At 47.9% G+C, this 266,012-nt stretch overlaps 2 protein-coding genes across 6 annotated transcripts; both read left to right on the top strand.

The window, feature by feature from the left end:
- Window positions 1-59,365: 59,365 nt before the first annotated feature.
- On the top strand, window positions 59,366-116,299 carry SLC6A17 (solute carrier family 6 member 17). 3 transcript variants are annotated; one of them, XM_043500470.1, is made up of 12 exons: window positions 59,366-60,183; window positions 93,017-93,419; window positions 98,885-99,042; window positions 101,477-101,603; window positions 102,318-102,499; window positions 104,726-104,836; window positions 106,824-107,065; window positions 108,865-109,057; window positions 109,244-109,436; window positions 110,821-110,980; window positions 111,956-112,118; window positions 112,705-116,299. In XM_043500470.1, the coding sequence occupies exons 2-12, from the start codon at window positions 93,134-93,136 to the stop codon at window positions 113,071-113,073; spliced, it is 2,184 nt and encodes a 727-aa protein (XP_043356405.1). In that variant the 5' UTR covers window positions 59,366-60,183; window positions 93,017-93,133; the 3' UTR covers window positions 113,074-116,299. The 3 variants fall into 3 exon arrangements, with proteins under 3 accessions (XP_043356405.1, XP_043356404.1, XP_038235621.1); XM_043500469.1 differs by lacking the exon at window positions 59,366-60,183 and adding an exon at window positions 69,993-70,437; XM_038379693.2 differs by lacking the exon at window positions 59,366-60,183 and adding an exon at window positions 69,993-70,601.
- Window positions 116,300-132,575: 16,276 nt separating this feature from the next.
- KCNC4 (potassium voltage-gated channel subfamily C member 4) lies at window positions 132,576-186,935 on the top strand. 3 transcript variants are annotated; one of them, XM_043500480.1, is made up of 4 exons: window positions 132,576-136,257; window positions 148,127-149,063; window positions 152,437-152,647; window positions 186,165-186,935. In XM_043500480.1, the coding sequence occupies exons 1-3, from the start codon at window positions 135,613-135,615 to the stop codon at window positions 152,595-152,597; spliced, it is 1,743 nt and encodes a 580-aa protein (XP_043356415.1). In that variant the 5' UTR covers window positions 132,576-135,612; the 3' UTR covers window positions 152,598-152,647; window positions 186,165-186,935. The 3 variants fall into 3 exon arrangements, with proteins under 3 accessions (XP_043356415.1, XP_043356414.1, XP_043356416.1); XM_043500479.1 differs by having other exon boundaries at window positions 152,437-152,653; XM_043500481.1 differs by lacking the exon at window positions 186,165-186,935 and adding an exon at window positions 153,938-154,224.
- The last annotated feature ends 79,077 nt before the right edge of the window (window positions 186,936-266,012 follow it).

Genomic DNA, 266,012 nt, shown 5'->3' with positions numbered 1-266,012 from the left:
TAAAGGTCTTGACTTAGGTGTGCAGCACAAGGCCCTGGGCCAGAACCCAGAGCACAGAGTGGGATTGGGTTCCCCCACCGGCCCCCAGGAAGGGGCAGCAAGGTTGTCAAATCCCAGCAAGGGGGTGGCAGGCTAACCCAAGGACTGCCTGAGGGCAGAAGGGTTTGTTTTGTGTTAAAGACATTTTGGGGATTTGTAGTTTGAACGACAGTGACCCAGGAATGGGTGGACTAAAGACAACAACCTGGTTGGAGGACTGAGTCACGGGATGAGTTACTGGCAGAGAAACCACCCCAGAGCCAGAGCGACCATTGGCAGGGGGCCCGAGCCCTGCAAGAGAGCTGATGCCATGCCTAGCCATGGGGATGGGGGTGTGCCAAGTGGTGAGTGGACCTTGATACACCGAGTTAGAAGAGCAAAGATTTTAAAAAAGTGACCAAGGGCTATAAACCCTCCTGCTTCAGGGTGTGAGCCAAACTCTAGCTGACAGCTGTCAGGAAGGATTATTCCCTTGGGAAAGATTATACCATCAGTGCCTCCTGCTGGGTTTCCTGAACTTTTCTCTGAAGCAGCTAGCACTAGTTGGAGACTAGATGGACCCTTGGTGTGGTCCAGTCTGGCAAGTCCTATGTTCAGTGGCAAATAGGGTGGCCAGCTTTGTTGGATGGAAATAAGGGAAAACTACATGGACCATAAGAGACGATGCTTTATTTTATGGGACATTTTAGGGAAACACCATTTCCTTAGCAGAGCATGTGTTTTTCACTGAAGTGGACATTTCCACTACTCTCAAGTATACCGTGCAATCGTCATGAGCTTCAACTGAATGTTTAAAATGGTACTTATGATCAGTTTTAATGCATTTCAATACATCTTCAAAGAAGAGCCTGGTGGTCACCCTACTGGCAAAATTCCCATTGATTTAGCAGAGCTGGGTGCAGCACTGGGAGGTCAGCCTGATTCTAGACACAAAGGAATTCACTCCATGAACGGGATTCATTCTCTTTTTTCTGCCCTTCTCGCTTTCCCCTGCTCCTTCCTGTAATACGTTCAGCGTTAGTCACTCTTAGAGGGCAGCCGGAAAGACCCATGCAGTTCACAGCAGGTCCAGGGGATAACATCCAGCAGATGAATCTTTTCTCAAGCCACTGTCAATTTCACTGTACTATCTCAAACCCCAAATGAAATCACGTTCCTTCAGAGCCCACTGAGAACAAAACTACAGCCTTTCCCAGATGCTTAGCGAGTTTGTTGTCTCTGCTGGGAAACCTGGAGCCAGAATGGTTTGAAGCGGCTTTTCCACAATAAATTTAAAGTCAAGCAGGGGAGGAGAGAGTCCTAATTTCATCCCTCCAGCTTTTCATGCTGTCCTTGAATGAGCTCAAACCCCAATTCTCTACGAACTATGATTGCATCAGAGCACAGGCTCAGGGTGAGGTATGTTGTGATGGGAACAGAGATGGAGGCTGGAGCTGCATAATTCAGATCCAGATACAAATTATCCTTCAGTTCAGGGCTGTTTGGATCCTGGTTTTTGGTTTGACCCCAATAGAGATAGAATGGAATTTCCAAAAGCCCTGGCCTAACTCTGCTCCCATTGACGGCCATGGTAAAACTCCCACTGATTTCAATGGGAGCAGAGTGAGAGCACCACTGAGTGTTCTGGCCAACCCAACCATTGGCCCCAGCTGTGACGTTCAAGTCTGGGTACAGATCTAAGCATAAATGTCTCCTCAAGACCCGGAGTGTTTGGGTTAATTAAGCTTCAGCCCACTACAGGAGAAGGGAGTTGCTGCAAAGTTTGGATTTGGAATCAGCATCAGCTCCAGAGTGGAAGCCAAACGTCCTCCAAGCTAAGAGGTGTTTGAATCCAAGATTTTGGCTCAGTTGCCTCTCCAGATGGGAAGGCATCTCAGCTGGCCTGGGAAGGACTAACAAACAGATGTATTTGGCCAGCTCTTCTACTCAGGTCTTGCTTCTGCTCAGAGTAGGAAGGATGGGGTGGGGGAGGTGAAGCAGCGAGAAGAGGGAAGGTTTCCCTTCCGCATTTCGTATAACTTCTCTTCCTTTGCCTCAGTGAGGTCCTCTGAGCACCCTAGGTGTCTCTGGGGGAGCTCTGGAGCTGGGGTGCAGAGCGAGGGACAAATGGCACCAGAAGTAATGGGGTGTCCAGAGAACCATTCAGGAGAATGGACAATACTTCCAATCTGTGATAGGTCTAGAGGGAAAGCCACATTGTAACAGACACAATGGTCCACCTAGGCCTGTATCCTGCTGGTGACATTGGCTTACTTCAGATGGTCAAAATAAGGCATAAGACTCCATCCCATAGTGTATCTAATTGTGCAGTTCTGTATCATTGTGTGCTGCAGCTTTTTTCATGGGGGTGTCCCAGTTAAAGATCCTTTATACCTGGAAGCGATGAGGATTGATAGCTCTTATCAGTGTATCCTGGCTCGATGCGATTCTACTTCACAGAAAGAGCCAAATTCTCAGCTGCTGTAAATCAGCAGGGCTCCATTGAAATCAAGCTGAGTATCTGGCCTGTATAGGAAGACGAGCTAGGGTAACATGACATGGGCTGCCATGCCGCATGCTTCAGGATCAGGCCCATAAATGTTTAAACCATTTTTTGGAATTTTATAAAACAATTTGCCTGCCTGACAGGGGAGGCGGATGTCAGGAGACAAGAGTTCTCTTTCTGGTGTACTTGTGGCACCTTAGAGACTAACAAATTTATTAGAGCATAAGCTTTCGTGAGCTACAGCTCACTTCATCGGATGCGAGCTGTAGCTCACGAAAGCTTATGCTCTAATAAATTTGTTAGTCTCTAAGGTGCCACAAGTACTCCTTTTCTTTTTGCGAATACAGACTAACACGGCTGCTACTCTGAAATCTTTCTGGTGTGTGACCCTGGGCACGTCATTTAGGCTCAGGTCCAGAAAGGAATTTAGGTTCCTAACTTCCATTCCATTCCTACGTGGGCCTGATCCTTAGCCTCTCTGAACATCAGTTGCCACATCTTTAACCTATTTCATCAGGCACCTTGAGATGCCAAGGTGAAAGTGCTATGAAAGGAAGTACCCATCTTTTTGTATTCATTATTGCTATTATTTATTACTATACGCATGATGAGGTATATATCCCACTTGGGCACTGAAAAGGTTAACTGGAGCTTGAGAGCTCAGTTAAAGCACCTGGTTGCAGCTGGAGAGTGGGCCAGGCTTAGCTGAAGATGAAGCCCAGCTGGGTGGGAGCAGAGAGGAAGGAAGCCCTCATGAGAAGGAGGCTGCAGGGAATGAAGGGAAGGACTCTGCTGTCCTGCTCTGGTTGCTGGGGAGTGGAGGAAAGGCCTAGAGGGAGGCAGACATACAGTAAACCTAGCAAGGAAAGGGCTTGAAGGAAGGAATCCAGGGAAGCAGCGAGGAGTTGGAGGGAGCAGAGCTTTGCTGCTTGCCACAGGGTCCCTGGCTTGGAGCCCATAGGAGAGTGAGGGCTTGGGTTCCCCTTATGGCCACCAGAAACAGCAGTGTGGAAACAACCTGGCGATGGCACCAGGGGCAAAAGGACCGTTAAGTCTGGAGCTGGGCCTCCTGGGAGATAGCCCTGAAAAGTGCCACTCTGCACCAGAGCAGAGGACAGCCCTGAAGAGCCCCAGAAGGGGAGAAGGGTCTGCAGATGAGTAAGCCTGGTAGGGGTGAAGAGCTATGTTTATTGGAGTTTAGTTTATTGGACTCTTTGTTTACCCCAGAAGAGTGTGTGTGTTTGTGTGTGTGTGGGGGGGAGGGGAAGGGGAATGACTAAATGTGATCTAGAAGGAGAGCTCATTTGTAAGGAGAAGCAGACAACTGCCGGACCGGAGTGACTGATGGCCGGGGGTGCTAAAGGAAATAATTGCCAGGCCACACCCAGCTGCAAGGGGGTGCTGAAGTGGTGAGTCCTCCCTTCTACATATGCTTTCTACTAATATCCTGCAGCAGTGAGTTCCAAAGATCAATTCTCTATATATTGTCTAAAAAGGTATTTTTTTAAGTCTGTTGCCTTTTTATATCAGAAAGTGCTTTTCTGTCTGCCTGGGTCACATTTTATGGTCAAAGGATTAGTTTTCTCTGTAGCAATGGTTATTTTATAGACCTCTGACCTGTCCTTCTGTCCAGACTAAATAGACTGAGCCTTTCTAATCTTGAGATCTTTTCATGTCCCACATGAGCACATTTAGATGCCACAAAATAAAAACTCTGAGATAACAGAAAAGCTACCTACCGTCTAACACTGCAAATATACGTTTCCTCTATTTGAACTAAGCTTTGAATGAAGAGTTAGAGACATCTTGGGCCAGATCTTCAGCTGGCGTAAATTGATATAGCTTCATTAACATCTGTGTTGCATTTTTAGAACCTTTTCCCCATGGAACCATTGTATGACAAGCCCCAACAGTGACTGGAGGTGATTTTAGTCCAGTGTTTCTCTGCACAGACTTAGCCTTTCCCTGCAATAAGATCTCTTCCAGGAACACATGTTGAGGGCAGTAAAAGAACATTATTAATACACGGAGGGAGATTTTTCTGGCGGTTTGTAATAATGTTTCATGTCACATTGTGACTAGAAGAGGGAGCCTCTTGAGCTGATTTCAGCAGGAAATCCATTGGTTCCAGAAAGCTGAGTCCAGATTTGTTATTTAAAAAGGCTGACAAGTATGTAATTATCACATTTTCAGGGCTCATAAAGGAAGCACAAACACACCCCTTATAATTTCAGACAAACATCTGTGTATACTATAGCTAGGCACACACACATGAATTTGTGTGTGTGATTATAATACATTATAATCTCACAGCCACCCACACACACACGATAGCCATGTGCATGCACATAAGCCCACATGTATACAGTAATCTCATGTGTGCACATACCTATATTATAATCAGATGGATGCAGTGGACTGAACACTGGACTGGGACTTAGGAGATATGTCGATTCCAATCTCTGCCACTGGCCTGCTGTGACCTTGGGCAAATCACTTCCTTGCCTTGTGCCTCAGTTTCCCCATATGCAAAATGGGAATAAAGATACTGACCACCTCTGTAAAGCACTTTGAACTCTATGGATGAAAAGTGTTATATAAGAGCTAGATTAATCACATGCACGTGCAAAACAAACACACTCCTATATTATTATTACACACACTTGTGCACACACACATTATAATCATGCCCTCCCCATCTATATTACAACTATACTCAAATATACTATAATCATACGCACACATGTATTCTCTCTCTCTACCTCCTCAAGATGTGGCAAACCAATCCACTCAAAGTAAAATTTCCACGTTCTAGACATCAGAGCTTCTTATGATAGAGTCCCAGGGGTAAGAACGGCCAGACTGGGTCAGACCAATGGTCCATCTAGCCCAGTAGCCCATCTTCCAACAGTGGCCAATGTCAGGTGCCCCAGAGGGAATGAACAGAACAGGGAATCATCCAGTGATCCATCCCCTGTCGCCCACCCCCAGCTTCTGGCAAACAGCAGCTAGGGACACCATCCCTGCCCATCCTGGCTAATAGTCATGAATGGACCTATCCTCCATGAATTTATCTAGCTCTTTTTTGAACCCTGTTATAGTCTTAGCCTTCACAACATCCTCTGGCAAAGAGTTCCACAGATTGACTGTGTGTTGTGTGAAGAAATACTTCCTTTTGTTTGGTTTAAACCTGCTGCCTATTCATTTCATTTGGTGACTCCTAGTTCCTGTGTTCTGAGAAGGAGTAAACAACACTTCCTTATTTACTTTTTCCACACACCCGTCATGATTTTATAGACCTCTATCCTATTCCCCTCCTTACTTGTCTCTTTTCCAAGCTGAAAAGTTGCAGTCTTACTAATCTCTCCTCATACAGAAGCTGTTCATACCCCTAGTCATTTTTGTTGCTCTTTTCTGAACTTTTTCCAATTCCAATTTATGTTTTTTGAGATGGGGTGACCACATCTGCATGCAGTATTCGAGCCTTTAACCACTGGTGGAGCCCTATACTGGCCGGCAGACACTGGAAAGTTTAACTGATCCAGACCCAGTTCCTGAAGTCTTTACTCCACGTGTATAACTGGAGCATCTCACTGGCTTGTTGACCATGACGGCTACAGATGGATTGAAATGATAAAGATGGATGTTCTGAAGTGCTGGATCCAAGACACTGGCTCTGGTCTAGTTCAAACAGATACATGGAGGAATTTCCTTCATCTCAAGGACTGCTGGGTGATCCCACTTCAAGACAAAGTAAAGATTCCCAGTTCCCTAAACGAGTTGCCCTTCACCTTTGGAGACCAAAGGAAAAATTTCCAGCACGACTCAGTGTTTTGCCCATCCTTTTACTTCCACTTTCCAGTCTCCTTTCAACTCTAGAGCCAAAACCCGAACGGTTGTTCTACTCCATCTTTGCTTGGGCAAAACACCCCTTGGAAGAACTTTGCCTGAATAATGACTCGGAATCAGGTTCCGATGTCGGTCTCACTGGTGCAAATCCAAAGTGACTGTCCTGAAATCCATGAGGTGACTTCAAATTTACACCTGCATCACTGAGAACAGAGTTAGCCCTTCATCCCCTGGCCCTTGACAAACCAGGCTCTCTAGAGGGCCAATTCCTCAGCTAGAGTAAACCAACATAGTTCCATGGAGGTCAGTGCAATTGTGGTGGGGCAGTCACCCACGCCCTGAGAAAAAAGCTGGAACAGGACTTTTGAGGCTGTGCAGACTGGCAGCCAATCATTAAAGGCCTGTGGAGGGCCAATCAAGGGAAGGAAGAGGCAGCCAATCAGGGCTGGGAGAGGCTCTATATAAAGGCGGCCTAACAGAGAAGAAGGCAGTCTCTCCCTGACTAGTGAGGGAGAAGGACAGGCTCCTGAAGCAAGGCGCTAGCACCTCGGACAGAGCAGTGCTGGGCAGGCTTGGGGGAGCAGGAGAGAGCTCCAGCCCTGTTACCTGCCAGGCTGCAGACCCTGCTACAAAGGGCCTAGAAGGTGCACAGGGCCAAAGGGGAAGTGGTCCAGGGAAGAACAGGCGGACAAGAGGGGAGCGAAGGAGGGCAGAAAGAGGCTGCCGCTAGAGGGTCCTGGGCCAGGACCCAGAGTAGCGGGTGGGCCTGGGTCCCCCCCTAAAAATTGCCCCGGCCATGGAAGATGTGGGCCAATACAGACTGCAATTTGCCACTGAGCTAAGGGGCTAGACTTTGGTTGTGGTCAGCTACTGAGGCAGGTGTGAATCCCAAAGACTGCTGTTAACCCCCCGCCCCCGGAAGGGGGTGAGTCTGGAGTAGTGGGCATTGTTGGAGGGCAGTGTCCTGAAGCGGATGCTGCCGACTGGGGAGCAACATGGGTCCTAGGGCAGCAGAATGGACAATGGGCAAGACACCACATGCTGAGGATGCTCCACAATGGACAGAGCTAATTCCTGGAACAACCAGCAGGAGGCACCAGTGGTGGTGAGTCTTGACCCCATCACAGCAAGCTATATGGATTTACATCAGTGGAGGATCTGGCCCAGCAGCTGAAGTCAATGGAGCTATGCTGGTTTGTTGCCAGCTGAAGAGAGAGGTCAGTCTAATGCCTGTCTAGCTGGATAATTTGGACCAATAAACTCTGCTTTATGTTGCAAGACTGAATTAGATTCACCACTCTGGGACTTGTTGGCTGTGTCTCCCCTCCTCAAAGAACTTCTCCTTCTCCCTCTCTTTATGTAAACTGCTCTGAGCATGGTTCCAAAATTGAAAGTTTCATGCCTACAAAGCCAACAGTGTTTCTCTGAGTGTTTCACACTCTAACAGGGAAAGATTTGTACTCTGTACACGAAACATGTGGGAGACTGTCGGGGTGGTTTGGAAAGGGTTTGGTCATGCACCTATCAGTCTCTTCAATTTCTTTTTCCTTGGAGTTTCTCTATTTCCTCCACCCCCAAATAAAAGCTTGACATGCAGTTTTAAATCAGCCACGGCGCAAATGGTAAGTCGCAAAAATCGCCTGGCTTTAAGCCAAAGGCAGTCAGGATAAAATGGACACATCTCACGTGGAAGGCTGTGGGCTGAATGAACTCCGCTGATTTAAGTGGAGTCATTCCAGATTGACACCGGTGTTGGAGTGCCTACACCATCCTGGGTCAGGTCCTCCACTGGTGTAAATTTTGTAATTCCACTTAGTCATCATCGCTCCATTCAAGTTACACCACCAAGAACAGCCTCTCAGTTGGTGTATGCTACATGCTCCGGCCAATCTGTCCTATACTGGTATAAATCCCGAGGAACTCCACGGATTTCAATGGAGTTGTTACAGATTTACTCTGCTGTGACTGACAATGGAATTTGGCCTCCGGGTGTAAGTTGGTCAGAAAATTGGGTTGTGTGTGTGGAAGTGACAAAGCAGCGTGCTGTGCTGGTTTGGTGGGCAATGGGTGTACAGAATGTGTCGCATTTGGGCCACATAAGCATTGGCGACTCCAATGGAGTTCCATGTATTGGGCCAAATCAGATGAGGTGTCACTTGTGTACTGGGCTGGAGGTTAGAGGAAGGAAATCAGTTAAATGGGGGCAGGGGCTGTCTAGGATAACTTAATTCCCTCCCCTTGTAATTTGATAGTAATAAAGGGCCAGATTCCCTTCTTTCTCACCCTGGTGTAAATCAGGAGTAACCCCACTGACATCAATAGGGTTCCACTGGTGTAAAACCAGCGTAAGTAAAGAATCAAACTTATGTGAGTAATTTATTGGGCCTGATTCTCCTCTCCCTTACACTGATGCAGTGACACCAGTTTAAAGCCAATGGGCCAGATCCTGGCTCTATGCTGAGTTAGACCAGCTGAGGACCTAGCCTACTTACTTCAGTGGAGCTTCTCCTCATTTACACCAGGGTAAATGTGAGCAGAATCAGGCTACCCAACTATATTGTCCCGTTATTCTGCATAGAATCCCAAACAGTGTAAGTTACGCTCCTTTGCCACTCACTGCATGCCCACTCTCACCCGCTTCCAATAAGCAACTTACACTGTCTCCTACAGTGCTGTTGAATTTCACCTTGTTGTGGGACAGATCCTGAGCTAGTGTAAATCAGTACAGTCTTGTGATTTCACTAGCAGTATACTGTCTACCCCAGCTGAGGATCCAGCCCATCTCTTGTTAGCTGGTGATTCTCCAAGGAAGGAGGTACCTGTGCTGTGTTAGGATGCAGGGATGGTTTGGGAAAGGCTCTTTCCACCACTGGGGAGGGACAGATTTATTCTCCCCATCACTAACAAGGCCTTTCCAGAACCCAGTGAATTATACACCCCTGGACAGGAGAAATCTCACTTCATAAATCAGAGCCCATGCATCTCTAGTCTGGTGAGTGGGAAATCTTAGGGACAGCAGCCTCCACCACAAATCCCTAATAAATCTGGGAGTAATCATTCCCAAAAGAGAGCCAAAAAAGTGCCGGAAAATATTCCCCACCCCCTTAAAATGTAAGTAGAAAATGTATTGTGTTGAGGGCTAGGTGAGGGGAAGGGGTTTCCACACCAAACTGCAACACATATGGAGACCCTATGGGATTTTATACAGAGCAGCCTGGTTCTCCTTTTCCTCTGACTGGTGTAAATCAGGAGTTGCCCTATCAAAAGAGATCAAGGCGCACCAATGAAAATGACAGGAGAATCAAGCCCAGGGTCTTTAAGCATCGCACCAAAAAACAATAAAGGATTCAAGTGAAATTGAAAGGGTGAGCTTGCTGTCTTCTGTTTTGTGTTTAGCCCTTAAAAAAACTCCTTCCCTTCGGAAGGGGGAAGATTTATTTTACAAACTAGCTGACACCTGAAAATAGGTGACCCCTTTCTGGTGGCGGGTGAAGCAGGAGGGGAGCAGTTCCAAAGAAGCCTCCGGATGGTGGGATGCAGGCACACCTGGCTCCCTGAGCTGCTCTCTTTCTTGTAGTTGCCTTTCCTTTGTCTCTGTCCTAAGGATCATCTAGCTGCAGACTATGGAGCTGGGACCTTGATGTACGCAGGACAAACTGACTGCTGGCTTTGAGAGGTCTCCGAGTTCAGCCTGAAGATCTATTCTAGCAGATCTATTCTATGGCCCCTTTGAAAGCAGAATCAAAATCCTCTTTGATCTCAATAGAGGCAGGACTGGGGCCTGCACTATTCTTCACCTTCACCCCGTCTGCTGCCTGAAGACACCAATGTGCTGATGATCCAAAGCTCATTCAAGTCAATGAGAATCTTCAAGGGCTTTGGGTTAGGCCCAGCTTCTAACGCAGACAGAACTTCGGGCAACCACTAGAGCAGACCTGTCCGTCATATCTTCCCCAAGACAGATCGCTGCCCTTGTGTCAATTTGCCCTGAGCCCCGGGGAGACCAGAGGAAGAGGGCTAGCCGTTCCTAATGATTTGTATTGTAGAAGGCCTCAGCTGAGACTGGGGTTCTGTGCCAGGTGCTGTACATACACAGAGTAAGAGAGAGTCTCTGCCCCAGAGAATTTATAATCCTAACAGATAATGGAAACACCCTTCTTGTAAAGATGAGGGAACTCTTACCTTGTTTTCTTTCAGAGTAGCAGCCGTGTTAGTCTGTATTCGCAAAAAGAAAAGCAGTACTTGTGGCACCTTAGAGACTAACAAATTTATTAGAGCATAAGCTTTCGTGAGCTACAGCTCACTTCATCGGATGCATTTGGTGGAAAAAACAGAGGGGAGAACCCTCTGTTTTTTCCACCAAATGCATCCGATGAAGTGAGCTGTAGCTCACGAAAGCTTATGCTCTAATAAATTTGTTAGTCTCTAAGGTGCCACAAGTACTGCTTTTCTTCTTGTTTTCTTTGTCCATTTTTGCCACTGGAAAGAGGGAGGGGTGGGAAAAACCAAAAAAAGGAGCCCCCAAATGTTATGACTTTTGAAACACCCACATTTTCATTTTATTCTTTTTGTTGCACCTCCCCCCGTTCCCCCCAAAAAACATCCCCACACTGAAAATGTAACAAATTTTCATGAGAAATTAAAAAATAAAGCAAAAATGTTTTAAAGTTTCCTGCAAAACAAAATAAAAAACATTGGTTTTTTCCAACCTGCTCTCTTAATAACTATATATCAGACCCTGAAATTGGCAAAGCTTCATGCAAGTCAGTAGAACCAGGCTAATTTACCCTAGCTGGGGGGTCTGGTCCAAACATTACTTTGGATTTACCTAGTGTATTTCATCTGTAGACCTTCAAGATCTTTACAAAGTCAGATGAATATTATTTTCCCTGTTTTACGAATGGGAAAACCAAGGCACGGGGCTGGGAAGTGACTCGTCCAAAGTCACCCAGAAGGTCAATGGTAGAGAGAGGAATAAAATTTGATGGCTCGATTCTCATTTACACTAAGGTCTATTTGCACGCTGGTGCAGGGGGCCTCCTTGGCTGGTATAAAGGCTTAAAGCCAGCTCTTCCTCCAGCTTCCAGTGGAAGGGACATGGCTATGGTGTGACTGGAGTACATTGCACTACAGCTGTTGCAGGCTTCCCAGAGGCCATGGCAAGCTGAGTGTAAGTTAGAGCAGCCTCAGGAGGGTTTGGCCTCTGCATGGTACCAGAAGATGGAGAACCCAAAGGTGGTTCAAAGTCACCTTTGCCCCAGATGCAGGAATCGAGTAACTCAGATTCAGGCGTGAGATCTATTTATCCCCAGCCCTTTTGCTCTGGCTTGAGCTCTCCCAGCTCGTTTTGATTTGCAAGCAGTGAACAGCTTTCTAAAGGCCTTTTGCGTTTGATAATTGACCAAATTGGGAATGTAACCACTTCAAGCAATCAGCCTGTTAAAGATCTCTCTACCCATCAAAATGCATGAAATGTGACAAGGCAAAGAACGTGAAGGGCCCGGGAAAAAGCATAGGGTCTGTCAAGGGCTATTGCTCCAGACCCAGGAAACACAAACCAATCTCTGTTTCAGATCTTCACCCCTGAAGTATCCAGTGACTCACTGCTGCTCAGCACTCCCACGTATCAAATGTGTGCAACTTCCCACCACTGCTGGCTTATGGAGTGCAGGGAGCTGGGTGGAGAAGCTCAGGCAGCCTCTAATTAAACAGGTCTGGCGATATTGGTGGGAATCAGGCTTTTATTTATATTTGTAAAGTAAGAGAGCCCTGGTTTGCAAGATCCCTTGAGCATTTCATCTGCAGAACTGCATAGACGAGCAGCGTTTGACTGCTTGACTCTGGGCTGAAGGACGCTGTTGTGAGACGGGTATGGGGAAATGCAATGGACAGAAGCTCAAGAACAAACCAAGCAGGTGCTCGGGTGCTGCAGGAACTGGCCTGGTGTAAATGCCTGGGTGGAGGCATAGAGAAGAGGCTTCTGATCTGGATTAGGGTGAGAGGCAAAGGCTGAATCAGGGCTGTTTAGGGCACCGCATTCCTATTCTCAAACACATTACCCCAAGAGGCAGAACTCTGTCCAGATCAACTCTTATCACAAGATTTCCTGAATGGCTGGTATTATTTATAGCACAGTAGTCCCCAGAGGTCCCAAAAGAGATTGCGATCTCCTTGTGCTAGGTGCTGTACAAACTCAGAATGATAGATAGTCCCTGCCCCGAAGAGCTTTCGCTGCAGTGTGCTGCTGTGCTCTGGCCATCCCTTGCTGCTGGAATAGCCCCTGGGAGGCTGTCCCATCCCTGAGGCTGCTCTAAATTGCTCCTTGGGATTGGACCAGCTTCTGGGGCCCTAGGTTGGGGAGACACAAAGAGAAGGGGGTTGGACTAGATGACCTCTGAGGTCTTTTCCAACCTTCATCTTCTATGATTCGATGTCCCCCTCCCTGGGATATAGTAGATACAAAAAGAGCCAGTCTTCAGGATCTGGGCTGAGTCAACTGACAGGGAAATGAAGCAGGCAAGGCCAGGAGGAAAGAGGTGTTTCTAGGCACTGAGGCTTGAAATGAGACAGAGAGTGGATCTGGCCAAGGTACAGAAGATCCATCTGGGGAAGGATAATAATTTGATAACTAGCATTTGTTCTTCATGGGCCATCTCCATGGTTGGTGTAATCCCATTGGCTGTGGAGGTGTTAATCCAGGGATCAGTCTGGCCCTACATCCTTAATTTTGCTTGACACACTCTTGGCTTTTGTAGGTGGTAAGTTGGACCCTGGGGTTGCATGGGTTGCTCTCCTTGCCAGGGTGATGGGGAGGGTCTGGTTTCACTCTGTGGCCAGGGCTCTTAGTTGCAGGGCCAGAGGTAGAGCGGCTGTTCCCAGAGAAATTCCTGTCTCCTGTTTTCCCCCTGCCCCCATCTTCTCCCATCAGAGCCTCACCTCTGATGCCCTATTGTGCTGTCCCCGGGATGACCTGACCCACATAGCTGGAGGTTTTCCTTTCACTCGGCCAACTCTGATAAGGAGACCAGAAACAGCTTTGACCTTTCAACTACAAATATCTTGGCAATGAACCTCAGGCGGTTCCATGTCTCACTGCTCCCTTGATCACATGCTAGGAAAGAAAACTGTTTCACTGAACCCTTAGCCAACTGGACCCGAAAAGTCTAGGGCACCAGGACCTCATTCCTTGCAGCAAATGTTTCCACAACTCCTCAACAAGTGTCAGCTCTGGCAGCCGCAGAAAGAGAGCTCCTGCATGTGCAGGGTGGTGATGACCATTCAAACCATTCTCTGCTCTGCCTACCTGTGCTGCCCTGGGCCAGCAGTGGGCCAGATTCTCAGCTGGTGTAAACTGGTGTAGTGCCAATGATTCTGAAGTCAATCAGATTTATGCTAGCTGAGGATCTGGCCCAGTGTTTGTAGCTCATGGGACGAATGTCCCCATTGCTTCAACCAAGGAACCGGTCAGCGAAGGGAAAATCAAATCCAGCCCAAAATCCAGGGGAGAGCCAGACATGCCGTTTAATCAGTCTCATAAACCAGTTGAAACTGAATCTCCTCTTGCTCACCCTAGTGTAAATTAGGAGTAACTCCACTGAAATCGGTAAATCAGCATACAGCTGATGTATGTGAGAGGAGAGTCGGGCATGAGAACATTGACAAAGAAGAACTCCAGCCAAAATGCTGATAATTCTGCCAGCATCTGTAATTCTGTTCCTATGAAGTCAATGGGGGTTTTGTCATTGCCTTTAGTCAGGCCAGGATTTCACCCCTGGGGACCAAATGGGTGGTTCTGCTTTCACTGATCTTGGCAGAAGGCAGGAGGGGCTCTGCATACATCAATGGAGTGACGCTGTCGAGCACAGAATCAGGCCCGCAGGAGTTGCTTTTGCCAAGTGCAGCTGGAAATGGGATGGTTTATTTTAGGCAGAGCTTTCTTCTTAAATGGAAGCACATTGAGAAGTGCCCTTCAGGCTAATCCTCGTTTCTCGTGAAATAGGAAGAGCACAAGCCGGCCCAATAGCGAGGGCCCCCAAGCCCCACACACTTTACTCTGGGTGCCCCTGGGTCATTTGAATGAGATCGTAACACAAATAGGGAAGTCAATGAAGCTGCACCCAGCTGAGGGGCCAGCCCAAGCTTTTGTTTGCTCTGTGAGGGGCAATTCTGATCCCCGTAGCTTTTCTCGTAAGCACAGGGCTATTTCCCTTCTCCCCCTACAGCTGTTGCATTGTGTTGGTTGGTGCTCTGGGATGGGAGGGGAGGCTGTAAGAAAAGCCATTTGTGAAATGATAATAATCTGTATCTGAGGCTCACAGAAGAGGTAGGTCAGCATCACTAGGCCCATTTTACCAGTGGGGAAACTGAGGCACCGAAAGGCAGGAAGTGACTTGACTACAGCTACCTAGCGAATTGGTGACAGAACTGGGGCTAGCCCCCATGAGTCCTGAGGCCCACTGCTGTGTCTTAACCACAAGACCAGATAACATAGGTCTTTTTGTGTAGACTACTGACACAGATTTGTATCATTTCTTAAGTTATTCAGCTACCGCTGTGATGATTATAGGTTTCAGAGTAGCAGCCGTGTTAGTCTGTATTCGCAAAAAGAAAAGGAGGACTTGTGGCACCTTAGAGACTAACAATTTTATTGGAGCATAAGCTTTCGTGAGCTACAGCTCACTTCATCGGATGCATTCAGTGGAAAATACAGTGGGGAGATTTATATACACAGAGAACATGAAACAACGGGTATTGCCATACACACTGTAACCAGAGTGATCACTTAAGGTGAGCTATTACCAGCAGGAGAGCGGGGGTGGAGGAGGGAACCTTTTGTAGTGATAATCAAGGTGGGCCATTTCCAGCAGTTGACAAGAACGTCTGAGGAACGGGGGGGGGGGGGGAGGGCGGGGGAAGAAGGGAATAAACATGGGGAAATAGTTTCCCCCCCCCTCTCCTGCTGGTCTCTAAGGTGCCACGAGTACTCCTTTTCTTTTTGTGATGATTATGATATAAATCCATAGACAGACAGACAGCTGGACAGATGAATAGAAAGACAGATCCTTCTTCCCCTTAAAAAAAACTAGTTCAAAGGGATTTTTTGGGGAGCGGGGAAGTGTTGGGGGGGGCAGTTAACACCTGGAACGTTAACAGCTGCGAGACACAATTACACAGATGATTCCTATTCTTGTATTCTTTCTTATTACCCCATAGGAGTGCAAGGTTTACAGACTGACAGGGCGCTTGCAAACCATTGCATTGTTCACGCCTGCTTGTGTGTTATAGCCCTTCCTCTCAACCCTTTATCTGACTAGTCTATTTAGATTGTAAGATTTTCAGAGACAGGACAACGTCTTGTTTTATGTACAGAGCTGAGCACAAGGAGGGCCTGGTCTCCATTGGTCTCCCCTGGATGCTACAATAAGAATAATTAATGATGATGACTCTTTACTGAAACAAAATAGGTGCCAGACCACAGCAGCTTAAAATCTAAATAGACAAGGGAGCGAACCCCTTTCTCAGGTCCAGGCTGATGACCCTACAGAACTTTTTCCATTTGCTGCTATTTTCTTAGCGTTACAGGGCCAGATCCTCAGCTGATGTAAACAGGCACAGCTCCTTGGAAGAAGACACGAGAGTGAGGGGGATTTACACCATCTGAAGACCTGGCCCTGTAGTATCTGAATCTGATTTCACTCTGACGGGTGTAAATCAGCGGTGTCACGATTGTAATCAATGAATGAGGTGGTAACTTCCCTGTGCCATGGCCTATGGCCTCAGTTTAGGAAGATACTTTAGCACCTGCCTAATATTAAGCACAGTGGTGGCATCTTGGACTACTTGTGTGTTTCCAGTTAAGCATATGCTTAAGCATCTTGCTAAATCAGAACCTAAGTGAGATCATTTCAGGCCCAATCTGGTTCCAGCTGATATTAACCCTAAACATTCCCTGCTGCAGGTTAAGCCCATTAAGGGAGTTTGAGGCAGGTTCAAAGTGTGCTCAGCAGCAGGGGGCAGAGCCAGAGAAATATGCCTATATGACCTTTTGACAAGTTGCAATAAAAAAAAGTCATCTTTTCTGTACTGTATAACTCACAGCGTTTGCAGATTAAGCCTCTAAATCAGGCATAGGGAAGGAGATGGAAATCTGAATTGTGGATGACTTCTTTCCATGCAAGGCCTGGGAAGTTCCCTTCCCTACAGTTGAATTGCTCATGTCTCCTCTGAAGGAGTGAGACAGAGAGGGAAAGGAGGTTAAGGTTAACTAGGACCCTTTAAAAGGTATCTGGAGGATCTGTTCCTTGAAGGAATAGGTCTCACTGCAACTGGTCAAAATTTGGGATTTTGATGAAATTTGAAATTCATTAAAAAAAAAATTGGGGAAAAATTGGTGAATTCTTGGCAAAATCTCCCCTCTTTATCATTACAAAAATTTTCATTGCACTTTTTTATTTGGCGGGGAGGCAGGAGGGGAAAATTGGATTAAAAATCCCCCTGTTCCCCCCACTTTTTTTTTTGACCAGCTAAGACGGGGAGTTTTTCTGCTACAGTACGGTTCACTGTTCTCCATGCTGTGTGATGACGGGTCTAACCAAAAGCAGAGGGTCACCAAAGTTTGTTCCCAGGAGGACACCTTAAGGCAGGGAACACACTCAGCCATAAATGAGCTTTAATGACACTAAACTGGACAAAATACTAGACTGTGTGGGCATCATTGGTGGTTACAGGTGAGTATGTTGAATTGTTGGTATCTGAAGGTGTATCTCTAGGGGGAACTGGCTGTGCTATTGGGCACCATGCCTTTAAATGCTGAGCGTCCTAGAGAGACAAGATGGGTGAGGTGATATCTTTTATTGGACCAACTTCTGTTGGTGAGAGAGACACACTTTCAAGCCACTCAGAGCTCTTCTTCCAGGCCTGGGAAGCTCTCGTGGTTAAGCACAGCCAGCTGGACACAACACAGAATAAAGAGCTTACTTGCCAGTACCGTAAGCACTGAGCAATCACTGAATGTCACCCGGGCAGATGATGAGAACCTGGAGATGTAATCTACAGAATAAGATTCCAGTATTCTGGCTCTGTGTGTCACTCTGAGGTCTAGAATGGCTGTTGAGTCAGCATGAAGCGATGGAAACCGCTCCAAGCATGGCTGAGAGCTCTTTTTGGTCAGAACATCACCAGGTTCAATCATCACTGGGTTTCCCGGTCTGTTACCATCCAGTTTTTAAGTTCTCAGCCATTTTGACTTGATGAATTACTCCTGTGCCATGTACAACATGTAAGGCACCTCCCTAGGCCATGCCAAGAGTCCTAGCCATTGCGATATAGAGGCAACTCAACCAGTCATCACCTACTGCTAATTTGCATGCAAAAAATTCATTGGTTGTATGACAGGTTTCAGAGTAGCAGCCGTGTTAGTCTGTCTCTGAGGGAGACTGCATGGAGGGTGGATTATTTGGCTGCACTGCCACACCTGGGGAACAGGCTTTCAGTCTTACTAATAATTGTTATTACTAGTAAGCTCTTAACTGGCCCTTTTCATCAACAGATCTCAGATCTAGCAGGTCAGTATCATTATTCTCAAGTTACAGATGGGGAAACTGAGGCATGGCTAGATTCTATGACTTGGCCAAGGTCACAAGACAGTGGCAGAGCTCGGAATAGAACTCCGGTCTCCAGAGTCCATTTAGTAGTGGGGAGTGGTCAAAGGTGGGCATTTTGGGGACAAGGGCGAATGGCAGATGGTGGGTATAGAGCAGTATTTCTCTCTTGGGAGCATTGACAGGTGGTAGATCTCTCAGAGAGTGGGGTGCTTGGGTACCTAGAGATCAGGGTACATCGTGGCAGATGGCTGATATCTAAGGGCATGTCTACACTACAAAATTAAGTCAACTTAACTTAGGTTGATGTACAGCCACTGCAGTAATTAAAGTGGTGTTTCACATCTACACTATGCTCCTTCTGTCGATGGTGCGCAACCTCACCAAGAACGCTTCCAACGCCTGAACTGCGTGGGCATGGACCACTGGAGCCCCCCCTGCCTTGGGGCTGACAGCCTGAGCTGTCAGCCCACACAGGGCTCACAGCCGGAGCCTGATAGCCAACAGGCGATGTAAATAACGCAGTGTCTCTATGGACACTGCGTCGCCCCAACTACATGAACCTCTCTCTATGCCTCTCCCAGAGGTGGAGTTATTAAGTCGATGTAGTGGGTGGCTGACATCAGTGGGAGCTACAATTTCAGTGAAGATGCTTACAGTTAGGTCGAGATAAGCAGCCTTACGTCAGCCTAACTCTGCAGTGTTGACCAGACCTAAGTGGGCTGAAGGCCTAGGAGAGGGCATTAGTTGATGAGCGCGTGTCTCAGGGAGCGGTTCACGTGGCGAGGCATTGTCTGATGGAATAGTTATCTTGGGGGCTGCAGCTCTGGCAGGTAGCCGGGGAGAGAGAGAGATGGGCCTGAATTGAGCCTTCTACCTGTCGGAACATCCCCTCTCTCCCTCACTTTTTCTTTCTTCTATCTATCTACAGGGATTTTTATAGCACCTTACCAAGGGGACTCAGTATTTTGTGGGATGGCATTGGCAGATGGTTAAGATCCAGCCGATTCTGGTATCGCGAGGCTCTTGGAATCCTGCTTTGGCTGGAGAGGTATCTTTATAAAGAGATGCGGCTTCTAACTGCCCGGTTTTCAGAGAGATGTTTCTAGGCTGATAGGAAGAAGAATCCACGTCCTTATTTCAAAAGCATGTTTCCTGTGACCTAACAGATTGCACTCTTGCATCCAAAGGATGGTACTTAATGGGTTCCAGCTGTGATACCATGTTGCATTCGTCCTGCAGAGCCGCCGGGCTCGGTCTTGCTGAAATATCCCCGGATGTTCTCCCCTTGGGGGCTTTTAGCTCATCAGCGTTCAGTGGGGGAAGTAAATTCAATAACTTCATAGAGGACACGAGCTCAGCATTTCTGGGGTGAGGCTTTCCTTAGGATTAATCTCACTTCCTTTGCCGCACAGAGAGGAGCCATGCCTATTAGCTGCTAACGGCAAGGAGGCAAAGTGTCCGGATCCATTCATCTGTCCTGAGAAATCCAGGCCACATACCACCAAGAGCTGAATGCAAAGCAGAGGGGGAACTTGTTCCAGTTTCTCATGAACAAATAACGCAATCAAATCCTGCCCAAGTTTTCGGAGGCTGGTTGGGTTCTAATGCAGGATGCAACTGTGGGGGAAGGGGATTTTCTAGTAACGAACAATAGATTTGCTCCAGTATCTATCCACAAAAAGAAAAGGAGGACTTGTGGCACCTTAGAGACTAACAATTTTATTTGAGCATAAGCTTTCGTGAGCTACAGCTCACTTCATCGGATGCATTCAGTATCTATCCAGAGTTTTATCATGCCACCTGTCACCATAGTATTTGGGTGCCTTCCACATCAAATCAATATTTGGATTTTGTGGAGTCTCTGGCACTTTTCCCTTTTCAGGGTCAAAACTTTTCTGGGCAGGGTCTTTCTTTCTTTCTTTCTTTCTTTCTTTCTTTCGGAGTTTAGGGGTTAAAGAGGGTGTCAGTGTTGTAAGTTTCATTCTTATGGTGGAAAGGGTTATTCAAAGAGGAAGGTAATTGACATTGTGGATCAGATCTTTTTCCCATGTCCCTAAGACTGGTGATCATTTCATTATATCTTACAGTTCATTCACCAGACTGCTGACTCCATCAGAGTATGAACTGCTAATACTAAGGATCCCAAAACCCCTTATGGGCTAAATCTTGCAGTCCTTACTCCCCATTGGTTTCAACGAGAGTTTTGCTTGAGTAAAGACTGCAGCCTTGGAATCACTACATCGACTACTGAAATGCAGCCACTTCTGGGGCAGAACGCAGCAGCTGCTTAACAGTTGCCTAGCAACGTGACACAACAGTTTATTAGACGAGGTGAAGAACAGTGCACCCCACTAAAACTGTAGGAGGAGTTTAGGGAAGCAGAATGTATTGCCCAACCTGGAATTTGGCCTGCACACTGGAATTAGATCTTGTAAAAAGTGAACCAAAGGTGGGCTTTTTTTGATTGTTTATTAACCCCTAAAGATCTCAGTTTGATAGCTGAAAGCCGATGAATGTGGCAAAGCAAGGCAATATCTTCTGGAGAAAGGAATTAAGAGGCCAGTGAGGGAAACTTGAGTAAATGCAAGATAGAAGATCAGGGCACAAACTTTCAAAAGTGGGCTCTGATTTCTGGTGTTTGAAATCTTGAGAGCCCCATGTGAGTCACTTAGGGCTCAGCTCCCCCTGTGACATTATGGGCAGATTTTTCCAAAAGAGCTGAGCACCAGATGATTTTTAACAATCTGGTCCTGAGGGCTTGCTTGTCAGAAATGCCCCCCGCCTGCTGCTCGACATGAAGTCAATGGGAGTGGCAGGTGCTCATCAGAAAGGAATACAATCATGACTGGGGGCTCGTGGGTGAGATGAGAATAAGCACCATAAAAATAACAATCAAGGATTTCGTTGACCTGCTCACAGTTTGTGCCAAAGAAATAAGGTGAAGTCTCTCAAATAGCTGGAAATCAGTCAGCCATTTGTAAGGGGACAAAGGATTGGACATACTTAGTTACTAATAATTGTTAATTCCTTATTAATAGTTCATAATTCATTATTCCAGATGTTTTGGCAGTCTACAAATATATAAGATATGGTCTTGGCCCTAAGAAAATGCCGCGCAATGCAATATAATAAAAGGCAATGTTAAGCCTACAGTCATCAAATCATAGAAATGTAAGACTGCAAGGGACGTTGATAGATCATCTTGTCCACTGAGGCAGGACTAAGTATTATCTAGAGCTTCCCTGACAGGCATTTGCCTATGCAATGTAGTTGTAGCCAGGATATTAGAGACACAAGGTGGGGCAGGTAATATCTTTTTTTTGGACCACCTTCTGCAGTGAGAGAGAGACAAGCTTTTGAGCCACTCAGAGCTCTTCTTCAGGTCTGGGAAAGGTACTCTGAGCATCACAGCTAAAGGCAAGATGAAACCTTGTTTAGCATAAGTCGTTAGCACATATTCTCTAAGAGATCATTCAAGATAGAGTGGCCCTGTAGTGGGGCGGCTGCCCCACTCCAAGGAGAATAGGGGTTAAAAGCAGCCAAGCTAGGCTGATTGGGGAAGCAGCCACAGCTGGGGCCATGCCAATCAGGGCCCAGTTGGCTCTGATAAAAGGGCTGCTGGGCCAGGAGATAGAGGAGTCTCTCTCCAGCCCTGAAGGGAGAAGGGCTAGCTGCCTGACAGGAAGGTACTTGAACTGGAGCAGTGCTGGGGAATAGGGCAAGGGATCTGGGGAGCTCCAGCCTGGTAAAACCCCAGGCTGCAGGCCTTGTTGAAGGCCTACAGAGGTACTGGGGCTGCAGAGATACAGTGTGGGAATAGGCAAAGGGAGCAGGTCCTAACCTTTGCCAATGATAAGTGGCCATTACAGACTGCAGCCTGCCCCGGTGAGTGGGGGCTAGACGATGACTGGCAGTAGCCACTGAGGCAAGGTGGGCTTAGAGGGCTGGGGATTCCACTAGGAGGGGAGACCCAGAGAGTGGGGGTCCTGTTGGGGCAAAACCCCAAGGTAAGCCAAGGCATTGGGGTCTGGGAAGGACGTGGGGGCCTGAGGCAGGTGAGCCGCCAGCCAGCAGAAGGCGCTCTGAACTGGAAGCGAGCTAATTCCTAGGACCACCAGCAGGAGGCGCCGCACCGGTGAGTCTTGTTCCACTACAGGCCCGTTAACACTTCTGCAGTCATAGGACAAAAAGAGGGGGTTAGTGGGTTACTGATTGTTGAAATAAGCCATATATCCAGTGTCTCTGTTCAGTCCATGATTTTCAGTGTCTAGCAGAGTTATGAACTTAAATTCCCAGATTCATCTTTTGAAAGCGTTATACAGGTTTCCTTCGAGTATGAGGACTGAGTTGGATATAGAGTGATCGCTTTGTGACAAGTGTTCAGCCACAGGTGATTCTTATCATCTTCCTGCGTGATCTCATTCGAGAGCATAGTGATCGTCTGGTTTCACCCACGTCGTTTTTGCTGGGACATTTTAGTGCACTGGATGAAGTGCGCCACATGTTGTGATAGGCATCTGGAGGTTCTATGGATCTCGAAAGGTGTGTTGTGTGGGGTATTGATCAGTGGAGATTATGTCTGCAGCTTTTGCACATGTTCTGTTGGTGGTCTGGGACCACTTTCAGTCAGTGTGTCCTGGTCTGTGGGAGCTAGCTTTTGAAGATGAGCTTTTGTGCTGAGGTCAGAAATAAAAAGATTGGTCCCAAAACCATCCCTGAGGAACTCCACTGGTAACCTCCTTCCAACCTGACAGGTCACCTTTCAGTATGACCTGCTGTAGTCTCCCCTTTAACCAATTCCTTATCCACCTTTCAATTTTCATATTGATCCCCATCTTCTCCAGTTTAACTAATAATTCCCCATATGGCACAGTATCAAATGTCTTACTGAAATCTAGGTAAATTAGATCCACTAAGTTCCTTTGTCTAAAAAATCTGTTCCTTTCTCAAAGAAGGAGATCGGGTTGGTTTGGCATGATCTACCTTTTGTAAAACCATATTGTGTTTTGTCCCATTTACCATTGACCTCAATGTCCTTAACTACTTTCTCCTTCAAAATTTTTTTCTAAGACCTTGCATACTACAGATGTCAAACTAACTGGCCTGTAGTTACCCGGATCATGTTTTTTCCCCTTTCTTAAAAATAGGAACTATGTTAGCAATTCTCTAGTCATATTGTACAACCCCTGAGTTTACAGATTCATTAAATTCTTGCTAATGTGCTTGCAATTTCAGGTGCCAATTCCTTTAATATTCTTGGATGATTATTTGGGCCCCCCGATTTAGTCCCATTAAGCTGTTTGAGTTTCGCTTCTACCTCAGATCTAGTAATATCTATCTCCGTATCCTCATTCCCATTTGTCATGCTACCATTATCCCTAAGATCCTCATTAAAGACTGAGGCAAAGTATTTGTTTAGATATTGGGCCATGCCTAGATTATCCTTAACCTCCACTCCATCCTCAGTGTTTAGCGGCCCCACTTCTTTCTTTGTTTTCTTATTTATATGGCTCTAGAACCTTTTACTATTGGTTTTAATTCCCTTTGCAAGGTCCAATTCTACTTGACTTTTAGCCTTTCTCACTTTATCCCTACATGTTCTCTGATGAATGGGGGCAGGGGACTGGCGAGGAATGCGGCACTCTGCCTCCCACCTGGTGTCCCCTGCCCACTGTGTGCAACATGAACGACTCGTCTTGAGATTGGGATGTGGATCTGAGTTGCTGGGATGGGACGGGTGACGCTGGCGGCCTCCATCAGCGTGGGAACTTGCTCCCAGCCAGCATGAAACTAGCCCAACCCTGATTTAATTGGGAGCTAAGCTCCAAAGAAGCCCATCACAGTGCCCCTGGATAAGCGGACGCCTAATACGGCCATTCTTCTGCTTTACTGTCTGCCCCTGTCGGAGCAGGAATAATGCAATGCCCCCTCTCATGCCCTTCCTCATGACCCTCCCCTTCTCAGAATCCCATTTGTGCCCTTCCCCTCATATGCCCTGCCCTTCCATGCCCCCATTTCATGTCTCTGTTCAGGACCCTCCACTCTACCCCATCCAGACTCTTGTTCATGTCCCTGCCTCCTCTAGCATTGCCCTACTTTCTCCCAGCTTCTCCCTCTGCTTTCTCCATCACCTGTCTCCCTTCCCTTTCTCTGGCCTCCCTGTCTGGGGACCAACTCGGTTTATCAGAACTGACGTGCTGAGACAGATCCCAGGAGGGATCTGATGGATTCCTTCATCAACTTGATGGATTCCTTCATCAAGTAGTTGCTGAACCGACTAGAGGGGATGCCATTTTAGATTTAATTTTGGTGAGTAGCGAGGACCTCATAGAAGAAATGGTTGTAGGGGACAATCTTGGCTCAAGTGATCATGAGCTAATTCAGTTCAAACGAAATGGAAGGATTAACAAAAATAAATCTGCAACTAGGGTTTTTGATTTCAAAAGGGCTGACTTTCAAAAATTAAGGAAATTAGTTAGGGAAGTGGATTGGACTGAAGAACTTGTGGATCTAAAGGTAGAGGAGGCCTGGGATTACTTTAAATCAAAACTGCAGAAGCTATCGGAAGCCTGTATCCCAAGAAAGGGGAAAAAATTCATAGGAAGGAGTTGTAGACCAAGCTGGATGAGCAAGCATCTTAGAGAGGTGATTAAGAAGAAGCAGAAAGCATACAGGGAGTGGAAGATAGGAGGGATCAGCAAGGAAAGCTACCTAATTGAGGTCAGAACATGTAGGGATCAAGTGAGACAGGCTAAAAGTCGAGTAGAGTTGGACCTTGCAAAGGGAATTAAAACCAATAGTAAAAGGTTCTATAGCCATATAAATAAGAAGAAAACTAAAAAGGAAGAAGTGGGGCCGCTTAACACTGAGGATGGAGTGGAGGTTAAAGATAATCTAGGCATGGCCCAATATCTAAACAAATACTTTGCCTCAGTCTTTAATAAGGCTAAAGAGGATCTTGGGGATAATGGTAGCATGACAAATGGGAAGGAGGATATAGAGGTAGATATTACCATATCAGAGGTAGAAGCGAAACTGAAACAGCTTAATGGGACTAAATCAGGGGGCCCAGATAATCTTCATCCAAGAATATTAAAGGAATTGGCACCTGAAATTGCAAGCCCATTAGCAAGAATTTTTAATGTATCTGTAAACTCAGGAGTAGTACCGAATGATTGGAGAATTGCTAATATAGTTCCTATTTTTAAGAAAGGAAAAAAGTGATCCGGGTAACTACAGGCCAGTTAGTTTGACATCTGTAGTATGCAAGGTCCTGGAAAAAATTTTGAAGGAGAAATTAGTTAAGGACATTGAAGTCAATGGTAAATGGGACAAAATACAACATGGTTTTACAAAAGGTAGATCGTGCCAAACCAACCTAATCTCCTTTTTTGAAAAGGTAACAGATTTTTTAGATAAAGGAAATGCAGTGGATCTAATTTACCTAGATTTCAGTAAGGCATTTGATACCGTGCCACATGGGGAATTATTAGTTAAATTGGAGAAGATGGGGATCAATATGAACATCAAAAGGTGGATAAGGAATTGGTTAAAGGGGAGACTGCAACGGGTCCTACTGAAAGGCGAACTGTCAGGCTGGAGGGAGGTTACCAGTGGAGTTCCTCAGGGATCGGTTTTGGGACCAATCTTATTTAATCTTTTTATTACTGATCTTGGCACAAAAAGTGGGAGTGTGTTAATAAAGTTTGCAGATGATACAAAGCTGGGAGGTATTGCCAATTTGGAGAAGGATCGGGATATTATACAGGAGGATCTGGATGACCTTGTAAACTGGAGTAATAGTAATAGGATGAAATTTAATAGTGAGAAGTGTAAGGTTATGCATTTAGGGATTAATAACAAGAATTTTAGCTATAAGTTGGGGACGCATCAATTAGAAGTAACGGAAGAGGAGAAGGACCTTGGAGTATTGGTTGATCATAGGATGACTATGAGCTGCCAATGTGATATGGCTGTGAAAAAAGCTAATGCGGTTTTAGGATGCATCAGGAGAGGCATTTCCAGTAGGGATAAGGAGGTTTTAGTACCGTTATACAAGGCACTGGTGAGACCTCACCTGGAATACTGTGTGCAGTTCTGGTCTCCCATTTTTAAAAAGGATGAATTCAAACTGGAGCAGGTACAGAGAGGGGCTACTAGGATGATCCGAGGAATGGAAAACTTGTCTTATGAAAGGAGACTTAAGGAGCTTGGCTTGTTTAGCCTAACTAAAAGAAGGTTGAGGGGAGATATGATTGCTCTCTATAAATATATCAAAGGGATAAATACAGGAGAGGGAGAGGAATTATTTAAGCTCAGCACCAATGTGGACACAAGAACAAATAGATATAAACTGGCCACCAGGAAGTTTAGACTTGAAATGAGACGAAGGTTTCTAACCATCAGAGGAGTGAAGTTTTGGAATAGCCTTCCAAGGGAAGCAGTGGGGGCAAAAGATCTATCTGGCTTTAAGATTCTACTCGATAAGTTTATGGAGGAGATGGTATGATGGGATAATGGGATTTTGATAAATAATTGATCTTTAAATATTCAGGGTAAATAGGCCAAATCCCCTGAGATGGGATATTAGATGGATGGGATCTGAGTTACTATAGAAAATTCTTTCCTGGGTATCTGGCTGGTGAATCTTGCCCATATGCTCAGGGTTTAGCTGATCGCCATATTTGGGGTCGGGAAGGAATTTTCCTCCAGGGCAGATTGGAGAGGCCCTGGAGGTTTTTCGCCTTCCTCTGTAGCATGGGGCATGGTTGACTTGAGGGAGGCTTCTCTGCTCCTTGAAGTCTTTGAACCATGATTTAAGGACTTCAATAGCTCAGACATGGGTGAGGTTTTTCATAGGAGTGGGTGGGTGCGCTGTGCAGGAGGTCGGACTAGATGATCAGAATGGTCCCTTCTGACCTTAGTATCTAAGAATCTATGAATCTATGAGGGGCCTGGTTTTCCCCAATCAGTCCCAGGCAGGGCAGGGCGCAGCCTCCATCTTGTGCCAGCCGGCAGAGCGGAGAACCATAAGGGACGTCTTGGATAGATCAGAGAGTCTCCCGGCCGGAGAAGAAGCACCGGCTTGATTCAAGATGACATTCTTCAAGGGCACGTCTGTTTTTGGAAGCTGCTGTGGCTTTTCCGAGAGCCCCTGCTCTCTTAGCCCATGCTACACCCGACTGCTTGCTCCGGCTTTTCCGGGAGACTCAGGAATGCACAGGAGCACCTGGAGGCAAAGCCCATGTTTATTGTTCTAATAAATAAAGTGCAGAAGGCTCCTGGGGGGAGCTTTCCTTGGGTATGAAGCAGGGAGGAAGGGGAGGCCCAGGGCAAGGGCTGGAGGAAGGGGATGTGAAGGGGGGGGAGTCAAAGAGACCGGTAGCAGGAGGGAATGTGGGGGAGCCCGGGGCCAGATCATCAGCTGGTGTAAATCAACTCAGTGTTGACCCTAATGGAGCGACGGTGATTGACACCAGCTGACAATCTGGTCTCTCATTTTTAAAGCGATTCCCTCCTCTCGGTACGAATGTGGGACCCCAGTGACGGCAGAAAGGGCCCTGGGCTGAGCGGAGCTCTGACGGGAGGTAAGAGGCAAAGCTGTAGGCTTAGGCGTGAGGAGGATGAGTGGGCCGGCCCAGGGCTGATCGTTTTAAATCTGTCAGATCTGAATCTTTGGGGGTGCGGGGGAAGTGGAAACCCTTCAGGGGCTACAGTGACTAGGTCTGTCAGTGCCAGGCTGGCCCATGTGATTCAGCTGTACCAGCACTTTAGACAGCTCCTCTCAGTCCATCTCCAGTGCCCAGGACGACCCCATGGAGTTCCAAGCTGCAGGGATGATCCTTCACCCGCAGGCTTGTTTTTGCGGCAGACTCTCTGCCTCTTATGTTTCAGAGGCACCCGTCCCCACGGTAAAGAGGCACAGAGATGGGGTTGACCTCGGGCCTCCACTGTGCCTTGGACAGCCCGCCCAGCATCGGGGCCATGTGCCCCATTGAGAGCATGAGCCGGCTGGGCTCGGGCGGGCATATGCGTCTGGGAGCTCAGAGGGAGCAGAACAGCTGGGTCCTTATGTCAGAGTCTGTGGCATCTGCTCCTCCTGGCAAGGGAAGAAAGGGGGGAGTGATTGCTGCTGCGGGGGTGGCACTGTAGTGATGCTACGGGAGAGCTGGGTTCGATCCCCAGCTCTGGCGGAGAGAGTGACCTTGGGTGAGTCACTTCATCTCTGTCTATTAGTTTCCCCCACTGTAAAAGTGGGGTAAATAATCACGTCTTGTCTATTTCAGTTGCAAGCTCTTTTGGGTTGGGTCTGTCTCCAGCCATGTGTGTGCAAGGGCAGGTCGCAGGCATAGTTACAGCGGGCTATACGGGGACTAGTCTAATGCAAACACAGAGAGGCAGCAGCATGTTGCTAAAAGCCTTGGCCAGACACAAGCACAACTGGCCCCATTCACGCAGCTTGGAAACAAGTGTGCCCAGAAGAGGGCACGAACAGGTCTCATTTATTTCCTTTCAACTGCTTCAACGATCCCAGCATAACCCACTGAGTGTGTACTAGGCCCCCTCTGTGTCAACCCACGGAGGAGACCAGTGTCACAGCCATGGCTAGGGAGCCTTAGCTCAACGGATAGCTGCTCCCCATGTTCCTGTTTCAATCTCTGGTGCATCAGCCAAGATGGCATCCAGGATGAAGGTGCCTCAGGTTCCCACGTCAGGTGACTTTTTTTTTCTAGCTCCCCAAGACACAAACTCTTCCTGGGAGCTGAAATCCCAGCTGGAATTCTCCTACCAATCATGGGCAAGGAGATTTCCCCCATGGGGACTTCGGGATGGTGAGTCCATTTCTCTCAGCCAATAGAAATGAAGCAGTGACTGGATTCATTAACCTGAATGACCTGGGAATGGAGGAAAATTGGTTCAGCTCATGTCCAAGTCGCTAGAGAACCAGGCAGTCGGTGGCTTCACTCAGCATGCATCAATCTCCAAATCCAGGACTTGTTCCCGGTGCACTCCCATCAACATCTATTTCCTGCAGGATGCAGCAATAGGAGGCTGATCCAGAGCAATGGAAACTCTGTGCCCAAGTGTCAGGGGCCCTGGGGAGTCATAGAAACATAGCTGGAAATGATCAGAACTTGAATGTCCCCTGCTTTCCCTCAAAAAATAATGTGATTTTTAGTGCTGCTGAAAGGTGCTGCATTGAGAGGAGAGCTGGCGGAAAAATATCCCCTGGAACAGTTTTCTATTGGAAAATGCAATTTTGTCAGAATTGAAACATTTTGTAGGAATTTTTTTGATTGCAATGAAATTTGATGAGGGGGAAAAAGAATGAATCAACCCTTCTTAATTTCATAAGGTGAAAATATTTTGCTTCAACTCTATCATTTCAGATTCATTTTGATTGGATTTTAAAACATTAATTTTCATATATATTGCATAAACAATATTTAAGAGAAAATATTTACTATTTTACATTCTAGCATTTCAACATGATTGTAATGAAATGACCTTTTCATAGATTCTGAGGCCTGAAGTGGCCATGGTGGTCACTTAGTCTGACACAGGCCAGAGAATTTCCCCAAATAATTCCTAGAGCAGATTTTTTTTTTCTGAAATTAAAAAGAGGATTTATGCAAGAAAGAATACTGGTTCCACTAGAAACAAGAGTGACTGTTGGAAACAAATAGTTAGAATATAATATAAAATCACAACACATGAACTAGGACCTACCCCTACCACTAATCTTGACCTAGAAAAGGTCAGTGAAGGAGAATCCACCATGCCCCCATAGTAAGTTGTTCCAACAGCTAACAAATGATTTGACGTTTGTTGAAACAAAACATTTTGATAGTCCTGATATAAATTTGTTCAGAATTCTTGTTGCATGCCAAATTTCTGCTGCTGCTTTTTGTTTCTGGCTTAGAACAACTTCTCTTCTCCCAAATGTTGGAATTTCCCCTAAGAAGGGAAATTCTGTTTTTCCACCCAGCTCGAATTGAGTCCCTGGGATTGAGTCCCCTGCTGCCAGGACTAGTCCTGCATCCACTGACGTCAATGAGAGGGTTGCCATTGTCTCCGCCCACCCTTTCCCAGGACAGGTAAATTGGGGGCAGAGGTTTCCCCAGGGCACCCTGCCAGTCTGCCTCACTCCAATGCCTAGGAGCTATCTCTGAGGGAACACTGGCAGAGCCGATCAGGCCAGGATGATTTTTGTGATTGTGGTCAGTACGTGACTAAGTCCCATTAACTTGTTTCCTGGAGGCCATCTGATGGTGACAACTTTCAGAGTCAAAGCAGCATCCTCATCTGCTGTTCCTGCCCCCTACTGTATTAACTGATGCCCAGAATAGCCCCGCTCTGCATGAGGGATGGACGGAGCGGAGCAGATGAGGTAAGAACCACTCCCTGCGGGATTTCTGATGGCTGATAGTTTGGTGGGTGGCAGGGTGGTGGCTCCAGGCCAGGTGCCAATCTTTAATTTGGAGCATGGATGCTGAAGGTGTATTGGTTTGAACCAAAGCTGAGCATGGCAACTTCTGGGGTGGTCCTCACTGTATCTTCCTGGCTCCCACTAAAGAATGGCCTTCTCTCCAGTCTCCTTACTTGCAGGAGTCACAGAGGAGCTGAGAAATCTTAGATTATTCCCCAACATTATCCTCTTCCCCCCCACCTCCAGGGCTCTCAGCATGAGACCCCTACTCTATCCCCCCCCCCCTTCCTGGGCCCCCTCTCGGTATGTCTACCCTGCAGCTGGGGATGAGCTCACCAGCATGCATAGACAGCTTCACTTGAGCTAACATGCCAAAAAAAGCAGCACAGGGGGCCACTCAGGTTAGCCCCCCGTGTCCAAGCCCACCTGCTGTCTTGGGTCTGAGCTCAGATGGCTAGCACGTCCACATTGCTATTTTTAGCATGCTAGCTCAAGGGGAGCTAGCCCGAGTGAGTCTGTCTACCTGGACTGGGATGTTTGCTCCCCGCTGCCATGTAGACGTTCCCTCAAAGCCGGGACCAGCCCCATTCTGTGCATTCCCCATCCCAGAGCTTTGGTGCCTGGACTCTCCAGCCATGGGGACCACATCGCAGAGCCCTGCTGAATCCACGGTGATAAGGGGTCGCTTGGTCTCTCTTCATCCTTTCCATTTTCTCCCTGCTAGGCCCTGCCAGCTCGTCAGTCATAGGAAACCCTTGAGTTGCATTAAGCTCTCCCTGAGGATCCATCTCCTTTTCCCAGATGCCACCATGTTGCTCCAGGGCTGTGTTTGCCTGTGTGCTTCCCTTTCCTCTGAACTCGTACAGCCAGCTGTTGATTTTTGCTTCCTGTTCTCCTTCTCCCCCCCCCCCCCCCGACTCCACAACCATCCCCTCTCCTCCTTGCTGACCATCTTATCTGCTCCTCTGATCTGATCTGACTCCAGACTTGGCGCTGTGCTGGCCCAGGGCTGGCATTATGGCTGAGCGTGGCTACCCCTGGGCTCCCTTCCCCTTTGAAAAGCCCCTGTCATGCCACTGATTAAAATAAACACAACCGGTGTTTTCATTCCTAATCCGATTCCGAGCTCCCCCTGACCCTAATGTTTGGTACCAAAAGGAGTATTGTGTGACAGAAACACATTCCTGCCTGCTTCTGGCTTTTCGGGTGCCAGTGGAGAGCACAGGCCAAGCCAGTACTGAACTCAGAAAGCCGTGATGATGGGAAGCATGAGCGCAGATTGGCAGACCAGCAGATTAGCTGGCACAGACCAGTCAGAAATGGCCAGATCCCCAGTAGTGGCCAGCTGCTTAGTTACCTCCCTCCTGCTCAGCGATAAGTCAGGAATCTGAGAAAGACGGGGGCTCAGCACAGCCTGGGGACGTGCTTATATGGCCCTTTTTGCTATAGCTTCTGAGCATCTTATAATTGTTGGATTTTTATCCACACAACAGCCCTCTGAAGCAGGGGAAATTTTATCCCCATTTTGCAGAAGGGGAACTGAGACGGACATTTTAAATGACTTGCCTAAGGTTGCACGAAGTCTATGGCAGAGCTGGGAGTTAACCCCATCTCCTGTGTCCCAATCCAGTCCCGTAGTTTATCTTCCTTTCTACTCGCAGTATGGGAGAACTTCAGGAGGGTTCAGAGGTTGCTTTGAAGATGCTTCCCACAACTCTTTGCAAAACTGGGCTTAGTCTCTTGAGATGAGGCAGTTTCCAGCAGAGACACCTGAGAGCATTTGGTAGGGTGGACTCTGCCTCTCCCCTGTAGAGTCAGATACTGTACAGTCTTCAATTGCTGCTGGCAGTGACATGTTTTGTCTACTGTAGAGTTGGGCAAATTTTTTTCAGCCAAAATTTGTTCAGTGAAAAATGCAGATTCAGCAACACCAAAATATTTCATGAATTTATTTGAAAATCACCAAATCGTTTCAGTTGGAAAAAACCTCCCAACCCTACAAAAAACCCAAAATGTTTCATTTGATCTTGTCAGAAGAAAACTTTCAATGTTTGGGTTCAAAACAAATTTTTCTTTTCTTTTATTAAAGAAGACACCGTTAGAATGGTTAAAAATAAAATAATTTTGGTTTTGTGGAAACTGAATGTATTGTTTGGCCTGAAACAAGATGTTTTGGCGTTTTTCAATTTGCCAAATTTTTCAGAAAATTGTTCGACCTGAAACAATTCCCTCCCCCCCTCCACTTTTTGAATTCCTATTGAACCAAAAAGAATCTGCACGGATCTAGTCTACTGATTTTTCAGCTATTACCTAGCTACCAATGGTTTCCACACCGCTCCCTGGTCCTGGCTGAAGCTGGGAAGGGAAAGAACTGTAACCAAGTTTCAGTCCACATTTCTGTTCTAGGGTTGGGCTAAATTTTAACCCATCCTTAGTCCTGAGACCTTTTAACATCCTCTCAGAATTCCCAGAGCAATGGGTGTCTGGGGACATGTTTCGGGAAGACTTTTTTCCTTAACTCTTCTTACAAGCTGCACCAGGGAGCCCTGAGTTTAATATAGATCGGGGTGGCCAACTTGTGTCTCTGGAGCCACATGCGGCTCATCAGCAGTTTAATATGTGGCTCCTTCTACAGGCACCGACTCCGGGGCTGGAACTACAGGCACCAACTTTCCAATGTGCCGGGGGGTGCTCACTGCTCAACCCCTGGCTCTGCCATGGGCCCTGCCCACACTCCACCCCATCCTGCCCCCTTCCCTGAGCCGGCCGTGCCCTCACTCCTCCCCTCTCCCCCCCAGAGCCTCCTTCATGCCACGAAACAGTTGATCGGGAGGGGGCGGGGCTGCTGGTGGGTGGGAGACGCTGGGAGTGGGTGGTGGGAGCTGACATATTCCCGTGGCTCTCTGGTAAATTTTGGCTCCTTCTCAGGCTCAGGTTGGCCATCCCTGATCTAGAGCAATTGAGTGACTGACATTGCACTGATTTGTGCACTCTCTAGACAATCTCCGGTCCTGAATTGCTTGGTTTTTCAGGGTCCAAACTTCCCCACAATTTAAGGGGGTAGAGAGTCAGATCTGATGTTCTGCTCTATTATAGAGGGATGGACCTGAGCTGCAAGTTCAGATCCAAATTCACAGCCAGATCCTTAGCGCCTGCCTTCAGGGGCCCTACGTTGATTTACACTAGTTGAGCATCTGGCCCTTGGGGCCCTGCTCCCCTCCCACAAAGAAGATGCATTTGAACTTCCTATAGAGTTGGAGAGTGTTGGGATCAAGGCCTGCAATTTGGGGCTATCTCTGCTCTGAAGGATTTTTGACCCCAGGTGACCCTTTCAAGCAGCCTGCTCTGAGGTTTTGAGTTTGCAAGGTAATATGAAACCAGCTGAGTTTCACCTTGTTTCGAGTTTCATTGCAGCCATTTCACACAGCCAGTAAATTTGTATGTGGCTCCAGATGCTGGAGACAGGAATCTCTCTCTGCTTTTCCTACACATGACCTTGCTTTCTGCTGCAAACTGTTACTATCACCAGGGGAAACTGAGGCACATTGCGATGACCTTCCTGCAGAATGTTAGTGCTGCTTAGTAAGTGTTGCTTAGTGCAGAGAGACCATCACACCAGTGCTCTGTGGTCTGAACTTTATTCCCATTGGCTTCCAGGTGCTGCGTGAGATGTTGGGTTGGACTCTACAATGATTTGGGACCTGGCTAACTCAGAGGCATCTCCCTCCCTGTGCAGTACTGCCCCCATTGCAATCAGTGCCAGGTAACAGCCCCCTGGGCTTAAAAGAGAAGGGAGTTGCTCACAGGTTGTTTCTGATGAGTCATCTTGTCTTTAAGGTGCCACCAGACTCCTCATTGTTTTCATCTTGTTTCTGCCTTTCACTCCCCTCACTGCAGCAGAGCTGAGATGTGCTAACTTTGTGGGCACCCTGCAGGATTCCTTTCTTTCCCCCAGGTTTTTCTTTTAGGGGTGGATTGAGGGATTGGGGTTGGTCTGGGAAAGGGGTGGATACCTGCAGTTTCACTGGCCAGTGAGTTAGATGGGCATCTCTCATTTTGAGAGATGGTGTTGGATTCAGAGAGGACAAGGAGGTTTTTGGGTCCAGGATTTATCCTTCAGGTGTCTGTGAGAGAGGAGTGGCGTGTATACTTATACCTATACAAATAACACCCTCCTTTTACTTAGATTTGTAAGCTTTGGGGGGCAAGAGCTGTCTTTCTCATGGGGTCCTGGCCCATGAGTCTGGGGTGTCCTAGATGCTACTGTAATACACCTAATAAATAATGTACAGCACCTAGCACAAGGGGGTCCTGGCCCATGATTCTGGGGGTCCCACGCACTACTAAATTACAAATGATTAATAATAATTTGGGGCTGATCAATGGGGCTATGACCATTTACATCAGCTACAGAGCTGGGTCATTTGTTACCCCTCCGAAGCATTCAGTAGCTTGCAGGAGTGGGCCCCCAAACTACGAATGACTTGATAACAAGCAGCCGGAGCTTGGGCTAGGTGTTTTTGTTTTTTTGTTTGTTCCTCCCCCCAAATAAATCCAACGGAATGAATAAAAGAAATAAAGACCAAATGTTTAGATTTGCTATAGAGGAATTTGACTGGACAGCTCACCCATTGCTGCATCAAACAATCAGACTGGGTGGATAGCGCCGAAAATATATTTGCCACCATCAGCAGCAATCCTCCTTTTCTGCTCCGTGCCGAAAGGGGCCGGGCTGAAATTTAATTTCACTCATCATTTTGAGGCGGGTGGAGCACAGAATGAACCAGACTCGTTAATTTCATATTCTGTGGCAGCTAGTTTCATTCTTTTTTAAAAGAAGAAGGGAAAAAAAAAAAGAGAAACTGGATTAAGTTTTTACAAAGAGAATTCACAGATCAGCAAGCACATAATGCAAAGAGCTCTAAGAGGTGTTGGAATGGCTGAGTGAAGATACAGGCTGCGTCTGGGTGTCTAGGATAATCACATAGGATAGACTTTCTTTTGCAGCCGTGCACAAGGCCTCAGTCAGAATCAGGACCCTCTTGTGCTAAGCACTGTCTAGAACTAGTCTACACTCGGAAGATACGCCGATTTATCTAAACTGATTTGTGTCCACACAAGGGATTGGAACGAAACTGATTTAGTGAATAGAATAGATTCATAGATATGAAGGTCACAAGGGACCATTATGATCATCTCTAGCCTGACATAACTGATGCCAGAGAATGTAATTCTTGTAGTGAGACCAATCATTTCTGATGGTGCTCGAGCTAGTTACATAGGTGCAATTTCTGGCTGTTGACTGGACCTCACATAGGAAGTCCCTGCTCTAAACAGTTTACAGTCTAAGGAGTTCTTTCTTTGTCCATGTTTGCATTTGTAATGCATGCACCAGCCTGTCTGATGACTGGGAAGCTGGGCGGAGGCCCCAGGAACAAAAGAGCCACCTCCCTCTGCTGAGGGAGGGGGCCACAGAATTTGCCAGATTGGCAGCCTTACAGGCTGAAGACCCGTTTATCCTCAGCCCAAGGACACAGCAGGGAATTCTGGATCTTAATCTTGGCCTGATGTTTGTGGCTGTCCCTTTTCTCTGAAATGAATCGACACCCTGGATCTGAACACCCCCACACACCAGGAAGGTTTGGATTCTCCTACAAAAGTCATGGCTTAGATTGTAAACGCTTTAGGGCTGGGAGCATCTTTTTGCTCTGTGTTTGTACAGCCCTGAGCACAGTGGGGTCCTGCTCCACGATTAGGGTCCCAAGCCACTATTGCAATACAAATAACGATTCATGGTGGCTCAGGGCCCTCTCCAATTCTGGCTCAGGAGGGTCGCAGGAGCTCAGTGGCGGAATGGTCCGATTTCTGGAGACTGCGTCCTGGAAATTATCAGCTGCATTGAAACGGGGAAGATAATGTTTCAGTAGGAAAAGTCCAGGCTGAGTGTTCACTTGAGGACTGATTGATCTGTGCAGAGATCCACGGGTGACATCTAGTGGCAGAAAGACACCAGAAAATGAGGATGAAAATGAGCGCGCAGAATTCCAGGGCAAAGGCCTAAAGCAGGGGGGGGCAAACTTTTTGGCCCTAGGGCCACATCTGTATGGAGGGCCAGGTGGGGAAGGCTGGGGGAGGCTAGGCCTCCCCAATCAGTGAGGCGTGACCTGGCCCCTGCCCCCTATCCAGCCCCCTAGAACCCTCACCCCCATCCAACCCCCTCTGCTCCCCACCCCGACTGCCCCCCAGTACTCCCGCATCCTATCCAAACACTCTTGCTCTCTGCCCCCGACCATCCCCCCTGGATCCCCTGCCCCTATCCAATTGCCCGTGCTCCCCACCCCCTGACTGCCTTGTGGGCCCTCCAACCCTCCCTGCTCTCCCTGCCCCACGTTACCTGTGATGGTGAAAAGGGGGCCTCAGTCCTTTCCCTGTGCGTGTCCCCTGCTCATTTGGCTGCTCTCCCTGGCAGTCGGGCAGGGCTCGCTCCTTGTCTGGGCTTGGCTGCTGGGGACAGGGGCCAAGCATGCTGGGAGCGGAGGGGGGCCCTGGCTTGCTCTGCCCCTGTCCCCAGCAGCAGGGCCCAGGCCCCTTGACTGTCCCCCTCCAGCTCCTTGCCCCCCAGAATTCCCCCTGACCATGCCACCCTGGAGCACCTGGTCTGGCCGCGCTATAGCCCCGCTGCCCGGTCGGAGCTGCAGCCCCCCTGCCCAGGCGCTGGGGGACCTGTCACTGCGAGGGAGGCAAGGTGGGAGGGGAGCAGAAGGGGAGGGGTCAGGGACTAGGCTCTGCCCCGCTCACCCTGCTGCCAGGGGGTTGAGCTGGCTCCTCTGCAAGCCTGTCCTGACCGTGCTCACTGGCAGGAGCTCGGGGCCAAAGGGAAGGGTCCTGCAGGCCGGATGTGGCCTGCGGGCCGTAGTTTGCCCCCCCCTGGGCAAAAGTCTGACTTGATGGAAGCGGGTGCCCGAAGAAGTGAACGCCCTTCTGCTGTGCTCTGTAGTTGGGCTCTGAGCCTCACCTGTTTAGGAGATGGTAGTCACTGGGGAAGTTACCTGTATATTCGGGTGGGGGGAGAGGGGAGAGAGGTATCTGGTGTTTTGAGTGTCTGGGATGTAGCTGGGCTGCCTGGTATTAAGAAGGGGATATTCATTTACTGGGATAGCTCAGTGGTTTGAGCATTGGCCTGCTAAACCAAGGGTTGTGAGTTCAATCCTTGAGGCGGCCATTTAGGGATCTGGGGCAAAAATTGGGGATTGGTCCTACTTTGAGCAGGGGGTTGGACTAGATGACCTCCTGAGGTCCCTTCCAACCCTGATATTCTATGATTCGTGCCCCATCAGCTTGCAATGACTGACTGTCTGAAAGCAGCAAGGCTGGGGGTGGAGAACTGTTTGGAGGTTCTGGAGAAGAAACATGGCCCCTAAGTTCATTGCTCCCACCTGGCTCTCATGATTTCCCTCTGACCAGATCACTTCCCCCTGGGAAAGAGCCTGGGGATGGGGGATAAGTGCAGTCTCACCAAACACAGGTGTTCAGAAATTATGATTCAGGCCCCAGAAATCATGAGATTGGCTTCAACAGGCAGGAGATTTTTAAAAATGTTCAGTGTTGGGTTCTGTTTATTCACCTTCTGGCTTTGGTGCCTTTGTTAGGAGACACTTTTTCAGGCTCGTCCAGAAGGGCTAGAAAATTCTTGTCTTTATTCCAAATTAATAAAAGCTGAGATTCTCATCAAATCACCTGAATCCAGGAGCTGGGGCTTGAAGAGTAACCCCATATAGTGTGAGATTTGGGCTAAAACTGAGATTTGGCACACTGAGCTTTCTCCTTATGGGTCTGTTTCAAAGTCCATTGGTGTCAGTGAAATCTTCTATTGACTTAAAAGGGGTCTTGATCAGTCCTTTTACTTATTTTTCAAAGGAACCTATGGGTATTAGATACCCAAATTACATTGAAGGTGAGTGCCTAATTCCCTTAGGTACTTTGAAAACATCAGCCTCAGTCTGACTCTCTCTCTCAATCTCTTCCTCCCTCCCTTTTCTCATCGGTGCAGGGAAATTATTTACTGCCCCTTTAACGTAATTAACTTGTAATAATCCCAAACTGTTAGCAGCCCGGTCAGTCCCTATAATTTATCTTTCCATGGAGTCATTAATGTCCCCCCAGAGGCCGCTCATAAAGTATCCCTGGCCAAGACAGGCGGGCCACAAATTTCCCTGTGTCTCTTTCTCCCCGCCTCCGCCCTGCTTCTCTTTTGTTCTGGATTGAAGCTGACAGCTGATCCCAGCCAGAAGCTGCCGTGCATTGATCCAAGTCTGGAGCCTGCTCCTTGTTCTTAGACGGAGTCCCGGCAGCTGCAGACACGGGGCTGTGTTGGGGCATTCAAACCGCTGCCTTCCCCAGGGGGCTGAAGGGAGGGGGAGGCGTGGGCAGAACTAGGTGTGAGCATTTTTGCCCAGAACTTTTTTGAGGGGAGGGACGGGGAGTGGGGGGTTAAAAATGCATATTCAGGTCAACTGAAACATTCTGCAAATTGTTGTCAGGTTGGGCAAATTGTTGTGGTTGAGAACGATTTCCAAAAAGTCGAAATGTTCCATTTAAACATTTTTCATAATGAAATGTTTTGACTTTTTGTTTTGAAATTGATGGAAAAAAATCCCTCCCACCCAGTTTTGCAAATGTCTTCTCCTGGATCACTTCACCAGGAATGGCCATATTGGGTCAAGCACTCAGCTGGTATCAATTGGTGGTGTTCCACTGAAGCCAATAGTGGATTTACACCAATGGTACATTATGTACAGTTTTTGACTTGGGCTTTCCTCACTATGGCAGCAATTCAGCCAGGCTAGATATTCTAAGGCCAGATCCTTGGCTGGTGTAAATTGGGAAGAGCTTAGTGGAGCTATGCTGATTTACTCCAGCTAGGCATCTGGCTCTCTAGCTCTATCGGGCTTATAGGGTTGGAATTAATTCCCGTGCAGAGAACTAGCAAGAGCTAGGCAATGCTTAAGGATGTAAGTGGGGCAGTGGGACCTCTGTGGTGCATGGGGCTTGTGCTGGCTCTCTGCCCCAGAATGAATTTCAGCCAGAATACAGATACCACCACATATTTTTCGTAAGAAAATGTTTTGAAATTACTTTAAAATTTGGTGGAAAAAATTCTTCTCACCCAATTTTGCAAATGTCTTCTGTGTCATTTGACCATGAATAGCCATATTGGGTCAGGGAAGAGGGTATCTCTCCCCTTCTCTCCTAGTTTTTTAGGTCTTCTCTGTATCAGCACCAGTGAAACTGATTTTCAGACCTCTGTAAGGGCACTTATATTTTGGTTTTACTATGGCTCATTTTGCTTTAATTCCTAATTGATTATAGTAGACTGAAATAAGCCGGATTCAAACTGAAACAAGAGCGTCCACTCAGGGCTTTGAACCAGTGTAACTAAACTGGTTTAAAACCACACCATTTTGATTATTATTATTTTGATTGACAGGGAGTGTTGCCCAGTGGATAAATCAGCAGCTTGGGACTCAGGAGACAGGGCTCTATTCCTGGTTCAGCCACTGGGCTGCTGGGTGACCTGGGCCAGTCACTTCCTCTATGCCTCAGTTTCCACATCTGTAAAACCGAAATAATACTGACATCCTTTGTAAAGCGCTTTGCGATCTACAAATGAAAAGTGCTATATAAGAGCTAGGTATTTTTCTGGTAGTGCCTAGGTACTCCAGTCACAGTGCAGCCAGTTCTCATGAGTATCACAATGTTTGTTTGAAAATTAAAGCTGCAACTGCTGGAATCGTGATCACATGAGAATCTTGGCTTTCATTTAAAAAAAAAAGGTAAATTTCTAGCATTCCTGGTTGCAGAGAAAACCATGAAAACCTGACCCCTTAATGCGTCAACGCCACCAGGCAGATAAAAAGAGCTCCACATCTACTGTTTATTAAATCTCATGATTTTTAAAGCCAATTTCATGATTTTTTTTTTTTGGAGGGGGGGGGCTGATTCATCATTTGGTGAATGGTTGGGGTTGGCAATTCTATAATCCTGGCCCATTGCGCTAGGAGCTGTACAAACCCAGAACAAAAAGTTGGTCCCTGTCAAAGAGCTCCCACTCTAATCTAAACAAAGTTTGGCTTTCGGATGTAGAAAATGCCTGGATGGAACTAATCGCTTTGGCTGGTTTCAGTGAAAGTATATTGAGACACATACAAGCACCTTTTGAAACACAGTCTACTCCCTGGGCACAGTTATCTCCCAAAGTTTCAGAACATGTTTCACTTGTCAATTTCCCAGCCCAATTATTACAATCACTGTGTGATTACATGCCTCAATTTGGCAATTACCTTTGCTTACATTACTTGGGTAATTGAGCGAGGCAATTACACAGTAAAATGCTATATGGAAAGGTTTCAGAGTAGCAGCTGTGTTAGTCTGTATTCGCAAAAAGAAAAGGAGCACTTGTGGCACCTTAGAGACTAACAAATTTATTAGAGCATAAGCTTTCGTGAGCTACAGCTCACTTCATCGGATGCATCCTTTTTTTTTTTGCTATATGGAAAGTTATTCCATCCCATAAACCTTAGCTATCTATTTAGACTTGAAACTAGACAAAGGTTTCTAACCATCAGAGGAGTGAAGTTTTGGAATAGCCTTCCCAGGGAAGCAGTGGGGGCAAAAGATCTATCTGGTTTTAAGATTCTACTGGATAAGTTTATGGAGGAGATGGTATGATGGGATAATGGGATTTTGGTAAGTAATTGATCTTTAAATATTCAGGGTAAATAGGCCAAATCCCCTGAGATGGGATATTAGATGGATGGGATCTGAGTTACCCAGGAAAGAATTTTCTGTAGTATCTGGCTGGTGAATCTTGCCCACATGCTCAGGGTTCAGCTGATCGCCATATTTGGGGTCGGGAAGGAATTTTCCTCCAGGACAGATTGGAAGAGGCCCTGGAGGTTTTTCGCCTTCCTCTGTAGCATGGGGCACGGGTCACTTGAGGGAGGGTTCTCTGCTCCTTGAAGTCTTTAAACCATGATTTGAGGACTTCAATAGCTCAGACATAGGTGAGGTTTTTCGTAGGAGTGGGTGGGTGAGATTCTGTGGCCTGCGCTGTGCAGGAGGTCGGACTATATGATCAGAATGGTCCCTTCTGACCTTAGTATCTATGAATCTACCTAAACCAAGAAAATTGAGGCACTCAATCTCTATTTAGAGACTGCAATAGCCGTGGAAAGAATAAGAAAGCAAGACAATTCCATCTCCCCAAAACACCTGCCATGCTGTGAGCCCAGTTCATGCACTCTGGTATAAATTAGGAGTAATTCCACGAGGCCTGATTACCCTTTCACTCCGGTGTAAATCAGGAATCGAGATGGGCAAATAATGGATTTTTGGGGTTCATTTGCAGTTTCAAAAAGTTGATTTGGTTTTTTTTGAGTCAGACCGAAAAAGAAACATTTCAAAATTTTCAGTGACTTGAAAAGTTGAAGAAAAATTCATTTTGGGTCCAACAAAATGTTTCATTTTTTGATGTTGCCTATTTAAAAATATTTGTAATTACCAAAAAAAAAAGGCATTTTTTAAGTGGTGTAAATCAGGAGTAACTCCATTGGGCCTGAGCGCCCCCACTCACCCTGGTGTAAATCAGAAGCAACTCCACTGAAGTCAATAGTTACAACCATGTAAACTTGTGGTGAAGTCAGTCAGGCCCCTGACCCCAGCACAAGGGCAGTTCTGTCACCTCAGTTGCTTTCCATCCTCAGCTCTTTATCCTTTGGACGGGAGGCTAGGTGGGAGATTCCTCTTTCCTACCGTCTGTTTAATGCGCAGTGACACGACCACCTGGATTTGTTTTCAATGTAGTATTTTTATGTCCTAATGCGAGTACTAATTCCTCAGCGCTCAGTCTGTATCTAATCATCTGCCGCATATGGCAGTTTCCATCTTAGGATCTCAAAATGATTTGCAAATAGCAGAGCCAAATCCTTAGGTTTCACTTGGTCTTTACATCAGGCCTTAGGCTGAGCCTACCCAGCTGCCAAGGCCCCTGAGCGAGCTGGTGGCAAGGAGCCCCGCAAAAAGCTCCCCGGGCGGGCCCCTGTGCTGCGGGATCGACCGGCCTGGAGAAACGTGTCAGTGCAGCCATTGCAGGGAAAGCCCCGGAGCAAGAGCAGAGACCTCCTTGCTCTGGGCCTGCACCGCATGGCAGAGATGGCAGCATATCTCCTGCACCTTGAGGAGGCCCAGGCTAGCTCAGTGATGGACTGGGAAAACGAGGAGCTGGGAGGTGTCCCAAGAGCTTAACCCCACATGGGCCTGAGATGAGGAAGAAGCAGGCGATTCAGACTGAGCCTGTTGGTTCCCCGGAACAAGTGTGAGCACAATCCCCCCAATCTGGAGCTGAGTGGGAGGGTAGGAGTAAGGATGATGGGTTCTGCAGGCCACCAGAAAACCCCTGCTCCCCTCTCAGGAGACCGCTTAATGTCCTGGTATTCGTGTGGAGAGCACATGGCTGGTGTCTCAGGGAAAAGGGTGTCACTGGGGAGGTGGACCTGCTGGAGAGGTGTGGAATGGGCTAGGAAGGTTCAGAGGGGATTGCTGGGCTCTGAAGAGAAGGGGGCACATTGGGTTGGGGTCCTGTTGGAGAGGGGCTGTAAGTGACTTTGCGCTCCGGGGAACTGCCCTCTGGAAGGAGACAGTTAAACCAAATCCTGGGGGGAGGGCTACTCCAGCAGAGACATCAGCCCAACCCTGCCTGCAGTTTGGTGGCAGAACTTGTTACAGGATTCGCGGCCTGATTTTATCTCACTCCTGCTTTTTTCACGTCTGTGCGCTAAGCTGATTTCATTAAGCTGCTCAGTAAATGATCAGTGTGATGTAGCTTCCCAATTTGTCACAGCGTTCCCTCCAGGTAACTGTTTGGAAGGGGACTCTCAGGAATTCGGGAGCAGGTGAGGTTCCACTGGTAGAGGAAACGTTGGACTGTTGAGTTCTCGCCAGGGGAAAGAGGATGGGAAAACATCCCAGACACCAAACATACGTCAGGTTCTTTTGATGGGTCTAGGTTACCTTCACCAAACCCACAAGAGAGGAGGCTCTGGGGATCCCCTATGGGGAGTTTTCTATGGATTGTTACATTGAAGGGAAAGTGATGAGTGGTCCACTTGTCATAAGAACGGCCACACTGGGTCAGACCAAAGGTCCATCCAGCCCAGTATCCCGTCTTCCGACGGTGGTCAATGCCGGGTGACCCAGAGGGAATGAACAGCACAGGGAATCAAGTGATCCATTCCCTGTCAATTAGTAAGCAGTTCTGTAAGGGCACCTCTGATCAGGCCTGGTGGGGACTGAACCAATCTCCTGTGGGTCTAAAAATACACCCCTCTACTGCCTGAGCTCCGGGAACAGCTGGATTTGTTTAAAGGTGGTAATCATCTCATAAACGTCTTTCCGTGGCCCAGCCATGGGAGTGAGTCAGAGAGCCAGATTGCATTAGCCTGAGTGGAGCTGATTGGACATTTCTGACAGAACATTTTCCTCCCATTAGAAAATGCCAATTTCTCAAAAGCAAAATGTTTAGCGGAAAGGTGTCGCTTTTGTTTCAACAGAAAAATGAAAACCCAATTGTGAGACTGTCAAAGCGTTCTTCTTGTCACCGAGCATTCTGACTGGTCATTTCAAAATGATTTTCCTTTTCTATTTTTTTAAAACTTGTATTTTATAATAGAATACAACATTTTCAAGTCAGAATCGGGATGAAATATGTTTGATTGACTTGAAACAGTCTCCCTCACCCCGCAGCCACCACCAGAATTTCCTGTCTCAGGAAATTTTGAAACTTTTTGTTTTTATTTCAGAACTGAAAAAAATGTCAACCATGGAATTTCCTGAGAAACTAAAAATCCAGCTCCCATCTGCCCAGAAGCTCCATCTCTGTCCAGGGCCTCCCTGCACTTCTATGTACCCAGCGACTCCTCACCTGGGGCATGCCAGAGGCCCCTCCATGCTGTAACAGGGGCTCCCCCAGCAGGAAAGAGGAGAAGGAAGAGTTGCTGCAGCCCCAGAACCTTCACAAACCCATTCAGAGCTCCAGGTATGTAATGAAATCCCCCAACCAGGTGAGTTTTACACAAGCTTTGCAGCGAATGTGTCACCCATCAGTGCTGACATGACCAAAGAACACAGCTTGGGGAAACTGACAAACTCATCATATCTAGCCAGGCAATTTCCTAATTTCCGAGCCTGCAAGGTGAAGGGAACGGTGCTGTCCTGCTAAATTCCCCTCTAAACACTGAACTTTCCCAAGGAATGAAATTTAATGCCCAATAGCAGAGCATTTAATTAGCAGGTGGCAATAATCTGATATGTAAACACTATGCACAAGAGAGAGACTAGCTCCTGTATTCCCAAGGATTTAGGTGCTATACACAACTCTCATCGTTTAATCCCTGAGACCATATCAGAAGGTTTAAAGGAATTTTTCTCTCTCTCTCTCTCTCATATTTAATATGCCCATCAGTGCAGTATGTAGGCATTATGTTCTGTGTATATGATAGGCCCTTATCAATCCCTCCACCTATCCAAACACTCCCCTTTTTGGAGGGTATTTGGCTCTGGATCTGAACTTTCCACCTTGGGCCCAGCCCTGTTTTGTGTTCAAGATGCACGGCAACGTTTGGGATGATAAAACACAGGTCCTCTCACTTGACCTGCTCTGATGCCTACTCACTGGATGAAAATTTATTAACGGGCACCCACCACTTCCTCTGTTTCGTTTGGGTCTCCCCCTCATTTAGAATATTCACAGGCTGTGACTCCCCCTTACTCCTCTTGTTCTCTATGCTGCCTCTCTGTTCCTGCAGCAATATCCCTGACAGTCATATGGTTCTCACTGACCTACTTTGCTTTCACTCTGACTCCTAAATAAATCAGCAGATACAAGCAAGGCAAATATAACCAAAGTGATCAGAGAATGAAGGGGATGTAGCAAATCCCTCAGATAACAGAGAGAACGATGCACTTGGGTTTTTCCATCATGGATGAATCCTTGTTCAGAATTTTAATATCATGACCAAAAGCTGACGCACAGGATGCCCTGGGTTTTATGTGTGGAAAGATACAGTCCTATAACAATAATAATTGATTAATACCTAGCTCTTTCATAGCACTTTCCATCAGTAGATTTTGGATGCATCATCCAGTTCAGATTAAGAGTTGTAGATTGTTATAACTAACAAATCTCTTATATTTTGCAACACCTTTCACAGACATTAGAAATAGGATGAAATTTGCATCAGCCACTTCTGGGGCAGAACATAGCAACTATTAACAGAGCATTGCAACAAAACACATCAGCTAAGAAAATGGAGAATTGAATATCCAACTGAAACAGTCTATATCAAGATTTATGCAGTCCTCCATTGTTGTAGTGTCTGAACATCTCAGATGTGGGAAATTTTGTGAGGCAAAATAGAATGAATGAAATTTGTAATTGGGCCAAGATGGTGAAATTTACACCCGGACATTTGTGGGAAGTGCCATGGGATCTTTCCTGAAGACTGATGATCCAGGCCACGTATATATCTCATCTCATGTGTATTTGTGACTCTGGCGTCTCTTGCCTGATACTTAGATTGTAACATCTTTGGGGTCGAGGCTGTTCTTTTTGTTCTGTGTTTGTATGCACCTAGCACAGTGGGTGCCTGGTCCATGACTGAAACTCCTAGGCAATACAGTAATAGAAATAATAAATTCATAAAAATGGATCCACCAACATCTGTCTGACTCAAACCGGTAAATTCAGGTCTGTGGTATTAGCGACTTTGTCTTCCCTGCTTGTGAAGGTTTACTTGAGTGAGGTTTAGCTGATGGGAATACTGGGGGAAGCCCGTGTTCATCCAGATGCTCTCATGTCGACCAACGCCCTCTGAGACAAATGAGCGTATTTGTGTGAGACCACACGTTCACGCCATGAACGATCAAAGTGACGGCTATCCAGGTAACGTGGATGCAATATCGTGTGATCTTCATGACCAACTACATGGCTGGAGTAGTGAGGAATAGCCAGGAGGCTGATGTTGATTTGGATAACGTGTTCATTGGGCAATTGTGAATGGCGGAAAAAAAGTAGCAAAACCCCACAGCTCCAGAGAAAGAAAGGGCTAATTCACTGAATAAATTGCTCACTGTGCACATCTTAACTAGTTCCCTAACAGTTTATGCATATTATGGTAGCAGCTAGGGACCTCAATAGCTCATGTACTAAGCCCTGCATAAACATACAGTAAGAGACAGTCCCTTTGGAAGGACTTGGCCAAGGTCACAGAAAGAGGGTAGAGACAGAGCCTAGATTTCCTTAGTCCAGTGTCTCACTCACAAAACCACCCTTTACTTCTCCACAAGTTGTAGCTAGTATAAGCTCAGAGGAGCTATTACACAGCAGCCAGATGGGTTATTTTGTCTGTTTCATGAGCCCGTACAGATCTATGATTAGGCCACTGTAGTGCGTGTCTTGGATGTGTTAGATGGTCCCCTGGGACATGCCTGGTCACTGAGGCTGGAGCTGCAGCTTCATTCCGGAGTCCCACGCCACCGCATCTTCTCGGCAAACTGATTTGTTTTTTTTCCCTGACAGCCCAGTGATTTTTCACACTCTCCCATGCTTTGATGTGTGGCCCAGCAACTGTTTAGACGATCTGTTCTCTTCAGCAAGTTAACTTTCCCTCCCCGGAAAATACACGAGCGATGCAGACAAAGTGGGTCATTGTCAAAACAAGACCGGCTTTATAGGAGGGAATCCAATGGCTTGCGGAATGGAGAGGGGGAGGGAGTCAGGGGTGAGCCCAGGATAGTTCAGTTTAAATGAGTGGGAGGAGAGGGGATGGACAATGTGTGTGTGTGATGCTGGTGGGAGAGCAAGAGGGGTTGTAGGAATCATGTGGGGGGGGGCAGGTGTGTGTGGCTGGAATAGCTATTGAAGTGGCTGAGGGAGGCCAGCCCAGATGAAAACAGCTCGTTTTATGGTTAGGCAAGGACTGAACAGCTCCGAGCTCAATTCCCATCTTTGCCATGGACTCCCTGTATGACTGTGGGTAAGTCACACAGGTTTGGATTTTCCAAACAACCAGAGGGGGTTAGGACCCAGACCTTCAAAAGCTATTTAGGTGCCTAACTCCCATTGGAATCTATACGAGTTAGGTGATTAACTGCCTTCAAGGATCTGGCCCTTTAAAGCTTACCCTCAGATTGCATCTATAAATTGGGGATAACCATCCTTTCAAGGTATGTCTTGTCTAATTCTATGTAGAGCAGGGACTCTCTTACTTGGTCTGACTCCTTTCTTCAGACTCTAGGCTCTGGAGGGCAGGGCTATCTCTCGCTGTGTGTCTGTGCACCACCTAGCACAATGGGATCATGGTCAAACTACTGGAATATAAATACTAATGAGGAGGAACAAGGAGTGGGCCAGGACGAGGAGTAATCCTGGTTCTTTGCCCTTCCCTAGCCCCTTCCACTGGGAAGGCTCAAAGTGCGATAACCCTCACAATGCTTCTGAATCTCTCTTTGCTTTTTGCATCCTATATTTCACACAGGGCTAACTGCTATATTCATTCTGCAGGTGCTGAAGCCAAGACACTGAGGCCCCAATCCTGGGCTCTGGTTGAGCTGTGCTTGGCAGAGGCCTCAGGGAGGGGGCGGAGGTAGCTTTTTACCACCTTTTTGCCTCACTTCTCTCAATCCCAGAGCTAATTCTGTCCCTGGTGCAACTTAAATCATCCTTGGGGCTGCTCTACATTATGTCATCTAGTCCTGGGTCCTGAGGGTGTGGCACAGTAGCCAGGGATCATCAGAGTGCTGCTGTGCTCAGCCACACCCTCTACAGGAGGAGATATAATGGGGCTGGCATGGGGCCAGCTATATGAACCATGGATTTCCTAGCGCTAGTGTCTGGTTAGGCCAACTTTCTAGCGCCTTTGTGCCGCCACAGCAGTTCAAAGGGGCCATAGCAGGGGACAGGATCTGCCCTGGACACTTTAAGCTGTCAAAGGGGATACTGGCCAGAGAAGGGGACAGACTCAGTACAAAGGGGCCTGCCCAAGGTCACACAGTGAGGGCTGGGAATAGGATCCAGGAGTTCTAGCTCCACCCTCTGGAGTGAGCAAGAAGGTTCCAGCCCCCTCTATCATTAGCTCCCCGCCCCCCGAAGTGATTGTGAAGCAGGATCACGAGGTAGCTAGAGGAATGGGCGTGGAAGGGGCAGGAACTGGATTGGTTAGTGGCAATGTAGGGCCATCAGCCAGTTCTATCAGAGGCATGATGGAGTCCTCTGTGATACCTGGCATGAGTCCTAGAAGAAGACACAGACTATTTCGTGCCATCTCCTCATAGCACATGGATTAAGCTCTTTGCAGGCCCCAGATCCAAACCCTAGTCCCTCGACCCTACCTCCTTGCATTGCCAGCGAACCAGAGGCATGATGGGGCACTCGCCGAGTCAGCTCACACATGGCACTGGAGAGAGGAGCTCCATCGCCCTCCAACTGGTCTCACTCCCATCCCGTGTCGGAGGAAGAGCCAGTGTCGGGCAGCACGGGGAAACCAACCCCCTCACCTTCCGTGGAGGGTCACAGGGCAGCAGTGCTGCTTGGCTCAACCTCCATCACGGTCAGTTTCATTCTGCAGTCCCCCCCCTGCAGTCTGTGTGCGCACGCATGGTAGGACGCGTGATTGCAGGTTGGCTCCCAGAACCAGTTGGCAGCCGGTGGGAGCTCTCACAGCAAACCCCAGGCAACAGAACTGAGACACACACAAAGAATCCAATAGCCCCTGACAGATGGCTCCAGCAGCTTGCATTCCCCCCCCTACCCCGCATCCTCTTCCTTTCCCTTTCCATGATCTTTTTCATTTACTTCCCCTCTCCTTTCTTTTCTTTCCTGTCTCCTTCTTAATGAATCTGTAAACCCAGGAGTAGTACCGAATGATTGGAGAATTGCTAATATAGTTCCTATTTTTAAGAAAGGAAAAAAAAGTGATCCGGGTAACTACAGGCCAGTTAGTTTGACATCTGTAGTATGCAAGGTCCTGGAAAAAATTTTGAAGGAGAAATTAGTTAAGGACATTGAAGTCAATGGTAAATGGGATAAAATACAACATGGTTTTACAAAAGGTAGATCGTGCCAAACCAACCTGATCTCCTTTTTTGAAAAGGTAACAGATTTTTTAGATAAAGGAAATGCAGTAGATCTAATTTACCTAGATTTCAGTAAGGCATTTGATACCGTGCCACATGGGGAATTATTAGTTAAATTGGAGAAGATGGGGATCAATATGAACATCAAAAGGTGGATAAGGAATTGGTTAAAGGGGGAGACTGCAACAGGTCCTACTGAAAGGCGAACTGTCAGGCTGGAGGGAGGTTACCAGTGGAGTTCCTCAGGGATCGGTTTGGGGACCAGTCTTATTTAATCTTTTTATTACTGACCTTGGCACAAAAAGTGGGAGTGTGCTAATAAAGTTTGCAGATGATACAAAGCTGGGAGGTATTGCCAATTTGGAGAAGGATCGGGATATTATACAGGAGGATCTGGATGACCTTGTAAACTGGAGTAATACTAATAGGATGAAATTTAATAGTGAGAAGTGTAAGGTTATGCATTTAGGGATTAATAACAAGAATTTTAGTTATAAGTTGGGGACGCATCAATTAGAAGTAACGGAAGAGGAGAAGGACCTTGGAGTATTGGTTGATCATAGGATGACTATGAGCTGCCAATGTGATATGGCTGTGAAAAAAGCTAATGCGGTTTTGGGATGCATCAGGAGAGGCATTTCCAGTAGGGATAAGGAGGTTTTAGTACCATTATACAAGGCACTGGTGAGACCTCACCTAGAATACTGTGTGCAGTTCTGGTCTCCCATGTTTAAAAAGGATGAATTCAAGCTGGAGCAGGTACAGAGAGGGCTACTAGGATGATCCGAGGAATGGAAAACTTGTCTTATGAAAGGAGACTTAAGCAGCTTGGCTGTTTTAGCCTAACTAAAAGAAGGTTGAGGGGAGATATGATTGCTCTCTATAAGATATTCAGAGGGATAAATACAGGAGAGGGAGAGGAATTATTTCAGCTCAGCACCAATGTGGACACAAGAACAAATGGGTATAAACTGGCCACCAGGAAGTTTAGACTTGAAATCAGACGAAGGTTTTTAACCATCAGAGGAGTGAAGTTTTGGAATAGCCTTCCCAGGGAAGCAGTGGGGGCAAAAGATCTACTGGTTTTAAGATTCTACTGGATAAGTTTATGGAGGAGATGGTATGATGGGATAATGGGATTTTTGGTAAGTAATTGATCTTTAAATATTCAGGGTAATAGGCCAAATCCCCTGAGATGGGATATTAGATGGATGGGATCTGAGTTTACCCAGGAAAGATTTTTCTGTAGTATCTGGCTGGTGAATTTGCCCATGTGCTCAGGGTTTAGCTGATTGCCATATTTGGGGTCGGGAAGGAATTTGCTCCAGGGCAGATTGGAGAGGCCCTGGAGTTTTTCGCCTTCCTCTGTAGCATGGGCATGGTTGACTTGAGGGAGGCTTCTCTGCTCCTTGAAGTCTTCAAACCATGATTTAAGGACTTCAATAGCTCAGACAGGGTGAGGTTTTTCATAGGAGTGGGTGGGTGAGATTCTGTGGCCTGCGTTGTGCAGGAGATCAGACTAGATGATCAGAATGGTCCCTTCTGACCTTAGTATCTATGAATCTATGAATCTAGGCTTTTCGTCTCATTTCTTTTTCTCATTTCAGCCTCTGCTGCTTCCTCTCCCCACACACTTTTCACTCCCTCTTCCCCCCTTCCTATCTCATCTCTGTGCATTTATTTGTTTTATGAAGTTTGAGCTGCTGGAAGGACAGACCTGAGGACTTGGCCAGGCTGGGAGCTGCATGGGAACCAGAATTTCCATTCTGCAGGAAGTTCCATGATTTCCTCATTTATTTTCATTCCAAATCAGAAAAAAATTGTCAAATTTCAAACTTCCCCATAAACGGAAATGTTGTTTTGGGTCAATCAAAGCGTTTCATTTCATAAAAGCCAAAAGTTAGGTTACAATTTTTAAAATTTAACACCTTTTTAATAACAAATAATTTTTTTTGCAACAACAAAACTCATTTCAAAACCCCAAATTGAAACATTCCATTCCCAAACTGTCAAAATGGAACAGCCAGGGGGATGGAACAGATCAGTGGCCATGCGGGGAACAGAGTCCCGTGTGCTAAGCCACATGGGTGCAACTTTTTGACATTGTCAAAGTGCTTCTTTCAATTTTTTTTAAAGTAAAATGTTGTTGAAATTGACACGTTCCTGCAGAACATTTTTTATGTTGACAAAAATGGCATTTGCTAACCATCTCTTTGGTCCAGATCCGGAAAGGTATTTAGGCTCCTAGCTTCCACTGAATCGCTGTCTCACCAGTGCATTTTAGCCCTATTCTTTCGCCCTTTCCTCCTCTTCCTTGTTCCTTTAATTTCCACTGTCTTCTTCACCTTCGTTTTCCCATCCCACCATCACTCAGTCCTCTCCCAACTGCCCTTCTCCCAGAAAAGACTCCTGGTCTCTCATTGCCCATATTAACCTGCCTGTGATGGGGTATATAAACTCCCACACTGGCAGTGACAGGGTTAAGGGGAGCTAGTGAGATCAGTTAGCCTATTCTGTGGCACCTGGTGACAGACAGGTTGTTAAGGATTAGACCCAGCTGGGGAGAACCAGCCTGGATAGTTCCTATAAAGGAAGGACTCAGGGAGTTGAGGCAAGCTGGAGTTGGGAGTGTGAACATTAGGACTGGTCTTACAGGGGGAGGGTAGCAGGAGAGAAGGGAACACTTGGAGCTGATTAGGGAAACTGAGGCAATGCTGCATGAGCCACAAAGTGGCACAGGGAGCTGGAGCTGCCAGCCCTGGCTCTGTTCTTTGAAAGGGGCTGGGAGGCAGATGAAGGTAGGAAGTGGCCCATGGAATCAGCAGCAAGTCTCGGGGATCAGAGCCTAGTTGCTTAATCCAGGATCTCTGGGCTGGAACCCAGAGGAGAGGGAGGGCTTGGGTTTCCCCGCTGACCCCAAAGGATGGGCTGCAAAGCTTCACTCGCTCTCAACCCTGATGCAAGGGGAGAAAAGGATTATTGATCCCTGGGTGGAGCTGAAGGCCTGGCTTAAGGGCATTAGATTTATTGGTCTCTTTATGGCCCTGGAAGGGGTTGGGATCTATAAGCAACCTGGCTGGAGTGTGAGATGGGGCAAACCACTTTGGGGCTTGGAGTTGCTGTCGATAGATTGTAGCAGGGTTAAAAAGGCTGGGGAAATTGAGGCACAGAGCAGGGATGCAGCTTGCCTAAATATGCACACAGCAGGACAGTGGCTGAGCTGGGAGCAGAACCCCGGTGTCCTGAGTCTCCTGGCCACTGAATCATGCTACCTCCTTGGGAATGAGAACTGTGATCTTTGCTCTGCTCATGTAATCCCTGTTCCAAACCTCCCTGATGCTTCCCAGCAGCTATCCCTGAGCCTAGTGCTGCCTGCTCCGGCTTTGAGTGCTGCCTGGGAAAGGCTGTAAATCACAGCTAATGAAGCTGTAAAGGGAGAAGCTTCAAGGAAAGGTTGACAGGGACCTTGAAATCATCCTGTCGAAATGGTTCCTCTTTAGTCCCAACTGCCCACTGCCCCCATCAGGGTGATTAAACAGACCCTTTGCCACCATTTCCAACTGGTCTTGTCTAGGAGGCAATAAATTTCCTGGTAATGATGGTCTGGCATGAGCCATAAAGCGCTCACTGATACAGGGCTCCCACTGATCGAAAGTGCGCTCCATTCCCTTCTTAAGTGCAATCAGCAGCCCTGCTCTAGACAGCAAATTCTTCCCTCCCCGGGGAAGCCTGGCTCAGTTAAATTCCTTTACAGACAGGCATGGCCCTTAATCAAAGTCCGTGTCAATCAGCCGAGGTCAAGCACCCCAACCAGGGAACTATGGGATTGGATCCATCTGAGCAGGAGTTGCCATTGCCCTGCTCCAGATTCTTTCTTGTACCTACAGTTTTTCCATGCATCCTTGCTTTGCGCCTGCCTGGGGAGCCTCTTTGCTCGTTCCTGACGTGGGCCACCAATTTCTTCAGCCATGCTGCCCCTGTGCAATGCTTGACGTATGTCAATATCCACAGAGAGCCCCTGCAATGTGGCCACCTTTGAGGGAGAGGGCAGCAGCCAGGTGGACAACTGATGCACAAAACAGTCATCCATTGTATGAACGGGTGAGCTTTCAGACCAGTCCAAGGAGGAGAGGCCCTGTTCTTGTGAAAAGAACCTTGTGGTCTCTAATGGTTTGTAAGGCCCCTTTCAAAAGGGGAAACACCCTGCTGGGGCTTGAGCTTGTGGCCCCATTGGGGGGGTGGGAAGGAATTGAAACCTGTTGCCTAAGACGCCACTCCTGGTTTAGCTTCAGTCCCTGCAACAGGGAAGATCATTGAAGGCCTGATTGTGCCTGGCACTTGAGCGGACGCACAAGAGGTCGTGGGACTAAGAAGTTCTTGACGGCGGGACCATGCATAATTGCAGCCCTTGCACTAACTAAAGGGGCAGCAAAAGGTAGGGGGAGAGGCACCTGGGGGTGGGATGCAGCGGCAAGTCTGTGCTGCTGTGAAATGGGAGGGGAAATGAAGAATAGCAGGGAGGTGGGATGTAAGAATTTGGTGGGGACAATGAGATTACTGTCCACAAGAGGAGATATCAGCACCCTGAGACCTTTCATATCCACAGGTGGTCAGGAGTCAAGCCGCTGTTCTACATCTCCTCACATGACCTCCTGCAGCACGGTGCCCCTAGCACCATCCTGGGGCATTGGTTCAGTGGGGAGAGTGCCACATATTGGATGATGAAGACTGCTTTCTCCATGCCTAGGTAAGTGCTCCTTGGAGTCTCCCGTTGAGGTGACCTTGGGAATGGGGAGGCAGAGCTGGTAGGGAACGAAGAATGTTCTTTATGAAGCACCCTGTGAGACGTCTACAAAGAAATCCAAATGGAACAGAAGGAAGGAGGGGATTTCATGTTATTTTTGCAGATTTCTGAGATGGGTACAGAGGGTTTTTTCCTAGTTGCTGAGGTTGGGGATAGAAAGGGGACCGAAAGTGATTAATGGAAGGCGGGAGATATGTTTGTACAGGTCTGAGCGCAGCCGCTGTGTCTCGAAGAAGGGAATTGTTGAGCTCAAGCATGTTCTTACAAGGAAGAATTTCTCTGCTGGGGTTGTATTCCACTCCCCATTGCAAGTCTAAAGCCGTGAAAAAGACTGGACGTTAGACTGAAGGGACTATAGCCCAAATCTCCAAGATGTACAGTTAACTTACTCCATTGAAAGCAATAGAGTTAGGTGCCTAAGCACCTTTTGAGGATCTGGCTATGTCTTGGTTATGCATTTATAACTGTGCCTAGCACAGTGGGACAGGAGATCTAGCAATCAGTAATTTCCCCAGTTATACTGGCTAAACAACTGTATTTAAAAATCACACTCAAACGCGGACTGAACTTTGGGTGGCTAGAACAAATGGGGCCAATCCTGGTAGAAGAATGCCCAGAACTAGCCTCAGCTACAGTTGGTTGTTCCAGCACAATTTGGGCTCCGTCTACCCTGATCCGTCAAAGCATGTTAGAACCCTCCTGGCCACAATCAAGCTCAAATTGTGTTTAGAACCTGATTTTTCTCTCGCTTACACCTCTGTATAACTCGGTTGACTTCAGTAGAAACACTTCTTGTTAGAGCTGGACAGGAAATTTTTTTTCTGACCTTGTGAATATTGGAGATTTCAAATATTTTTGCCATCCTGCATTGGAGGGGTTGGGGTAGGGGGAGACAGACAGACAGACAGACCCACCACTCAATCATAGCCAATATCCCAATGATAAGGGCACTCACTGAGAAACTCAGATTCTAGTTCCTGTCCTGCCTGATTCAGACCAAGGCCTTGAACCTGTGTTTCCCTTATGGGTGCCCTAACCAATTGCCCACTCTGGGTTGTCTGTCTGTCTCTCTTTTTTATTTTCACCAGAGATTTCATGCTTGGTCTGAGAAACCTTCCTGGGCTGAAGTTTCACCAAAACAGAAATTTTCCCACAACGTTTTTAGTTTTGGACAAATCTGCATTTTCTGACAAAAAACCCACTTTGTCGAAAAAATTCCCACCTGCTCTGCTGTGATCCACTCTGGCGTCAGAGGAGAATCAGGCCTGGGGACTTGTCTTTGCTGGTGCAGTGCTAGCAATGATGGGAACACTGGTGTGGACAGGACATGGGTTGGTGTGGTTTGTTGTTGGTTGGTTTTTGAACCATTAGCTGGGCCTGCTTTGGGCAAGGTTAGATGACACAAAGGTAAAAACACCACCACTGGTCTACACTAGTGCTAGCAATGTCAGAAACTCCTCATTGTCGATGCAGCCTTACAGTCAGATGACTTGCAGTGTGGACTGGCAAAGGGGACACAACACAGATGCATACATCAGTGTTTCAAGCACCTCAAAAAGAAAGGAGTACTTGTGGCACCTTAGAGACTAACAAAGGTGCCACAGTACTCCTTTTCTTTTTGCAAATACCGACTAACACGGCTGCTACTCTGAAATCAAGCACCTCAGTGCCACTGTCCCCTAGCCTATCCTAGACTAGACTGGGGAAAGCCCTTAATATAGCAAAATCTCCTTCTGAGTTCAAGTTCCTTCCATCCTCTCTCCCTTCCGAATGCTTTTGCCTTGTTGTAGATGATTATTTCCAGACTGAGAGCTGGGATGTGCTTTACCAGCCACTTTGTTCTTTGAATGAGCCCAGGATAACTCTAGTCAGGTGATCCTGGAATCCTCTGAGTAGACCTGGAACAGCTTTGGTGTGAGATCTACAGCAACAGCTCGGATCCTCTGAACAAACTTGCAGGCGGGGGTGATGCTGAAAGGTGCTCTTGGCTTGCCCAGCGTCAGCAGATATATAAGGGTAACCCACACACCTACTGGGTGTGGTGTTCTGTCCCATCTAGTGGCACTGAGAGAGAGATTGAGTCTGCTCTACAGCCTTGGTTAACAGCCAGTTGGTTTTTAGCTCATGCAATAGAGGCTCATGCATGAAGCTCCGGACGTTCCAGGTTCAATCCTGCCCGCCGTCAATCATGGTCTGTCGTGTTACATAAGCATTCGGGGTGAAAACTCCCCACAGAGAGAGCTAAAGATGCCCTTTAGAAATTGCACCCGAGCCCTAATAGGGTGGGTTAAAGTCCTGACCTTTCCAACCTACTTTTGTGTTACAGAAGAGCTGCACAAAAAGGAAAGTGGCCACTGAGGCTCACCCTTTCTAGGCCATTGCGGGCAGCCTCAGACTAAGGTGACCCCCCCCGTGTAAAACTCAAGGACTGGCCAGGAAGAGAGGGCTGTTAAGCAGCAAGAGAGTGTGAGGCCCTTGGGAGGAGGTCTGGCTAGACTGCAGTTGACATCCCAAGCTAGCCTGGTCCCAAGCATCACTGCTGCACAGCTGTGGCAGCATGGGCTTTACGGGTGGGCTGTACAGCCCCGTCTGGAGCCCTGGGTAATTCCTCGGGCAGGCCTATGCCAGGCTGAAGCTGGTGCTGCCGTGGCTTCAACATCCAGGACCTGAGGGGGTGGGATTGGGCCCTCCCTTTGTGATTTGCCCCAATGAAATAAATAGGATTCGTTGTATAGGAAGCCCTGTTCAACGTGATCATGAGCAGAAGCTAATCTTGAATAGCTATCCAGGCTCATCTCCTGCCACCAATGTTCACGTAGCATGTATTTTCCAAGGGGTTCAGTGCAAGATATTGCATGTTGTGGGCCAGATCCTCAGCTGGGAAAGGCCAACAGAGCTCATGAGACTTCATCTCTTCCAATTGTGCTAGCAACTGCATGAAGAGGATCCTCAGCCAGGAGCTGGCAGCCAGACTCAGAGCTGACGTCATGGGCATAAATCTGTGGTTTGACGCAGTGACCTGTCCTTAAATGCTTTGGGACATTGGATGAGCTTGTTCTACTGACCCAGGACAGTAGACAGACAAATCGCTATGGCTGTGGAGGGGCCTGTGTGAATGCAATCGGTGGTCTCATTTCAATCCGTCAGATCTCATGTACATCGACTGCGAACTCCACTGACTTTGTGGATGCCTGGTTGACCCTGGTGCACGTGAAAGGAGAGTTGGGCCCCGGGTGTCCCCATGACAGAACTGCAGCCCCACACCTGGCATTCACCAGCACCCTGGGATCAGACAGGCCAGTGATCGAGGATGGAATGGACATGAGGAGTGAGCTGCCTTCTGCTTAGAAGTGGACTGCATGTTGGGGGCTCAGTGTCGCTAACAGGTTGGATCTATACGTGCACCCTACTGCTGCCATGCTGGGGATAAGCAAAGTTCTTTCCATAGTTGTTATCCTGGCTCCTTTCCCTGGTGCTAAATTCACCACCCAAACTAATCTCGCTGCATCACTCTTCACAGAGTAAGGGTGGGCTTGGGGCTAAGGCCTCGAATCATCCAACACTCAGTCTACTAAGGACTGTCACACCAGCTGGAGCGACCGTGGTGATGGCCTTGCACCAGGCATGGTATAGTGGAGTTTGTAAGATTGTGACATTTTGCACAAAGTCTGGCCTGCCTTCAGGTGCTCATTTTATTCAAAAACGATGTTGCGTGCTCTGCAGCCACGTTGCCAGGACAGACAAAACCACACCAGCGCGCCGGGCTCTCAAACTCTCCAGCGATGCACAAAGGGGTGGCACACCTGACCCCACCGGGGCTGCTTGTGGGGCTTCCCCAGAGATCTGTGGATTTGCAGGATTGAGCCGGATCTGGGATTAAGGCACCAGACTGCAATTCAGTAGTTCTGCCTTCAGACCCTGGGTCTACTACTGGCAGCCTGTGTGACCATGTGCAAGTCCCTTAGTCTCTCAGTGCCTTAGTTCTCCACCCCTCATCAAGTTAGACGGTACACACTCTGTTTATCTGCTGAAACATAAGGCTTTCTATGTAGTGGCTAAGGAGAGCCGAGGGTCTGATTGCTATGCCCCAGGGAAAAAGATACTGCAGGAGTGATTGAGGGACAAAGGGTAAGTCTATATTGCAAAAAAAAAACAACCCAAAACACCACCCACTTCCTGCAGCAGCGAGTCTCTCAGCCCCGATCTACAGACTCAGGCTCATGTTACAGTGTTAAAAATAGCTGTGTAGCTGTTCTCTGGGGCTCTGAAACTTGGCAAGTGGGTGAATCTAAGGGCCCCAGCTCCAGCCAAGTGGGAATGTCTGTGTTGCTATTTTTAATGCCAGAGTGTGAGCCGCAGTCTGCGGAGCCTGGGTCTAAGAGTTGCAGCTGTGTTTTGTTTTGGCCTGGGGTTTTGTTGTTTGCAGTGTGGACAATACCCATAGAAAGGGAAAGAAAAAGCCCTTCTGGGAATCCTTGTTGTTGTTTTATGGCCAGGTTAGCCAGAGCCTTGCCAGCCAGAAAAGAGGATGGAGTTGAAGGTGAGGCTCTGGCCCCTGCTCTCCTGGAAATATACAGAGCAGAAACCCAGGGAGATGGAGAAGAAGGTGTGACGTCAAGATGAGGCTTAAAATATACCCTGGAAAAATCACATGACAGCTGTGAAATATGAGCAGTCTTTTTGAGCCAGGCAGACGGCTTTGGGGAAGGGTGATAAACATCCACCACCCAAAGCTAGGGGCTTTTTCTCCCAAAGCTCCTCAGTTCTGCTTCTGCATCTTCCCTGCTCCCTTTCCCAAGAATCTGGCAGCACCTAGCTAACCAGCAGCGAGCGGTTTCCCTGTGCTTCCTCTCTGAGCTGCACTGACGGGTTAGCCGGCTCCCATCTGTCCCTCGCTAACTCTGCTAGCTGGTTAACAAGTCTCTGGCTGTTCCTTGGTGACATCTGTTAAAGTAGCTACGACCAGTGAGCAACTGCAGGGTCATGTTTGGCCGGCCTGGCTGGTTAGCAATCGAAACTCAGAGCCAAGTCTCTGTGCATAATTAGCGGGTTAAGAATTGTGATTGTGGGCCCAAGTTAGCTGTAGCTCTCTGCATGGTTCGTTATTATCTCCAAGGGGATGGAGGGTAGGGTAAGGAAACTGCTCATGGCCCCTACCTACTGTCTGGAAGATCAAGAACTGACACAAACCTCAGTCTGAACTCAAACTGGATTTTTGGTTTTTTTTGAGGTTTGGAAAAATTCACATCAATTTCCTTTAAAGATCCTTTTTTTTTTTTCACTCGCCTGTCCTGATGCAAAAGGCTGAATTCCCCTGAGATGGCCCATTGCCAGGACACTTGCCTGAAATCCCCACTGGGGAAAAGACTCGTCTCACAAAGCTTTCAACACAGTTTTGAAGCCCCAGGAGGTTCAAAAGAAGGCAATTTGACTGATTTATCAAACCTGTGTACTTCCAATCTTCTTATACGGATCTGAAACAGGGATGCTGCTTCAACAAGACAACAGGAGGCGTTTCATGTGTGTTGCCAGCAGCAGCTATTGAGCAGAAGATGGTTTGATTTTTAGCAGTAATAGGGATATATTATTGAGATGTAGCCTGGAGAGGATTGAAGTCCTCACTGGTCATTGCTGCCTTGTGCTTTATGGTCAGATACCCACCTCGGTGATAGTCACCGCTCATTGGGGCCTGAAGATTGGACTTGAAGTCAACAGGGAATTTGCCTGGCTATGGACTGGCAGTGGCCACATGATTGTCCATGATTAACCTGGCTGCACCAGCTTGGTAATAACCCTGTGGAGCTTTTATATGCCTGGAATGAAGCCACGCAATGTGGCTGTGGCTGTTCGGCGCTATGGACCCTCACTATCTAAGCGTATTGTTGTTGTTGAGGTTCACATAGTTCCAATCAGGTTCCTGTGAATGTTCAGGGTCTAACTCCTTGTCCCAACTGTATCAGGTTTTTACAGGTTCTCCTGTCGCTAGTTATCTCTTAATTCAACGGAGCAGTTGTGTTGCCTTGCTGTAGTTTAAGTCCCTTAAAGCCACACTGCCAAATTCTGCTCTCCGGTAAGCTGATAATGGTGAGGAGTACAGAATAAATACCTTGATATAGAGGCTAGGCTGGGGAAGCAGTGTAGCCTAGTGGATGGAGCACTGCAGTGGGACTGGGAGACGTGAGTTCCATTCCTAGCTCTGCTACTAGCCTGGTGGCTGAACTTCTTCACTGCTCTGTCCCTCAGTTTCCCCATCTGTAACATGGGGATAACTATAACTATCTATTTTATTAAGTACTTTGAGATCTACTATTGAAAAGCGTTGTTATAAAAGAGCTGATTATTATAGTAAGGGGTGAAATCCTGGCTCCTCTAAAGTCAATGGGAATTTTGCCATTGACTTCCAGGGAGCTAGGATGTCAACCAGTGACTTCAGGGAAGTAAGTATTGATTGTCACCACTGTAAGTGAAATCAGAATTTGGCCCTCAGCCTCTTCTAAAATAATATGACCCCATTTTTCCCCAAAGACCCCCTTTCTTTTGAGAAGGGGCCTTGGGAACATTCTGATCAGAGATTTAGCAGATCTGGGTTCTACTCCCAGCTCTGCCATTGGCACACAGAGTAATCTTGAGTGAGCCATTTCACCTCCTTGTGCATCAGTTTCCCCATCTGTAAAAAGAGGTTAATGACACTGGCCCCCTTTGTACAGTGTGTAAAGTTCCATAGATGAAAAGTGCTAATGTGGAATGACTGGTTAGGCAGTAGTACTGCAGAAAAGGATCTGGAGGTTATAAGAACAGGAGTACATGTGGCACCTTAGAGACTAACAAATTTATTAGAGCATAACCTTTTGTGGGCTACAGCCCACTTCATCGGATGCATAGAATGGAACATATAGTAAGAATATATATATACATACAGAGAAGGTGGAAGTTGCCATACAAACTGTAAGAGGCTAATTAATTAAGATGAGCTATTATCAGCAGGAGAAAAAAACTTTTGGAGTGATAATCAAGATGGCCCATTTAGACAGTTGACAAGAAGGTGTGAGGATACTTAACATGGGGAAATAGATTCAATATGTGTAACGACCCAGCCTCTCCCAGTCTCGATTCAAACCCAAGTTAATGGTATCTAGTTTGCACATTAATTCAAGCTCAGCAGTTTCTCCTTGGAGTCTGTTTCACAAATTAATTATGAGTCAACAAAGCGATGCTGTTGTTGAAAAGGCAAATGTCATTCTGGGGTGTATTAACAGGGAATGGGAGACACAGGAGGTAGGTGTCCTGCTCTGCTCGGTGCTGGGGAGGCCTCTCCTGGAGAACTGAGTCCAGTTTTGGACACCCACCTCTAAGAAAGATGTAAACAAATTGGAGAGAGTCTAGGACTGGGCACATTTAGTCTAGAAAAGAGCAGATTGATAAGTCTTCATATATGGAAAAGGTTGCTATAAAGAAGATGGTGATCAATTCTTCATGTCTACCAAGTGGAGGACAAGGACTTGCAAGGGAGATTTAGGTTCGATATTGGGAAAAGCTATAAACTATATATCAGGGAAACTAAGCTCTGGAACAGGTTCTGTCTGTCTTCCTTCTCCTAGTCTGTCCACTATCATATTGAGAGAGTGCCCATCAACACGCTGCTTCTCCAGTCTCCTTTCTGAGTAGGATCCGTCGTTCTCCCGTCACACGTTCCCAATCAAACCAGCACTTTGTATTTTCCTCCCAAAGATCGGAAACTTGATCTTTTAAAATCATTCATTATTTTCGCCCCCTCTTCCCTCTGACCGCTTGAAATTGCTGTGAATGAATGGCTGATGGCCATGTGATGCTGTCACCATGGTGATAGGATAGGATCACATGAGAGCAGCTGTAAACTCGGCGAGTTATTTATAGGCTGCTGTTTGTGCATTTATGGAAATGCGTCTATATTAGACTATTGTATTCAATCTTTGCTGTGCCTCTACGGTACCGGTCTTTAAGGAGAGGCATTACTCACATGGACTCTCTGAATTAATTCAGAGGGTTCTTGGTGACGTACATTGGAAAAGTACAAGGCTCGCTGTATTTTTCTCTGTTTCAGCCTGTCTTTAACCTATTCCAGCCAGACTGATCAAGGCCAAATTCCTTATAATTGTCCTTTTACAAAAATGAAATGTTTACCGTGTATCCAAAGCCTTTTGCTCGATATTTGCACCTTTTGCTTCCCTCACTGGTATCACTGTCTTCATCATCATAGCCTTTCTTTGGTCTGGCTGATAGGCCTCTGTCGGAGGTTAGAACAGGTTATGGGAGGTAGCGCTCCTGGGGTTAGCCCTGGTTGAGCCCAGCTTCTATCCCCAGCTCTAACTATCACGCAGTGTTTAACTCTGGGTAAATCATATAACCGCTCTGCACCTCAGTTTACCTAGCTGTCACATGGACCCAATCAGCTGCAAAAAGGGGTGTTAGTTAAATAATACCCTGCTTTGAAATCCTCCAATGAAGGAGGCTATAGAAATGCAAAGCCAAAGCTACTGTATTAATTTGTTTTCCCTAATTATAATAATGGGACCATCCTGTCTCTCTAGCTGCTTATACATTGATCATTTATAAGCATGGACCATGTTCAACCTAAAATGTCAACAATAGTAAAATAACTCTCCACAATCCCCTCCCCCCCTTAAAATTGCAGGTCCCTTCCCCCTAATGCACTTTGCTCAATCAATCAGGAAAAGGCTGAGCAAAGAAACAGACTTTGCCGTATGCTCTGAAGGTCAATGAACTCGGGTTCTAGCAGATCAAGGAGACGCAAAGGGCATAGACAAGACTCTTCCCTAGCTAGCCCTGATGTGAGGAGCCATCCACAGTCCAAGGAATGCTCAAGTCCAAACCTCAAACCTGCCCCCTGCCTGGTCTCAACTGGCTGAACGCAGAAGCAGAGCGGGGGCTTCTCTCGCCGCTTCTCCAGTTCTGAACTCCTGCAATTTTGGGCGCTAAACATGTGGCCAGAATATAATCTATCCTGACTCCTTACTCGGATGACGTGGAGTGAGAAAAAAGGCTAGAGTGAATCACCTCCATGACCTGAGCATCCTCCAGACTTTCAACATTAGGGGGCCAAGATTCTGCTGGTGGAACATCTGACTGGAGTGGTGGCTGGTGTGGGTGTCTCGGCAGTGCAAGCTACCCACCAATGGGTTTCTCTGGGTTGGTACAGCCTGCCAGGGTAGCACAGAAAGGAGCTGGGGCTGCCGGGGGACAGATCTTTTGATCCCATATCTCTTTCGGGCAGATCCAGCCAACATGGTTCGTACATTCAAACCTAGTGGAGTGTGTCAGAGGTCCTGGGGGTGGTGTCCTCCATGGGTGTATCTGAGTCCATCCCCTGCACCTAGGCCCATTGCTGCTTTTTTTTCTGGCATACCAAGAGTCATGCCCTAAATAGCTGATTAACCTCTTCATTCACCACATCCCTCTCCAATGCCCCTCCGGGTCCCTTGTCTCTCTCACACAAATGGGCCAGATGCTCAACTGCTGTAAACTGGCACATTGGAGTGATGCCAATTTATACCAGTTGAAGATCTGGCTTATTATAGTGAAGGGAAAGCATGGATCCTTTATTTTAAGAAAACGTGTCTACATCACACAAGCATCCCCACAACCACCCACTGTCACCCCAATAGGCAGAGATTCTGATTTCAGTGACACCATCTGCCCCAGTGCAATTCCACTGATTTTAACTGGGAGATCAGAATCAGGCCCTCAAGAGTTTAAGAACAGACATGGACAGGGCCGGTGGGCAGAGAGTCATTAGAAGTCAGTGGTAGAAACCTCATTGTTCAACAATTCAGGGTTGATGGCCCCACTTCAGCTTCCCAGACACAGTCTGGGTGTCATGTTCCTGCTGCAAAATGGAGGCTTGAATGCACACTGAAGGCTATGCATGTGGACTTCTTTCTTACCCATCCAAGAGAGAGTGGAGGCACGTGGTAGGGTAATGAGGTAAAGTGGAGGTGCACAGTAGGGTAACGTGTCATTGCCTGCACTGCGGATGCACAAAGGATTCAGTCTCCACGGATGGCAACCCAGTATTTCTAGGTGTTGGGCCCCTAAACCTCATCTGTGGGGGTGGGCCTTTTGTCCCTTTGGTGGGCTCCACACACTACCCCAGGATTTAAATAGGCTGTCATGTTTCACCCCCCAGTGCAGAAAAAAACCACTGACATCACCCTGCAAAAGGATACAAACCGAATAAATTGATGCTTGTCAGTCACCTGGGTAGGGCTGGTGGGACTTTGCGCAAAGCTACTGAATTTGAGATGAGCTCTTGTACCAGAGTTGGTTTGGGTATTGCTGACTCTGACTTTGATTTAATTGCACAGAAATAGAAATTCCTCAATGCACTGTAATGCGTCCCAGTCTGAGCCATAAATGCATCCTGGCTTCTCTCCGGTGTGCTTGTTATAACTTCGGTTTCAGATGACAAACCCTGATTGTACGACAGCCTTCCTGGGCAGAAGAGCCAGAGATGTAATGGGGCCAACTCCATCTCGAGCATAATTCCCCTGGCTTCAAGGGAGTTACAGCAGGGACACATTTGACCTGAGCTGTCACTGTCTCACTTTTAATTAGCACCCAGAAGTAGTTGACTCAGTGGCACGAAAGGCTAGTTCAGCTCAGGCAGAGCATTTGCTAGCCTGATCCAAAGTCAATGGGACTCTTTCCGCTGCCTTCAATGTGTTTTGGAGTGGGCGCTAACTGAACTACAGTGCATGGTCAGATGGTGAACTAGATCCAGCTATGATCAGGTTGTCACTGTGCTGGCTGAGTCCCCCAAAGGGTGGTCATCCAGTCTGTTAGAACTTTGGATCCCACATGCATCCAAGACAGCTGACACGGGGTGGCTGGTCTTTACGTCCCTCCTGTGACACAGCCAACTCTTCTCCCCAGGTGGGGAAAATGAAGTTCATGCGACCCAATCAAGCCTCTGGAGCAGATAGGGGAGGAGGCCTTGGGCAGGGTCTCTCTGGGAAGAGAAGGAAGCACAAATCCCACATGACAATCTGATAAGTAAGTTGGAGAAATGCAGGCTTGGTAGAACGACCATTAGGTGGATACATAATTGGTTAAACAACCACAAACAAAGAGTAACTATGAATGGCCTGATGTCAGATTGGAGGGAAGTCTCCAGTGGGGTTCCACAGGGGTCTGGTCTGGGTCTGGTGTTGTTTAATGCCTTTACTAATGACCTGGATGTAGGAATAGAGAGCGTGCTGAAAAGATGCACAGATGACACAAAGCTGGGAGCATTGCCAACACTTTGGAGGAAAGAGCTAAGAGTCAGAGGGATCTGGAGAAATTGGAGAACTGGGCTATAGACAACAAACTGAAATTCAACAAAGACAAATGTGAGGTAGGGTAGAAAAACCAAATGCACAAATACAGATTAGGGGATAATTGGCTTGGTAGCAGCACGGCTGAGAAGGATTTGGGAGCTGTGGTGGATCACAACCTCAACATCAGTCAACAATGCGATGCTGTTGCAAAAAAGCAAATGCAATTTTAGGTTGCATTAACAGAGGCATAGAATGCAAGTCACAGGAGGTGATAGTACCGCTCTGCTCGGCACTGGTGAGGCCTCAGCTGGAGGATCGTGTCTAATTTTGGTCGCCAATGTATAGAAAAGATGTAGAGAAACTGGAAAGGATCCTAAAGTGAGCAACAAATATGATCAGTGGAATGGAATGCAGCCTTATGAGGAAAAGGCTGAAGGAACTGGCTATGTTCAGTTTGGAAGAGATTAAGGGGGTCATGATAGCGGTTTCAGATACTTTAAAGGCTGCCATGAAAAAGATGGAGAAAAGTTGTTCTCTCTGGCCACAGAGGGCAGGACAAAAGGTGATGGGGTCAAACTAAAGCACAGCCGATTTAGATTAAACCTCAGGAAAAACTTCCTATCGGTCAGAATAGCAGGACAATGGGACAGATGCCTTGGGAGGTTGTGGAAGCCTCTTCACTGGAGGCTTTCAGAAGGAGGCTGGAGCCCTCTGTCTGGGATGGGTTAGACACAAGTCCTGCATTGTGGCAGGGGTTTAGATTAGAGGTCCCTTATCATCCCTTCTAACCCTCTGATTATAGGAAGCAAGTTATGGGTGTCATAAATATAAAGGGAAGGGTAACCACCTTTCTGTATAGGAGAACTATAAAATCCCTCCTGGCCAGAGGCAAAACCCTTTCACCTGTAAAGGATTAAGAAGCTAGGATAACCTCGCTGGCACCTGATCAAAATGACCAACGAGGAGACAAGTTACTTTCAAAGCTGGGGGGGGGTGGAACAAAGGGTCAGTCTGAGGCTTTTGCCGGGAGCAGAACAGGAATGGAGTATTAGAACTTGTTAGTAAGCAATCTAGCTAGAAATGCTTTAGATTTCCTTTTGTTTAAATGGCTGCTAAATAAGCTGTGCTGGATGGAATGTATATTCCTGTTTTTGTGTCTTTTTGTAACTTAAGGTTTTGCCTAGAGGGATTCTCTATGTTTTGAATCTGATTACCCTGTAAGGTATTTACCATCCTGATTTTACAGAGGTGATTCTTTTACTTTTTCTTTAATTAAAATTCTTCTTTTAAGATCCTGATTGCTTTTTCATTGTTCTTAAGATCCAAGGATTTGGGTCTGTGTTCTCCTATGCAAATTGGTGAGGATTTTTATCAAGCCTTCCCCAGGAAAGGGGGTATAGGGCTTGGGGGGATATTTTGAGGGGAAGACGTCTCCAAGTGGGCTCTTTCCCTGTTCTTTGTTTAACACGCTTGGTGGTGGCAGCATAGGGTTCAAGTACAAGGCAAAGTTTGTACCTTGAGGTAGTTTTTAACCTAAGCTGGTAAGAATAATCTTAGGGGGTCTTTCATGTAGGTCCCCACATCTGTACCCTAGAGTTCAGAGTTCAGGGGAAGGAACCTTGATAGGAGTGGATGCTGACTTAAAAGCAATGTGAAGGAGGCTAGGAGAAGCTGAGGTGGAGAGGCTGAACACTCCTGGGAAAGGCTGAAAGATGAGACAGAAGGTGGGCTGACAAGTATCCATTGCAGACGGACTAGGCCCTCAGAAAGGAGGGGCTTGGCCCTGTCTGAAACTGGCTTGATGTCTGTGTGGTTCTGTGCTTTGTTTTAGGATTTGTATGCCCTGAAAAGGGTGGGATTTTGTTCACAGGGTAGGAGGAGGCCAAGTCGCTGCAGTAGCCAAACCATGCGAAAGAGAAATTGAGGCAGTAATGCTATAGAGTTGCCCCTGACCAGGAGAGGGTTCTCTGGAGGTGGTCACCCTGTCATACTCTTTATTAACTTCAGTAGCCTTTGGCTCTGGCTGCAAAGGTCCAATAATACATGCACCACCTCTGATGTCATGTGTAGAGAGAGGCGACCAGGTCGCCAGGATCCAAATTGTTTACTGCTTTATGGGTCAGAATGCAAACCAACAGCCTGACTCCCATCTGGAGAATAACCAGGAGACTGTGCAGACTCCAGGGCATGGGAGCCGTGTCCGCTGTGTGAAGCAGAACTTTATATAATGTATGATGAGACACACTTGGTACAATTTTGCTTTCACATCCGACTTACATCAGTGAGACTCCTTGGAGTTCAGTGGTATTATTCCTGGTGTAGCCTGGTCTGGCAGTGGTGGCAGGCCCAGGAGCCAAGATAATTTTGCCTGGAAAGCAGCAATAGTGGTTGAACCCTCATGCCAGCAGCACACATTGCATCTCATTTATGTTGGTTTTACTCCATGGACTCCAGTTCAGTGACTCCTGATTTAAACTGGGATGAGTGAGAGAAGAATCAGGCCCCATGGGGTTACTCTTGATCTACACCAGGGTTAGTGTGGGGGAATTGGCCCAGTGAAGTTTCTCCCCGGGTCAGAGAGAGGGAAATGAGGATCAAGGCCTCTTGTATTTGATGGATTTGAGCATTCTGTAAGTGCATGTGGGGGGAAGAATCAATAGTTTTGTGCCTACTGAGCTGAAAATGTGTGTCAATAACGAAATAGAAAAGCTCTGCTGCAGAATTAGAGAGAAGTTTGGAACAAGAAACTTGGATCATTCATACGGCCCATGAACTCAGAAGTTGGTCATCCTCGCTCTGCTTTTCCCTCTTATCATGACTATAAGCTCAAGTGACCTGGGTAGAGAAGGACTCTGGACAGTTATATTCCACATACTAGCAACTGGCAGGTTTCCCATGAACCTTTGTTAGAGAAGAAGGCTGGTTTTGTGATTAGGGCACTGGGCTGGGACTCAAGAGATCTGGGTCAATTTCCAGCTCTGCCACAGACTATCTGTGTGACCTTGGACAAGTCATACAACCTGGTCTTTTCAAAAGTGCAGATTTAAACCAGAGCTGGGTCCATCCTTAGTCCCCGTGGGCCTCATTTCCCTGTCTGTAAAAGGGAGATGGTAATACTTCCTTTGGCTGTCTATTTTGATTGTAATCTCTTGGGGCAGGGACTCTGTCTTGCTATGTGTATGTACAGCACCTAGCACAAGGGGGCCCTGATTGTTATACTCTTATAGAAATAATAATACGTGGATTGGAGCAGCAAAAGTAGCTGAGTGACAAGTTAGTCCAACATGAGCAGCCAGATTCAGGGATTACCTGGACTAAAGAGCTGACATCAAATGTTCAGCTGTGACTTTGTGTGTGTGTAAACAGCTGGAGACCTCATTATAACCCGTGAATGGTTGATCAGAAGCTTTCAACAGAACCATTTACCTAGATAACTTTATGATCTGTATGGACATCTGTAGCTGAGGTAGAGAGCCCTTGTGGAAGTCAGGAGATGTAGTGTCAAATTCTGCAGTGGCACCAGTATAAATACAGGGTTGGGTCTGGATTCAAAGCCCATTAGCTTTGGATCCATGCCCTAACTCCATTGACTTTCAAGGCAAGGTTTACACTGATAGTCCTGAGAATACATTTTGTCCCCTGAGTTCTATTCCCAGCTTGCCTTCCCTGTTCGTGCCTCAGTTTCCCCATTTGGGTATGCGAATAATAACTTGCCTCCCAGGAGTGCTGGGCAGCTGCTGGGTAGTGTTGGTGGCCTGTGATATACAGCAGGTCAGACCAGATGATCTTGTGCTCCTTCTGGCCTTAAACTCGATGACTCTGACTTCAGTGAGGTTCATAAAGCACATGGTTATTTTCAGGTAAAAGGCGCTAGAAACCCGCAACATTGTCATCATGACAAGCTAGTGGCAATCTAGCCTGATGTTTCAGGGCAGAAACTATTTGTTCCCACAGTGATCAGGAAGGGCTCCATGTGCAAAGCTACCTCACTGGCTAGCTGCATGAGGGGAAGGTTCTGCCTTTCTGGGAAGCATCAGGCGTTGACCTCAGCTTAAGGCAGGATACCCAGCTAAAAGCTCTGGCGCCACAAATTCATGTTCTTGTGCAACAGCCCAGCCAAATCGTTTTGGACTCGGGGGGGGGGGGGGCTATTTATGAACAAACCATAGAGCTCCAGCGGGACCCCTCCCTGATCCCAGAAGGGTGGATTTCGCTCCCACGCACTGGTGTCTCCAGCCCCCTTCTCAGCCGATCTTGTCCGCTAGCCCAGCGCTTCTCACTGACGTGCATCTCCAAGTGACTCAAGCCTGCGTCACCCCCTCCCAGCTAAAAGATTGTGTCCCCCCTTTCTTTGAGAGAGAAAGCCGCGCTCACCCAGCCTGTGGCCGGTCTTCTCGGGGCAGGAGCAGATCCGGGCGCAGGCTGAGAGGTAGCTGGCTCTCCGGCAAGTCGCTCTGAGACCCAAAGGGATGTGACCGACGTTGCACAGGGCGCTGAGCATCCGCTGAGCGGAGGCGGGGATGTGGCTGTGTCTCCACGCGGGCTGAGCGGGATCTGCTCGCACTTTTCACCGAGCCGTAGCAGACCGGAGCCCGTCCAGCTCCCCACGGCGGGGAAGGCAACAGCGTGGCCCCGCTGGTGCCCCTGGAGGAGTGAGGCTGGGTCCAAGCCCCGCACAGAGATCTGGGCAGTTCATCCGTGCGTCAGAACGCGCCGCGTTGCAGGTCAATTTCCAAGCTCAGCTGGTCAATTGCACCGGTGCTGGGCCAGTGTGTGTGCCGGGGCGTGGGAGAGCCCAGCTAAGATCTCCCATTCTGATCGCCCTCCTGCATCCCGGAGGAGCTCTCTGCTCACCCCCCAACAGCTGGGCAGCATCCCAGGGAGAGAGGTAAGACTCACGTCCTCCTTATACTACAAGATCAGTAAGTGCCAGGGCTTTTGTCTCTTACAATGACCTGTATCGCCGCAACTTCCCCTCGGTGAGTTTCCTCTCCCCCCTTCCCAGGGAGCATCTCTTCAGACAGGCGATCGCCTGTTTTATTCCACCATTACAACCCGCCTCCACCCCAGTTGCTAGGCTACGGTGCTGAAGTGGGGATCTGACCTCTTTGGGGAGAAGGAAATCAGGGAGGGGCTGGTTTAAGGGGGTGGGGAGGGAGAGAAAGGAAATAAGGGTCAGCTGGAATCTAAAAATATCCACAAAGGACAAGGCGAAGCAGTTACCCAGGAAGGAATGGTTGAAAAAGTCAAAGAGAAAGAAAGAGTGATGTAAAAGAGTAAATCGTTTCTGCAGTAGCTGGGGCAAGCTGGCTGGTACCTCTGGTGGGTCTGAGTGGAATCCACAAGCCAGCATCAGGAAACAACCCTGCAAATTCCTAAATGCCTCTGCTGAACTGCATACAGGCCCCAGGCTTGCCAATGTGACCTTGACTGTAACATTGAGAAGGCAGGCAGAAAGCATATGCTACCATAATGAATATTTAATTTCCAGCCCCTGAGTTGTATTTAGTTATTTATATGCTGTGCAGTCAGAGCAGGAGTCTTATTGGGGGAGGGGGGGAGACAGAAAATTGGCAGTAATATGTGTGCGTTCATCAGATTAAAGATGCCAGGAGGTGCAGGGATGGCTCATTTCCTCTCCTGCATTTGTGCTTTTCAGTAAATCACTGGGCGCTCCCAAGGACACATGTTCCTCTGGGTCTCACATTCTGGGCCAGATCCTCAGCTGCTGTAAATCAGCAGAGCGCCATTGCCTTGGGTTAAGCTATGATGGCTTGCACCCGCTGAAGAGCACGGCCCTGCTTAAAAGCTGAAGATCTGATGCTTGATTCCACACCCCGGCTAACCCACCTGGGTCTGGGAATTGACAGTTGGGAGTGGCTAAGGCAGGTGAGGTGGTATCATGTATTGGACCAGCTTCTGTTGGTGAGAGAGACGAGCATTTGAGTTTACACAGACATGGTGAAAGTAGAAATTCAAGAAGTAATGGGTGTAATCTGCAGCAAGGGAGATTTAGGTTAGATTTTAGGAAAACCTTTCTAATGAGTAAGGCAGTTGAAGGCTTCCAAGGGAGGTTGTGGAATCCCCTTTATTGGAGGTTTTTAAGAGCAGGGTGGATGTCAGGGATGATCTAGGTTTATTTGATCCTTCCTTGGCCCAGGGGGCTGGACTTAATATCCTCTCAAAGTCCCTTCCAGTCCTATGTTTCTATGGTTCTGTGATTTAAAAAATCATTTGGCCTAGGTGTGGCTTGGAAAGTATCTCACGGAACGTAGTGTGAATAGGTCAGGAAAACTGGACTCTGGTTTAACTGGGTCTATTACAGAAGTGGGTGGATGAGGCTCTGTGGCCTGCTATGTGCAGGAGGTCAGACCGGATGATCATGTTGGTCCCTTCTGGCCTTAAAGTCTCTGAGAACTGTAACATCATTGATTGAAAGGAGACCAAACTGCTGGGCCTGGTTCTGATCGACCATGCTCCAGTGTAAATCAGGAGCAGCTTCACTGACATCAGTAGTCCAAAGGCTGCTTTCATCTTTCCTGGTGTAAATCTGGAATATACCATTAACTCCAGGGTCATTCAAGACTTATACCAATCTGAGAGGAGAATTTGCTCCACTGGGGTCACATCAAAGTAAACCCATTTGTAAGGTCAGAATCTGGCCTATTACCATCAGGTAGACCTGTGTAAATCTGCAGTAATTCTACTGAGTTCAATGGAGATGCTCTGAAATTACTCCAGTGTGAGTTAGATCAGTCTGGCCATTACTGTTTACACATGAAGAGGTTCATTGTGTTACAATAAGTGAAGATGATCTGAAACGAGGAAGCTGTGATTTGAGATGCATCAGCTGTATTAGAACTCTGTTCACATGCAGTTTTCCAGGAGGAGTTTGCTGTCAGGGTAGGTCATTAATCTGAAGTTAGTGCTGTTAACTGGGGAGGGAGCGCTCCTCTGCTCCAGCTGGAAAAATATCTTGTGAGTGTAATAAAGCTTGCAGTGTGCAAGGAATCATATGATCATTGGCTCTAACTGGCTTCAAGTTCAGTGTCACATTGTTGCAGCTGATGTATGTTTGCATATTACCAAATGAGAGATGAAAGGAGACCAAATCAGATGGTTAAACTTGTCCAGACGCTTCCTGACTAATAAAGTATGAAAATTCCCCTTCTCCGAATGTTGTTATGGGATGTTAAACATTGAGATACTCCTTTATAATTGCCCCTTCTGGGCTCCTGGGGACTTTATTCAATGGACTCTTGGTAAAGAGCTAAGAATATTATTTTACATGGTAGCACCTTGCATCCAAAATCAGGGCATATGCAATGAAATGCAGCCACCTGGAGCAGGAACTCAAAACACATGGGAAGGTTTTGCTGACCAAGCCCCTACTGTTAGCTAAAGTGCCATAGCATCATTAGTAACATCCACACAGAGTACACAGGATTTCATTGTTTAAATCTCTCTAGGTATTTATAGGCCTGTCGTATATGAAAGTCGGATGCCTCAGGGCAAAGTGAATGTAAGCTGCTATCGAATCAGAATGGTAACATTTTATCCCCCCTCTGCCCTGGGGTAAGTGTCTGGGCAAGAAAGAATCAGGCTCTGAGTGCCTAATTCTCTTTGTAAAGCCCCACCACCACCCACCAGGTACACAGCTGATCCACCTCAGAAGGATGGTTTGTTCCTCTAGCGATTTGAGCCCCCAGTTTCAGCCAAGTGGCTGAGGTGCACCTGATGATAGCTAAGCCATCCCCTGCCGCTGCTAAAGCTGGCAAGCTTGCCTGGAGCCCTGGCTTTCCTGGTGAGTCAGTGTAAATCAACTAACACACTCACTCTGCAATGGGGGACAGAGTGTGCCCACCATTTGTTTCGATTGAGTCACACTAGAAGTCTGTGATTCATTTTTGTTGTCGTGTGTTGGTTAAATGTAACTAATTAGCATAGATGGTCTGGGGGTGAGGGGAGACACCCTAATGAGTCCACATGGCAAAGTATTCCAGCAGGGCCAGCTAGGAAGGAAGATCAGATCTGGAGCCTGGCATCCCTGAGAGCAGCAGCCTTTCTCATTGTCTGGTTGGAGAAGTGATGTGGCTTGGATTGTACGCATGGTTGTTCTGAGAGAGAGGAGACCAGGGGATGTGCAGTAAAAGCAGTGCCAGGAGATGATTCGCTTCCACAATCTGGGCAAAATTCTCCTCTCAGGACCACATGATGCAGTTTGGACGCAACAATCCGCTGTACCTGTGTGTGCATAACGCCCCCGCCCCCATCTAGCTCTCATCACTGTAGTATCTGGGCACCTTCGAATCAGCAATGGATTTTGTCCTCATGACCTCCCTTCCCCCATGAGGAAAGGAAGGATTAGCTGCATTCCATGGCTGGGAAGCTACGGCACCGGGTTGATTAAATGATTTGCCCAAGATCACCTGCTGAGTCTGTGGCACAGTTGGGACTTGAACCCATGACTCTGCAGTCCTAGTCTCATGACTTAGCCCATAGCATTTGCTTTTTGAGGGAGACAGAACTTGTGGCTACCGCTCGTGGAACTGAGGTTCAGTTTGCTGCACTGCCATAGACTCTCTGTGTGACCTTGCACAAGTCACAAGATATTTAGGCTCCTGACAACATTGATTTAATCTCTTTGCTTCAATTTCCCATCTGTGAAACTGGGATCAGTCACCCTTTGTCTCCTCTATTTAGACCGGAAGCTCTTCGGGGCAGGTACTCTCTCTTCTCATGCGTCTGCACAGCACCTGGCACAATGCGGCACTGATCTTGGTTGGAACCTCTAGGTACTGCTGCAGTACAAAAAATAGATAGGGAGAGCTGGGGTGGATAAGGACGGAGTGGGGCCCTTTTCCACCACAGATAACGGTGGCCTTACCCAGTGCGGACACTCCCTGGTCCCTTGTGTCCTTGATCTTCCCTTTCCTGTTACCTTCATATAGTGATTCTTGGGTTTTCATGGTCACCTTCTTGCCTCTGGATCCAGCCTTGGTCCATGCCTTTGGAGAGTTGAACCCTGCAGCTTCACAGCATTCATCTGGGAGCCAAATCAACGTGGTTTAGTGATTACAGCAGAGGTCTGTGAGGAGTCAGGCCTCCTGGGTTCTCTTCTCTACCCTGTCCCTGTCTCACTGTATGACCCTGAGCATGGCACCTCACTGCTCTGTGCCTCAGTTTCCCCGATAGAGAATGGGACCATTAGTATGTGAATGTTTCCTATCCCCTAGCAACATTTGTACAGGGAGCGAAGGAAATGAACTTGGGTATTTCCAATAGCACTATCCCACCCTTTGAGATCCTCTGAGGAAAGGTGCTAGAGGCACTCAGTGTTGCAATGGGAAATTCTGAAAAATAAAGGCTGTTTCTTAGTGCATCAAATATCCTGGAGCCAGAGACTCCACTGATATAAATTAGCATATCACCACTGCATTCATTTTATTTATGCCGGCTGAGAAGCCAGACTCTGGTATTACAAGGAGAGGTACCAGACAACTCCGCAGGGTGAAGCGAGAGAGGACAGATATGGGCAGTAGTCGCCACAAGACATAAGGGGAACATTTTTTAAAAGAGCTGAGGCCTGGCTTCTCTTTTTGTGGGTACGCACATCACTCGAGCACATGCCCCTGCACCATAAATTGTGGGCACAAGACTAAGCATTTGCATCTCTGACCAGCCTATCTTCATGCACAATCAGTAGAGGCTGATATATTTGCACCCAGAGTTCAACTTGGAGACAAAAATCTAGCTTTGGGTTTTATGTTGCTGTAGCATCTGGGAGCATAAAACGCACATTTTGGCAGGTGTCAAAAAGGAGGCTGACATTCTGGAAATGTGGCCCCTTGGTACAAAGATTCATAGATTCATAGATACTAAGGTCAGAAGGGACCATTCTGATCATCTAGTCCGACCTCCTGCACAGCGCAGGCCACAGAATCTCACCCACCCACTCCTATGAAAAACCTCACCCTGTCTGAGCTATTGAAGTCCTTAAATCATGGTTTAAAGACTTCAAGGAGCAGAGAAGCCTCCCTCAAGTCAACCATGCCCCATGCTACAGAGGAAGGTGAAAAACCTCCAGGACCTCTCCAATCTGCCCTGGAGGAAAATTCCTTCCCAACCCCAAATATGGCGATCAGCTAAACCCTGAGCATATGGGCAAGATTCACCAGCCAGATACTACAGAAAATTCTTTCCTGGGTAACTCAGATCCCATCCATCTAATATCCCATCTCAGGGGATTTGGCCTATTTACCCTGAATATTTAAAGATCAATTACTTACCAAAATCCCATTATCCCATCATACCATCTCCTCCATAAACTTATCAAGTAGAATCTTAAAACCAGATAGATCGTTTGCCCCCACTGCTTCCCTTGGAAGGCTATTCCAAAACTTCACTCCTCTGATGGTTAAAAACCTTTGTCTGATTTCAAGTCTAAACTTCCTGGTGGCCAGTTTATACCCATTTCTTCTTGTGTCCACATTGGTGCTGAGCTGAAATAATTCCTCTCCCTCTCCTGTATTTATCCCTCTGATATATTTATAGAGAGCAATCATATCTCCCCTCAACCTTCTTTTAGTTAGGCTAAACAAGCCATGCTCCTTAAGTCTCCTTTCATAAGACAAGTTTTACATTCCTCGGATCATCCTAGTAGCCCTTCTCTGTACCTGCTCCAGCTTGAATTCATCCTTTTTAAACATGGGAGACCAGAACTGCACACAGTATTCTAGGTGAGGTCTCACCAGTGCCTTATATAACGGTACTAAAACCTCCTTATGCCTACTGGAAATGCCTCTCCTGATGCATCCCAAAACCACATTAGCTTTTTTCACAAGCATATCACATTGGCAGCTCATAGTCATCCTATGATCAACCAATACTCCAAGGTCCTTCTCCTCTTCCGTTGCTTCTAATTGATGCATCCCCAATTTATAACTAAAATTCTTGTTATTAATCCCTAAATGCATAACCTTACACTTCTCACTATTAAATTTCATCCTATTAGTATTACTCCAGTTTACAAGGTCATCCAGATCCTCCTGTATAATATCCCGATCCTTCTCCGAATTGGCAATACCTCCCAGCTTTGTATCATCTGCAAACTTTATTAGCACACTCCCACTTTTTGTGCCAAGGTCAGTAATAAAAAGATTAAATAAGATTGGTCCCAAAACCGATCCCTGAGGAACTCCACTGGTAACCTCCCTCCAACCTGACAGTTCGCCTTTCAGTAGGACCCGTTGCAGTCTCCCCTTTAACCAATTCCTTATCCACCTGTTGATGTTCATATTGATCCCCATCTTCTCCAATTTAACTAATAATTCCCCATGTGGCACGGTATTAAATGCCTTACTGCAATCTAGGTAAATTAGATTCACTGCATTTCCTTTATCTAAAAAATCTGTTACCTTTTCAAAAAAGGAGATCAGGTTGGTTTGGCACGATCTACCTTTTGTAAAACCATGTTGTATTTTGTCCCATTTACCATTGACTTCAATGTCCTTAACTAATTTCTCCTTCAAAATTTTTTCCAGGACCTTGCATACTACAGATGTCAAACTAACTGGCCTGTAGTTACCCGGATCACTTTTTTTTCCTTTCTTAAAAATAGGAAGTATATTAGCAATTCTCCAATCATTCGGTACTACTCCCGAGTTTACAGATTCATTAAAAATTCTTGCTAATGGGCTTGCAATTTCAGGTGCCAATTCCTTTAATATTCTTGGATGAAGATTATCTGGGCCCCCCGATTTAGTCCCATTAAGCTGTTTCAGTTTTGCTTCTACCTCAGATATGGTAATATCTACCTCCATATCCTCCTTCCCATTTGTCATGCTACCATTATCCCCAAGATCCTCTTTAGCCTTATTAAAGACTGAGGCAAAGTATTTGTTTAGATATTGGGCCATGCCTAGATTATCTTTAACCTCCACTCCATCCTCAGTGTTAAGCGGCCCCACTTCTTCTTTCTTAGTTTTCTTCTTATTTATATGGCTATAGAACCTTTTACTATTGGTTTTAATTCCCTTTGCAAGGTCCAACTCTACTCGACTTTTAGCCTGTCTCACTTGATCCCTACATGTTCTGACCTCAATTAGGTAGCTTTCTTTGCTGATCCTTCCCATCTTCCACTCCCTGTATGCTTTCTGCTTCTTCTTAATCACCTCTCTAAGATGCTTGCTCATCCAGCTTGGTCTACAACTCCTTCCTATGAATTTTTTCCCCTTTCTTGGGATACAGGCTTCTGATAGCTTCTGCAGTTTTGATTTAAAGTAATCCCAGGCCTCCTCTACCTTTAGATCCACAAGTTCTTCAGTCCAATCCACTTCCCGAACTAATTTCCTTAATTTTTGAAAGTCAGCCCTTTTGAAATCAAAAACCCTAGTTGCAGATTTATTTTTGTTAATCCTTCCATTTAGTTTGAACTGAATTAGCTCACGATCACTTGAGCCAAGATTGTCCCCTACAACCATTTCTTCTATGAGGTCCTCGCTACTCACCAAAATTAAATCTAAAATGGCATCCCCTCTAGTTGGTTCAGCAACTACTTGATGAAGGAATCCATCAGCTATCGCATATAGGAAAATCTGGAGCAAGGCCAATTAAAACTCCCCACTGCATAAATGGCTTTCTCTTTAAACCTTGATAAACCCATTCAATCAGCGTTTAGGGCCTGATCCTGCAGTCGTGCAACTCAATGGCAAAGCACCAAAGGATCAGGCCCTAATGTCCTTTTAAAAAATGCCTTTTGCTGCTTTTATCTGTTTCCCTTCAGCCTAGCTTGGGGCTGACATTTTCAGGCAGTGCCTATCACGCTCTGAGCGAGCTGGGAACACGTTCACACACTGGCTTGTGCCACAGCAGGAGCCACAGGCTTAAAGAAGAGTGTCAAAGCCCAGTGGGCCCCAAATGAAATCTGCCTGGCAAAAAATCACGTCGCTCAGTTCTTCCTGATCTTGAAAAACGTCTTGCCTCCCTTCCGAATAAGGTCAGTGACTGATCTGAGTAATGGGCACACGCAATGGAGCCGTGCCACTAGAAAGCAGAGTGGAGTGGGGCATGAAGCTGAAGTGTGGGGCCTTTCATGCCAATGGGTCTGGCTTTCCACTGATCCCCAGAATCTGTGCAGATCCCCTGCAGCCTGCTCTGCAGAGGGGGAACCCATGACAAAAACATCTTGGGGGGAGATGTCTCACGGCGATTTCCTCCCCCTTTGCTTCCTCCAGCTGGTTTTCATTTAGGAGAAGGTGACTGCGCCCAGAAGTTTTTAATCAGCCTCTTATTCAGGCAAATCCCCACTATGGTCAATGAGAGTTTTGCCTGAGTGTGGACTGAATAAAGAGCTCCAGGGTTGGTTCCTCCAGGGGCCACACACACACCTGGAACTTTCATGAGTCTAATTCCTCGACTCCTTGTTCAATTCCTATCAAACTCCTGCAATCTAAGCTCTGCTCTGATGCTGGCTCCTCTCTGTAACATCAAGTGGGTCTCTGGGTCTCTGTTTCCTCCATCTGCTAAGTGGGAATAATGACTCTGGTTTGCCAAGCTCACAGGGGTGCTGGGAGGGTGAATCCATACATGTCCATATAGAGCTTTGAAGATGGGGCTGGGTAAGAGAGGAAGGATGGTCCAGTTGTTAGAGTGCTAACCTGGGATGTGGAAGACCTGGGTTCAAACTCCAGCTCTGTCACTGGCTCCCTGTATGACTGTGGGTGGGACCCTTGGTATCTCTGTGCCTCAGTTTCCCCCCTCTGGACAGTGGGGATGATAGCCATACTGTATCTCCCCGGGGTGTTGGGAATAGAAACACATTAAGCAGAGGTACTATGATGCTGGGGGCCCTGTTTATACTGATGATAGGTGCTACATACAGTTATTCTTCTCCTATTTTGAAATATCTCTTGCCCCGAGAGGCTGTCTGGGAACACACCATGGGCTTATTCAAATGCTAGCAATTGTCAGTTCACAGCTAGTTACAAGACTCCTTTCTACGGGTGCACAGGCATGCTGGATTTCTTGGCCTTGTTAGCTGAACACTTTGCCTGGCAGAGGCAGGATACCCCCCAAGGACAGAAGTCCTCTCCCTGGTCATCTCCAAGGCTTCTGGAACCTGGGAGGAATGAGGCTGCCACTGGGGCAAGGTGGGATGAGGAGAGGAGGCGGCATGGAGTGGGCAGGTGGTTCAAGGGGCAAGGCAGCAGCCTGGGAGTCACGCAGCCTCGATGTCATTCCCAGCTCTGCCACAAATTCGCTGTGTGACCTTCCTCCGTGCCTCAGTTTCCCCACATGTAGACTGGGGCCAGTGACACTTTCCTTTGTAAAATGCTTTGAGATCAGCAGTGGATGAGGGGCTCAGTATTATTAGTAGCATGCTGAAGCAGAAGGGACTGGAAAAGGTTTGGAGAAAAGTGGTCTACTCCACAGCAATGCCAGAGGAGTTTTCCGGGCCCAAGGTTTTAATTTGTTTCCAATAACTCGCCCATGCGCAGGTCAGAGGGGCTGCTGTAATCCGTGCTGCCTCCCGTGTCAGGTGGGCCGCATTATCCCATCAGGCAGTGGCCCATCCCAACACGCTGCTGTTGTCAGAACGCTGAGCCAACATTATATAGATCTCTGGCGACTGCCCTGAGAAACCCAGGGAGGCAACACACAGCACGGCAATTCCCTCGTCTACTAAACAATTCATAACTGAGCAGGAAGCCTGGCTTAATGGGGCTCGTTAAACTGGTACACGCGGCATCAGTGTTGTGAGAACAGTTCAAAGCCTTTAGTGCTGCTGCATGCGTAGGAGCCTTGCCCAGAAGCCTCTAGTTCTTGGGCAGCTATTTTGGGGAGCATGTTCCGTTGTAAACGTTCGCATTTCAGGCGGATGGAAGGCACCAGAGTGGGTCCCATTGGGTACATCTACACTACAGTTAAACACCCGCAGCTGGACCAGGCTAAGGGGCTGTTTAATTGCAGTGTAGATGCTCAGGCCGGAGCCTGGGATCTGGAACTCCATGCTGGGAGAAGGTCTGAGAGCTCAGACTCCAGCCTTAGCCTGGACGTCTACACCTCAATTAAACAGCCCCTTAGCCAGAGGCCTGTAATCCCAAATCAGCTGACTCTGGCTAGCTGTGGGTATTTAATGGCAGGGTAGACAAACCCATAGATACTGGGACCCTCTGGCTGTCCATAGAGCTAGGACAGTGTAAGCTGCTCCTGCTCGCCATCAGCATCTAGGTACCCCAGGAGTCCTGCATTCTGTGCCTTTAGGGCCTGATCCAACCCCCGTGAAGTCAATCGGGAGTTTTTCAATGGGTTTTGATCAGGCCCTTATACTGCAATTTCCTGGTTGAAGGAGGGATTTCAAGTTTCTTAAAAGACAGGTCCGTTCTGGGCGGTAACTATGAAAATGGCTCATGTTATTTAACTCTATACCAAACTTATTCACAGAGGGTGAAATTCACCCTTGTTTGGAGGGCCAGCATAATACTGATGCACCGCTTAAGCTCTATGGTCCAGATCCTCAAAGGTAGTTAGTCGCCTAACTCCCATTGAAAGTTATTATAAGAAATAAGGTCGCTTTTCTAATTGCTAGGCCTTCAGAGTCCCAGCTGGACTCTGACAGTCAAGCTGAATTTCTTTCCAGCTCCTATGTCGTTCACTAGCAATACAGATTCTGCAATCAGAGAACGGTTAACAATGGTGTTAATGATGCACGAGCCCAAGTAGGCTGTCACTCATTCTCCTAGAGCTGTTTTGGCTCTGCAGGGTTGGCAGGAGTGAAAAGTAATGAATAGAGACTAATATTTGTCCCATAAAGTCAGCAGATTTGACTCTGGAGTGGATGTTCTCAAGTTGCGGGTCATGAACAGTTGCCAGTAAGTAGCCACCACCCTGCCCTTCCCATATCACTAAATGGGAGGGGGTTCTGGCTAGATCCCAGCTAGATGAGAGAGGCTCCAGGAGGGAGCATGGTGCCGAAAAAGGTTTCTTGATTGAGAACCATTGGAATAGACTGAATCCCATCAGGGAGCAGATCCCTTGAGTGAGAAGCTGCCATGTTCCCAAAGTCACTGCTGACCCTATCTTCACTTTTATGTTCTGAATTTCTTTGCTTGGAGGCTTTAATCAGACCTTGGATATTAGGGTTAGGAAGACACTTTTCCTGGGGACAGAGGATCCCATCACTGCTTCTGCAGGGTTTCTTCCACCTTCCTCCGAAGCATTTGATATTGGTCACTGCTAGAGATGAGATACAGGCCCCGGGTCTGTTCTGGCATGAGGACCCTGTGTTCCTGTTTGAATATACACATATTGTGGGCTACATTATTTGCATAGCTATGCTTTATTTACAATTCTGGAGGGAGACTTTCAAAGGCACAAATGGGAGGTAGGTGCCCAATTCCTATGGTTTTCCAATGGGAGTTGGACTCCGGGCTGCCCTCTCTGTCTTTGAAAAGCACCCCTTCTGCAGGGAGGATGCTAGAGGGGGGTATACAATAGGAGTTACACATTGTTCCATTATCTATATTTCTGGATGGTAAAAATGCTTTTTTCAGCTCCAGCACCATGAACAATTTATTGGAGTAAAACTATCAGCACAAAGGCAGCCACTACATATAACTGGGTGTGCATAATATCGAACAGTACGGATGTCTAACAATACTAAGCAACAAGTAACTTAGCAGACCCAAGTGGATAGAGCAGATCCAAGCGTCAAAGTTAGGAAACACCAAAGGTGGGCCTATATGACACACATGCAAATTCATCCCAAGTCCATCTACTTCAGTGAGGTTACACTATTGATGGATCTGGCCCAGCAATCTTTAATCATGTGACATGGATATGCAATGAGAATATGCTCTCTGATGAGTCCTTTAGGGATTCTGCCCATGGCACCGGAACCACCTTTAGCTGGCAAATTCTCTCAGCCTTGCCACAGGGAATTCTACAGTCCTGTCTTCAAATAGGTCCATTTCCACAGGCAGATGACAGAAAAACCAGCACAACCGTTACGTTTGAAATATTACTGCAAATATGCGGCAAGCACTGAGCATTTCAAGTGCGATTACTGCAACCCGAGAGCTAGAAATGCCCTCATCTTTCTTCTAAAGAGAGAGAACGTGCACATTTTAAGAAAATTAATGCCGCAAGGCCTGAGTAAACAAAGTCCCCATCTGTCAGTAACATGGGCTTTCTATAGCAAATCAGAACAGAAGGGCTCATGTTTGTCAACTGATCAGACTTGTCTTTATCTGTTTGTTTGTTTGTTTGTTTTGGAAGATGAATTTTTGATTAAATCCCTTTTCAATCAACAGTGGTGGCAATGCTGGAATTGAAATGCACTTTCAAATTAAGGGAGGTCTGGTCTTTGAGCCTGGAGTCAATGGAAAGGATCCGGCTGGCGTCAATAGGCCTTGGATCCGGCCCTTTGGGATGCTGAGCATGCTGGGAATGGATGGGGTGCACTTTAGGCCTGATTCTGATCTCGCATTGGAGTTTGGCCAAATTATTTTCTCTACTATGCTCCCTTGATCTCTGTGGGGTTGCAGTGGTGTAACGGAGCGGAGAATTTGGCCCACGTAGCCATGTTGACTTTAATACAGCTCTTTCTGATTTACACTGGTGTGGGTGAAATCAGATCCAGGCCCCTGGTTTATGACACGTTTTTAAAACGTTATGACACGTTTTTAAAATCAGAAAGCCACCCAGAAGTGCTTCTAATCTAATATGCAAAAAGAAAAGGAGTACTTGTGGCACCTTAGAGACTAACAAATTTATTTGAGCATAAGCTTTTGTGAGCTACAGCTCACTTCATCAGATGCATTCAGTGGAAAATACTGTGGGGAGATTTATATACACACACAGAGAACATGAAACAATGGGTTTTATCATACACACTCTAAGGAGAGTGATCACTTAAGATGAGCAATTGCCATCAGGAAGGGGGGGGGCTTGAATAGAGACTGGGAGTGGATGGGTCATTACACAAAGTAAAACTATTTCCCCATGTTATCTCCCCCCCACCCCCCACTGTTCCTCAGACGTTCTTGTCAACTGCTGGAAATGGCCCACCTTGATTATCACCACAAAAGGTTTTCTTCCTCCCCCCCACCCCCGCTGGTAATAGCTCATCTTAAGTGATCACTCTCCTTACAGTGTGTATGATAAAACCCATTGTTTCATGTTCTCTGTGTGTGTATATAAATCTCCCCACTGCATTTTCCACTGAATGCATCTGATGAAGTGAGCTGTAGCTCACGAAAGCTTATGCTCAAATAAATTTGTTAGTCTCTAAGGTGCTACAAGTCCTCCTTTTCTTTTTGCGAATACAGACTAACATGGCTGCTACTCTGAAACTAGTCTAATATGGCAAGACTGGAAGAAAAGAACTGGGGAATTTCATATTAAAGAGGAGGATGGCTGAAATCTGTGTGGGTTAGGTGCTGCCCTCAGGGTTCTCCCAACAGGCCATTCAGTCAGGCAAAATTTGGTTAGCCCTGTATGAAAGGATCTCACTTTTCAAGCTCCCTCACTGTTCTGCAGCTAACACTGGAGCCCATGGGCACATTTCAGCACCAGGGACAGCACTACCACCCACTCCTTTATTACTTCCTGGTCAGTCCTTTCTACTTCACAGGTCTGATTCTCCTCTTGCTTACACCAGTGTAACTCGATTGATTTCAGTGGTGTTGCTCCTGATTTACACTGGCGTGAGTGAGGGGGGAAGTTGGCCCAATGGAGTCGCTCCTCATTTGCATCAGAGTGAGTGAAAGGAGAACCACGTCATATATTTTAATAAAAAGAAAAGGAGTACTTGTGGCACCGTAGAAACTAACAAATTTATTTGAGCATAAGCTTTCGTGAGCTACAGCTCACTTCATCGGATGCTCACGAAAGCTTATGCTCAAATAAATTTGTTAGTCTCTAAGGTGCCACAAGTCCTCCTTTTCTTTTTGCGAATACAGACTAACACGGCTGCTACTCTGAAACCTGCCATATATTTTAATAGGAAGTCATTATGTAGTTTTCAGGCACATGTCTCTTTATTTAGACAAATGTTCACTGAAAATGGCACAGATTTTCCCTGAATAAAGACGTAGCAAAGATCTCATCATTTGACCCATGATGACTTAGAAGCCGAGGACGACAGGTCAGGCAGTGGCTGAACTCCTGAAGAGCTGCCAAAGAGTTGCTGAAAGGGTTAAAGAGCAGCACAGTGGGGAAATAGGCCCTTGGCAAGGAGCAATTTTCTGACTGCTTTGTTTCCTTTCACCTCATTATTTCTCCCCCTTAAGAAAGCTCACAGTTCACCGGCTCTGTTCCTGCTTCTATTAGAAAAGCTATTTTAAGCTGCACTCTGCATCTGTTGCTAGGCTACAGTGTCAGATCTCTAGGCTCTGGTGGATCAGGAGTCTCTTAAAATGATACCGTGAAGCCGTTTAAATATTCTGTCAAGATTGATACAATAGTTTAATTGTATAATAATGCGCCATTCATGCCAGTATCTCTCAACCCCATGGCAGTTACTACAGCTGAAAAATTGCCTGCAAAAGGAGCATCCTGTGCTAAGACGAGTGCCATGAACCCTTAGGCTTCAGGGCACGATTGACACAGGGCCAGGTAGAAACATTTTCTCTATCTACAGCTTTGAAAGAATAGATAGGAGCCTGATTCTAAAGCCCAGTGAAATCCTTTGGTATCTTTCCATTGATCTCAACAGGCTTTGGGTCAGACCCTAAGATGATTTTGTCTATGATTGAGCCAGAAATAGAACCTACTGCCCGAACCACAAACCCAGCTTCCCACAGTTATGGGGCACAGTGTTTTCTCTTTGAAGCCATTATGCAGGCAGGATACCACACCTGCTGGGTTTCTACAACAAAGTTTTGGCCACCACATTTTAGGAAAGAGTTGGGCAAATTGAAGAGAGAGCAACAAAAATGAGAAAAGGTTGAGAAAACCTGACCTAGGAGGAAAGGTTAAAAAAACCGGGCCTGTTTAATCTTACAAAGACTGAGGACCTGACAACAATTTTGAAATGTGTTAAGGGCTGTTAGGAAGAGGACAATGATCAATTGATCTCCATGTCCCCTGAAAATAGAACAAGAAATAATGGGCTTAAAGTGCAGCAAGGGAGATTTAGGTAAGATATTAGGGAAAACGTTCTAACTGTGGGGATAGTTAAGATCAGAAATAGGCTATTGAGAAGGATTGTGGAATCCCCTTCGCTGGAGTCCTTTAAGAAGAGGTTGTATGAACACCTGTCAGGGCTGGTCTAGGTTTACTTGGTCCTGCCTCAGTGCAGGGGGCTGAGCCTGATGACTTTTCAAGGCCCCTTCCAGCCCGCCATTTCTATGATTGTATGAAAAGGCAGGATAATGGACTTGCTGAACCAGTGGTCTGGTCCAAGGAGGGCCCAGTCTATCTCTTTATGTGACTGTATCTGAGCCCGAAAGACGGGGCAAGGTAAGGAGGGGATGTGAGTAGCAGCAAGCAGCAGTGTGGGGAGCTTTGTGCATAGAACAATACAATGGTGGACCCCACCATACATCCAGGGCTTGGAGTTCTGCCTTTCTGCAGCTGCCCTGGCGGGGAGGGGAATTATGCTATCTTTTCTCGCATTTGATTCCGGGATCTGCCAACTGCCAGATCAAGCACTCTTCTCTCCACGCCCCGCACATTTCAGAACAGCCCGAAGGCTGCTCTAACTTATCCCAGCTGCCTATAGCCTGAAGCTTATTTGCAGTGTTCTTGTAGCTGTGTTGGTCCCAGGACATTAGTGAGACAAGGTGGGTGAGGTAATCTCTCTTACTGGACCAACTTCTGTTGGTGAAAGAGACAAATTTTTGAGCTACACAGAGCTCTTCTTCAGGTCACTGTGTAACTCAAAAATGTGTCTCTGTCCCCAACAGAAGTTGGTCCAATAAAAGATATTACCTCACCCACCTTGTGTCTCTTATACCCTGAAGGGGCTATTTGGATGCCTAGGGATCACCAGGAAATAATAAATAATGATAATACTCTTATCTAGCACTTTTCATCAGCAGATCTCAAAGTGCTTGACAAAGAAGATCAGTCTCATTATCTCCATTTGACAGATAGGGAAACTGAGGCACAGAGAGGGGAGGTGACTTGTGCAAGGTCACCCAACAGGCCAGTGGCAGAGCCAGGAATGGAACACAGGTCTGTTGAGTACCAATTTGGTGCTCTATCCACTAGGCATAGAGACGGTCCCTTTCTATCAGCTGTTTTGTCTGAGCCATGGGCCAGAACTGGGGGATGACTCAGGAGCTTCTGTGGTGGCCCTGCCCTTACGGAGGATTCTCTCGCACCAGGGAATATGCCAGGAAGTCCTCAAAGCTGGGTTTAAGGTTGCTTTGCAGCAACAAAGCAGCTTAGCAGAGCCCAGCTTGGTGCCCAAGTTGGTGTATAATTTAGGGCACCCAGCTTCACCAGTTGGTGCCCTGGTGTTGCATCCAGATGTGGAACTATGCAACCTACCTTAGGCACCCAGGTTCACCAGGTTTTCTGAAGTTGCACAGTCCTGGGAGGTGATCACTTGAAAACTCTGGGCCAAATGTCCCTGGAGTAACTCAGCTAAAGTCAGTGGATTTGTCCCTCTTTGTTTAATGGCATCACTTTCTAGCGCATGCAGATGATAAGAACATTCACTTATATTTGTGTGAGTTACCCGGCAGACCACAGAGCTCTTCCGATTATTTTCCCTCGCCATGGCCAGATGGCAGAAACCAATCCAAGAAACGGCTAGCTTTCCTGGCTGTCAATTGCAGGCAGCAACTGCCAGGGCTCAAGGGCATGGCTCTGATTGGAGGGCTGGTAGAAGGAGTTTCCCAGAATTTCTATCTCCAAATTGCTTGTGAATGAAGCAACAGGAAAGAGGAGGGGAGGGAAAAATCCTAGTAATTCCTGCCTTGAATCCCTAAAGAGAGGGGGACACCATAGAAATGAGACAGCAGCAGGTGTATCGAAAGGCTCCTTGAAAGGAACAGGTGATGTCAAAGTTTTGCAAGACTGATGTGATGGATCATTTAGTGCTTTTGAAAGGGGCCAGGTTAACAGCTCTGGCGAATCAACCCCCCCCCCATTTATCCACAGAACATGGAGCCCCAGCAGTACAAGCTTCCTCCTGCTCCTGCCCATGTGCCTCAGCCCTGCCTGGAGGGAACCATCCTCCAAAGGGTGAGATGAAGGGTCAGAAACCCTGGGCCGCCCAGTCTTTGATCTCTTTGGTAAGGATCCCAGGTGGTGTGATGGTGTTTGCGAGGGGTGGATACCTCGCTGCCCCACAGCAACCGGAGTCAGGCCAACAATCCTTTCCTCTCAGTCCCCGAGCAGTGTTGTAAGATGGATGGGCTTGCAGTTAAGGCACTGAGCTGGGACTCGGGAGATCTAGGCTCCAAACCTGGCTTGTGTGACCTCAAGCAAGTCACCTCGGCAAGATTTTCCCAAGGACCTGGTGATTTTGGGTGCCTAACTTGAGACACGTCAAAGGGGCCTGGTTTTCAGACAGTGCTAAGTGTCTGCCCTCAGAAAACCAGGCGCCGTTCGATGTCTCAGGCTGAGACACCCCGCCTCTCCCCCCCAAGGTCACTCTGGAAAATCTTGGCCAAGATCTCTTTCATTAATGGGTGAGCGGTGCCCAGATACTACAGTGACGGAGGCCCTGGCAAAACCAGGGCAGAGGTAGCCCATACCCATTCAACCCTGAGACTCTCTGCTGAGGTCACCCAATGTCCTGGTGGGCATTATTTACTGTCTACCGGGAGCTAACCAGTCCCTCATTCCCGCCAGCAGGGCAGTAAAGCTGTTTCTTCTGCATCGCCTTCTAATCTCACAGGCATATCTATGTCATCCCGTGTTCACACAAAGAACTAGCTGCATGTCCCAGGCTTATTCTGAATGGTTTTACAATAGAACCTGAAGGCCCCAACTAAGAGCATTGTGCTAGACACTGTACACACACATAGTAAGAGACAGGCCCTGCTCTGGAGAGTTTATAGTCTAAATAGATAAGCCAGACAAAATTTGAGGGGGTGGGGGGGAACTGAGGCACAGAGTGAGGACAGGTCTCACTTTTTAAAAGTAGGCACTGAAACACCTTTAAAATCTGCCCCAAAGTAACTTGCCTGCCACCACACAGAGAGTCAGTGACAGAGCTAGGATTAGAACCCAGATCTCTTACTGCCCCATCTAGTAGCAGGTTTGCTAGACCTTCCTCGGGTTATTTGCCATCTTATTTTTGGATTTTAACAGCCCTCCAGTTTGCAAATTAAATCCAATTCAGCAGTCTCTCATTGGAGTCTGTTTTTGAAGATTTTTGGTTGAAGAATTGCCACTTTTAGGTTTGTAATCGAGTGACCAGAGAGATTGAAGTGTTCTCCGACTGGTTTTTGAATGCTATAATTCTTGACGTCTGATTTGTGTCCATTTATTCTTTTATGTAGAGACTGTCCAGTTTGGCCAATGTACATGGCAGAGGGGCATTTCTGGCACATGATGGCATATATCACATTGGTAGATGTGCAGGTGAACGAGCCTCCGACAGTGTGGCTGATGTGATTAGGCCCTATGATGTGATTAGGCTACATATCTATTCAGGGGACACCATCTTAGGGCCTAATCACATCATGCCCCTCTGCCATGTACCTTGGCCAAACTGGACAGTCTCTACATAAAAGAATAAATGGACACAAATCAGACGTCAAGAATTATAGCATTCAAAAACCAGTCGGAAAATACTTCAATGTCTTTGGTCACTTGATTACAGACCTAAAAGTGGCAATTCTTCAACCAAAAAACTTCAAAAACAGACTCCAACGAGACTGCTGAATTGGAATTAATTTGCAAACTGGATACAATTAACTTAGGCTTGAATAAAGACTGGGAGTGAATGGGTCATTACACAAAGTAAAACTATTTCCCCATAAAGAAAAGGAGTACCCGTGGCACCTTAGAGACTAACAAATTTATTAGAGCATAAGCTTTCGTGAGCTACAGCTCACTCCACCGGATGCATCCGATGGAGTGAGCTGTAGCTCACGAAAGCTTATGCTCTAATAAATTTGTTAGTCTCTAAGGTGCCACGGGTACTCCTTTTCTTTTTGCGAATACAGACTAACACGGCTGCTACTCTGAAACCTATTTCCCCATGTTTATTTCCCCCCTCGACCACTGTTCCTCACGAGTTCTTGTCAACTGCTGGAAATGACCCACCTTGATTATCACGACAAAAGGTTCCCTCCCCACCCCCCTCTCTCCTGCTGGTAATAGCTCACCTTACCTGATCACTCTCATTACAATGTGTATGGTAACCCCCATTGTTTCATGTTCTCTTTGTATATAAATCTCCCCACTGTATTTTCCTCTGCATGCATCCAATGAAGTGAGCTGTAGCTCACAAAAGCTTATGCTCAAATAAATTTGTTAGTCTCTAATGTGCCACAAGTCCTCCTTTTTTTTTTTGTAAATATTCCCAGACACTGACACAGGGCAGATCTAACACTCATTGAAGCCAAATGGAGAAAATCACTGACTTCAGCGGGAGCAGATGGGGGGCCTTTGAGCCAGTGTCATTTATTTTATGGATGCACATTCCCACAAGTGAGTGTCTCTATCTGGCAGACAGCCCATACCTCTGCCCGGATGGAGAGGGTGGGAAGTGAAGGCCAATGCTTGCTGCTGGTGGGACTAGGGTCAAATTTCTGTTTATCCTTGCGCATGTTAACTGGGTTAACAGGGAGGTAGTTTTGCAAGTGGCATGTCACCACTCAGCACCTTCATTTCAAACTTGGTAGAAGAGCAGCAAAATCAGGTGGATTTGTGTGGTTTGCAGCTCTCTGTCTAATCGATGGCTGGGCTGGAATGTCAAAGCCCAGGACTAGTGTCAATTCTGCATAGCCCGGCATCACCCGATCCTGATGTGAAGGGTTTCTGGGTCATGTCCTGTGACAGGAGACCTGGCAGAGCCCTGCTAGTTGTCAGGTTCTTGGAGTCCTGGGTCAGTAGAACCACCTCATCCAATGTCCCAAAGCGTTTAAGGACAGGTCACTGGGTCAGACCACAGATTTATTCCCATGATGTCAGCTTTGAGTCTGGCTGCCAGCTCCTGGCTGAGGATCCTCTTCATGCAGTTGCTGGCACAATTAGAAGAGATGAAGTCTCATGAGCGCTGTTGGCCTTTCCCAGCTGAGGATCTGGCCCACAACATGCAATATCTTGCACTGAACCCCTTGGAAAACACATGCTACGTGAACATTGGTGGCAGGAGATGAACCTGGACGGCTATTCAAGATTAGCTTCTGCTCATGATCACGTTGAACAGGGCTTTCCTACACAACGAATCCTATTTATTTCATTGGGGCAAATCACAGAGGGAGGGCCCATTCCCACACCATTACACTTAATGGGGGGTTTGCCACTGGATTTCATTTAGGCTGTTACTGCCCAACAGGCCAGATCCTCAGCTGGTGTAAATCGGTCTTGCTCCTTTGACTTCAGTGGAGTTACACCAGTTGAGGATCTGGTCCAGCATGAGTAAGGGTGGCATGTGGGTATCATGGGCAGTGTGTTCCGGTGGCCAAGGCAGGGTTGGAGAGTGAGTCCACGCAGTACGCACCCGGCCGTGGCAGCTCCTATCCCACGAGGCTGGGCCCAGCTCCCCACTCCAGGTGTTGTGAGATGGCAACAGGGTTGTATGGTGCTGCAACCCTGTGACCAGGTTGCAACTGCATCCACTCAAATTTGGGCCATCTGCCCCGCCACCATGATGGGCCACACCTCAATGGCACCGCAGCCCCATGCACCAGGTCAAAACGCCCGGAGCAGGGAGCCAGGCCCAGTCCTGCAGGGCAGGAGCTGCTGCTGGGTGAGTGTGGGGTGGGCTCATTCTCCAGCCCACCACCAATGACCCACCACCACCCTTAGCTGCAAAACCTAGTTCTGCTACTGGCTAGGGCACTGGAGTGAGACTTGAGCCCTGGGTGCTATTCCAGGCTTTGTCGCTGACCTGCTTATTGACCTTGGACACATCACTTCCACTCTCTCTCTGCCTCTTGTCTGCCTTGTCTATTTGGACTGTGAGCTTCTGGGGGCAGAGCCTGTCTCTCCCTTTGTGCCCATGCAGCACCTAGCACAATGGGCTCTGATCCTGGCTGGTGCTTCTAGACGCTGTCATCATGCAAATAAGAAAGAATCAGGTTCTAAGTTTCTCCGTCCTCCATGTATGACCAGTATGGGATCAGGCCCCTGTGCAATGCAGAACATGAGGTCTTCTGAATACAGGTTTGTTCAAAAGACGGAGTTCCCTATAATAGTACAATTACACCAGACAGCCATTACTGCCCTGGAAATACACTGGTGAAAACTGCTTTTAAAAATCTTTCCCCCCCGTCATTTTAATTAAGAAACACTTTCAAATGAAGCCGACACCATAGATCTTTGAAACGTTATGGGCCAGATTCCCAGTGGATGTAGATCGCTGGAGTACCATCCAAGTCAACGGGACTGTGCAGATTCTCAGTAGGTGAGGATGTGGTCCTATGATAAGCAGCAGCAGCTTTGCAATGCGAAGGGGAACGTACAATCGATGCCTCTGTACACCCTGCTGATGATCTGTAGATATTCCCTGCTGTAAAACTACCTTGGAAGAATTAGCTACAGACTTCCTGTCTATTTCAATTGCTCTGATAACGTCAGCAGAGAGAGAGAGAACTCTGGCTGTTGCCGTTGTCACACGAACACAGCTGATGCCTGTTCTTGTCTTGGACAATATTTTCTGTGCCCATCCTTGGCTCTAATCCAAGCTGGATGTGGAAGGTGCTGGCCAGGAAGCAGCCATGGGAATGGGGGACACTGGAGGAGAGCAGGGATCGTGCCACCCTTGGATATGCCCATCAGGCCTTGCAGAAGGCAGGCGGTGGCTGCAGACCGAATATTGTGGAATCAGAGCAGGAGTCCGGGGGGAGATAAATGGAGGACGGGGTGGGTCATATCTCAGTGCAACCTAGAGTAGGTGCAGGTCCCCACTAGCACTGAAGGCCCTAGCCAGCCCATCTGGACCAGATGAAGGTCCCTGATGCTGTGAGATGCCTGAAGCCTCTGGCTGGCCCATTTGGCCCTCACACCAGCTAAGAGGCCACCAGCAGTCCCATCTAACCAGGTGAAGCCCCTCCCTAAACTAGGTGATCCGCACCCCCCTCCCTCCCCGAGTGAAGCGTGCATCTCCTATCACAGCAAAGCCAAACAGACCATTTGCTTTCATTGCCCATTGGTGTGTATATTTTGCAGGTCCCGTGGATGAACAGGAGCTGAGGGGGCTGATCTCCAAAGCCAGCGCCCGCCTCTCCTGCTGCCCGCATCTCATCCCCTCCCGACGTGTGGGGCTTCAGAGCCAGCAAACCCCCAATGCCTAAGAACAGCAAAGTGACGCAGCGAGAGCACAGCAGCGAGCATGTCACCGAATCGGTGGCCGACCTGCTGGCCCACGAGGAGCCCGTGGACTACAAGCACAGCGTCTTGAACATGACGGGCAAGGCCTGGGACAAGCAGAAGGACGTGAAGGAAGATCTGGACTCTGAGAAGCGGCCAGCGTGGAACAGCAAACTGCAGTACATCCTGGCCCAGATCGGGTACTCGGTGGGGCTGGGGAACGTCTGGCGGTTTCCATACTTGTGTCAAAAAAACGGAGGAGGTAAGAGACCACAGGCGTGGGCCCTGCCGGCTCAGTACAACAAAACACCACTGAGATAGAGAGGGGGCCAATTCCTGCATGCATCCAGCTCCTGCTGAAATCTGTAGCAGGTGGGAATGCGTAACCAAGGGCAGGATTAACCCACATGCACTATCTGGGCTCTTGGAATGCATATGGGGTATGTCTACACTGTGAGAAAAGACCCGTGACACAGCTGCGGTTGGCCCGGGTCAGCTAACTCAGAGGGGCTCAGGCTTGTAGGGGTATAAAATTGCAGTGTAGATGTCCAGGCTTAGGCTGGAGCCTGGGCTCTCTGATCCCACGATAGGGAAGGGTCTCAGAGCCTGAGCTTCAGCCTGAGTCTGAACACCTACACTGCAATTTTATAGCCCCACAGCCCAGGCCCTGCGAGACTGAATCAGCTGACCTGGGCTCTCAGACTCCTGCTGCAGGTTTTTTACTGCAGTGCAGATTTAGCTTAGTTGATCGCCTCCCCTGGACTCCAAGGAGTTGAAGGCTGTGCCATTATTTGTCTGAAACTGTTTTTCAAGGGGGGTGGGGGTGGAGAAGTCGGATTCAGTGATAAAGAATTTGTGTCCGTTTTACTGACTGGATAGTTTTGGGGGAAAAAATATCCAGAAACCGAAAAATGTTTTGATTTTTTTTCCAGGTTGGGACAATTTTTTTCTTTCAACATTTTCTTTAATTTTATTATAAAAAAAACATTAAAGTGAAACTAAATCTTTTGTTTGACCTGAAATGAAATTTTTTTGACTGTTCTATTTGCTGAAAAGTTAGAAAATATTTGTTTTCAGGTTGACATGAAACTTTTTTTTTTCTCCAAAATTGCCAGAGAACCAAAAAATCAATCATATGGTCATCTCTCCACACCATATTATAGGAAAGCAAATTGCATTAGATTTTTGAACCAACCTATGGGGTCGGCTCCTCAAATGGTGTAAACCAGCCTAGATAGATCCATTGAAATCAACACCAAGTGAATATCTTATCTATCTATCTATCTACCTATCTATCCCTATCAGAGAGTATCAACATTTATTCCCAGTTATGAGCACATTATTGTGCCATTTTTCTTTGCAGGAGTAGAACAAGGCCTCATTGCAGTGACGTCAGACATCACAATGTAGGTGAATGCTGGCATTTTAATGGTGACTTCTATGCAAGGAAACAGACACCTGAATTTTGTTTTTATGCAATTGGGAGAATTGATTTTCCTCTCAGGCTGGTTTTACACCAACACCACTGCATTTCTTTTGTGGAGTTACTCCTGATTTACACCAGCGCACATAAAATCAGAATCTGGCTTAGAGAATGTGGTCTAGTGCATGGAGCAGTGGTGGGAAGACAGCTGCTGGCTGCTACCCCCAGCTCCGCCATTGCCTTGCTCTGTGACCTTGGGCAAGTCACCTAACCACTCTGTCCCTCAGTTTTCCCAGTTTGCAAAATGGGGATCATAAGAGTGACCTGTCTCGGAGGACCCTGTGACAATGCTTGATTAGCTAATGTTTCTAAAGTGCTTTGAGATCCTCAGTTGATAATTGCTACAATTTTACATATACTATAAATATATCCATGATTTAGATAGGCCTCACCCTCCCCAACCCAAGCCCCTCCACCCAGCCCCTGTCCCTAGTCACGCAGACCAGATTCTGCTCTCAGATAACCCTGCACAATCCCCACTAATGTCCAAGGGCGGGATCAAGCCCGTTGGGTTAGCCCTTAGGGCCCACCCACAGCACCTAACGAAGTCCATACAGTAGAACCTCAGAGTTACAAACGCCTCGGGAATGGAGGTGGTTCCTAACTCTGAACAAAACGGTCTGGTTGTGCGTTCAAAAGTTTACAACTGCACGTTGACTTAATACAGCTTTGAAATTTCGCTGTGCAGAGGGAAAATGCTGCTTTTCCTTGATTTTTGCAGTAGTTCACATTTAACACAGGAATGTACTGCATTGTTGGGGGGGTTTTTGGTGTCTGCTGCTGCCTGATTTCGTACGCCCGGTTCCAAGGTTGGCAGGTCAGTCCGTAACTCTGGTGTTCACAGCTCTGAGGCTCTCCTGTAAAAGCAGAGGTTGCAGAGCATCTTGGAAAATCAGGCATTCAGTGTCTCTGTGCTGCAGTGCTCACCTTTCAGGATGTGTAAGGAAGCTACGGCAGAATGCCGTGAACCCATCTCAAAGCTCACGTTCAGATCCTCTGTCAGAGCTAAATTCCCTGGTGCAGAATTCAGTGAGCAGGACCCAGACTCAGATTTCCAGTCACAAGTTTGTTTACCCACCCCGCTTGCAAATCCCCAATCTGGGGAGCCTATTCTGACGCTTCCCCTCCTCCCTGTTGTCCGTATTCCCAGCACTGCATAATTCAGCATCTCCTCAACTGCGAAGGCTGCAGTAATCTCAATAATTAAAATGTGTCCAGTGCCATCTTGGTGATGAGCAATCCTTCGGGCTGAACCTGTAGAGTGAGCACTTCACACTCTGGGCCTGCTCACGCGCCCCTCACCTTTTGATCCCAAATTGGATGGAGCGCACCTCAGGCCAGTTCCAGTGTGCCAGCACTTCCCCATCACCTGGTTCCCCTTGTGATCTCACATGCATAGCAAACAGTGACCTAGTTTGGGTCAAAGAGAGAATACTCTGATAGACATGCCTGGCTTGTGATGGAGTGCATATGCACTGATATGTGTGCACAGGCTGCATTGCATCTGCACTGATATGCATGCAACGGTTGCATTGCATGCACACTGCTAGGCATGCATGGATTACATTGTGTACCCATGGATATACATGCATTGCATGTGCAATGATATGCATTGGTTGCATTGAGTGGGTTTGTACCGGTAACAAGGAGGAGATTGAATGCAATTATTGGGCCAGATACTCCATTCTCATTGATTCCAATGGAGCTATGCTGATCTATACCAGCTGAGGATCTGGCCCTGTGACTTCCATGGCGGACCTATCGATTTACACCAGTGTAAGGGAGATCAGAACCAGGCTCAGAGTGTGATCCGTGACTTGTGCGGGGGTCAGTATTCCTGGTTGTATTCCAAGAACTGCCATTTCCTGGCCACATCATCTAAAGCAAGTCACGTAACCATGTTGTGCCTCAGTTTCCCCATTGGCACAATGAGTATAATAACACTGACCCATCTCACAGCAGTTTTTTTGGGGGGGGGGCTCCCTAATGAATTAATGTTTTCCTAAATTTACACCAGCTGAATATCTGGTCCATGGCCCATTCACATCCCTATCCTCACCTTGTGTCATCCTGTCCCCACCGACATCTTTGCTGTCATTTCTCCTTACTCCCATATCCGCTGTCTGTGGTTCTGTCAGTCTTCCCAATTTTCCCTACCCCTCTTCCAACCCCTCCCTTCACATATTTATACATTCTGTCCCCTAGAGAGGAAGGATGGTCCAGTGGTTAGTGGAAGGCCTGGATTCAAATCCCTGCTCTGCCATGGACTTCCTGCATGGCCTTGGGTCAATCACTTAGTGTCTCTCTGTGCCTCTGCTCCCCATCTGTACAAAGGGGTAATAGCCTCACAAGAGTGTTGTGAGGCTCAATCCGTTAACAATGATGAGGGCCAGGCAAGTGCCTAAGATAGATCGGTTTGGCTAAGCCTCAGTCCTGTATGTGCTGAACTGTACGCCGAGTGAGCTGTTCTGTTTCAGTGCAGAAAGTTAAGCATGTGTCTTTGTGGGAATGAGGCCTTTGATTATAAGAGCTTCAGAGGGGGGAACCTGCCCTGTTCAGCCTCTGTAATGCACCATCTTCATTTTCAGGGTTCTAGATAAGTGGTTACGATGGTGATTCTGAATAAGAATAGTCAGTTAATACTATGGTGACTGTGAGCCCTGAGGTAGACTGCTGTTACTGGGCCTCCAGGAGCTGGGTTTTTGCCCAAGTGAAACTTGGAACCAGCAGCCTCTTGGCAATAGTTCCACAGCCACAGCAGCCCACTTTGGCAGGGCCAAAGACGGTTTGTGCAGTCGGCCTGTATGCCGGGTTGTGCCATGTGCAGCAGTGCGATCGAGGAATACTACACCTGTCTTCTGCCTGGACTGGAAACCATTCTCGGTACAGGAGGTGAGTGCCAGCACTTGATCACAGGGTCCTGTGGTCTGGTGTGAACCTGGTTTGATGTACACTCAGGGTACCACCAATTCTTGGAAGGCCTAGCCTTTCAAGTCATTTGCACACACAGCTTAGCCAAGTGAGGGGGCAGTACCTTGTTACAGTGGGTGGTCTCTCTCTGCTTTTGGCAAGGCTATTATTTTTACTCCACACCAGATCTTGGGTATTTTATTTTTCGGGATGACTTGATTAGCAGGGTGGAGAAGTGATTGTGCTGTGTCGCTCAGGATCAGCAGCAGGGGTGGCTGAGGTGTGATGTGTTGTGGTGTCCGGGGTGGGGGAAAGATGCACAAGCACCGTTGGTAGGTGTGTGCTGGTAACACGCTGAGGCTCTGTTAAAAGATGCTTTGGATGAGCAATGACATGAGGCTGCTGTATATTTATTTCTAGCCAGCCCATCCTGCCAACCAGAGTCCTTGTTTGGTGTCCCGAAACAGTATCAGAAATCTGCATCTAAATACCCACAGCCTCCCGGACAGTAAGAATCAGAAATATGCTGGAAAAATGGCCTCTTTGCTCTAAGCCTTCCAGAATGCCTGGGTGATTTATCAGCAGGCAGCTCCTGTGTGAGGCATTTTGTTCTTTGTGGTCATCTGGTCACACTCCTTGAATTGCTGATTTCGCTCCAGTCAGGGCCGGCTCTAGGTTTTTTGCCACCCCAAGTTCCAAGAGCGCAACTGTCCAAGCAAAAAAAAAAAAAAAGGGGGGGGGGATGGCTGGAACGCTGCCCCTGGAATTGTGCCGCCCCGAGCACGTCTGCTTTGCTGGTGCCTAGAGCCGGTCCTGGCTCCAGTCTCCCCAATTAGACAGAGATTAATGGGGTTGCCATTTAGCCCTCTTGGGAGCTACTCACTTGAGTGCAGCAGCTAGCATTGTGCCAAGCCCAAGTGTGAAAGCAGACATATAGATCAAGTGTCTGTAGGTGCCAGAATAGTGTGTGTGCGTTTGTACACTCCTGTGTCCATGTGTTACTGTGTCAGTCAGTACCATCATGTATGGGGGGTGTGGCTGGGGGTATGTCCATGTAAGCACCTGTGTGTCTCTGTGTCTGTTTCCTCTGCACACGAGTATCCTATGTTCATGTCAATATGTAAGAAAAACAACAGGTGCAGGGGGTGACTCCGATGGTTCTGGGTTTTAATGAACAGGTGGCTGGTGAGACATCACAGTTGAGACTGTTCTCTCTCCTCCCCCTTGTCCTCCTCCCTCTCCCCCTCCATGTCTGTCCCACCACTGGGAAGAACCCTGGCTTTCACTGTGCAGTCGCAGGTGGGATCTGTAATGGCCCTTCTTTCTCCTGCCAGGTGCCTACCTGGTCCCCTACCTTGTGCTGCTCATCATCATCGGGCTCCCTCTCTTCTTCCTGGAGCTGGCCGTGGGTCAGAGAATCCGCCGGGGCAGCATCGGTGTGTGGAATTACATCTGCCCCCGCCTGGGGGGCATTGGATACGCCAGCTGTCTCGTGAGTGCTCAGATGAGTTTCACCCAGTGCCACACGTGGTTGCGGGGGGAGGAGGGTTGATCTCTTTGTCCAGTCACAGGGAGGGCATTGCAAGCACAAACAGCTGGGTTCCTAGCTATGGTAACTGGAGCAATAGCAACGCAGACTTCCAGCTGCCCCGGCGGCATCCTTCGTCATCTTGGAGCCTGGGAAGTGGTACTTGTCTGAGGATGTTGAGATGTAAAACCAGGGTTGTACCCACTTGTGGTCATCAAAATCCCATGGCACTTATTGCAACAGTCAGGGTGTTAGCCCCAATGTCTGGGTCACACGCCAGGGTGGGCCATGACCTACCTAATGGATATCGTTTTCTTCACCTCTGGCCTGTTGGGCAGTGATGAGTACCGTTAAACAGCTGCCGCATCCCACCCCAGCGGTGGCTGCAGTTTGGTAGCAGGGGAGGTAGTTCCTATTCATAGAAATTCAAGTGCGTTGTCATTTGCATAATTAATCTAGTGAGTGTTGGGGTGCAACACTCCACCTCAGTCTGAGCTTAACATAGCAGTCTCACCTGGGCTCAACATGGAAGTCTCACCTGGGCTTCTAAGAGGAAGAGTTCAGCACAAGCAGGGACCCATCCAGCCAGGGACTGGGCATCTCCTGGGAGCTACTGAGTGCCCTCAATGGAGCCTGTGGACCTTAGGAGATGCTCAGCCCCTCACAGAATCAGTCCCTTGGATAGTCTCTGAATGGATAGAGATTCTCACCTTAGTTCCAGGGCATGATGGGGTGATGGGGTTCATCCTGGATTGCCCTAGCAGAGATAGTCTCTTGCAGGTGAATTCTGAGCATTTGGCTGTGGTGCATTGCAGCTGGTGCAATTGTAAAATGGTGCCTAGGTAATAAATGGCTCCCATTCTAGCCTCATGATCTCCTGGCTCCAGGTTTTCCCAGAGCACACAGCACTACCATCACTAGCAATTCCCTGTGGGTTTTGCAGGAGTTTGAAATCAGGGTGTGATGTTCATTACACCAGTATAGACTGTGTTAATCCAGGCACAGCCTCAGACATGCAGCCCAGAGCTGTTGGCTTCTTCTTTAACTTTTCATTTCTTAGCTTTGGCTACTACGTGTCAAAAGCAATTTCACTGAAAAACACATGTGACAGCTTCCACCTTGGTCAACACCAGAGATTGAACTGGGAGCTGAAAACATGAGTCTTTACAGCATGAGCTAAAAAGTCAGCCTCTCAAATTAGGGCTGTATCAGACTCATGTCCTCTGCAGATCTGGTGCAGAGCACGACACCCACAACACATCCTGATCAGTGGGTTACACAGGCAATTCAGAATTAAGTCTGGAATGTAATTACAGCCGAACGACTCATTCATGATGAATCTTTCATTCAGCCAATGTCATCTTTGCTTCCAGTTTGCGAGCAGACAGCAAAGTGATTACACCGATTTAGATGAAATTCTCTGCTAATTCCTTCTCTGACTAAATCTTAAACTGAGGATAATGCAGCAAGAATTTTCACCAAGGATTGCTGTGTGTCTGTTAGTTACATGGGTTGGGTGGGGTTGGGCCTTTTCCCTGGTTGGATCACATATTGTAGCATACAGAAAATAAGGTCCTGTCCCTTTAAACGGTTTGTCAACTGTCTAGTGACACTTGATGTGTTCTGTGTCTTAGAACGTGCCAGAAACAAGCAGCAATGTGTCTGTGATCAGGCCTGTTCTATATGTGTATAGTTAGTAAACACAGTTATTTAGGACCCAGCTGTGCCTTTCTGCTTTCTCCACATTGTTTCTGTTGAATAAAGAGCAAAAGACAACAAAACGTATTTAATAAGCTTGCGCAGCACAAACTCTAAATGCTTCGGGGAAGATGCAATTAATAGATTATCTAGCCAGAAGGGACCACTGTAATCATCTGGTCTGACCGCCTGCATAATACAGGCCATCAGACTTCCCTGAATTAATTCCGGTTTGAATGTGAGCAATCTCCAATCCTGATTCCAAAATGGCCAGAGCTGGAGAATTTACCACAGCTCTTGGCAAGTTGTTCCAGTCGTTAATTCCTCTCACTGTTAAAACTGTGAACCTTGTTTCTAGTCTGAATTTGTTTAGCTTCAGCTCCCAGTCAGTGGACCATGTTAGACCTTCGATTGAAGAATGAGATTGAAGAACTGGAATTCAATCTTAAAATTAGCTTTTTCTGAAGGTCCATCGTAGTAACGTTCTGGGTCTCTCATGGTCATTGGAAGTGAACTTTCTAATGGCCTGATCCATTGGCCCATTGCAGTCAATGGGAGTTTTTCCATTCACATTACTAGACTTTGGGATCAGGCCCAGATTACCACATCTCAACATCTCAGGTGCCTTGTTGTCCCAAGGTTTCTTGGTCAGTGTCAGGTCTGTGTGAGGGACTAAACACTGTTATTTTCCCTCCCCTAGGTCTGCTTCTTTGTCGGTCTCTATTATAATGTGATCATCGGCTGGAGCATCTTTTACTTTTTTAAATCCTTCCAGTATCCGCTCCCCTGGAGTGAGTGCCCCATTGTTAAAAATGGCACAATGGCCGGTGAGTGATTTCGTTGCCTCTCCAGCTCAGCTGGTGCTGGGAGACGGGACGTGGACAAGAGCTGTTAGGATTGAAAATGGTTCCAGCTGCTGGAACACGGCATTGGATCTGGGGAGGTGCTTCCGGGATTGTGGGTAGTTTCCATTGCTGATAGTTGTCACTGGATGGGGATGCTTGTGGTTAGGGGATGCTGGGATGTGGCAGTGTATGGGACACTTGCTGTCTCTTTGTGGGTATTTCCCCACTGGTGGGACATGGTGTTGTATTGGGACATGTTTGGCAGAATTGCCTGGTTGCTCTAAGGGGACAGCCACTGTGGCATGCCTGCTATCAGGATTGCAGATGGAGTTGGCAGCTGGTAAGTGCATTTGGAGCACTCATCTAGCTGGATCCTGAGAGCTCATTACAGAGCGTGTTTAAGTTAATAGAGCATTTAGTAGTGTATGAACATCTCCCTGGTATACTTGGGAATATTTTATGGCAGGTATAAATTGCACCATTTATTTAATGTCTTATTTTCATTTGTTAGCATCTTTCTATCCCATCTTTGCTATTAAAAATGAACCAAGATCCAATCCCCCAAGTGCCGTACAGACATTTGTAAATCACGGTTGGCTGCCCTGGGACTTAGGCAGGTCCTTAATGATATGTTACCCTCACGGGATGGGGGTGCTTTCCAGCAACCCAAACTCTCCTGACCCTTGTTTGTTTCAGTGGTGGAGGCAGAATGTGAGAAGAGCTCCGCAACCACCTACTTCTGGTACCGCGAGGCTCTGGAGATTTCCAACTCCATCTCAGAGAGTGGAGGGCTCAACTGGAAGATGACCCTATGCCTGCTGACGGCCTGGAGTGTCGTGGGATTGGCCGTGATCAAAGGAATTCAGTCCTCAGGGAAGGTGAGAGTCAGCAGTGGCCAGAGCCAAAATAAGTCTTGTTTCCTGCCAGTGGCTGAAGTGATGTTATGTGCACCAAGGATAGTAGGAGTAAATGCGACCACTGGGGGGAGTGTCTGCAAAAGAGCAGCTGGATAGCAGCGTAGCTGTGAAGTGTCCGAGAAGGTAGGAGTGTCTGCTGCTGCTTGTGCCTGGAGGTAGGAGATTTCTACAGCTGGTGAGTTTATTCTTGCTGGGAATGTGGCCTTGCTGATGTAACCATCATGACTGGCCTTCGCAGATACCCCCGGTATGTGACAGGGTATTAACTTCTGCAAGCATGTCAAGATCTTAGCCTGTAGGTCCCCTAATGGAAATGAGCTCATGTCCTGAGGTGCTGGCCACCAGCAACTCCCCACTGACCAGCTTTGAAAAAGGCTAACACAGGATGTACCAGGCAAGGTATTTCCAGTCGAGACAGGGAAGCATGAACGCCATTACAAGGCACTGGTGAGACCTCTTCAATACTATGTCTAATTCCCGTCACCCCTGTTCAGTAAAGATGAATTTAAACGGGAGCAGGTGCAGAGAAGGGTTGCTTGGACGAGCAGAGGACTCAGGAGCAGATCTCATGAGAGGAAACTGAAAGAGCTTGACTTGTGTGACCTTGTAAAAGAAAGCTTAGAGGGGTTCTGTCTGCTCTTTCTAAACCCATCAGGTGAGTACACACGCGAGAGGGAGAAGAGCTATTTAAGCAAAAGGACAGGCTGGCGATTAGAAGTAGAACCATTGGAGGAGTGAGGTTTCAGAATAGGCTTCCAATAGGAATTGTGGGGCAAATACCCGTGCTGGTTTTAAGATGGAGCTTTATGAATGGGGTTGCCTACGATAGCAGGGGACTGAAACGGATGCCCTGGGAAGTCCCTTCCAGTCCTGTGTCCCTGTGACTTCAGGGGGGCCTTGTACATAGAAATCATAGAATATCAGGGTTGGAAGGGACCTCAGGAGGTCATCTAGTCCAACCCCCTGCTCAGAGCAGGACCAATCCCCAATTTTTGTCCTAAATGGCCCCTTCAAGGATTGAACTCAACCCTGGGTTTAGCAGGCCAAAGCTCAAACCACTAAGCGATACATGTTCTGCACCTGTGAAAATCAGGCCAGGCGCCTGGCTATGAAACTCTGGGCACCCATGTGTGATGATTTGGGCCCAGAGCGAGGTTTGATCTTTTGCGTTAGTTGCCCTTGGCTTTGCTGAGGAAACTCTGCTCCAAGGAGGCTGCCACAACGCCCAGGTTGTCTTCCTGGGTTGGCAGCAGCGCCAATGGGAATTGGTAGGCACCAGACACAACCAGGGCTGGATCAGAGGCCTGGGGAGAAGGCTGCAATGAACATTTAGATGGTGTTCACATTTGGCGCTATGAAGAAGGCTGCGTGTCCTCGCTGAGCAAGGCGAGGGAGTTCTGAAGGGTAAAATCCCAGCGGAGATGCTGGAACACTGTGTGTCTCCGTAACACTGCTGTAGAGCATCTGGCACGGCAACAGGTGAGACAGGACAGTGGGTCCCCAGGCTGCCATCCCCGCAATACAAAGAGGCACCAGATGCTCTGCAGCAAGCGGAGAACAAAAGCCGAGGATTAACAGCCAAACTTCCCTGCTCAGATGAAGTGTGAAATAGGCCCAGATTACACAGGGATTCGGCATTAGCCGCACAGGGCCCCTTCGTGCCACTGGAGCGCACTAGTAAAGTATGTGTTGCATCCCCGCCCTTCCCTAGTGGCCGGGTCATCTGGAGGATAACAGCCTGCTACTGCTACAACCCAATGGAGGCTGTTCCAGTGGTCAAGGTCAGTGATAAAGGTGGTAGGTTCAAATCTTTTTGAGAGACCGTACGGGGGGGGGGGGGGATTGTTACATCTTGCTACAGTATAAAGGGGATAGGTTCAGGTTATGGAGGGCAGCATCCCTAGCAACACAGTGCCCCCTAGTGCCATGGCAGATAGAACTGGCGTTTAGGTGTTGAAGGGCAATATTCCCAGCAGCACAATGCCCCTTAATGCTGCAATGTGTTTCATGCTGACTTATAGAGGCTCAATGCTTCTCTTTCAGAGTAGCATTCTCTCCCCCTCTTGCTCCTTTTCTGTCGGGGGATTGTGTGCAGAGAGGAACGGAGGAAGAGCCCTGCCTGAGTGCCAGTGTGGGAGGCGGTAGCTATGCACAGGTCCTTGTCACAGTGGGTCTTCTCTCTCCTAGGTGATGTACTTCAGCTCCCTCTTCCCGTATGTGGTGCTCCTTTGCTTCCTGGTGCGGGGGCTGCTCCTGAGGGGGGCGATAGATGGGATCCTGCACATGTTCACTCCTAAGGTAAGTGACCAGCGCTCGCTGTACAGCCCCTCAGCCTGATCAGAGAGGGACAGGGTCATTTCCCAAGGCCGCTTGCCCTCATTTCATGATGAGTTTGGATGGGCAATAGGGGCAGAGATCCATGATCACGATACAGGCTCCCATTCCTTCTAGCTTGCTCCTTCATTTCCTTGGAAGGAGCAGGCTGCTTCCTATATCAACCAGAGGCAGGTGCACACAACCCAGTGCACACTGATACAACACACACACAAAATCACATCTACACACATACAATTACATATACACACATGCAATCAGCCCTGTGCACCCAGTCCCATTTACACATATAGTTGGTTCACACTAGGAAATAGATTCACACACACACACACACAGAGCCATGTCGCACTAATAAACAGATGAATGCAATGCAGCTGCACACAGCCTTACACAACCCTCTATGCACATACAATCAGTGCTACACACGCCCCATACTGGAGATCGGGGTGCCTAAACCCAGTGCCACTGAAACAGTCAGGAACCCCAAGACCTCACCTAATTTACACAAGTGAGGCAGACTGTATCTTTTAGGTAGGGGCGCAGCTCGAGGAAATTACAGCTCCCAGAGTGCAATGCTTTGGGGGGCAGGTCTCTTAGTTCAAGGTGGGGCATTGCTGGTTGGCACCTGCAGTCTCTCTGCTTGTTGACATGGGCTACATTTTAAGACTTCATGGGGCTGCCCCTGTGACAGATGCTGGCTGGCAGACAAACCTCCACAGTTACAAATCTAGGCAGCCATCAGTCTTACATATCAAGTAATTGACTAGCTAATTAATTAATGAAGCTGAGATGTAGATGAATCAGCTCATCCCACAAGGCTGTTGCAAGATATTAACGATGATAGCTTGATAAGAGATACCCAGACACTCCAGTCCTACAGCTCTGGCTTTTATTACAAAGGGGAAGCTGTGATGGGGGGAGAATTTAAAACAAACTGGGCTAATCACACAGACACTAGCTCTCAATTAATGTTAATGCTTAGGGCACTCCTACGGTACTCAGGCACCATGGGGAGACGTGCTCTAAATAGCTAGAGAGAGATGGCTCTGTGCATCTTCCAGATGCTTTGCAGATATGAACACACCGCAATTCAGCATCCAGCTCCCGCTCCACACAGTGCGGGGACCTGCAGCACTCCATGGCAGCAAACTTGGCATAGTCATCAAGGGACAAGTCAGCAGCCAGTGGTCTTGATGGGAAGATTGGCGCTTGCTGCAGAATGCAAGGAAAGCGAGTGCCTGGGTCTAACTATATAGTAGTGGGGAGGGAAGGTATTAAAGACAGAGAGCTCATAGAGAAGACAGTCTAGTGGATGGGGGAATCTGAGTGAGCATCAGGAGATCTGGGTGCTCTTCCCAGCTCTGCGGACTCAATGTATGATCCTGGGCCAGTCGCTTCCCCATCTCTGAAAGGAAGCTAACCACACTTGCTTTGAAGGGGCTTTGAAATCCATGAAAAGCACTAGGGTCTAGTGATTGGAACACAGACAGGCTCGGGCATCAAGCAAGCTGGGGTCTTATTCCCAGCTGTGTCACTGTGTGACGATTCCCCCTGCTCGGTGCCTCAGTTTCCCCATCTGTAAATTAGAGATGGTTGCACCTAACTCTTAGAGATCTGCGGGTGGAACAGGCTACATAAACACGATGGACTCATTACTCTTGTTAGAAGGGGTATTTGTTTGGGAGGGAATTATATTCTTTGCTTCTCCAAGTCCATATGCATATGCGAAAACCCTGGTCAAATGTAGTCCAAGGTGCAGTGGGTATGAGCCCATGGCCCCGGCTAGAACATGGAGCCCAAGGTTCTTCATATAGAGCCTGCATTATCATAAGGGACGTCACTGGCTTGGTGTCAGTGATGGGTGTGCTGGGTTTCCCTGGACCCGCCAGACTGAATGAACAGGGAGACGGGGCGACTCACCAGGCTCCTCCTCCTTTCTCTCCCCTCCCAGCTTGACAAGATGCTGGACCCCCAGGTGTGGCGAGAGGCGGCCACTCAGGTCTTCTTCGCCTTGGGCCTGGGCTTTGGAGGTGTCATCGCTTTCTCCAGCTACAACAAGCAGGACAATAACTGCCACTTCGATGCTACCCTTGTCTCCTTCATCAACTTCTTCACCTCCGTGTTGGCCACCCTGGTGGTCTTTGCTGTGCTGGGGTTCAAGGCCAACATCATGAATGAGAAATGTGTGGTGGAGTACGTGTGGATTTCTCTCACTTCCCAGGGCCCTTCTCCTGACCTTGGTCTCCCACCCAGGGGGTGAACCACCACAAATGGGGATGCATATTCAGTATCTTCTAGGCCCAGGTCCTCAAAGGTTGATTTCAATGGGAGTTAGGTGCCTAAATGCCACTGAGGATCTGGGCCCTATTCCTTTAGCGCATGCATTAAAAACTCATGCTTTTAGGTCCAGGAGATCCCAGTTCAGTCTCCACTCATGACCCAATGGGGATGAAAAGATTGTTACAGGGATAAATGAAACCTGGTCTAGGGTATTGTTGGTAACACACTGCAGGGTGCTCTTTCTCTCTGAATCATGACCTAAGTGCCCATCTCCCACCAGCTTCTAATAAGACCTTAGGTCCCGTTGGAAATCCAAGCTTAAAGTTGAGGTATTCACCTGACTGTCGTGGGCAAATCCAACGTGTCTAATTACATGCTAAATTCCTCCTCCAATTTCAGCTGGAGACGGGATTCTCTTTCACTTCCTGTCCTCAACTGGTGCGTAGCTATGTGATGTTAAACAGCTGCCGCGCTCTACCACAGAAGTGGCTGCATTTCAGTGCTGGGTGAAGCGAGCTCGATACCGAGTCTCTAAAATGTGCACAGCGCTTTTGGATCTCTGGATGAGCAACTGAGGGGCAAGCGTTGGACCAGTGCTGGCATCTGGGGACTGCTGATCTGACTCTTGTTGATCTCAGAGCTGGAGCCTTGGAGATGGGGCTGGGATTACAGCCCCTCACTGGATGGGGAAGAGAGCATGGTCTACAGTTTCAGAGTAGCAGCCGTGTTAGTCTGTATCTGCAAAAAGAACAGGAGCACTTGTGGCACCTTAGAGACTAACAAATTTATTTGAGCATAAGCTTTCGTGAGCTACAGCTCACTTCATCGGATGTATGTAATGCCCCTCTGCCATGTACATTGGCCAAACTGGACAGTCTCTACGTAAAAGAATAAATGGACACAAATCAGACGTTAAGAATTATAACATTCAAAAACCAGTTGGAGAACACCTCAATCTCTCTGGTCACTCGATTACAGACCTAAAAGTGGCAATTCTTCAACCAAAAAACTTCAAAAACAGACTCCAACAAGAGACTGCTGAATTGGAATTAATTTGCAAACTGGATACAATTAACTTAGGCTTGAATAAAGCCTGGGAGTGGATGTGTCATTACACAAAGTAAAACTATTTCCCCATATTTATTCCCCCACCCCACTGTTCCTCAGACGTTCTTGTCAACTGCTGGAAATGGCCCACCTTGATTATCACAACAAAAGGTTTTTTTTCTCTCCTGCTGGTAATAGCTCACCTTACCTGATCACTCTCCTTACAGTGTGTATGGTAAAATCTCCCCATTGTATTTTCCACTGCATGAATCCGATGAAGTGAGCTGTAGCTCACAAAAGCTTATGCTCAAATAAATGTGTTAGTCTCTAAGGTGCCACAAGTCCTCCTGTACTTTTTGTGGTCTACAGTTGGTAGCCAAGGTAGCTTTTCTCCCTGTACTCACGACGAGTGCTGCAGAGATGGAGGCTAGCGCCGGCTGCAGGACGACAGGGAGTGTACCGCCCTCAGTGCATTTGATGGTAGGGTTGCCTCCCAGCGCACCTACGTTGCAGGGGAATGTTGCAGATGATGCCCCCCGCCTAGCTCCCAGTGTCCCGCCTCCACACGCAGTGCCCTGCCTGGCCCATAGGGGGCGATCACATCCCACCTTGTCTCCATTGCAGGGTGGGGGTTCCCTGGGTGATTCTGGCTTTGCTTCCCGTAGGAACACTGAGAAGATCCTGGGATACCTGAACAGCCACGTCCTGAGCCACGACCTCATCCCACCCCACGTGAACTTCTCCCATCTCACGGCCAAGGACTACAGCGAGATGTACCAAGTGATCATGACGGTGAAGGAGAATCGCTTCAAGGAGCTGGGCTTGGACGCTTGCCTGCTAGAGGATGAGCTCAACAAGGTGCCTGGGGATGGTCCTTTGCATTCACTTCAGAGCCAGGGGTAGCTCAGGGGTAGCTCAGGGGTCGGGGGTGGGAGGTTGGGTGTAGGTGTGGCTGTTGGGCTTGCAGGTGCATGTCTGTTTTTATGCACATGTCCCCAGTGCATAAAGTCTGACACAGCTGTCCCTCTTCTCCCACCCATGCAGTCAGTGCAGGGAACTGGCCTGGCCTTCATCGCCTTCACCGAAGCCATGACCCATTTCCCAGCTTCTCCTTTCTGGTCTGTGATGTTCTTCCTGATGCTGATAAACCTGGGGCTTGGCAGCATGATTGGGACTATGGCGGGTATCACCACCCCTATCATTGACACCTTCAAGGTGCGGAAGGAAGTTTTCACAGGTGAGGTTCTTTCCGGCTGCTCTGCCTTGGGGGCAGGGGGTTATCCATTTCCTGGGGGTGGGCATGGACTCGAGAAAGTGGATTGAAGACTGCAGCATCGGCTGGCTTGTGAGGCCCGGTCAGATCTCACATAGGAGGCTCGACGCAGGTTCTCCACCAGCAGGGCTGAACCTTAGGATGTCCTAGGAGCGTGCACAGATACCTTAGTTCTCTGTCTGCATTATAGGAAGGGCCCAAGGTTAGCAGGACCAGGGGAGCAGAGCTTGCTCCCAGAGGGATCCTGAGCAAAACCTGGTTGAGGAGTGGGCTGAATGTGGGAGGGAGGTGAGGGGAGGAATGGAACTCTGGATCTAGTGAGACCCAGGGTTACCTAGGCACTGGATTGGCTCTTCAGTTGTTGGGAGCGGGTTGGAAAGATGATGGAAGGTGGGAAGAATCCTGCTTCCTTCTGCTCTTGGGAGGGCCAGGCTGTGGCTCCATGACTGCAAACAACATTGAAGCATCACATCATAACCAGAGATGGGCCTGAACCTGAAACTCCAGACACAAAACTTTGGAGGTGTTCCAGATCTAGATCTGCACCTTTAGTGGCCTCAGCATTTCGAAGTGTTTTGGACACACGCACTGTGCCTTCTACCAAAGTCATACACCTTCATCCTTAGCTCTCCTCAGTGCATTTAATGATTTAATATTAACACAGCACCTGTTCCTAGCAATCCCAAAGCACAGGGAGATGAATTGTGGGGAGGGCACTAGACTGGGTATCAGGAGACCTGCGTTCTATTCTTGGCTCTGCCACTGACTAGCTCTTGCCACTTGGGAAGTCATGTCACTGTCCTGTGCCTCAGTTTCCCTTCCACCCTTTGTCTTTGAGAAATTCTTCCGGGCAGGGCTGTCTAACAATATGTATGTCCGGTGCCTCGCACAAGGAGACCTTGATCATGGCTGGGGCTCCTACGTGCTGCTGTAATGCAAATCATTATTATAATAATAATAAACTTCCTATCTTTATCTGAGAACCACAGAACCATCCTTCCTCCTCCGGCAACTGATTGCAATGGGACTGGTCTCAGAGCTGAAAGTTAAGCATGTGTATAAGACTTTGCAGGATAGGGACCCAGGTGACAAAAGAGGCAAACTGTGGGAGAACAAGGCAACAGTAGAGACCGGTGCATTAGCATGGGTTTGTAGCCACAGTCACAGGTGGTTGCCAGACTCACCAATGCTAAGTAATGCTTGTTGTTATTATTTACTGTTCCATCAGCAGATTTGAGGCTCCATGAATTTAGCCTGGGGGAGTTGTTAGAGCCCTGTTGTTCCCCCTCCCTGAGTTCTGCATTCCCCTGGAGGAGCTATGCTGACGGTGACTATGTGCTCTTTGCAGTTGGCTGTTGCATCTTCGCCTTCTTGATAGGCTTGATCTTCGTGCAGCACTCGGGGAATTACTTCGTCACCATGTTTGACGATTACTCCGCCACGCTGCCTCTCACGGTCGTCGTGATCCTGGAAAACATTGCCGTGGCCTGGATTTATGGCACCAAGAAGTAAGAACTCACGCAACGGCAATAATCCCACCACTGCCTCTATAAGTCTGGCTGGATTCCTAAGCTTTCTCCTTTAACCTCTTGCTCCAAATATGTAACAGTACAGGGGTTAGTTGCAAGCCACCCATCTCTGTCCCAGGGTGGCACCTCAAGGTTAGGAGCAATGATAGGCAAAGCTTGAGACAGGGATCAACATTTTCCACCCGCCTCTCAAATTCCAGGGCTAGGACCAGATCATGGGCTAGTCCTGAAGGCATTTGTAGAGGTCTCGTCAAGGAGTTCTAACCCTGGAGGGGTCGACAGATAGTCACTAGCTCATAGGGCCAGATTCAACCTGGTCCTGCAATTGGTGGAGTCATCTTCACCCATACAAAAGAAGTACAGATCGGAACAGTCGTGTATTGCACCCACTGCAGCTTGGTGTACAACACTACATAAGGCATAGGGCAACTGAGAATCTGGCCCATAGGCCAGAAAGGGGCCATTATGATCATGGACATAAGGCGAGCCATAGCATTTCACCCGGATATAAAGAGGGGACCTAGAACTTGGTCTAAGTGTACAGACGGCTAAAATAATTGGTTAAAGTAACCCCCACCCTGGAACCAAACCCTGTCTGAAAAGTTTGGTTCCACTTGTCTTCATTTCTTTTCATTTCCCTTCGCTTGAGGATTCGAGAGGGGTCCAGAATCAGGAATGCTGCTGTTCCCGGGAGCAACTGGGGACTGGCCAGGAGTCCCTCGTGTGGACTTTTCCCAGGCCAGCTCTGCAGCCTCAAGAGCTTCAAAAAGCTAAGAAAGCTTTTGGATCTCTGGACCTAAGCTGACTGCTGACCTCTGACCTTTTCTAGGGTCACCCAATGCTTAGTTCACCGAGGAGGTTACTGGGTAGGAGTTTTCCACCTGAAGTGGTGGGAAAGGAGAAGGCAGGACTCTTGTGCTCCATCCATTTGGGTTTCCTCTCCCTTCTCTCCAGATTCATGCAGGAACTGACAGAAATGCTGGGCTTCCGGCCATACATCTTCTACTTCTACACCTGGAAGTACATCTCTCCCCTCTGCATGGCTGTGCTAATGACTGCCAGCATCATCCAGCTCGGAGTCAACCCACCGGGATACAGTGCTTGGATCAGAGAGGAGGTGAGTACAGGAACGCCAGCGCTTAGTGAGTCCCCTCCTCCACAGTTCCAACCCTGAGGCCCTTACTCAGTTTTCACTTGGTCCTCACCTTCCTCATGGGAAGTCTGCCTGCATAATGCCTAGGTCAACACTGAGTGACGGTTTGGTTCCAGGTTAGCAGTTGGGAATTCTCCGCTTCCACTGTGTTTGGAATTGACTTCTTGGCCACCTCCACCTCCGTCCCTGAAGCTCTGAATTGCCCTTTTCTTCGTGTGTAGACCACACAGTTGGCAGGAGACAATGGGTGAGGGACAACCAGACTCTGGGAAAGTTTTTCTTTGTGATAAACACACCTACAGTAGATGGATCTCTCTGTACCCCCTTCCCTCAGACATCAGGTGAATCGGCAGAGAGCTAGACAGTGGCCTCCTGCCTCCCTTTATTAAGTTCCCCTAGACACCATGTCCTGGTCTTCTCTAGGACCTGGAGGACCAAGACCTCTATGAGCCTGACTTAACTTCATAGTGATTACTTCCTGTCATCTGCCTATGTGCCTCTATGCCTCCACTCACGTCCACTGTAGTGATGCTGCCCCTTTCTCTTCCAGGCTGCGGAGAAGTTCCTCTATTACCCAATGTGGGCTGTGGCCATCCTCATCTCTCTCATCATCCTGGCCACCCTCCCACTGCCCGTGGTCTTCATCCTCCGTCAGTTTCACCTGGTGTCCGATGGCTCCAATGCCCTCTCCGTCACCTACAAGAAGGGCCGGATGATGAAGGACATCTCCAACCTGGAGGACAATGATGAGACTCGCTTCATCTTGAGCAAAGTGCCCAGCGAGACCCAGTCCCCGATGCCCACGCACCATTCCTACCTGGGCCCGGGAAACGCTTCCCCAATGGAGATGAGCAGTGCATCCAACGGACGCTATGGGAGTGGGTACCACTTGGCCAGCACCCCTGAATCTGAACTGTGATGGCCACCCGCCAGCCCTCGGCCCACCCACACCCCCAGCGCCTAGGAAAGGAGGCAACTGGGGAATGGATCATGTCTGTTTGTGGAACAAAAAGAAAAAAAGAAGAAACCCTTCCTAGAATGTTAGCAAGTAAGCAGCCACTTCCCTATCAAGGTTGGGAAGAAGGGATCGTGGGAGGGCGTCGGATTTCCCTCTCGGCAATCTCCAATCAAAAAGGCAGGATCCCTTGTCAGCTGCCCTTGTGAAAAAACAAAAACAAAAAACAAAACAAGAAACAAGACACTGCAATAAATTTGATCGGTGCAGTTCCAGAGAGAGAAAATTGGAGACCAAACCAAGCATCTCCTGATTTCCAAGCATCGGGAGTTCAGAAAAGGGATACAAAATGAGGCGACAGCCAAAGACGTTTCCTCTTATAACCTGGAGTTATTCCCCCTCCTCTTGTTTTCCTCTAGTTAGGAGAAGAGATGGCTCTTATTCCACTGGTCACATTGGACCACCCATGTTCATAGCCCGATGGACAGCCATCTCCTGATGGGGTTTTCGCTGGGGTGGTGATTGTGGCACCTCCTTTGGTTTTGTAGCTCTGGAGACACCCAAAGAGCTCAGCTTTAGTGGACATTTCTTACCCAGCGGAGACGCATCTTGAGTGGACAACACTTTACAGTGAGCGGCAGCGACTAGCTGATCCTTTGGTATCTGTTGTGTTACTATAGATGTTGGTTTGATGCACATGGGAAATATGCCCATGTGTCATGTCAGGGTGGGGTGGAATCTCATTCTAAACTGAGCTGCAATGAGCACACCCACTTATTATACAGTGTTACTCCATCCAAAGTGGCACAGGACCTCCGGTGCAACCACGATTTCAGGTGTGTGAGCATGTGCCATGTCCATAGGCCAGAATTTGAGCAGGGTTACACGGGTGTAGATCAGGGGTGACCCCTGGAGTCATTCCTGATTTTCAGCTGGGTAACTGTGAGCAAGCTCCAGCCCCAGGATTTTCATTTTCAATGCACTGTGTGAAAGAAACCCCCTGGCCTGATGAATGGTATACCCTAGCCCTCCTAGATACAGAGATGAGTGGAGAGAAGCTGGGGTTATTGGATTCTGATTTCAATCTTAGGCTAGCTTTTGGAGGAAATAGACCTCCATGATCTAAATTCCACCCTTATTCAGAGTGGTATCATCTGCGTGTAATGGAAGCTGACTGTGTGTGTTTCTTCCATGCATCTACAAGCAAGGCTCTAAATTCCTCCCCGGTGTATCTCCATAGACGTCAGTGGCCTCCAGCAGGGGGGTAGTTGGCTCAGAGGCTCCGTGCCGAGTTTGCAGCAGCTGAGCTGTGCACTCTGTGTTACGGAGTCTCCTGTAGGTTAGTGCCAGGTCTTGGCATTTCTGGTGGCGAGCCCCTGTCTGTCACACCCATCCATGAGACTTAGGGCTTGTATAGGGGCAGTAATTGTGGGTCTCTCCCATCCATCTGAGGGAGGTTAGGATCTATCTTGTGGCAGGGAGGGCCTCTCCTGGTGGGCAGGGTCTCCTTGGGAGCAGAGAGAGTCATTACCCACATCCATTTGTGGGTCTCAGTGGGGCAGCAAGTTTTATTGATCCTGTTTCCCGTATCCCTCTGGGATAGGGGAAGCTGCTGTCTCATCAGCTCACAAACTGCTGGCATCCAACCAGTTCACTGAGATCTTAAAGACTTGAGTCCATTTTTAACCTGCCCTTCCTTATGCCTTGTACTTAGCGCCAGCTCGATGGTATTTCATGCCAGCGCATAGGCCAGGGTGATCTCCCCTTGTCCTTGCAAGGGCTGGGAGACCTTCTCCCCTCTCATCCTTTGCTTTCCCCTCTGCTGAGGGTCGATCCCCTCTTGGGTAAACATGGGAAGACCGAAGGATGGGTGAAAAGCCCTGGAGCTTTCTGCTGCTTCATTCGTTTCCATTAGCACTGTTTCCACGCATAGGTCCATCTCTTTTGAGACTTCCCTCATGCAACCTGTGAGCCTTTAAATAATAACCCTTGGCCCTTCTATTACCTGTCATCCAAGGGTCTGGAAGCACTTCAAGAACATTAATTGAGCCCCGGAGTAGCCATTTTACAGGTGGGGAAACTGAGGCACAGACTGGGCCTTGGTTACCATGTGAAGCAGTGGCACTGCTCGGAATCAAACCCATGACACCCGATTCCCTATCCCTGTGCTAAAAATTGGGCCTTCTCCCCTGGCTACCCGTGGGGCTTTTCCAAGGTAAGGTCACATGACTCAGCAACCACAGGCAAGGGATACCTACCTCTCCCTTGCAATCTTCTGGGTTCGATACAGTGTGGCCATATTTTGTGCACCAGTGTGGCGTTCAGTTAGGGTGACTTACGTACCCTGGGGCGGAACAACGCGTAGCTGGAGAGACAACTAGCAAGCGGGTCTATGATGAAGTAGAACAACCTCCTCCTTTATTTTATGCTCTCAACCCTCTCCTAATATACTGGGGTCATATTCAGGCTTAAGTGGATACAGCTTCAATTGCTTTCAATGGAAGCTACACCTGCTCACATCAGAGCTGAATGAGGTCCGCAAAGAATGCCAAACAGGCCCGATTCAGATCCGACAGTGCTTTTATCCTGGTGTAACTCCATTGATGCCAGTGCAGACACTCCTGATCTGCACTGGTGTAGATGAGATCAGAATTGGGTCCAATGGGCCAAATCCATGTGGTGTAAAGTAGTGTAGCTCCACTGTTACTCCAGTTTACACCAGCTGGAGAGCTTGCCCCAGGGGGGTAAGTTACACTGGCTTTGCTTGCTCACTGGTCCCCCCTCTGATCCCTCCACCCCCATTGAAAGCGATTTTCCCCTGCCTCTGGGTTAGGATGTTAGCCTACGATATGGGAGACAGACCTTAATTCCTTGCGCTGCCACAGATATCTTGTGGGACCTTAGGCAAGTCCCTCAGGCCCCGATCCTGGAAGGTATTTGGGCCCCCAACTCCCATTGCAATCAACCGAAATACCTTTCAGGATCTGGGCCTTTGTCTCCCTGTGCCTCAATTCTCCCGCAGTGACAGCACGGCTCTGCCTTGCTGGGGGTTGAGCATCAACACACATACAAAAGATTGTGACGTGCTCAGCTACTACACTAGTGGGGTATACGCACTGCAGCTAGACAGAGAGCGTGAGATGCAAATCAGGCCCACCTCCACCCGTTTGCACCCAATGAGTCCCAAACACCATTTCACTTCTGTTCAGTAGGACCCACTGGGTTCCCACAAGCCGCAAAGGCTCCTGTAACTTCCTCTGGCTTTTGTACCATGGGCCGTCATCGTGAAGACTCTTTCTCCCTATTCACTTTGTTTCCCTGGGCATTAGGAGTCTCCACGTGGGCCCCGCTAACCTTCGAAGCAGAGTGAAAGTGACGAATGCGCCCTGTGCAGAGTTGAGTTCTTTGCCTCTAAGGCTGATTTTGCCTGGCTGGTGCACTTGCTTTGAGATGGGGATGGAGCAGCTGCAGGGTGGCCCTGGAAGGATCCAGTTCCCTGTGTCCATTAGCCACTTGATAGACACCAGCATCCCTAAGAAATTTCCACCTCAGATGAGAGAGAATTTAAACCCGAGTGGGAATCAGAAGGGTTAGGAATTGGCTCTTTTCCAAACTTCATGGGAGAAACACAGGGCCAGATACCCTGCTGGTGGAAATCTCATTTTGACTTCAATGATTTGCACCAGCTGCGACCAGGACCCCCCTTTTTTCTGCTCTCATTTAAAGTGGCATCTCTTCATGGATTTCCATAGAGTTACCCCTGATTTGCACTGAGGGGAGAATCAGGCCAGGCATTTGAATAGCTCAGCTGAGCAGTGCCTCAGCCTGGAATTGCAAACCTGCCATCTGATCCCACTCCGCAGGGCGTGGAGAGCAGCAGATGGAACAGCAGTGCAGGTCAGAGGCGGTTTGGGGAGAGCAGGGTGTCAAGGGCATCAGAACCGAGCCCGTTCTGCTTGCAGCTCGGAGTCCCTGTCACCTGGGGAGCTTTGTAGAGGGCTTCTGCTGGGACAGCTGGCCATGTGCCCTCAGAATCAAAGCCACTCCTCCCTCTCTCCATCCCTCTGTGTCTTTCTCTCTGTCCTTCCCACAGTGCATAGGAACACAGGAATGGCCTCATCAGACCAGAGTCCATCTCCCCCAGGGCCCAGCACCAGCTGCTTTAGAGAAAGGTCCAAGCCCCTGCCTCGTGCCCAGTCATGGAATAATGTGCCCATTGGGGGCGGGTCCTTCCAAACTCCCTCTGTTTCTCCCCCTCCAGGTCTTTTCACTCCCCGTGGGCCCCAGGATCCCAAGCAAGGAGCACAAGCATTATACCCAGTGTAGCCTTCCCAGACTTTGTCAGTAGAGCCACCAGGCAAGGCTACCAACTAGTGCAAATCGGTGTCTCTCCATTGGAGTCAATGGGACCAGATCCCCAGCTGGTGTAAATCAGTCGAAGCTCCATTGGAGTCAGTTCACCCCCCAAGCAATCCCCAGCTGATGTCAATCAGCTGCGGTTCCTTTTGGAGGCAATGGGGCCAGATCCCCAGCTGGTATAAAAATCACATCATTCCAGCCACTTCAATGAAACAATGCTGACTTATGCCAGCTAGAGATCTCGCCCGCCATCTCCTGAGTTACACTTTCGAGCCAGCAACCAGTCCACTCAGTCCCCCTTCCTCTTCTTGTGGTGTGTCAGCAGTGGTGGTAGAAAGACAAAGAACAACTCTGTCACCTATATACATATATACATAATAATCTATAGATTCTATTTCTATTGTATATTTACTCTGTAAATGTTGGTGTAAATTCTGTTAAATGACGAACATATTCCAAAGTGACCCGTGGGCTATTTTCATTCTCAGTTCTGTACAGATCTATTTTCATTGTATATTTGATATATTTATAATTTCGTATTCTAGTGTGTGATTGGCAACTGCCCCTGCCACACTGCCCACAGGGAGGAGCCACCAGGGGAGCTGCCTTTATTTTTTTTCTGTGGAAATACAGTATTGCTTGTGGCATTTGCTAGATATTAGGTTCGGGGTGGGGTTTAAGTGTTAGGTGCTATATGCCGTCGCTGTGTGTGTGTGTTATGGTTAATAGATGCTAAGTGTGTGTTACGTTACGACTTTTCTGTAATCCAGCCACTCTTCAGTTTGTATTAACAACCAACTTTAGTCTGTTTATAGCAGCAAATGTGGCCTAGGGAGTGTTCCCAGATCTTGCTCTCTCCCTGGCATGGGAAGGGTTAAAGCTGATCAGCTGCAGGATTTTATGGCCAATGATCAATATTATGACTGTGTGCACTTTTTTTTTTTTTCTGATTGCAAAAATGTGATAGGTGGAATTAGTGACACGGGATGGGGTCAGTGAGGATCGGGGAGCAATAAGGGGTATTCTCAGAAAGGATCCCCACCTATCTTCGAGGGGACACTTAGCTGGCACCTCACCCATCTGCTGAGGGGAGGCTGGTTCACACTAGCACAGGTTACAACTTCAACAAGCACAACAGCCTCTAAGGAAGAACTGACTTTCTAAGGCCTGGCTGACATGCCCAGCCTGCCTGGAAGCTACCAGCACTTTTGTAACTCCACTCTCACCAGCCCCCACTATTGCATTGCATTGCATTGCATTGCATTGCATTGCATTGCATTGCATTGCATTGCATTGCCCCAGACAGTCCTTCCCCTTTACCCTCCAGGAAGAGACTGCCCCTTGCTCTGCTGAGCAGCCCTTTATAGATTGGCTGCTCCAGCAAGCCTTCTTCTGATTGGCTCTCCCAATAAACCCTTTCCTGATTGGCTGGCTTCTGCAGCCTCTCCAAGGCTGCCTTATGGGTTCTGCTGCCTGTGTGGGGCAGCTGTCCCACCACACCCCATCTTTTTAATGGGGATGAAATAACCCCCAGATCCACACACTTCCAACCTTGGGAGAGAGGGAAGGTCAAAATCCCAATCCTGGTTTAGTACATGGTCCAGTTCTTTACAAAACTTTAGATATGAACTTTGGAGATGTTCAGAATCCAGATCTGGGATTTTAGGGGCTTGCATCTGACTCATCTAAGTGTCCCCTGAACAGATGCCTGCTTTTGCCTTTCGCTGCTAACCCTTGGCCGGACTGAGTGGGCAGCCCAGCTCCGCTGCAAAATGATATTTCTGTCCCGGTGGCAGTGAGGGGGGTAGGTAATATTTCCGGCAATACATTCGCATGCATAGTGCTTTTAGTAATGTACTGTAGATCATCATCGTCTTTGTCAGTACCTGGGAGTGGCTGAATAGGTGGTGTAGTTCCTCTGGGAACGATACAGACTGGATGCCATTACTACCACTGCAAGAACGGGGAGAGCGAGTCTCCACATCTCTCCCTACTGGCCCTGTGCAGTATTACTGGGTGATGCCGTCCCCCTGTGCTGTTACCGATAAAGGACCTGGTGACTCAGCATTGCACTCAGCTGATCCCACAGTCCCTGCCTGCTCGTGTTTTGCTCAGGTCGTTTCGACGGGAGCCAAATCTCACTATTTTGTGGAGTTTATTATTGCAGATGTTCTCTTTGCATCCCCTGCCTTTCATTCTGCCTAGAGGGGAAGCTTCCTGGCCAGAGGTGTCCTTGGGCGAAGGGGGCAGCCGCAAGGGGCACCTCATAGGCTGATAGATTGCAAGGCCAGAAAGGCCCATGGTGATCATCTAGTCTGAAGTCCTGTATCGCACAGGCTGTAGGACTTCCCCAAAATAAATCCCAGAGCAGATTGTCTAGAAAAACACCCCACCTCGATTTAAAAATGGTCAGTGATGGAGACTCCACCACCTTGGTAGAGGGGGAACCTTCGGGGCTGCCTACTTCACCCCCAGCTGCTCCTCAGCTCCTGGTTCTATTCGCTCCTAGTCAGTGAGAGCCTATGGGAACGAGGTGAGGTGGGGCACCATTACAAACCCAACACCCACCAGGCCAGCTACCTGATGCAGATTCTGTCTACACAGGGTAGGCATAGCCGTGCTAGCATTAGCTAGCATGGGTAATCATAGGAATGAAGACGGGACTGGGATTGCCCAAAGACAAGCTTGCTGGGGAGAGTGGATATGTACTTGAGTTGTTAGCCCCTGCCACCATGTTGACACAGCTATTGTTACCCATGTCAGCTAGATTAAAGCTAGCAGGGGTATGCCTACCTGACTTGCAGCGTAGACATATTTCTACAGACCTGACCCAAAGGTTTTGGAAATCAGTGGGAGTCTTTCCATTCACGCCAGTGAGCTTTGGCTCAGTCCTAAGCATGGGGTCTTCCTGTCCTGAGCCTAGCAGGCACCGTGGTACTGTGGAGTGGCCAAATCTGATGTTTGAATGGTGCCCAATGTATGTTCCAGAATCCTTTGCATTTGGAAACCAAAGGCCTGATCCCCAGTGCAGACAATGGATAGACTCCCATTGGCTTCCAAGAGCTTTAGATCAGGCCCAGAGGAGCAGAAAAAAGGGCCAAGAAGCAGGGGAGGGAGGTGCGGAAAAGGTCTAGTTGCTGGTGAGTCAAGGCCTGACCCTGAGTAGCAAGGCCTTTAGGCCAGTGTGCCGCACGGTGAGATGGCACCAGCTGTAGCAGAGAAGAGCCCTTAGAGTGGCTGCAGTGTGTTGTGTGTGCTGCTGTGGTGATTAAACTTTGGAAAGCCCATATCTGATGAACCCCTACTGTACAGGGCAAAGCACAGAACTCGTCGTCTCATGTAGAACATAGCCGGTGTATTTACAAAGCACACCCTGTGCCGGCAGGAAAATTTGTAGTAGGAGAGAGATACTGTAACAACCATACTGAGTCCCATTAAAAGTCTCTTCTTACCAAGCACCGCTTCCTGCCCTTCCTTTCTTGCGATCCATGTCTGGGTAATTCAAAGCTTCGGGAAACGGGGATGTCGCACAAAAAACAGGAGCAGTTGTGCTGCTATCTTGGGGCACTCAGGACCGTGAGCCACTGTGCTACCTCCCTGCTTCAGGGAGAGACAGGCTTGCTGGTACTTAACTGAGGTCAGCTCCCGGACTCCCCAAGTCTGTTAGCCACTTCCATTTCCTCAGCTTTGCCAGCCATGACTGTGCTTTGCGGTGCTCCCCAATCCCCTCACAAAGTGTCTCCCTATAGTATCCAGCCCCGTCACTGGACACTCATGCTAATTACCAGGTTCGCTGTTCCCAGCTTCATTAGTACAACTCAGGAACTGGTCCTTTATAACCACACTGCACAGAGAAAAGGAGGACTTGTGGCACCTTAGAGACTAACAAATTTATTTGAGCATAAGCTTTCGTGAGCTACAGCTCACTTCATCGGATGCATTCAGTGGAAAATACAGTGGGGAGATTTATATACACACACAGAGAACATGATACAATGGGTGTTACCATACAGACTGTAACAAGAGCGATCAGGAAAGGTGAGCTATTACCAGCAGGAGAGCGGGGGAGGGGGGAACGACACCTTTTGTCGTGATAATCAAGGTGGGCCATTTCCAGCAGTTGACAAGAATGTGTGAGGAACAGTGTGTGTGTGTGTGTGTGTGGGAGGGGGGAATGAACAAGGGGAAATAGTTTTACTTTGTGTAATGACACATCCACTCCCAGGCTTTATTCAAGCCTAAATTAATTGTATCCAGTTTGCAAATTAATTCCAATTCAGCAGTCTCTCCTTGGAGTCTGTTTTTGAAGTTTTTTTGTTGAAGAATTGCCACTTTTAGGTCTGTAATCGAGTGACCAGAGAGATTGAAGTGTTCTTCAACTGGTTTTTGAATGCTATAATTCTTGACGTCTGATTTGTGTCCATTTATTCTTTTACGTAGAGACTGTCCAGTTTGACCAATGTACATGGCAGAGGGGCATATGATGGCACATCACATTGGTAGATGTGCAAGTGAACGAGCCTCTGATAGTGTGGCTGATGTGATTAGGTGCTATGATGGTGTCCCCGAATAGATATATAGACACAGTTGGCAACGGGCTTTGTTGCAAGGATAGGTTTGTGGGTTAGTGGTTTTGTTGTGTGGTGTGTGGTTGCTGGTGAGTATTTGCTTCAGGTTGCGGGGCTGTCTGTAAGAACACTTCAATCCCTTTGGTCACTCAATTACAGACCTAAGAGTGGCAATTCTTCAACAAAAAAGCTTCAAAAACAGACTCCAACGAGAGACTGCTGAATTGGAATTAATTTGCAAACTGGATACAATTCACTTAGGCTTGAATAAAGCCTGGGAGTGGATGTGTCATTACACAAAGTAAAACTATTTCCCCTTGTTTATTCCCCCCCCACACACATACACACTGTTCCTCACACATTCTTGTCAACTGCTGGAAATGGCCCACCTTGATTATCACGACAAAAGGTTCTCCCCCCCATCCCCCTGCTCTCCTGCTGGTAATAGCTCCTTACCTGATCACTCTCGTTACCGTGTGTACGGTAACACCCATTGTTTCATGTTCTCTGTGTATATAAAATCTCCCCACTGTATTTTCCACTGAATGCATCCAATGAAGTGAGCTGTAGCTCACAAAAGCTTATGCTCAAATAAATTTGTTAGTCTCTAAGGTGCCACAAGTCCTCCTTTTCTTTTTGCGAATACAGACTAACACGGCTGCTACTCTGAAAAAAAAAAAAAAGAGAGATTTATAGTGAAACAATCCTATATGTTTTATCAAAAATTAAGATTTAAGAGACACTGAGTATGGATAATGGAAGTAGAAATGGTTATATAGAAAACAAAAAGTATAACACGATTCTTGAAGTTGAAACTTAACTTTACCAGGCTGGAATCCTTGTTTAAAGTAGTTTATCACTTAAAGCAATCACCCAGTAGCACCAGCCCTTGTTGCTAGGCTCCACCATCCCTGGATTCAAAAACTGCTGTAGTTTTGGCTCCCTCGACGATTGGATAAAGATGTCCCCTTATACTCCCCCAAAGTCATTGTTGCTCTCCCCAGAGTCAGTAAAACCCTCTAATGTCTATTCCATGGTGCCTGGTGGCTTCATGTTGACTTCACATCCTCTTGTTGACGTCCTGTGCAAATGGGCTTCTATTGTGTTGACTTACAAGGCTTCATTTACACGTGACAGAGCCAGGCACATTTTGTCTCCGGTGTGGGGGAGACCTGTTTGCCGGCTCTGCCTGGGGATGCAGGTTTTAAAGCATGTGTGTAGTACACAGACCCAGCGTCTGAAATATCATCCGTACATACAGCACGCTGCGATAAGGAGGACCAGCGTGATCCTGGCTTTCATTTCAGATCTCACACAGCATTCTTTACAGATAAATACTGTGACAGGAAAGTGTTGGGTATAATGAGTTTCTCAGGCCTGCCACAGGCTGCTGATACAGAACAGCAACCTCTTTGCCAGAGGGCACTAAGGGGTCACAGCAGTGCTTACAAGGGCAATACAGATCCAGCCTGAAGGAGGGATCTGGCTGCAGTGACAGAAAAGGGAGATGTTAAATGGAGAGCATAAATATCCATGAAACCCTCAGTCTATGTCTGTCTATCACCTATATGTCTCTGTCTGTGTCTGTGTGTGTGGGGACCATCTCTTTATCTATTTGTACAGCAATTAGCACCAGAGGTCAGGGCCTTCAGGCAATACAAATAATACTTAATAAGCTCCGTCTATCACCATGTGATCTCCTATATGGTGCTTCAGGCATCAGCCAGGTTCTGAGGAAAAGCAATAACCATGGCAGTAGAATCCACAAACTTATAAACGAGGCAGAGAGTTGCTTGAACTGGCTGGCATTTGGCACCTGCACGAGCAATGAGGTTCTCCCAGAAGATGAGATGAGACTCGTCTTGGCGAAAGCTCAGACATTCAGAGAAGCATTTGGAGCTGTGGAGAAAGCACACAGAGAAAAGCGAATGGAAGGGCAGAATAGGCAGGCAGATTTCATGAGCAGCGCCCAGTCACTGCACCGTTACTTGCTAGAGCTTGTATAGCGCTCTTCTCACCCTGCGCCTCCCGCCACAGGAGCACGGGGAAAGGGGAGCTCCAGAATGTCTCACACACCCAATATTGGGCACCCCAGGCTCAGGGCTGTGTATCTAGGGTATGCAGTGAGGCTGCTTGTTCTCAGTTCCCCACCCTGGTTTGGGGGGTGAGGCTCTGGCGCGCACTGATGGGGCCTATTCTGCATTCCCCAGTGATCTCTGTGCTCACAAAGCAGGCCCACTCTCAGCTCCCAGAGACTCAGCGGTGAGTCTGTGGTATGAACCCAACAACCCCTCTTTGATCTCAGGGCTGTTTCATAGAATCATAGAAGATCAGGGTTGGAAGGGACCTCAGGAGGTCATCTAGTCCCACCCCCTGCTCAAAGCAGGGCCAATCCCCAGTTTTTGCCCCAGATCCCTAAATGGTCCCCTCAAGGATTGAACTCACAACTCTGGGTTTAGCAGGCCAATGCTCAAACCAATGAGCTATCTCTCCCACGTTTGCCTGAGTCATGTCCATTCTCAGCCCCCTTACCGACGCAATGCTGCTTGCCTGTAATATGGACCAAGTAGACTCAGCTCCCCTCTGTCTTGGCATACAGGGACTTAGGTGTAGCAATACGCAGTGTTACCAGCCCTCACTTTTAGATACCTAGAAAACCACTGGAAGAACAATGGGACCCCCTAAGCCTGAGTTAGGTGCTTAGGCTCCCTCGTCAGTGAATGAGGAGAGACAAGCACCTAAGACTGGGGTGCACAAAAGCCAGCACGCTAGGCAGGGAGCCACCTAAGCCAACCACTGGGGGATGCTGCCGAGGGGTTGGGGGACAGGGGATTTTAGAGCCACAGGGCTTGCTCAGAGGTATATCCCTGCCCTAGGGATGCTGGTGGGGCACAACGATTCCAGGTAGACTCCCTGAGGGGAGCCACAGAGAGTTTTCCTCCTGCCCAGAGCTCTAACCTGCGTGCAGGTGGTTATGATGATTAAACCACAGGTGGAGTTGACACTTCAGTCTAAACCATTTCCAGCCACAAGGGGGCGCCAATTCCTTGCAATAGACCATTGGGAGCCACTTCATGTGCAAAGTGCATCAGCCCTCAGGACTCACTTGTCTGAAATTGGCCAACAACGGTCAGCCACTTTCCTCACTAATCCTTGCCATTGTGCGTTCTCACATTAAAAGAACACACACAAAAACGCCCTTGACTTTGTGATAACATAAGAAACTATTAATTTTCATCGCGACTTTGGCCCAGAAACTCCAATGAGTGGAAGTGAGGAGCCTTAATACCTCCTGAAATTCTGGGCCTTCCTTCCTATACAATCTCAGAGCACTTTATCACAGTCCCTGCAAATTACAGGCCACAGCCTCGGCTGGTGTAAATCAGCACCGCTTCGTTGGTGGCGCTACACTGGTTTACACCAACTGAGGATGTGGCCCTGTATACACACAAAATGCAGCCACTTCTAGGGTGAAGCATAGCTCCCACTTAACAGTGCACAGCAACAAGACAAAGGACAGGAAGACTACTGCATCCGTTTAAAACTGCAGGCAGAATTTAGTGCAGCAGAATGTATTTCACCTGGGTGGAATTGGGCCTGGACACCAGATCTTGCTCCAAAATACAACCCAAGCAGCACTGTCATGCTGGTCATAAGCCTTTGTAATAGAATCATGGAGTTATTTGGATTTGAAAAGGCCAATCAGTAAAACACTGAGGGCCTGATTCCCTCTTTACTTACACCTGTGTAAAACAGGTATAAATCCTTTTGCTTCCGTGAGTTACTCCTGATTTTCACCACCTTGAGAAAGAAGAGGATCCAGCCCCATCCATCGTGGGGGGATGACTCAATGAGGAAGAAAGACTGGATATGAGGGACCAGATCCACAGTGGGTTATAAATTGGGAACATTCCACCATATTGGAGCTGTAAGAATTTAGGGTAGAATCCCCCAAATACCCACTGAAATGCAGCCACCTCTGGGGTGGAAGGTAGCAACCAGGCAGACAACTGGCTCACTGCCAACCACTGGGAAGTTTTGGACAAGGCCACTGGGGCAAACTCCATGTTTTCACTCTTGGCTACAGATGAGCCAGATCCTCAGCTGGCGTGGATCAGCACAGTTCCATGAATTTCAGTGGAGTCACTCCTGATCTGTAGCAGTGGACATACTGTCATTCGGACCCTAATCCTCTGAGGAGCATAGACCCCAGCCCTTGGTCAGCGGGGGCACAGACCCAGTGGATGCTGCCAGCCCTGGCAAAAACGGGGTCCAAAACAGGCCAAGCTGAAGCACAAGCTGCCAGTGGCTGAGACTTCTTAGCACCTGATTAGAGAAAACCCTCTAGAAAAATGGCCTAGGGGTCTATGCATGTAATGGGGGGGCACAGATAGGAACAGCCTGGAGCTGCAACACGCCAGGTCACTACAGAGGCACAGTTCTTGCCTTGGTTTCTGCTCTGCTCCAGAGGGTAATCAGCAGTAGCAAATTATCATCCCCTACCCCCCAGGGCTAGCTCAGCTGTGCTGGCCAGTGAGTGGCAGGGACCACAGCCCCTCCGTAAGCCAGTGGGGCCACCTCATTGGCCAGTGTGTTAAATAACTCCCAACAGCAGCTGCAGCCAGATCCCTTTTCTCTAGGGGGTGAGATTTATTTCAACAAAACCATTGTCTCCCATCTGTTCCCTGCAGGACCCTACCTGCTCCCTGTAGGTCTTGCTCCAGAGGAAATGCTTGTTGGCCTTGGAGCTTACCACTTCAATCTTTGGGTTGTCATCTGGCCTGTGACCCCCTCACATGGGTGACAGGTAATTAGTTACAAGGGGGGCAACCCCAGCTCTCTTCAAGGGCCATCCCAGCCCGGGATACTGCCCATTTCCTAGTCCTGCAGTAGCCCCAGGAAGCACGAGGGACTGAAACCCTCTGAGAAAAGCGCAGCCTTTCATGACAAGCCATTGTGTTCCCCACGGCTGTCTCCTGATTCAGGTTAGTCTACCCACAGTGGCAAGTGGCTTCTAAGTCTGTAACTGAGTGAGGTGATAAAGAGCTGCCCTGACCTATGTGGCCGAGAGAGGCTTGAGTTGAGGGGGACTGATAAAGGGAAGCAATTCAATTAGCAGTACAGGAATTGGAAAGGGGGTAGCTGCTTTGTTTAAAGGATCTGGGTGCCCTACACAGCTAGCCGCGGGCTCTGCCAGCGTAAGAGCCTCCCAGGATGCTCGGCATTAGAGTCTCATTGTGCTAGATGCTGTACACACAGCAGTGAGAAACTGCCTCTGTCCCAAAGAGCTCCCACTCAATAGAGAAAAGCCAGGGAAAGGAAGAATCATTCTGCCTCTCCTACAGGCAGGATGAAGTGTCTTAGCCAAGTTCATGCAGAACCTGAACTGAGGTCTGCTGCACAAGGCCCGCTTTGCACACTTAAAAAGCCGGGCCTTTTGGAAATACACCTGCAGTGGTTCCGTGGATCTGGCCTGCATCTCTGTGCTGTTATATGTGTGACAACCCCCCTGCCAGTTGGCTTTGAACTGGGGCCCCCAGAACCAACCTCTGCCTCTTGAGCTCCCCCAGCTGCAGTAGGGTCTGGTCCTCTATGCTGGGGTGAGCAGCGTCTTGCACACCCAGCTAGCGCAGGGGGGATTTTCAGAAGCCCTTGGGGATGTCAGCCCTGGGTGGGAGGTGAGTGACTGATTTCAGAAGCCCAATTAAGCTGAGCTACGTCACCCCAGCTGGGGTGATGCCATCACACCCATGCTACGTCACTCTGTGGGGTCAGCAGAGCAACTCTGCTGACCCCACAGGGTGACGTGGCATGGGTATGATGGCATCACTCCTCATGCCAGCCAAGACGAGCTGCATATTCCGGGAGCCTCAACCCAGGGTGCCCTGCCTCCACCAGCCTGCCTGTCCTGACATGATGATGCTTACAGCATGCTGTCATGATACTGTGGCAACCTAAGTGCCATTCTAATCGATATAGGTTTATATTGCTCCACAGTATCTGTTGTGAAGCCATTCTGGCTCAGAGGCAAGTGCACCTAATGTCTGTCTGCCCTCCGGGGTCCATGCACAGCGGGGTCCTTTGCACAAATCCCCCCATGACACCCACAATCCTGGATCCACAAAGGGTTCTCCACTGATCATGGGGTCCCTTTGGGGGGTGGGTGGAGTGGAGGCAGGTGTAGGGACAATGCTCCCTGACTCCCATGCCCTCTGCTCCTTGAATTTTGGTGATTAGTAAGTGAGCAGCAAATATTTGAGTGTCACCCCCTTTCTGAGCCATGAAGAATGCAGAAAAGGGAGAAAAGTGCTTTGTGCCCGCTCTGTTCTGCTGACTGTTGGAATAGCAGTGTGTTATGTACCCCTTTACTGGCTGGTCTTCCTAGAGGATAACAGCCTACTACTGCTGCCAACTAGTGGAGTCATTCCTTTAGCTCAAGGGGCAGAGCCAGGTGCTTTGGAGCTGGTCCTGGTTTCTGCCTCTGCTAACCTCCCATGCTGGGGGGGGTTGTTGCAATGCAAAGGTGCTGAGTGGTGTCTCTTTAGGATGACGGACTTTCAGATCCTTGAAAACCGACCAGAGGGCAGGGTGCCCTTATGTCTAATCCCTGGCTTCTGCTGTTTAACCCCAAACTCTCTGCCTATCCCCCATCCTTCCTCCCTGTGATCCTGTTCCACTGAATGCATCCGATGAAGTGAGCTGTAGCTCACGAAAGCTTATGCTCATATAAATTTGTTAGTCTCTAAGGTGCCACAAGTCCTCCTTTTCTTCAGCCCTGACTCTCTCAATTCCTCCCCACCCTGTCTGTGCTGCTTTCACTGCTTCTCTCCCTGCCTGCACACTCACTGCTTCACCACGCTGCAGCTCTGCTTTTCATCCTTCAACCATCCACTGAGCCTTCCCTCTTCCTTGCCCTTCTCCACTCACTCCCTTTCCTATGTGCTCCTCGTCCCCTTGCCCGCTCACTTCTTCCTTTCCTTCTACTCCAATCCTGTTTTATTCCCCTTCCCCGTCCCTATGCAGAGGGACTTGGGACACCTGGGTTCTGTTCCCATCTCTGCTACTCTGACCTGGTATTTCCCATCCCACCCACCCTTTTCTTTGTAGATTGTAAGCTCTTTGGGGTGGGCTCTATCTCTTACTCTGTGTTTGTACAGCACCTCACATAATAATATCTTGCTCTTTTGTAGTGCTTTGCATCAGGTCTCAAACTAGTTTACAAAGGAGGTCAAAAGAAAAGGAGTACTTGTAGCACCTTAGACACTAACAAATTTATTTGAGCATAAGCTTTCGTGAGCTACAGGTCAACATCACTATCACCATTTTATAAATGGGGAAACCGAGGCACAGAATGGTGAAGACTTGTCCAAGGGCACACAGTGACAGAGCAAGGAATAGAACCCAGGTCTTCTCAATCGCAGTTCAGTGCTCTGCCCACAAAGAAACACTACCTCCAGGATCTCAGAAGTTACTAACTACTACCCTAACATAACTGATACTAATCTATGTTCTTGGTTCATTTCATTAGGGGGTTGTAATAAGGGTGTAGACTCACAAGAGTGTTGGTAAGAGATGGATCTTTATTGCCAGGCCCCAGGTCTTGCAGGGGTTAGGGTTACATGCCATGTGCTGGTGTCCACTTACTCCAGTGGCTTCTGTTACAAGAACCATTTGCGAAAACTTGGCTTTGGATGCATGTTTGACTTTTTAAATACCTCAGAGGTATTGGATCCAGGGTTTCCAACCGGCCTCTTATAAGGATAAGGACTCTGTGCGAAACTTGCATATGGAGCTGAATTTGGATTTCCGTCATCACAAAATTCAGATCCTGCCTCTCATCCCCAGCTGGTGTAGATTGGTGTGTCCCCATTGAGCTGAGACGCTGACCCACAGCTTCATAGATATTCAGTGTTGAAGCTGTTTCGTAGTGTGGTCAACTCTTCTAATGTTCTGGAGAGTCTTGTCATACTTGGTGTGTTTAGTCAAGCCCCAGCTCCCGGAGACAAGTGATTGTGTGAAAATCTTGGCTTTTGTTAAAAGACAAAAGTACGTATCTAGCTCTCATGGTGTTGGAAAATACCCTGGAAATGTGATCGGAGTGTGACCTAAAGGCTCAGAATCCAGAAGGCAAAGAAAAAAGAACTCTAAATTTCTTCTTTTTAAGCCAAACTCTTGATTTTTAAGACAATCTTAATTGTCTTAATCTTTTTTTTTTTTTTTAAATTATCATCTTTGGTGACCTGGCATAAGAATGGCCACACTGGGTCAGACCAAAGGTCTGTCTAGCCCAGTATCCTGTCTTCCAACAGCGGCCAATGGCAGGCATGATATTTGAATTTGTGGGGAAGGTGATACTGGGTATTTAGCTCTCAGGGGTTATTAATTTATGGTATAACACTTACTCTCCGAGGAAGTATCATTGTCAAGTGGGACAAATGCTCTGTGCTTATCAATAGGAGGCTGTAGGAGCCACTTCTTACGGAAGATAAAGGGCATTTCTACCAGTCCTGAAGGCATTCCCTGGCTTTCTGGCCCCCATGCTTGCTGTCCACACTCCTCTTTTTGCCCCTCCAAAAGCAGACATGCAACTCATCCTCCTGGGGTACTATATGGGGAAGGAGAGCCTCTGCCAGCCCCTTCCTGTTCCTTTGAATGGGAGCTTCCAGGTGCAGCTGAAGTGGGTGAATTGAAGGAAGTGCAAGAAGGGTCCCAAGGGGGAGTCACAACAAGGTTGGTGGAAAGCTAAATTCAGGTGTGTGAGAAAGAGAGAGGGCTCAGGATGAGCTGTCCCCAAGCTCCAAAATGTCCCTATCCTGGCTGTTCCTTCGGTTTGGGAAGCATCCAGCTCATAATGGGTGCTACTGCTACCACTAATTATATCTGGTTCTTATCTAGTGCTCTTTGTCAGTAGATCTCAACGTGCTTTACAAAGGAGGTCAGTCCCTTTTAACAGGTGGGGAAACTGAGGCAGGGCAAGGGAACACAACTTGCCCAAGGTCACCCTGCAGAGCTGGGAATAGAACCCGGGTCTCTGCTTTATCCATAGTCCATTCTCTAAATTGTCTGCCTCCATAATTCTCTGTACCCTGCAGGCTTCACAAGGTACACCCGTCACTACAAAAATATCAATGCCCCTCTGCTATGCTGTAGCAGATATCCGGGTCCTCCAGCTCCATTTCCTGTGGAAGAAGAAATCAATGATATGGAGCCAGGGTATTTTCTTAGTGGAGCTTGTTTATTTATGCTATATACACAGCTCCTGGAACAGAGATGGTCACAAGCAGCATACAAGCAATCCCCTCTTTCAAGAATCTCTGCCCAAACACCGATGTCCAGGGAGGACTCAGTCCTGAGAACTGACTCTAGTTAGAGAGATTCAGGCAGAGAGCAAACTTTCCTGCAACGTGCAACAGCTGCCCTGAGGCAAACCTGCATCACAAAAACAAATACCAAAAGAGCATGCTTCAAAGAGTGTACACTTGCTCCTACACTGAGACGGGGGAAGAAACACTGTAAGACTGTGTAACAGGGACCCCGGTGACTCCTGCAAGAACAGTTATTTCCCTTAAGGCAGAATAATCCATCCCACTGCAACTGCGTTCAGAAGCATGTAAATACATCATTTGAAGTTTAAACAAGACAATGGGGTTAATACACGTCTTCTACTCCATGGGATCTTTAATGACCAAGTGGGCCAGATCTCAGTTTCAGATCTCATCTGAAAGATGAATGAGACGTGTTCCTTCATCCTTCTGATGTAGATAAACTGAGTTCTACGCAGGTAAGGGCACCTCTTAGGGGAGACCATATATGCTCACTGTCTTTCTGTATGTACATTAAAGATCTGATGGCATTTTTGGACAGAGTAGAGGTTGGCACAGGTGTCCTTAGCAAAAAGTTCCCTTCCTCCTCCTGATGTGAGCTAGTCTTCTGGCTGGCTGCTTCCCTGCACCCCAGAGGAGGCTGCAATCCAGTAGTGCACATGAGTATAGGTTCCTCAGTAAATTAAGATCTCTTGGGAAGATAGGCACTACATAAATGTAAAATATTGTCATTTTAAGTCCCATCCCACAGCTTTCACTCCTACTTCATTCTGGCCAACCATCCATTAAGGATGGCAGGGTATAGCCTGTTAGGACAGATTTATTATGCATAGAAAGGGGAGAGTTTGTTTTCCCTAACAGCTTTCCCAGTCAAAATCTCCCCACTGTATTTTCCACCAAATACATCCGATGAAGTGAGCTGTAGCTCACGAAAGCTTATGCTCAAATAAATGTGTTAGTCTCTAAGGTGCCACAAGTCCTCCTTTTCTTTTTGTGAATACAGACTAACATGGCTGCTACTCTGAAACCTTTCCCAGTCAAAGCATCCCAGGGCCTGATCCTCAGCTGGTGTAAATCAGGGTAGCTCCATTGACTGCTACAACGTGATGCTGATTTACACCAACTGAGGATCTGGCCCCCAAAGGGCAGTAAGTGACCCATAGATGGGGGAGGGGGTACTTTGGGTCTAGTACTGCCATTGATTTTTTTTTTATACCTGATCAATAATTGAACATCTTTCTATCAAGCCTAAGGGCCAAATTACATTCATTCTTCTGTGGATACACAAAGAGGGATGCCAGGTACCTCCAACCCCATGCAGGAGGTAGCTGTACTTGAGCTGCAGACGCTAAAAAGAGCAAAGGAGGGAGTGGCCAGCACTGTCAGGGAGGTGTATTTGGGACCATGGGCTGGCCACCACCACCCCACACACCCACCAGCCAGGGGCCTCAAGGGAACAGGAAGTGAGTGTAGATTGCATCTTTCCCTCACTTCATATTAAGTGCTCTCTGCATGGCGTATTACCCCCTTCCTTCTCGGCTCCTACATGATGACCCCCTGGCTGGGTTCTCGGGAGGAATTGAATCAAGGAGTTCTGGAGAGAAAAGTACCATCTGTGCCATTCATCACTTCCCTGCAGAAGCAGCAGAGCCAGGTGGACCATTCTGGATCTCCCCTCTGGCTGTGGGCTGGATCCCAGAGCCCAATACGCTTAAGGGAAAGACTTCACTCCCTGAGCTCTGGGATTACCCTTAGCCCTGCCCCAGAGAGCCTCCAGCAAGCCCTAGCCTCCTGCTCAGCCCAAACTGCCAGCAGGTTGCGGTGGGGATCCTACAGACCTGGCTGCACAATCCTAAAGGCCCAGAGATGACTATGTAGGTAAACATGGCACCAGTAAGCCGCTGATTTATCTTTGTTGATTTGCAGAGGGGCTGAGCACTCCCGGTGCCGGTCAGGTCATGAGCTCACCCAGGACCATGGGCACTGGCCTTGGCAAAGGAGTTGTCCCTTATTCATGTCCCAAAGGTGCCAGGGCTCCTTAGCTTCTCCCTGGACAGTCACTAGAAACCACCCAAAGGAAGGTTTTGATGTGAGGCCCCATCCAACATCTGGCAGTCCAGCTTTCCCCTGGGGGAGCATTTTCATCCTGAAGTGCCTGGTGTTGGATTTCCCCTGGGGGACCCCCCCCCCACACACACAATTCTGGCAGGGGGTCAGCCCAGGCACGTTCTGAACCCTCCTCAAATTTCCCCTGGCCTGTCGTGACATCTTGAAAAATACCTTGGGAGGGATAAAGAGCCTGGCAGGGTGCAGCGAGCCGGGCGGGACGGAGTGCCAACGGACATGGGCTGGCACATCCCATGCCAGCACTCCAGGGCATTAGGGAAAGCAGGAGACTATCTGCTGATTCTCTCCTGAGAAGGTCACATTGGGCTGCGTGGATTTAAACCAGCTGAGGATCTAGCCCATTCTATCTGCTGGTGGCCTCTCTTAGTCTGGCTGTGGATGGAGCTGGCTTGGGAAAGTCGGTGGGTCTGTTTTTCACTCTAGCCTCTGATCTCCCTGGGCCGGTCCCTCCAGAGATCCCCGCTGCCTTTTCCCCAGGGGGATCATTACATTTCCATCCCTCCCTGGAGTGTGGCCAGGCTTAATTCATTGGGGTAACGTGCTAGGAGATCCCCAGATGGGCCCGGGGTGTAAACTCTCCAGCTGCCTAGAGGTGGATGAGGGTGGATAGGGGCGGGCTGGACTGATCCATACAAGGCGCGCTGTGAGGCGGGGCGGGAAGGGTTAACCAGCTCGGAGGAGAGGCGAGAGGGGCTGAGCCTGGAAAGGCAGGAGCCGCGTATAAAAAGCAACAAGCAGCCGGCGGCACTGGATCAACCCAGCCCCAAAACGGGGCTGTGCCGCCGCCCGCGGGTCTCTGAGCGGCCCCCACCCCAGACGCAGCTGCCACCTGCAGCGCTCCCTCGCTGGCGCCCTGCCGGGGAAGGTGGCGAGCACGGAGACGGAGCAACAGATCTGCCTGCCCCAGCCCCGGGAAGCCAGCGCCTGCTGGGGGATGCAAGAGGACACTTTGGGTGTGAGGAAGCTGCAGCTGCCACAGGCCAGCCCAGTCCCCCCCCCCCACCCTCCACCGCCGCCCCCGGATCGCCTCCTTCCCGTCCTCCCTCCCGCCGAGCCCAAAAGCGAGCGTGAGCTGGCAGCGAGCGAGAAACAAGCGGCTCCTGGATCCCACCCAGCGAGCTCGTCTCGGGGCTGGAAAAAACCCAACCCCTAGCCGCGGAGACAGAGACAGGCAGAGCCCGGGCAAGTCCCCCGGTCCTAGCCAGTGTGTTTACATCCCCTCCGCCTGCAACTGACCCAGATCCCAGAGACTCCCAAGCCAGCCCTCGGCTCTCTTCTCTCCCCGAAGCGCACCTGGAAGGGAAATCCCGCCGGGCTGGGGCAGGGCGTGTTTCCCCCCTCGGCATCAAGCCAGGATCCCGGTGCTGTCTGCTGGGCAGCGGGTTCTATGGAGTGTCTGACAGCGGATGAAAGGGGAATAGAAGAAACCAAAGCCAGCCGTTCTTGTTGGTTCTTAAGCCTGTCTTGGAGGGGAGTATAAACATAGGGAACCAACTCTTCTAAATATAGCCAGGATCAGGTATCTACTCATCTTGTGTATGAGAGAGAGAGAGAGAGATCTTCCTGGAGCACAGATCTGAATCACTTTCCTTCCGGCTCTTCCAAACTTTCAGATCGATCTTAAAGCAGAGCAAAGCTCTCCCATCTTTTCCCAAAGACTCGGATTTTTGGATTGATTGATTTTTGCCATCGCCAGCAAAGAGAGGAAGACAGACGCTGCTGCTGTTGTTGAAATCTCCCTGCCTCTTTCTTCCTCGGATTTATTTTTGTGGCTTTCCCAACAGCCACATCTATTTGTTCCCCTAATCAAAGTGCCTTTGCCACTACTTTCCAGCTTGCAGCCCGGTGGCACGAGCTTCTGTCACTGTTCGTCTCTTCCCGGTGGGGATTTCCTCGTTCCTGCTTCCTGGTGTTTGGAGCAAGGGCACCAGGCCTTCGTATTGCCCCCTTCCTTCTCTCCAAAGCAGCCACCTGCACTCAGTCTCCACCTGCAGAGAGAGGTCCATGAGGCAGCCGAAGGGCAGAGCTGTCTGAGGTTGGGGAGAGAGAAATCTGAGTTCCCCTTCCTTCCCAGCTCCTTGCTCAAGGAAGGGTGTTTAGAGGGCATTTCCCATCCACCTAAATCTATGATCAGCTCGGTGTGTGTCTCATCGTACCGTGGACGCAAGTCTGGGAACAAACCACCCTCCAAAACATGCCTGAAGGAAGAGATGGCCAAAGGGGAAGAGTCGGACAAGATCACCATCAACGTAGGAGGCACCAGGCATGAGACCTACAAGAGCACCTTGCGGACGTTGCCCGGCACCCGCCTGGCTTGGCTGGCCGACCCCGACGCCCAGAGCAACTTCGACTTCGACGGCAAGAGCAATGAGTTCTTCTTCGACCGCCACCCGGGCATCTTCTCCTACGTGCTCAACTACTACCGCACGGGCAAGCTGCACTGCCCCGCCGACATCTGCGGGCCCCTCTTCGAGGAGGAGCTGACCTACTGGGGCATCGATGAGACCGACGTGGAGCCCTGCTGCTGGATGACCTACCGGCAGCACCGCGACGCCGAGGAGGCGCTGGACATCTTCGAGAGCCCCGAGCCTGGGGCGGGGGGAGAGGAGGCGGAGGAGGAGGGGGGCAGGGAGATGGCCCTTCAGCACCTGGGCATGGATGACCGGTCGCCGGGGGCTGCTGGGGCCACAGGAGGGCGAGGATGCTGCCGCAACTGGCAGCCTAGGATGTGGGCACTCTTCGAGGATCCCTACTCGTCCAGGGCAGCAAGGGTGAGTTTGCGAGAGGCAACCCCGGCGGGTGGGTGGGAGGGGAGAGAGGGATCAGAGCAGATGCAGGGTCATTGACATGCATTGGTTCCCCCCTCATTGATCTGCTCCCCGGGCGCATTGGTTCACCCTGTCATTCATCTGCCTCCCCTCCGTGGGTGCCTCGGTTCTCCCATTCATCTCCCCCACCTGAGCTGCCTTGCTGCCCTCCCCATGTTTCCCCCTGAGGGATGCTGACTCTTCCTCCCTCTCCCCACCCATGCTCCTCTCTAACTTCCTCTACTCCAATTCTCCTGCCGTGCACAGGGGGTGGTTTCAGCCAGTCTCCGACACCAGGCCAGCACACGTCCCCAGTTGCCATCCCACAGCCGGTGGGGACTGAGGGATTGCCAGGGAGAGTCCTTGCCAGCCCTAAGTCCTGGCAGAATTCCAGGTGGCTCCAGAGGCCGGTGGATTATCCAGTTCCTCTTGCCATTCTCTGTGGATCTACATGCTGAAAGCGGTTTAATGTCATAAGGTTACGGCAGGGAGTCCAGGACTGGAGTGGTCTCACACCCAGGCCTGCCAACATGGGCAGACCCACAACATGCACACACAAAGCCTGTCTCTCTCACACACACATCTGTGCACATTAAGGGGACTCATGCAAACGCACCCACCCACACCCATCTGTACATATTCAAATACATGGAACATCCCCATACAAACTCTCCTGCCTGTTCCCTCACTCCCGCATACCAGCATCCCTACCGATGAACACGGTGGCACAGACACACCCCCATATGCATGAACACAGACACATCCGTGTGTACGCAGCAACACAGAGAAACACACAGCATATCCCTACCCAATCCCATAGAAGCTCACCTGCACCCATCTTCACCCTCACACACACCAGCATGTGCTTCTCTTCACACACTCCTCCCCAAGCCCACACACCACCAACTCATACAAATACACACACATGTGCTGCCATGCACGTCCCCATCTACCCCTGCACCCTCGTCCGCTCCTGTTTGCACGTCCGTTCCCCTATTCACACCCAGTTCATAAATACCAACAGACTGACACGCTTGGGAACGAAAAGAGTTTTTGACATTTTGGAGGTGCAAAAAGCAACAACAAAAAATAGACTCTATGGTCCAAGCCTGCTCCTGGCAGGAACCACACTCAAACCCAGAGAGTGAGATGCTCCTCAGGAGTGTTTCCTTTCAACTAAAAGAGAAACCCTACAGACAGCAGAATAAAATTTTTTGGCACCGACCGTCTTTCCAGAGAGACCCGTTCTACAGAGGGAACCAAACCTCTGTCTCATCTCTGAGAGATCTCTGGCTTTGAGAGCTGCTCCAAAATAGACTCCACTGAAAACAATTGCTTAGGAGTTTTTTGCACTGCATTTCCCTCACACTGAGCTCCTGTTTTCCAGGCCAGGGTGCTGATGATGGAAACCATGCATTGGGTATTTTTTATGACTGCTTCAAGCCAGGGGGTGTGGCAGCACTGCTACTTCTGGCACCAATGCTGCCAGGGAGCCTAGGGGATAGCTCATTGGGAGCAGAGGTTGATATCCCAGGTGCAGTGGGTGGGAGGGTATAGCATAGCTAGGTAGGCAAGTGACTATAAAAATGGCTCCTTCTTATCCTTTATAATAAAACGAGTCTACGTAGCATATAGCTACAGTGATTTTGGGCTCCTTTCGGTAATGCTTTCCATTCCACTCTCTCACAGCATTGTGCGAAAGTTTGGGATGGCAAACGGTCCTTTTTTCAGGGAAACTGAGGCACCGAGCAGTGTAATCACCCACTCCAGATCGCTCAGAGCCAGGAACAGCACATGGGTTCCATGATTCTCAAGTCAGCAACTGATCCCCTGGACCACTGGGGCAAAGTAACTAAAGCAGGGAGCCATGGTGGGTGGTTAAAGGACTGGGAGCAAACTGGGGCCATATCCTCAGCTGGCATAAACGGTGTCTTTCCAAAAAGCCATATTGGAATTTGGGGGTGTTTAAACTGGGGGCTTTGTTTCCAATCCATCTTTAGCTCTCATAGTCACCTTTACGCTGACCTACATCCACAGCTGGAATGAAGTCAGTGGAAGTGTGCTGAGGATCCAGACCTCTCGTTGTAACCTGACAGGCTAGGGGCTAGAAGAGCATTTAAACGTGGTGAAATCTGATGGGGTTCGAAAGCCCTTCTCGGGCCAGGCCTTGGTATTCCACCTGCTGGATTCTAAACAAATCCTTCTGCCCACTGGACTCTGTGCTTGGAGGAGAAGAAACCGGAGAGTGTGACTAGCCGGTTCCCTCTAACATCTGTGTTGTCTTGGCAATGAGTTTTGCAATCCTACTTGCTTTGTTGGGGCAGGACTTGTCAGTGCTTGACCTGAGTCTCCTCTCCCTCACCCTGGTGTAAATCAGGAGTAACTCCATTGGGTTTCATGGCATTATGCCAGTGATGTGAGAGGAGAATCGGGCCCACACCCCATCTATCCCACACACCATTTTACCACAGCTAAATAGGACCCACTGAGTGGAAATGCACCAATTACACTGGTGTAAGAGAGGTCAGAATTTGGCCCAAGTTGTTTTCTCAGAGGATGTAATTGACTTGGTAGGGCCAGGGAGAACGTATGTAGCAACCAGTTGGATGTGGAGGTGACTCCCCTATAGCTATATAGGATATATAGGTACAGGGCCCTACCCTCAGCAGGCGTCAATCAGCGTAGCGCTATGGAAGTCTTTGCACAGTGAGTCTTGACTCTCTGTGTGACTGTGAGAAAGAGAGGGGAAAGGATAATATGTTATACTTAAGCCGCAGCAGGACACCTCCTCAGTGGGTGTCAATGAACATAGCTCTGCTGAAATCAATGGAGCTATACTGATTTACACCCCTCGTTGGGAGTAATGCCCCACTAGCTTACATCTTGTAAAGACTTTGACAACAGCACAAAGTGAGTGTCAAAACTCGACCAAGTCAGAATGGTGGTGTTTTACTCTGTGTGCTGGTGTAAATGGTGGCATGAGTGCAGTGGAGAATCAGTCCTGTTAACTAATGCGCATCTCACCCCTATGGGGAAGGTAAGTATTATCGCCATTGCAATGATGGGGGAAATTGAGGCACACTGTGAATCGCGGGAAGAGCTGAGCGGAGCAATCAGCATCTCCTGGCTTCCTGTTCTGTGCTTAGTTTCCAGCCCCCTCTCAATTTATGCAGCATCTTTCATCCTGAAAGATCCCGAAGAGTCTTTACTTACACCAGTGTAAATGCAAAATAACCCTATTGAAACCATTGGAGTTGTTCCAGATTTCTAGCAGTGTAGCATAGAAAAATTTGGCCCTTTATAGAAAATTTGTCACCCAGCCACCTCTAAAGTGGAGCATGGCAGCTGCTTACCAGCATGTAAGTAACACTCCCTGAAAGATGAGTGCAGGAAGCATCCAATATCCACATGAAGTAGAAAGGAGAATTTGTCTTTGTCTTATGGTAGCGCCTAGAGGCCTTGTGGTGCAAGGAACTGTACAAATTGTGTACAGTAAAACAGTTCCTGCCTGTAGAGTTTATGATCTAAGCAGACAAAGCAAGGATTACTGTTCCCACTGTAAAGGAGCTGAAGTGTAGGGAAATTAAGTGATTTGCCTAAGGTCACACAGGGAGTCAGTGGCAAAGCCAGGAAGCTAGTCCAGACGTTTTGAGTTGCTGGCTAGTGCAAGTAGAGAGGAAGGATGGTCCAATGGTTAGAGCACTGGCATCGGATTTGAGAAAACTGGATTGAAGCCACTCCTCCGCCCCAGATTTAGCCTCTCTCTGTCTTTGTCCCCCTCCTGTACAATGAGGATAATAGCACTGCCAATAACAGGGCCATATAAGTACTATAGAAGGCTAATCACGAGGCCTTCCTTCCCTGGGTGGATCTGCTGACTCAGCCTGTCCTGGGGCTGGCATTACCCCGGTCAGGTGAAAGGGAGAGTGCATTCCCAAAGTGACAGAGTGGCTCCAAGGCTGCTGATGTGAGCTGAACTCTGAGTAAGTCTAGTGCTCTCCGGTGCTGGTGGGGAAGTGATGGACGCTTGGTCACCGTAGCTCGACTAATGCATCCCACTTGGCCTGCAGGCCTCCTTGCCAGCGGCCGAGCATTCAGACACCCTGAATTTGAGAAATAGATGGCTCTGACCGAAGCTAAGCAAAAAGTAAACAGGATGGAGGGGTGGGGAACGGAGCTGATGACAGATACCTGTTGCCTAGCTACAGGCCCGGTTCCTGCTTACTCGAGTCCTGTTTCACCAGAATCACAAAGTCCAGGGTGTCTCGGGTTGTGAGCCAGCTGATGGCTTCCGTCTCCTGCCCTGTTTGTGGCCCCAGTGCCCCATCATAGCCTTTTGCAGCACAGTGCTATTGCCACACGGTGCCAGAGTTTTGCCTGGTTATCTCTGTGCCCAGCACAGGGTTTCCACTGTTGGATTGTAGTTTAGGTCCTTAGGACTGACGCAGTGTTGCAACGGGCAGGCAGATCTGCTGGCTGCTTTATTTCAGCCCATCCAGCCCATGCCTTGCATGTCAAATTTATTAGATTTCGCTCATCGATTTATCCGATGATTTGGGATCAGCTGGAAAAAATTATCCTTTGGATTTCTGTCAAAACATGCCAGTGTATGGAGATCACATCTGTCCTTCTGTTAGCTACCTCTGTTGATGGCAGGGCAGAAGCCAGTTATTTAATTCATCTAGGAGCCTGATCCTTTCCTTCCCCACAGCACTTTCCTCTCTGGATGTTTTTTCTCAATGGGTGAGAATGAGATGGTCTGTGATGTTTTCCCAGGGCAGTTCCAAGGAAGTAGAGTGAGGCTTCCTGGTTGTGGAAGCCAGGTGGGACATGTGCACGGCCCAGGTCACGGTTGGAGGCATCTGTGATGCTATATGAAAGGAGGATGCTGTTACAGAGCCAGTGTGGCTGAGATAGGAGGTGACAGAGACGGGAGCCTGATTCCCCTCTTTCTCATCCCAGTGTAAATCAGGTGCATCTCCACTGGGCCTGATTGCTCCCTCACTAACCCCAATTTGAGTCAATTGTTACTCTACCGATGCTAACAGAGTTATGCCAGCGTAAAACTAGTGCAAACGAGAGGAGACTCAGGCCCATGAGTGCTTAACCCTTCCTGTGCCAGAGTCCAGATGTGGAGCGTCGAGTTCCCTTTGAATTGAAAGTGTAGGAGAAGGCGGGAATAGAAGATCTCCCACGCAGAGCCACAGTCCTTGTGAAAAGAAAAGGAGGACTTGTGGCACCTTAGAGACTAACAAATTTATGTGAGCATAAGCTTTCGTGAGCTACAGCTCACTTCATCAGATGCATGATTTGTTAGTCTCTAAGGTGCCACAAGTACTGCTTTTCTTTTTGCGAATACAGACTAACACGGCTGCTCCTCTGAAACCAGTCCTTGTGAAGCATCAAGACTGAAGTGTTAGGAACAGATGAGCTCTCCCACTCCTTGACCCAAGGCTCCTTCCTAACCAGCCCTTTCACTGAGGGTTACTTCTGAAAGCCACAAACACTCTTTAGGAGCTGGATGGCTCAGGGGACTGCCAGTGGCTTCGAGAGGCTGATCAAAAGGCCACTGAAGTCAACACAGAGACCAGGGCGAGTTTCCGATTAAGGTCCTAGAACCCTTCCCTCCCCCGATCACCGATTCAAGTCCAGCCCAAAGTGGCAGCAATCAGAAGCTGCTGCCAGGAGATGATTGTTTGATGGCCAAGGAGAAATGAGTTGACAGTATGCTGATGTCACAGAGACTACCACAGCCATTAGCCTTTCCCGCATCCCAGGGGAGCTGTCACTGAATGGCCCTTGGAGGCTGAAATTCCCTCTTAGTTCTGCCCAGGGTAGAAACCTCATGCTGCCCTTGTCCGTCTCTGCAGCTAAGTCCCCAGAGCTGCCCACCTGGCGTCTTTCACTGACACTGGATCACTAAAGTGATCGAGGAGCCTTCAGCCCTTTGGTCACTGTCTGACTCAAACTCGTGTGTCCTGCTCTAGAAGTCTCTGCACAGCTCGTCTCCAGGTTCTTCTCTCTTCTTTACCTACACGTACTATTTTCACAAGCGACGCGAGGGAAAGAGAGGGGGTCGCAAGAGAAAAAACAGCTGCTTCCCTTGAGATGGAGATTCGATGCCAGCCTAGCCTCTTGGTATTTAACCTTCTGCTAGACACTCTGCGTTATCTCTGCACTAGCCTGGCAGCAAGAAAGGCTGATGGGAATGAACCTGGCTAAATGGCTAGAGCACCCAAACTGCACGCAGCAATTTTACCCCCAGCCTGGGGATTGTGAGACACCCTAGAGCCTCTTTTGGAGAAAGTAGACCTGTCTAATGCAGCTAAATTGTAGCTCAGGGGCACTTTACTTGGTGCAGTGGCTGTGATATTGCTCTGCTCAGAGTTTGTGGGTTGGGTTTTTTATTAGCATTTCATTCTCCCTGCGCCCATAGAACTTGGCAACGGACTCAGCATCTGCTTACAAGGCTCCCCCGAGCATTTAACCTCTTTCCCCTGTGGTAAGATGACAGCATCAGTGCCCACAGGTTTATAGACCCATTAGCTCATCTATCTAGTACAACTTCCCTGGCACTGGTGCAAGATTGGTCATAAAGACATAAGAACGGCCCTACTGGGTCAGACCAAAGATCCATCTAGCCCAGTATTCTGTCTTCCAACAGTGGCCAGGGCCAGGTGCCCCAGAGGGAATGAACAGAACAGGTCATCATCAAATGATCCATCCCCTGTCACCCATTCCCAGCTCCTGGCAAACAGAGGCTAGGGACACCATTACTGCCCATTCTGGCTAATAGCTATGGATGGACCTGTCCTCCAAGAATTTATCTAGTTCTTTTTTGAACCCTGTTATGGACTTGGCCTTCACAACATTCTCTGGCAAGGAGTTCCACAGGTTGACTGTGTGTTGTATGAAGAAATACTTCCTTTTGTTTGTTTTAAACCTGCTGCCTATTAATTTCATTTGGTGACCCCCTAGTTCTTGTGTTATGAGAAGTAGTAAACTACACTTCCTTATCTACTTTCTCTACACCAATCATGATTTTATAGCCCTCAATTATATCTCCCCTTAGCCGTCTTTTTTCCAAGGTCCTATTTTATTTTCTGTCCCCAACCCCCTTCTGTGGAAAGAGCTTGATTCTTAGCTGGGCATAGCTTCAGCACAGGAGACACTGTGTTTTCTAGTCTTGTATTCTAGATGGGTCAGTTGGGGTGGGCGGAGGGGAGGTATTGGTACACTTCCAAGCTCCACTTGAAAAATGAGCTCTGCCCACTTTAAGATGCCACGATGCTGCTCACAGTAATGTATGCAGATGTTCTAAATATCTTCTGATGTGTTCTGTTGAGGCCCCCTTGGTGGGACTTAGAAGCCCTCCTGGGCTCTGCTAGGCTTCTTGGGCTTGGCGTCATCTTGAATACTGAGGGAAATGAGTGGTGAAAATCTCTCCCAAAATGCCACCCACTTGTGGCACCAGAATTCATTCACATGTAATATGTCTGCTTTCTAATATGCTCCTTCCTGTCTTCCTTGCCTCAGTCAGCAGTGAAGTGGTTTAACAATGTTGACATCTCAATGGTCATTGTTGGGAATCTGAGTCAACATCCCAATGAAGTGAACGTGACAGGTCATGCCGCTCAGAGGTAGTGTTTCAGGCTCTCTGCAGACAGAGAGTGTGCCTGGCACCGTGAGAGTCAGCAGCAATTAGACACTTAGCTCCGACAGGCCCATGTAAGACTCTCCAGCCTTAAACCTTGAAATCACAATGAAATATTTTGGGGTCTGGAATTCTCCCATGACGTGATCTCCCTTTGGTCATGCTGGGGCCTTCTAAATAGCAGGCTCAAAAAGGAGCCCTTTAAAAGAAAAAAGCACTTTGACTTGCTACTAGACAAAGATCAGAGCCAAGGTAAAGATTATGGGCCAGATCCTCAGCAGATATAAAACTGGAGCAGTTCCATTGACTTCAGTAGAACGTCACCAATTCACATAGCCTGGGGATCCAACCCTTTTGTGTTTAAAGGATAGTTATACTTGCCAGACCTGATTCTGATCTCCCCTACGTTGGGTCTAAAACCAGTGTAGCACCAATGTCTTAAGCAGAGTTACTCCAGATTTACACTGGTGCAATAGAGAGCAAAATCAGGTTTGTTCTGTCTTTCCTGTAGACTTTTGGGCTTGATTCAGATCTAAGTTACAATGGTGTAAATCTGGAGTCAGTCCTTTTGAAGTCAATAATTCTGGTCTGGATCTTATTAATTGCCTATTGACTTCAACAGAGCTACATCAGTTTTCACCAGCTGACGAATTACACTGGTGGTAGGGTAAGATCAGAATGAGGTCCTTTGTCTGCCATCTTCTCTGTCTCTCTCCCTGTGTCTCATTCATTCCATCTTCTTCTCCTTCTGTGTGCTGTGGGACAGTATCTTTCCCGTCAGTGGTTCTCCTCACTGAACACAGTGTGATATGATGTCATTCATTTCTGACTGCTCTCTTTTCCTTGGGGAGCCCAGAATGGGGCTCTGGGATACAGATCCTCTCAGCCTCCCGCAGCCCTCAAGTCTTGATGTTTAGGACCAGCCCCTCCACTGGTGTGAACTGAGGTAGCTGGAAGCTGATTCTGATTCATTCCAGTTGAGGATCTGGCCTGTAATTTTTAACTGTCTTGCGGTGTCATGGTCTGATGCAACAAGGGTGGTCAGGAGAAGGTCTGACACACAAACTGGTCCAGTTCTCTTGACTAGAAGAGACTGAGCACTTAACTTGGCCCAATCCTGCTCATGTTGCAGCCAGCGGCAGGGAGTTTTGCTATCAACTCCAATGGGAGCAGAATCAGACTTGTGTAAAATGCTATAGGATGCTGCATGTCACTTCAGTGCAGGTCAGGTCCATGCAAAGCTGAAAGCCTGTACGTGCTGTTAACAGAGGAACAGGAGAAGATTCAGCAAGCTTCCTTGGCTGGCGCTTTTCTGCTCAGAGGCTTTTCAGGTGCTTTTGGAAACAGATGCTCCGGATAATGGACTCATCATGAGCTCATCCTATCAGGAAGGAGGCTGATTGGGGAATAAAACCCATTTCTTCCGCAGAGCATTTGCTTTCCAGCTTATTATTTTGGGCCCATTTACAATTGCCAGTGGTCTAGATGAATGAGAAGCCTGACTGCTGTCACTGTTAGTAGAGGTGCTTTGCTAAGCATTTGAAACCAGCAACTGAAGGGTTAAAGGTCTGTCTAAGGAGCACGGGAAAGCCAGCTTTTTCCTGTGGTCCTATGGGTTTGGGTTGTCTGCCCTGCCCCAAGACTCCAGAATCATCTCAGAGCCGGAATTGCTCTGGAACAATTGTAATTTGCAGCTGTTCCATACGAGCAGAAAATTAATACCCCGCCCCCAGTGCCAGCTCAGCTCTGGCAGCTGTTATATAGGCTCCATCCCTTACCCGCCCCTCCCCACCTCCCTGTTCAGAATGGGGGTGGTGGTGGCGGTGGAGACATTAATGGAGAGCAACATCCTGCCTGGACCTAAGGGCCTGGGAGCCTGCTCAGCTGGTGTAAATTGTAAATTAGAGATTCTTACACTAGAATTACAAGACCCTCCCCCTCCTCAAGCAAAATTAATTTCTCTATTCTAATGGAAATCCAGACAGATCCTTAATTCTGGAGCTGTGAATAGCAACACTATCAGTTACAGCAAGAGATGTGGCATTTGCATGCAGAGCAACTGAAAGCTTTTAATTGGTGCTGTTACACCAGCCTTTCATGTGAATTCATAATGGACACTTAAACAAATCTGTTACTAGAGGGAGTTCCATTTCAGAATCACCATCTCCTTGTTCCAGCAGCTGCCGCAGCTTGACACACCCCGCGGTCACACCGGATTGTAGCTCTTGTAAATGGAACTGGCCTGGCAGCCCTGGAGCTCAGAGTCCACAGTCCATCCACAGGACGGGTACAGCAAGCGTCCCAGCACACGATCCTCAGAGCTCATCTGGGGCCCATTCTAGCACTGGGAGAGGAGTAGGATTTAAGGTTTTAGCAGGACCTGCACAGATTCAAAGGAGCCGTGCAGATTTCCATCAGCGGAAGAGCTGGCCCATCCCTTCTATAATGATTCAGCACTGCCCTTTTTAGCGGAGGCTCCCAATTCGGATGTGTACATCTGCCTGCTGGGCAACGTTGTGTGTGTGCAACCCAGTGGGTAATGCACTTGCCTAGGACTCGAGACCTGCATTCTATCTCTGAGCTGCAGGGGGACCTTGAGCAAGCTGCTGCCTCGCTCTGTGCCTCAGTTTCCCCATCTCTAAAATATGCATAATGATACTGATTTTCCTTGGTAGAGTGTTCTACGAGCTACTGATGTGCTATTTACGAACTAGGTGTTATTACTGGTAGGAGCACAACAATGATCTCACCTAGACTACCAAACAGCTTCCAGATGACTTACATTCCTGAGTCTCTTTGGGCTTGGGGTCAAATGCATCCCTGGGATGCTCCCATAGGCTTCAATGGAGATTTGGTTCCAGGGCTGGATTTGAATGAGAGCATAGTGGTAGAGGTCACAATCTCTGTGGGGCTGGAATTTCAAATGTCCTCTGCTCCCATTCAGACACTGGGATGAAGTGGACAGATTTTCAGTTGAGTTTCAGGACCCAGCACCTCCCATTGTTCTCAACAGTGCATGGGGGGGGCGGTGAGGAGCAACCATTGTTCTCAGTGGGAGCTGCTGCAACATGAGCTCTTGAAATTCTGGCTCGAGCTGAAGGGGACTCTAACTTGAATGGAGTTGCTGCCATTCATACAAACTGAGGAGCCGGCTGTAAAGGATGATCCCAGGGTCTCCCAGCTTTAACTCAAGGTCACCGTGTGCCCGGTTATCACACCACACCGTCGCCCTTTGTGAGTTAGGGGGCAGCCTAATGATTGAATAGTGCCATCGTGGATGTTAATTTCTCATAAGGCACTGCTAGCTCAGGTGAAGAGCAAATGGACTGAGAGAGACGCAGGGGCACAAACATATCCAGGCTACCTCAACTGCAGAGGACTAGCTGTAGGATCAGGGTCTTCCTTTTTTATTGGGAGTGCTGGTGGAAGGTGCCAGGCTGACCTTCTGAAAGCCCTTGAGGCCAAAGTCCTATAAGATACATCACCACCCCCAGCAGCAGGGCAAGCTTCCCCCGGCCTGTCCAGTCCATCACCTCTCCTCAACAGCAGGGTCAGGTAGTGATGGCTTTGTGACGTACTGACCAGTTCCCTGGGAAATGCCCTAAGAGCTACCTGGAGATTCCCGATCTGATATGAAGAGGGGAGCTAGAAGGGAAACGCTCTGTAGTTGTACCATCTTCCTGGCCCTTGTGGTCTTGATCTTCGACACCAAGATCTGTTAGGAAGAGTAGAGCAGGGCCGAGCCCTCTGACCCCAGTTGAGGTGACCACTTTGAGAACATCCCCACCAGGTTCTGGAGGGCTGTGGTTACCATGACAATGCTGGGTTCTGGCAACGGGTACCCAGTGCTAGTCTCCTAGGTGTCACTGGAGGGGCCGTGTCCTCTCCTTGTCTGTGACCTCTAGCTTGGCAAGCTTCTGGGCTCTGCTTTGATGGGGAACTGAAGGAAATAAGAGCAGGGCTTGTGTCAGAGGGGGTGTATGAAACACAATCGACACCAGGAATGTCCTGTTGTTGAACCCCTCCCCTCAGATTTGGACACAGCATGTATCTTTCCTTATTCCCCCCTTGCAGTGATAGATAAAAAGGGGAAGGAAGTCTATTTTGAAGCTGCTTTCTTTCCCTTCCCTGTCTGCCCTGGGTTGTTCCCCTAACCACTGAGTTCATTTCCTCTTGCAGATAGTTGCCTTCGCCTCGCTCTTCTTCATCCTGGTCTCCATCACGACATTCTGCCTGGAGACACATGAAGCCTTTAATAGAAATGTCAACGTGACTGAGACGATGGTGGTTGGCAATACCACAAGGGTTCTGCTGACGAATAAGGTGGAGACGGAGCCTGTCCTCACCTACATCGAGGGGGTGTGCGTCCTGTGGTTCACTCTGGAGTTCCTGGTGCGCATCATTTGTTGCCCAGATAAGCTGCTCTTCATCAAGAACCTGCTCAACATCATTGACTTTGTGGCCATCTTGCCCTTCTATCTGGAGGTAGGCCTCAGTGGCCTGTCCTCCAAGGCTGCCCGGGACGTGCTGGGCTTCCTGAGGGTGGTCCGTTTCGTCCGGATCCTCCGGATCTTCAAGCTGACACGGCACTTTGTGGGGCTCCGGGTGCTAGGCCACACACTCCGGGCCAGCACCAATGAGTTCTTGCTCCTCATCATCTTTCTGGCCTTGGGGGTCTTGATCTTTGCTACAATGATCTACTATGCCGAGCGGATTGGGGCCAAGCCATCCGACCCCAGCGGCAGCGGCCACACTCACTTTAAGAACATCCCCATTGGGTTCTGGTGGGCGGTGGTCACCATGACAACATTGGGCTATGGTGACATGTACCCCAAGACCTGGTCCGGCATGCTGGTGGGGGCGCTGTGTGCCCTGGCCGGGGTACTCACCATCGCCATGCCGGTGCCTGTCATCGTCAACAACTTTGGAATGTATTACTCACTAGCTATGGCCAAGCAGAAGCTCCCAAAGAAGAAGAAAAAGCATATACCCCGTCCAGCCCCACTGGACTCCCCCACATATTGCAAGTCCGAGGACAACTCGCCCCGCAACAGCACACAGAGTGACACCTGCCCCCTGGCAGCGGAGGAGGTGGTGGTGGAGAGAAAGCGATCAGGTGAGATGCAAAAGTGCCAGGTATGTAAGTCCCATCTAATGGAGACTCTAGGGAAGAGTCCACTCCCACTGGGGTGTTTAGCTGACTGCTGTGGTTCAACAGGAACACTCCAGATTCATGCTGGAGCAGGAGCAGAATCTGGCCTGATACCCTCACGTCAAGGTGAGGCTGTCAGGTATTGATTCTTTGGGAGGGACTCCAGGCCTTTGACAGAGGCAGCTGGCTCAGGTGATTGCAACATTAGGGAAGCAGAATCCCTGGAAAGCAACTAGGAAAGGTGCTGCATAGACCTGATTCTGTTCTCACGCTGGCATAGATTAGGAGTAAGTCCGTGGGGCCTAATTCCTCTCTCTCACTGCCCCTGGGGTAAATCAGGAGTAACTCCACTGAAGGACTGACTGATTTAAAAGCCCCCATGAGATCAGAAGCAACCCCAGTGTGTTAACCATTTTATCTAACCCGAGAGTGAAGATAGTAGCAATGGGTTTTATTCAGTGTTGCTTCCTGTCTGTGGCTGGCATTTCTGTGTTGGTGGCTAGCGTGCGCCATGCTTCCCACTGCTAATGGCTAGCTAGGAGAATTGCAGAAATTAATCGGCAAATCCTCTAAGTGCCTCTGTGCTAGCAGCTAGCCTGAGAGTGCCAGCTACTAGCAAACACTCTCCTTCAGTGTCTCCTGTGCTAGCCTGGCCAGTGCATTGCCTTGACACCTTGCTGGCCTGGCCTGTGTGGTACCTAGCAGCTAGCCCAGCCCATGCAGTGCTCCTATGCCCCGGTAGCTGGCCAAACCCATGTCGTGACCTTGTTCCCTGGTAGCTAGCCCAGCCTGTGCCACATGATTTGCCTAAGCTGCTCCAATGACCTGGTGCTTTCATCTGGAGCAGGTCAGGAAATGGAATTTCCATTCCCTGGGAAAATCTGACGTTTCCAAAATTTGTTTTAATTCAAATTTTGGAGCAAAAAGCGAAAAAATTTTGAAACGTTCTCATGGATGAAAATTCTGGCGTCATCAAAATTGGTTAGTTTCAATATGGTAACAATGTTTCCTTTCAATCATGTTACAACGTGACCATACCCAATTGCACAAAGGTGGCATGGATATTAAAATTGGCTTTTTAATATACATGTCGAACCAAAATGAATCAAAACAATAAAGGCAAAACAAAATGTTTTACGTTATTGCAACAAACGTTGAAATGATCGTTTTGACTTTGTCCTCTCAAAATTATTGTTGCAATGATCGCTGATCCTGGTAAACATTTTGATTTTTGACAAAACCGCATTTTCTGATGGAAACCTGTTGTGTCAAAAATTTTCCCACTAGCATCTAGCAGATCCATTTGACCCTCTGCACTGCTTTATCCAGCCTTATTCGCACCACACCGATCTGCCAGCGCCGAGAATCCACGTGTCTTTGGTGTGCAAAGGTTAGCAGCTAGCCCCCAAGGGAATGGATTACAATGTAATAGATTGAAATCACTGCTGGGGTGTCTTCAGAGCGCAGCCTGTCATTGGAGCACAGGAGCCGCTGCATGCTCCTGATTTGTGTTGTATCTCCTGGTGCCAACATTGACAATCGTTACGCTCTGTGTGGCTGCTGCCTGGGGTTTGACCTCTCTGGGTTTCTTGCTACAGGCTCCTGACTGGCTGAGGAAGGCTCTCTGAGGCCTCTGTTGAGATCCTGGCCCCTGATGTTTGTCTCCAGTTTTGGAATTGCAAACAAAAAGATGCATTTAAATTGCATGGAAAATCTTGGCTTAGAGCCAACGATTCCAGAGCAAAAGCTGAAAAGCTATCCTTAGCTTGGCCTGTTGCAGCCCTGGAGCCATCTAGGTCACTGGCTCAAATCTATCGAGCTCAGTTCTGGCTGGGAGAGGCTTTAGGAGCAGTAGATCAAAGCAGAAAATAGATACAATAGCAAGTTGACGGTGACCAAAAGCTTGTGGGCTGCCTGAAAGTGAGTTGGCTGGGTCTTAATCCAGTTCCCAATGTTAAGAGCCGAAGAGGGGTCTTCATCACAAAGCTGCTGTCTACACTGCAAAGTGAAGGGGAGATGGTAGCATGGGTGTCAATAGCAGTGTAGACATGGTGGCGTGGGCTTGACTACAGGCTAGCAACCAGAGTATGTACCCCAGTGGACTTGCTAGCCCATGCCACTGTGTCTACATAGCTGTTGTTACCTATGCCAGCTAGATTGAAGCTAACATGGGCATGCCTACCAATACTACAGTCACACCTTTGCTTACAGTGTAGACGTACCCTAAGACATTAGCATAACTGGCACCAACAGGCTGCCTTGCTGGCAATCTCAGCAGAGAAAACAAGGACTGAATGGGCTGTGGAGACTGAACTGCCCTCTGGACCCAGGAGTTGGTACCTTCCAGTGCTCTTTGAGACATGTTTGTGAGAAAAGCTGGCCCTGCTACTTCTCCTGATTGTACTTGCCCTACAGAGGAATCTCCACCCTCCAGGGTTGTTAATCTGGTGTCTTTCACCAGCACTAAATTCACACCATGTACAGGGCCACATCCTCAGCTGGTGCAAACTACTGTAGCTCCACTGAAGGGCTTCACTGAATTACACCAACTGAAAGATCTGGCCCTGCTCACGTTCTCATCATGGGTGCGTAGCGGGGTCTGCTACGTGTTTATACTCAGCAGCACAGGACCTTAGCACCTCCAATTAAAGTGCAGGAATTTCCTTTCGAACCCCTTGTTTGTCCACACTCATGGAACATTCCCTTCTAAATGAAAATTTTCATCCACAGGACCCAGCTCTCAACCAAAATCCACTGGGCGCAGCTTGGTGCAGGTTGTAAGGGGCTGGGGGGTAGCTTCCAATCCCCTGCAGGGTGGCTATTCGTAATTTAGAGCCGCCTCAGGATTGACCTGAGGATTGAGCCCAGAGAGCCAGGTACTGAGCTGGTATAAACTGGCACAACTCCATTGATGTTACTAGACCAGATCTTCAGCTCGGGTAAACTGACATAGGTCCAATGAAATCAGTAGAGCTTCTCCAGTGTACGCCTGCTGGAATGTGGCCTCCTGTTCTCTTCCCCTCATGGTGGAGTTTTTTTTTTTTGGAAGGTGTTGAACAGAGCCCCTCTAGTTATTTCTGATTATGGCAGGGTGGCATTAAATTCCTGGGGAATGAGCCAGCAACCCACCCCACTGCTGTTCAGTTCCACTCGCATCAACTTGGGACCACATAAGAGGGGAAGGTTGCCCTACCATTTCCGCACAGTGAGCTCGACGGTGCAGTCAGCTATGTTGCCTGTAGCAAGGAGTGGAGCAGACCAGTGTCTGGGCATGTCCGTTCTCACGGAAATTGATATTTTTCATACCTTTCCCCTTCCCATCCTGCTCCCTGATAGCACTCCAAGCATGTAAACAGGCGATGCACAACACTATTGCTGTCGGACGAGGAGCAGCCCGCAGCCCCCCCTCGTCCGTCTGCACGAGGAGAAGCGGCCGATGAGGCACTCCAGCACCAGGGACAAAAACCAAAGGAAAAGCGGCCACCTGCTTTCTGCTGAATGCCGGCGATTTCGCTCCTGCGCGTGGCCGACAAGCGGCATCCGGAAAGGTACAGGCGAGGCATCTGGTGGATGGAGTGACAGCGCGGGTGGGGGAGATGGAGGACAGGGGGACGAGTATGGAGGCGTAAAGCTGATTTCCAACCATGGTAGTGGGGTGGGGGGTAAGGGCCTTCCCCAGTCACTTCTCCATTAGCCCCCCAATAACCGCCCTTCGAAAGCAAAATGCTTCTTTTCTCAGAATACTGTACTCCCTGCCCTTCTCCCGCCCGTGCTGTCCCTGAGTGACGCTAGGCGTACACCCACACTGCACCTCTGGGGTGAAACACCACCACCACCACATGAGAGAGGCTGTTTAGAAGTGAATGCTAGAGTGGAGGTTGCCCATAAAGTGCCACCTTGCCCTGAACTTTGGCTTCCTCGGGCTCATCCCTTCACCCCACTCCACAGGCATGTGCTGTTCTTACAAAGGGCTTGTCCAGTGCACTGTGTGATCCATTTCCATTGTCCCATGTGACATTTTCCCTCTTTCACATCTATCCCCAGGAGACCACTAGAATTATTTCCTTCCCATCTACTCCATCTCCCTCTACCCTTGTCTTCCTGTGCTAACTGGAATCCCCTTTGGGCTTCTCTTACCAGTACATCCTCACCTGTATTCTTGGTGTCCTTCTTCCCCATCCACACCTAGCTGCTTCGCTAGCCACAGCATTACCTAGAACCACTGGTTCTTCCCTACACCTTGTCTAATCATTTACACCTGTGCAAAATGTGTGTAATAAGCTACCAATTCAGCATAATAGTGCTTTATGCTCACTTTGCCTAGAGAATCAGGTCTGCTGTATCTATCTGCCTCCCATCCAGCTAGACTATCTGCCTGTGAAACTACCTTGCCACCAGTATCTTCTCTTCTCTTTGCAGCTGCTGACTTTTGTGCCAGCTTCCTTACCCTCCAGCTCCGCCCCTACCTTGTTCATCCACTTCTGATGCCACTCACCTAGCTAGGTCCTCAGCTGGTGTAAACCGGAGAAACTCTACTGAAGTCCATGGAGTTCCAGCTAGAGCTGGTCAAAATGTTTTTGAGCGCAAAAGTGATGCTAGGGCAGGGTTTGATCAAAATGTTCAGGTTTTGCAATTGAAAAAACAGAAATCAAAATTGGAACATTTTTTGGTGAAAATATTTGGTTTTCAATAAGCATTTTGAATGTATGGGTTTCAAAATCCTTACATCGTTACCAAAAATTGTTTCTGAAAACTGAAATGTTGGGCAATTTCAATTTTTCAATGATAAAACAAAAAATGTTCAAGAGAAATTTTGAAACTTTTTTTTTAATTTCCAGCAAAAAACAACTGACCTTTTCCAACTAGCTCCAGTTACCCTAATTTACACCAGCCAAGGATCCGGCCAGTGGAGTTACTGAGAGTTCTGACTGAGTAGCCCAAAGGGATTGACTCAAGTGGGTTCATGCAGGTCTGGTGGTTTCGCACTGGGTCCTAGCTCCTCCCGTCCATCAGATGATCACTTTGTATGTTGTTGTTTCATAAACAAATTCTGCAAAGAGCTTAACTGAAAACTTGGAAAATAAATCAAATCAGGATTTTTCTCTTTCCTATTTAATGAGCTGCATAAAGTGATCTGCTGGGCTTTCTTGCTGCGTTTAGAACTCAGAAGCTCTAAACAGTGGCTTTGTTCTTTAAATCTGCCACTGAGGCATCATGGCCTATTCCCCTCTTTCTCTCTCTCTTTGATGGTATAACATGATCCAGCCTGAGAGCTGGATTAATGCTGCCTTATTGGTAACATCTAAATCCGGTGCTTAGGTCCTCTGCTAGTTCTAACCCAGTAGGCAGGTCAGTGTGTATTACACATTCCCCTCTGTGCCCAATCTACAGAGGAGATGAGTCTCTTGTGGCCCAAGCAATGGACCCAGGCAGTTTAGCTCAAGCTGTAGGGATCTCCATTCATTCCTCGGTGTGAGCCAAGAACGTTGGCTGCCATGCCATTGTGTCATGTAGCATTAAAGACGGGGTGAGCCAGCACTAAACAGTGCCCAGGGCTGGGGAGCCATGAGCCACTCCACCAGTGCCAGTCTCTCTTGCAGTCTGAATGGCTAATACAATGGCAAGAGTCTAGTTTCAGTGTTCTCTTATGGCAAGAATAAATAACTCGTTCCAGTTCCCCTTGTACTATTCGCAGACCTGGGACAGGTGGGTCAAGGCCCCAGAGCTAATGGGAGAGTAGCCGCTATGCTCACACTACAAGGGAGTGTGTGGGACAACGAAGGAAAAAAAACAGGAACGGGAGCGAGGTCAACGGTTGAAAGTCAAGGAACCAGATCGGGACAACCTCGGATAGCACCCACTGCTCCTCAAAGCCACAAGGCAGTCACTGCCCAAAGGAACGCTGCCCGGAGGTGTGATTGAATGAGGGATTGGAAATAGGTCCCACAGTTGCAGAGCACACCACACCCCTCTCCCAGCCCAGCTTCCTCCTCCTGCAGCGATGGAGACCATCTTGGCCAGCGCCAGGAGGAGGTTGACAAGGAGGTCCCAATCCCATGACTTTGTGCGTAGATCAGGGAACGCAGGGAAAAGTGCAGCCAGAACCTGAATACAAGGTTCCGGAGGAGCCAGAAGAGGGGCTGCCATCTGACACATCTTACTCCTGTTTCCCTTGCTGTGGCAATGGCTGATCCAGCTCTGAGGAGCTTTGGAGCAGCACTGCCTTTCCCATGGTCAATGTGGATCCAGTGCTGTGTTACTGCGCCGGGTCCAGTCTCTCTCTGGCAATGCAGAGAGCCCTGAATAGCTTTGCCAATTCCATCCTCACTTTGCCATCAAAGCTACTGGCTAATCCAACACTACGCGGGACTGGGCATCACTGCCAGCCCATTGTTGTGATGTAGCGAGAAGCAACATTGCTTGACCAAAACTCTCTAGCTCCTCCAGCAGAGACGTGAGCTGGAGCCTTCTGTGTGACTCTGCCGTGGAAGGGCCCTCTGTTGTTCTTCACTAAAGTGGAGATTAGGAGCCAGATCTGAAGTCCACTGATTTCACTGGGCTTTGGATCAGGTTTTGGGTCAGCTAGGAAATTGGGGCAGCATAGAGGAGATGGAATTTATAACATATGAAGCTTCGGGCTTTATCAGATAAAGGAAGGAATTAGAAACTCGGAGACATTAGGATTTTCAGATTTTTGGGAGAGCTGGAAGAAAAATGTTAATTACTTTTCATGGGAAACGTTGAAACATTTTTATAATAAACATTTTCCTGCCTTTTTTTTTAGTGAAAAAGCAAAACTAAACAGGGGTTTTTTTTTCAGTGTTCAAAATTAGTTTTTAAAAAATTTGACTTTTGTAAGCCGAAAATACCCAACAATGTTTACTAGACCAAATAGAAATATTTTTGATGAAAAAAATAACATTGGGGGGTTTGGGTTAAAAATACAACAATTCACCCCCCAAAAATTGGTTTTGAGGGTTTTTTTACCTAAATGAAAAATTTCTGCAAACTTTTTATTTTGGACCTGAAGCCATATTTTTTTCATTCAAAAATATTTTGATTAGAAAATGCCAACCATCTCTGATGTGTAAACTTTCAGACCAGATGGGGAAACAGGTTGGGGAAAACAAGGAAGAATTAACACTGGGCTTTTCCCTTTACAGGGAAACCTCTTTAGACAGAGACTCTGCTGGCATAAACTGGAAGTAGACCAGCTCAGGATCTGACCTTTTCTCTTTTAAACTGCACAAGTCAATTGTAGAGGGTTGAGTGGGATCTGAACAGGAAGTTTCAGTGCGTGTTACAATGGGCTCTTGAGCTATCTTTTATAAAGTCATGATTGCTGATTGATTATATGGTTCCTTTTGCAAACACAAGGGGCTTTACAAAGGTATGAATTCTATGCATACGGGGTAACTTGCCATCACCCTCAGCCACCACCTCTGGAGTGGGATGTGGCAATAGAATAGCCTGAGCAACACTCCAAAAGTGCTCAAAAACTGAAAGTGGGAGAGATTACTGTAACCAGCTGGAGCAACTGGGAAATGTAAGTGGATGGGATGCAATTACCCACATTAGCCAGGACGCTGGCACTGGCATCCCTTCTCTGGTGAAAACCTCCATGGGATTTTTCATGATGACATGTGGTCAGAGCACAGTATCCCCTAACACCATGCTGGGACACTGGTTCACTAACAAGTCCAAGCAAAGTGCACCCACCTTACTGGATTACCAATGCTATTTCCTATAGCATCTGCATTTGTTGCCAGAGATCTCTCATCCAAGTACTGACCCAGCCTGGTCCTACTTAGCTCTGAGAATCAATGTAACCACTCGTTTGTGGTGCATGAAAATATATGGACCGACACATTCCTTTAATGTCCCCCCAAAACGTCTAAACCTCCTGATTGAGGTTCGGTCAGAACTTGCTATCAGATGACTTAGGCTGAGAACTGGGGAAGATGCTCATTTGGAGATGTGATGTCCAGTATCACATCATTTGTGTGATGTGATAAATGATAGGTCTCTGAGGGGTGAGGTGGTCGTTTCTCAACATGCTTCATGAAACACATTTAGCCTGGAGACTAGTGATTGTTTCTATTAACTGTGGCCTTTGTTTCACGCATTGTTATTTAAAGAGGTTTCTTTGGACCAGAGCTGAGAGAGACAGGATTAGATATGCTTAGAAGGAGCTTTGTATCCAAATATTAGAACCTTCTAGTTTGATTGTCAGAGGTGCTGAGCGCTCTGTCCTAGACGAAGTTAATGGGAGCTGTGAATGCTCAGGCCCTAATTAATCTCCCATTGTGGCTATTTGTACTGGTACTGGACATCCTGGCAATGCTCCAAATTCAGAGTACTTTGGTTCTGAGCCCAGCTCCCTGAGAGACTTCCGTCAAATTTGGGGACAGGTACTTATGTTATTACAAGCTCTGGAAGTCAGGACATTGGCGTTTGGCTGGAAATATAATGCAGATATCGGCCATAGACAGGATTTGGTCCTGGTTCCAGTAGACATGTTGCAGACTGAGGATGGTTTATGTCAGGAAGTTGGAGAATATAATTCTCCTTCCCATAGTACCCTTCTTCCATGTATGCGTCTTCTTTGGTTCTGAGAAGGGCAAGCCCGTCCTTACACAGATGAAGCATTTCCCCCTCTTTTCCCTTCAGAGGGCATGACCCCAATCCCTTGTCCATATAGATGAGGTGTTTGAAACCGTCTCAGCAGCAGAAGTGGGGGAATCACTTGTCACTATCCTGAAACATGGCTGCGCGTGTCCATTTCGGCATGTCTGTGTGCATGTTTCTCTTTGCGTGTACCCTGTGTGTGGGTGCACATCCTGCCCTTTTGCTGAGCTACACACAGGGCTCTGGAAGGTACACCCTGGTGTTAGGTCCAGAACTCATCCCGCCAGCACCTTAGATTGTAAGGCCCAAAGGGACTGTTGTGATCACCTTGTCTGACTCCCTCTAGAGTACAGGCCAGAGAACTTCCCCACAATAATTCTCAGAGCCGATCTTTTACAAAAAACATCCAATCTTGATTTTAAAATTGCCAGTGATGCCGAATCCACCACGACCCTTGGTAATGGTTAATTACTCTCACTATTTAAAAATCTATGCCTTATTTCCAGTCTGAATTTGTCTAGCCTCTGCTTCCAGCCATCGGATAGTGTTAAAGCTTTCTCCGCTAGATTGAAGAGTCCATTATTAAATATTTGGTCCCCTCTGTAAGTGCTTGTAGACTGCAATCAAGTCACCCCTTAACCTTTTCTTTGTTAAACTACATAGATTGAGCTCCTTGAGTCTCTCGCTAGAAGGCAGGTTTTCTAATCCTTTCATCATTCTCATGGCTCTTCTCTGAATCCTCTCCAGTTTATCAACATCCTTCTTGAATTGTGGGTACCAGAAAAGGACACAATATCCTAGCAGCCATCTCACCAGTACTAAATACAGAGGTAAAATAACCTCTCAGTTCCTACTTGAGAGTCCCCTGTTTATGCATCCCAGGATCGCATTAGCCATTTTGTCCACAGCATCACACTGGAAGCTCATGTTTGGCTGATTATCCACCATGACCCCAAATCTTTTTCAGAGTCTCTGTTCCCCATCCTCTAAGTATGGCTTACATTCTTTGTTCCTAGATGAGCACATTTATATTTAGCCACATTAAAATGTGTTGTTTGCTTATGCCCAGTTAACCAAGCGATCCATATCGCTCTGTGTCAGTAATCTATCCTCTTCATCATTTACCACTCTCTCAATTTTTTGTCACCTACAATCTTTTTCACTGGTGATTTTATGTTTTCTTCCAGCTCACTGATAAAAATTTGAAATAGCATAGGGCCAAGAACCAGTCCCTGTGGGATTCTACTGGAAACATACCCGCTCAATGGTGATTCCCCATTTACAGTTACATTTTGAGACCTCTCAGCAAGTTTTTAATCCATTTAATGTGTGCCAAGCTAATTTTATAGGGTTCTAGTTTTTAAGCAAAATGTCATGCAGTACCAAGTCAAATTCCTTACAGAAGTCTAAGTATACTATGTTAACACTACTATCTTTATCAACCAAGCTTGTGATCTCAAAAAAAGATATCAAGTTAGTTTCATAGAATCATAGAATATCATGGTTGGAAGGGATCTCAGGAGGTCATCTAGTCCCACCCCCTGCTCAAAGCAGGGCCAACACCAACTAAATCATCCCAACCAGGGCTTTGTCAAGCCTGACCTTAAAAACCTCTAAGGAAGGAGATTCCACCACCTCCCTAGGTAACCCATTCCAGTTTGACAAGATCTATTTTCCATAAACCTTTGTTGATTTGCATTAATTACATTACCCTCTTAATTCTTTATTAATACATATCAGCTGCTCCATTATCTTGCCCAGGATTGTGTTGGCTGAAACATTTTGAGTTGGGAAATTATCATCTATAGTGTTCACGAATTCCAAGGGTGTTTTAGTACTGGCAGCATGAGACCTCCGGCATGTGTCTCTCAAATTGAAGTCCTCCATGATCACAGTTGTTTGTTTGTTTTTTATCCGTACACATTATAGATAGTTGTGCAAGGAGCCAGTCATCCTGTTCCCTAGTGTGATTTGGTGGTCTGTAGTACCCCATCTAGTACTTTATATGTTAGGACATTGATTCATAAGCATCTTACTACTTCTTCAAGAGGAGCAGTGGGCATCCCCACCAGCCAACCAGATTATGGGTAAAATTTAGCACTAGTGCTGGCCCTTTGTATTAGGGTAAATTTTGCCTCATGTGTCTGGAGGGCTTCAGGGCCTGGCAATGCCATGAGATGTGCAGACCACATCCCCTCGAGTCTGTAGTTGGGCAGCAGGTGTGGCAGTCAGACCCCTAACCTAGCACCTGTGTACTCGTTTGCAGTCTGTCCTGCCATCTAACTCCCACTGACAGCCTGTGTCTATACTACACAGTTAATCTGGTTAGTTTAGCCTGGCATCTCCGCTGCTAAGTCCTGCCTACTGTGTCCTTGCTGTTTCTGCATCCACCCATATCTGTCTGGGCATATCCCTTGGTTCTTTGGGCTGAAATGCTCCAAGATTCTTTCCCAGTCAATTGCGAGAGAATTTCTGTCCTTTGGGGGAATTGTGGGAAGGAATTGGAGGACTATTAGAACTCAAGTGATTTGCCTGTGTCTTCATTGCAAAGTGGGCAGGCTTCCACTCGAGTTAAAGCAGAGCCTGGATTCTAACCCACACTCCCATCTGGGTAACTTTCCACAGGCTCAAACACCTCCAAACCCTGATTAGAGGTTGTTCTGTGTGGAAGGTAGGGAGGGTAAGGTTAAAAGTGGGGTAAGAGCCTAGGTAACTGTGCAGTATTAACACACTCATTGTCCTGCATCAGCCTAGTGCACCAAGCAGCCATCTATGTATGTGTAATGTACGTGTAATCTATGTAAGATTATGTCTGTATGTGTGTACGTGCTGTGACAAAGCTCTGTCCTTGCCTCCGTGGGTCCCGCGTTTCCTGGCAGATTTTGCTAGCCTCAGAGGCTCACTGTGATCCTCCACGTAACCCTTCTTTCTCTAGAGACAAGGGTCACAGTCTACTGAGCCATTTTCATCATAAGCTAGCGAGGGATATGAGGAGAAGTTATCCTTCCTTGCACAGTCTCTGTTGTCTCCCAGTCTCAGTGATTAATCAGGGGGCAAAAGTTGGGGGGGAGCCCAGGCCCACCCTCTACTCCAGGCTCCAACCCAGGGACCCTAATAGTATCAGCTATGGTAACTGACCTTTTAGAAACATGACATGTACAATTCCCTGGGCTGTTTCTCCCACAGCAGCCCTCACTTCCTCAAGCTCCACTTCACCCTTCCTCAGGGCCTCCTTCCTTGTGCCTGATATGGTGTGTACTACTCAGCCTCTCCAACAGCACAACTTCCTCCCACAGCTCCTGACATGCCCACCCACCTGACTGGCTGGGAGGCTTTTAACTAGTTTCAGCCAGGCCCTGATTGGCTTCAGGTGTCCCAATCAACCTAGCCTTCTCCCTGCCTTCTGGAAAGTTCTTAATTGGCCCCAGGTGTCTTAATTGACGTGGAGCAGCTTGCATTTCACTTATCCTAGTACCAGGGATTTGTTTAGCCTGGAGCTAATATATCTATCTCCTACTACCCTTCCATAGCCATCTGGCCTTGCCCCGTCACACTGCATACGTGATGCAGAAGTGATACCTTCATAAGTCTGTTTTGATCTGAGTGCTATGCATGTGGGAGAACGTGTATATAATTCATTTAGGAGTGTGTGTGCGTGAGTTAATGGGCTGTGTCATGGATGTGCAAACATCATCAATGTGTTTTTCATGATAAGTGAGTGCGCAGTGTATGGTGCATGAGTTATTTGTGAGTGTGCCGGTGTATATATGCATGGATGAGTGTACGAGGGTGTGCGTGTGAGTACATATGTTTCTGTGTCTTTGTGCGTGAGGGTGTTGCAAGAATGTGAGTAATTGACCAGATGTATAGGAGTACGTGAGTTAATGCAGCTTCCCCCCCCATGTGCGTTGTCAAGTTCATGTGCATGTCTGCGTGACGATGCATTTCTGTTCCCCATTCAATGCACGGGTGTGATCATGCAGGCGCATCACTGGGCGGTGAGTATTTGCACGTGGGTAAGGTGGAACCTCTGATGCCATTTTGCATGGGAAGAGACCATCAGGGTGCCCACTGCCATCAGCCGCTCTGTTTATAAAATGCCTCCATGCAGCTTCTTGGCAACAAACCCATTTTTAAACCAATTAGGCTGACCTCAGTTAGCACCTATATGTGTTGCTGGGAAACCAGCCTCACTAACTAACAGCACTGATGGCAATTAGCATAGCAAAACCCTCCAATGCTTTGCAACTTTGCAACAGTTTGCCCAAGCAGTGGCTTGGGATCGGGTGCTTCCGTGGCCCTATTAGAAACCAGTGCTACCCCTTGGGGCTGGGCGAATAGAACCGAGACAGCTTCCTTGGTAAAGAAGCCTGCTGATCAGCCTCTTATTCACAAACACTCACATGAGCCAGGTGTCTTTCAAACTGGGCACCAGCTGCATATTTTTAACAGGGGGCGGGGAGGGGAACTGACCACTGGAACAGTTTACTATGGAGTGGGGTGGATTCTCCCATCCTTGGGCCCTTAAGGGCCTCAGCGCCCTACCTGTGGAGAGATCAGCGCACTTCCCCAGGTGGGGCAAATGATTTTGGTCATGTGGCAGGAAAGTCATGTGACTGACTGACCAGACTCAGGGATATAAGGGAGAGGCCTGCGAAGGTGAGTGGGAGGGCAGGTGGAGGAGTTTGAGCCAGCCACAGGTCAGCTGGAAGCTGCAGGTGAGTGTTGCAAGGATTGGGACTGTTTGGATTATAACAGGAAAGGAGGGCTGGTGTCTGAAGGGGCCAGTGGGTGTGTGAAGTGCTGCTTTGCACTGGAGAGATGGCTATGGGCTCCCTGGGTTTGGGGGAAGGATTGGGGCCTGGAGGGCCAGTGTGTTTATGGACTACATTAATTGCCCCCTGCCACTTCCAGAAGGGGAATGTTTTAAAATGATATAGATGGGGTGGAATTTTTGAGGAGCCCTGTGAGAGGGGAAACTGAGGCAGGGTGCTGCAGAGTCACTGCAAAGGGATGCTCAGGAGGCAGTAAACCGTTTACAGGCCTCTCTTTCAGAAAGCACTTAAGCATGTTCTTAACTTTTTTTTAAGCATGTGCTTAAGTACTGTCCTGAATAAAGATGTGTTGGTGTCTACAAGATCTGTAGCTGTTTAACCAGGGTAGGGATTTTGGGGTGAGGATCTCTCGCCTGTGTTATGCAGGAGGTCAGAGGAGAAGATCATAAGGTCCCTTCTGGTGAATTCAGAGATCCCTAAGGTCAGGATGTTTGGGGAAAGCCCAAACGTAATGAACATTCTCATGAAGAATTGAATGTGCAATAGATCAGTAAATAACCCTAAACTTTTGGGGATAATTTGAAAACCTAAACTTTATAAGCATGATGAGTAACACTCCCAATCTCCTATACCTTCCATTCTCTAACAGCATATGGACCTCTCTGTCATTTCATTGTCCTTCACTGGTCTCTGCTCTGACACCCTTCCCTCCCATACACAACATGATGTTGCATCTCCACTCTGCCCTTCCCCTGAAAGTTGACATTGACAACTGAGTGCCAGGAGAGGAGAATCTAACTGGGAATTGCTAGCCTCCAGCTGAGTGGACTGTCTTTGCGCTAGCCACCTGTTTTGCTGGGCATGTTAATTTTTCTGTAAGGGAAAAAAATCTGTTCTCTCCCACGTGCATTTGGGAAAACCCTGGGTGCAGATTTGCTGCTTTCCTCAAACCCTTAAGTACAACCTAAATAAAACAGGGCAAGGATGTTCAACATGCATCAGCCTCTCCATCAAATGGCTCCCAGAACAGCCATGAGTGCAAGTGAGTGGGTGGACCATAAAGGGTCATTGAGTTGGGTGATGGAGTCTCATCTTATTTTTTTTTTTAAATTACCACAACGTAGAGGGTGGCGGTGTAACTTCTATTTCCCATCTCCTTAGCCACCCCCCACCCCCAGTGTTGGTGATTTAAGCTGTCTCCGTCTTGCTGCCTGTGCCCGTTTGTCTAACCAACAACTGGATCGTTAAGGTTAATGGTAATCCTAGCCCTGTGCAACTTCAGAGCAATGAAGCACGGGGGCAGGAGGCTTTAGCAGCTGGCTGTGTCAGGGGAGCTAGTCATTAAGGACGCATGGGGGAGGGAGAGCCGTAGGGAGGAGAAACAGGGAAGCAGTTGTGCCTCCCCCATAAGGTATGTCTACCTGCAGCAGGAAGCGAATGTCCTAGCCCAAGTAGACTTGAGCTAGCGCACTTAAAATAGCAGTGTGGGCGTTCTGGCTCGGGGGGGGGGAGCTTGGCTCTGAAGCCGAGAGCCCAAGCTGGGACATCCACAACCCCAGCTGGGAGTGAGTCTCCCAGCTGCAGTGGAGACCTGCTATACAGGCCATTGTGCATGTGCTGATGGGGCCAGGTGTCCTGCGCGTGCTGTGTCCTGCACACTTGCTCCATGATTGGCTACGGCTTAACCCTTGCTCTGCGTCAGCCACTGTGGGGCCAGGCTAGGAGCCTCTTGCTCATGCTAGGTAGCACCTTATTCCATAGTAGGACCAGTCAGGAATTCTCCGCTGAAATGTCTTGTAGTTGGGGGGGAAATGCTGGTTGGTCAAAAAGGACACTGTTTGCAGAGAAGGGTCCATTTCAGCAAATCTCTACTTTGAAAAATTGGGGGGCAGGAGAGGGGAGAAGAAAACTATTGATGATTGGGAAATGTCACAGTTGGACTCCCCATTGGAGGAAGGGGATCAGAGCCCAGCCTTCGGGCCCTTTGATGGAGGCAATTAAAGCCCTGGGACCCTTAAAGAGACCAATCTCCTCTATCACTAGAAAAGCAGAGCTGAGCAAGTCTATTTCAGTGGGACAGCTTGAGGGGTAAGGAACTACTCAACAGCTGGGCTCTTTGTTCCGGCTGTATTTTTGGAGGCACCATGATCCACACTAGACATGCAGTCAGGAGACCTTGGTTCTAATCCCAGCTTTACTAGGGACCTGTTCGGTAATGGCTTCCCTTCTTTGCCTCAGTTTCCCCATCTGTACAAGGGGGGCTAATGATACCAACCTCCCTCAGTATTGAGATCTGTGTGTGAATGGCCTGATTTCCCTGCCAAGTTTAACAAGCTCACAGGAGTGTGTAGAAAAACCTCCCTCTTATATCAGAAGACAGAAAACGTGGGTTTTTCCGATCCCTAGTTAGCACAGGGCAGAGACTAGAAAAGTCGTGGTTGTCTCTCATCCTCCCCCCCCGCTCCCCGCCCCAAGCTTGTTTGTGGATCATTAAAAACAAAAAAATTAAAAGCGGGGACTTGTGCTGGGAGCAAACTGTTCAGCTGTTTCATTTAGGCAGCAGATCACCGACAGATTTATATCAGGGCTGCTACGTGCTAAATAACCATTTCTGATATGGTACCTTCCCCACCTCCCCCACACGCCTGTTACCAAATTTGGAGCAACAGTGGAGGCCAAGACTGTGTTTACACTACAGTCTAATGCCAGCACAGCTATAATCCTTAGCCCTGCCATGAGTGCAGGGAACTGCATTAGATGACCTCTTGCGATCCCTTAGGGCCTATGATTCTGTGTGGATCAGGGAGAGGTGTGATCCCTGACCGAGATCATCCTGGTAGCAAATCCTAGTGTGTGTTTACTGGCATCACCTGTTCTGCTTGTAGGGAGTGGTTTCGTTATAACCGCATCCGGACCAGGAGCGCTTTGCTGGTGTGGCTATGCCAGGGGCGCACACAGTGATGAGCTGTCAAAATCTTAACAACTGGTTCCCTCCTCACCCCACAAGAGGATTGTTGCCCCCCTGCCCCCCGGGACTCCTGCCCCATCCAACCCCCCCGTGTTCCTTGATGCCCCCCCAGGACCCCTGCCCCAACCATGCCCCTCCCCTGTCCCCTGACTGCCCCCAGAACCGGGCAGGAGGGTCTCGTGGGCCACCATAGTGGGTGCCCACCCCACCCCTAAGAGCCAGAGGCACCTGCTGGGAGGCGAGGTGGGGAGTCCCAGCAGTGCTTACCTGGGGCAGCTCCCAGGAAGCATCCTGCAGGTCCCTCTGGCTCCTAGGGGCAGGGGGTAGCTAGGGGGGAGCAGGGGGAGCGACTGCTCCCCCACTGATCACATCAAAAGTGGCACCTTAGATGCCAACTACCTGGGTGCTCCAGGGCTGGAGCACCCAAGGGGAAAATTTGATGGGTGCAGAGCACCCACCAGCAGCTCCCCACCCGGCCCCAGCTCACCTCACCTCCGCTCTGCCTCCTCCCCTGAACACGCCACCCCGCTCTGCTTCTCCACCCCCCCCCTTCCCGCGAATCAGCTGTTCGTGCGGGAAGCAGGTGGGGGGCTGAGAAGCAGGCGGTGGCTTCGCGCTCAGGCCCATGGAGGTGAGCTGGGGCGGGGAGCGGTTCCCCTGTGCGCCCCCGCCCCAGGTTACCTGCTGCAGTGCAGGCAGCCCTCCTCGCACTCCACCCCCACCCCCGCCCCAGCTCACCTCCGCCTCCCTGGGCCTGAATGGGAAGCCTCAGCCTGCCCCCGCTTCCCACGCCAACAGCTGATTCGCGGGAAGCCGGGGGTCGGAGAAGCAGAGCGGGGCGGCGCGTCCAGGGGAGGAGGCGGCGCGGAGGTGACCTGGGGCCGGGGGTGGGGCGGGGAGCTGCCAGTGGGTGCTCTGCACCCACCAAATTTTCCCCTTGGGTGCTCCGGGGCTGGAGCACCCTTGGAGTCGGCGCCTAAGGTGCCACTTTTGGCCGGTTAAATTTAGAAGCCCTTTTAGAACCAGTTCTCCCTTGCGGAACAACCGGTTCTAAAAGGGCTTCTAAACTTAACAACCGGTTCTAGCGAACCGGCTCCAGCTCACCACTGGGCGCATGCTTCATGTGGACATAGCCTGAAAGCGAACCTAGCTCTGCGTTTTCATCCATTTCCAACCTTGCTGCCAGGTTTGCCCTGAACTCTGTGCCGTGCTTGTGAGTCATCTGCCACTTATCTCAACCAGGCTCGTCAAGGAGCTATTCGATAGCAGTGCACGCGTCCGATTTCTGTAATTAAGTGGATTCGTTTACCTAACCATTCTGGTAATTTTAACAGGTTTATGAGTCACAGAATATTCCAGGTTAGCACCTCGAATGTAACCAAGGGAAAAGAAAAAAGGCTGTAGCTCATAGCACTAATAATGCCTTGTCCTTCTCCCCTGGCATCTATTGTTGTATCTCAACAGACTTTACAATGTCTTATTATTTGTATTACCATAGCACACTGGAGCTCCTGCCATGGGCCAAGCCCCCATTGTGTGTGGTGCTGTACCAGCGCAGAACAGAAAAATGATTCCTGCCCCAAATTCTAGCCTGACAATAGGTCAATATTGGTATTCAGGTTTTGCAGATGGGGAAACTGAGGCAGTGAAGATCAAAAGCCTATTTAGGTTTTAATACCAGGTGCTTCATCATAGTAAGTAGCTAGGCATCTTCCAGAGAGATAATGTGGTGGATTCTCCATCCCTTCAAATCTTTCAATCAAAATAAGATGTCTGTTTCTGAAAGATCTGCATCAGTGAAACCATAAGTTATTGGGCTGGCTGCAGAAAGTGGCAGGTGAAATTCTCTGGCCTGTGCTATGCAGGAGGTCAGACAGCGCTGATCACCCTAGTCCTTTCAGGCCTTGGCATCTGTGAATCCTAAGTGATTTGCCGAAGGCCACACAGCAAGGTTGGGAAGACCAAGGAATAGAATCCAGACATGCCGCCCCCTTTTCATGGAAAACACTGGGTCTGAGAAACTTGAAAGCTGTCGCCTAGCCCTGCACTGGATACATCTAGAAGCCCAAAGAGCCTGTTCTTTGCTGTCACTGCAGCTAACTACCGAGCTCCTGAAACTTGACTCCTGCAAACACCAAAGAGGAGCCTGTTGCTCCATGTGGCATGGAAAACCCTCAGCAGATTCAGAAACTTATGATCAGCAAAGCTACTAATGTTTCATCTACTGTGTATTAGACCTGACATGTAGCTGTGCTCTGCAATTTTTAAAATTGGCATTATGCAACTTGGCAAAAAGCATGACGAATGTGCAGCCTTTCCTGCCTCTACAGCAACAGAAACCAGAAATAGAGAGGTTTCATAGTAGCAGCCGTGTTAGTCTGATTCGCAAAAAGAAAAGGAGTACTTGGGGCACCTTAGAGACTAACAAATTTATTAGAGCATAAGCTTTCGTGACCTACAGCTCACTTCATCGGATGCATTTGGTGGAAAAAACAGAGGGGAGATTGATACACACACACAGAGAACATGAAACAATGGGTTTATCATACACACTGTAAGGAGAGTGATCACTTAAGATGAGCCATCACCAGCAGCAGGGGGGAAAGGAGGAAAACCTTTCATGGTGACAAGCAAGGTAGGCTATTTCCAGCAGTTAACAAGAACATCTGAGGAACAGTGGGGGGTGGGGTGGAGTGGAGAAATAACATGGGGAAATAGTTTTACTTTGTGTAATGACTCATCCATTCCCAGTCTCTATTCAAGCCTAAATTAATTTGTCCTCACCCATAACTATTTCACATTTGGGGACAATGTATACCTTCAAATCAGCGGCACTGCGATGGGTACCCGCATGGCCCCACAGTATGCCAACGTTTTTATGGCTGACTTAGAACAACACTTCCTCAGCTCTCGTCCCCTAATGCCCCTACTCTACTTGCGCTACATTGATGACATCTTCATCATCTGGACCCATGGAAAAGAAGCCCTTGAGGAATTCCACCAGGATTTCAACAATTTCCATCCCACCATCAACCTCAGCCTGGACCAGTCCACACAGGAGATCCACTTCCTGGACACTACGGTGCTAATAAGCGATGGTCACATAAACACCACCCTATATCGGAAACCTACTGACCGCTATTCCTACCTACATGCCTCCAGCTTTCATCCAGATCATACCACACGATCCATTGTCTACAGCCAAGCTCTACAATATAACTGCATTTGCTCCAACCCTTCACAAAGGGACAAACACCTACAAGATCTCTATCATGCATTCCTACAACTACAATACCCACCTGCTGAAGTGAAGAAACAGATTGACAGAGCCAGAAGAGTACCCAGAAGTCACCTACTACAGGACAGGCCCAACAAAGAAAATAACAGAACGCCACTAGCCATCACCTTCAGCCCCCAACTAAAACCTCTCCAACGCATCATCAAGGATCTACAACCTATCCTGAAGGATGACCCATCACTCTCACAGATCTTGGGAGACAGGCCAGTCCTTGCTTACAGACAGCCCCCCAATCTGAAGCAAATACTCACCAGCAACCACACAACAGAACCACTAACCCAGGAACCTATCCTTGCAACAAAGCCCGTTGCCAACTCTGTCCACATATCTATTCAGGGGACACCATCATAGGGCCTAATCACATCAGCCACACTATCAGAGGCTCGTTCACCTGCGCATCTACCAATGTGATATATGCCATCATGTGCCAGCAATGCCCCTCTGCCATGTACATTGGCCAAACTGGACAGTCTCTACGTAAAAGAATGAATGGACACAAATCAGACGTCAAGAATTATAACATTCAAAAACCAGTTGGAGAACACTTCAATCTCTCTGGTCACTCGATCACAGACCTAAGAGTGGCTATCCTTCAACAAAAAAGCTTCAGAAACAGACTCCAACGAGAGACTGCTGAATTGGAATTAATTTGCAAACTGGATACAATTCACTTAGGCTTGAATAGAGACTGGGAATGGATGAGTCATTACACAAAGTAAAACTATTTCCCCATGTTATTTCTCCCCCCCACCCCAACCCCCCACTGTCCTCAGATATTCTTGCTAACTGCTGGAATTAGCCTACCTTGCTTGTCACCATGAAAGGTTTTCCTCCTTTCCGCCCCCTGCTGCGGGTGATGGCTATCTTAAGTGATCACTCTCCTTACAGTGTGTAGGATAAACCCATTGTTTCATGTTCTCTGTGTGTGTATATAAATCTCCCCTCTTTTTTTTCCACCAAATGCATCCGATGAAGTGAGCTGTAGCTCACGAAAGCTTATGCTCTAATAAATTTGTTAGTCTCTAAGGTGCCACAAGTACTCCTTTTCTTTTTTCAGAAATAGAGAGTAAGACTCGGGGATTTTGTGGGGAGAGGCACCAAGCTGTTGAGGAATCAATTGGATTTATTTTTCTTTTCCACCCAAAAAAAAATAGGTGTAATTTTTTTTCAGGGGGAATCTGTACATGTTGCGCTGGTTTTTTTGGTTTGCAGCCTGGAATAGCCTTTTAAAAAGACCTTCCCTTCACTATGTTTTGGAGATCTAGCGAGAAGAAACATTTCCAATTAAGGAGAAATGTCCGTGGAACAGCAGCAGGTCCGTTTTATTCAGATTCTCCGAAAAATAAATATTGGTTTCTCTGCGTTTGCCAGAGTCCTGAAATGGCATTTAAAGACCTTGGTGTTTAAGTGGTTTTCACATAATCTTCAGTCCCAGCTTGATGGCCTTGAGGCCTGATTCGTCCGTTTAACTGCAGGGCCCAAGTAATGGCAGTGCAAGCTTTAATTAAATGTGCGTCTGCTCTGGGCTGGAGGTATCATTTGGTCTTCGTGCCCATTCAGTCCTTGGCACCTCTGCTGCTCACAGGAACAGAGGGATGGAGGTGGCAGTGACACCTGTTGGCTGGACTGGAGTGAAACCATAGACACATGGCTTCACGCAGCTCACTGAATAGCCCTCTGAGTGTAACGTGCTATTACTGCTAACCCAAGCTGGATTTGAATCCGTGATTTAGCAATAAAAACCTCCTTAGCCTATCAGCAGTGCCCTGAGTCCTCCGATGAAGTGAGCTGCAGCTCACAAAAGCTTATGCTCAAATAAATTTGTTAGTCTCTAAGGTGCCACAAGTATTCCTGTTCTTTCTGAGTCACCAAGAGGCTCGCCAGCTGTGGCTAATCAATTACACCTTGTGCAATGCAATGCAATCACACCTTGTGACAGGGCTCTGAAGCTAGAAGCTTGATTGGAGCTGTGTTGGGATAAGAGAACTTGACCTGAAGTTGTTTATGGATCCAGGGTAATTTCTCAAACTCTCCTATTAACAGATACATTATCAGGTCAATGCTGTTGAAAATATAGTGCCGGAGTGTGTTAAATCCCGCCCCCGCCACATGCACACCCCCAGGGCATGCCCTCGAAATGGCTGGGATTGCTACAGCTCCTGTGTTCGCTGTGCTGAAATTCAGTACATACACACATTGCGCACACAGACTCATCCAAGGTGCATACACACTTACTGCACAAAGACCCATCATGCGTGTGTGTGTGTGTGTGTGTGTATGAGCACTCATCCATACATTAACGACACCCACAATGCATGAGCAGTGCATGCAAAGGATACACCTCCCCTCAAACATTGCGCGCGCACACACACACTGTTACAGTACACGGCACAAGGCCTATCTATGCATATACTAAATTTGCACATATCTATATCCATGGACAACCCCCACATCTACATAGATGACATCTAGGACACATCTGCCAGCACACTGCTGTGGATTCAAACTCACTTGGAAAACCATGTGGGGGTCTGGTGGGGATGGCAAAAAAGACACAGTCCATCAAGGTGTGGGGTAGTTTGGTCCAATAATGAAGGCACTGGAGGGCAGGGGGGGCGGGCAGCATACCTAGGGTCTTTTCCCAATTTAGTTACTGATATGCCTGGGGCAAGTCTGCTTCCTTTCCTTGTCTGTCTTGTCTCTTTAGTTTGCAAGGTCATTGAGAAGGGGGACTCTCTCTCACGAGGTATATGCACAATGGGACCCTGGACTTGGCACTATTTTAACACAAATAATAACGAGCGTATGCAGCCAGCCAGCTCATCCTCTATCCTGGCCCTATGCATTAGTCCCTATTACTATTCCAAAACAGGACCCACTGTTCTAGGTGCTGTACAAACACAAGGGAAAAACAGATGGTCCCTGCCACCAAAGTGCTGACACACTCATCACTCTGGTGCCGGGTTGCCTGTCTGAGCCCGGGGCACCAGAAATCCTACATTTCCTTTACCAACTCCTCCACCACCAGCTTTAGCATGACTTTGAGGAAGTCACTTCACCTCTTCTCTGACTCTGTTTTCTTCTCTGTAAAATGGGGATAAACATGCCTGGTTGTTGTGGAGATCAGTTAATGCTTGTGAAGCCCATTGAGATCCCTGGAAGGAAGATCCGTGCAAAGTATTGCTCTGTTTCTCAGGAGAGTCCTGAAGGAGCTGCGAAAATGGAAAGACCTAACGATCAGCTGGACAAGAAATGGACACGGCATGAAAATAATTGCATTGTCCAGAAACCATATGTACCTGGCTTCCCCTGCACTGCCAGTAAAAATCCACAGTGCCTATTTAATGACAATAAAAAATGTCAGTTAGGCAATGCCTATGAGGAAATAAGAGAGCAAAGGCAGATGCAATATAGATGCAGTCCTAGGATAAAGAGAGAGCTCTCTACTCAACCTTAAGCTACTGATACATTATTAGGTTGTCCTCCTCCATTCTTCTGGGCCTACCAAGAAGCTATTGTCATGCTCTTGCCTCCCAACCAACACCCAATGGAAAGGAATGATTCCTCCAGAAGGACCATAAAGCACTGTGCAAGACATTTGTACAAGGGCCATTTTCTCTGACTGTTGAAATGCAGCCATCTCTCAGGTGGAACACGGCAGCTGCTCAACAGCACAGTGCAACAGTAAATGGCACTTCAACACAGGAAGAAAAGAAGAATTACAGCACTGGATCAGTATATCAAACAGCAGCTAAAACTGCAAAGGGGAAATGTAAGTATTTCATCAATATACAAAGTGCAATGGGAAAGCCAAATCCCAAGGGCATGGATGCTTTAAAGTAACAGCACGGGGTATATGGGGTGAAGGAAGGGCTTATAGTGATGTGTTTTGGTTCTCCCCCTGCCCATCTATGTGATGTGTTAATTGGAACTCATTTTAAATCCCGGCCATCAACAAGAGATGTTACTTACAAGGCAAGCCCAGAGGATGCAACTGCGAAGTGACTGCAGAAGGGAGGTTGCTGAGAATGCTGCTTTGAATATTTTAATTCCTGCAGTTTTAGAGGCTTTCATAGTTCCCTAAAATAAAATGAAAGGGAGGAAGGAAAATGGTCCCAGAAAGTTTCATGTTCCAGCTCTAGAAAGAAAAACCCCTTGAAAGCCATTTGTCTGAACGATTAAAGTTAGATTCTAAGGGCTGGAAGCCTGGGTAATGATATTCAGCAGAGGAAGGGGGAGAAGCTGCTTAGAAGTCACAAGTATGATTTTTTTTTTCCCCCTTGCTACGGCCTTTTTCTTCCACCCTGGTGGCAAGTGGTGTGTCTCCAAGGGAGAATCATGAGGTATCCAGAGGGCAATCGTGTTCATGTAACCCACATGAACCCAGGCTGGCTTTGTCTTCCTCTAGTGGCTAGCTCTCACAAGAGGATAAGAACCCACTATAGCTGCCAAGGAGCATCTGGCTCAAGTGACAGAGCCTTGTGCCTTTTAGCACTGAACATCCATCATTCACTCCCCCCTGAGGGCCCAGCACTTGTTGTTTCAACTTTGAAAACCTCTTGACAAGAAAACCTCTCCATTCCTTTCAACCAACAAGATTGGCTTCCCTACATCTGAAAGGATTCTGTGAGCTCTCCAGCTCCTGTCTCTGTTTGTTTTGTGTGTGTTTTTGCTTGAATGGGTTCAGGTTCCAGTGTTTCCTGAGCTGCTCTGTCAGCTCAAACAGGTCCTTTGACAAAGAGAACCAACAAAAGCAGGAGATCTATTGTAGGATGCACATAATCAGAGCAATGTGGCATGGGTCGAGCTGTGTGAATAATTGGTTTTTATTTTTTTATTTTTTAGTTTGAAGCATGTACTCCCATGTTTATATTGCTATTTTTGCCATGCTAGCCTAGGTAAAGCCAGTGCAGATATGTCTACCTGAGCTACAATCACCTCTCTGATTAGAGTGTAGACATACCCATGGAGGATTCCAAGCTATGACTGTGGGCAGGGCACTAGGATAGCACGAGGAGAGGTTACTGTAGCAAATAACATAAGGCCCCAATCCTGATCCCATCATGCAAGTGGGAGTTGGCTCTGCTGTTATGATCGCATGCTTACTTGGGGTAGCTTGCTTCAGAGTAGAAGACTGGCTTTGTGACCATGGCACTGAATTTAGATTCGACAGAGTTTGTTGCAGATCCAGGAATGGCATCCAACTCTGTACAGGACCTTGGGCAAGTCACTAAATAGCTCTGTCTCTGTTCTGAGGAGGTGAATTCTTCTTTGTCTATTTAGATTGGGGCAGGGACTATATTGTCTTATGGGCCCCTGATGTCGGTCAGGGACTGGCGCAGTGGGGGAGCTCCAATCTCGGTTGGGGCCACTATAGTCTCTGCCATAATACAAATAATAATTCTATGAATGCAGATTGCACTCTTGGCATTGCTATCTGTTAATGGGACTAAACAAAGTCCTTTGTTGCTATTATTTCTTATCTGGGTTAATTTCTCAGATCGGTGAAGCTGTTTTCAAAGGCAAGTCCCTGGGGGATCTGGACAATCATGATTTTGATGCAAAAACAGCTTGGAAGGTAAAGGAAGCTGGGGGAGTGAAAAGCTTAATGGTGTCCTGAGAAATCCATAGAGCGGGCTGGAGTGTTCCTAGCTGCCCTGGAGGACAACAGAAAGCTTTTAAACACTGCCTCTCTCTCCACAAGCAGGGCAGGGTGTTTGCACAGATGAGAGGAGATGCTTTGAGCAGCAGCTCTGCTCCTGGCTACAGTTGGCTTTTCCTGGGAGATCACTACCAAGCCAAGGTCCAAACTCAATCCTCTCCCCATCCAGACAGGAACGAGTATTGCCAAGTGCTAGAGTCCTGCAGGTATCTTGGATTACCCCACACCTCTGCTTCCCTAGGACACTCCCCCTTTCAGCCCTGTCTAGGGCACTGCCACCCCACCGCTTCCATCAGCTGGATACATGAGCTGTGATCCTATTCCTGACTCTGCCTCCTTTGAGATCATCTCTTCACTTGGATAACTGCCTCTGCATGCAATTCCAATGGCATCTGCCCAGTGTGGTGGCTCAGAGGTTCACACACAGCCTCACGAGCTTTTTGGCTGGCCTTCAGCTTCTTCGGGGGAACAGGCTGGTCCCAGGCAAATGGACCGCTCCCCGTAGCAGGGAAACAAATTGCTTCAGTCTTGGGAGACCTGGGTTCAAGTCCCTCTCTGCCACAGACTCCCTGTGTGACCTTGAGCAAGTCACTTAGCTGCTCTGTCTGCCTCATTTATTAATGCCCCTTGGAGTCAATGGAACTTAAGAGCACTAAGCTGTATAGCACAGGTACAGCTCATATCAAAGAGTCTGGACCCTCTCCACTACTATCTGTATGGGAAAGAGCTAGAGAATTTAGAAAAGCAGAGTCTTTCTATAGGTTCCTTGAGCCAGCCACTATAACTGACTAAAGCATTCGACAGGATGGTTAAAACACCTATAGAACTGATCTGTCCCATTCAATCGTATAGGAGTTTTCTATGGCAACTTCTAGAGTAGCCCGTTTTCCTCCATATGCAGTCTTGATTTAAAGACTGGCTGACTTGGTAAAAGGGCTGCTGCAGCTCAACTGGCACTTATAGGTTGGATGCAGGAATCACAGGGTGAAGCGCTATGGCCTGTTATACAGGAGGTCAGACTGGCTGGTCAGGATGGTCCCTTCTGACCTTAAAACCTATGACGCTATGGATGGGAAATTCTAGGGGGCTTTTCCATAAGGCACCACCACGTTGTGTATCACTTTTCATCTGATGCTCTCAAAACACTCCCGAAAGAAGGGAGAAGCTGGTGCTCAGAGAGCTTCAGTGAACTCAGCTGGCCCAGAAAAGAAAGTCGGTACTCAAATCCAAGTCTCCACTCCTGTGCCTTATTAAATGGATCTCAAATTGCCCCCCTTACTGTGGGGTCTGTCTGATGGCCCTTCATTAGGGAAGCCCAGAGCTGGCACACCCACAGAGGCTGCAGCGTGACTCAGAGCTCCAATCAATACTGATGAACTCATTGACAAAGAGAACTAGAGCACTATGGGTTACCATTGCTCTATGTTTTGGCTTTGGGACATCTGGTTTTTAGTGAGGCATGATTGAGCAAAACCACGCCTGTGAAAATCCACCTGAACATTCGCTGGGGATGGGAGCGGATCAGAATCCCAGCACTGACCCTATGGGGAGTTTGGTGCTGGATCCTTTGCTGGGGTAAATCAATAGATCTCTATTTATTTAGATCAGTAAAAACTGGGTCTCAGGCTAGCATCTCTAAACCAACTCCTTTTTGGAGATGTGAAAATTTTTGGTAAACTTTTGCTTTCATTTTTTGCTGGTCTCTGAGCTACCTCCTCCTAGTGTGGTCCAGGAGGGATGCAACAATCCCTGGAATCGTGAGTGAAAGGCTGCTCTCCTGAGTGGCAACCTCCCAGTAGGGTAACCACATGTGCTGTTTTAGCCGGGACAGTCCCTTTTTTTTTTTTAAGCCCTGTCCCAGGTGTCCCAACTCTTTTTGGCAAAAGTGGGCATTTGTCCCATTTGCTCTTGCCAACTGATAAATGGGAAAAATGCCCATTTTCGTCAAAGTGGGGTGGGGAGGAATAGGTGTATGGGAGCAGTGATGCCAGCCCCACATGTGGGGGAGGCAGGGCTCAGGTGGGGGGCAGGCAGGGCTCGTGTGAGCAGCGACACCAACCCCAGCATCACCCCGGGGCAGGAAGGGCTCTGGGAGAATGGCGATACCAGCCCCCTACGTGGTGGGAGAAGGCTCAGGCTATCCCTATGCAGTATCCCTTTTTCCCTGGGGAAATATGGTCACCCACGTCCCAGAGATCATCTGCTTGGGACATTACTGACAGACTTGCAGCCCCAGTAGTTTGGATGAGGCTTGGCAAAGTAGCCAAACATTTGGAGAGTCGCATGGCTCCAAATTCCAAACCGGTTTAGAGGTTCTTCCATCACTAGTTTGAATCTCCTTTGCAAGCAAATGACACCACATGAAATTCAGCAGGGAAGGTCTAGCGCTAACTCCCTATCACGAAAATCCCACTGATCGCCATGAGTGCGTCTTACCATTCTGCCCAATGCAGGGGTCTGGAACTGGATAATGAGACTGTAATAAATTAGGTATCAGATTTGGCTGAGCTGGTTGGTCATGTCTGGGCAGGGTCTTGGGGTGTTGTCAGGACTGAGCGGTGTGACACAGGTGGATCTCAGCATAGACAGGGCTGGGTGGTCAGGTTTGCCTGTAGAGAACTAAGCAACCTGTCTCTCTCTGCCAAGATGGGATCCAGGACTGGGCTATTAGAGGGACCGGGAGGTCAGAGCTCCGTGAGGGCTGATGACTGGACTAGCGGGTCAGGGCTGATTAGCAGAGCTGTGTGGGTGATACGAGCTAGGAAAACTGGAGATGCCACTGGCAAGAAGGAGGAGCATCAGCAGAGCTGTCTGTAGGAGCCCAGCACTGGAACAGCAGGGATACTGCAGGTCAGGGCTGAAGTGTATTGCTAGAGCTGTGTGGGTGGGAAGCTTACAAAGCTCATTCCCATAACTACAAGGGACGATATTTGTTATATACAAGGCATCAGAAATGTACGTGGTGCTTTGCAAAACAATAATGGAGTCCCAGCCCAGAAGGACTTAACATCCAAAAAGCAGAGAGTTTTTTTGTCACCTTACCGCCTGGATCAGGGCCCCATTGCGTTTCTTGCTGCAGACACGCATAGCAAGAGACGGCCCCTGTCCCAAGGAGCTATAGACAAAGGAAACAGAGGGGAAGTGACTTGACCGGGTCCCACAACAAGTCGGGGACAGAGCCAGGAGCAGAATGCAGGTCTGTCTGATTCCCCGCCCAATGCCCTTGGCACTAGGCATCACTGACTCCCAGTAGACTTTCATGGAGTTACTCATATGAATAAGTGTAAAACAGGGTGGAAAAGGATTCCACACCTGATCCTAAATTAAGACACGAGCAGCAGGAAGAAGCAACAAAGGGGAGCAGGCAGGGTGGGATTAGGGTGAAGAAGTTTAGTCATTTGCATCCCTCACCCAATGGATGACAATGGAGGGTCCCACTGAATCTTGGTTTCATCGTAAGACTGGTTATACGGCTCCTTAGAGAAGAGAGTTTGGGGTAGGATGGTGTGAGAGGACAGGGTGGTGGGGAAAGCAAGCAGGAGCTCCGTAATCTGGGCCCTATATTTAGTGAGCACTGAAATTAGTGGAATTCACATGAAGTAAGAAATAGGACTTTAAAAGGTAAACAGAGGAGAAAAAGCCCTTTCGATGAGCCAGGTTTCTCTGACTAGAAACCTGGGGTATGAGTCTGCTGCCACTTACAGGAGTACACTGGAGTGGCTCCACTGGCGTGACACTACTGTTGATTCTGATCTCACTCCAATTTAAGCTCCTGGCATCTATTGTACTGCCAAGGACTAAGAACTCCCTCCCTCCTGTCTCCAGATTTTCTGGAGAAATACCTTTCTTAAAAGCAAGAGTTTATTCCCCATTCAGCTTTGGAGGACTTTTTTTTTTTTCAGTGTGAGCAAGGAGATTATTAAAGCCTATGAGATAATCTCTTTTGCTACAAATTGCGCTTCCTTGCACTCATGGGATCTGTTATGTCACAGGGAGATATACCCTTGGGAGAAAAAGCATTGGGGCTTCACCTGAAGGGCACAGTGTTGGGTTATTTTTTTATATACACATCACACAATTAGCCTGTGGAATGCATTGCCACAAGATAATGTGACAGTGGTGAGTGTCTATTACGGGTCCCCCTCTGTGCCTGATCCACATTCATTGTTACAGCCACCAGCTACAGAGCCTTGGCTTGTTATCTATGCTTTTAGCTTTGAAGGTTACTGATTCAGTCCCTGTGTGTTGGCCGAGGGGGGTGGCCATAACAATAGCACTCACACAGAAAACCTCTGAAGTAACAGAAACATTTTTCTCCCACATGTTCATCTGTAAACAACATGTAACTCATCAATTAAGCATGTCCTGACCCCTTCTAGTGGCTAATCTACATAAAGCACAAGAGCATGCTGTTTCTACCAGGAAATAGAGAATTAGCTCAAGTGATAGAAACCTCTGGTTAGAGCTGGAGATACTATAGTCTATCCCAGATAAGACAGCCTCTGGGTTCGGGGATTGATTATGTATAGGCTTGGCAGAATTGGATTTTTCTTTTCTTTTTTTAATCATTTTAACAGATATTGATTTTTTTAAAGCATTTTTTCTATTTGTATCTATTTAAATGTTCACAGTTGTCAGAAATTATGAGTGGGTCAGACAATAATGATTTAGTGGCAGTAGATGTGGAGATTCAAAATTTAAGGGTTTAGAACCCTTAAAACACAAATTGCCAATGTCATGTCAAAACATCGGCACTAAGCAGCCTTAAATCAAACTCAATGTTCTCAAGCCATTTTCTTCTTTTGCCTATCTGTCAACTTTGATGATTATTGGTGGAAATACTCTGTCAGTTTCTGCCTGTGCAGTGATATAGATTTTTTTTAAACCAACAGTTACTGATTTAAAAAAATGTAATCCATCCTAGCCTAGTTTCAGAGTAGCAGCCATGTTAGTCTGTATTTGCAAAAAGAAAAGGAGGACTTGTGGCATCTTAGAGACTAACAAATTTATTTGAGCATCAGCTTTCATGAGCTACAGCTCACTTCCCGAAAGCTTATGCTCAAATAAATTTGTTAGTCTCTAAGGTGCCACAAGTACTCCTTTTCTTTTTGCATCCTAACCTAGTTATGTATCATGTGAGCTAAATCTCTTTGCCCCCTTCTAGTGGCCAGACCATGGAAGGAGATTTAAATGACGCTGTCTGAGTGAATGGGGCTGATTATTTATTATCTAGCAGTAGCACACATGGCCTTAGATCCAGAGCTCCTCGGTTCAGTCCCTGCAGATTTGACCCATCCAGGGTGATTGTTACAGTGGTAAATATTTTTGGAGAGATTTTCCCCTCTTACTATTTTTCCTAGTCTAACCCCTGATCCCTGTGTCATTTCATTGCTGCCCTAACAGATCCCAAGTTTTTCAAAGCTGAAGGTTATTCATTACTGAGCTTGCTACCCCTTCCCAGGTGATTTAACTTCCCACAACTGTCATCTAGGCGGTTCCCACTCTGACAAACAGCAGGGGGGATTTTAAAAAAGGAAGATTTTTAGATGTATAATGCATGGTGGCTGATCTTCTTCCTGGTGATATCTCTTTCCCTGCACGAGATAAGCCAGCGTACCTCTCTCATGGCTTTGGTGCACATGAGCTAGCTTGTCTTCCCCCAGCAGGGGATGTAATGTCCTATCAGAACATAGCCATCCAGGTATCCTTCACGCTCCTGGCACAGATCTGTTTAAAGGGCCAGATTTCCAACTGCTCAGTGACCTCGATGGGGCCAAAATGTTCACTTCCCTTTTGGCCCAGTGCTTGGCCAATACTCAGGGCCTTACAGGGTTGGGATCATTGGAATGAGAAGTAGTTTCTACCTAACTCGTAGCATCAAGCAAACGGGCAGCTTCCTGCTTCAGAAATCCCCATGCCTGCCACTCCAGCGAGCTCTGTGCCCAAGAAGTTCTGTCTCTCTGCTTCCTCTCAGGGTCACGCTCACAACTACTTCTCCAGGCTTCCTGCCTCAAACACACACAGGCTGCAAAACCAGTCTCCTAGCTCCTGCAGTGGTGGTCAGGGAAACTCAGCCCACACAGCTGAGCTGCAACCGGCCATGTGCCTTGGGCAGTCCCTGCATTGTTTGTAGCTGTCTGCTATAAAACGGGCTTAAGTGCTCCTTCCATTGAGTCACATACCCCCTGAGTTTAGAGGTCTATGATTGTCTTTGGATCAAAAACTCTCCTGAGGGCAGCCATTAGCATCTTTCCACATAACAGTTCCCTGAGATCCATCCAGGCAAAAGAAAAGCTCAGCAGACCCTTTAATTGCTCGCTGTGTTCCAAAATAAAGCTTTGCTTCTGCATTGATCCCTGTTCAAGATGCAGTCACCCCTCATCCTGCCCTACCTCTTGGCACCCAGTGGTCTGTGTGCTGTGTCCATGAAGGCCATAAGGTATAGCAGGCACATGGCAGACTGCTCCAGCTAATCTGGAAACTGATCTCTGCCACTGCAGTCTTTGAGGCTAAAAGGATTTTTTTTTTTAATGTTGGGAATATAGGTCATCCCTAACCTTAAAGAAACCAAACAAGGAACCAACAAGCCTAAGCTGCAGTCTCTTGTGTCTCAATGGAGACTTGGTTCAAATAGTGCATGTGGAGGGGACTCTAGTCAAAGGAAAGGAGATGTATTTCTATGAAGGACCTTGTGATTTCATAGAGGGTCTGGTCTGGCCTACATTAATGTATGGTTAACAAGCCGCCCCCAGCATCAAGGAACCTGCGGTTAGAATTTCTATGGTGGTGTAGCTTCACACTGCTGTTTTCAAGAGAAAGCAGCCCTTGATGGGCAGACTCAGGCAACGATCACATGGGATACCTACCCATCTAAGATACTATCCATCGCCAGCAGTGTCATAGCATCTAGGCACTTCACAATCTGTAAGGTATTTATCCTCACCACACCTCTGGTAGGCAGCCAGGAAAGTGCTTTTATCCATATTGTAGAGATGTGGGAACAGCAAGATTAGGATCCAGATATTTAAAAATATTTGGTTCATAGATTCCAGGGCCAGACAAGACCATTGTGATCCTCTAGTCTGACCTCCTGCATAACCCAGGCCAGAGAACTCCCTTAAAATATTTCCTAGAGCAGATGTTTTAGAAAAACAAAACCCAATGCTGATTTAAAAGTTGCCAGTGATGGAGACTCTACTATGACCATTGATAAATTGTTCCAGTGGCTAACTACTCTCACAGTTAAATATATACACCTTATTTCCAGTCTTAATTTGTCTAACTTCAACTTCCATCCATTGGTTTGTGTTAGACCTTCCTCTGCTAGACTGAAGAGCACATTATTCAATATTTGTTTCCCATGTAGACTGCAATCAAGTCTCCCCTTAACCATCTCTTTGTTGAACTAAATAGATTGAGTTCTTTGAGTCTGTCTCTACAAGGCAGGTTGTCTAATCTTTAATCATTCTTGTGGCTCTTCTCTGACCCCTCTCCAATTTATCAACATTCTCCTTGAATTGTGGGCACCAGACCAGACACAAGATTCCAACAGCGGTAGCACTAGTGCCAAATATAGAAGGAAAATAATCTCTTTACTCCTACTTCAGATTCCCCTATGAATGCATCCAAGGATTACATTAGCTCTTTTGGCCACATCATAGCACTCGGAGCTCCTGTTACACTGATGATCCACAAAAACAATGAGAAAAGGAGTACTTGTGGCACCTTAGAGACTAACAAATTTATTAGAGCATAAGCTTTCGTGAAGTGAGCTGTAGCTCACGAAAGCTTATGCTCTAATAAATTTGTTAGTCTCTAAGGTGCCACAAGTACTCCTTTTCTTTTTGCGAATACAGACTAACACAGCTGCTACTCTAAAAACAATGAGGAGTCCTTGTGGCACCTTAGACTAACAAATTTGTTAGTCTAAGCTTTCGTGGGCTAGAACCCACTTCATCGGATACATGGAGTGGAAAATGCAGTCGCAGGTATAAATACACAGCACATGAAAGGATGGGAGTTGCCTTACCAAGTGGGAGGTCAGTCTAACGAGACAATTCAATTAACAGTAGGATACCAAGAGAGGAAAAATTACGTTTGTAATGGTAATGAGTGGCCCATTTCAAACAGTTGACAAGAAGGTATGACCATGACCCCCAAATCTTTTTCAGTCACTACTGACCAGGATAGAATCTGCCATCCTGAAAGCAGGGCCTCCAGTCTTTGCTCCTAGATGGACACATTTACATTTAGTCGTATTAAAACACAGATTGTTTGCTTATGCACAGTTTACCAAGCATTCTAGATCACTATGTATCCGTAACCTGTGATCTTCATTATTTACCATTTTGCCAAGTTTTGTGTCCTCTGCAGACTTCATGGGTGATGGTTTTATGTTTTCTCTGAGATCGCTGATAAAAACGGTAAATAGCGTAGGGCCAAGACTAGATCCCCACTAGAAACGCATCTACTCAATAATTCCCCATTTGCAATTGAGGCCATTTAATATGTGCCGTGTTAATTTTATATTGTTGTAGTTTTTGTTAATCAAAATGTCATGCGGTACCAACTCAAATGCCTTACAGAAATCTAAGTATAGTACATCAACACTATTGCCTTTATTAAACTTGATATCTTTTTTGATGAGATTACCAGCTAGTTGGACAGGATCTATTTTCCATAAATCCATGTTTACTGGCATGAATTCTATTACAGAATTCCCACTGAAAGTGGGGCCCCAGGAGTGGCCAGAGGTGTGTGTGGGGGCAGGTAGAGACTTGTATTCTGGGACAGATCCCAGCCTTGTCACTGGCCCCTCACTCCCATCTCCTCCAGAAATTAATGGGAGTTAGGTGCCTAAATACCTTTAAAAATCCAGGCCTGAGCCATTTGCCTAAGGGAGTGTGTGGCAAAGCAGGGAACTGATCCCATGTATCTGGAGTGTCCTGCTTACTGGGCCTTCCTTCCTCTCCGGAAAGCCATCTGTGGGCAGGGACATACCATTCATTTCTATAGTTGAACGGTGGCTCCTCGCCCACACAAGTTGGGCCAGCTCTGCTCTCCTCCCAGGATGTGAGTTAACGGGTCATAATCATTTCCCACTGCAGCTGCCTCTCCTGCAGTGACAACCAGGGCGAAGACAGCTTTTGTACATTCCTACCCTGCACCCTGGGGAAAGCAAGAATGTAATCGGATGGACCATGATTAATTTGGGAAAGGTGGCTGCTCAGTGGCACTGCACCTGCCGTTCTGCACAGCAGCTGGCACTAAGGAAGGATCCATGGTCCATTTTCATTTTGTCGCACTGACCTATTCTGAGGTTGTGTTCATGTGTTTGTCACCGGTACCCAGCCAGGGGTTGGCTCCTTGGTAACTATTCTGAAGCTGTTTTGAATGCATAGATCTCATTCCTGCCTCTTTCCAATGCATGGTTCACATACATGGTGCATGGGTCAATCATTGTTGCATTATGTACTTGAGCTGGATCCAAACATCCCTGAGACCCGAAAGCGGAGTTTGCACATGCTCCTTTCTCAGTATTCTGCCTAATCTACCCCCCACCCCACCCCCGATCTCAGAATGCCATGAACGTCTGGAAAACTTGGATCCCACCTCGATGATAAATTAAACACTCCCCTGACTTGCTCTTAGAGACCTAGGGTTGCCAACCCTCCAGGACTGGCCTGGAGTCTCCAGGAATACATCCAACCAAAATTGGCAACCCTATTGGGAGCCCAGCCTCCCAGTCCCCGTATTTATTTTTTCCTCCTTGGGAGTCCAGGCTATCCGTTCGGGTCCTAAGCCCACATCCTCAATGGTATTCAAGCTCCTAACTTCATTGAAATCAATGGAAGGTAGGAGCCCAAGTACTTTTCAGGATCTGAGTTTATAGCACTTACCTCAAGAGTGTGAGTAGTCCCAATGACTCCAATAGGACACTTACATGCTTAAAAGCGAGCCTGCATTTGAGCTCTGCTGAATTGGAGCGTCAATCTTTTGGTGTTTAGGTACTGAAGAAGGCAGGGTGGTAGAAAGAGACCAGTGCAATGAATGCACCCTCCCTATCTGAATGAATATACCATCCTGTGCTGTTCAGATCAGGCAGTGGGAAAAGTGATGGGGCTTCCTTTAATTATCCTTGGGACAAATTCTGATCTGGTGTAACTCTGTAAGTCCATTGAGTTTGGATTTACATCGGTGTAAGAGATCAGGATCTGGCCCATCTGTGGATTATCCCACCATCCCCAGCTTTCGCATGGCAATAACAATACCCTGTTGAGGAGAGAAAATGCCTCAATGATCACAGGGCTGGATTCTGATCTTATTTCCACCAGTCCCAATGTGACTCTGCTCACTTCACTGGAGTTACTCTAGCTTGCTTACACCAGCATAGGTGAGAACAGAATCTGTCCCATGGTGGGTTGTCTAGGCATCCGGTCCCAACTATGCATGGCATGTCAGTTGTATTCTGTGGCAATGAGGGGTGTCGAGTGATTTCAGAGTGTCCTGTATTGATGACATAGGAAGGACTATGTTTCTTAAACATCCGGTTAAGGAAATATACAAGCTTTATGTTATGGTGAAGGCTTTTTCTAAAAGAATCGTACTCCCATTATGCTATTAGTCATTTCAGTCAGTTTATTAGCTGGGTGGGATCATATAAGTAGGGGCCTTGATAGCTTTGGTCTCTGGCAGAATCTGTTCCTTTGTTGCATTTCCTGATTATAATCAATAGCAAATTCTTTTCTCAAACCTCACATGGGGTCCCTGCACCTAACTAGCTAGGTAAAGGCCCCAGAGGATTGCCAGCTATTTACCAGCTCCACTCAGCCTGAAGTGAACTCAGGGCAGCTGGGATCTGAACCCAGGCAGTGGGATGATGCAGGGAATTGTCAGTAGAAACATAGCCCTGGGGGAGATGTGCAATCTTGGGGTTCATGCAGGCTCATGCCTGGAGTGGTACCCTATCTGGCATTCTTAGCCAAAGTAAGGGTCCTCATGTGGCCAGCCCTCAGGGAGCCCCACGAGGGGTGGTGGTACTCTGCAGTGTGGGATTGCAAACAGCTATCAGCTACCTCCTTTTTCTTCATGGCCAGTTGGGAGTGATGCCCTGTAATAATATGGGGTTACCGGGTGGAAAAGGTTAAGAACCTCTGCTCTTCTGAGTCCCAGCCAGGGTGAGGATCGTCCAGTGCCCAGGGATGCTCAGCTACGCGGTGGGACTCCAAATAACTGCAGAGTGATTGTACTGTACCCAGCCCTCAGCGGTGCCCATCCCGGGTGATGCCAGCCCTTCATTTAGCCGGAGCCTTCTCTCTCTGACTCACCCCAACTACCATATGGTCTGTCTGGGTGGCTTCAGTGTTACCCAGGCTTTAGAAAGCTGAATGAATCATTCTTTCAAAGCATCCTGGTTTCTGGACCCACAAGGCACATGGATCTCATTCTGTCTGTCTATCTATTTATTTAAATCCCCGAGCAGGAAGTGTTGAGAGGAGAATATGTACCATGGTGTGTTTAATGCCTGTGTCCTTTAAATGCAGAGAGCTGCAAAGTCATCCCCTCTTCTAACTATCCCCAAGCCGAGGTCGTCACCTTCTCTCAAAACTTTGGTCAGGTGCTGGCAGGCCCAGAGAACAAAAAATGCGTTAGTGGGGCCACATCTGCCTGCTCTCAGCCGCATGGGCAAAGCTCTTTTTTCTGTGAAAGACTCTGAAAATCCTTGTTTTTGCAGGACTGTCGAATCCCCTGTGACTCCCTTGGAAGATGGGATTTGCTCAGACCATTTGCCGGGTCTAAATGTACCCAGGGCAGGCAGGCGAGGGAAGAGGGGGACGAGACCGGATTCCCCCGCCGCGCTGTAACCTTGCTTGTTGTGCACGTGTCTGACGTATACCATGGTCCCCGCCCTGCCCCACTGACGATGCCATTAACGACTCCCGTGCTGTCTGTTCCGATGCCCCCTCTCGCTCCCCTCCATTTGTTGACTGACCCGTTGGCTGGCGTGATTGCTGTAGTAACTTAGACGGCGCCCAGATCTCGCCGCAGACGACCATCATGGGGTGTCAGCTGCTCATCACGGGCGCCCTGTCGCAGGCACCATCTGTGCTCTCACCGTGTCCATCCGCCGAGCGGTAGCTGTGGACTATTATTTTTAGACTCTGTGACGTTTGCTCCGGCCTCCTCCACTGTACAGATGCCCTCTCTAGAAGAGGCAGCTCCTGGGATTGGTTTGGGACCCATTGGATGATGGCTCCTGAGGTGCATGGGGGTGGGGGGAAAAAGCCTCCAAGAAGTCCAAGTGGCAATACTAGAGTAGCCAATGACTGAGTGCAATAGCAGAGACCAGGTGGACCGGCTGGCCTGATATGGCCAGCTTCTTTCTAATGCTGTTACATATCTCTGTGACCACGGCAATACTAATCCCATTACCTTATATGCTGTACACATGCCTCTTCCTGTCAAGCAGTACTAGAGTTTTAATAAAGAGATCTGGGAGCTGAAATTTGGCTCTTGTATGTGTCACTGCCTCTGCCTTTCCTTTGCGTGAGCTAACCAAACGGGATTCAGTGATCAGCCAAACCCACTGCACCTATAAACTGCAGCCAAGACTCTGTATAACCCTGTAACACCCTAGGCCTGTATCCTACAGTACAGTCCCCTAGGCTCTGTGTCCAGATCCCTGGACTCTGTGGCAGGGTCACTGGATTCTGCCTTGAGACACCTGGGTTCCACAGTGCTCTCGGTGCAGCAGACTGGGAATTCCATGGCAGCTTCATTTAAATGATTCCTGTTTTTATGTGTGTGTTTTTTAATATGAATTTCCCTATTTGGCAGCATGAGATTGTAGAAGAAACACACTCTTTCTGTAAAGATGATTAGCAGGGAAATAGTTAGCAATGTTGACATTTTAAATGCCATCTTTAGGTTTCAGAGTTAACAACCTCTTGCAAGGAATAGAATCATTTGCACCTCGCTGAGCTGTTGTGTCAGGCTGCCTGCAGATTCAGGAAGACAGCACTATATTGGTTTTATATTAGGTTCATATTTTCAATGGTGTGGTTTTTTGTTTGTTTGTTTTTGTTTTTTGCAGTCATAAGGCCTAAAAATATAGAATCGGATCCTCAGCTGATGTTAACTGATGTAGCTCCACTTGAGTCAAAGGAGTTGCACTGATTTGCACTAGGTGAGGATCTAGCCCCTAATAGTTTTAAATGACCACTTAGGTTCTCCAGCACAGGATGGGGATTGAGCAGCAAATGGCATGGAATGGCAGTGTACATAGGAGCCCTGACTGCACTGCCTAGTTCCAGGTCACTGTTGTAATTAGCTTGTGGGACATTTAATTTAAGCTCACAAGAAAAGCATGTTGGGAATGACTGTGGAGAGAATGTACAGAGAGAGGCTGGAGAGAAGGCCGGGGCTGATTTTTGTGAATGATGGTGAAATGCGATGATCAGAAACAGAACTAGAAGGTTTGAGCCCCTGGGAATCTATCGCTGGGAAAGGCCTTCCATAACACTGGAAAGAAAGCAGTGCAACGTACTGAGTGATCAGTGGTTTTGTGGCTGATGGCCAAGCATCAATTAAAGATTAAAACCTTTCTCCAAGACATTTAGAGAACTCTATATTTCCCACTCAGATGAGATCAAGCCATTTGCAAGCCAGGTTGGCTGAAAGCTGCACCACTGGCTTCATAATTATATTAAACTCCATGGCCCGGTTCCAAAATTGCCGCTATTTGGCTTTCCAGAAGATCAGTGCTGAGCAAGCAGCTTCATTATCTGGGTCTGAAAGCCGCTCAGAGTTGCTGTGTAAATGAGCCCGAGCACCTCAGTGATGCAGGACCATAGTGGCACTTGCTTGATTGGCCATGCTGCGGGATGAGTCAGTGCCCGGGCTCCATAGCCCAGAGTTTAACTTCTCAAGCCAGGGTGGCCCTCTTGCACCACCCCGAGGGGGGTAGAATAGGGATCACAGAAAGGCCGAGCAAGGCAAGCCCTGGTGGAGATGTCAAAGATAGATGAGTATTTGCTGCAAACTATCTAGGCTAATGCAGGGCTGGGCCATGTACAAGCAGGCGCTCGGCAAGCAGTATGAACAGCTCAGAGACCGCAAGGGCCTTGGCAAGCCTGGAACAGAAGGAAGCAACTGGATCGATGCTGCAGGCAGAAGGACAACTGACTGCTGCAACAGGAGAAGATTAGGGACCTTCCCCTCCCAGAGGCTCTAGATCTCCTTTAGAGGGCAGTGGTGCTATGTCCCTCATGCAGTTTGGCACCACTAGGGGGCACTGTCACTAGCTCAAAGCCAGGCTGTTACTCTGCCATCGAAACTTTCCAATCGTCCGTCTGTCGATGAATCTTGTTGAAATTTCGATGAGAAAATGAGATGAAACTTGTGGGGGAAAGTCCTGTTTTTCTCATGGGCATTCAAAGCTTTTGAGTTAAAAGTTTTTGTCTAAAACCAGTTTATCTGGGGGCAAATGTTAACCAGCTCGAATTAACAGCCTAACCCTCTCAGCCCCAGATCTGGCAGGCATCCACTCAGGGTTATTTTGAAATTCCCATTTCTAACTAGAGATGGGCCAGAAATGTAACCCCAGGGCTGAACACACCCAAACACCCAAAGTTCTGATACAGGTCAGGAATTTCCCGCTGGGTTCTGTCTCTGCCAATAGGCAGATCCAAACCTTTCTCTTCCCCTGTCAGCTGGTGGCTAAGCTCCCCACCCTCTGCCCCTTTCTATGTGATACAATCGTGCCCTATAGCCTGTGGCTAAGCTCTTCTGGCTTTTGCTGCTTCCTACAGTTAATCAATTACATAATCATTTGGGGCCTGATCCAACTCCCTTTGGAATTCAATCGGTCATGGTAGATCTGTCCCTTGTGACACCTGCAGGGAGAAGGATAGGTAGCAGCAGAAGGCATGGAGCTTGGGGAGCATGAGAAGGCAGATGCTACCCAGGGCTTCTATGCCTCTGCAAAGTTGGCTCCACTCTATTGCAAGGTAGGAGCTGTATGGCTGGGGAAGCTGGCTTCAGTTGATGTTCCTAAATCCTGCAAGAGTGGGTTATATCTCCTGAGAATTTTAGTTGTTCCTGATTGCAGCCGTCTCCTTCTGGCACCACACTGTTGCTCCAAAAAATCCTTCTGTCCCTCCTGCTGCTGCTGCTGCAGCGTGTGTCCTGCTCCTATTCTCTCATACGGCAGATATCTTTAAGGTGCCAATCATCTTATGTTCCCAGCTAGCCACACCATAGAGCTGTTCAAGTGGCAGGCAGACATGCCAGAGCTGGACGGTGGCAGGAGAATGGCCATCTGTGGAATGGATGCAGAAAAAAACAGGGTTTGGGTTGGTTTGTTTGTTTTTTGCAGCTTCTTGGCCAAAATGGGAAATGATGAGGTCACTTGTGTGGGTTCAGAACCTCACTGTTGTACATGGTGCCCTGCCAGGGTGGGACACCTCTGCGTGCAGATGTTCAAGAACACAACACATGTACACACAGAGAGGCAGGCCACCCTTGCGGTTGGAAAAGCATTTGGGAAACATGGCTGCTAAAATATGGAGGGGCCCCTAAATGACTGGAATAGCCATGCAGAAAGTAGCCCAGCAGTCATTTACGCAGATGTTCAGGCTGAGAGACAGACCAAACCACTCAGCATTAAACAGTGAAGAGATGGGGGGGGGGGCAGCCCAGCTAGAGGAGACCAAATGGTTTGATTGCTTCAGTAAAATGGCACGTCTTGAAAAGGGGAGTGGAGCTGCAGAGATGCAGCACAGCTGAGGAGAGAGATTGAATCAGAAGAAAGGGACTAAAGGAGTGTGCCAGAGAGCAGCTGGTAACGTAGCCTGGAGAGAGAAAGAAAATAGGATTTCCAGGTTTCTTCTTTTCCTTTTCTTCCCCTTGTCTCCTTTCTCTCTGTGGTTTCACACATCCGTAAAAGTAAACCTACTGAAGGGAAAGCACCACTCTTGCCTCTCCTTTCCGCTTCCTATTACAAGTGATGTCATCTCAATGGCTGGGAGTTAGGCATCCAGCTTTGGTTTTGGGTGCCTAATACCTTTTGGACTGTTCTGCAACACTGAGACTGGATGGGAGCGAAGCTTTGAATTGCCATAGAGAAGAGGTGGGCAAACTACAGTCCGCGGGCTGCGTCCAGCCCACAGGACCGTCCTGTCCGGCCCTTGAGCTCCTGGCCAGGGAAGGTAGCCCCCAGCCCCTTCCCTACTATCCCCCCTCCCCTGCAGCCTCAGCAGGCCGTGCCACCAGCACTCTGGACGGCGGGGCTGCCAGTCCTGCTGCTCTGAGCAGCCTGGTAAGGGGGCAGGGAGCCGGGGGGGGGAGAGTTTGGATAAGGGGCAGGGGGTCTCAGGAGACAGGGAGCAGGGAGTGGTTGGAAAGGCATGGGAGTCCCAGGGGGCCTGTTAGGGGGCTAGGGTGTACATAGGGGTCAGGGGACAGGGAGCAGGGTGGGGTCCTGGGCGGGCAGTCAGGGGACAAGGAGTGGGGGGGTTGGATGGGTCGGGGGCTGTGGGGGGGTGGGGGCTGTTTGAGGAGGCACAGCCTTCCCTACCTGGCCCTCCATACAGTTTCAGCACCCCAATGCGGCCCTCGGACCAAAAAGTTTGCCCACCCCTGCCATGGAGCCTTTCAGATGTGCTCATCTAAGGTTCCCGCCGCAGACAGGGCCGTGGCTGCTGTACCAAATGGCCTCTTTGGTTCCAGGAGTTAAAGCCAGATGAAGCAGGCGCGGTCTTTCCAGCGGCTGGCCCCAGGGAGTTGTGTATGCAGCAGTCGCAGTAGCAGACTCCAGGTAAGACACCTGCTGTAGTTCAAACAGCAGAAGATGCCACAAATGGGAACCCGGCTGGCATTTCTACCCTGGGCCCTTGCTGCAGTCCAGTAAGATCCTCCATAACAGATGCGCTCCCTGCACTCGGTCTAAGCAGAGGAGGATGGACCGGAGAGGTGCAGTTGAGTTGGCGGCGGGATCCCTGCCAGGTAAGACTTCGTGGTCCTGAGACAGAAGCGTGAATCTCCGATCTCAGTAAGGAGGGAATCTACGGGATGTGGCCTCTGCTTTTCCCTGAGGCCTTCTACATGCTTATCCAATTGGGAGCAAACAAACCCCTCTGAAGCGATTAGCTGTGTCTGTGCCTTAACGATGAAGGGCTATGATTCTGGGGTAGAATAATCCCCCATGGCCATGAGAGAACATGGCCTAGTTGGGGCAGGCATCTGGCTTAGTGTTAAGAAAGGAGGAAGCCCTCACAGCCTCCTGGAGGGGCAAGAGCAACGCTTTCCTGGAGCGTTAGGTGCCCAAATCCTATTGAAACTCAATGGAAGTTGGGTGCCTAATTCCCATTGGCTACTTTTAAAAATCCCAGCCCCCATGGCTACAAATATCTTCATCTCAGATGTCGTCCACTTAGAGATGATAACACCTCTCTCTTATCATCTTAGATCTCAAAGCACTTTGCAAAGGAGGGTTGGTATCAACACCACCACTTGATGGATGGGGAAACTGAGGCACAGGATGAGAAAGTGACTGGTTCCAAAGTCAGCCAACAGAATAGAGCCCAGCTCTCCTGAGTGCTCTATTCACTAGGCTATACTGCCTGCCCTTATAATAGTTGGCACGTCCCTAGCACCTTCTGCCTGCAGAGATCAAAGCGTGTTAGAAAGGGAGGGTCACCTATCATTGTCTGCAGTTTAAATATAGGGACTGTGAGTCACAGAAGGATGTAGGGCCAAAACCTCTGCGGGGTGTAAATCGGAAGCCATGGGCGCAACAGCCGTTTGCACCAGCTGAGGATTGGAGCCCAATCAGAGCTGGTCAAATACGGGGGTAACTCCACAGAGGTGAGTGGAGCCGCCCTCGAGTGGCAGATGTGGAACCAGCATGAGATTGGGCCCTCCTCCCCCCAGTGCAGGTCACATAGTGAGTCACAGTCAAGCAGAGAACCCAGTTTCCCCACACACACACCCCTCACCCCACTCTGTGGTCCCCTTCTCCAACTGCGACATCGCTCGATCTGGTGCCTTCATGCTGTGGGGGGGTTAGAGCCGTACAGCTGCATTGGTGATTCAGTGGTAAAATTCTCACCCACCATGCGGACGGCCTGGGTTCAATTCCAGGCCAATGCAAAGCTGTAGTTTCGGGGGGAGGAATAGCTCAGTGGTTTGAGCATTGGCCTGCTAAACCCAGGGTTGGGAGTTCAATCCTTGAGGGGGGCCTTTAGGGATCTGGGGCAAAAATTGGGGATTGGCCCTGCTTTGAGCAGGGGGTTGGACTAGATGACCTCCTGAGGTCCCTTCCAACCCTGATCTTCTATGATTCTATACAACAAACCCGCTGCTCATCAGCATGCACCACTTGAGCTGATGATGGCACCTGCGGTGTGAACACAGCAGGCCAGCGGGGCACCAGGGGAAAGAACAAGCCAGAGCGCAGAGGAAGCCGAGATGAGGGACGCCGGCGAGTGCGAGACAGTCCCTCTCCCGCTGCTGCACTGGGGAGCTGCTGTTTACTAACAAGGCTCCGAGAGGCCTTGCGTGGGTCCAGCCAAGAGTTGTGTTAATCCCGAAGTAGCTGTTTAAAGCCAGTTGCTATAGAGCGGCACAGAGTTGCTATAGAGAGTCTGAAACACTCAGGAGGCAGGATCCCCTCCCTGGGGGGATTTAACCCTTTCTGATCTGCCCCAGAGGGACAGAGTGTTGAGTGCTCTGGCTGCAGTGCCAGTGTTGAAGATGGGTTATTTAACTAAGCCCAAAGGGGGATTCCTGGCAAATAAAATAAATAAGCCATGCTGGGGTAAGAATGGCTTGTAATTATGCACACATTCCCCATTTGGAAGGATGCTGCTGGCTATCTGCACTCCTTGGTAATAATGATCACAATCGTTTGCATTTCTCTTGAGCCTTACACCCACGCATGTCAAGGCACTTTGTAAATATTAATTAACCAGTCCTCACCAGAACCCCTGGGAGGCTGGACATGGTGCCCATTTTACAGAAGGGGAAGCTGAGGGACAGAGAGGTTACGGACCAGATTTTCAAAAGAAGGCGGCCTGCATGGTGGGTGCTGAGCTTGTCTGAAAATCTGACCAGCAGTATCACAATGGGAGCTGCTGGGTGCGGAGCTACTTTGCAAATCTCAGCGCAAGTGGGAGCGCTGGCAAATCTGACCCTGAGTTCTTGTGAAAATCTGGGCCCGGGTGACTTCCTGTAAATGGCATGATGAGGCAGTAACAGACTAGGAATAGAAACCAGGAGTCCTGCCACCCCGTGCCCCACTCTAACTATCAGACCACACTCCCTTCTGCAGAAGGAAGAGAATCCAGGCATCCTGGCTCCCCGTTTGAAGCAGTGGTGCTGAATGGTGCATTTTCTGTTTAGTTTTGTTTGGTTTTGCTTACCATGCTAACATTCTTTCGGGGGATAATCAGGGCAAATTTAATCATAATTCCTAATATTTGAATACGGGGGAATTAAAATACCATGGTCGAGAAAGGACACAGAGAACAGAAGACACTATTGTTCAGCTACAACCTGAGCTCCAGCTGATCAAAGGGAAATCTTTGTAAGGGAATCTGCTGTTTATTTAAGGGCGTGTGTGTGTTTTCTCCAGACTCCCATTCTTGCCACCAAGCCCTTGGAATAAGTCTCTTTTGGCAAGACTTTTGCTGTTGGATTGTACTACTCGGCTCAACAGTTCCTCTGTGTATAAAGCCATCACAGGCAATAAGAGAGAGGAAGGAATGGGGAATGAGTCTGCATGAGCCCTGTTTCCTCCCCAAAAACAGAGACAACCCCTCCACCCCTGCCACCAGATTGTATTTATAGCCCCCAAAGATCTTATTTCCAAGAGCAGGACAGAGAGAAAGCAAAGGGAGAGAAAATACAAGTGGAATGACAGGAAAAAGTGAAAGGCAGTCAGCCGGCGAGGGGAGAAAAAAGGCAGAACGAGACAGACCGTGAGAGGACAGAGCAGAGACGGAAAGAGAAAACGACATGAAGGCACAAATCCAAAAATAGGCACTGGGCACCACATGCCTGAAGGTGAGCCTGTGATGAGCTGGAGAATGTAATAAAAAGGATTTAATCTAAAAAGCAATATTGTAAAATGGAGGGTGGGGGGGGGCTGCTCTGAGCTGTCCTGAGCTGCTGAGCCAAACGGTTGATTGCATTACTTTTAATCTAGGAAAGTAGCCCCAAGTGTCTGATGAGGCAGGAACAAAACCCAGCAGGGGTGTCAGCATCTGGGCTGCCTCCCATCTGTCAATATCGTTCAGGGAAAGAGATGCCCAAGACTAAATGCATCATTATGGTGGCAATTGCACTGGAGAAGGCTAGAGAAGGGCTGTCTCTTCCAGGCTTCGTTGGCAGACTATGCAGACTGGCACTAGCCTATATAACTGCCACATTGCACTGCAAACCGGCCTTTCATTTGTTGTCACCCCTATGCATCGTTCAGCACTGCAGTGAAAAGCGCGTAAAGCCAGACTGGAAACATCCAATGAAAAATAAATTGTATATATATTTAGCCCTGGAGAAGGGCTCCTCCCACACATTTCAGATCTAGCTCTGGATGTCCACTTCCCTGAGTTTCACTCTGATGCTCTCATACCAGCATACATTAAATGATGGGCTCTAAATTAGCTGTTACCACTCAAGAAAGAGATCTTGGAGTCATTGTGGAGAGTTCTCTGAAAACATCCACTCAATGTGCAGCGGCCGTCAAAAAAGTGAACAGAATGCTGGGAATAATTAAGAAAAAGATAGATAATAGGACAGAAAAGATCATGTTGCCTCTATATAAATCCACGGTACGCCCACATCTTGAATACTGCGTGCAGATGTGGTCGCTCCATCTCAAAAAAGATCTATTGGAATTGGAAAAGGTTCAGAAAAGGGCAACAAAAATTATTAGGGGTATGGAACGGCTTCCGTATGAGGAGAGATTAATAAGAATGGGACTTTTCAGCTTGGAAAAGAGATGGCTAAGGGGAAATATGATTGGGGTCTATAAAATCATGACTGGTGTGGAGAAAGTAGATAAGGAAGTGTTGTTTACTCCTTCTCATAACACAAGAACCAGGGACCCCAAATGAAATTAATAGGAACCAGGTTTAAAACAAACAAAAGGAAGTGTTTCTTCACACAATGCACAGTCAACCTGTGGAACTCCTTGCCATAGGATGTTGTGAAGGCCAAGACCATAACAGGATTCAAAAAAGAACTAGATAAGTTCATGGAGGATAGGTCCAACAATGACTATTAGCCAGGATGGGCAGGGATGGTGTCCCTAGCCTCTATCTGCCAGAAACTGGGAAGGAGCGATAGGGGATGGATCACTTGATGATTCCCTGTTCTGTTCATTCCCTCTGGAGCACCTGGCACTGGCCACTGTTGGAAGATAGGATGCGGGGCTAGATAGACCTTTGGTCTGACTCAGTAGGGCCATTCTTATTTTCTTATGTTCATAGATCAGAGCTATTGTTGCAACCAATCCCAATTTTGTAGAGGAAAGGAAGATGTTAAGGCTATCTAGTTGTTAAATTAGGGGACTGGGAGTCAGGAGGTCTGGGTTTTCTGCAGCTGGTGTGCTCTTTGTCCATGGGCAAGTCTTCACTCTGTGCCTCAGTTTTTCCATGTGTCACATGAAGATAATTATATTTACCCACCTCTATGAAGTATGTTGAACTTCTTGCCTGGCACATGCTAGCTCAATGCAGGGGGCTATTAGTGTTTAGCACTGTAAAATCAAAGCAGCGAGACTGAGATTGCTAGCTAGCCAGGGCCATGACTGGCTTTTTGTCACATGGTTGTACAGCGCCTAGCACAATGAGGCATGACTACAAAGGGAATAAATGATAATTAGCGAGATCACAACGTTACTCTCCAGGCTGGGGCTAAAGAGGAATCCTAACCTTCCTGAAAAGGCTGATGGATGCTGTGAGATAGAAACATTGAAACCCTTTGGGCCAAAGTCTGCCCCTGATATGCAGCCCCTGCTGGTTGCAATAGGAGTCAGTGATGCACTTGCGAGCAGAATTTTGGCTCTTCACTGGTTCCTTTGAAGACAGGAGCAGCATGGAGCTTAGGCATGGCCTGACTCCTGACCAACAGGCAGTCGACTTGTCACGGTAGCTGTGTTGCCTCTGGCAGGTAGAATAAATAGTTTCCCCCCTTTGCCAGAGCTGTTCTTGTGTGGGAGGGTCAAACGAGCCCCAGGCTCCTGATTCTCCCCACCACAATTAACATGCTCAACTGCCAACCTTCCTTCAAAGGCGCCTGACGCACCAGTCACTTCGGATTCCGCCGCTAACTGGTCAAACGAAAGGCAAGTGGCCGGGGCCTGTAACAAGTTGTTCCCTGCCCACCCTGGGGGACAGAGATCTGCCGGCAGCCCGTTTTAACTTGGCTGTTGCTCAAGTCCTGCCGTTGAAAGGGCTGACTGAAGCAGCCCCCTTTCATGTAAGGGATTCGAGGCAGAGAGAGAGAGAGAGAGCCCGACAGCGCAGACTTCCCCGACAGGGAGGAGCCGATCAAATATTTGCTGGATGAAAGTTATGGTATGCATCATACTGAGTCCTTTGACCCATGCTGGGCAACCAGAGCAGGGGAGGTCTCCTGATAGTGGCCCTTTGTCTATCTCTTACTGTAGCGGGGCAATCACTGGGACTGGAAGGGGTTAAAAACAGCCCTGGGTAAGGGCTGCCCCAGGAGCCAATCATGAGCACGCTTGAGGCAGCCAATCAAGGCCTGGCTGGGCCAGTATAAGAAGGGCTCTTGAGGCAAAGGTGGTGAGTCTCACTCCAGCCTTGGAGTGGGAAGGGCTTAGTTACCCACGAGCACGAGCACGAGCACGAGCACGAGCACGAGCACGAGCACGAGCACGAGCACGAGCACGAGCACGAGCACCTGGGGAGCTCCAGCCTGGCAACTCCCCAGGCTGAGGCCTTGTTAAAGGCCTAAGGAGGTATTGGGGCTGCAGAGGTGTAGCCCAGGGATAGGTAGAGGCAGCTGGTCCAACCCCCTTACCAGTGATAAGTCTTTAGTGTGCCCCAGAGAAAGGGGGCTAGATGATGAGTGGCAGTAGCCACTGCAGCAAGGTGGGCATAGGGGGAGGGGAGACCCAGAGTGTGGGGAATGCTGTGGGGCTGCACCCCAAGGTAAGGGGCACTGGGGTCCGGGAGGGACACAGGGCCTGTGGCAGGTGAGATACCGGCCAGCAGGAAGCACTCTGAGGCTGGAAAGAGCTAATTCCCAGACTGACCAGCAGGAGGTGTTGTGGTGGTGAGTACTCGATCTGCTACACTTACAACAGTGCTCGCTTACACAGAATAGTAGAGTATGACAGGAGCCCAAGAGGGCTCCATTGTGCTAGGTGCTGTACATACACATAGTGAGAGCCAGTCCCTGCCCTAAAGAACTTACAATCTAGCAACATCCCTTGTCAGGAAGCAGGGCCTGTGGCAGACCCAGTCTCTGGGCAGCCTAACAAGCACAGCTGGCCTGTATTGGCAGCCTGGTTGGTTACCCCGCCTCACTGTTTGAAGAGTCCACAGAGTCACTCATAAACTCTGCAGCAGCAGCAGTTCACCAGCTGCTCAAAGCATTCCCCTATGGCTCTGACAGCTCCTATTCCCAGCCTTGCTTCATTCCAGGTAAGCTGGTCCAGTCCCTTGGCTCTGTTTCCTGATGTGTCATTTCAGCTCTGACCCTTGGCTCTGATGTCTGGCCGCTGACTCCGACTCTGGCCTGGGTGCCTGTTCCAGACTTTCGGTTCCGGCTCTAACCATTAGACATGCCTTGGTTGCTGACACTGCTGTGGTGTACAGGAATAGGACAGTATCCCTTTAAGTAGCTTGTGAGCCCTCTAGTGCTGCTCACTGTCTTCAGTGTTTTAGAAGCTGCCAGATGCCAGCCAGCACAGCAGTGTATGTGAATAGCTAGGCTTGGCATGTTGGGTACCTTTGGTAAATATGATTATTTGAGATCTGATTGTGCCCATGTGGGGTTTTTCAGATTAGTTTGGTTGTGTAAATAAAGGGTATGTCTGCATTAGAGGCTGATTGGTAAAGGCTAGTCTGGGGTGAACAAACTTTTGGAGAGTGCCCAGACATTTGTGGTTTAACTCAATGAACCTGTAAGTAACTCAAGGTAAAGACAAACTCTAGGCCTGGTCTACACTAGAAAGTTTTCCCAGCATAGCTATGTTGGACAGGAATGTGGAGAAAATCACCGACATAACTACGCCAGTAAAAGCCATCGTGTAGATGCAGTTGTTGGTACAGCTTATTCCGTTTGGGGAACTGGCTGACACTATACCATCAAAAGAACTCTGGCTGGTATAAGCTGCATCTCCACGGGGGGCTTGCCACTCTAGCTATAGCAATAAACCCTTGTGTAGACAAGGCTCTAATGTAGACATATCCCAAAGGGGTTTATCACGACTAGGTAGTTAAACATCACTGAGGCTTGGTCTGCACCTGAAAGATATTTCTGCGATAACTATTTTGGATAGGAGTGTGATTTATTTATTTTAAACTGAAATAGTTATACTGGTAAAAGCCTAGTGTAGACACATTTTGCTGGTATAAAGGTGCTTTATACTACCCTAGTTTATTCCCCTTCCTTTATATAGTATACTAGTATAAGGACCTTTATACCTATATAACTGCATCTATACTAGGGAAGTTGTAAGACTTTAACCTTACTGGTTTAGTTAGAGGTACAACTTACTAGTGGAGACAAGGCCTTAGTGCTAAGTGGTGTTTAAAAAATGCTAGTGGATATGTTTGAAAACATCATTCCTTCTCCAAGGCTAGATGAGACTCAAGTGCCCAGCCTAGTGGGATATCTAGAGTCTATAATAATCATCATCATCCGAAAATAACTATGGAGCAGGCATAATACCATGTGACTTAGGTGCCCAATTACTCTCCATGAATACTCTACAGTGACCAATTGCAGCGACCAACCCAAAAACGAGTTCTGGAACGGTTTGGTGAATAACAAATACATTAGGGACAAGTTAGCTGCCTGCAAAAGGGTCTTAGACTGGGATTTTGTCCCCAGTAACAGCCACCCTGTGGCTATCCACCGGTTCATACAGCAGGTGTAACCTATTTACAGTGCTTTGAACTGTGACTTGTCCCTAGGGTGACCAGATGTCCCGATTTTATAGGGACAGTCCCATTATTTGGGGCTTTTTCTTATATGGGCACCTATTACCTCCCACACTCTGTCCCGATTTTTCATACTTGCCCTCTGGTCACCCTACTTGTCCCAGTGCAGATTATTCCAGCTTCATCCGTGCAACTAGTGACTTTGCCTTCTCTGCACTGAGGCTTCCTCCGGTGCAACTACACCAGCTGCTGAAATCAGGGCAAATTCCCAGTGTAGATGAGACCTGGCTTGCTAGCAAATATGCTTAATTGAGAAGAACTCAGCCAGCCCCTAAATGCCAAAGCCTTCTGCCATCAATATTTACCACCCCCATCACAGATCCATCTTGTCTTCCCCGGCCTCTTGGCAGTTTAATTCGGCAGCAGTCTACAGCTTTCCTGGCTGTGCCTTCTTTGCACGTCCATTTCTGCTCTGACACTTCAGACTTTTACTTTAATGGGGCCTGGATTGAGATTTTGGCAGAAAAGTCAGAGGACAGATTGTTGATTATGTCCAGTTCCTGGTAATTCAATGTGCTGCTAGCTAATAAATAAATCAGACCCCGAATGGCTTCTCTTTACAGGTAAGGAGTGGAATTCTCAACCTATTTTTGTCTGGAGAGAGCCTCACACAGGTTTATTTTACTTTCCTCCTTATATGGAATTGATGGAAAAAATTGCCTTAATCTTCTTGTCATCAGGATGAAGCTGTTCAAAGAACAGACAAAAATGACTTAGAATGTACTTTTCCCTTTGTGACACCCAATATTCACCACTGTCGTAATTAGGATATGTTTTGTACAAAGTATGCCTTGTGAGGTATCATTCTAAAAGTCTTGATCTGATAGACAGTAATATCTCATTGGATTGTATGTGTTATCGTTGTATGTGAAGTTATGAAGTCTGGCTAGGTATGTGTTACTGAAACACGTTGTGAGGTTGAAAACACCCACAAGCAGCCTTTCAGGTACAACAGTAAAAAGGCCAAACAATGTTCATGGCTCATTGAGGAAAAGCACACAAGCACCAGGGTTACCCCAGGAAATGTGTGCAATAGAAACCTCTCAGAGATAGCACTACACAATGGGAACTGTTTGACCCGGGTCACAGCAAAAGAGCTTTCCAGCAAGTGAGAAGAAGATATAAAAGGGGAGGGGGGAAATGACATCATGATGGTACCTCACTCTCCCTACAACAACATACCTGGAAACACTTGAGGAAGAAAGACTGAACAGGGGGAAGTGATAGTCCCAGGCTAAGGGATTGCTAGCCTGTGTATGAAAACCTGGGAAAGCCAATGCAGCTTGTGCCTTAAGAATCTGCCATCCTGTTTATCACTCAGGGTGAGAGTTTTCTAATTCACATCCTACCTATCTAGTGCGTTAAGCTCAGTTTGCGGTTTTGTTTATTTACTAAGTAATCTGTTTTGATCTGTTTCCTATCACTTATAATGACTTAAAATTTATCCTTTTTTAGTTAATAAACTTATTTTATGTCTTAATCCAAACCGGTGTGTGTTTGACTAAGGTGTCTAGGGAAAATCTCAGCTTGGTTACCACAAGTGTGCATGATCCTCTTCACATTGAGGGAGAGGTAGAGCGGGTATTAAACCCATATACTGGCCAGATTTGACCAGGGCAAGACACTACTGCTCTGGGATCCTAGGCTGGTGAGTAGAGAGCCCGCATGTGATGGCAGTGGGATGTATCCCTACCTGTGTGAATGCAGGTGAAAGCGCAAGCTTGGAGGGCTTTGCAACTTGTCACAGCAGCACAGTGTGAGAGGGAGCCCAGGCTGGTGGGCTCAGAGGGCTCAGTGGTACCCCAGTTCCAGTTGGCACCCCAGGGGAACCCATCAGACCTTTCCTAATTTCTCTGATTCTATGAAACAGAAAATGACCAACCAGCTGTGATGATAAGGTGGCTAAGAGCAATGGAGGGGAAAGGTAGAGAACTTGTTTTGAGGGGAGGGGGAACAATAGGCCCTTCAAATGAGGATCTTTTAACAATGGGGATAAAAGCCCTGCCTGAACACAGAGGTATGTGAGCCTCAATCCATTAAAGATTGTGAAGTGCTCAGATATGGTGCTAATGGGGGTCTTATCAGTGCCCAAGTCAAGACAATTGATAAACAATGCGTTCACCATACACCCCACACCCTGACTCTTTGCTAGTTTCTTCTTCTAGCTACAGGAATGCTTCTGGGAGGCTTCATTAATGCCACTACATAAGAGCGGTCATACTTGGTTAGACCAAAGGTCCATCTAGCCCAGTATCCTCTCTTCCCACAGTGGCCAGTGCCAGGTGCCCCAGAGGGAATGAACAGACAAGTAATTATCAAGTGATCTATCCCCTGTTGTCTACTCCCAGCTTCTGGCAAACAGAATCTAGGGACACCATCCCTGCCCATCCTGGCTAATACCCACTGATGGACCTATCCTCCATGAATTTATATAGTTCTTTTTTGAACCCTGTTATAGTTTTGGCCTTCACAACATCTTCTGGCAAAGGGTTTCACAGGTTGACTGAGCATTGTGTGAAGAAATATTTCCTTTTGTTTGTTTTAAACCTGTCGCCTATTCATTTTATTGGGTCCCCCCGGTTCTTGTGTGATGAGAAGGAGAAATAACACTACTTTATTTACTTTCTCTACACCCGTCATGATTTTATAGACCTCTGTCCTATCCCCCCTGAGTCGTCTCTTTTCCAAGCTGAAAAGTCCCAGCCTTATTAATCTCTCCTCATACGGAAGCTGTTCCATACCCTCTAATGATTTCTGTTGCCCTTTTCTGTACCTTTTCCAATTCTAGTATAGCTTCCGAAGCACTTTTAATTCTCCAGTTGAAGGACAACACATGATTATTTCACAGAAGCCACCACAAACCCTTCAAAGGGGAATGATTTTTTGGCCCTGCATTTGAGCTGCTGAACAAGCTATGAAAGTCCTCAGTTCCCATCCCCATCCCCGTGAGCCATCCAGGCCCTGCCTCTCCTAGATTTAAAGTGTCATTCTCCTAATGGACCTTCTCCTCAAGAAGCAGAGGTGCATCAATCGGATTGGTGCATTACCCTAGTCAATGGTGTGCAACAACACAGCCCAGCAGGTGTCCAGCAATCTTAGAAGAACTGGAATTACTAATATTTCTCTGGCATGGCACCTCATGTTGGAGGGAATTCTGACACCCGGCTATCTCTGTAAGAATCCGAACCAGTGAGGTGCAGAGTGCCTTTTTTTGTCATAGGGTGACTGGCCCTTTATGGTGATATGGGACCAGCAGTGCCTGTGCCATAATTAGCAGCCACTTAGCCTAAGGGGGCAGGACTAATTGGAGTCAGATGACAGCCTGATCAACACCTGGGCCTCAACAAAGGGCAGAGAGTTCAGTTTGAGGGGAGAAATGATAAGGAGTAACTTGGGCTCCTGGGGAAGGCCCTGAAGCAGATCTGAGAGGATTTCAGGGAAACAGGCTGGCCATCAGGACTCTATCCCAAAGCAAGGAGAACTGAAAGGTAGGCCAGAAAGGGCTGGGAACTGAGCCCTGAGGGTGGGCTGAAGAAGGAGCCCAAGTAGGGTGTTTGGACTTGTGTTACCTGGAAGAGGTTAAGTTCTAGTTGGTGCCTTGGCTGGAAGGTTAAATCACATCACCAACCCAACCTGGGTGGGAAAGACTCAGGGGGCCCACCTCAGAGGAGGAAAGTGAGGCAGGGGAATACCTGCAGCATCATGCCCAACCCGCACGGGGCACTGTGGTGCAGGCATGTCTGTGACAACCTCCTAAGAGGTGCAGAGTTGAAATCCGTGCAAGTTGAGGGCACTCTAAATCCACTGGAGATTGGGGAAAGGGGGCAGTCACTGGGTCTTCAAGTGCGTCTATTCTGCAGGGGTTGCATAGAGAGCAAAGTCAGTACGGTGGACTGGTCCCAGCTCCAGGCACTGCAGGTATGTCTACACTGCTCACTAAGCCAGACTCTGACTCAGGTTTGAACCTGAGCCCTGCTTCCATCCATACACAAATCAGTCTGACTTGGGTCAGCCAGCACTCAGGCACTGTGTGCATCGACTCTGCTGTGGAGGGTGTCAAAGCCCAAGTCCAGCTGTCACATAGGTCCAAGCCCTGTCATTCTGCAGTGTGGACGCAGCTCAAACCACAGACCCAAGTCAGAAGGTCGGCATAGTGCAAAGTGGATGCATTCACATGGCTGTGAGACCTTAAGCCCAGCAATTGTAAACCCAGGTTTACAATGCAGCGCGAAGCTTGGCAACACTAAGTCCCCAAGACCCTAGTTTACAATGCAACGTAGACATAACCTGTGGACCCCCACTCCAACACTCAGAACACAACGAGAAGCCCATCACCGTAGCGGTAGGGAAGAGGGGTGACATGAATTTTACATTTCCTCAACAGTTCTGCCAGCTTCCTAATTTCAGCTGATTCATGGAATTTCAGAGGCTCACCAACACGGTGTTGCTTTAAGATGCTTACCCAAGTTCAGGAGGCAATTGAGCGCTGTGTATTTTTAGCCCGCCGGGTAGCTGAGCGGTATTAAAATGCAGTCAGTGTTACAGACGCTCGGCGTGAATCAGTATTCCAGCACCAGCCTCTCTGTGCCAGCATTTTCCATTGAGTGTCTGAAAAGCGAGTTACCATGGAGACCTACCTCCAGGGCAACAGAACTTTGTGTCAGAAAGCAGCCGCACAGGTAGAGAGATGGTCCAATAGCAATCCAAGCCGCTTAGAGAATGTCACACGGTTCATCTCTAGAAGGCAAATGTCATCAATAAATCCTGTCTCCTTCCTCCTCCTGAGATACGTGAGGATAAATGAATATTAGGACAATTAGGCTGCGGACCCCCGAGGAAAGGTGGTTTAAAGGCCTATGGTGCGATTTTTTTGTGTGCCTTCCTAGAGCGATCTGCTCATTTAATTCATTCTGCTGCCTCCCACCCTTCATTGTTGATTTCAAAAAGCCAAAGTCACCCTCGGAAAGGTAAGTATGAAAAATGAAGGACCTCTAAGGTGGCTGCAGGATGTCTTTGACCTGAAAACCACAATTGCGGTGGAAGAAATTATATGAAGCAAAAGCCAAGGGAAAGGTGGTTCTTCTGGGGATGATGGAACAAGTAATTATTCCCCTGAGCCTCTCTTCTAGGATTAGATTAACTGAATCCAATCTGCACTTCATTCTGTGGGTAACATCCTCCCGTGGATCTTCTCCCCTCCCAGTGGCCAAGTTCCCAGCAGCTTGGCTCTCACACACTTGCGCCCCATGGCCTATTCAGAAGGGCTCTGCAACACACTGTACGAACAGCTGAATAAAATAAAGATTGTCTAGTTTTTGAATCGGCCCAAGGATGGGACTGTCTATTCCAGGTGGAGAATTGGAGGGAGGACCATTCTTCATTGATGGGCCAAATACTCTGCTGGTGTCCACTAGTGCAGGTCCACTGATGTCAGTGGCCCAATTTAGAGCAGCAGAAAGTTTGCCCCAGTGAGTCCACTGTTGAGTGAAGCATCCACTGGAATGGTTCCATTTCCTTTATTTTCTAGCCCATCAAATCTTTCTCCTTGGTCTCGCAGCATCCTGGGAAGTTTAGAAAAAGAATGAGTTCTTGCCATGCATAATAATAGTGACTGACACTTATATAATCCCTTTCATCCAGAGAGCACTGAAACACTGGCATACCGTACAAGGATCATTTCACTTGTTGCTGAAATATAGCCACCTCTGGGATGGAAGGTGGCAGTTTTTAAGTAGTACAGCAATGCTCCGCAATGCAAAACTAGATTTTCTTCACCTGGAACACTGGAGAATGTTTGGCCAATACAGTGAGCCATAGTTATTCTCTGGCCACACCCGAAGAGAAACATCTCAGCCCAGGGGATTCTTTGGTCTCTTCACAGGATAGACCCAGAGGGATTAATTTATGTCACTGTAATTAGGCAATTGGAGTTGTTGATCACAAGTGGTCAAGATGTTGGTTTTATGCCTTGTTCAGCACAGCTGGTTTATTGACTTGGAAGAGCATCCTATATGAATCACCTACACTTTTCTGTGTTCATGTAGCACCCAGCACCATGAGATACGGGACCTTTTGGGCTGTCCTTATTTAGCTTCTGAGTTCCAACAAGATCAAAGCTCCAGGTGAGCTGCAAACATTCAGATTCCTCTCCAGCCCCTTTCTCTTTCCCCCAGTGTCACACAATGCCAGCATCAGCCGTGCAGCGGTAATCTAACATGAACTGAGAAACAGAATCAAAGCACCTTTAATGAAACACAATTCCATGCTTTCAGCTGCGACAGGCTCGTTTACATCACCTTGTCTCTTTATACTCTGGCAGATCCCCCAGCTGGCATCAGGCAGTTTATAATGCGATACCCAGAGGAATTATGGTACAATTCAGAACATGACTGGAGCCTAGGGGATTCACAAGTAGCTGTATCAGCACAGGCTGAAAAACCCATACAGTAGGGAGATATTGTTCTCAGTACAGTTGTGACAAAGTAGTCCTGGGCAGTGAGGCTTTAGAAACAAGAGATGACTTACAGAGGGCTTGGCTTATAGGGCCAAATGTACAGGTGATGTGTAAGGTGGCGTAACTGAGATGCCCTTACACTCAGAGTCCCTTAGACTTATTTACATCTGTTCACTGGATGTGCTGAGTTGGTGGAATTTACCAGCTGGATTAGAAGAAAATAAACTGTATGTCCCTCCCAAGCTCTGCCTCCCTCCTAAGCCTCACCTATTTGTGCTGCCAAAATGGGACATCGCTCACTGTAAATTGTGCAAGCCTTCCGGATATCGTTGCCCCCTCCTGTCTTGCTTGCTTAGAAATAGTTCAGGTCGGCATTGTCATCAGTAGACTCCAGTGGTTCTCAAACTTATTTGATTGGGACCCCCTTCTTTGTGTCTGGAGTTGTTTATGCCTCCCCATGTATATATACTGCCACCCAGCTCTGAAGGCCTAGCAGAAGGCAGCAGCTGCTGGCCGGGTGCCCACCTCTGAAGGCAGCACCTTGCCAGCAGTAAGAGAAGCAATGTGACAAGTGATATTTGTCAATATCACTTTTCACAACAGACTTAGCACCCCATTGCCACCCTTACTTCTGCACCATTGCTGACACCCTGGGGCTGACACCTCCAGCTGAGGGATTTGCAGGGGAGAGCCCGAGCCCGGGCTGTCTCGTGATGAGGGATGGAGGTGGGGGAAGGAGATCCTGAGTTTGTGCCGTTGGGCTCCAGCTGTCAGCTCCGGGGTGGCAGGGCTCTGGCTGTCCCCTTCCCCAGGAGCTCCAGCCACTTGGGGCTGACAGCCATTGCTCTTAACAAAAAATACACAGCTCGCAGCACCCTTGACACATTCCTGTGCCTCCCTTGGGAGGCCTGCCTCATAGTTTGAGAACCACTCTTTATATCATATCCTAGGAAGATGGCATTCCCCATAGCCATTGCTGCAGACCGCAGACATAGTGAGATACAGGCCAAATGACCAGTCCTCTATAAACTATATTCATATGGCAAACGTGATTTGGTCCATGACCTCATCCCCACTTCTAGTCTCCTTTTCCATTCTGTACAGACCACTATCCTATCTCTGTTTCCCCAAGTCTCTTTTACACCCTTGTTATGACATGGCAGGTGTTCATTTACTTGAAGATATCAAAAGGTATTCAACAAATCCAGCGGTTCTCAAACTTCATTGCACCGTGACCCCCTTCTGGCAACAAAAATTACTACACAACCCCAGGACGGGGGAACGAAGCCCGAGCCCTGCTGCCCTGGGTGGGCGCCAAAGCCAAAGGGCTTCAGCCCTAAGTGGGGGGGGCCTGTAACCTGAGCTCCGCCACCCAGGGCTGAAGCCCTTGAGCTTCGGCCCTGGACCCCAGCAAGTCTAAATGCCAGCCCTGGTGACCCCATTAAAACGGGGTCCCGACCTACAGTTTGAGAACTGCTGGCTCACAATTCAGATGAATGAGAGCAGTTTGCCTGGAGACTCAAGTGAGTGTCATCCAATGAAGTGAGCTGTAGCTCACGAAAGCTTATGCTCAAATAAATTTGCTAGTCTCTAAGGTGCCACAAGTCCTTCTTTTCTTTTTGCGGATACAGACTAACATGGCTGCTACTCTGAAACCTGTCACCACATTATTTACTCTCAGCTCATCTTATGAAGATCTAGAGGCTTCACCAAACCAAAAGACGAGATGAAGTTTTTAAAAAGCATACACTTTACGACACAAGATGGAGATGGGGATCCTGGGGAAGAGAACCATGCTGCTACAGACCAGTCCAGTTTGACTGCCGTTATCTATGTTACTGTTAGAGAGGCTTATTTACCGCACTTTATGTATATTGCTTCTGAAATTGGCCTTAAAGAAAGCATTAAAGAAAGCCGATCTCCATTGGAAACTATTAGGCACCACTTCCTTCAAAGCCACAACTTCTGCAGGGTTTCCTCACTCTGAACCTTGTCAGTCTACAGTAGCCTTCATGATGTCTTGATGGTGCTATGCAGCATGGGCTAGTGGCTAGGATACTGGACTAAGAGTCTGGAAAGATGGGCGTTAGCCTCAGTTCCGCCACTGACCTACTGCTTGACCATGGGCAAGTCACTTTGCTCTCCCACCTTTTTGCTTTGTCTTTTGAGACTGTAAGCTCTTGGAGGCAGCAGCTGTCTGTCATTTTGAATTTGTACAGCACCTGGCACAGTGGAGCTCACAGTTTGGTTGGCACTAATGCACCATAAATCATCATCATCTGCAGCTAGCATCTGGTGTTTTCTTTACTGACTGGGAGGCAAAATTAGTTTCCTTCCACGTACATGTGCAGATCATTTTCTTGTCATCTGAGCTGGGTGTGTACAATGGGGGAAATCCATTGGCACGGGCTGGAGCAAGGCCTATGCACTGCTTACACTCCGTTCCTGAGCAAAAAGGGTTAACAGCCTGGAGAGTATATTTCACGTATACCCGCCTTGCTAGTGGTATTCTCACCTCATGCCTTATCTCACGGGGACAAGGAACAAAAACGTGAATTGTGAGCCCAAAGCTGAGATGGTGGTCTCTGTTCATCCCTTGTGCCCTGGAGCTAACAGGCAAAATGAACGGTAGTCTGTAGCTCTGAACTCCAGCTGAACTGAAACCCAAGTGATCTTTCCTGCTACACAAACACTCCATGTTCAGGTCTTCAGCTTGTTGTGGGCACGACAATTAACGCCACCCTATGCTTCTGTCCCACCCTCCTCAGGGATCTCAGAGTAGGGAAACAAAGGACAGAGCGCTTGATTCTTTGTCATTGAAGTCAGGGGTGGGGAATCAGGACTAGAAGAAATTAAATGACTTTCCACAAGTCGCCCAGGACATCTGTTCTCCAAAGATAGGTGTGACAGGTTGGATCACAGAAAACCCCTTGGGAACTGCCAACTGATGTGCTGAGACTAATTCTAGGTCTGTTTCCCTTGGCAGCTTGAGACTTCAGTGCCCTGCCTGGTTTGAGCCAGATATGCTAGCCAGCTGCAAACGCAGACCCAGGTCTGAACCATGTCCCCTAACAGGCTTAACTGAAGGTGGTTTAAGAAGTGCTCCTGTCTCCAGAACTCGGACACCCAACTCTCAATGGGGTCCAAACTGTAGACTTAACTGAAAGTGGCTTAAGAAGTGTTCCTGTCTCCAGCACTCGGACACCCATTCTCAATGGAGTCCAAACCCCAAATAAGTCTGTTTTACCCTGTATAAAGCCTATAAATTTGTAAATTATTCGCCCTCTGTAACACTAATAGAGAGAGATGCACAGCTGTTTGCCCCTGCTCTCACCCCGCCTCAGGTATTAATACATACTCTGGGTTAATTAATAAGTAAAAAGTGATTTTATTAAATACCAAAAGTAGGATTTAAGTGGTTCCAAGTAATAGCGGACAGAACAAAGTGAATTACCAAGCAAAATAAAATGTAACATGCAAGCCTATGCCTAATACAGTAAGAAAGTGATTACAGATGAAACCTCACCCTCAGAGATGTTCCAGAAAGATTCTTTTACAGACTAGCCTCCTTCTAGTCTGGGTCCAGCAATCATTCACACCCCTGTGGTTACTGTCCTTTGTTCCAGTTTCTTTCAGGTATCCTTTGGGGGTGGAAAGGCTATCTCTTGAGCCAGCTGAAGACAAAATTGAGGGGTTTCCAGGGGCTTAAATAGACTTTCTCTTGTGGATGGTCCCCCTCCTCTCTCCTATCCAGAATTCAGCTCCATGATGGAGTTTTGGAGTCACCTGGGCAAGTCACATGTCCATGCACGACTGAGTTCCTTACCAGCCAGGCCACATTCCTGGGAAAGCTCAGATGTGGATTGGCATCTCCAAGTTCATTGTTGGCTTAAGTGTTTCTTGATTGGGCACTTAACTTGCAAATTCCTTTCTAAAGAAGCTGGCCAAATGCCTTATTAAGGCTATTTAAAATCAAGCAAGTATGCAGCCAATATTCATAACTTTGAATAAAAAAATGATACATGCATACAAATAGGAAGAATATATTCAGTAGATCATAACCTTTGCAGAGATATGTTACATGGCATATTTAACATAAAACACATTCCAGTTATGTTGTATTTACATTCATAAGCATATTTCCATAAAGCATTATGGGGGGCAACATCACAATAGGGTACATCATCTACTTTAGAGGTATCATTTCCAGGTCAAGCAGATATTTCCCCTCTGCTAGCTCCAATTGAATCATAGAATCATAAGACTGGAAGGGACCTCAAGAGGTCATCTAGTCCAGTCACCTGCACTCATGGCAGGACTAAGTATTATCTAGACCATCTCCGGCAGGTGTTTGTCTAACCTGCTCTTACAAATCCCCAATGATGGAGATTCCACAACCTCCCTAGGCAATTTATTCCAGTGCTTAACCACTCTGACAGGAAGTTTTTCCTAATATCCAACCTAAAGCGCCCTTGCTACAATTTAAGTCCATTGCTTCTTGTCCTAGCCTCAGCAGTTAAGAACAATTTTTCTCCCTCCTCCTTGTAACAACCTTTTATGTACTTGAAAACTGTTACCATGTCCCCTCTCAGTCTTCTCTTTGCCAGTCTAAACAAACCCAATTTTTTCAATCTTCCCTCATAGCTCATGTTTTCTAGACTTTAATAATTTTTGTTGCTCTTCTCTGGACTTTCTCCAGTTTGTCCACATCCTTCCTGAAATGTGGTGCCCAGAACTGGACACAATACTCCAGTTGAGGCCTAATCAGCATGGAGTAGAGTGGAAGAATTACTTCTCGTGTCTTGCTTACAACACTCCTGCTAATACATCCCAGAATGATGTTTGCCTTTTTTGCAACAGCGTTACACTGTTGACTCATATTTAGCTGGTGATCCACTATGACCCCCAGATCCCTTTCCACAGTACGCCTTCCTAGACAGTCAGTTCCCATTTTGTATGTGTGCAACTGATTGTTCCTTTGTAAGTGGAGTACTTTGCATTTGTTCTTATTGAATTTCATCCTATTTACTTTAGACCATTTCTCCAGTTTGTCCACAATTTTAATCCTATCCTCCAAAGCACTTGCAACTCCTCCCAGCTTGGAATTGTCTGCAAACTTTATAAGTGTACTCTCTATGCCATTATCTAAATCATTGATGATAATATTGAACAGAACAAGACCCAGAACCGATCCCTGTGGGACCCCATTCATTATGCCCTTCCAGCATGACTGTGAACCACTGATAACTACTTTCCGCGAACTGTTTTCCAACCAGTTTTGCACCCACCTTATAGTAGCTCCATCTAGGTTGCATTTCCCTAGTTTGTGTATGAGAAGGTCATGTGAGACAGTTTAGAAAGCTTTACTAAAGTTGAAGTATACAACGTCTACATCTTCCCCCATTTACAAGGCTTGTTACCCTGTCAAAGAAAGCTATCCGGTTGGTTTGACACAATTTGTTCTTGACAATCATGCTGATTGTTACTTATCACCTTATTATCTTCTAGATGTTTTCAAATTGATTGCTTAATTATTTGCTCCATTATCTTTCTGGGTACAGAAGTTAAACTGACTGGTCTGTAAATCCCCGGGTTGAGCTAGCATGCTAATAACAGCAGTGTACCCCCAGGCTGCACAAGTGGTGCAACAGGCTAGCTGCCAGAGTACGACCCCACCTAACACCCTAGGTACATATTTGGGTGGCTTGCCCAGCCTGCTGCCCATGCTGCCACAGTTACACTGGTGTTTTTAGCATGCAGCTCAGAGCCAGCACAGATATGTCTACCTGAGCTGGAAATTACAGCCCCACTCCAATGCAGACATACCCACAGCAAGTACTTCCCTACAAGATCACGCTCACATCCTCGCCTCTGGCATGTGGTACTTGACCAATTAGTAGTGACAGTGGTTGAGAAATGCCAATCATTTTTCATGGAAAATTTAGAGAAAAAATTGCTTTTTAACCCCGCCCCCCATTCACATCATTAATAACATTTTTCAGGTTTTCAAAAGCCATTTTTGGTTTAAAAAATTGATTTTTCAAAAGCCAAACACTGAATTTTTTAACTGAAAATCCCCCAAACTGAAAGCTGAAAATTTTTCAGCTTCTGATTTAGAGTTCTTGGGTTTGTTCTTTTTGTCCAACCTGAAAATTTTCTGTGGGAATGTTTGGTTTGGGCTAAAAGCCACTTTCCATCCAAAAATATTGCAGTGTGACCAGCTTTCACGAATAATCAGTTTACGACTATAAACATACACTCAGCATAACAGTGAGGAACAGGAAACAGCCCTCAGCCAGTGGGCTATTCATCTGTGTTTGTGGCATATTTATCCCATTCCATTTCTAGGCAGGCTACTATCAGAAAATGCTTCACTTCCCTAGTTATGGATAATAATAATAATAAAAGAATATAGTTCAGCCTGACACCTGTGGTCTTGTGGCCTTGTAAACCACTCGTCCTCTCCTGGCAGCTGACAAGAATCACACTCAACGAGGACCTTCAGTGACAGATCGACAATTAAGCCATAAGCCATAGCAAGGTATGACTAAGAATTTTCACCGAGGTACGTTGTTAAGCATGGGTCTGAAGGTTGAAGGCTGTCAAGGCACCTAGGCAAGATTTGTCACACAGACATTCAAACTCTGGCCCAGAATATTTTTAGCGCTCCCCTCAGAGGGTTCTGCAGGATGGGAAGTTTGGTTCCAGCTGTCCCTGGGGGGAAGATCTCTGGGCTGAGAGTTTGCACAAGGCAATCTCTGGGGTGGGGGCAGGCATCATGATAATAGGGCAGACATTTATTCCTGACTTCAGTCGGAAGCTCTTTGGGATAGGGACTAGCTTTGTGTTCTGTGTCTGTACAGTGCCTAGCACGAGGGGGGCGAGGTCCATGACTGGGGCTGCTAGATGCTACGATAACCCAGATAATTAACCATAATGATTCACAACATGGGGGTGTGTAAAAGTGTGCTGGCCCTTTAAGGACAGTCCCAACGCCAGCACGAGTCTTTTATAGGGCACAGAGGCAGCCCTGATTGTTCCTGGAGTCTTAGATAGTGCCACTGGCAGGAAAGTGCCCACCTCAATTTTGCAGCCATTTCTCTCCGCGGCTGACCTCTCCCCAGTGGCTCCGGCCTTGATGACGCTCTCATTAGATTATTGCAATGTAGTCTCTGCAGCTACCTCTACACACCACTGACGTCACCACAGTGACACGGGGGTGGGGTGGGGGGTGCACTTGCAATTTATCTGGCTATCAGACTGCGGGAGGCACCAAGTAATTCTGCCTGCCCTTCAATAGCGGAGCCAGCTGGCAGATGACAAGCTACAGGCCTATGATCACCACCAGAGACGTGTAAAAGGTTTCTACTTGGTCTCATTTCTGCTGCTGAGGTCTTTGCAAGGTACTTCAGGTTGGACCTATGACAGGCTATACAAACTATGCCCAGGCCAGATGAGGGTTATTGAACTGCTCTGGGCTCAAGGGCACATCAGGCCTGGAAGAAAGGCCTACAAAGGGGACTTGCAGCTCAGTTAGCAACAGCCCTGGAAGAAGAACAGATCTCCCTATGTCAGCTCCTGGAAAAAAGCATGGCTGAGAGCAAGGACTGCTCCTCTGGCTGCTGCCTGCCTAAATCCCTAGAGGGGAAGGTGGGCTAGATTGCTAATGATTACTTTGGAACTCTTATTAGCAACTCAGCTGTGGGTGTTCAGCTGGATTATGATTTGCCAGAGGCCCCACGAAGAAAGGGAGGTCATCTGGGGGCTTATCAGTTTATCTCTCTCCCTGCCCACTTGTGGACCTTTAGTAGCTCTGGAAGGGTTACACTCCCATGGGACCTTGTGCTGCTGATGGATGGGAAGCTGGGTGAGTACAGGGCCCTGTCACCCCGGAAGGGTGGGAGATCCAACCACAGCAGGGGCTCAGCTCAAATGGGTGAGTTTTGCCCTGTTGCAGGTGGAAACTGCTGGGGTATATTATATGAGCTATGCATGAGTTGCAACCCCCCCCGCCCCCCCGCATTTGTGTGAAGAACACTGTTGTGTGGATCATGACATACGCGAATGTCTGTGTGACCCCTACCAACTTGCAGGAGTCGGTCTGGGTGCATGTAGGAAAAACAATGGCCTGCATGAGTCTGGCTGATTGTGAAAATGGCCCATGGGATGGAAAAGACGCTCAATTCACAAAACCAGGTCAGTTCCAAACTAGTCAAGTTCCTCTTGACTTGAAACTTTCCTAACAACCTCACACAGCACTGATCATTATTCACTCCCAGGAGGTTCTGGGTCTCTTTTCTCAGTATGAATATGATTTAAGCCAAATATATAGACATGGGGCCCAGTTCTCACTCACTCACTCACTCCAGATCTACACAGCGTAACCTTCCTTGCCTTCACTGGAGCTATGGGTGCCTTAAACCAGTGAGAGCGAGAGAAAAATCTGACCTTGGAGCTACATTAGAAACAGAATGCAGGAAACCGAATGCAACACGAGATCCCTTCAGATAGGAGACCTTTCATTTAAAGAATTTATTGCAGTGAGTTTATTGGCATTTATTTCTTACCTTGGCAAATCCAATGTTTGATTTAAAGAGCAGGAATTGCACTGGGGAAACTCTCTGCCATGCTTTTTAATGCCTAACGATTTTGTCAGCTCCCAGGACTAGCCTTTCAGATTTAGGCTTGGACATCCTGAAATGAATGCTGATGCCTCTGACGTGATGCATAGCTCGGAAAGGCTGCAAATGGAAGATCTCTGTCTGAAACACCTGGATAGTCTTGTGCGTTAAGCACACCTGTTGTCGACCTGCTGGAGTAGTCTGTCAAAAGCCTTGCTATCCTGGGAGGCAACAGTTAATAATAATACCTAGTTCTTATATGGTGTGTTGCATCAGTAGATCTCAAAGCACTTTACAAAGGAGGTTGGTATCATTATCCCGGCTTTTTTACAGAAAGGGTAAGCTGAGGCTCAGAGCCACTTAAAAGCTATTGAATGGTGCCAGATGGAGCTATTGGCAGTAGTCTCAGCTTTATTATTGTTTCTTGTTTTTATTTAAAAAACATCTTCACTTGGATCAGGGCCCCATTGGGCTAGGCACTATGCATGCCTAGTGAGAGACAGTCCCTGCCCCAAAGAGCTACAGTCTAAACAGCCAAGGGAAGGATTATATATAAAGAGGAGGAAGAGACTGACTGTAAGTAACGTGGCCAAGATCACACAGGGAGTCTGTGTTAGATGCAGGAGTAGAGCTTGGATTTCAAGAGTCCTGGTCCAGTGCCTTCACCACAAGACCCACGCACCACAGGTACCCCCCCTTACCATAGTGTCTGAGCACCTGATATTTAATATCTTGATCTTCACAGCCCCCTCAATCCCCATCAGCTAGGTCAGTGCTGTTCTCCACACTGAACAGAAGGGGGAGGGAGGCCAGCCTAGAGATGCTAAATCTGTGGTGAGCAGTGACTTGAGTCCAACTCTCCCAAGTCTCACACTAGTGCTCTAACCATTGGACCTTCCTTCCTCTCTAAGGCACTAGATGGCCTCAAAAATCTCTGGGACTATGTGATTTGCCCAAGATCACCCAGGGAATTAAACTTGTCTCCTAAGTCTCAGCCCACTGTTCTGACCACTGGGGCATATCGCGGTAGTCACGTACCTGCACATCTGGCTGTTATTAATCATGTTTATGATGGTAGTGCCTAAGGACCTACCAGGAGCGGGGGCCCATTGTGCCAGGCACTACACAAACCTAGAATAGGAGATGGTCCCTACCCCAGAAAGCTTCCAATCTAAATGTACCAGACAGACACCGGGTGGGGGGAAAAAGTATGACACACCCACAGAGTGAAGAAAGTGATAGCAGCAAACTGCATGTTAATTCCATGAAAATTTGGGTGCAGGATTTAGGTTTAGATCTGGGATCAGTGGGTTTAGTTAGGAGGGGATCGACTCCGTGGGAAGGGAAGGGGGCGAAGGGGACAGGGTAGGGAAGAAGAGCGTAAAAGCTGCAGGCGAGGATTGAAGCAGAAATGAAGAGACGGGAGGGGGGTGGGCTGGGCTGGTTCTCGTGGGTTTCCAGGATTGTGAGGCACCTGCCCTTAGCGGGAGGAAGCCACGTCTGTGCCTGCTCTGGGGCAGTTCCCCAACACAAGCGCTGCCTTCCAGGCCTTGCTGCCTATTGACAGGATAGCAATAGGCACAATCCAACCCTGGAGCCCTCTGAGCATCTCCCTGGAGTGCCCAGTCCCTGCTCCACTGGGTGCTCTCAGAATTCCCAGATCCTTTGGTCCCAAAGGAACAGGCCACCCCAGCTTCCCCATTATGCCATAGAACACAGCACTTAGATTTTCAGTGACGAGAAGTTTATTTAATTAAGAACAGAGATTGAAATGCGCAAGCAGGAAGATGGGAAAGAAAGGGAACTATAAAAATAAAATCATAACACACCTACTAGAGCCTAACCTCTACTAACAAGACACTGTCCCATCATCAGAGTAAACATGCACCCCCAGTGCTTTCAGTGTGAGTCACAGCCAGGCTTGGCTGTGGTCTTCTCTTCATGAGACAAGCACGCTGTCCTCGTCAGTACTCAGTGGAACGATCCAGTGTTTGTCTTCATAGTTATACTGTAGTTCAAAAATGCATTATCTTCACTTGAACATAAGAACGATTGTATTGGGTTAGACCAATGGTCCATCTAGGCTGATATCCTGCCTCTGACAGTGGCCACTGCCAGATGCTTCTGGCAGTTGGAGGTTTAGAGACATCTGGTTCACAGAGTTGTGGTCCTGACCATCGTGGCTAATAGCCATTGATGGACCTATCCTCCATGAATGTACCTCATTCTTTTTGGAACCCAGTTATACGTTTCGCCATTACAACATCTCCCGGCAATGAATTTCATAGTTTGACAGTGCGTTGTGCGATGAAGTACTTCCTTGTGTTTTAAACCTGCTGCCTATTAATCTCAGTGACCCCCCCCCCCACACTTCTTGTGTTATGTGAAGGGGCAAATAACACTTCCCCATTCACTTTCTCCCCACCATTCGTGAGTTTGTAGACCTCTCTCGTGTCCCGCCTTAATGGTTTCTTTTTCCCAGTTAACTTGCAAACCCCCACTGCTTGTGTTTCCCTGTCTAGGATCTCCCCTGGAGACTTTGCAATTACTTGATTAGCATGTTGCTCAGACTGTAAATAGGCATTCAGTGTGAAGTATGCAGAACTCAATTTACATGGGGACAGACCCCAATAGATAGACATTGTCTTCCTGAAAGAAACCTGTTTCTTGCCTTTTGGTGACCACTCCAAGTCACAGACCTTAAGAACATGATTTTCAGGAGTTGCACGTAATTCTTTACAATTATCCATCTCACAATGGTCATGAGGACCAATGTGACCCAGGCTTTCAAGAGCAACCTCACATGACACTCTGATGAACTATTATGTAGATACCACCCCCATGCTCTCTGCTAATTGGCATCGAGGTCCTTGGTGCAAACAGCCAAGCAGTACAGAGCACAGAAAGTCCAATGAAAACTGTACAGTGTTCTCTGAATGTCAGAAGGTCCCCGCTCCAGCTGGAGTCTCTGGCTGCTCCTCTCTTCCGTTTTCCCCCAAAGCCACAAAATGGGGAAGAGAGGAGGCACCATGTGGGTCCTGCTTTGCCCAGACTGTAAGGGGTCTTCCCTATACAGTTCTGAGGGATCCTGGGGATGGGGTGGACCCCCTCCTACCAGCTGGCATCTCTCTGGCTTGTGCCTTCTAAAAACCCATCTCTCCAGCGTATTCGTATTTGGAGAATAACAAACGTCCATTTTTTGTCTTGAAGGGTCAAAAAAAACCCCTAAACCCCTGCACGAACGAATTGCCTCTTGCCATTGCTTGTCACTCACCGTTCTCTACATCATTAGCCTTTTGTTTCTTTCTGGGGCAGACTATTCTTCATCTCTTGCTTTCTGCTCCGAGAACATGGCATTTGCAGAACAGCCTGCAACACAAACAAATTGCAGCACTTCAGAAATCTACCAATGCTAATATTTCAGTAACCTGCTGAAATTTGCCAAGGGGCAAGGTTTCCTTCAGGGAGTGCTGTTTCGTTCTTGTGTGCAGATGCTGAGGAGTCCCGATGAGGGACTCCGGTTTTTGCAAAGCGAGGTGCAGTCGGGATAGATGCAGGATCTGAGGCCTATTAATGGTCTGTTATGAATTTACTGCATTCCAGCACGCTTAGGTGTTTGACACGGACCCTGAATTTCTTTGGCCTCCTGCTCCCACATCTTCTGAACCTGCTTCCTATCATCACCACCTAATCGTCACCCGCATCTGGCACCATTCAATCATTAATTATTTATGACTAGGATGCCATTGTGCTATGTGCTGTACAAACATAGAACAAAAAGACCGTCCTTGCCCCGCAAGAGCTTACCTTCTAGGACTGCGCCGCTCCTGGAGCCTGCATTCAGACCATCATCTCTGCCATCGAAATAATGGAGCGAGCTCTTGGCAGGCAGGCCACAGATCAGCATATGCTTAAATGCTTTGCTGAGTGGGGCTGGGTGTAACAGGTACTACAAGCATGAGCAATAAGCGGGCATGGGCTGGGGAGGGGGGTAAAGAGCAAATCTTGCCAAACTGGATGGATAGTTTTAGACACAATTCTATCACTTGAAAGCCTGGAAGTCCATTCTTCTGTGCTCCATTTACTTTTCCTCCCATCCCTTCCTCCCACGCCTCTTTGTTTCACCTGAACCCTAGAGTGAAATCCCTGCCTCAGTGCAGTCAGTGGCAAAACTCCCATTGCCTTCAATGGGGTTAGGATGTCACCCCTAGACAGTAAGCATTTTGAGGCAGGGGCTGCATTTTTGTTCTGCGTCGGTACAGTAGGCAGGAAGGGGTGCTGGTCCATGGCTGGGCATCCTAGTGCTGTGGCCCTAATAATGATAAATATAAATACTTATTGGTAAGGTGTCTATCGCTAGGGGGCTTTGGTCCTTGATAAAGACCTTCTATTGCTACTGTAATACAAATAATTGCTAATAATACTAATGCAGTAACTCTCCTGTGAGTAGGAGCTATGTTCCCTTGTGCAATCCCTGCATGACTCCACAGAGCTGCGGCAAAAAGCCACAGCTGCTCTCTGTTTAGTTAGATGAATGAAACATTCGATTTAGCCTGTAATAAAAATCTCGCTCCCTAAATTAATTCAGATTGGCTTGGAGATGAATGCTGACATTCTGGCTGTAGTGTAATATAGAAATGTAGGGCTGGAAGGAACCTCGAGAGGTCATCTAGTCCAGCCCCCTGCACTGAAGCAAGACCAAGTAAACCCCTCTGCCATCCCGGCAGCTGTTTGTCCAACCTGTTCTTAAAAACCTCCAATGACGGGCATTCCACAACCTCCCCTGGAAGCCTGTTCCAGAGCGTTATGAGACAGGGTCAGGCTAGATGGCTACAGGAGAGTGATAGAAGGCAGATATATTAGCCCCAAGTTAAGTAGGTCCCTTTTCCCTGGGTAAGGTAACAGGGAAGGTTCCAGAACAATCAGGAACTTTCTGGAAACACTTAAGGCAGACAGGCTGATTAGAACACCTGCAACCAATCAAGAAGCTGCTAGACTCAATTAAGGCAGGCTAATCAGGGCACCTGGGTTTAAAAAGGAGCTCACTTCAGTTTGTGGTGCGCGTGCGAGGAACTGTGAGCAAGAGAAGGCGTACTACTGGAGGACTGAGGAGTACAAGCGTTATCAGACACCAGGAGGAAGGTCCTATGGTGAGGATAAGGAAGGTGTTGGGAGGAGGCCATGGGGAAGTAGCCCAGGGAGTTGTAGCTGTCGCACAGCTGTTACAGAAGTCACTATAGACAGCTGCGATCCACAGGGCCCTGGGCTGGAACCCGGAGTAGAGGGCGGGCCCAGGTTCCCCCCCATCCCCCAACTCCCTACTTGATACCGGAGGAGTTGACCTGGACTGTGGGTCCCACCAGAAGGGAAGGTCTCTGGCCTGTTCCCCGATCCACTAGGTGGATCAGCAGAGACCTTGGGGGTTGTTCTTCGTCCTTTTCCTCATGCTGGCCAGTGATGAGGCTAACTGAGTGAACGGCAGATTTGAGCCACGAAAGTGGCCAAACTGAGGGCTGCCGTGAACCTCTGAGGCGAGAAAATCCACCAATAAGCGCAGGACCCACCACGGCAGAGGAGGGACTGTGTCACAGTAACTATCCGGAGAGTTAGAAAGTTTTTCCTAATATCCAACCTCAGTCTCCCTTGCTGCACATGAAGCCCATCACTTCTTGTCCTACCTCCAGTGGACACAGCGAACAATCGATAAGGGCTGTTCTAAAGAGGACAGGTAACGTATTTGGAGACTGTTAGCGGGTCCCCTTCTCAGTTTTCTTTTCTCAAAGATAGACATGCCCAGTTCTTCTTCTTCTTCTTTAACCTTTCCTCATAGGTCAGATCTTCCAAATATTTTCTCATTTTTTGTTGCTCTCCTCTGGACTCTCTCCGGTGTCTCCACATCTTCATTAAAGTGAGGAGCCCGGAACTGGACACAGTTCTCCAGCAGAGGCCTCACCAGTGCCAAGTAGAGCAGAACGATTACCACCTGCGTCTGACACACAATCCTGCTGTTCAAACACCCCAGAACGGTCCTAGCCTTTTGTTGGCAACCGCAGCACGTTGTTGACTCTTGTTACATTTGTGGTCCACTGTAACCCCCAGATCTTTTTTCAACCAGTACAAACCCCAGGAACTTCATCATTAAGATGACACTAAAAAAAAAATGTAACCATGCTGACGTCCGGATATGCAGTTCCAGCATCCAAACAACAGCAACTCCGCCCTGTAGTGTGCTAACCGTATGATTTTAGGGTTTGTGATCCCAGATAAGGTTAAACTGATTTTTTTTTAAGATGCTTTATTTTTTCATAGTTCAAAGTCTGCAGCAGCCTTAAACCTCTATGTGATCCAGCCGCTAGAGAGGGGGCAGAGAGCCAGACTGTATTTACACGGGGATAAAAGGCACAAATTCATTTTGGGGGTGGGGGGAGGGAAGGGGCATGCAAGATGAGATATATGGGGGGGAAATAATTGCACTGCCAGAGACCGAGTTGAAGGGAGATAGCAGGAGGCTGTAATGCTGACAGGATTTTAGGGGGATACTCAGGGTGACCATATTTTCCCAAAGGAAAAATGGGACACCCCTGGGCTGGCCTGAGCTGCTCTTCCCCCCCCCCCCACCACGCAGGACCGGCCCAAGCCTCCCGCCAGGCTGGGCTGAGGTCCCCTCCCCTGGCACCTGCAACAGACCCCCTGTCGCTCCCACACACATGGGGCTACCCGAGGCCTCCCAGTCTCCTACCCATGTGGGGCCAGTCTGAGGTCCCCCTCCCCACTGGCACCTGGGGCCAGCCCAAGCCTCCCCACCCAACCCACCTTCCCCCTACAGATCCTTACCCCCGCATGCACAGGGCTGGTGGTCCGAGCCCCCCGCCGCCCGCACGCACGCAGGGCTGCCTGAGGCCTCCCTGTCCTCCCTGCATGTGGGGCTGGCCAGCCCAATGCCACTCATCCCCACCCCCTGCATGTTCCTCTACACCCCACTAGGGGTCCCACTCCACTTTTTTTGCCAAAACGGGACAAATGTCGGGACAGCAGGAAAGGGCCTAAAAAAGGAACTGTCGCAGCCAAAATGGGACATATGGTCACCCTAGGGATACTGGCCTGCTAAGCAGAGATGGGCTTGCAGCGTGATGTAGCAGTAAGAAAGGTTGGTGTAATCTTGAGCTGTGTACGCAGAGGCATCACATCCCAGAGGAGGAGGAAGTTTATAGTCTCTCTGTGCCCAGCTCACGGGCTTAGACTGGCATCTTGTATCCACCCCAAGTAAGGGGCAGCATGTGGTTGCATCGCACCAGGAACAGAGCAGGGGAATGAACTGTAACTTCCCCATTAGTCTGGGAAGAGGGACGGGGGGGACAGAAATGAGCTGCACAAGCCCTCTTCCTTCCCCAAGACTCTGCCCAGCACCATGTAAAACCAAGGACCCTGGACATACGTGGCATTAAAGCAACCACAGTATATTCTGCAAGAATCCTGGTGCCCTGGTCAGTTTCCAGCTCTGGGATTTATGCTCGGCCTCCCTAAAATTCGCACTCTGTTTTCCAAGGGATATGTAAATCCTCCTGTCCTGTCATGAACAGTGGTGTAGTGTTGCTGCAGGCTGTTAAATACATGCTTTGTTCCATCCCAGAGGCAGCTGCATTTTGCTGAAAGTGATTCCTCTTTGTATGTGTTTTGCTGCTCTCCTGATGCTTGCTTGTGGGACATGTGGCAGTTGACATAGTTGTCTTTTCATAATCATGTTCAGATGCCTTCTAGGATCAATTGTTATGACGGATTCTGTTCCAAAAATGTAATTGTGTCTTACACTAGTCATGGGAAAGAGACATGCTAACTGTAGTTAGAGTGAATTATTACTTAATGCCACAATTAGTGGCTTTTCAAAATTATTTGTCTGTTAAAATAAGTTTGTAAGGAGATGTATCAAAAAGTTAAATCTGGACAATTCCTCATGTGTGGACTGCCCATAGGCCAGGTCTTCCATTGGTGTAAATCAATGGAGCTACACCAACTTAATACCAGCTGAGACTCTGGCCTGGTGTAATCTAAAGGGACTAGTGTCTGGGACTGATTCTCAGCCATCATGAGGCAGCTGTCCACTAAGCCACAAGATCAATGTCGCCCTAAAGCTGGCTTAGCTGACCATGGGTGAATTTCTGTAGTGTATGGGGCTGGGGCTTCCTTACACCCAGCTCATCCTCCAGCTTCCAGAATAGGGGTTGTTAGCAGCCAGTGTAAATTAGAGCTGCCCCCAGGCTGCTCTAATTCATGTTGGGAGCCAGCCTGACACAGAATCCCCAGGATCCTGAGCTACACCAAGTGCTCCTTGGTCACAGTCCAGGATCTGGGCCTTTAAGTTAAGCAAATTTGAGTGTCCGGGCCAGAGCCTCAGCTGGTGTAAATCAGTGTAGCTCCAGTGATGGCATCAGAGCAATGTTGATTTATCCCAGCTGAGGAGCTGGCCTTGGAGAGCCAATGAAACCAGCCAAAAGTCTATTTCCAGAAACTGCAGAGGAGAAAGCTCTTGTATCCCCAGTGATGCCGAGTCACCACTAGGTGACTAGAGAGAGCAGGGAAGGAAACAGAAAGAGAGACACAAGGTCTGTGAGATCGAGCTCATGAAGGGTTTTAAAAAATGCAAGGGAGTAAGTGTGACAGAGGCATAGTGAGGAACAGAGAGACTGGGGGCGGGCGGAGGAGGGACAGCCATACGGAAAAAGATGGGGGAGAAGAGGCAGCAAACCATGATCATAAATGGAATGACTCTGCTAGGGGAGGGAAGCATTTAGATACAAATGCAGGGTGGCTCTGATAGCGACGATGGGGCCGGGATCTGCAGCCACTCAGCTGCGCTGCACCAACCCGGTGAATGGAGGAGTGCACGGTTGAGAGCCCCTTTTTATGCGATAATTAGAAATGTCTTTCCATGGCTTCGAAAACAAAAAGCACGTCACAAAAGCCCTTTTCATCCCTCCATTAGCTGGACTGATTGCCTAGAAGCCCTCGAGTGGAGAGACACTGCATGTAAGGGAGGAGGCACGCTTGAAAGAGGCCTTGGTTTTGGTGTGGGGAGTGCGGTTTGTTTTTTGGTATCTCAAAGGGTACAGCTCAGATGCAAGACATTGTTTCCTGGGGAAGTGTGGTCTCTGGAGGAAGCAGCTGGCACTGGGGATGGAAACGGAAGCAGATGAGAGGCTGACACTGGATAGTGAAAGGGACTGGAGAATATATGGAAGCCGGTTATACATAGAGTGACCAGATGTCCCGATTTTATAGGGACAGTCCCAATATTTGGGGCTTTTTCTTATATAGGCACCTATTACCCCCCACCCCATCCTGATTTTTCACACTTTCTATCTGGTCCCTTTAGTTATACAGCACCTGCATTAGGGGAGAGCTTGTGTCTTAGGGAGCAGTGAGTCAGAACGATGGGAACGCAGAACTCAAGGGAAGAGAGGCGAAGGAAAGGGAAAGCCCATTGTCCAGTGCCACTCGTACTGGTGTAAATCAGCATTTGCAAATGGAGTTATTTTGATTTACCCCAGCTGGGGAGTTGGTCCTCTGTGTGCACCTACCGGTTGCCTTTCCTCTCTGATGCGGATCTGAGCACGGCAAATCCAGGCCTTGGCCACCTCCCCATGCCCTTGCTGCGCTTGGCACTACCCTGGAGGGAAGGACGCAGCAGCCCCCTGGCTTACTGGAGTGAGCCATGACGAGCACAGATAGCACCAGTGCTCTGTGAACTGCCCTGGATTCCCATCTGCCACTGCCTAAGAGACTGCTCCCCCCCTCCACACACACCACACACGCATCCATGGTCACCCTTGTGATGGCTGAATCAGCCGCGACATTGCCTTTGGAGAGTGCCTAGATCTGAACTCCGGGATGCAGGCAGAGTGTTTCCACTGCCTGCTCCTCAGCTCTCATGCCGAGGTGCCCAACTCCCTTTGAAATCCAATGGGAGTTAGGTACCTATCTCATTTAGGCTCCTCTAAAAAGGTCAGCTTGGCTTCCCAGCTGCTTCTGCTTGCAATTCATGGCATTGGCTTGCCTTGTGAAGACCAGCGCCTGGCTACCTCAGGGTACGTCTATACTGCAATCAAACACCAGCCGCTGGGCCAGCTGACTTGGGGTCACGGGGCTCAAGGCTATAAAATTGCAGTGTAGCCCAAGTCCCGCAAGTCCAAGTCAGCTGACTCAGGCTAGCCCCGGGTGTTTGACTGCAGTGTAGACATACCAAATGTGTCTTCCTCTCCCCATGGACTTCATTGGGTCAGGTGAGCTAGGCAATGGCTCTTTTGCTGAGAGCCTTTAGGACTGAGGACTAAACAGGACTGAGGCTGGGGAGTCCCGTTACATAGTCCATCGTTAGTGGTGCAGACAGATTTGCAAGTGCTCAGCCCCAGCTGAAAGGGTTAGATTTTGAAAAGAGCTCAGCTCTCATTGTGACACCTCGGGGAAGATTCCTCCTCCCCCCGCCCCCCTGCCCCAGCACTTTGCTGTCCTGAAAATCTGACCCTGACTGTGGGCTCAGAAGGCTGATTTTAAAAACTCGGCCCTTACTGATTGGGAGTCCTGTTGTGAATGACTGAATGTTGCCATCTAGCAAGGGAAAAACCACCCCCACAACTACAAAATCAAGGCAAATGCAACCGACACCGGACTTTGATCATTTCTTTTGCGACCTCTAGCTAGGTTCTGATTATTTGTGATCATCCTTCATGCAGTAAGTATGAAGGTAGGATAGATTTGAACAAAAAAGAAAAAAAGTAGTGAAATCTTTGTAATATGAAACCTCTCCAAATTATCCACTCTTAAATATTTGCTGAAAGTTGGGGCTAGTTCCCAGCATTTTGCTCTCTCATGTCGATTAGAAAGCCTGTGGATGAACTAAATGAGGATCATTGACATGCTAAAAAACTACAAACACAGAAACATTGGAATTACAAGACTGGATCAGACCTGGGATCTATCCCAGGATTCTGTCTCTTAACAGTGTACTGCACCAGCTGCTTTGGAGGAAGGTGCAAGACACCTACCCCCTCAATTGACAATTGTGGAATAACCTGCCCATGGGGGAAATTACTTCCTGACCTCAACTAGTTAGAGGTTGGTTCATGCCCTGAAGCAGGCAGGTTTATAGCCCTTCCAAAACTCTGGTTCATTTTTTCATCTTTACTGGGGAAATTCCAAAGGATTGGAGTCCTGCCAATGTAGTTCCAATGTTTTAAAAGGATGACCCAGAGAACTATAGATGAACTAGCCTGTTGTCAGTCCCAGGTAAAATAATGCCATGGTTAATATGTAGGTTTGGGAGGATTAAATTTTTCTTTGTAAATGTTGATTTCACTGAACACCCACAAACTGACAAAACAAATTCCATCCATCATAATAAAAATGTACAGATAGGCAAAATAAAAAGACCTGCTGTTTGAGAACTAATCTGAGTCTGATTTAAGTATATTTATCTTGTATATTTTGACAGTTTGTGTTTGAATGGTTAAAAGCTTTAACTTTCTGAATCTTAATGTCTACTATCATTAAATAATTATTGTCCAACACCCCCACCATAACTTGGTGCAGCTGTGAAAATTTAAATTGATAAAAATTGCTTAAAATAAAAATTAAACATTAATATTATCTATCAAAATTATAAAAACCATCAAAATTTAATCCTGCCAAACCTATTTATACAAGACTCTATCCACAAAGAATTAACAGATAGACATATAATTAACAACAGCTATCATGGTTTTATGTAAGTTAGATCTTGCCAAACAAACTTTTGTAGGATTATGGATCTGGTTGAATAAGGCAACTGTGTTGATATAAAAACAATGAGGAGTACTTGTGGCACCTTAGAGACTAACAAATTTATTTGGGCATAAGCTTTCGTGGGCTAAAACCTACTTCATCAGATGCATGGAGTGGAAAATACAGTAGGCAGGTATATATTCAGACTAAGACAGCTACCACTCTAAAACCTGTGTTGATATAATATACAATAGTTGGATTTCTCCAAGGCACTTGTCTTAAACTCTCCCTGAATAATATAGATTCATAGATATTAAGGTCAGAAGGGACCATTATGATCATCTAGTCTGACCTCCTGCACAACACAGGCCACAAAATCTCACCCACCCACTCCTGCAAAAAATCTCTCACCTATGTCTGAGCTATTGAAGTCCTCAAATCGTGGTTTAAAGACTTCAAGGAGCAGAGAATCCTCCAGCAAGTGACCTGTGCCCCATGCTACAGAGGAAGGCGAAAAATCTCTAGGGCCTCTTCCAATCTGCCCTGGAGGAAAATTCCTTCCCGACCCCAAATATGGCGATCAAGATAGATGGATAAAAACTGGCTCACTGATAGATCTCAAAATGTAGTTATTAATGAGGCGACATCAAGGAGGGGAGCTGTTTCTGGTGGGGACCCAGGATCGGTTGAGGCTCCAATGCTGCTCTAATATTTTTACAGCTATCTGGATGATGATGTAAAATCTTTGCTGATAAAGTTTGAAGATGCCCCAAATATTGGCAGGGTAGGAAATAAACTGTTAGAGTGATCTGAATCACTGAATCATAAATGATCAGACTCCAATAAAAGTCATTTTAATATAGCCAAATGCAAAATAATAAATCTGGGGGGAAAGAATGCAGATGATACCTGCAGGTTGAAAGAGTCTGTCTTGGACAGCATTGACTCAGAAGATCATAGGGAGCATCATATATAATCGCCTCAACATGAGCTCTCAGTGCATTGCTTTGACAAAACGGGCTAAAGTGATCCTTGGATGTCTGAACAGGGGATATCAAGTGGAAGCAGGGACATGATCTTGTCTCTGGACACAGCATTGTAAGAATAACTTGTCCAGTTCTGGCGTCCACACATCAAGAAGGATGTGGAAATACTGGAATGAGTCCTAAGGAGGACCACAAAAATGATCTAAGGGCTGGAAAAAAAATAAGCCTTATGATGTGAGATTTGAGGAGCTCAGCATATCAAAGAGAAGGCTGAGAGGTGACTGTGTCTAGGTACTCACATATGGCAAACAGATCTGATAGTGGTGGGATTTTCAGCCTTGCTGACCAGGGCATAACAAGACGCTGAAGTTAGACAAATTTAACCCTGAAATAAGATGCAATTTCCTAATGGTGAGGGGAAGGACACATTGGAACAGCTCCCCAGGGGAAGTGTTGGGCCCTAAAACAAGATCAGGGATCTTTTTAAAGGCTATTCTTTAATCCAGTTTCTGGGAGAAATTCTACTGCCTGTGTGCGCAGAGGGTTGGGCTGGATGATTGTGGTGGTCTCTTCCAGCCTTGGTGTCTGTGAATTTATGAATCCTGCTATCCATCCCCTTCCTTATGGCCATAGAGAGAACAGGGAGCTCTGTGTTACCCTCAAAATGCTCATAACACGTGAAGCTTTGTATAATGACTATAATCAAATCTCATGCTTCAGTCGGTCGTCTGTACGGGCCAGGAAGGAATGTTTTTCCCCGATGCACAACTGGCCAGATGTGTTTTGGGTTTCTTTTTCCCTGCTTTCCTCTGAAATATCAGGGATTGGCCACCGCTGGAGATAGGACACAACAGTTTAGTCTCCTGAGGACTGAAGTGTGTGATTAAAGTAATTGGGCTCTCTATAAGGCTATTGGAGGTGAAATGTAATGGCTGTATGTTTACAGGAGGTCAGACTGGATGATCTACTTCTCCCTTCCAGCTTCAAACTCTATGAAACCATTCCAACTGGATATTCTTGTTAGCTTCATGAACTTCCAGCCTTTTTAAACTCTTGGCCTCACTGGTATCTTGTGGCTGGTATCTTGTTCCACAGGCTAACTGTGCATCATGTGAAAGTGTTTTAAAAATGCTCTGAAGTCTGGAAATGCTGTAACCCTCTTGCTTCAGGACTGTGGGGTACAAATGTGGAGACCCGCATGAAAGACCCCCTAAGCTTATTTCTACCAGCTTAGGTTACAAACTTCCCCAAGGCACAAATCTCTATTTGTCTTTGAACTGAGATATGCTGCCATCACCAAGTGATTTAACAAAGAGCCAGGGAGAAGAACCACTTGGAGTTCCTCTTCCCCCAGCAATCCCCCCAAACCCTTACACCCCCTTTCCTGGGGAGGCTTGAGAATAATATCCTAACCAATTGGATCGGATGCATCCGATGAAGTGAGCTGTAGCTCACGAAAGCTTATGCTCTAATAAATTTGTTAGTCTCTAAGGTGCCACAAGTACTCCTTTTCTTTTTTCCATAACTGAGTGCATCTTCTTCTGAAGCAGCTGGTACTAATACCACTGTCTGAGACAGGGGCCCCAAATTGGCAAGGTAATTAATCATATGTCTCACTTCTAAGCAGGTAACATGAATAGGTAGGACCCTACCAATTTCACTGCTGTGAAAAACCTGTGAAAGACCATGAAATAAGCCCTTCCTCAAGAAATCTGATCTCCCCCTTGCTGTTGGGAGTGCCCCAGCCAGGGGCTCCTTGCTGCTAGTCCCTGCTGGGCTGGGGAGGGACAGGACTAGTCCTTCCCTTGTATGGCAGCTCGGAGCGGGGCGGGGAGAAGGGGTGAGATCAGACCCACTTCCATGTACCTTTTGGGCTGGGACTCCCATGGTTACAACACTGTGAAATTTCAGAGATAAACTGAATGGTGAAATTGACCAATTAAAAAACCCTCTGGCCATGAAATTGATCAAAATGGACCCTGAATTTGGTAGGGCCCTATCAATAGGGCTAGTCACGAGCTTAAAACTAGGTATGTGCCTTGCTGAATCAGGGCCAGGACACTGGACTAGAAGGCCCCACTGGTCTGGTGTGATAGCAATTGCAATAGCATTGGTAACCTTTTGATGACAGGATTTTGGAGGGTTTATTGTTACTGCAACAGATTTTGCCTTAGTCACAGAAATTGTTAGACTTTCATACCTTTGTGCTACATACCGTTGCTGTCTTCTTTTAAATTTAGCTCTCTTGTGAGGGGAGGGGAACTGGGGGCCAGTGTTTACCGTCTGCCTCCCTTGCCTAATCAAAGAGCATTTGACTTGAAAGGATCTCGATTCTAAGCGAAGGCGACAAGGAACATGCATCATTAAAAATGTTCAAGTGACTTTCAGGGAGTAGTGGAATGCCTTTGAAATTCCTCAAGTTACAAATGCACCGCACCACAGCCGCAGCTGCGTAGAGAGATGGTGGGTCGGGGAGGCATGAAGAATCTAATTTTACAGTGCTTGTCAATTTTGCAGTAACTCTTACAGGTAAAGCCTCTGATAGCCAACGAGTGGGCATGTTTTCTCTAATAGTAAACGAAAATAGATTTATAAGGCCTACGCTTCCCAGCCCTTTGCTGTCCCCTGGCACCTAACTTTCCGCCCCCTAAAACAGCTCATTTGCTAGGTAACGAGTTGTTTTCATCTGATTATAACTCTCCTTCCCTAATCCCCCTTCCCTGTGGAGGGCTGGGATATTAGACATTTAAGCCAAAAGAGATTTTGCTGCTTACAGTTACCGAGTAAGAACATCTGTCTTGAGGATGTTTACTTAAACAGAGAGATCAGTAGAAAACAGCTATATCTAGTAGCTATACCCCAGATTACAGTATTGAAGATCTAGATAAAAGAATGCCTTGGCGGGTATATCAAAAGCCAAATGTATTGTATCTGCGTCAAGTTTTCCTCTTGTATTTCTCATATCCAGGCATGTTTTAATCCAAAGCCGAGAACCATCTTGTGTCTGTGATCCTGTCAGAGCTCACAAGCTAAGTAAGGTTAGAACACTTCAGAACTTGGAGAGCAAGGGAAATTCGTGCATCCGATGAAGTGAGCTGTAGCTCACGAAAGCTTATGCTCAAATAAATTTGTTAGTCTCTAAAGTGCCACAAGTCCTCCTTTTCTTTTTTTCAAGGGAAATCAGGAGCTGATGCTGTTAATTCAGTAGAGAGAGCTGTCCCCTTGGAGTGAGTGCTGATCCCAATGCTTCTGTGTGGTGGGAACGCGTGCTGTTTTGCAGGGAGCAGGGTGCTCACTAGAGGCATTCTATCCTGGGAGTCAGTGCTGACCTGAGGGCCCCCATGCTGTGTGCTACAAGGAGAAGTGAAGGTAATTCAGCAGGGAGCATGCTCACCTTTCAGGCAATGCTAGCCCCTGTGTCTCAGCATGGTGCAGGGGGATGCAGTGCTTCAGGAAGTGATATCCAGCCCAACAGCTGTGCCAGGGATGTGCTGTGCTGTAGGGTGTGGAGTGGATGGCTTAGCAGGGGATGCTCTCTCCTCTGAGTCAAGGCTAAGCCCAATGTCTCAGCATGGAGTTGCCCTGCTGAGAGTGGTACCCACCTCGGTGGCACTAGGGGTGCTGTGTTGGAAGGAGTGGGGTGGATGACTCAATAGAGGTCTGACTCAGAGTGGATCGGGAAGATGAGCCGATCTGGATGGGCCAAGAAAGAAGTGGGAATGGCAAGCAAAAACAAACTCCAGGGGCCAGATCTTCCTCTGGGGTAAATTGGTGTAGCTCCACTCACTGACTTCAACGGTGCTAGGCTGATTTACACTTCCTGAGGCTATGGCCCCACATTCTCCTTCCAGCACCCTAAAAGTCCCCATCCTGCTCCCTTGTGTTGAGATGGCAAAAGGCTCCGTATTTACAGATAGTTGCTTTAAGCAGCTCAGAGCAGGTGATGGATCTACACAGTAATTTCCTAGCCCCCCCCGAGAGCTTGTGCTGCCTGCGGTGGGAAGCTCAGGGATGGAGCCCTCACACCTCTGTCAGAGCGTGCAGAGACGGCCGCTTGGATCCCAGCAGCCCACGTTGTCACATGCCCCAAGCCCTGGGAAAGCGACCGCTCTTCGACTGCTGCACTGACAACGTAGGGCCTGATTCTCACTTGCACTAAGGTCCTGTTACATAGCATTTGACTTGAAAGGATCTCACCACCCTGTCCAAGTGGTGTGAAAAGGCCTTAGTGTAAATCAGAACAGAGCCATTTGAATGGAAGTACAGAGTACCATCCAGTTAATTAAACGGGAGGAAGGCCAGAGGCTCTAGTGTAGGCCCCTTTGGCTATTCCTGGATTACTGTATAGGCACAATCACCATGTCAATAACCAGGAGTCACCAATACACAGGCAATGGGAGAGGTTAACGTTAAATATGCTCTGGATTTACGTAAGAAAATAAGAACAGCCATGCTGGGTCAGACCAGCGGTCCATCTAGCCCAATATGCTGTCTTTCCGCAGTGGCAAATGCCAGATGCTTCAGAGGACATGAACAGAACAGGGCAGTTATCAAATGATCAGCCCCCTGTCATCCAGTCCCAGCACCCGGCAGTCAAAGGCTTAGGGGCACCCAGAACATGGGGTTGCGTCCCTGACCATCCTAGCTAATAGCCATTGATGGACCTATCCTCCACAAACTTTTATCTAATTCTTCTTTGAACCTAGTTATATTTTTGGCTTTCACAACATCCCCTGGCAACGAGTGCCACAGGTTGACTGTGCGTTGTGTGAGGAAGAACTTCCTTATGTTTGTTTTAAATGTGCTGCCGATTAATTTCATTGAGTGACCCTTGGTTCTTGTGTGATACGAAGGGGTAAACAACACTTCCCTAGTCACTTTCTCCACAGATTTGGACTTAACTATCTTGAGTAATTTTGAATCATCGACAAATTTTGCCACCCCCTTTTCCAGATCATTTATGAATATGTTGAACAGCACTGGTCACAATACAGATCCTTGGGGGATCCTGCTCTTCACCTCTCTCCATTGCGAAAGGTGGCCATTTATTCCTACCCTTTGTCTCCTATCTTTTAATCAGAAACTGATCCAGGAAAGGATGCTCCCTCTTATCCCATGACTGCTTACTTTGCTTAAAAACTTTTGGTGTGGGACATTGTCAAAGGCTTTCTGAAAATGCAAGTACACTATATCAAGTGAATCACCCTTGTCCACATGCTCATTGACTTCTTCAAAGAGTTCTAATAGATTGGCGAGGCATGATTTCCCTTTACAAAAGCTGTGTTGACTCTTCCCCAATAAATTGTGTTCATCAATGTCTGATAATTCTGTACTTTACTATAATTTCAACTAATTTGCCTGGTACTGAAGTTAGATTTAGTGGCCTGTAATTGCCAGGATCACCTCTGGAGCCTCTTTTAAAAATCGGTGTCACATTAGCTATCCTCCAGTCATCTGTATGGAGGCTGATTTAAGCGATAGGTTACATACCATAGTTAGTAGTTTTTCCATTTCATATATGAGTTCCTTCAAAATTATTGGGTAAATCCAGGGGTGAAAGTAAAATGCAGCTCTTACCGTATGGGGCTGCTCTGGCCCCTCCAGAAGGGGCGGGGCCTTGAGTGCAAGGGGCCCCAGCCAGTCCATCAGCTCTCCCTGGCCCATGCCGCCCAGGGCTCCAGCGTTGATTTAAAAGGCCCGGGGCTCCAGCCGGCGCTGCCCCAGAGCAGCTACTTCTTCCCGCCCCCTGCCCTGCCACTGGTGGCGGCCAGGGGTCAAAAGGGGTAGCGACATTAAAGCGCTTTAACTTTGCTGCCCCTTTTGTGCCCTGCATCGGCAGCCCTGCTGGTAGGGACCCAGCAGGGCCGCCGATATGGGGCGCAAAAGGGGCAGCGACGTTAAAGTCAGTGGTACAGGCGGCTACCTTTTACCAGTATGCTGTACCAGCCCGTACCCCCTTATTTTCCCATCCGGTCCTGGTGACTTATTATTGTTTAATTTATCAATTTGTTCCCAAATCTCCTCTACTGGCAGCACAATCTGGGACAGTTCCTCAGATTTGTCACCTAAAAAAAACGGCTCCGGTGGGGAAGTCTCCCTCACATCAGCTGCGATGAAGACTGATGCAAAGATTTCATTTAGCTTCTCCACAATGGCCACAATGGCCTTATCTTCCTTGAATGCTCCTTTAGCACCTTGATTGTCCAGTGGCAGGCTCCCTGATCTTTCAGGCTCCCCTTCCATTTCAAAGCTGAGCCAGGGTGCAGCTGGGTGAGTAAGCAGGGGGCAGCCTCCCGCGTCACAGGGTCTGTGTTGTAGGTGGGCATCGAGGCGGCAAAAGAACTTTGTTAGAAACCAAAAACTTCTGCTGTCTGTGAGGGAGAACTCAAGGGGAGCTTTGCTCTCTCCTCTTGCTTATTCATGCCATTTCCCCCAGAACCAGTGACAGGAGAGGATGACACTCAGCCAGGACGGGACCTGCTGGCTAATAGCATTGGCCTCAAAGTGCCTATTTTGCCAATGGGGAAACTGAGGCACAATGGGCCAAATTTTTAAAGCTGATTTAGGCACCTAAAGATTCAGATAGATGCACGCTGGGTGCATTTGGAAATCCCACTAGGCACCTGTATACATTTTAAAAATCCAGTCGTAAGTGACTTACTCAGTAGCAGAGCTAAGAATACACCCCCCAAGTCTCCAGGCACCTAGATTGACCTCTTGGATAAAAACACCCTCTAAATGAACCACGCTCCTTCTCCTGATTCCTATCACACGCTGCTATGGTTCCGGCACTGGCTGGAACAAGTGGCCTCCCACTTTCCAGAGCTTTTCGCGTGGCAGGAGGTTACCCCCCCCATGTCCAGGGGCAGCACAACTGTAACCAAGACCCCACTCGCTCTTCCTTCTGGCTAAGGAATTCCGTGACCCTGGTTCATGCAGGGAAGAGCGCATCTCGCCCATTCTGCTGATCATCATCAGCCACTCGGCTGGAGCGCAAGGCTGTGACAAGGCTGGAGAAATCGGCTGTGACAGCCGCTTGGCAGCCTTGCTCAGCACGCCAGCCTGCTGCATTGCCATGCCAAGAATCTCAAACAGGGACGAGACCATCTGCGCTGGGTTACAGCTGAAACTTTGCAGAGATGCAGATGCAGCCTTGCAAAGGGTGATGGGAAGAAGGAAGTGGGGTGGGATGGGGAAGGTCGGGGCTTCGACCCGCTGTCCCTCTGTCTGTCAGGGCTTTCCTCTCTGTCTGTTGTCTTAACTGGACATTGCTTGAATCATCCAGGGGAAGGAATGGTGCCTTCTGGGAGGAATCTGTGCTGGAATAAGAGTCATTATTGGATGATATTTCTGTAGTAACCATCCTGATCAGAGACAGCACCCTCTGGGTTTTACCACCTCAGAGAATACCTGGGTGGATCAGTGCCCTCTGCAGACCCATGAGTCTCAAACAACTGTCTGGTTCTTCACATAGCTACTTCTGATAATCCCCTGCCATGGTGGATTTGCTGGTTGCTGTCATAACCATGGGATGGGTGGGTTAAGACAGGATCAAACCATTCAGCTGAGCCGGGTCTCCCAATTTGATAGGATTTCCAGATTTTTCTCAGAGACCACACATTTTGCCACATCCCCATGGAGATTTGGGGCACTCTATTTATTGTCCAAAGCCTTCCTGCAGTTTTCCTAAGGAGTCCCAACATTTTGCACCTTCATCCCACTCTTCCTCAGCAATATGACAGCTGCTTTGACCCCGCTTTCTGAAAAGGAACCCCAAACTTTTCCCCTCTACCCCTTCTTCCACTCTGTAGCCCCACCAGAAATATACAAGAGGGTTGAGATTCCCACATGTTGAATATAAGCAACACTGTGGGATGTCTGCACTACCACGTAGAGGTATGATTGCTTCATACGTAGACATACCCAATCTTGCTTTGACCAGGGCTAGATCCAAGCTAGCTTGAGTAACTATAGCAGTGAAGTTCAGGCAGCATGGGCTGCAGCCCCTTGAGTATGTACCTGGAGTCCCAGGTGAGCAGGGCTAGCCCATATAGCTGCTTGTGATCACACTGGTGGCTTCACTTCTATTGTTCAAGCTAGTTTTGCTCAAGCAATATCAAAGCTAGCTCGGGTCTGCCTACGCGTGCTGCAGTTGCATCTCCTGACTGAAGTGTAGCTAGACCCTTAATCTGTTTCTCCGACAGGAAGTACAGGCCTTCTGCGCTTCCCAAGTGGTTTCTCTAGAGGCAGGAAAGGGCCAGTCCTGGCTACTCAGACACACCAGTTACAGGTTCCAGGTGGCTGTGCGTTGCCTAGGCTGATTGAAATTCTGAGCAGCAGCATGTTGTGGCCTCTGAGTCAGAGCGAGGGAAATGAGCGCTGGCCGTCTATCATCCCCACTAATCACTGCCAACAGCCACAATTCAAAGCAGCTGCTCCATGTCGATATGACCCTGAGCATCCTTCCAGTGCCCTGCGTTTCTGGCCGAGCCTACTGTGTAATCAGGCTGGAAGTGAGGAGGTGGGAAGCCAGGATTTGGGGGATAATTAGACTAATGGCAAGGAAAATTATGCTTTCTGGAGGAGGGAGGGTGGAATATCCAGCCATACTTTGCTAGAATCAATCATGTCAGTGGGAGATTCTTGCAAGGATCAGCCATTCAGGGATGTTGATGAGAAATGATGTCAGCGTGGTCCAGGGGATAGGATGCTAAACTGGGAGCCAAGAGAACCGGGACTGTATTCCTAGCTCTGCCACTGATCTAGTCTGTAGCCTTGGGCAAGTCACTTAATCGCTCTGTGCCTCAGTTTCCTCATCTTTGTGGATTAGGGATGATGACACTGACTTTCTTTTGTAAAGTGATCTAAATAAGAGTCATAGATTTTAAGGCAATAGGGAGCCATTGTGATCAGCCTGCATTACACAGATCATGAAATTCTACCCATTTCCAAGTATTATTAATATTATTATTAGCTGTCATTACTGAGAAGGGAACAGGAATTGACGGAGCCTCACAGTCGCAACTCCATGGGCGGGCAGCTTTTTAAAGCAATCGCCTCCAGACAGGCCACCTGTTACAGGAATGCTAAATATAAAGGCGATATAGCTGTTAATGGATGTGCACGCCGTATATAGTGGGTGGTTATAAAGTGCACCATCTACTGGCAGATAAGGATTTGTAGCATGGTTCCTAAATGGTGACTGTTACGCATGATAAATTGGAAACTTGAGTCTAGGTCTTAACATTGCCGTGTGCTCCTTACAAGCTAAGAACATCTGGCCTGGGTTAGGACTTGGATGGGAGTAGAACATTTCAAGGAGGCTGATCATTTAATGTCTATCACATGCGCACCCGCATGGTGCAGCATCTCTTTGGTTCAGTGCTCTTCCCCGTAAGTTCGTAGTGAGCCAAGGCCGCTGCTGGATAGATTGTGATCTGGATGTGGGTTAAAATCAAGGACCTGACCACTTGTGGTTATTAGGTGCTATTTCAATACAAAATACTAAGCCCCCCCCCATCATGGACCTAATTCCCCATTGTGCTAGGGGCTGTACAGACACAGAACACATAGATGGTCCCTGCCCCAACTGGCTTCCAATCGACGCATAAGGGCGAAGACTGATAGATGGGGGATGTACACAGAGACAATGAAATGATCGGCAGTGGTCTGAGCTCATCAGTTGTCTGACCATTGTCAAGGTTTTGGTAGGTATCAAGCACGGGAGAGTTTTAAGAAGGGATTAAAGATCAGAGCTCTTTGCAAAAGGGTCAAGGCATTAGTCCTGACTGAGTCTGGATGATCACAGTATAGCCAGCCAGCCAGTTTCAGCAAGATACAGGATCATTCACTTCCTGTCCTCCACTAACATAATTATTGTCTAACACTGGGAATTCTTTCCTTGGTGGGAAAGGAAAACCGTTGTCCATGCAGAGGTGGAGGGTGGAGTGAGAACTAAACAAAGACTGGGTTCCACCCAAAATAAAGTAGCACATGTGGAGCAAGGGGGGATGGAGGGGAGATCTCTCAAGGCAGAAATGGGAGTTAGGCACCTCAGGCCCAGCGGCTTTGAATGGGAACTGGTTACCTAACTGACCTTTGTAGCCTTGGAAAATCTCCCACTGGATCTATCATCATGGCTCACAAAAAATACACTGGACCTGGAGCTTTTCTTGAAATGTGCCACTCTCCTACTGATGGTGGTGTAGGGTCACCTCTGGCCACTTTGAAATGGCAGAATCCTACATGCAAGAAGTGGAAAACCTCATCCATGCTGGCCCATGCTTGCAATATACTTAAAGAATACCCCTTAAGCCCCCATCTTTGGTCAAATACCAACATGTGGCTATCATTTCCCCTCCTTAGGCTGAAGTCTTCTAAGTAGGCATTATATCTCCAAGCTCAAGGACTCATGGGTTCTATATACCTCACTCTGCAACTGATTCACTGTGTGGCTTGGAGAAAGTCCATTCACCATTCTGTGACTCAGTTTCCCCATCTGCGTAAGAGGAATAATGATATTGACCTGCCTCATAGGGGTGTTGGGAAACTTAAATTTATGCATGGAAAGGGTAGGATTTTCAAAGCCACTGGAGGGATTTAAATGCCAAATTCAGATCAGAAATTGGGCATACACGGGCCCTATAAAGCCTTGAAAACTCCCCCCAGAGTGCTTGGAGATCTGCAGATGAAAGGCACTAGGGAAGAACAAAGCATCAGCATTGTGTCTGCATCCTTGCAGAGGGGGGGGCTCAGCTCATCAGACTCACTTCCATCCTCTCTGGTTTTGTTTAAATTAAGCCATCTGCCCATATTAAACGGTAAATTATCTCAGCTGCCGGCCTGACTCCCCGGGGGAAACAGAGAGAGAAAAAGGGAAAGATGGTGGCGGCGCTGGAGCTGAAAACAATACAGATCAGACAAGAACTGGAATCACATGCCCCGCGGCTTCCATATCCCCCCCTGCCGGAGAATGCGAGTTCACGGGAAGCCCCAGGTACCATCCGAAAGATCAAGAGCCACCCAGCTTTAATGGGCTGTATAAACAAGGAAAAGGGACGGACGTTCTACGACCATCATCAAGCTGAATGAGCTGGCTTCACATTACACAATAGCTCTGCTTTGTGACCGTACTCAGTTATTGTCCTTGGAACTCCTGTACCAGGCACAAAGGATGAGGCTTGTTCAGGTGATGGAATAAGGGATCTTTTGTGCCCCAAGGGACTGCTAGATACTGGGACAAAAGCTGTGGAACTATAGCAGACACCCAGTCCCTGTGGAGCCTCGTTGTGAGAGAGGACCCGAGGAATCTTCAGTATTTTGTTTACCATGCAATGCATTTGAGCTATTTCTTGACTTGGTATTACCCCAGCCCGCTAAGGAGCCACAGCTGTCCTTCTGTATGCCATGCCCTGGGTCTTCCCAGCGAAGGCTGGGCTAGAACTCTCATCCTCTTGCTCCAAAAGCATTGGCATCTGTCATCCAAGCACAAGGCAACGCTGTCTTGGTGACCTGGGCTGAGTAGGTCTGAATCTGACCAGTGCATTGGCACATGTGTGCACAGCAGCCAGCGTGCTCCAAACTGAAGGTAAAGGAAACTAGCTAGACAAAAATCCACTCTGAGTCCGAAAGCAAAGGAATGCAGCCATGTTCCCAACTGGCTGAGCCTAGATGTACTGCTGAGTGCGTTTATGCTTTAGACCCATCCCAGAAAACAACAGCAAGATGTCAACTTTTGTCCTTGCTTCAGTTTGCAGGGTCCTTTCTTGTGCCCTGGGAACTGGCACAAGGACTGTAAGCAATTTGGTATGGGTGCAGCTCAATGCCCTGTATAGCTGTTTGGCTGTGCTGTCACTTGGGCCTATTCATTCCCCTGCAGGCGTGTGGTCCCCTCCTCTGCCCCCTCTTTGTTGAGGGGCTCACACTGTTTGTGAATCTGCCTGCAGTGGGTTCTCTGAGCTCTGAGCTCCTGGCCCTACTACACTGAATGGTCTCCCATAGCAACACCAACACATAGCAACACCACCAAACGAGCCCCCTAAAATGGATTGACTGATGCTATGACAACGGTCCCATAAATAGCCATCTCTGTGCCACAATGCAGCTGTGTGGGCTTGCCACCTGGGGCTACTTTAGCCAGCATTATCTGGCGGATGGGATCCAGGTTCCTGAGTTCTCCCAGCGTGGCTGGTGCTTTACTGGGTGACCTTGGACAAATTGCAACTTCTGAATGCTTCACTTTTCTCACTAGTAAAATGTGGATTATGACACCTACCTGTCCTGGGAAACAGCTTGGAGACCTGCTTGCAGAGAACAGGTGCTGTGTAAGTGCTAAGTATTATTAGCGTACCTGTCAGCAATAGCAGGTAGCACCTAAGACGGATGCAGCCAATAAACTCACAAGCAACAGAAACTCACCGAGTCCCAGAATAAACAGATTGTGTTGCCAAGAAAATCTCTTGTCAGAGAGAAGAGTGCCGGGGAGCGTGGCGATGTGCATTGACTACTGGTGCAGGATCCAAGGAGGAGTGACGGCTGTCACACTGCAGGTAGATGTGCACGTCCCATGATTCTCGAGGAGAGATGGCGCCACCTCCTAAATTCTCCCACTTCAAATGTATATTAGGGTTCCTAGGGCAAGTGGAGAGGACACTTGGAATTGGGCAGCGGGGCCTGCGAGTTAGATCTGGGCAGTGGCAGTTGGAACTGGATGGCTTGGCAGCTGGAACTGAGTCGTCTGAACGGGGCAGTCTGGCAAGGGCAGTTGGATTGGGCAGGGACAGTTGGAACTGTGCATTCAGGCAGTCGGAACTGGACGGTTGTGGAGTAGCAGCTGGAATGGGCCCATGTCAATTTGGCAGCTGCTCTGTCTCCCAGAAATCCAATCAGATAAATATCCCTGTTTAATTAACTAAAATGACTTTAACTGGCTCAGAATAACCACAAATAAAGTAATGACGGAAAGGAATCCATTTAGCACAGCGAGTCCTTGTTTACAAGCTACACCCAGCCCGCTCCATTTTGGGGGGTTCGCTCTCAAGCTTCAACTCCAGCTGCTGGCAATGGACAGGTCACTTTCACTTGCCACTTGGAAGGATCCAGAACTTAAAGAGGCAGTCACTGCGCTCGGCCACCAAAGTTGCATAACGTCCCTACACCACAGATGCAACCGTCGGAGCGACAAGTGAAATCAGGCTGCTGGAGACAACCCTGGAATTGGGCAGTTGAGGGAGATGCCCCTTTAGCAGAGGAAGGGACGGCATTTGAGCTGCTCAGATTATTAGCTGTGATGCAGCAAAGGGAACCCTGTGCTCTCTGAGTGACTTGTTTACAATCCTGCTTGCCCTGGTGTCTTTGTTCTTCATGATGCAAGGCTGGGCCCCTGGCTGGGTTGTAAGCAGCTGGGAATCAGACCTGAGCACTCTGCATCAACAAGCATGCTGGTCTAGAGCTCCAGCTAAACGACCGCCAGTGTAGGAGGTTCATTGTTGTCCTGTATGTGTGGACTAGCTGCCACTAGCAGATTACAGTGAGTGTGGCTTGCACTCCGTATTAGTTCAATCATTTATGTGAACAAATTTCAGCCTCTGAGGTATTTGTGAACTGTGTTTCCCCCTCCCGCTCCTCTGTCCTGAAAATATTCATAATGCATGATTGATCCTCAGTCACATGCTATTGTTTCTGTTCCTTACCTGGATGGTGAAACAGAGTGAGGAGGAGCAGGGGATGCTCTTTGGTTATGAATGTCAGGCAAATCAGTGTGTGAGAAAAATCATTATGGTGTGTAGGGTTCATGACTATTGAATGCTACAGGAATAACATGGCCCCATGGGAAATGAAGGGGCAAATAGTCTATGGCTATTCGTGGAAATAGCGACTGGTCACTTTTTGTGCTATTCATCTTGCTTTACGAGGACCGTGGGAACTGGATGTTTTCACAACAGCTGGAGATGGGCAGTTGGGGCTGGGCAGCTGAAGAGAGACAGTGCAGTGACCCCGTAGAGAGGGGTGGAGGAGGCAGGGAGTTAATCCCCAGCAGAGGGGAAAGGTGCATGACAAAAGGCCTTGCAATACCTCTGTGGGGTCAGGAAGGGCAGTTATCCCCATTTTACTGCAGGGGAGTTGAGGCATAGAAAGGCTAAGTGACTTGCCCAGGGCCACAGAAGAAAGCTGTGGCAGAGAAAGGAACTGAACCCAGGATTCGCAGGTCCTAAACTAGAGCCCTGAGCACTAGAATATCCCAACTCTCCTGCAAGGGATAGCGCAGCCCCTGGAGAGACTGCGCCTAACAGAGGTGGCTCCACAGTGCCTCCTAGCAGGTCGGTGGTGTAAGTGCCATGATCCTGCCTCTGCTCCCACTGAAATCAACAGAAGCATCATTGACTTGGATGGGACGGAGCGCTTAGTGGATAGGACTGGGAGTCAGACCCTGGGGTCCAAGCCCCATTGCTCTCACTGCATGGCCTAGGGCAAGTCATTTCTCCTCTCTATTCCTCTCCTGGAAACAGGCAGTGATGGATACCTGTCTTTTTGTAAAAGGCTTTAATATTGATGTTGCGTAAGCGCTCAAGACGATTGTTATAATAATATTTTATGCCATGTTCCTCCTGAGTTAAAACTGAGTAAATATTGAATGAGGCCCTTGAGATCTGGCCATTTCTCTTTCTATTTCTGTCACTCGTCTTTCTTTTCCTTTATTGGCTCATGCTATCCGCCCCACCTCCTCTTTCCCTCTCCCAGCTGCAGGGCACTCACACATCTCTTTCCATTTCTCTCCACCTGGATTTTCTAACTGCAAATCAGTGGGATGTGGCGAGTGGAATATGCAGGGAGGGGGTTATCCTGCTTTAGTTTGTTTGCTGCCTGACTGGATCAGGGCTTTGGAGCAGCCCCAGTGGTGTCAGCAGCTGGCTCTGAGCCACTGTTTTGTCCACGGAAGTATTTCTTATTCACAGCAGCATGAAGCAGATGACTGCAGTGTGCCCAGCCCATTCATGTTCTGTGCAGCCTGTGGAACAGACAGGAGATCTCTGACTGACTGACCTACCTGTGGGCAGGGCTGGCTCTCGATTTTTTGCCGCCTCAAGCAAAAAAAATTTTTGCCCCCCCCCTTTTTTTTGGCTTTTACGCATGTTTGCACTTTGCAATTTTTTTTGTCTTGGTTTGGGGTTTTTTTGACTGTTTTTTTTTAAATGAAAACAGAGAATTTGTAGTTAGTGAAATAAAACAATTTCCTACGAGTGTACTCATTTAAGTTTAACAAAATCAGAATTACAAACAATTTGGGTTCAACTATACACTGTAATGAAAAAAGTTAGTGTCTTCCGGTGCGCCTCGTCTCTCATAAATTAAAAGAATGTATATGAACTGAATGTTTTTGGTTTTTATACTTGCGTAGTCTTTTAATAATTCAGTGAAATCTAAATTTTTTGCAATGGTACTTTAAATTGAAATTAACATGAGACCTGACAAACGATTTTGAGACATGGTGGACCTCAAATATTTTTTAGTAATTTCAGTTTTGAGAAATTGCGCTCACCAGAAGCCACGGACATTGGTAATGTTAAAAGAACGCGTAATGCTAGAGCAGTGTTTGGAGTGGAAAAAATCATTTCTTGCTATAAATTCTAATACTTTTAGAGGAGAAGTTTTAGGACTTATTAGCTCAGATAAAGCTATTAATTCATCATACAATTCTACTCCATCAATGTCAGCAGCATTATCAGTACTGAGTGCTAAATGTAGGTCTTAGCAGTGCTTCATGAGGTCTTCTTTGGAACACTGATTTTTAATATTTCCAGTATTGTATAAAAATTCAAAAGTTTCACAATCACCATGCAACTGATAAAATCTTTCTTCAATGTAAGTTACAGATACATCCAAAATACAATAGAAATATTCAACTTTAAACCTTTCTTTTGGATCGAGAATAGGATCATCGTGAGCGTCATAACGAAACTGTCTTGTTTTTTTTCGAGGACGAATGAATTGTTGAGGTGCACACGTCGGTTCAGAATCAAGATCCTCTGCTATTGTTGTTGCTTCTTTGACAGTTTCTTCAAATCCTTCATCTGAACGGTATTTTTTAAAATATTCCAGCGTTTTACTCAAAATCGTCTTTGCCTCGGATACATCTATGGTTATGTTCTGCATAACTTTGCTGGTCAAATTAATTTGATTTAGAATATTATGCCAAATAACTGTGCAACATGAAGATTGAAACGGCATCATTTTCTGAGGCAATGTTTCAGTTTCATGTCGAAATGAAGGAACACACGACAAGTCCTGGCTTATTTCGACTAGTGCATCATAAATCTCTCCTGATGAATATCTGAATGGTCTAATAGCGTCTATCCTGCTTTCCCATCTAGTTTGACTTAGAGGTTTAAGTGTGAGTTTTTGTTAAAGATTCTTCTTCAAGACTGCCCAATGGTGTGTGGGCACTAAAAAAAGTTTGTAAATGGCTTGCACTGTGGTAAAACATGAAACGGCATCTTTAGATGATTTGGCGGCATCACTGACAACCAGACTGAGCGACTGCGCATGGCAAGGAATGGGAAAAGCTCGATTAGTTAAATTCAGTATTCTTTGCTGTACACCTCCATGTCGTCCCCGCAGGTTTGAGCCATTATCGTACCCTTGGCTGCGTATATTGTCTACAGGTGTTCCACAGCGTTCCAGTCGCTGTAGAATTACATCGGTGGGGGCTTTCCCAGTAGTTTCGTTCCCTGGTATAAATTCTAGAACGTGTTCGCAAATTTTCACTTCTGCATTTTCATCAAGTTTCGCAAATCGTAAAGCTATTGACATTTGCTCGGTTTTGCTCAGATCTTGAGTACAGTCAACTATAATTGAGTAGTATTTGGAATGCTTAAAATCCGATAAAATTTCATTATGCACTCCATTAGAAATTAATTGTATTATCTCATTTTTTGTATTTTTACCCAAATAATGGTTGGGAATCTTTCCATCTTTCACTGCTCAGCCATAACACTATCAAATTTTGCCAATAACTCAACCAATTTCAAGAAATTTCCATTGTTGTTCTCATATAAAATATCCGAGGATCCACAGAATGCGAGGCACTGTTTTGCTAGGAAAATAATGATTTCCAGTAAACGTTCCAACACAGCTTGCCAATGTAGAATTTCTGAATTTAGTAGACGTTGCGGTTCCGCATCGATTGTTATACCGGAACGTAATCTGTTTGACAACTCAATCCAATTTGTCAACCAGTGTAAATGATTTTTTGATGTTTCATGTTCTTCCAAATGCTGATGCAAATTTCGCCAGTCATTAAAACCGGCAGTTGCTAAAAGAATGTCCGAGTTACAGAACAGTTTGCAGCAAAAACAAAAAACTGCATCTTTGGTCTGTGACTACACTAACCACGATCTATTAATTTGTTCCCCATTTTTCATTTTTTTCTTCATACTGGATGGCATAAATCGACGATTGGGCTCATTAAATGGATATTCAAATGTAGGATCTAGTTTTGAAGGACCTTTTTTCACAATAATCATTAGCATTTCATCAGTAATCATTGTTGGCCAAGTACTTGGAGCCGATCCTATGTCAGTCTCTCCACCTTCCAATAATTGTTCTTCAGTTTTAGATTTGGATAACAGTTCTTTGTTTCTGGACTCTTCAGCTGAAGAAGTAAATCTTTGGATGGATTGTGATTGTTCGTCTTTATCAGTTAGCAAAGATAATCTTTGGTCGGCTTGTTGTTCATCATTATTAGTTGATAAAGATAATCTTGGGTTCGATTGGTCTTCATCAGTTCATGAATAATCACTTTCAATGCATTGCTTAGAGCTTTCTCCTTGATTGTCGACTTTTTAAAAATACTTATTTGAGATAGTTTTTCTAATTCTTTTTGCCGTTTTTCTCTTTTGTTGCCGGTAGGCAGCACCGGAAAGTCATTTTCGTTTTTGTCCCAGCGTTTTAGCCCTATAACCACTGGCACTGACACGACATGGAAATTGGCGCGAATGGCGCCGATAGGGCGGCACAGTACACACAAGTAATCGTGATTCCTGATTTCATTAATCAATAACCGTTAACATTTACACATTTATGCACGTTCACATTATGAGTGACCGTGTCATGACGTGACATAATATTTTTCACATCACACTCCTATCACACTTCTGGAGATTTTTTTGATCTTCATGTATTTATTTTTTTTCGTACATTGGTGGATTTTTCCGAAAAAAAGGATGGCCGGAATGCCGCCCCTAGAAATGTGCCACCCCAAGCACGTGCTTGCATTGCTGGTGCCTAGAGCCGGTCCTGCCTGTGGGCAGTGCCCAGCCACTGCAGGGGAGGGAGCTAAGTAACCTTTCAGCCTATCATCCCAAAAGGGAACAACTGAGAATTGCACAGCACTCAGGAGGGACAGCGATCTAGTGTTCAGAGCCAAGGGACTCCTGGGTTCCCATTCCCCGCTTTGCCACTGACTGGCTACATAAGAACGTAAGAATGGCCCTCCTGGGTCAGACCAAGGGTCCATCTATCCCAGTATCCTGTCTTCTGGCCAGTGCCAGGGGCCCCAGAGGGAATGAACAGAACAGGGAATCAAGTGATCCATCCCCTGTCACTCATTCCCAGCTTCTGGCAAACAGAGGCTAGGGACACCATTCCTGCACATCCTGGCTAATAGCCATTGATGGACCTGTCCTCTATGAACTTATCTAGTTCTTTTTTGAACCCTGTTATGGTCTTGGCCTTCACAACATCCTCTGGCAAGGAGTTCCACAGGTTGACTGGGCATTGTGTGAAGAAATACTTCCTTTTATTTGTTTTAATCCTGGTGCCTATTAATTTCATTTGGTGACCCCTAGTTCTTGTGTTATGAGAAGGAGAAAATAACACTTCCTTATTTTTCTCTACACCAGTCATGATTAGATAGACCTCAATCATATCTCCCCTTAGCCGTCTCTTTTCCAAGCTGAAAAGTCACAGTCTTAATAACCTCTCCTCATACTGAAGCTGTTCCATACCCCTAATCATTTTTGTTGCCCTTTTCTGAACCTTTTCCAATTCCAATAGATCTTTTTTGAGATGGGGCGACCACATCTGCACGCAGTATTCAAGATGTGGGTGTACCGTGGATTTATATAGAGGCAACATGATCTTTTCTGTCCTATTATCTATCCCTTTCTTAATTATTCCCAGCATTCTGTTTGCTTTTTTGACGGCCACTGCACATTGAGTGGATATTTTTGGAGAACTCTCCACAATGACCCCAAGATCTTTCTTGAGTGGTAACAGCTAATTTAGACCCATCATTGTATATGTATAGTTGGGATTATGCTTTCCAATGTGAATTACTTTGCATTTATCAACATTAAATTTCATCTGCCATTTTGTTGCCCAGTCACCCAGTTTTGTGAGATTCTTTTGTAGTTCTTCGCAGTCTGCCTGGGACTTAACTATCTTTAGTAATTTTGTGTCATCTGCAAATTTTGCCACCTCACTGTTTTACCCCTTTTTCTAGATCATTTATGAATATGTTGACTAGGACTGGTCCCAGAACAGACCCCTGGGGGACATAGGCACCAACTTCCCCTCTTTTCCATGGGTGCTTGACCCCCACTCTTCCCCTGGCCCCGCCCCCACTCCACCCCTTCCATGAGGCCCTGCCCCACCCTGCCTCTTTCCCGCCCCAATTCCAACCCCTTCCCCAAAGTCCCCGCTCCAACTCAGCCCCCTCCCTGCCCCTATTCCAACCCCTTCCCCAAATCCTTGCCTCCTCCTCCTCTGAGCGCACCACATTCCCACTCCTTCCCCTTCCCCCCCCCCCCGAAGCTTGCTAATTCCACCAAACAGCTGATTGGTGTCGGCCGGGCAGGAAACACTGGGAGGTAGGCAGAGGAGCTGGGACGCGGCACGCTCAGGGAGGGAGGAGGAGGTAGGGAAAGGGGGGAGAGGAGCTTGGTTGCCAGTGTGTGCAGAGCACCCACTAATTTTTCCCCGTGGGTGCTCCAGCCCCAGAGCACCCACAGAGTTGGTGCCTTTGCTGGAGGACACCACTATTTACCTCTCTCCATTCTGAAAACTGACCATTTATATCTACCCTTTGTTTCCTATCTTTTAACCAGTTACCAATCCATGAGAGCACCTTCCCTCTTATCCCGTGGCAGCTTACTTTGCGTAAGAGCCTGTGGTGAGGGACCTTGTCAAAGGCTTTCTGAAAATCTAAGTACACTATATCTACTGGATCCCTGTGGTCCACATGTTTGTTGACCCCCTCAAAGAATTGTAGTAGATTGGTGAGGCATGATATCCCTTTACTAAAACCATGTTGACTCTTCCTCAACAAATTATCATCCTGTTGCCAAATATTTCGTAAAACTTTCTCCTGAACAAAACTCATAGTCAGGATGTTCATCTATATGTCTGACAATATTGTTCTTCTGTGTAACTTCCTCCCTCCAGAGCTCAGCTAATTCACCAGGGATAACACTTCCCTGCTGTGAGATGTAACAAGTCTATGTTTATACAGGGCGTAGGTATGTGGTCATTGATGGGGGGCTCCTCAGCACTACTCATAATAATGAATGAATGAGCCAGACTGATTTCTGGTACTGAGGCTGTCAGTCGAGTTACAGCAGGTACGAATGTGATGCAGTGATTGTAAAGTGCTTTGAGATCCTTAGATGAAAGGGACAATCGGTCTGTGCCTCACCTGGACAGACCCTCTCTGACACGAGGAGTGAAGGTGGTGGCTGGGGTGAGGTTGGTAGATTTTTAATAGCGATGGGCATGATCCTAGATCGTCACACAGTGGTCTCTTCTGACCTTAGAATCTACGAATGGGTCTTAATCTTCAACATTCAGTCTATTCTCCCCCATTGCTAGAGTGCTGGATTCTCTGCTCATTGGCAGCAGGTCACCACCATGGTGGTGGCACTTTTTCCCCTCCAGTCCAGAGGAGGGATATCTTTCAGGTTGTCCAGGGAAGGATGGTGGACTGAAGTAGGGACAGATATAGCTAGGTGAACTCTGATCACAGGGGCTGAGCCCTAGAGCTGCTGCTAATCAGGCAGCAGCAGAACCCACTGGGAGTGTAATTTCAGTGATATTAGTTGGGACATTTGTCCAAAAGAGAAATTTCTGATATTGATGGCAGAGTGACACAATTATTTGATTACACATGAATGTAGGAATTGCCCAGAGTCCACCAGATCAGTCTCCTGTCTGGGAGAGTGGCCAGCACCAGAAATTTCAGAGGAAAGAGCCAGAAACTCTACCTACAGAAGATTTGGATCCCTCTACAACCCATGAACGTCTCCTCAGAGACTGGCTTAAGACCTGAAGCATGAAGTTAAAAATCCCTTCCCAAAACTCTCTGTGTTTTTTTTTAAGCATTAACTAAATTCAGATTCAGATCCCATGCCTAGTTATGCAGCTCATTTACATCCTAGCTCTGGTGTTTGTTCAGTGAGGCATCTTTCCTCTTCGCTTCATTATATTTTATGAGGCACTCTGAGATCTTCAATATGGACAAGCTAACAGTTAAAATGTGTTATTACAGAGAGAGAGGCGGAAAGCAAAACCCCAGATCTGAACACTCCTGGATTATGAAGGGACTCTGTCCTTGCCTCCGTGCTTGTGTAGAGCGACAAGACTGGGGGACCTCTGACTCCAAACCTGGAATGACACAGTTTGCAATAATTCATTATTTTGATCACTTGGTTAGCAAAAAGGTCACAGGAAAAGGTAGAAATATTGGCAGGCCAGCATATTTGAGCCCCTCCCCTCCACCTCACCACAGGAACATATCACGTTCGTGTAATTGACTGTTATGCCATGACTTTTTTCATTCAATTCTACAGGCCTTTGGGAACTGTGGGACTGGGGGCCTCAAAGACAAGGGAATCAAGACCTAGGCGGCACGGTGGGTCAGTGCACTAGCCTTTTGTCTCTGGAGACCTAGGCTTAAATCTTGGCTCAGGGCAAGTACATTTCATCCTGTTGCCAAATATTTAGTGCAACTTTCTCCTGAACAAAACTCATAGTCAGGATGTCCCAGGGGAGGAGGAAAGAACAGGGTTGACTTCATTTCTTACTATGATGGATTCCAGTATCTTCAGCAGAGATCAGGATCCCTGTCTTCCAGTGTAGTACTGGATCTTTTTGGTTTGTCTGTAGCCCCTTCCCCAATGTGTGGCTCAAGCCCCCTCCCTGATGCCTATCACTTGGAGAGGCTTCTCCACTCTCCTTGTAGGAGTTTGGGGCTTCGGTTCTTTATTGTGACGCCTGGTGCCTACACCCACAGTGAGCCCCTCACTATGCCTGGAACACAAAGGGTGCTGTCCCTGGGGAAATTGACTATTGCTATTGCTCTTAACAAGGACTATGACCCGGTGCACAAACAACAAAATACATTAATCCATGCCCCCAACAAATAAATGCCACAACACTAAGTAACAGTATAACAAAGGGGACCTTACTGGCAGCAGGAAATAGAAGCTCTAGGGAAGGAAAGGGTAAGGTTAATTAATAAATACCACATTAATAAAACAAAATTTCCCTCTATTCACAACTGTACCACAACCTCCAGCTCCCACCCTAACACTCTTCCAGCCAGAAGGAATGCATAGGATGAGTCTGGAGGTGGGTGTAGCAGCGCTGCAAACTTTTGGCTGCTTAAAGAAAATGAATGGGGCCCTCTCCTGGCTCCCTGGTCCGGAGTCTTGTGGAAGTCTCAGATGGCTCACAGTAGCCAGCCTTGGACTGGTTCTCTGGCCACTGGTCTCTGTAGGGCTGGAACTGCTTGACCATGTACTAGATCCCACGGCAGTCCAGTGTCTTTCTTTGTGGGGACCAGGAGCTAAGTAGAGACTCCCTGAGCTGTTCAGCTGCTTCTAATCAGCTCCAAACTCAAAAGACCCAAGACCTTGAAAACTGGAGTAATAGAAATGGGATGAAATTTAATAGTGCAAAGTGCAAGGTCATGCCTTTGGGAACTAACAACAAGAATTTTTGCTATAAACTGGGGACTTATCAGTTGGAAGTGACAGAGGAGGAGAAAGACCTGGGAGTATTGGTTGATCACTGGATGACTATGAGCCACCGATGTGATGTGGCTATGAAAAAGGCTAATGTAGTCCTAGAATGTAGAGACAGGGAAGTGTTAGTACCATTATACAAAACACTGGTGAGACCTCATCTGGAATACTGTGTGCAATTCTGTTCTCCCATGGTTAAGAAAGATGAATTCAAACTGCAAGAGGTGCAGAGAAGGGTTACTAGGATGATCTGAGGAATGGAAATCCTACCTTATGAGATGAGACTCAAAGAACTTGGCTTGTTTAGCCTAACCAACAGAAGACTGAAGGGAGATATGATTGCTCTGTATAAATAACCAGAGGGATAAATACCAGGGAGGGAGAGGAGTTATTTAAGTTAAGCACCAATGTGAATATAAAACAAATGGATATAAACTGGCTATCAACCAGTGTAGGCTTGAAATTAGATGAAGATTTCATCATAGTGAAGTTCTGGAACAGCCTTGCAATGGGAGTAGTGGGGGCAAAACACCTTAGTGGCTTCAAGAATGAGCTTGATAATGGTAATGGGGATGGTATTATGGGACTGCCTACAATGGCATATGGCCGATCTGTGACTGCTAGCAGTAAATATCTCCAATGGCTGGTGATGGGACACTAGATGGGGAGGGCTCTGAGATTACTCCAGAGAATTCTTTCCCAGGTGTCTGGCTGGTGGGTCTTGCCCACATGCTCAGAATCCAACTGATCACCATATTTGGGGTTAGGAAAAAAATTTTCTGCAGGTCAGATTGGCAGAGACCCTGGAGTGTTTTGCCTTCCTCTGCAGCACGGGTCACTTTTTGGTTTGAACTAATGTAAATGGGGGATTCTCTGTAACTTGACATCTTTAATTCATGATTTGAGGAGTTCAGTAACTCAGCCAGAGGTTATGGGTCTATTACAGGAGTGGGTGGGTGAGGTTCTGTGGCCTGCAGTGTGCAGGTCAGGCTAGCTGATCATAATGGCCCCTTCTGGCCTTAATGTCTGTGAGTCTAAGAGCGACACTAACTACATCTAGTCTCTTTGCCCCTGTGTCAGTCTGTGCCTGCCCACCAAGGGACTGAGCAGTCCTGTCTCATAACTGGCCCAGAAAAGTGCCTGTATAAATCACCCCAACAGAAGCCTTCCTATTGGGTTTTGCAGGAGTTTCCAATTAATTCTGTCCCTGCCCCAGATTCTAAGGTCCAGAGGCTCTGGAGCTGTGGTGGTTGTAGGTAGGTCCCCTCCCCTGGAGGCTCAGTCCAGTATGATTCCAGGAGCTGACAAACTTCAAAGTGGGAGGGTTACACTGCTGCCATTTTCCTGCTAGATAATACAGACCAGCAATGCAGCACTTCACTTAATACTAAGGGCTAGGAGGTGACTGAGGAGGAGGGGAAGGCAGCAGGTAAAATTAACTCTGAATTTCATCAGAGGAAATTTTGGAATTAAGGAGGACGTGCTGGATGAAATCTACAGAGTGGAACGATGGAGGGAAATGCACAGAGGAGAAGTGGAATGCGTTTCACCATCTACTGTTGTAGCACCAGGGGCTGCAAATGCCACCCTCTAATAAACATACACAGGGCGCAAACAACCTGCCAACGTGGATGAATAAGGCAATGCAAAAAATAAAAGCAATCCAGGGTGAGGGTGACTCGTACACAAGTGATAAAGCATTGGGCAGGAGGGAGGAATGGAGTTCACAGTGTGAAGTTAATTGGGTGTGAAAGGAACCGAGCACAAGCCCAAGGGGCACTGGCTGAAAGGCAAATTGCACCAGCAGCGCTGATGAATGATAAGAAGTTTTCTCAAGTGCATAAGTAACCAGAGGTCAGAGCAGGGGACAGTGGGACTTCTGGAGGGAGCTGGGCACATTACGTACATTAAATGATTTCTCTCCAAGCAGTGCCAAGTAATAATCTTGCTTCCCCTTATTTGTATTTATATTCTGGTAGTATCTGTAATATGCTAACTGCTGTGTATACACACACACAGTCCCTGCCCCAAAGAGCTCATGCTCTTAGAAATACAACATTTTCCACCTGAGGGTCTCAGTATGCTTTACATAGATTAATAACCACATTGCCAATATCCTGGTGAAGTACGATTACCCCCATATGTCAGTTGGGGAAACTGCAGCACAGAGAGGTGATGTGTCTTGACCAAGGTCCCACCGTGAGTCAATAGCAGAGCCAGGAATAGAACCCTGGTCTCCTCACATCCAGTTCTTTGGGCCTCACACATAAGACCAGAGGAAGAGGAGAGCAGTGGCTAGAAACAAACTTTCCTGTGGAAGGGAAAATAGATAATGAAGGCAGTGCCAATAACAGCAGGTCAAGATATCAGAGTGGCTGGGCTGACCTGCCTTCACTTTACAGTGAAGGGTGAAGACCAACTCATGTCTAGGTGCTACAGAGGTGACCGATGCCATATAAATGCCTTAGCTGCAGAGACAGAGGATGAAGGGAGGGATAGATAGACTTAGACTATTACAGAGAAGACACACAAAGATGCTGTGGTCCGATGAAGTGAGCTGTAGCTCACGAAAGCTTATTCTCAAATAAACTTGTTAGTCTCTAAGGTGCCACAAATGCTCCTTTTCTTTTTGCGAATACAGACTAACACGGCTGCTACTCTGAAACCTTTTTACTCTGTGTTTTTCTTGTTTTCCTTTCTAAAATCAAATTGTTTCAGAGTGAAAGCCTAGAGTCATTCTTGGGTATGGAACCCATAACACTCTATTCAGTTCCTAGCCCACCTTGCTCAGAGGAAAGGGAAATACCTCCCCAAGCCCCATAACTCACTTACCTGGGCATACCATGGAATGGAAAATGTCATCCTGATCCCCCAGCTGGCAATCAGCTTATACCCTGAAGCATGAGGGTCAAGAGCTCTTATCGTTGTTTCCTTAGCTCAGAGAGCTGCAGATCCTATTTGTACTCATGTGTGTCTAATCTTTTTTTGGGAAACGCTTTTGTCTTAATCCAACCAGCTTGTCTCATGTGTAGGAGAGATGAAAATAAGCCGTCTCTGGAGAGCGAGGCAATCCGACAGAGGGAGAAAAGCAAAAGGGAAATTAAACCGAAATCGCTTCACGGGTCATTTAAAAATATCCCGACGAGTCAGTTAAAAAAAAATCATAAGAATTCACCGTCCGTGGGTGAGGGAGCTCTGGACAGAATATGTTTGTGGAAATGGCTTATGATACAGCAGCACAGTGGGGTAATTGACAAGGTCAGCGAGAAGGAATGTGGCCGTGTAGTATGCAGAATACGCTGCAGGCAACAATTCTGCATGGGCAGGGAGTGGAGGGAGGAAGTGGCTGGTCTAGTGGTGGGTGAATCTTGAAAGGGTGGGGTAAAATCCCAGGGTCAAATTCTTCTGATGGTTACACCTGCCCAAATGGAGTCAAGGAGTTGCACCTGGTGTGACCAAACACAGCATTTTGCTCCCAGAAAATGAGGATGAGGTTGTTGGTTCACAGCTGATCCCAACTCTCTGAACCCACTGGGTCAAACTGAGGTGCGAGAGGTGGAGGCAGTTCTGTTGACTTGAAGAGCTCTTCCAACTTATTCCCAGGAGGGATGAATTTGGCTTTGCAGTAGTGATATGAGAACTGGCAAGATTTCTGCTATTTCCTGCTCCAGTGTGGGGTGGAAATACCATGGGAGCACTTTCCCATCAGATTTTGGTACTTCCCAGGCCTCGCCAGATCCCGGAAAGGCAGAGCCATCAGCAAGTATGGAAGTAAGGGGGAAAGAGTGAAGCAAATGTATTGGAACCATTTCCAGGTTCAGACCTTGTCTGTGAGCAAGATCCTGAGCACCTCCAGCTCTCATTGACCGCCCTCCTCCGCCCCCGAGGTTTTCAGGAATCCAGCACAGTAACCCCCCCACCAATAGATTATTAGCAGGGTTTGAAACTGAGATCTTCTGTACCAAAGCACAGGTGTCTACTGCTTGAGCTAAAGGAGTAACTCCCTCAACTGGTATTGGTAGTAGGCTGTTTTCCTCCACATGGATTAGGGTGGGATGCAACATATAGTTTAAATATATTCCATCATTACCCAGCAGAATATGGCCCAATGCAATTTGCATGAGTAAGAAGTGTAGGACTTCACCCCCCGATGCCATCACCCATGGTGGTTAGAGACTGAGAGCGGATTTATATGCCCAAGGCACCTAGCTCCCCATTGGTTGGGGAGTTAGGTACCTAAATGCCTTTGAGTATCTGGGCCAGGGTGCTTTGAGTAGAAGCAGTTTCAGGTGGAAGGAGGTGACTAGAAGCAACTATCCCTTTAAGAAGGGATTTTACTCTATTTGTGTATCTATGATCTGGAAAGGGAATGTGCAGAAGTTGATGGAAACTGCTGATCATCCAAAACTGGGGCGGAAAGCATAGAAAGGTGCAGCATCAAAATGGTAATGAAATGCCTAACGAGCTGGAGAGACGAGGAACATGGGCAGATGAGCGGCAGTTGCAGTGCAGCGAAGGGAAATTTAATAGCACTCAGCTGTTATGCAGCCCGCCAGCTCCTCAGCTGCTGTGAACTGACGTCGCTGTGACTTTAGTGGAGTGACACTGAGTTACGCTAGGCCAGGGTCATTCATCCGAGGATCTCAAAGCACTTTCCAAACATTAACTAATTATACGTCAGCCGCACACCCCTTGAGACAGACAGAGGTAACGGGTCCCGTTTTACAAAGGAATAAGATGAGGCACAAAATTGAGAGAAGGACTGGAGAGGGGTCCTGACTCACAACCCCTGGCCCTATGCACAGTAAGGCCTCCGAATGTAAGGTGATCAGGTCTTGGAAAATAATGATGCCTTACCCTACAATGCCCAAGCTGTGTGATGGAGTCAGGGATTCAATGCATCAGACCTTTGGTACAGGGCGGAATAACACTAGAACTAAAAAGGAAACCACAAGCTGACATGATCATGTTTCCCCCATGTATCCCCTCTGGGCTTGTCACGAGACACAGGGCCAGATTCTCAGCTGGTATAAATTTGGCATAGCTCCACTGAAGTCAATAAACTTCCCTCTTGCTGAGGGTCTGACCCATAGGGTCAAAATCAGAGGCCTTCTTACACGTCACCACTGAATTGGCCCATCACTGTCTAAGGCAGCATGGGAATTGATGGGGACATACATAATGGAAGGGGAACTCTCAGTTTTCATCTTCACCCTCTATGTGCAGAAGAAAGTCCCCCTCCCTAAGCTAGCTGCAAAATCCCACTTTGAACACATCCCACCTAGTGGAGAATGACGCCTTCTCTGGTCTTGTCCGTGGTGAGGATTTTAGGGAACTCTCACTGCATTGCATCTACAAGAGGAGCGCTAGTGTAGACCAGCCATCAGCATTCTTACCAACACGCCTTACAGAGCGTGGTTAGACAACACAATGATAAAGATCCCTGAGCCCTATCCAACCGCTACCATTGCTACCATCTGCACTGGTGCTCCATTGATGAAGAAAGACTTCCCTAAAGTCCTCAGGGCGGATGCAGCCCACATGCTCCATGCAGCTACCCCATGTAGCTCCTCTAGAGCAGGGGGAAGTTAAGTCTACAGTGAAACCAAATTCCACACTAGGAAGGGGACTGCGTTGGCTGCCCTGCCTGAGGTTCATCCTTCTTTTCCTGGAAGACGTGGCCTTCCACCTATCTCACATTTCGAGGTGAAATGCCACATCCTGTATGGAAAGCGGGCGGGATGCCGTTTTCCCCTTGTTGTTTTTCCCTGCTCTTCGTTCCTCTAAGCAGTGTCTATGAAACCTGCCTTGGTTGAGTGTGACTCATTGTCCTCTATTTGGCTGGTCCACAAAGGCAGTGTCGGTGTCTGATGCTGCATCTAGCAAATAGACTTAGTACTTTAGCTCAGGTACCTTGTTCTTTTTCACTGCAAAGGGCCTGGGCTCAAAACTCACCCTTGGCCCAAGCATTGGGCTATCTCCTACCTATCTTTCCAGCCACACCAGGATGGCGAAGAAAGAAAATCCATTGGACCCATCCTGGAGGTGGGGAGGGGGAATGTATTTGTATGTGTATCTCACTACACATCAGATTGGGAGAGGAGAGAAGACACTTTGCCTGGCCACAAGGGCAGGAGAGAGATCTCCTGAGTCCTAACACTGTGGAGCACAGGAATAGAAGACCATACATCTCCTCCCGCGTCTCCCAGAGTCTTGCCCTAGTGCTTGGCTCCCAGTCCTGGAGCCCGAGAGGGCCATGTGATTAACCGGAGGCCATGAATTATTCACAGCTTATCCTCTCAAGGAGGATTCAGTTCCTTTGCAGGAAAGGGTCTCCTGAAACAACCGCGGAGCCTTGCCGAGAGCCAGCAGCTCTCTCATGGAAACCCAAGACCTTAAGGGCTCTCAACATCCTCTCCCTGAGCTTCATTTGCTTTGACATGCTGTCTCTTCACTCTCCTGAGGTGGCACGGAAGAAAACACGGTGGATGCTTTAATAAAGACAAGTGGGATTCTTAGATGCCTGCAGTGACTTTGGGGGCCCCGGCAGTCTGAATGCTGTTGAGTGTCCTGTTACAGACCTGCAGAGTTTATTGATGGCCAGCAAGCTGCATTCAAATCATGCATTCTGATTTCACTCATTAAAATGACAAATTAAGCTGGCAGCCCCTGGGTTCTCTTGATTTTTTTTTCCTTCTGCAAAGTGAAACCTTGCCCGGATTACTCATCGCTCCAACACATTAAGAGGCATTAGACAGACCTGGCACCTTTCGGAGGCGATGAAGAAGTTTGTTTTGCGTCTGTTTTATGCTCCCACCTGGGTGTATTGCAGATGACCTCTCTGAAAGCTCCCTGGTAGGGGACAGAGATGCTAAAGGAGCAGGGGAAAAGAAGCTGGGCAATCAAGCTGCAGCCATGGGGCACCGAATTGGTGCAGCACGGCAGAATAAAGAGAGTAGAGCAAGCAAGACACAGGCTAACATAGCCAATGCCTAAGTAGCAGGGTGCTCACTATCTATGCTACTCATGTGGTCTCCATTACTGTAGTATCTGAGCACATCCCAAAACCTAGTACAAATAACACCCCTGGGCTACTATCCCCATTGCACAGATGGGGAACCTAGGCACAGAGAGACTGTAACGTGTTCAAGGTAACATAGGAAGCCTGGGGAAGATGGAGTGCAGGTCTCAAAAAGCTTGGGCTCATGCCCTAACCACTGGACAACCCTGCCTCCATACCAGAGAGGGAGGATGCTCCTGTGTTTAAGGTACTCGAACGATGTGGGTTCTGTCATCTGTTCTATCAAATGTTCCTTGTACAAACCTTGGGCAAACCGCTTAATCTCCCTGTGCCCTTCCTTTCTCCCACCTTGTCTCTACGGCCCAGAGTTTTCAGAAGGGCGCAGCACGCACCATCAGGGGTACTGGGTGCTGAACAATGTGGAAAATCAGATCACTAAGGGAGGCGCTGGGTCCTGAACGCTTTGGAAAATCTCCCCCCTCCGCCCTCCCACCCCCATCCCAGTGTCAGTTCTGAACCAAGTGCAGAACCACAAGGTCTTAGGGTTTTATTCTGCCCCCCCCATCACCAGAGTCTCTGAGCATTTTCCACATAAAACTCAATAGCAGTTGTAAAGTAGCAATAGTGAAGCCAAAAGGTTGTTATAAAGAGGACCATGATCAATTGTTCTCCATGTCCATGGGGAAGTAGGACAGACATCATCAGCTTCGTTTGCAGCAAGGGAGATTCAGGTTAGATATTAGGAAGCTATCAGGGTTGTTAAGCACTGAACAGGTTCCTTAGGGAGGTTGTGGAATCACCAGCATTGGAGGTTTTTAAGAACAGGTTAGACAAACACCTGTCAGGGATGGGCGAGGTTTACTTGGTCCTGTCTCCGCATGAGAGGACCATCTCTTGAGGTCCCCTTCCAGCCTTACGTTTCTATAATACTATCACTCTAGTGGCATTTCTGCCTCTGTTTCTTTCAGCTCTGGGTTCCAACCCCCGCCCCCCACCCCCACCACACACACACACACACACACACACAAACGCACATTGACAGTGCATTTTGCTGTGGCATGCAGACATAGTGTCCTTTGCACCACGAAGCAATGCTGCTGAAGTGGCCATGTGATGAGCGTGGTTGACATGCATGTGGACACTGCATTGTGAGGTGCTACCGCACCGCAAACCCCCCCCCCCCCCATGAGATGTGAACACCACGACGCTGCAGCGTGGCAAGTTTGTCCTGACAGCCAGCCCAAGCTGTTCAGGGGGGAATCCCTGGGGCCTGGCAGTGACCATTCTAGACCTGACTCACCTAGCTTCTTGGGGAAGAGCTGCCGGGAGATGGTCAGAAGTGGGGCATCATGAAGACACTGGATTCGACAGGCGGAGGAATGGACTGAGTTGCCCTGGGATTTTCCAGCAGGAAAATGTCCTCCGGATGTAGCTCTCAGTGACATGGGTGTAAATCAGGAGTAACTCCTCCTAAGTCAATGGAATTATACTGGTATAAGTCAGAGGAGCCTATAGTACCTGCTTACAGGGCTTCACACCTGGATGAGTTTTTTGAATCCTCTTGGTACCATTTTGATGATGACAAGCTCAGCCATTTTCCTGGGCACCTCATGCTCATCAACTTTTCACCCTGAATCCTGTCTCCCAGCTGCTCCATTCAAGTAACTGACGTGCTGCTCGCCACAGGCCACATCGCTTCCTCTTCCGACAAGACTGCTTGGCTGAGCCAGAAAACCTCCCACACCTCCGCCTGCCATGCTCTCGCTGAGACCTGTGCCACCAGCTGGATTTTCACAGCTTCTCCTGACACAGACAAATGCTGCTATTTGCTTAGAGAGCGAAACGCCATTTGTCCCCGAAAGGAGGCCAGCTGGGGGTTTGGATATCAGGTCAGAGCAGGGAGAAAATCAGCCTTTATTCAGGCACTCGACAGGCCCAAATAACAGGGCGAGCCCAGATGAGATCCAAAGCTCCATTGTTCTGGTTGGTTTTAAATGCCATGATTGTGCTGGTTCTCTCCTGGGCAGAGCTGCCATCTGTTTGTTATTTGCCCAGCAGGACAAACTGATCATGTCATGACACGGTGATGCTCTCTCAGACGATGTGTCGGCATGCAAGGAGAGTGCTTGATATGGATAAATACAACGGGGATGCCTCATCTACCCTGTGAGGCAGGGCGGGGCTATTATCCTTGTTGTATAGGTGGGAAACAGAGGCACATGGAGGTGAAGTAACTTGCCCAAAATCACAGAAGAAGACTTTGCTAGAGTAGGGACTTGAACCCAGGTTTCCCACGTTCAAGGCTAATGCCTTAGCTGCTGAACCATCCTTCTTCTCTAGTCTATGGCTCAGCACTTTCCAGCAGAGAGCTCAACCCCAGAACCCTCTCTGGTCACATGTGAGATCAGATGACCCAGGCCTTGTGACTTGTAAGCTGGCTTACTCCTCTCTTCCCTTTTTCTCCATCAGTCTCTGAGGGTTAGGGTAGAAAGTGAACAGTTATCATGCTAATGGCTCCATACATTCCTCATTATTTATTTAACTCTAGCTCTAACGACTTGATTGAAAAACAATGCCAAGGCTATGCTCAGAATGAATAACCCTGATGACAGAATATGTTCCAAGCCCCACACGTCTCACTGGGGAGAATCTGCAGGTGGCCCATTGGCTCCCTTGAGTTCCCTTAGTTCCAGCAGGATGAGGGTCCCTGGTTTACCAACCCAGGCTAGTGAAAGAGATTGGATACTGAATGGAACAATCAGGGACACGGGATTCGTGTGCAGTTTCTGCCCTCTGCTGGCCACTGGTATGGAAAATGTTGGCCTGTTCTCTCACACCTTTTGCCCAAAACAACAAGGATTCCGGTGGCACCTTAAAGATTAACAGATTTATGGGCATAAGCTTTTGTGGGTAAAAAACCCACTTCTTTTACCCACGAAAGCTTATGCCCAAATAAATCTGTTAGTCTTTAAGGTGCCACCGGACTCCGTGTTGTTTTTGTGGATACCGACTAACACGGCTCCCCCCAATACTTCTTTAGCCAGTGACTTAAGTGAAGTTACTCCTGATTTACACCAGGGTGGACAAGAGGAGAATCAAGCCTCTAGCTGTTGGAAGAAAACAAACCAACTCATAGATACGCATGAGGCTATTTTCATGTTATCAATCCTGGCTACTCCAGCTAGAGGGAGAGGCACCTATTGATTAGGGGAAGCTTTGCACAGTTACTCTGCTGTTAAGAGCTGCCTTCTTTTGGGGCCATCCTACAGGCTGAAGCTCAGCAAGCGGAGTCCAAATGCCAATCAAATTAGGCACAAGAATGTATTTACAAATGAAATGAGTCTACGGCTTCACCCAGATGGGACAATCAGAGGAGGAGAGCAAGGCTTGCCCACCAGTGAGAGGGGAAATGACAGGAACTCTCCATGCACAGAGTCAGAGGGGTGTGTTTAGAGGTTAGAGGTTTCAACTCTCCTTCCAGATGGAACAGCAGAGGTGCAGAGTTATGTCCCAGTTTCCTGGGAAAGAGGCTCAGTAGTGATGTATGGAAGTAAGAGCTTTACAGACATGTCTGCAAGGCACTGGTTGCAACACAACCTGGGGCATCACAGCTTCTCTTGGCTCAGGGGCCAACCTGGTGAGGATCCTGTCTGGGCAACCTTTGTTCCAATGCCTGGGTCAGAGATCTAGCAGGGATGCCCCAGGACATTATGAAGGTCATCAGCAGACTTGCCCTCTTCAGCTGGTGAATTGGAAGAACCTTTCTCTTCCCTCCCAGCCCTTGGTCACAGTGAAGGACTGCTCATTAGTGAGTCTTGTTTCCTGGGATGTTCTCAAGGCCCTGTCTAAGTGAGGTTAATGTATTTTGACATCCCTAAGCACACGCTGTGACTGAATTGCAGCTTCCTGAATAATGGAAACCTAGATGGTTATAACAGTTCTAGCCAGTCAGACGACAGATCCTCAACTGGTGTAAATCAACATTAGTCAATAGAATAACACTAATTTACACCAGCTGAGGATCTGACCCTGTAATCCTCATTGCATTTCCTCCTGTGTCAAACTGATTGTTCTACTTTTCCAAGATCAGCTCTTTAGAATGGAGAGGCAGCAACAGCTGTGTGATGGGGCGCCTGCCCCACACTGGGCTCTTAGGGGCTAATAGAGCCCTAGGAAGGCTGTGCAGGAGACAGCCAATCAGAGAAGGACTGAAGGGAGCAGCCAATCAGGGCCAAGCAGGCCCATATAAAAATGGGAGCTGCAGGGCAGAGGAAGGCAGTTCTCTGCTGGGAGTCCAGGGAAGAAGGATGGTGTCTCTGGAGGGCTGAGAGATCTGCCAGCACCCTGGACAGAGCAGTGCTGGCAGCAGGGAGCGAGAGGCAGCTCCCAGCTGGCTGCTGGGGTTTGCAGGCTGAGGCCCTGAGGCAAGGGCAAAGAGGATGCTGGGGCCACGAGGAATGGCCAGACAACTCGCTGCAGTAGCCAATATGGGAAGTGGCTAAACAGCGGACTGCAGGTCCCCCGGAAGGGGGGAATACGGTATGTGGCACAGCCGGAGGGCTATGCTGCTGAAGAGAATGCCACGGTCCTTGGAGAGACATGGGTCCTAGAGCAGGAGTGACGGCGGTGAGGCACCACCCGAAGAGGGTGCACTAACATGCTGAGCTAATCCCCAAGACAGCCAGCAGGAGGTGCCACAGTGGTGAGTGAACCCTGTCACAAGCTGCATATGGCTTAGGGATGAGGGGAAACAGGTGAGTGGTGGCTCTCAACTCCCTGTCAAAGTTTATTCTAAGTAGCAGAACAGGGGTGCTAGATAGCTGAGCCCATTGGAAGCAGCCTGAATTGTAAAATCAAGTGCCAGTCCCAGTCACGGAGGTGCTGAGTGTCCTTGTGCAAAATGAATTTGGTGGTCATGTGCACACATCATAAAACCCATCCCCACAACCAGCGTCAGTGGGCAATCCTAGCAGAAAGGGTGTGCTTCAAGGAGCATGGAGTCTGAAATGCCCACTCACCTCAGGCAATATTGCAAAGAGCTACCAAAGGAAGCCACTTGCATGGACAAGTTTCACAGGTCCTACAAAACCCACAACCTATGCAACATATTCCGAAGAGCCATCTGCTGACACCTTAACTGTGTGCGGATACAGGGCACTTCTGTAAGAAGATTGCTGCTTGCAGTATACCCTTCTTCTTGGACTGATTAAAAAACTCCATTTTCCAGGGTTCTCAAAAGCTGCTTTTCCTTTCATCAGTGCCAAAACTCTTACACAATGTACTGAAGCTGCTGAACATCCAGCAACTGGGCTCGTTTTGCGGAAATCAGGCGTCTGACTGCAGTTCAGATGGAGATGGAAAATCGCAGGACATCCAATTTAAAAAGAGCAACTTGGAAGCAAAATTGAAATCACATTAAACGTCACAGTACTCTGTGGATGGCCCTTCAAGGATACATGGTCATTACTCACCCAGTGTGTCTTTTAAACTATGAATCATCTGATGCTTTTAAGTAATTACTGTATATTTCACTTCTAAACTGCAGCAGATGAAGAAAATAGGACCATCACAAATTCTGAAGAGACACTGGACCAGATCATCGGCTGTTGCAAATTAATGTAGCGGTCAGGGGAGCTTTGTCGGTTTACACCAGCTCAGAACCTGGTCCATAAAACTGAAGTCAAGTCTTCTATGTTCTCCTGCTACCTCACCCTATTCCAAACCCAGTAAAGCAGCTCCAAATGGACAATAATGGTCCATGTGATTTGGAAATAGATTCTTGAGTAACCCTTAATTTGTTTTAGGACACCGGCTAGAGCTCTGTGCATGTGTCTTCCATACACCTCAGGACAATTATATCTGCATGAGCCTACCTCCCTTATGATTGTGCAACTAATTACATGTGGGTCTGTCTCTGATACACATTTTAAGATAATGTTAAGACCCTAATTTCCATAGACACAGACATAGCCAGATTTATATTTCCAGTGTACAGTTCTGATCACTCCTGGGTCCCTACTAACACGTGTGGGGCATGGATCAGTGTTCATGTCGCACTCCCTGTCAGTACCCGGCCTAAGCCGGGGAAGCTAATGATCCAACCATTGGCCCAAATTTGGTGATGAATCCTGGTCACATGCCACCCGAGGCATGTTGTGCATAAAGAAGACTAACACATTGGGGTTCTTTACCCTTAATTTGAAAGCCAGCCCCCCAGATTCAGGAATCCCTGTGTTATAGGATACCAGCTCCTTTGAAAAGAGATGATAAAGATGGGGAAAAACGCCATCCAGTGGACTGTCAGGGAAAAAGAATCTCATTCAGTTCCACCTCTGGTTTCTACTAAGCTGCAGCTGGGGAGCCATTTTATTTCCATGGATACGTGACATATGAATTAATGTGGACATTTCGGCCAGAAACACAGTAAGTGACCATCACACTTTCCGCTCTTGAGACCAGAACTGGATATTTCAGACCGTTTAGGACTGATTTGATAGAATTGCTGCTTTATCAAAGACTGGGAGTGGATGTGTCATTACCCGATGAAATGAGATGTAGCTTACGAAAGCTTATACTCAAATAAATTTGTTAGTTGCTAAGGTGCCACAAGTCCTCCTTTTCTTTTTACACAAAGCAAAACTATTTCCCCATTTTATTCCCCCCCTCCCCACTGTTCCTCACACGTTCTTGTCAACTGCTGGAAATGGCCCACCTTGATTATCACTACAAAAGTGTTGTTCCTCCCCCCTCTCCCCCCCCCCCCCGCCTGCTGGTAATAGCTCACCTTACCTGATCACTCTCATTACAGTGTCTATGGTAACACCCATTGTTTCATGTTACCTGTGTATGTAAAATCTCCCCACTGTATTTTCCACTGCATGCATCCAATGAAGTGAGCTGTAGCTCATGAAGCTTATGCTCAAATAAATTTGTTAGTCTCTAAGGTGCCACAAGTACTCCTTTTCTTTTTGCGGATACAGACTAACAGGCTGCTACTCTGAAACCTGCTTTATCAAATGAATTTTCTCTCCCCCCCGCCCTCCCCCAGGGAGTATGGCAACTTTGCCTTCCCCTTGTTGTGATACTCTTTGTTTGCTTGTTTGTACATCAGGTTGACCTGTGAAACAAAACTGGTCAGTTTCATTTTCTGGTTCTCCTGATTAGTTAGCACCCTGCTGTAGTGTCTAGAGTTCCAGCATTAGAATAGAGCGTGGACATTTTAAAATAACTGCAGTATTTTCTTTAACTATTATTAAAGTTTCAGTTGGATAGAGCATCTACAGCCCAAAACAGGGAGCCAGGAGTTCTGAGTTCTGCCCTGGGTCTGCCACAGACTTGCTCTGTGATCGCTAGCAATTCATTTCACCACTTGGTATCTCACTTTTCATGTTTGTAAAACAGGGAAGATGATATTGGGTCCATCCCCTCAGTGAAGTACATGAAAGAGATGAAAAACACTGTCTTAAGTATTATTAAGGTGCTCACCGTTCTTTAAGGCTCCCAACATCACAGTGAGATAGGTAACTACTAGCAGACTTATTTCACGGGTGGGTAAACAGAAAGCTGAGTAGAACCAGGTGAAAAAATGTACGTATTTTCAGGAGGGGAAATTCAAAAGGATCTCAAAACTTTTTTCTATAAGTTTGCACAAAATGCAGAATTTTTCAACAAAACCAAATATTTTCTTTCTTTCTGCTGATGAACAGATTTCAAGCAACTCTAGAGTTGAATAGTATTTGGTCAGAGCTTGAGTTTGAAGGATCAATAAACCACCCTTGGTTTCCCTTTGGTTCCTTTCCTTTTTCTCCTCCGACAACATGATAAAAGGAGAGACTCTGCAAAAACTAGCTTGAATCAAGATTAGGGTGTGTAATTTAAACCTACAAAAAGTGAACACTCTGCAAGGCAGGTTAAAACAGAACCATCAGCTTTCACTAAGGCCTTGTCTACACTACAGTTTTGTCAATGGAAGTTACAATGACAATCAAAAACTGGTATAATTACATAGTTTGGGCATGTTCACACAACACTCCTGGTGGAAGAGCATATCCACAGTTGGTGCTCTAGCATCGACAGTCAGAGCAGTGCACTGTGGGTAGCATCCCATTGTGCTACTCGTCACCTTCTGCAGCTAGGTGTTGTGGGAAGGCGGAGTGGATCCCAGTGCATCATGGGTGCAGGCTCAACGTCCTACGATGCAGTTTTTTCTGTCCCATCATTCCATGAGCTTCTGACTGAGTTTTGCAGCATTTTTCAACAGCCCCTGTTTACTGTACACCCACCGTCTCTGTCTGAAAGGATGGATCCCACACTGCTCTCTACTGTTGTGGTCACAGTAAAGCACACATCATGGATGGTCATGCAGTATATCATGAACTCCCACTCTGAACAGGAATCAGAACTGCCTGACCTGCTGTGTGCACATCTTCAGGAACACTAGCCTGTACAGAAAGCTGAAGCAGGGACTTTCTTTCCCAGATTCCAGTGAGGGATATTGAAATGCCCACGTGATCCTGGGAGACCCAGCAG

This window comes from Dermochelys coriacea, chromosome 21 (assembly GCF_009764565.3).
Source record: "Dermochelys coriacea isolate rDerCor1 chromosome 21, rDerCor1.pri.v4, whole genome shotgun sequence".
Taxonomy (NCBI): domain Eukaryota; kingdom Metazoa; phylum Chordata; order Testudines; family Dermochelyidae; genus Dermochelys; species Dermochelys coriacea.
The sequence above is the reverse complement of the archived record's forward strand: the minus strand, read 5'-3'. Positions and strand labels throughout refer to the sequence as shown.

What these genes read in the sequence shown, in the direction of transcription:
- SLC6A17 (XM_043500470.1), top strand. Translation starts at nt 93,134, where the DNA reads ATGCCTAAGAACAGCAAAGTGACGCAGCGAGAGCACAGCAGCGAGCAT. An exon ending in TTGGATACGCCAGCTGTCTC is followed by an intron (nt 99,043 to 101,476) that starts GTGAGTGCTCAG and finishes TCCCTCCCCTAG; the next exon opens with GTCTGCTTCTTTGTCGGTCT. An exon ending in TAAAAATGGCACAATGGCCG is followed by an intron (nt 101,604 to 102,317) that starts GTGAGTGATTTC and finishes TGTTTGTTTCAG; the next exon opens with TGGTGGAGGCAGAATGTGAG.
- KCNC4 (XM_043500480.1), top strand. Translation starts at nt 135,613, where the DNA reads ATGATCAGCTCGGTGTGTGTCTCATCGTACCGTGGACGCAAGTCTGGG. An exon ending in ACTCGTCCAGGGCAGCAAGG is followed by an intron (nt 136,258 to 148,126) that starts GTGAGTTTGCGA and finishes TTCCTCTTGCAG; the next exon opens with ATAGTTGCCTTCGCCTCGCT. An exon ending in GGTGGAGAGAAAGCGATCAG is followed by an intron (nt 149,064 to 152,436) that starts GTGAGATGCAAA and finishes CTCCCTGATAGC; the next exon opens with ACTCCAAGCATGTAAACAGG.